At 41.3% G+C, this 288,358-nt stretch overlaps 11 protein-coding genes and 1 pseudogene across 38 annotated transcripts in view; 4 read left to right on the top strand and 8 right to left on the bottom strand.

The window, feature by feature from the left end:
• si:dkey-205h23.2 (CUGBP Elav-like family member 4) overlaps positions 1-67,079 on the bottom strand; it is a 124,023-nt gene extending 56,944 nt beyond the window's left edge. For 14 of the 20 annotated variants that reach the window (XM_034559455.1, XM_034559523.1, XM_034559542.1 and 11 more), the window contains exons 1-2: positions 66,619-67,079; positions 57,342-57,424 (exon numbers count right to left, since the gene is read on the bottom strand). In XM_034559455.1, the coding sequence (XP_034415346.1) occupies positions 57,342-57,424; positions 66,619-66,868 (333 nt within the window). In that variant the 5' untranslated portion in view covers positions 66,869-67,079. The remainder of the gene's footprint in view (positions 1-57,341; positions 57,425-66,618) is intronic. The other 6 variants (XM_034559576.1, XM_034559594.1, XM_034559585.1 and 3 more) reach the window with 3 other exon arrangements.
• A 32,242-nt stretch (positions 67,080-99,321) lies between these two features.
• On the bottom strand, positions 99,322-114,303 carry LOC117726204 (protein mono-ADP-ribosyltransferase PARP6-like). The gene is given in 22 exon segments (XM_034526342.1): positions 99,322-99,557; positions 100,414-100,439; positions 100,441-100,502; positions 101,059-101,122; positions 101,444-101,523; positions 102,374-102,443; positions 104,197-104,269; positions 105,583-105,695; positions 105,853-105,901; positions 106,382-106,449; positions 106,854-106,919; positions 107,188-107,313; positions 107,591-107,683; positions 107,871-107,966; positions 108,182-108,313; positions 108,758-108,908; positions 110,254-110,403; positions 110,677-110,743; positions 110,914-111,004; positions 111,217-111,277; positions 111,908-112,002; positions 114,196-114,303. Coding segments are annotated over 22 exon segments (1,944 nt in total). The 3' UTR covers positions 99,322-99,454.
• A 4,855-nt stretch (positions 114,304-119,158) lies between these two features.
• pkma (pyruvate kinase M1/2a) lies at positions 119,159-135,813 on the top strand. 4 transcript variants are annotated; one of them, XM_034558614.1, is made up of 10 exons: positions 119,159-119,436; positions 125,318-125,502; positions 125,632-125,723; positions 129,012-129,143; positions 129,252-129,438; positions 129,562-129,832; positions 130,059-130,209; positions 130,450-130,602; positions 132,000-132,166; positions 133,719-135,813. In XM_034558614.1, the coding sequence occupies exons 2-10, from the start codon at positions 125,346-125,348 to the stop codon at positions 134,050-134,052; spliced, it is 1,644 nt and encodes a 547-aa protein (XP_034414505.1). In that variant the 5' UTR covers positions 119,159-119,436; positions 125,318-125,345; the 3' UTR covers positions 134,053-135,813. The 4 variants fall into 4 exon arrangements, with proteins under 4 accessions (XP_034414505.1, XP_034414516.1, XP_034414525.1 ...); XM_034558625.1 differs by lacking the exon at positions 132,000-132,166 and adding an exon at positions 132,577-132,743 and having other exon boundaries at positions 119,171-119,436; XM_034558634.1 differs by lacking the exon at positions 119,159-119,436 and adding an exon at positions 119,458-119,589.
• Positions 135,814-135,896: 83 nt separating this feature from the next.
• LOC117725735 (trans-1,2-dihydrobenzene-1,2-diol dehydrogenase-like) lies at positions 135,897-139,586 on the bottom strand. Its single transcript, XM_034525725.1, is given in 12 exon segments — positions 135,897-136,323; positions 136,497-136,629; positions 136,631-136,648; positions 136,892-136,933; positions 136,935-136,985; positions 136,987-137,018; positions 137,574-137,826; positions 138,317-138,480; positions 138,719-138,784; positions 138,787-138,830; positions 139,478-139,532; positions 139,535-139,586. Coding segments are annotated over 12 exon segments (1,026 nt in total). The 3' UTR covers positions 135,897-136,207.
• A 3,656-nt stretch (positions 139,587-143,242) lies between these two features.
• Positions 143,243-145,447, bottom strand: LOC117728245 (annotated as a pseudogene).
• An 18,955-nt stretch (positions 145,448-164,402) lies between these two features.
• hcn4 (hyperpolarization activated cyclic nucleotide-gated potassium channel 4) lies at positions 164,403-220,270 on the bottom strand. The gene is made up of 8 exons (XM_034527368.1): positions 219,591-220,270; positions 201,720-202,143; positions 191,179-191,340; positions 188,334-188,552; positions 177,362-177,508; positions 176,834-177,074; positions 168,331-168,495; positions 164,403-166,675 (listed from the first exon to the last, which is right to left on the bottom strand). Exons 1-8 carry the CDS (start codon positions 220,268-220,270, stop codon positions 164,403-164,405), a joined length of 4,311 nt encoding a protein of 1,436 aa, XP_034383259.1.
• Positions 220,271-222,690: 2,420 nt separating this feature from the next.
• rec114 (REC114 meiotic recombination protein) lies at positions 222,691-229,471 on the top strand. The gene is made up of 6 exons (XM_034528669.1): positions 222,691-222,768; positions 223,770-223,859; positions 227,464-227,547; positions 227,844-227,999; positions 229,016-229,090; positions 229,307-229,471. Exons 1-6 carry the CDS (start codon positions 222,691-222,693, stop codon positions 229,469-229,471), a joined length of 648 nt encoding a protein of 215 aa, XP_034384560.1.
• A 1,342-nt stretch (positions 229,472-230,813) lies between these two features.
• LOC117751540 (neuroplastin-like) lies at positions 230,814-255,910 on the bottom strand. Of its 2 annotated transcripts, XM_034563462.1 has the most exons (9): positions 255,554-255,910; positions 245,277-245,624; positions 240,786-240,960; positions 239,616-239,710; positions 236,158-236,291; positions 235,655-235,928; positions 231,151-231,172; positions 230,966-231,039; positions 230,814-230,873 (listed from the first exon to the last, which is right to left on the bottom strand). In XM_034563462.1, exons 1-8 carry the CDS (start codon positions 255,630-255,632, stop codon positions 230,979-230,981), a joined length of 1,188 nt encoding a protein of 395 aa, XP_034419353.1. In that variant the 5' UTR covers positions 255,633-255,910; the 3' UTR covers positions 230,814-230,873; positions 230,966-230,978. The 2 variants fall into 2 exon arrangements, with proteins under 2 accessions (XP_034419353.1, XP_034419360.1); XM_034563469.1 differs by lacking the exon at positions 245,277-245,624.
• A 7,410-nt stretch (positions 255,911-263,320) lies between these two features.
• LOC117748157 (UDP-glucuronosyltransferase 2A1-like) lies at positions 263,321-267,489 on the bottom strand. 3 transcript variants are annotated; one of them, XM_034557804.1, is made up of 3 exons: positions 267,422-267,489; positions 267,253-267,295; positions 263,321-265,315 (listed from the first exon to the last, which is right to left on the bottom strand). In XM_034557804.1, the coding sequence occupies exon 3, from the start codon at positions 265,287-265,289 to the stop codon at positions 263,694-263,696; it is 1,596 nt and encodes a 531-aa protein (XP_034413695.1). In that variant the 5' UTR covers positions 265,290-265,315; positions 267,253-267,295; positions 267,422-267,489; the 3' UTR covers positions 263,321-263,693. The 3 variants fall into 3 exon arrangements, with proteins under 3 accessions (XP_034413695.1, XP_034413701.1, XP_034413686.1); XM_034557810.1 differs by lacking the exons at positions 267,253-267,295; positions 267,422-267,489 and adding an exon at positions 266,916-267,018; XM_034557795.1 differs by lacking the exons at positions 267,253-267,295; positions 267,422-267,489 and adding an exon at positions 265,845-265,954.
• LOC117748143 (UDP-glucuronosyltransferase 2C1-like) lies at positions 267,302-272,427 on the bottom strand. 3 transcript variants are annotated; one of them, XM_034557791.1, is made up of 3 exons: positions 272,323-272,427; positions 271,596-271,668; positions 267,302-269,874 (listed from the first exon to the last, which is right to left on the bottom strand). In XM_034557791.1, the coding sequence occupies exon 3, from the start codon at positions 269,872-269,874 to the stop codon at positions 268,273-268,275; it is 1,602 nt and encodes a 533-aa protein (XP_034413682.1). In that variant the 5' UTR covers positions 271,596-271,668; positions 272,323-272,427; the 3' UTR covers positions 267,302-268,272. The 3 variants fall into 3 exon arrangements, with proteins under 3 accessions (XP_034413682.1, XP_034413677.1, XP_034413670.1); XM_034557786.1 differs by having other exon boundaries at positions 272,286-272,420; XM_034557779.1 differs by lacking the exon at positions 272,323-272,427 and adding an exon at positions 272,153-272,279 and having other exon boundaries at positions 268,258-269,874.
• Positions 272,428-274,505: 2,078 nt separating this feature from the next.
• On the top strand, positions 274,506-280,490 carry chrna5 (cholinergic receptor, nicotinic, alpha 5). Its single transcript, XM_034557823.1, has 7 exons — positions 274,506-274,614; positions 276,927-277,078; positions 277,266-277,310; positions 278,542-278,651; positions 278,896-279,073; positions 279,151-279,846; positions 280,095-280,490. The coding sequence occupies exons 1-7, from the start codon at positions 274,524-274,526 to the stop codon at positions 280,251-280,253; spliced, it is 1,431 nt and encodes a 476-aa protein (XP_034413714.1). The 5' UTR covers positions 274,506-274,523; the 3' UTR covers positions 280,254-280,490.
• A 2,874-nt stretch (positions 280,491-283,364) lies between these two features.
• Positions 283,365-286,095, top strand: LOC117750916 (UDP-glucuronosyltransferase 2C1-like). The gene is made up of 3 exons (XM_034562369.1): positions 283,365-283,491; positions 283,634-285,184; positions 285,886-286,095. The coding sequence occupies exons 2-3, from the start codon at positions 283,641-283,643 to the stop codon at positions 285,947-285,949; spliced, it is 1,608 nt and encodes a 535-aa protein (XP_034418260.1). The 5' UTR covers positions 283,365-283,491; positions 283,634-283,640; the 3' UTR covers positions 285,950-286,095.
• Positions 286,096-288,358: the final 2,263 nt, after the last annotated feature.

Raw genomic sequence — 288,358 nt, 5'->3', positions numbered from 1 at the left:
AGGAAATACATCTTGCTGTTGCTGTGTACCACTTGAGAGCTCATTCACTGCCTGGGGCTATTGACCACACCATGTCAGATTCTATGCTAGAAACGTGTCCCCACACAACACTTAAATTGCATTTGGACCTAGGCTGGGGTGAGCAAATGCCTGGTCAGAAATCAATGGGAGGATACAAGCCTCGGTGGACACGGGAAGGCGTTAGCTTTCATTCCAGCTATTGATGAATGCCAGGTACATTTCATCAAAGTACTGTAGCTCGCTGAGTTTTTGTTGACTGTACTTGTGCAGAATCTGAGATAGGGTAGTTTGGTTAGAGAGATACTTATTGTCAAAAGTTGAAATATGACTTCAGTGCTTTTCTATCGATAGCCAGGAGCCGATAAGCCTACAAAAGACTTAAGGAAGATGGGTTAAATGTTTAAAAAAAGAATAAGTAGCTGGATAAATAAACATTGTATCACAGCTTTGCTTCGCTGATCTGTGACTAACTGGATAGCCATTAATGTTTTAAAAAACCCAGAGTGTGAAACAGACTGGAACACATTGAGCTTCGGCTCAGCATAATAGATTTTCATTTCCTTAATCAACTTCCTTATTCATCCTTTTTTTTTTTTCCAAGGAATTAATATAGATCAGTATAAACGGGAGCCAAATACGTGAGTGGCAGCATGCAGAGAGCTGGCTCAGTGGAGGAGTGCAGGCTTTTCTCCTTCCCCAGGAGCAGCATCTGTTGCTCCCTTGCCCCAACGCTATTTACAGATAGCTGCCATTATTTACGCCTGATGAGATTCTATCCAATTTACCAATCTACACTGTTCACCGAGACACGGACAACACGGGCGCTTAACAAGGAAGCACCACAGTGAGACTTGTCAGTCGACGCATGCGGTTTCCCATTCAGCACTGGCTGAAACAAAAATGACAACCATTTCCTGCTGTGTAACAAACACAAAAGAATGATTCATATTTGTGGGGCAAACACACGCCTGTGGGCTTCCACACCTATTAATGGACACTACCAGGTTGAGTAAGGGAAATAGCTATTTTAATATATTCAGAATCAGAATCAGAAACTTTTATTAGCCAAGTAGGTTTACACCTACAAGGAACTTAGCGTGGTGGGTGGTGCAACATAGGACGTCAGACATAACAAACGACAACAGTAGACAACAAATAAACAATCAACAAAGTGCAGACGAGACATAGAATAAAATGTAAAATGTAAAATGTACAGTGTAAGATAAAGTGCTAACCCAAAAACATCCATCCATTATTACCCACTGCTTAGTCATCGTTAGCATTCAGGACAGCAAACTGAAGAGCCCCAGTAAAGAGACAATATGTGTCCTGAGATAAGGATTACACAAAGCTCTGAGGATAAAGTTCTCTCCTCGCCATGGCCATCCAGCCCCCCTTCACAGGGCCACCAGAGCCACATATTATGTACACCTCTGCCTAAATACTGTGCCTAAACCTCAGATGAATCCTTGGGAAGTTGGATGTGCCAGCTTTCAGCTCTAGGCTAGGTGGGCGAGTGCTATTTTTCAAGGGAAATAATGCACTTTGAATATTATGTGCGAGTTACTTTTTTGTGGATTTTGGAAATCATATTCTCTCTCTGACTTCTGGGACTTCACAGAAAGAGGATTTATTTGTGTGTGTGTGCGCGCGTCTGTCTCTGACGGTGTGCAAAAAGACAAGAACCAAGAGTGAAATGGAAGAAGAAAAAAAAACACTGCAGTGAGAGGAAGTGACAACGAAACAAAAGAACAAGTGAAGACCAAGAAAGAGAAGGCGAAAGTGAAAAAGACGACGTGAATACAATGAGGCAACACAGAGAAATAATAAAATAAAAGGCATGTCGAAAGTAAAATAATAGAGAAAAGGAGAGAAGAAGGGTGGACACACAGTTTCAGACAGAAAGAGAAACTTTAAGGGGGATTGGTTGTGGCAACAAAAACGATTTCTCTATGATTGCAGTTCACTTTGCAAATAACATATAGTGTCAGTTTTAGTCTACCCCAAGCACCAGAAATATATATATATATATATATTATTTTTTTTTTCTTTTCACATAAGGACAATTCAGATGCCAGAAGAAGAAAAAAATGTAAATTGTCAGCTGGAAAGAAATAAGTAGACTTTTCTAACACTCGAAACTGTCGTATGTCAACCCATCAGACTGCAAAGAGATGAAAACAAGACGAATATTTCAGAGGCTTTTGGAGGTGGAGATTCCGCACTGTACTTCATTAGTATTGCCTGAAGGGATGTCAACAAAATCCTCCTCAGTGACACCATAACTTTTTTTTGGTTGCTCATAAAGTTTCCGTTTGTATTGCAGCATTTAGACTTTAGCTGAGAAAACGTGAATCTGCCGCTCTGTGACCAATCTTTTAGCTCGAGCTCACCATTACTAAAGGGGAATGATGGTTGATGATTATGCTAGGTGTGCTTACAACTAATTGATTCCTCCCGAAGAACACGTACAAATATTAGGGAAAGACAAATGCACAGTTAAATGAAGTTGTGACAGATTTCCCTCTTTCGTTACTGTTCTCTTTCCCCATTCCCGTCTGTCCCGCGGTCTATTGTGCATGTCATTGCAATAGGAAACAAATCACACACACGCAAACACACACTACACATCCGTCCCCTCTTTCAACGGGATAACCCTGTGATGTTATACCCTTGCAGGTTGCAGCATCTATAAGCTCCTTTTTTGTCTACTGAAGAAAAGCGTTCCACTCTGGTAGATTACGGTCAGGGGCGATTAAGATCTTTGCCTCACTAAAGCAGGGAAAAAGGGAAAAAAGGGGGACGTGCTCTGTGTAACCTAAAAAAAAAAAGAAGACAGAGGAGATAAAACAGATGAAATCCTTCCTTCACTCCAAAGCCCTTGGCTGCTCGGTGGGCGTGGCGAGATCCCGATGCACGAGCAGCATCATTGGCCACCTCTCTTTGAGCGACTGTCTTTCTCCTTGTCTCTTTTTTTTGTAACTCTCTCCAGACTGAATCTCCTTGTCTCTTTCCTCACCTTACTGCTCTCAACAAAAAAAAGATCCCCTGTGTGTCTGTCCTTCACTCTGATCCATCTCCTGTCTGAATGTTCTCACTGCACAGTGGCATCAGATGTTGCATTTTATGATGTTGGCTTCCTGACTTTTTGGAGATCTAATATGAGCTCAGTCTGCTGTTGCACTCGTTGTAAGTTAGTCTGAGGAAGTGGATCAACAAGATGCCGAAACATGTCTGTTTGAAAAGATATCTTTTCTCTACAACATTTCTTTTTAAATTAAAGTACACATATGGAATCTGAAATGCTACAGTTTAAAGACTCCCTATGCATGTACAGCATATGAGATTTGTTGCTGATGTTATTTTTGGAGCTTGGAATAATATTCTACACATTTTCCACACGTTTTATTAAGAACAAAGGGAAAAGTAGCCTGACTATTTCATCATGAACATTTATTTTGCTAACTCTTGTTTTTAGCCAATGTAAGTGCTATATCTTTTTATAATGTATTATCTACACTACGTACATAGATGATGTATCATTTTTTAAAAGTGGAATAAATGAAACCATATAAGAACACGTATATCAGACTGGATTGTCCATTGTCTATCACAAAAGTCATAGAACCCAATGTTGATTACAACATATGCTACACCTTTAAAGTTTAATTGACATTTTATGATAAGAATAGGTGTAAAGGTTTGGATTATTATTATGATTTTTCAAGGATATTAGTTTCCACTGATTGATATGAAGCCTTGTGAGTGAAAAGGAACTTCTAGTTTGTGGTTTTTTTAAGTTAAGGAAATATTAAGATACATAGTGCAGCCCTCCCTGTATATGAATACCTCTCTTTGCTGATGTCATTGATCCAGAGCTGTGCAGACTCTGCTGCAGCTGCAGTGACTTATTTCAGTTGTCTGATGACTGAATGTCAACTATTTAAAGTCACAAGCCTCATGAAGTGATGGAAATCAGCTGCTTTGCTCTCACAGCATTTCCCATCAACAGAGACTTTTAACAACCTCATCATCTCGCTGAGGATGCTGAGATTTCCAAATCAAGAGGCAGTTGATTTTCAGCCCCTCCTAAAAGCCCATCATCACAATTTTGGAATGATTTATTCAAGTCCCACGATACTTCTATGCATGCCACGATACTTCTATGCATGCCCTGTAATTTCTTGTTAAGTTGATTCAAATGCCGAAACGTATCACTAAAAGAGAATTGACTCATAATGGAGCATAACTACTGCACATCATACGAGAGGAGCAACAGACAAGACCGCTTTGGTGTCTTGCTCCAAACTGTTTTAAGCTAAGCTGCCTAATGTTTTATAGGTAAAGAAATCGTTCTGTTCTGCCTACATGTGACTGACAAAGATGCAACGAAACACAAGTACCACTGAATGAAGTTGAGCCGTAACAAAGTCCATCACCCTCCTCACATGCTATATTGTAGGACCACTATGTGTTTCCATTATTTGGATCCGTTCCAAGTCAAGTCCTTTCTCCTTGGAAACAATCTTCTGGAAATGATTTTTTCCGGTTATGTGTCCTTATGGGGAATATACTGTAGACCAAGAGAGTCCTCCTGAATCACTTGTTAAATTGGAAGTCATTCCTTCATCGCAGACCTTTCCTTAACTGCTAGCCCTGCCTCTACTCTACAGTATTACCCAATCGCTGTTGTATTTCTATCTCACCTACCTCTCTCTCTTTCTTCTCCACGTTGGTTAAAAATATCACCTCACGTTAAGCCTCATGGGGCTGGGGGAAGATGAATGACATTTTAAGAGATTTAGCAAACAATCCATAAAAAATGTCTGAGGCGTGATAGGAAAGTCACCGGCTACCAAGCGATTGATTGGAGGTTTTCACTGTGGACGGTCAATTTGTGTTGTCAATCAGCGACTACGTTGTATTCCTCTCCGCTATTACACAAGAACCATTTATATATTTAAAAAGTCAAAATCCCCTTTCCTTAAAGCTATAGTGCTTTACTGAAGGCCTCCAAAGAGAGGCAGGTTTTTGGTAGGCATTACATCTTAAGAGTGATGGTAAGATAAAAATGTATTTTTATGTGGCTTCCTACCCTCTGCTTGCCTCTCGTGCCCACACTACAAAAACAAATCATATTAACAGTTCAATTTAACCGGGGTTCTGTCTTGGTTACATTGATCGGGTTTCAGTTGTTTGCCAATTTCCTTGAAAGAACATGCACGAGTTCATATTGTTACATATTGGAATGCGGCAGGATAATGTCAACTTATTCAGAGAAAAGACGTGAGATTGGATTGGACTCCAGTCCGATCATTTCACAACAATTGTTGTTTTTCCTCTTGAATTTAAGAAAAATAAGATTCTAGAATCAATGGAAGATTAAATGTTATAAGTTATAAGTTCTAAAATGAGTTGTCACTCATGCCTACACTTCCTTTGCTCCTCTCTCAACACTAGCAGGGAATCGGCCATATGGCGAAGCATATACTTACTCCCGCGCGGTCTTCATCCCACTTCCCATCTCTGCTCCTCTCCAACATCACACACGCCCATGCATACAGGAAACGGGTAGAATGAACCACATGTTATGGTTCCCGGTACAATAGGGCATAGCGGGGTTGGTGACCAGAGCAGATGTCTCTCCATTCCCCTCTGTCTCTCTTTTACCCAACCCTCCTGGCGATGTGTATTATCAACCCATGCCAGGGCACTGGTCCGGGCACCGTGGTGCTCCATATTGACTAAAATGTATCCAGAAGTTGTCGGGGGAGATTAAGCGTCTCTGCGGTGTCGGCAGGATGGGGTCAGGGGTTGGCTGGTAACAAGAACGGCAGCACATGCACAGGGCAGACAATAAATCTTTCCTTTGTGCCAGCCGACCCGTGGACCTGCAACTCACTGAATGCTTTTTTTTTTTTTTTTTAAATGAGCCGAGTTGACCTTAACGGTGCATTAATGCACATTTCAGATGCAAAGACATTCTCGCCCAGCAATAAAAAAAACACTGCTATATAAAAGGGAAAGAAAAAAACACAAAGCAAGAGCGTTGACTATTATGACTGTTCACCTTTTTACCCTGGCTGCAGAATTAATTTCTGTATTTGAATAGTAACGCTGGTGTTTGGCTAAAATATACTGCCAGTGCAATGATCTTCATTAAAGTACTTTACATGGGAAGAGACATTTGCCATTTACAGTGGGAGGCCCATTGGATCACTTGCTAAAGGCTTAGAGGGGGGGAAAACAGTGAGGCTTTCATATGAAGCTGATAGAATAGCCTCAGCACATTAAAACTCTGTCATCGTGGGGCAGGAAAAAACAACACTATTCTCTGTACTCAGATTATGGGTTGTTTATGCTCCATTTGGAATTAAAATGGTATTTCACAATGACAAAGAAACAAAGCTGCAGGGAAAAAGGCAGCTGGTGTTAGAGTTGTCATTGTGGCAGGGCTGTTGCTAATGTCTATGGCCTTCATGGGCAGATGGTCCACTGTGCAGAATACCCAGCATGAGCCCCCAGCAAAGCGCCCCCTTCAGGTAACGTCCATAATTTCCTCTAGAAGTAGAGACATCATGGGAAAATGTTTGCCAGGCTGGGCCAATCTGTCATTTTGTCATCAATAGCTTGTGATTAACAGTGATATAATTGTATCTACCATGCTGCCTCCTACAACAACACCACCCAACACCACCCACCACCCATCTTGGCCGCCTCTGAGATGTATGTCCATCCTCCTCAGCCACACTGACAACGACTCATCAGGGCTCCCTGGAAAGGCCAGGGGTTCATATAGCCTTGTGAAACAGAAGGCCAAGATGAAATGAGGGATGAAGGGGACACCAAAGGAGCACTAGCTGTGGCCAGATTAGCCATTATTTGCCACACAAACCCTCATGATGCGAGGCCAAGGTCAGACAAGCAGGCAGGCACAGCTGGGCGCAAAGACTGAGGCATCCCAGCGGCAAATGGCCAGCCTTTGATCAGGCGTGTCAATTCTGTCACGAAGGTGACCCACACGATCAGACCATGTGGACTAGCCAAAGCCTGCAGCCGTGGCAACGAATGATGGAAAACATACATACTCTCTATCCACCCTCCCAAGTAAAAGTGGAGGATATCTTTGTTATGTGGCCATGTTAGTCTCACAACAGAGGTCATGCTTTGCTCTGAGAGCTGTGTCTTAACAAAGCCTGTTTTACTACATCTTCCCCTTTCCCTTTCCCATACCCTAACCTCTGCTTTATGAAGGCTCATCAGAGACAGACAGAAACAAACTGAGAGAGCAGAGCAGGCTGAGGGGGGAGGGGCTCGGCAGACTGGAGCAGAGCAGCAGTTCCAGCCACACTAATGGTGCCCCCTACAGTAGACTGGGGAGCATCCCATGATCCTATGTACCACACGCCCCGCTCCCCCGTAGTATTCCTTCTTTGCCTTTTCAAGTATAGGAGGGCAGAATGATACTCAAGTTAATTAAGATTTTAATCCAGGGTGAGAGTGTCAGCGGAATACCACAGAAGAAAGACAAACTCAGGCCTATCAAGACGGGATTGAAAAGGAAAAGACCATTTGGATGTGCGCTCTACAACATGACAATATTCACCCTTCCTCACAGAGGTCATGCGGAGTCACTTTGTAGAGCGATCAAAAGTCCCAGACATCTAGGTCCATTTCCAGAGGCTAAGGGCTCCATGTCATCTAAGTTCTATGCCATCTTCAGCTGAAATGATGAGTTCATTTCCAAACACAGAATGCATAATCAAAAACCATGTCTGATGTTGTAAACATGAGGAAACAAATTACGCACGATGGTAGGGGAGCGCCGATCCATTACTGACTAGAGGAAAAGGAGGATGAAATTGACTCTGAGATATTTGAATGCCTTTACGTCTTCAGAATTCTCTCGCAGCTCGACTTCAAAACAGGACAGCTTGTGACAGTTGACGTGTTTGGAGATGAAAAATGAGCTTGCACAAAGGCTGATTCATTCCTCATGTTTTTTCCACTTAGGTCTGAATCAGATTTGAGGACCGTTCTTTAAAAATGTGCCCCGGGTTCAGTGTATAGCCAAGAGTAAGACCTTCTGGGAAATGTAGTTGGAGTGAAAATGCGAACAAACCTTCCCACTGGCCTGCTATCAGATCAGGCTGCAGGCTGCAGGAGAGGCAGGGGCCTATCCCATATTAGGAGGGTTCAGCTACCTAGCAGGGTGTGTATGGTGGAATAAGTGGGACAACTCCCGGCAGGCTGTGAGAGCACTGGCCAATAAATGATAAAAGAGCAGGACTAGTCCCTACGCTGCGTTATTGAAGTTTACCTTTGTACATTTACTCTGAATTCCAATTTGCCCTCAATGCATTTTTTAACTCGTACCATATCCCCTCCGGAAGTCTGGGGACCGTCAGACACATTCAACTGTTCTACCTGACCGGCCTTTGTCACGGTGAAAATGAAGGAGATCAAACTGAGCTGCATGATAACTACAACAATCTGGAAGCTGTTGTTGAAAAAACTGCACTGCACTTCTCTGGAGACAGAGACATATTTGGCACAATATTAGGTGCTTAACATACCTGATTATTACAGTTTTCTGAATCTTTTTAGACACAGAATGAGCAATTAATAGTATATATTTTGGAAGACAAGGTGATAAATGAATGCCTACATTTGAGCTTTTAAGTGCCTCCCGAATCCTACCAACTGGGGTATCTTCAGATCCCAGGTATACTCTCTTGTCATATCACACAGGCGCTTTATTATGTCTTTCCAAATTGTAATGCCCTTTTCAATTAATTTGTTCCGAATGTGATATAATTGTTTTCGGTTTCTATTTTAAATTATCGCTTTAAATAATCATTTAAAATCATTGGGGTTACAGCCTATGCAGTTTAATACGATATGCAAATGAACTGTGTAACATTCCTAAAATGATAATAATAAAGTTTGTGTTATTTTCATTCAAAAGAAAAGGTGATTAAGTCATTGTTTGCTTGTTTTGAGTTATTTGTATCGACAAGCGTTACAGTGCAGTATTTGAATGTCACTGACATTTAGAAAACTGAAATAAATATACACATACTCCAACTTGCCTTTCATCAGAGGATATTTGAGTACAACTTTTCCCCCTCAATGGTCCATGCAGCATCCATCACTATATATCGTTCACGATACAACTCACCCCTGGAAATATTTGCAATTGAATATTTAATAATTTAATTTCAATGGGATGGACATTTACACAACTTTTGATGAAGGTTGTAACCTTCAATTGTAAAAACTAAGTGTAAGTCCATATACCCTTTAAATCAGTTAAGTTTAAATCTGTTTGGTTTTTAAAGGCAAGATGATTAAGTATGCTGTTGAACATGTGAAATAGGCAAATGCAGTGCAACCCAGAGCAAATGTAAGTACACATCCCCTCTGCTTTATTTGACCTGAACAGACATAAGCTTGGTAATTCTCTGACCCACTCGGCTGACCTGGAAGACTCTAATCATATTTGCACTGATTCCCAAACATAAGCACTTTAACTTAACTTGGATATGCAAATATGACTTCAGCACCTACAAGACAAATTCCCGGTGACGTTTTTTTTCCTTCTTTTTCTTTTCCAGCCAGCTCAATACCTTTCCATTTAATATGCTGCCAAGTTAATCAACGTTGGTTGGAATCCGAAAGATCACAGGCACTTTAGCTGCTGACGCGCCTAACGTTCCTCAAAGGCAATGGCTGATGGATCTCCTGTGTTCATTATGGAGAGAAAGAGTTCTCTTTAATCAGCCAGGGAGTCACTTATCATAAGGACGCCTTGGCACGTGCACACGCTCACGTGCGGAGAAGCACACACTCGAGCACAAAACACAGACGGATGAACCTTCATGTAGAAAAGCCAACATGCAAATGTTCATACATCAAGATTCCTCACCACACAGACACACTCACACACACACACACACTCACACACACATACACGCGCACACGCACACACACACACACACACACACAGTAGGTCATCAAGACAATTACACCCTGGCATACAAAGGAGGCAAAGTGGCTCTCTATGATCACATAGCTTAAATGTATAGATACAGAATATGTATCACATGTGATCTCGTGACAGACCATGTTCAAGAATATGTATCACATACTGTCAGGCATACACACACTATCGTCTTTGAGATCCTCCCAACCTATAATTCAATTCAGAGCAGTTGAAGAAGATATACTATATGTGCACATTTCTTACAGGACGTAATATGGAAGTGCTTAATTACAGCGCTGTACACATACACACACACACACACACACACACACACACGCACACACACACACACACAGACGGCTGTAAGTACTGCAATTTAGCTGCCATACTCTGTCTCATGCGACAGGCTGAGGGAATGTGATCTCGTGACAGACCATGTTCAAGACTGAATAAATATTTGAGATTTTGTGTTCAAATGCTTGTCAGCGGGATGTAGGTAAATATATATTTATCTCCGTACTGTGCCACTGTGTGTAACTGTGTGTCTGTTTAGGTGACTGAGCGGGTGTTTGTGTGTGTGTGTATGTGTGTACCAATCTCTTTGGATTGTGAACAGGCGTACACTGATTTAATCACTCCCCAGGCAGAGTGTGGGGGAGGCAGAGGAGGCTGTGAGGCAGATAGGAACAGACAAACGCGACAAGGCAAAAGAAGGAGAGAGCATGCTCGCCCTGCGGGCCGTCTCTGCTGCACTATAAATACAGACTTGTACATATACTACATTAAAGGTACACCTACATGGACACATAAATACATACATGCATGTATGCACTTTAAACTCTATATAGTGTCGACACATATTAAAGCACAAACTCAAAGTGTGTCCGTGCCTGGTTATTTGTTAGTGCATGTGTGAGGTTAATTACATGTTTCCTTGCGTTTGTGAGTGTGGATGCGTGTCTTTGTGCAGTCTGGGTGCACGTACTGTATACATCTAGTCACAGGCAGAGGTCACTAATGGAGAACAGGGTGGTAATGGGTCTGGCAGTTCAGGTTGTTCTGTAATCGCATCACGCTTAACTCAATAAGGTAAAGGTCAGTCTGCCCCCCCCCCGGTAGACGCCCTGTCCCTGCTCTGACCTGCTGAGCGACAGAAGGCATGGCACCCCAACCCCAGGGCCTCTGAAGGGGGCTGTTTAAAGACTTATTCAGTTACCCACTCCCCACAAAGCTCGGTCCATTTCTCCTGGCTTTAAAGATTCAGCACCCAATGGCAACAAGAGGTGCATTCATTTTGATAGCAATTAATCCTGTAACATCATGTCAATATACTGCAGCACACTGATGTGAGTTCATTGAAGATATATTCGAAAGAACAACGGAGGAACAAATGCAAATATCTGATATCGGCGAGTTGAGATTTATCTCTAGCTCTGCCGTTTTGTATTCCCTTGCTGTGCAAGAAAAAAGATTTAATTTGTCCATTAAAGCTCATTGCAATACAGATGCTTCTATCTGTTTCAGCCCCACTTTTTAATTTAAACTAATACATTAGGATTATTAAAACTTTACAAAAAAAAAACTGTACTGCAGCTTTAAGATTAAATTGCACAGCAAAATGTACGGTCTTTATTAGTCTCAGATTAGACAAACCTTTTCTTGGTTGAATAATTTATTTGGTAAAGTAGATTTTGCAAAAGCTCCTTTGGGTTGCCTTTTTGTAGCTACTAAAGTTATGCCTCGGTTGAAATATGTTGACAAATCTGAACAACTTGTTCTGAGAACTTTTCAATAAGAAATACCCAGAGACCCCCCCCCTCCCCCATCTCTCACCCATAGCTCATGCCTCTTTCTCACACACGTCATATGAACACGATTCACCGGCTCTGCTTCCTTTCCCTTGACTATAGATAGCATTTAGCCTGCAAAACATAAAATAGACTGACAAAACTGTTTTGAAAAATAGGACATTCTACTAGAAGGAACCATCCATACAACATAGATTTGATAACTGTAAAATTACAAAAACACTGATGTCAATGGAAATGGATTATTCTCCCCTCCTCTCTCACCGTCTTCCTTTGTCTCTCACGGCAGTGAGTAGGTTGGTGCCGATGTTGACAGAATCAGACCATGTTATAAATCAGAGCACAGCGGTGACAATGACGACCGACGGGTGAAAGATTACACACATATAGTGGAAACCTGAGACTAACAGCAGTAATTAATTCTGAACTTCCTGTAACACACACACACACACACACACACACACACACACACAGACACACACCACGCTATCTAAAAACAGGAGGAACTGGAAGTTAACCGCAGTAAAAATATGTCAGTTTCTTCAGCAGTCATCGCCCTGAGTCTCGGGTGTCTGACATGGCAGGCTTAAAGGAGGGGGAAGAGGTTTAAAGAGTGACCTGGGAGTCTCCCAGTGAAATGCCCCTAATCAGCCCCGGGGGATAACATCCTCTCTGGGCTCCGGCGGAGCTGGGAGCCGGGTGCAGGCGCATGGCAATTCTGACAGACTCTCTTCCCAGAGATCAATACCCAGACTTCTTTTAAAGTTTGACATGTTGAGAGGCAGAAAAGAAATACTTCAGAATGATCATGGAGGGGAGTCTTTTAGTTTGTTTTCTTTTCTGGTGAAATTGCTTGTAGTAGGTGTGTGAACATCAGCATGTGGTTAAGGGTGTTGTGTTGCTTTGGATTACATCAGTGTTGTCTTCATTAGGGAGTGTGACTGGGAGGGACTGAGCATGTTCAATATGGGCACAAATAATGACTATATAATAGTACTTATAATAATAGTGACTTTACTTGACAGGTCAACAAACCAGTGTTTATTAGAACACACTCAAACATTTCTTTGAGAACAGTGTTGAGTAGAAAGGTTTGTTTCCAATACAGACCCATGTCAATAACTATATATCTAGAAATGAAGCATCATCACTCTGTGAATGATTAAACGAGTAATAAACACTTTTTAAGAAGTACTCTCCCTGGAATGTACAACCCCCCCCCCCTGCCAACAACCAGGAATTATTTCACACTGTCATTTTACAGTAGTCTCATCCACTAAAACTAAGTGGATGAGACTACTGTAACATGTATAATATTTTAGTTAGTGACAGTGTGGGCTCCGTGGTAGCTCTGATAGCTTGACTAAGCACCATGGGGTTTGGGCTTAGCGACCCCTTACAGTGATATCTAATAGATTAGATACAAAAAAATGGATGAATAACATATTCCCGTTGTAGCTGTTGGATGTGGTCCTGGATTTAACCACTTTGTATACAGTTTGTTAATTTAGTAAGGTTGGACACCTTCATCATATGGTCACAAGCTACATGTTGGAGGTCATGAGATGATTAATGGAATAGGAATGCAGATGAAAAAGTTATTTTCTTAATTACTTTTCTTGAATCTTTGAATTATTTGTACAACTCAAACACTTGTATAAATGAAAGCATATGAGACATTTAGAATGCATTTCGATCTGCTAATTACCCATAGACATCTGAAAATGCTTTTTAGGTCATTTCCTTTGGATGTTTCAACCTTCTGACACTCATGTGACACTGACACTCACCAATCTGGCTACCCAGCAAGCAAACTGTAAAAAGGTTGTTGCCAGTAGTACCTGATCCAGCCCTGCGTGTTCCTCTGCAACCATCTCTGCCATCAATCCTATCTGACATCTGGCCCCGGCTCACTGGGCACAGCTCAGCCCAGCCTGGCTCCGTAGCTTTTGGGGAGGTCAGCGCGACTGGTGGCTGAGCACTGGGGCCGTCAGGGAGATTGTTCTGCATACTGAGCAGCCTGATTAGGCAGAGGAACACAGAGGGGCTCCAACGTGAGAGGGCAAGTGGGGAGACAGGCGTGACGGCACACAGCCCTACAGCTTCCTGCCACCACTGACCAGGTAACCGATGACAACTCACAGACCACCTTTTCCTTGCACAGTAGATGAATACTTGAAAACTTTCCCTTGACCCCACTGTCATCAAGAAAAAAATAAAAAATGATAGTTAACATTTGAGCTAAGAATCATATTGATGGGATACAGTGTCTAGTCTGCACCAGATTGGTCACTATGATAATGGAAAAAAAATGCCTCTGTGGTCATTTTATCTCTGCATGATGCAAAATTACAAAGGGCATGAAAATATCAAAGCGTTAATGCATATATTTGCATGCTAATCGAGGGACCAGCATATTTTGCTTTTGAGTGATTTGTCTTCTAAAACACTGTCTGCTCACCTCTGTCCCTATGGTAAGAGCAAATTGATATGGATAATGAGCCCATGACAAGCGGGCTCACATCGAGGCCCAGCACAGCTGACTGCCGGGAGCAATGCATCCCCTGCTCTGCCTCCACAGACATGTTGCCAGTGTGACGGATAATTTGCGTAATACCTCCGCATATCACCTCATCCCACCAATACCGTCTACGTAATCGCACCACCCTGCACCAAAAAATGATCTGCAGTCTCCATGGAACATACCCAGGTGCATTATGGTAACTGATGAGTGTTATCACGGTGAAAAATAAAATCAGAGAGACGTAAATCAGCCAATGATTGGAGAAATTGTTGCCGCAACACAGGCACAAGGTTTATGAAGCGTCCCTGACGTTTCACTGATTACTTTTGATTCTCTCTGCTGTCTTCTTTTCCCAATGAGGTGAACAACGGGGGAGGGGGACTGGTGATGAGGGCCTGTATATAAAGGCTGATGTGAAAAATAGGCGTGCAGGGGACGACTCAGTGGTTTTCTCACATCATTCCCCATAGCCCATTATTGTTTGAACTTTTGAAGAAGAGCCTGTCATGCACAAGCATGCACACCAACATGCCAACATGAGTAAACACACGCGTGTCGACACAACTATTTATACTTAATACCCACACATTAGGGAGAAGAGAGACACCGACACTGCCAAGAGCAATAGAAGGAGAGCAACAGAGTGAGAGGTAGAAGGGTCAGCCATCCGCTGAGATGATAATGAAAGAATAATAATAGAGTACAGGATGAAATTACTGAGCTTTACCCACAATATCTTCTCTCATTAGCGCCAGCACTAATGTTGCCGTTTATGCTTGTGTTCTACACCAGCTCCCCCTAATTAGGCGTGGGCTTCTAAAAATAAACACCAAACTTAATAGTGGCGTGAAAGTACATGCAAATCTGTTGATGTACAGGAATAATGGTGGCGGAGTAGAGGAGGGGTGCGCTGGGGATTAGTGGTGCGCTGCAGACTGAAGTAATTGAGTTGGGTAGTGTTGACACCCGGTCGCAGTCAGAGTGCCCATGTTGTGGAACGCGCTGCGTGCGTGTGTGCTACAAGGCTCAGCCAGCATTTGTTTTGTGCGGGCTGGTGTCATGGTAAAGGTGTTAGTTCTGGATAAAAGGCTGCAACGGATGCACAGATACTAATCCCTGCGTTACGTTGAAAGAGAGGAGCCAGGGTGGAGTCTTCCCTCTGTGAAACAGAGAAGGCAATCTGTTGCAACACCTGAGCAGGGCACAGCGCAGACAGAGCCAGGGCACAGGGCTCGGCACAGCGAGGACGAGTGACTGTCAGCCGTCACTCACATTCAAGGCCAGAAAAACACTGTTCGGACAAACAAAAAAAAAAAAAAAAAAAAGATATTAAAAGTAACAGCACTGTTTCAATTCAGGGTCACAGGGGTATGAATCACATCCAGAAAACCACACAACCAGTCCAAACACAGTCAGATTGTTTTAGAGTCTTTGGCCAGTTGGAAGCCAGAGCACCCTGAGGTGCCATTGCAAACCAAATCACAACTACAACACACCGGAAGAGGAATTTACTATAACAAAGACTTTGATCCCTTATAAAACAATTTATTCGGTAGCTCTCAAATATATGAAAGAAAATGGGTAAAATGTTGACAGTTTAATGATATGTGGGAGATAAGGTAATACAGTGGCTTAGAGCAATTTTCACAGCAAAGTGCCAGTTTAAGCACGACAGAGGCTAAGTAGGGCCACGCTCATCTTGATAATGCCTTTCTTAGCCTTGTCACTGGATAAGACTTAAGACTTAAAGGAATTCCATGATCTCTCGACATTGACTTAGTTATTTTTCCATTACCTGGCATCTTTTCACGTTTTTCTCCTTCACTGAAATGAAGGTTTTGCCATTGAACATTTTCTGATTTATGCAGGCTACAGATGCCTGTACCAGGAGCAGTGGCTGGTTAGCATTGCTCACAGTAGTGCAACTTTTAATCTCTTAGTGGTTGTGTTCATCAAATGTTTGTGCAATGTCGAAATTTCACTGTGTATTATTTTGTCTATATAGCTAACCAATACAAATTAATATTATAATATGTCTCCCATGGTTTGAGTTGCCATGATCACTTTTGCACAGAATGTCCAAAAGTAATCCAGGTATAATGCATGAAACTGTGACAACATTTCTCCCTGCATATAAAGCAGTCTGGCAGTCCAATAATGTAATACAGTCAGGAAAATGGCTAAGTTTATCTGAATGGTCCAACAATCAAAAATATGGCAGGGAGATAAAGGGATCAGAAAACTAAGTGGTCATATAGGAACATAAAAAAGTTGGTTTATTTATATGACTTGTATTTAGAAGAATTGATCTATGTATATTTGAAAAGGGGATTATAATGTTCTGACTATTGATGGGATGTCAACTGGAGTACCACAACACTAACAAGCTACTTTGGAAAACCTATAAAGAGAAAACCTTCTCACTCAATGTGAAAGATATCTAATGAGGAAGAGTAAGCAACCAAAAGTTAGGTTTAACTGGAATTACAGGGTGAGGATGAGCCTGTCACTACTTTGCTTCTCTGATGCTTTCAGATACTTTTTTGCTATGATCATAGCTTGAATCCATTTATGTTCTACCTTATCTACTGCATATCATAAAGCTGTCAACACCCCAGCCAATTTTCATTTATAATTTATGTTATTTTAGAGCAATTTTGCTTGATTTTGTTCCCTGAGCAATGTCACTGGAGGACACCAGATCTTTGTTATGGTAATTAAAGCTCAGTGACATTATGGAGATTAAACAAATAAATGGGCCAAAGTTTCAGCAAGCAATGCACTTGGGAAAATGTAGTATTTTGTGGAGTTAATACAGCTTGATCAGAATTCAAATCAAAGCAAAGCATCCCGACAAAATAATCACATCGACTAAAAGCTTGTAAACGTCCTCCCGGGGAAATCTGTGAGAAATGTTTTGGAAAATAACGCTGTCATGATGAGAAGGTGAAAGGTCCTCTTACATATCAAGAGCAGCTTTTATCTTACGACTGAAGCAAACATCTTCTTTAAAAATGTTTTTAACAAATCCTCCATAGGTCAATAGTGAGTTGAAACCTCAAATGGATGAACCGTACTTTGTAGATTACTCATTCCTGTCTGCAAAGGTGGTAGCACCGTTGTGGTGCGTTCAAAGAGAGAGACGTTTGGTGACTAATTTCTGCCTTGACTGCAGTCCATTTGGCCTCACTTTGAGCTGAGCTCTGTCCATTACTGCAGCTCTGAGTCACAAACCTCCACCCTGAGGCTGTCAGCAAGAGTCTTCCCGACGGGTGGGTCGTTCAAACACGCAGACACGCAGGAATACTTGTACGTGCATGCACACAAACACTTTTTGTCTACTTGTCACACCATCACACACACACACACACACACACACACACACACACACACACACACACACGATCTCTCTTCCTTCCCTACTTTCTTTCTGCCACTCTCTCTCCCTCACACACACACACACACACACACACACAGTCTTACTTCCCCAGGAATTCAATCTTTTTATAGAGCGACTGTGTGCTGGCGTGGGCGGCGGTACAGCCGTGCTGTTTCACCCAGCTCAGACTGGATCTCAGATCAATATCCTGTCCCCCGCCAGCCAACCAGTTCAGGCCGGACGGACTGCGTCTGAAAATCTGTCCTTGTGGTTTCATGTCTGCTGTCTCTCATAAAAGAAGTCTGGTGGGTATTTGCCCAGCTTTAACACATGCAGATTTTATATATTACATTACATTACATGTCATTTAGCTGACGCTTTTATCCAAAGCGACTTACAATAAGTGCATTAAACCATGAGTACAACTCAGAACAACAAGAATCGAGAAAGTACAATTTCTTCAATAAAGTAAAATATATATTTTGAATTATTGTTGAAGTAATATTCAACTACTCTGAATATTGATCCTAGTAACTTTCTAAAGTGTAGCAGTCTCATGTGGAACATACTGGTAACACAAAACAGTGCTGAATTCAGAATGCTGTCTGCTTCTTGTCGGCTTTGTGTGTTTTTGTGGTGCAATACTTTTTATAAATGATATTAACTAATCAACTGCTAATATATCATCTTTTTTTTTTTTTTTACAAAGACCTTTTAAGATAGATAAAACATTTGAAGGAAATAATAATGCAACCAAATACTGTAGTTACAATTTTTGAAATGTATTTACATGATCAAGATCTTTCAAATATGGATTCATTAAAATAAAACACAGGGACACAACTATTGTGAGACCAAACTATTCTAAACCACAAGATGTTTACAGTTAAGTACTTAATTTTGATCACCTTGGACACACAAAGCTACTTTACCGAACCATATTTCAGCTCGGATGAAGTACATTTCCCTCTATGAGGCCTTTGAGGTTGCCACATAACCCCTGAGGCTCTAAAATTGGTAGATTGTGCAGCTAAGCTCAGCTGCAGGGATCTCTAAGGCTAGTTGGGCCCTTTCACAACCCTGTCAGCCCCTGACGGCCCTTCGCGATCAAGGTGACTTATGTGGGAGCGTCTGGCGCTGTGACGTTGTGGTCGGGATCTCATTCCCTGACAGATTACAGTGTTGGACAAGCTGCCACTCGGAGCACTGTGGCTCTGATGGCTCTGATAATTGAAGTGCTCAAAGGTGGATGGGTTGGACAGATGAAGCACAGCAAGTCAATGGATCAATACGCGAGCTCCAGGTGCTGGAGCTAAATGGGTCAGTTGGACTGGGCCCTCGCAAAAGCTAAAAAAAAAAAGGTCACAGGGCCATTTCTGTCTACATTCAGTCTTTTTTATTTTAGATCTATTTGTCACCCGCCAAAAAGTTCCATAATGGAAGTGAACAGCTAAACGCCTGGCCCACACGGCCTAAATCTACCTGCCTCCCTTTCACTGAACTGTTTCATTTTATTTCAGAGAGAGAGAAACAATACGTATTAACATTATAATCTATGCAGGGTTCCTGCTATGAATGCTGTACTCCAACAATTAAAAGGTTCTCCACTAATTTTGGAGCATGGAAAGTCACTGCATTTTTCACAAAACACAGTCCTGAAAATATTTCACAATAAAGGCCTTTTGTTAAAAAATGAAGGGATTCTGTCTACAGAAAAGCTAGTGGGCTTTTAATTTGAAATGGAAACATAACACATGCTGTGAGATATTCTATAGATGCAGTATTGAAAGTGCTTGTAGAAAATCAATATGATGAGGAAAGAGATACTTTTGTGTCTGTTTTGGCTGTGAACCGTATGTCACAGTGTCACAATAGGCAAGACTAAGAATCTCCAGATGAGTTTCTCCTTCAGTCACGCTGCTGTAATGCCTGATTTATACTATAAGCAGCCCCAGGGCCCCCAATTATCTGCACGATGAAAGTGACGTCACACTGTCAGACTTGCCCTTTTGCAGGGGAAACGTAGGGCTGGTTTGCCGGTCCACTACATCAGACATTTTCTAACTACGCAGACACGTATAAGCGGAAATCATGCTGTTGCCCTGTTGGGATTTCATGACTACCTGCTCAAAGAATATTGGTTTGATAGACGATCCAAACGTTACCTGGTCACGATTCCGCCTCAGTTTACGTCCATGCGATCTTCGGAAAGCAACAACTTTTCCTGTTAACATGGGCGCTGAAATTAAAAGTAAGAGGTTCCGTGACCCAGACACACGCTGCTCAGGTAGGCAGTGCAGCCTATACGTGAACAATCCCCAACCAATTGTGTCCCAGGGAATATAAATGATGTACAGAAACTGACAGCAAAAAAAAATATCTTCACAAACGATATGCCAGCCAGTATGTGGCATTTATATTAGTAGTGGTCGGGTTTAGCCTTTGGATTCTTCTATTATTGTGTTTATCTCCCCCCAGTCCCATTTCACTGATATAACCATCTATTTGCCTATCTCCTCCCTGGCAAATAGACAAACAGACTGCTCAACATTCATTGTGTGGCGGCAAGCAGATTTCATAATCGTCACTCGCGTTGCTCACACGTCAATAGCTATGACTTTATCAGCAGGAAAACACACAGAAGGTTTGTTCATGGACTTAATTGAATAGGAATAGCTGAGCCGGGGCGCCATGCACGCAAAGTCATTTTCATATCCCTGAAATGTCACCAGCCGATAGGTTGACAGGCTGGTCTGGCCACCTGTCAAGCTTCCCTGTGACAATATCACCAAATAAAACAGCCTGAGCCCGGCACTAAAAACAGACTTCTGCAGAGAAATTAGTATCAGAATCTCAGTATTCAGCAACTATAAAAGTACACATGTTTTTCTTTATGACACTGAGAAAGCGTTATCAACTCACACAAATGCGTTTTTTCAGATGTTGTACAGGAACAACAGCACCTACAATTCATTGCAAATGGACAGTGCAGGACAAACAAAACACTACACACTATAAATATCACTTTACAAACATGTCATTCAATCAGTAGGTGCATTCAGGCAGCACGGCATACAGAGAAAGATGAGAAATACTAGCTGTGCCAAATGGAGGTGTGCATAGGGAGAGCAACCGCAAGGATCTGTGGGGATGAGGATAGAGAGATGGCTGAGTGTGAGTGAGACAGACATGATCATTTCTAATCTATAGAGGTCTCTCGAGAATGAGAGGATCAGTCACCAGTAGGAGATGGCCCTAACCAACTAACCGTAGCCCTAATACACACCCCCACTGGTAATTTACACTTATCCACGCCGTGACTGAGCTTGAATGAAGGTGAAATGCACAACGATGTGTACGAGAGAGAGATTTATCCCTGTCTTTAGATATTAGGAGGATGCTTGGGTGGAAGGACAAAGGATTACATTTAACCTTTTACATTTACCTGATGCTCTCAGCCAGGGCCGCCTTTCAGAATAGGCTGAAATTGTTATATCACCAACATGACAAGCAACCAATAGTAAGTACAGTACATGTACGTGAAAGGGTCAGAACCATGTGGCAGGGCCCTGGGGTGACAATATAAAAGAAAGTGAAACAAGAAAGTGAAATAGAGAGGGAGAGGAGTAAGGAAGTGACAGGGTCAGATGAAGATAAATGCCAGATGCTGGAGGCCAGAGTTGTAGTCGGGCTCTACAAGAAGAAGGAGCCCAGAGTGTATATAAAAGACGGAGCCAGGAGGAGTTAAAGAAAGAAAGCAATAGAGAGTGAGAGTGTGGAACAATATCCACAGTGGATGGGGGCAATACAGAGGTAAAAGAGAGAGGCAATCCAGGGAGGGGGTAAAAAGTTAAAGCAGAAACCGGAAAGTAGTGCGAAAGAGAAACAGCCAATTAGCAGGAAGCCAGCAGGTGTGCTTTCTCTCTGGAGCCCCCCTTCCCTTGCCCCCCTATCCTTGGTATGGGTAAGGGGGTGGGCTAATGCTGTGCGGGCCTTAAAGAGCAGCAAGTTGCCATGGCAACCGCCTGGCACGCTCTGTCTCCAGGGAAACGGAAATGTCACAGCTTAAGAGGTCTCACAGAAAGCAAGTGAGGAAGAGAAAGAAGCACAGCGAAAGGCAGAAAAGAAGATACAGGTATGAACGAGAAGACAAGGCGAAGGGATCGATGCTTTACTCCTTATCTTTGTAGCATGGCTGTCACACTATCTATGCAGTTTCTGTACAATCAAATGAAATCATCTTGTATTGCCCTCCAATCCTCCCACTCACCCCTTAACTTAGTTTACAGCCTGAACAGATGACAATGTAGAAATTGGGTGATTTAAAAACAGTCCCTTAGTAGGAAACTGAAACCAAAGTTGTCAGCACCTGCGCATAATGCAGTTCATTGCCAGGCCTTTGAGAGCCAATCAACCTTCATTTATTAAATCAAATATTTACTGTCATAAGCAGCCGAGGAGCCTGAGGGTGTGGTGGGAAAGCTAAAACCTGCATTGGCAGCGATTGGCGAGTATGAATGTGACTGGTGTTTGCTGCTGAGCTATGGGCTGACCCTCCAAATCACACATTAGCCATGACCGACCAGCTGAAAGCCCATTAACCTGAATGGCCACTGATTGCTTCACTATTAACACAGTCTGACTCCTCTCCTCCAGGGCTGTGCCCACTTATACAGGTGCTTCTGCACCCTTCAGGGTCTCAGGATTAATCAGGGTAAACAAATGTTGTTTCTTTGTCATGGTAGTGCCATTTTGTTTTATGTATGCCACACATTACAGCTTGAGTCACTCTGACTTTTCCACTGAAATCTTTTTGAAAATGAATTTACTAATTGTGCCCATCTGGCATAATGTACCTTTTGTGTGTAGCCTGTCATGATTCAAAAAGGTTGTCTAAATTGTATTAGAAAGTCACAGAAGTGATGAATTGTGTGTGTGTGTGTGTGTGTGTGTGTGTATGTGTGTGTGTGTGTGTGCGTGTGTGTGTGTGTGTGGTGTGTGTGTGTGTGTGTGTTGGGGTTAGTGTAGGCACGAGGACAGTGGGTTCTCGGGGAAAGGAGCTGGCCAACTAAATGGAGCATTTCTCCAGCATGCGGCTGCGTGCCGGAGAGTGTGGCCCGGCTATGCCTAATTTATTTCCTCTTTTGTCGTTGTTGTCTCCATTCCTCGGTTGATTAAACCAACCTCATGCAGCTATGCTCAACAAATAGCCTAATTGAGTACGACCTTGGCAAATGATATATCAGCCCTATCCTCCAAAAACACCACCTGCACCAGACGCCCATCTCCCCGGCCCATCGCTCTGCGGGCCGCCGCACCAAGCACAACAAACATAAACAGGGGATTCGCCTCCTCAGCCAAAGTCATTTCTTGCACGACCTTTCCCACAAATCACTGAGATGACACAGGGCTGGATGGATCACTGAAATGGGACACATTTGTATCACTTAGACCTTTCATCAGATGCAAGCAGATACTCATCTATTATTCCCCCTTCCATTTGCAACTTTCACCCCACAGCCTGCACACAAAATAAGTGAACAAAACATTCCTATCTCTGCTTCATGCAGCAGCTGCAGCAGGCTTAAGCAGCACAGAATTCTCATTAAATTTCCATCCTGTCTCTGTGTTTAGATGGGAGCTGGAATGAGGGGGGGAGGGGGGCTGGTAGTTTGTGTTCAAAGGGGTCTGCTGTAGAAGATCTGATGGCTCTCTCAGTGCGGTCTCTGGTGGGATCTCTCACAGGATACAGATGCCTGCTCTGAGATGGCTTCATACCTAATGAGTCTGAGCTCCAGCAGGGCTGCACACAAAGCAGCGCTGCCCTGGATTCTCTGTTTGTTTGCCACTGCCAGCCCCACCCTCGCTGCCTCGCTCACTCGCTCACTCAGCACTGAGCGATGTGCCTGCCCACAGCTAGTGTGTGACACTGATGTGTTTCTCAGGAGGGATGCGTATCCTGCAGGTAAACACCTGGAGGCTGAAAAATCACCCTCCAAAAGCAGGCGACAGGGGCTGTGCTGTAGCCAGGGACTGTTAACAAAGTGAGCCTCATCCCTTTGCCTGTCTCCGTACCGGCTTCGGCCTCGGCAACGAAGCAGCGGACCACAGGACCGGATCTTTGCGTCGTGTGAGAGGATGAGGGAATGGATGATGAGATGCTCAGGTCTGAGTGTTTTTCTATGAGTCTCAGTTAGAGTGGCACATATTTAACAAAATGGGAAATCGGCAACCACAAATTAACAGCATGTGTTGGGAATATGTAAATATGTTTAGAATGAAGAGAGCTAGGGTAATCACTCACCAGTGACCTGGATATGAGTAGGGAGGGCATATGCTAATATCACTTACCTTTGGAACAAGATTACATACAAAACACCTTAATGGTAAACTCAAAGTTACCTTTCAGAAGATATCAAGATTGTGATTGTAATCAAAAGGGCTAGGAACAGTGACAATTCAATATTGGGTATGTCACTTTCAGCCTGTGAGCAAAAAAAGAGTTATTTAAAAGCACACGTAAAATTCCAGGAGTGCATCTTCACAAATGTAGAGGACCTGTGCTTGTCAGTACGTCAGCAATGGGATGAATAAATGTGTCCTTGTGTGTGTGTGTGTGTGTGTGTGTGTGTGTGTGTTGGAAAGAGAGAGCTCTTGCTGTGGTGACCTCTACTAAAGACATGGAGGGAAAGGAGGCTTGGTAAACAGCAGATCTTCCCTCCACGTCCCTTAGAGCCATGCCGCATCTGGCCTGGAGGTGGGATAGGGACGTGTTGATAAAAATAGGTCACACTGCCAATATACAGCCTGAGAGGATGGCAGCGAGGGTACCACAGCAAGGAGAGGAAATGGACGAATGTGTCTGTCTGTCCATCATCCACATCCTGCTGGGAGATTATAGGAGAGTTGTATGGGAGAGCAAGACAAACAAACGAATGCTGGTCCACTCTTGCTGTTACACAGAGGTCAGGCGCTTGTTTTGAACACTTGAGCCCTCTGCACTGCTGATCATTTCTATGACAGCATCCACAGGCATCCGCTTTTAAAATCGAATGGAAAAATCGCACTGGGGGGTAATGCATTCTGGAGCTCATTAAAATGTCACTTTACAGCTCTTTGACGAGCTTCAAGCTCCAAGACAGCGTGCCATCGAGGGCGTGTGAGAATAAGTCCCTCAAGGCCAATTGCACAAGACAAACTGCAGGGGGTTGTCTATGTTCTGCCATCCAGGCGATTAATGCATACTGCATTGAGGGTCCCATACAGTCCGCAGTCCTCTCGCCATTATACACCTGAATGAATCGTCATCATATAGGCACGGGCTGTCCCAAGGCAGAATGGCTTTAATCAAAGCCTGTGAGGAGCCAACAGTCACCTGGGACAAATTTCACTGGGAGTTGGGTTATAAGAATGACGGAGCCATGCAATCTCAACTCCTCCCAGATAGGATAGAGGGATTAAACAGTGAGGAAGTGGCAAAGATGAATGGAGAGAAAAGGCCGTTTCTACATGCATCTTACCGTCTTTACTCAGAGAGCTGTCATGATAGCAGGCCCGACCTGCATATTTATTGAGAGCTTTCATTCACGAGCTGACTGACTGGGAGCATTTATACAAACCTGGGTTTCTGCCTCTCGACATGTCTTTGCATCCTTTTAAAAAAACAGGCCCTCCTTCATAAGCATCCATCAGTTGATGATTTTATCAAGACCCCCCACGGCACTGGCAGTCCCCATAAGACAACACCAAGACCCAAATAGTGTATCGCTTTCCCCACTCCCCTACAAATGTGCTCTTGGATTTATTAAAAACACTTCCCGTGGTTAACAATTTACATATGGCCAATATCACAAGACTTCATTAAATAAATAATCTGAGATCACATCTCTCCTCAGATGTTTGTAAATCCAATTATTGCTTTATCAAATTGGATTTCGCTGTTATTATTTTTATTTTTTCAGGGTGTGGTGGCTGGCAATACTATGATGAAATTGGTGCAGTGTAATATCAGTGCTGCTGATAAATGTGTCTGGTTAGACAGTCCAAAGGGCAGGCACAGTGCTCCAGAGCAAGGCCCACTGCTGGGACAACTTCTGCGTTAATCATATTACTGTGCCGCTCCAAGGTGTGCAAAGGACATTTGCACACAAGGAAATGTGTGTAGGACAAAACTGACAGGCAAGGCAGTATACCTCAATCCACTGCAGGGAGGCTATCGTACAGTGCTGCACAGACAGGATAGTTGTGTTTACTGTTTAAAGACGCAGAGAGACTATAACTTTCCTACGGGGAGCGTAATTAGCTGTGAAGCATCAAATAGACAAGAAGGAGCGCAACATGAAACTGTCTGATGCATATCCTAGAACTCTCTGCGAGGAGATGGTATCTTTATAGAACAAAAAGATCCCACATCTCTGTCTCTCATGTCCTCTGATCGCTTCTCTTTACACTACCATCTACATGTTTTGAAAATGAAAACAGAGGCAATAGAAACGGAAGGATTCTCCGAGGGGCTAGTCTGATAAAATACTTCCTCACAAGTTTTCCCTGGAAGTAGTGAGTCAGTCCCCAGAGTTCCTGTGTCCACTCTGAATGACACTCCAGGAGCCCGTCTCTCCGGGGAGCCACTACCCACGAGGCGCAGCAAAAAAGACCAAAAAACACACAAGAAAAGTAAAAACATCCTCCTGCTTTCTTTTCTTCTCGCATCTTTGATGCTCCTCTGGTACAAACCTGGGCTTTCTCTTTCTCTTTGTAGCACCACGCAAATGAAAATATGTGGGGAGAAGCAGAGAAAAATGAGGCACCGTGAGGTGCAACGAGAGGGTAGAGAGTGAACGGGGGAGCACTGGGGCTGTTTTTGTACAAACACCTAAGCCAGAGTGAGGGAAGTGGAACATCTTGTTAATGTGCTGCCTACAACCTTGCCCTTATACCTAATATTCCCTAAAGTGTGAATGTGTGTGTATGTCTTTCATACATATGAGTACATCACGAGAGAGGAAGCTATCTAGTGACCTGTGAACACGCTTTATCTCAAATTTAAAGAAGTGGTATTGGAAACTAAAAACCCTTTCATTTCAAAAGTTCCTGAGAGTGCAGGCGGTCGACTCAATAAATAGATATGCAGCATAGTGGATTCTTGCTGGTTAATTAGCTAGACATGCTCTAAAATGTTGGTTCATACAGTATGTTCAGTCCCTTGACTGCAGAAAACACAAAATCTATGAAAGAACCTTTTTTTTCTAAAAACAAGACAGAAATTAGATACTTAAGGAGAGAATGAGTCTGTAACCCTCTAAGTCTATTTTTTTCTTCTTCAATGTATCTACAACCTGCCTCTCTGCATGTATCTGTCATTGGAGATTGTACTCGTTATTCCTCTGAACACAAAAAACAGGGTTCTGCTAATGCAGATAGCAGCTTAACGACTCCAAATCAGGGTAGATGTAGTGCATCGGCCCGGAAGGTCGATAGTCTAGTCAGACCAAGCCATAGCAGCATCAACATCAATTGGATGGACCACTAAAACAGTGTTGAAAAGGATCCAGGCTGGGAATTAAACAGGGACAACAAGGCAACGGGCATGACAGGAAAGTGACTCTCTCACACGTCCAGACTGTGTGTACTGCCATGGACTCACTTGGATTTAAAGATTGACGGTTGAGACAGCAAAATGAAAAATCTCATGCAAAATATAGACAGACAACAAAAGGACAAGGATTAATTATGCTGTGAAGATGACAGGCATAAATATAGACTTGTTTGAAGTGCCAACACGTTTACCAATACACATACAGGCAGCAGCTCTATGGAAACTGTGCCATCTCCTGAGAACCTGAAGGTGTTTATGATATATGTGTTGTTTCCTGCCTTGGAGAGGGTTAGGGGTTTGCTGTGAAAATGGGGGTAGGGGCATAACTGGTGGTGGCAAACAAGGAACAGAGGTCTATGCTGTATGGCCCACATATGCCTCTACTCCCAGGCCCTCCTCTATGTCCTCCTCCGGCCCGGCTGCCAGACATTCATACAGCTCGGGGGCCTTATCCAAAGAGAGCCTCACAATGTTATCTGTGTCCTCTGCCTTTCCTGTGCCAGTCCAGCATTGTCTATTTATTTATCCTGATCTGGAAAATACAGAGGGAAATGAAAACACACCTTTTTCATTATTTTTTTCTTCATTCAAGTGCTTTCCACCTGACTAAAATTCATATTTATGCTAATATGCGGAACCTCTTTCCGCCTCTGCCTCACATGGGAGATGGAAGCCAGGCTAGAATTAATGACATTGCATCGCCGGTAATGTTTGCCGCGTTTCATTAGCTGGTATATCTTTAATTTCCAATAAACACAGTAATTAGGGGAGGTATCCTCGGAGACAGGCTCTGGCAGGCTGCTGCCGTGGTAACAGCTGTAACCGAATCTGCACCGAGGTAACAGCAGTCAAGGAGGACTTTCAGCTTAACCAAATCCTGCCTCGCAGTGGGAAGGGCCTCGATTCAATTAAATGAAAATGAAGCCCACCAAAGATATCAGCCCAGTAGTTCACAGAAAAGTGAGAGGAAAGAAGAAAATAAACCTATGCAAGAGCATTTTGCATAAAAGACGGACACATATATTTGTATGTATACGTATGTGGTATTCAAATAGAAAATACATCCATATTTCAAAACTGAATCTTTTTTTTTCATCTATGTGAAAAACAAACGCCCACACAGACATAGTAGACTTTCATTCCATTTTTTTCTTCTTCAAAACCCCCATCAAAGCAGTATCTCCCTTCTTCGGCTTTCAAATGCCTACTCTTTCAAAAAGCACTTAAGAGGGAGGGGAAAACATTCACAGAATGTTCCAAAAATCAACCCCTCATATTACACTGTCTCTTGCTCACTGTGAGCACAAAGGGCAGTAGAATGGAGTAATCCTACACATTATAGTCAAAGGACTAGTGAGACTCATGTACGGAGAGGCAATTTACCATCCTGACCTTTCAATCTTTAAAATGTTCCACATATCCCTCCCCCTCCCCCACAGACACACACTTTTGAACGCTCTCCTCCAACGCAAGTGCGGCAATCATCTGAAGGTTTCTTCATCTCAACATAACGTGATGAACAGAGTGAGATAAAAACTGAGGAAGAAAGACTGTCAGAAAGAGTAAAGCAAAGGACTAGATAGGAGAGATGTAAAATGATAGAGACAAAGAAGTGAAGATTTCTCCCCGAGAAAGAATATGTGCCAGGTAACCGAGTGGCTGTGTCGCAAATGAGAAAAGAGCTGTAATGGAAGCTGACGCTGCCTGCGTTCCCAGCTCTGACCTCCCAGTCAGAGTGTCCTGTTTATTTAGAGACAAACAAATAGAGAACCACAAAGAGCTAATAGGCTGTGTTAGGTACTCAAACTTAGTCGCCACTGTGGAGGTCGAGGATGCTGAACATGGCAGCAATCTCACAAGCGCGTAGATGTGTTACCCAATGTTTGTGGAAAAATAGACATAACAATATTTCAGCTTCAAAGAACAGATTTCAGTGTAAATCATGGACAACCTGTGTTTAGATTTGAAGGTGAAAATGCTGCATAGTGCCTCCATTGCCCAATGCATTTTAATCCACTCATTTTGACACTTGAAAGACAAGTCTGGTGATACTCAGTATGTTTCTTATTATCAACAACTACAAAAGACCAAAGCCAATAATGAATTGATCCTACAAATAAATACGTTAGTTGAGCTGATCAAAGACAATCCATTGTTATCCAAACCACATACATGAGTGACACCTTCGCTTTTTGTTCCTTCAGTACTAACATTCCATTTGGAGTCAATCCCACATACACCAGCCTGCTGCTGCAAATTTTATTAATCTGCAGCTCAAAATAGTCCCCAACAAATACACTATTTACGCATGTTATTGTAAGTATTTCTTTCAAATTAAACTATATATTAACTATAACATGTTCTAAAGATGTTGGTCATCAGTAGGAATGAACGATGTCTGGGGTATGAAAGCTGTGTTTTTTCTTTTCTTGGAGAAAGATAAATGTATCATTGTTGTATTATTCTTTCATTCTAAATCACATAACAACATTGTCAAGGAAGGAAATACTACTTCTAGGTTGCACAATTCCTCTTGTCAGTTCCACTGCCATCTCTATATTTGTTCTTCATGTCCTGTCTCTCCCTCCTCCCCTCCTCCAATGGCTGTACACCTCACCAGTATACCAGATCAGACAGAGGCTATGAAAAGGTCATAGCTCAATGGTGGGTCCCTGGCAGCCTCTCCCCATGCCTTCCATTGGATTATGCTCTGCATTCAGGTTACGGGGGCCCCAGAACCGCCGTACTTCCCAGTAGGCTCCCTGAAGCCCCAAGCTCAGTCTGGTCTCCCAGCATGCAGGATCCATAATGTCAGACATCTCCATATCCCCCATAATCACCAGATCAACTTGGGACCATGTGCTGGGCTGTGATTAGCAACAGTGGCTTACCAGTCCTGTTCAGACTTCGCACAGGAGAACAATAAGAGCTGACATCTCCATCTGCTGCCATGAATTACTGCGCTCTCCATCTTTCACATCCGAAGAGGAAGAAGAGCTCACTCGCTTTGGAAAAGCTCAAACCCAAAGTCAGATAGCAGCAGGCTCAAGCTGTTCCTCTTCACCCTCGGATCTCAGTTGATCTTTGGGTGAGCATATGGCCTGAGAGTCGAGAAAGTGCAGCATCTCGGCAGGCTAGATTAGGGATGGAGTAACAGGCTGTGAGGGAGTAGTGATGGGCACTTTGGCTGGAGCACGCCGTAATCTACCCAGTAAGGCAGGGCACAGATGCTGGGCCAGGCAGGGAGGCTTACTCCTCGTTAAGGGTCCATTACAGGAAAGTCCTTGTTAAAGAAACACCACTGTGAGGAGAGACCGTCCGAAGCGTGAGCAAGAAGGTATATACGATTTGATTAACTCATTAATTAATCGCCCCACCATTTTCAGTGTGATCATGTCTTAATTTCTCTCTATTAAAGATACAGCAACCTGGGAGGCAACCGGGCCCGTTGTTTCCTCAAAAACCTTAAAACCCACAAACTCTCCCACATCCATTGTCTCTTTCGACCTTTTGTTTGACTAAATTCCGCCTCCCAATTCCATCCTTGCTTCCTGACAGACTTATTTGAGAAAATACTTTTGGTTAGCAAAGCGAGGAGATGCGGCGAGGGAGGGAGAGGCGCCTGAGGAATTCTGCTCAATTGAGCACTGGGGAGGATGTTAACATGGGGCCTTGGCACCTCTGCCAAAATGAGTTAGCTGTACTTGATGTTTCAGTGTTGATTAAGAGACAGGGATGGGAATAGGTTTCAGCTCTGTTTAGTAAGGAAGCAGCAGGTGCAGGTTAGGACGAGCCAAAGTGATGACGGTGTTGACTAGCGCCAGTTTGTACACCGCAAAAAAAATATCTTCCCTGAGAAGTGATTCATCACAGCATTGCTGTTTAATAGCAAAAAGCCAAGGAATTATTCAAACTGCTTATATAATATACAGTATATTTACTTTTTACTGTAAATAGTAGTTATTGGGATGTATTGAGCATTAGCTACTATCTAACTATAAAGCAAGGAATCTCTCTCTGTCTGTATGTATGTCCTTCGCATTTCTCCAGAACCTATTTCACACTTGGCGGTTGTATTTCTGGGGATGTGTGGTGCCGAATTTGGTGCAATTTGGACACGCTACATGATCTATTTTAATAAACTTATTTTTTTTAAAGTGATCAGGGCTCTGTTCTTAAATAGATAATTGTATGACAGCAAGACTTGTATTGTGTCATGAATAAAAAATTAAAAAACCTCTATGTATATACAATAAGGAATTATTGTATCATTAACTAGCAACACAAACCGCCTCCTTTCAGGACTATAGAAAAAGGAATGTGGTTAGTTTTCACCGGGATGGAAGTCTTGAACCTATTGAAGTGAAGTGATTGCTTTGTAACTTGAAAGTGATGTCACCCTACAATCCAAATGGTTCAATCATTTGAACAACAATGAGGTTTAATGATCAAATGCAATTCAATAACCTTTCATATAGACATTTTCTGCAGTGCAGAAGCTGATAAAGTTTCTCTCAAGAAGCACGCAGGCCGAACTGATGGAAGGAAGATTGTTCCTCTCCCTCTTTTTTACTGTAACAACCTCCCTGAGCATTTCATAGCTGCATATGCTGCTGCTTAAAGCACCGCCGAGATTTATGCCGGTGTCAGCTCACAAGGGTGCAATCAGGAATAAAGATCCCATAAACCCCTCTGATGTGTCCACAGGTACAGCAGTACTAGGTTATTGCTGATGACGGATCAAAAACACCTAACGGTATCTTTTCTTTCCCTTATTTGAAGTGAAAACTTACCTACAGTAGTTACATAGTAGTGAGTGAGTTTCATGACCCTTCTTTTAGATCCTGATTAAACCTCATGGCACTATTCATTGACATCAACAAGAACAGAAGTTTAGCTCCTCCCTCTTTCCCAAAACAGCACTCTGCTAGTTGAGAACAGGGGAGGGACACGATGGAGAAAGAAGCCATGAAGATTGCAGACTGCCAGGGAAAGAGAAAGAGAGATCTGGATGGACGAGAAAGCATGCACATCACGTCAAAGCTTTAGGCCCCTTTGTTTTAATCTTAAGTATGCTGATTTCCTCTGGGTTGCTGAGGTTGCCAAGATTCCTAGTGTGTGTGTGTGTGTGTGTGTGTGTGTGTGTGTGTGTGTGTGTGTGTGTGTGTGTGTGTGTGTCTGTGTGCGTGTGTTTATGTTGTTTGTCCACTGTGAAGTCAAGCCAGGTTGGCATCTGCTGCACTGTGTATGCTAGTATGAGTCCACATAGATGTATGTGAGTAACGTGTGGACCTCACACAGTATCTACTGTGTCCTGTGTGTTTGTGTGTGTTTGTGTTTGTGTGTGTTTGTGTATATGGGTGTGTGCCCACCTGGCTAACTCTCAACGGGTTACATAAGTATGTGTGAACCCTTCAGGGGACTCCCTAGGTCTGGGTCCAGCTGGCACACTTCTCTCGCTCCTAGCGCCCAGAGCTTTTTCCTTTGAACTCCGTTAAAACAACTGACTTTATTTATCTCTTCCCTCACTTGTACAAACATGTTTTCTTCATTTTAATGGATTTACTTGCTCTCCAGATAGTTTTAACGGGTATGACTAACAGGGCTTAGCTGATACAAGCTCACAATTCCCTTTTCCATTCTGTATTTTCATGGTGAGGTTGTCTGTCGTAACGGCTGTCTAGATGGTATCTACTACATCCAGAATGGCTCAAATATGTGGTCAACACTGTACGAAGAAAAAATAAGAAAATATCTGTAACCGTCCGTATACCTGTGCTGTTTGGTGACTGATGGGAAAAGTATTTGCATGATGGCCGAGGTGTGAGAGGTGTCTGGGTCTTGTCTGTGTGAGATTGCAGAGCAGTAATCAAAGAGGTGGCACATCTTGGGCTGAGCTGAGGTTGCGCTGCAAACCACCCCCCCCCAAACCCCCCTCTGGGCCTCTCAAGGGCCGTCTATCCCACTCCATCGCATCACTGTAGCGACAGCTCTCTTCGCCTCCCCATCAATCCCCTGGCCAGTCGCAGCTTCCCGATCTCACTGCCAGCTCCTCAGCCAGTCAGCAGCTGCCCAACAATGCCAGGCCTGACAATCGCTTACCCTGCCGGCTTCAAGTCTGTCAACCCCGGGCCTGTCAAATTACTGTCAGCGTAAACAGTGGGGGAGGGGAGGGAGGAAAGGGGGAGAAAGGAAAGAGGAAAGGGTGAAAGTGGATGGGAAAGGAATGGAAAGAGGGTGGGGAATATTGTGTGGGATGAGATGGGGGGGAGTGTCACACACACACACACACACACACACGAACACACACACACTCTGACATATATATCACTCTTGCCCCATCTTCTTCTGATGCTGGCACTCACTCGCTCGCATCAATGTCCCTCTCCCCCATCTTTCTTTCAGGTAATTCCCTCGGTCACATCTCCTCATCTCTCTGCGCTTTTCCTCCCCCCATTCCTCCCTCTGCCCCTGCGCCACACATGTTCTATCAATATCCCACAGTCTCAAAGCACCAGCTCAACATCTCTTTGATTCACCCCCCCCCCCCCCCCCCCCAAAAAAAAAGGAGAAAAAAAGGAGACGGAGAAAGAAGAAAAAAGTAATGGGCAGAAAAATGAAATGACTTTCTGGGCCCTCACGTAAAAGTGCGGCTCGCTCTTCAAGACAGGCAATATTCCCTCAATTATTGCCACTCACAGAACCCTCTTCGCCAGAGGATGAAGTTTTAATTCCAGGCCTCCAATAAAATGGATGCCCTAGAAATAATGTGGAAATAACTCTGTGATGTTTTAGGATTTGCATGACAGCGTACTGTAGGTCTACACACATTCACTGCAAATACGAGTGGGCGTGTTTTCACATACATGTACTATCAATAAGTAGGAGATGATGTGTAAGCTTCATTTTGAAATGACAACCAGCCATGGGCTCTCAGCTCTTAACTCCAACCTGTTTTTTTTATTCCTTTACAACTGGAGTGTATCAACTCTCAGTTGTATTTATATATTCAACACCACATCTGGATAAGACTGTGGCCTGAACTTTCACGAGCCACTATATCAATGTTTCAATCAATCATGCAGAAACTATCTAGATTATTATCTATCTATAAGAAAGGAAATTCAGATAAACCGTCTATTTTAACAATTCATACTATCAGTTTCCATTGCCTTTTGTTGGATGTAATGTCAACATATCCATATTTGCAGTCATGTAGATTCACACTAGATTATGGCATTCAATTGAAAAATAAGGCACGGATGTTGGCTTCCTAAAATCTAGTTTTCTTCTTGAATCTTGAACTTTGAGATACATTTCCTGTTTTGGTTCTAGTTATATTCAAGTTCTAAGTTGGAGTTGTTCCCTTTAGTCCTCGTTGTAGTTCAATTTGTAGTTTCAGTTTTATTTATTGTTCTTAGAATGTTTCAAGTGCTCGTAATACATTTTCAAGTTTGAGTTTCACTCCTAAGTCTTGCTCTAGTTGTAGTTTTATTTTCAGCTCTGATTGTAACTATATTTATTCTCTTTCTTACTGTATTTCAAGTTGTAGTTGTAGTTCTACATCTAGCTCAAGCAATATTTCTAGCTCTTATAGTAATAGCTCCAGTACACGCCATTTAATTGGTGCATATTCAGTTCCAACTCTGGCTCTAGTTCTGGCAACAAAAAAAGTTTCTTCACTCTACCGGACTGCCTTTTAATTTGTATTCTGACGCTGGTCTAATTTGCCATAGTGACTAACCTCAGGCACTCCGGTTTCTGATTGGTCAAGGGAGGGGAGTGGCCCCCGCTGTGCATAGATGAGTGCTCAGATAATTGGTTGAGAGAATTGGGAGTCATCAGCGGCCACTCTAACAGAAATGGGTCTAGCCAGCTGAGCTCCCTGCTCCTTAAGTGCCATTTTAACACAGTCATTCCCCTCACCTTTTAATTGCAACTCGACTTTTGAGGGGATAGACGTGGCCCCGGCCTTCCATCATTAACTGACGCACACATTGCATACGCACGCATACGGAAGCAAACGTACGCAAACAGACGGGAAAAAAAGCTTGCCAGACCTGTACAGATGATCCACACAAGACACACACTCACATGCTGACAACAGAACAGAACTCTTTCAGATCCACACTGCTGACACACCAGAGGGAATAAACATGGCAAAACATTCAGCTTTGTCTTTGACTCATGGAAAGAGAGAGCGGGAGAGAGAGAGAGATGGAGAGAGAGCGGGGAAGAGACAGGCTTTGTCTTGGGTGGAGCTGTGTGGCTGTGGGGATCGATAGGTTTAACCAGCAGGGGCTTGGGTCTGTGGAGCAGACACAGGCAGGAGGTTAGGGCTGGGCAGAACAGCCTGGAAATGCTTTATCACCACTGCCAGCAAGGCACTGTCTCCCATCAGGGGCGCTAGAAGCTTAGGGGCTTGAGAGGCTGTGTGTGTGTGTGTGTGTGTGTGTGTGTGTGTGTGTGTGTGTGTGTGTGTGTGTGTGTGTGTGTGTGTGTGTGTGTGTGTGTGTGCCACATATTACATTATCATCCGGGGTGTTTCACTTGCATGCAGATATTGTTTGATTCAACCTGGCATCTGTGAAGGACCTCAGGAAAGCCTTCTGCTATTGTTCCTGTTTTGCCCTCGCTTACTCAGTCCGGATCAGATGGAGCTATCAGAGAGAAATGAATCTAAACTGTCCGGTGGAGGAGAGCAGATAAAAGGCAAGGGGAAACCAGGTGAAAACTGTAACACTGTATCAGGCAAGGCATGCTGCTTCTCCATGCTGACATTAGCCCAAAGACCAAAACGTCATATTATTCTCCTAGCTTTCTCTACTATTTGGATCACAGAAGGGAGTTGCTTGAGACGAGGCGGGAGGAGGAAAGTGGAACAAAAGGAATTTGAGGAGAGCTGACATGCAGAGAAAGGAGGATTAGACATCCACACAGGAGAGGAGAAAAGAGGAAAAGAGAGCTGTGGAAGGTTGACGCAACATGCTGACCTGTCACACTTTAGTGCCCAGGGCCCATTGGTGACAATGTCATCACCCAGCTAAGGGCGAAGGGGTGCCGCTTGGTACAAATACACTATTACTACTGCAGTGGGGCCAAGCTGTTGCACTAAAACAGTGCACGGTGTGAAAATGAATGGAGAGGCAAATCACAGATACCTTCCGATGTCGCATTTTGCTTTTTTTTGGGGAGCGGGAATATAAACTCTTCGTAGAAATAATTGTGCATGCAGAATTTTTGTTTGACAAGGAGATCACTGGATGTTAAAGAAACTCAAAATGACAAATGAATCCCCTGTGAGTTATTCATCTCAAGTACAGACGGTTTTGGTTTTGGTCTCAGACAATTCCATTCATTACCAGACAAGTCGTACGGTAATTGAGCTGAATAAGTTGGCCTAATGTCTTAGTCCTCCGAAACAAACAGCGCTGTCATAATTTGTTTTTAATCGGATTGCGTTGTTTTGGCTGATAAAATATGCTTGCTTGCATTATTATGAGTTATGAGGGGAGGGGAACTTAACGCGGTGCAGCATCCCTCTCCCCAATCAGCAGAAGAGACCGATTGTGATGCAAATCAGCCTGTCTTTGCTGTTTATTGATTTAGAGGACACCTTCTGATGTGGATGCTGCCGTCTTTCAGTGCAATTTTTACCTTTCACCTGAATCAGACTGTGGTCCCAGAGTTTTAATTAAAAGGAGCTCCTCAGCTCAATATTTGGATTAGTTGAGGTTTAAGCACAGACTGTGAAATTATATTTGATGATATTTTCAGCTCTAACAACAACAACAACAACAACAGGTAAACAACTACAAACCTTTTTATATAATACTCTCTATTTCCAAGTGGCATTTGGGTTGTTAAGATATATTTAAGTATTCATATATTGTGTATTATCTGATGTCTGGTATACAAATTAAAATGAATCTAATCAATCAGCCACATTTCAGTACTTCAACATTGTATTTTCAAGTGTGATTCTGAATCTGTTGCATTTGTTTATTATATTTTAAATCAAATATATTATTTTAATTCTATTGAGAAAGACTAACATTGTCCTGTTATATCGGAAGGGGATTAATAACAACAAGAATAATTTAATTTTTTTAATAGTGTTGGGTTATGGTAACAGTAGCAGCAAAGCTGGGTCAAGTAATCACTTTAATGCATTTTCTGTCAGTGTAATTTCTATTTCCATGGTAATAGTCTGTCAACTCGTGTTTGCAGAGGTATTTGGGACATGGATATGGAGGTGCATTAAACAGCCTCTAGCTTCTAAAAAAGGATATCAGGAAATTGGCTTTACGTAACTTTTAAACGGCAAAAAACATAAATGAAATGTACATTATGAGACTCAAGCTCTTGTTTCTCTTTTACAAATCAGTCCATGTGTTGGAAACAACTAAAAAGTTAACTAAATGAGGACAAATCAACAAGTATTTGAGCTGTCAAACCTGCCTGATAACACCAAGCCAAATTTAATGTGGTACTGAAATACCGTATGTGCACTTCGTTAGCAATAGTCAACCGAATGTAATTAAAAAACTCGCAAATAAGTTACCTTTTGGTGTTTTTGACAGAAGGTGTCTGATCCTCAAACAACTTACTGTGCCTATGTGCACTAAGTCCTATACCGAAGGACTGAGCACATACATTACACATTTTACTTTCTTAAATTAATTTTAAACTATCGCCAAAGTGGAGGCAGAGATGGCACCTGGGCAGCTCAGAACACTGATACCGGTTTTACCTCCATTACAGAGGCAAAGACGAGGCCCGGGACACTGCAGCTCTGGATTCCAAGCACGCCTCTGATTTGTCAGGAGAATGCCGTAATAGTGGACGTAATGGCACAAGGAGGGTTGTTGTTGGAGTGGGTGTGTGTCTGTCTGTGTGTGCATGCGTGTATGTATGTGTGCAGAGAGGTGGTATGAGAAGGAGTGAATGACGGTAGAAAAAAATGTCTGCAGATGGATGTTGAAACAGCCATACATCCTCGTTAGACCCCCTGTCTCCCAGCGGCCACAACAGTCCCCTCATCGCACACACACACACACACACACACACCTATACAAACACCCCACATACACATTCTACCATCACTAACTATATATACTGGATTTTTGTGGTGTGAGTTTTATTCAGACAAAGTATAATAGACTGCATTTTACATTTCTGCTAATTTTCTCTTTGTCAGCTTGGAGAAGTGAAGGGATCACCAATGTAACAGGATTTATTTTGAGGAGAGCATGAATGTGTGTACTAAATTCAGATAACACATTTAACACTAAAGCAACACCTCAAAACTAAAAAATAAAAAAATGTCAACCCGCTGGTGGCCCTAGAAAAAAAGCTGGTATCATTAAAGTCAGTAGGATTCAGCCTCTGTGGACCATGAATGTCTGTACATAAGTTAACGGCAATCCATATAACGAGATAATTCAGTCTGGACCAGTCTGGACCAATCTGGACGATCGACCAACATTGTCATCGATTGCCATCGTATTGGCACTATTGTTAAACATATTCAAAGAATATCTCCTTTCATAGAGTGAATATATAATCCGGGTGTTCTCGACTAAGAATTTACAGAGTTGAATCCGATTGGTCAAGCCTTTTTGTGTGTGTTTTTTTGCTCATAGATTGAAGCTGTTGGTTGCGTGCAAGTGCAGCGCTGTCCGTTGTCCTGAAACGCAGCAAAGGAGAGAGATCGAGAGACAGAACTGGTTTTCAGCCTGTTGTGTTTCATGGTTGTGAATCAAACGTCGTCCCTAACTCTATTTTCCCCGCATTGTGGCAATCCATAGACAGAAGGGAAACAACAGGCAAGCGAAGGGACAGTCGGAGCAAAGGCGAGAGAGAGACAGAGAGAGCGCTACAAGCCGCAAATAGCTAATTTTACCCTCCTTCCAGTGCCGATTATTTTGACATAAATTCCAAATATATTTAGCGCTCTGACACTGCTAAGTTTTAATGTGAGTAATCAGATTAATGCATGTATTTTTGACTTTGAAACAGTAGCCTTACGTTGCCTTGCTAATGCTACCGACACGATTCTGATCCGATGGTAGCACAAATGTGGATAGTGCAACTTTGTATACATGGTGATTTATTGACACACACTAAGGAGATGGATTGACAGGACATGAGTTATTTTAAAATGTGTATGAACAGTATTATGAATAGGCTGATAATTATACAAAAAATAGGCTATTTATTAGGATTTATTGAGAGAAACCAAGCAGTTCTATTTAATATCAGACATGCAACACCCCCATATAGCCCAAATGGAAAGATCCTTTGTTTCATAACCACATTTCCCCGACACTGCGACCGTTTGACTGTGAGACGGGCAGTCAAATCAGACTCCTTAGATTGAACAGTCGACTACTCTGGGTCATCCCCAAAATATACATACATACTATATATACATATGGAACAAATATTGCATGTATGTTAAAAGCCTCAAAATTGTGACCCACATCAGCACCATTTTAAACTGCTCGTAAATGATCTGTTTTTTATTCTCACACATCCTCTATCCTATCCTCAAGGATACCAATCTGGTACCAAAAGTGGCTTTGACACCAGCTACCACCCTCTCTGTAACCCAAGAAGCACGACCCCCTGCCATCAGACAGTACCCACTGGCTATAATTCCCCCCAGCGTCCCCAACAGCCTACCGAGTCATGTCCTTTATCATGTCCTTTATCAATCTTTTGCCCTCAAGAGAGCTGGCAGAACTACAGTGGAACAAACAAAAACACAAATGGCCGCTCCATACAGCTCGCACTTGCATCTGCATTCATTACCTCTCATTTTTGCAACGTACAAAAACATCTCGCTGAGCCGCTGTTGTGCGCCTAGGACCGGCCTCACGGTGCTGTCACACCGGCCTTCAGGGCTCACGGCTTTCACGGTTGAGACAGTCAGAGGTCAGTAATGAATATACATGTGTGGTCTGCAGAAGGGATGATACTGGGAGAAATAGAGCGAGGGAGGAAGATGAATATTGAGTTAACGTGCTGAGCAGAGTAGGGCTACATTCCCAGTTCCCCAGTCACAATGTCCTCTGCCGTTAGTCTCAGTCTGACTTGTGAGCATAAATATTTACACGGCTGTCACAATCAGGATTTATAGGACATTCTCTGCTCTTCCCGTAAGAGAAATATTAAGTATGCTTTATTCCCTCTTTTCTTTTGCAGAGGTAAGTTTACTTCTGCGCAATGACATTCTTGTTTGCTCTGGGGATGTTATGAAACCCAGTTTTCTCTGTATTGGATACTGAGTGCACAGGGTATGAATATTGTCTCATTATATTGACAGTTCTTGTCCTTGCCAGTTTCAATAACCGACATTCAGCGAAAGAAGTGCCTTAATACAAACAGTTTGGATGTTTCCAACTGATGGGCTGGTGAAGTGAGGGAGAGGCAACAGAGGCAATAAAACACAGACAATATACGTATTGCCTTTCTTTTGTAATACTGGATGCAATAACAATAGTGCGGGCTATCTGATGTTTATTTGTCTGTGGCTTCGTGCGTGAGTCCAGACAATCTCCCAACATTTGTGACATTCCTGGAATACTCTCAATTGATGCAGCACCAATGCAAACACCTTCCTCTCTCTGTTGTTCTGTCGCCTACTCTTCTTCCTCCTAATTCCATCCTAATCTGCCAATGCCAAATCTATTTTGTCATATAACTCCTCTGATAGCTTGGCATGTAATTAACTCCTTGGCATGCTCTGTGGGTTGTCATTTGCATGGTAATAAATCTCTGCTCCTTATTGTAGGTGGGGGAAGCATACAGAACTGTGTGCTCAGCTTCAGCAAACATCCCTATCCAACCCGTTATCAACTCCCCTGGCTCCAACCGGTTTGGTCCGAGAGGAGTAAGCGTCACTTCCAGGTGGCCGACCATATTGATTAAACATCGTGGTTAGTTTTTATGAATGTATTTAAGGGAGCGGAGGCAAATTAAGCTTTTGGACAACTGACTGCTATTAATCCGATGGAGCATGTGTAGCCTTGTATTTATTTGTTCCTACAAGCCTTTTGCCATCCATTACAAAGCCATTCCTTTTGTCCAATTTATCAATTTTGAGGCCCATCTTTCCTTGAGATCTCTGGCTCTCGCCCAGCCATTGCTTGTATACAGTGAATCTGCCAAACCACAAAGCAGAGGCCAAACCAAAATATGTGCGTGATGTGTGTGTGTGTATATTTGAGTCCCTGAGTGCACACACACATATAATAGGGAGAAGAGATGAGGCATTTGGGGTAAGAGAGGGGTGTGGGGGTGGGGGGATGCGAGGCGATTATATGTGTGTGTTTTGAGAGATGGATGAACGGAGTAAAGATTGCACTCATCTGTCGTGGTACAGTGCTCCCATCAGGTCTAATGAGTGTGCCGGGGTGACCTCGGACTCGTAGGTTCACAGGCCTGATTAAACATCGTCTCCGAGTCGACTCAGGGGATGCCGAGCAGACCAGCACCGGCTCCCCACTCTCCTCTTTTCTCCCGTCTTTTTGCTCCCCTCCATCGTCCTAATGGCTCCTTCTGATCAAACCCCATTTATCTCTATCACCCCCCACACACACACCTCCTCACCCCTTGCTACCCTGTGCTTCACGCTACCAGCGAAACTGCTTTTGTTTGACTGTCATCTGTCTTTATTAATGTTTGTTCTTTTGGCGTGTATGTGGTTGTAGCTTGTACGCTTGAGAGTTACGTGTTTCCAGCTTGTGTTCGATGGTTCCATGTTTCTTTTCGACTGTCATCAGTAAATGTGTGTGTGTGTGTGTGTGTGTGTGTGTGTGTGCTCAACTACCAGCCTTCTGTGTTTATTCAGAGCTAGTAAGCCATAATGAAGCTGAGGTTGATGATGATAAACTGCAACAGGATCCAGGAGCTGCCGTAACTCATGATAGGTGAAGCTTTCTGTGGAGACTTTGATTTATTTGGCCGTAAGGGCAGAATATTGGCTGTTCCTCTGAGCTCGAGGCCCTGTGGGGTCACGAGTCGGAGACATGCAGTTAAGATGCAGCCAGCCAGTGCGTTTTAATCTTTCTCGCTTCGCTTTGATCTCAGTAACTTCATTCGAAGCTTGCTCAAATCATCACCAAGACATTTTAAAGAGTTGCAATTAGGGCCAAATAGCCCGCAATTTATCAAGCTCCTTTCATGTCCACCATTTTATTTTATGAAAGCAATCGATTGTCTCTGTGGCACGGAGGCACAGCCCGACCTGCGCTTGTGCTCCTCGGTGAAAGCGATGAGCGCAGTCAGGCCATCACTCCCGCAGTGAGTGGGAGAGATAGGAGGTGATTCGGCTGGCTGGAACACCATGACCGTCACTTCTTTCACATTTACACCAGAGTAATCAGACAGCCCGATCTGGTAAAAAATATAGCTGGTAGTCAAAATGCCAGCAGCTCCAGGCATTTGGGGTTTTGCTTTTGGGGTGGGGCTCGGCTGCTTGAACGGAGACTGAAGGAGAGAGGGATAGAAACAGGCAGAGGTCAAAAGAAAGGAGAGAAATTGATAAAGGAGAGAAAAGGATAGAGGAAAGAGATTGTGTTGTTTGTTTACAGTTTTGTGTTATTTACATTGCTGCTCCAGAGGAGAGCTCAGCTTTTTTGCAGACAGACAGTGAGGGAAAGTCATGTGGCCAACACAGACTTAGACAAAGAGAGAGGGAGGCTTCTCTCACACACACACACACACACACATGCACACGCACGCACACACACACACACAAACACAAACACAGACACAAACCAACACACACTCGACTGGGATTTGTTCATCAAAATAGCTTATTCAAAAAAATGATGTACAAAATGAGCACCGTTCATCAATATTTAAATCCTAAAACTGTGAAAGGAAACATATTTAATAGACAAAATATGCACGCATTCTTTAAAGATTTTGTCTGCGGGAGATGTGTGTGTGTGTTTTTTATGGCAAGTAATACAACAGTCTTTACATGCATATTCATCAGCAACCTATATTAAAGGATTAATGAGATGAAGACCCACGTGCATACACAAGTGTCCACACACAAACAAGCATATTATCTTGGATGCATGTGTTGTGCACTTCCATCCACACACAGTGAGACACACAGAAGCAGAGCAGAGCTCCAGCAGTGCGGGGCAGGATAGGAGGCTGCAGGGCCCTGACCACATAATCATCTCCTAGAGAGTGATCATCAAGGCTTCCAACATCACTGCACTAATACAGCAACCTTGGACCCCTGGCATGATGGCAGGGAGGAGGGGTGAAGACAAGAGTGTTTACAGGAAAAAGGGAAGGGAGAGAGAAAATAAAAAGAGAGGGCAAAGGAGGGGGAGAAAAAACGGAAATTAAAAAGTGGAAAGCTGAAAAAGAGAGGGAAAATGGGGTCTGTGTTCACAGGAGGGAAATGGGAGGAGGGCAGGAGTAGAGAATGTGAGGCACAAGAACGTGAAAGATAGAAAGGGTAACGGAAGAACAGATAAATGTTATGATAACAGGGAACGGTGAAAAAACAACGAGGAGTCGAGAGAGATATAAGGGTCTATTTTGATGGGTAAGGCGGAGGGGTGGGAGAAAATTGGGAAGGGTGAAAGGCAGAGGAGGAAAGTGAGAGATCAAAAAGAGAGTCTGTATTTAGATTAGAAAAGAAAGGAAAAAGGGAAAAAGGTGAGAAAGAAACAATGAGAAAGAGAGGGCAAGCAATACGTTAAGGGTGAAAATGGGGCTTTGTTGACAGGAAATGGCTGAAGAGAATAAAGAGGGAGGAATAGGATGAGAGAAAGACGAAAGAGGTGGCAAGCAAACATAAAGAGAGAGACAGAAATAAGTGAGAGAGTGTATCTGTTTGCCACGCATGAATGTACAGCAACGTTGCCTTGGAAACGGCAGCCGCTTGGATTATGAGCTGATTAGCGGCCCTCCTCCTTGAACCCCCCCAACCGAGTTGTCTCCACAACAGGGTGTGTACATGCTACCTGGGAAACGGTCTGTTGAACAATCACTAACACACACACACACACACACACACACACACACACACACACACACAATAAACTCAGCCTTTACTGTTGGTTGCCCATTGTATTCACTGTAGCCAATACCTTACCACGTCAACATCTCAATCTGTTTCACTCTCTGCTGGACTCTGCCTCTCTGCCTCTCTGTCTCTCTCTGTGTGTGACGTGGCAGGGTGCTAATCTTGGCCCTTATCTTTGCCCGCAGCTCTGCTCACATTCCCTTCTCCACAAGCACCTTATCTGCCATCACTGTCAATCAGAGCAGATCAGGCTACCTACAGCTGAGTCTGCTCGACCACCCTCCTCCCATCGCCCCCCTCCGCCAACCTGCCTTCCCTACATGTCCATTACCAACACTCGCACCACACCTCCCCCTGCCCGCAGCATCTTTCGCACATCTCACATGCACACGCAAACACATGCACACTCAGGAACCATTAGAAGAAGCCATCAACACCAGCATCGGTCGAGGACTTCTGCACTTAAATTGGCTTCCTTTGTGAGAACCTGATTAGCATGTTTGACCACTGAACTCAGCATCCTTAACAGCTAATTACCAGATCGGTTCGTGTACCAGCTCATAGAAAAAACAGGGGTGAAATTTGATTGTGATTAGAAGTTTCCTCAAGGGAATAGAGCTAAAGTGCAGCAGTAATTCAGTATCATGCATTGCAGCAAACATAAGCTCTTTTGCGATTACCAGCGGAAACGTTGGCTTTCATTGTCAACTGTATAAATTAAGAAAGAAGGACAAATAACCAAGAACAAGTATTTTTGACTTGTTTGGGCTGATACAAGGTATACTATAGCAACCTATAACCTATCATCATGTGTTCACAGTAATCCGGAGTTTAATGAGGAAACTGAATGAATAAACAATATGTTTTATTGCTGAAATATATCATATTTTGATAAGGGAAAGTTTGGTGAAATGGAAAGTCATTTTAATATAGATCATGCTTAATCTAATGAAACTGTTTGATCTGTACCTAACTGCATCACATTTACATATCGCACAAAGTATGCTAAAAAAAGGCTCAATTATCTCACCAGAGAGAAAAGCCAGTATACCTAGTGGACCTGTTATTGGGTTGATGCTGTACAATGTGGACTAACAGAAACAAATCCCTTAAGTAGCACTACTTAATATGTTGTCATCTGCGTAGTCATATGCATGTGCAAAGTAGAGCAGTGACAGTCACGCAAATGAACACACACTCCTGCCCATCGGCTTTCCAATCAGGGAGGCCCAGTGACCTCCCACCTGTGATCATGCTGGGAAATCCACCCATCTAAATACTGTGCACACAGCCCACATTCACACCACCCACTAATCGGGATCACTAATCCACACTGCTGACATTTTTGGTTCACAAGCCTTGCCATGAGAGCAGCTGCACTGTAGGCGAGACAAATGGAAAGAAAAAATAGAATAGAACAAATCCCTTTTGGGCATGTTTAATATTTTTTTAGGCAAGGGCACTTTTATGTGGGGGCAGGTGTGCTCTGGCTCCCAAATGCTGAAGTAATTGTAGATAATGGAGTTTTAAGGACAGCTGCTGATGCAGGTTTAAGGAGGATTTGGGAAGAGATTTATCGTGGAGGGAAAATCGGCGGATGGGTGGAAAACTTGGAGAGGTGCGAGCGCAAGGAAGTGAAGGAGGAGGTGGAAGAGGAGATGCAGAGGTTAAGCGAGAGGGGGGTCTGCTTCGGCTTATCCAAGCAAAGGTGAGAAGCAGGAGGAAAGGGAGGGGAGATTGTAAAAAGGAAAAAAAAGATATGGCTCTATCTTCTTGCAGAAAAAGCTTGGGGAGTGAGAGGGTAAAAAAAAAAAAAGAAGAACTCATCCATAGTTTAGTGTGAAACGAGAGCCCGTCTGGCCTGGTGCTTCTCGAGGAAAAGGGGGTTATTGAGGGCACAAGCTGGATGACTAATTGGGGAGGATACGAAATGAGGCTTGACTCAATCTACACCCTTGAATCAACTCTGCCCTACAGTATGCATCAAATGGGCTCCCTAAGTGGTGCTTTTCCATTGATTATACCCTTTCAATGTTACGCTCCAACTCCTTGTTGGATAAAAATTTGACAGAAAAAAGGGGGCAGTTGAAATAACGGTCAATACTTAACAGGGGCAAACCAGAAAAGTAGGAGAGCAGAGAGTGGGTAATATCATATAAACAGATAGCCATGAAAGCGATTTGAGAGAAGGAGAGAGAGAGGACAAGGTGTGTAAAAAAAGTGCGTTTGGCTTGCCGTAAACGCAGCAGTGCGTGGCACTTCGCCTGGCATGGCACTCACACTTTATGAGGTGTGGAAGGGCCGTCTCCCTCGCCTGTCTGCCCGTTTTAATGATACAGTTTAAATGGAAAAGCTGGAGCTTTGGTCGGCACCAAGGACTCCTCTCTTTCTGAACCAAACACACACACACACACACCTAGATGGGCATGCATAAATATATATTCGCATACATGCATACAACTTTACCCGTGCAGACATCAGCATGATCTCAAGGAATTTTTACTCATTTGAACAAATGAAGAAGTGCAATTTGTTCGAAATCATATGTTGTTTATAACTTAAGAATAGACAAGACCACTAAACCTTACATTAACTTTAACCAAAATAATTAACCCCTAACCTTAATCGAAATCATCATTAATAGAAATAAATCAACTGAACTAAAAGTAGAAGTGGTGTCAGGTTTGTAAATGTTACAAGAAAATACAAATTCATATGCATCTAATGAAAAAAAGGGCTTTGCGTTTCCCATCGTGGATTGTTTGATCACCTTTGCACATTGAATGTAGGAGCTGAAGTTAAAAGCCCCCAAAAGAATATTGCTCACTTTCCAAGACACTCACACAGACACTCACTCTATACACCCTACACATGCTGTATAGATGATCATAGGCCCTAGAGCTGTGGAGGAGAGTGGGGAGCGACAGCGATGAAGCCAGGAGGTGAAAATGGCTGTCAGAGATGTGAAGTCTCCTCAGATCTGCCCTATGTGCCCAGCCACTGTACAGACAGAAGAGAAGGTTTTTTACCCATACCCCTCACCTATCACTGTAACCTCTCAGAGGAGAACATACCGCAGTAATGCAATATTGATCTGACAGTGTGTGTGTGTGTGTGTTTGTGTGTGTGTGTGTTGAGGTGAGAGATGTGCTCACCACCCTGGTGTACAAGTGACTAAGCTGTGCTTTGTTTGTGTGTTTGTGGCATGTGTGTGTGTCTGTGTGTGTGATAGGGAGGCGGCGATGAGAGCGATGAATTAATAAGCGAGAGGTGAGGTGTTAGCCCTGGTGCTATTTCCGACACCTCACTGTCAGAGCTTTCCTCTGCCGTAGCAGGTCTGCCTGAAGAGAAACTAGCGGGGCTTGTGCACCCCCATTTCACCTTTCACTCCTCTGTATCGCCATCTTGCGCTCTCTTATTTGATTCTGTCTCACTGTCTACCTGTCTGTCTTATTTATTTACAGCTCCAATTGCACTTAAAGCCTAATGAGTCACCAGTATTTAAATTAAGCCTTTGAATTAATGTATTTCCAGTTAAATTAAGGGCATGTCATCTTGAACTGTAATGTTAACTTTAAAGGCTTTAAAATGTTCGTAATTTATAACATCATATAAAGATTACTATCATATAATGTAATGTAAATACTTCAACCACTAAAACATAATTAAATAATTACAGCAATTTGCTATTTAATTTTAATATATTGTTGAGTCCAATTATTATTATTATTGAAAATCTGACTCTAGATGGCCAATCGTTCCTATCAAGCAATGGTCCATCTCTTATTGCTGCAATTCAAATTGTCCTCAGGAGATGTCCAATAAGCCCGTTAAAAATGCAGCACAAACAGAGTCAGAAAGAGACGGATGAAAACTAGCGATTCATAGTCTGTATGTTCATAACGCTACTTTTTTCTTCCCACCCAGAGAACTTTCTTTTCCTGTCTGTGTGAGTCAGAGTCTGCCAAGGATAAAAGACCATTATTGTAGTGACACAAGGAAAGGAGACGCATGACAGCAATAAGGACTTAGCAATAAAAAAGAGAGAGAAAAGAAAACTGACTGCAAATAATATCAAGATAGTCTCACTGTACATGACATGTATAGACATTATATGATCACATAGCTTAAAGAAATGCCCACATGCTTAGTTGCACATTGAAGCAGTTTTTGCTTGAAGAAGAAAATGTCCTAACCATAATATAACTTTTTATTCTACCATATTCTCATATTAATGCTGCTATACTCAATTGTTCACATAAATTATTAATCGGTGGTGATAGATTATTGCTAGAAGTACTGACACTCACTGACTGAGATTTTAGGGTTTTATGGCACAAAGCGGTGCAGCTATTCCAGTACTAAACGATAAAACATAGCTATCTCCGGTTGTAGAGCAAAAGAGAAAATGTTTGAGGGAAAAGGAAAAAAAAGGCACGAGGGGTTACAAGAAATGTGGCCTTCACATTGAGAAACAATAGCAATAACAAGATGAAGAGACTTGAGAGTCTCAATCATAGTCTTAGCTCTTCATGGCAATGTTCCCAACAAATGAAAATGTGTATAATATATATATATATATATATATATTGATACAATTGATATATAAAAAACATAGCTGCCTTAATCCCAAAGCAAAAAGGAACCCTGAACTGCCATGTTGATGAATCTTCAAAGGTCTAAAATTCAAACACGGTTCTTAAAAGAAAAGAAATTCAAGAGTACTCACATGCACATCACACACACACACACACAGATAGTAGCCTCGAGTATATAGACTGACTGACTCATAGGAGCCCCAGAAACAGCAGTTGTTCCCAGTGCAATAAAACAGGCACACCAACTAATGGAACCACCCACACACCAAACATGCTTTTTATCACGCACCACCTTCACAAATGCACACGCACACGCACATGCACACTCTGTTTGTCCCAGCCCACTCATTGCTCGTTAGCTGCTGCTACATCGGGTGGTTGTCATTTTTTCGTGTTGCTATACTGTGACACAGTCTGGCTGCTGCTCGCTGTATCTGCTGAGAGCGCACCGCCAAAAAGACTTCACCTAACAAACTCTTCTGATTGCAGTTTGACTTTCTCGCTGTCTCCTTCTCTCCCTCCTGTCTTTAATCAGCATGTAAACAAGCACAAGGTCATTTTCTTTCTTAAACGAAATGGGGGAGATAAGAGGAGCGTGGCGTAGTTAATCCTTTGGACACGCTGATGGAGGAGTTTGTCCTGGTGATGCTCGGGTGTTAATTATGCAAGAATGCATCCTCTCTCATTCTCTCTCTCTCCCTTTCTCTTTCTCTTTCTCTTTCTCTTTCTCTCTCTATCTTTCTCTTTCTCTTTCTCTTTGTCTTTGTCTTTCTCTTGCTCTCTCATTATCACTCTGTCACTTTCTCTCTCTCTTTGTCTCTCTCTTTCTTTCTCATAGTGACTCATCAGTTCATCGCCTTCCTCTTTCGCTCTTTCTTCCTTGTTCCCTAGCTCTTTCTTTCTTTCACCCCCCTCCCCCCATCTCTGTCCCCTCCCAAATATGTCAGACGTCCAATTACATATTTGTCAGCATGCAAATACCTGTGTGTGTGTGTGTGTGTGTGTGTGTGTGTGTGTGTGTGTCTGTGTGTCAGTCTGTGTGTGTGTGTGTGTCAGTCTGTGTGTCAGTGTGTGTGTGTCAGTCTGTGTGTGTGTGTGTGTCAGTCTGTGTGTCAGTCTGTGTGTCAGTCTGTGTGTGTGTGTGTGTGTGTGTGTGTGTGTGTGTGTGTGTGTGTGTCAGTCTGTGTGTCAGTCTGTGTGTGTGTGTCAGTCTGTGTGGAGATTTTAAAATAAAGTTTACACTCGTCCACGTGGTTACCTAAATTATTTCTGGAGCCGCCAGAGTGATTTGCTGAACTCAGCAGCAACATGTTGTCTTCACCTCTTGTTTTGTCTTTGAACAAATCCGCGCAGATTACCCGGAGGTCTGCCATGATTGCCAGAATGAGTTGTGAATTACAATTAAAGGCTACTGGTGAACTTGCTTGACAGGGAGGAGGGGCAAGGAAAAGATAGAAAGGGGGGGGGGGGGGGGGGGGGGGGGGGGGGGGGGGGGGGGAGGGGGGACTAGCAGGGGAACAGGAAAGAAAAGTAAGAACTCCAAATCTTTTTTTGTTTTTTTTAAATTATTATTACCAACTATTTGTAGGGTTTCTATCGAGACATCACATTGTCTGAAACTAGAAATGAGGCATCCTTTGAATATTACACAACTTTGAAGGTATATTTACGCCTTGATCTTCTCAAATTGATCTTCTCAGATTTGAATGCGATGGAAAGTTAATTAGCCAAATCCACAGACTTTTTTGATGATTTAGAGGAAAAGAAAGTTTTGGTTTGTTATTTGTATTTCTACCTGATTGTTATTGCCAGACAGCCTGGATCCAACGGAAAGTTAGATTTTTAATTGGTTTAGGAAATGTCACATTCCAGCATGCAGCCTCACTAAGAGACAGCGGCAATCCAACCCGAGTAAAAGAGTAAAAGCATCATTCTCGGAGGTATGACAGCACCCGGGCCTCATTTCCATCCTTCTCCGCTATTTCTCAGCCTTCTCCGCTTTCCCAGTGAAGCAGCAATGTTAACAATGCTGTCCCTACATTTACCAGTTCTGCCTCATTACAGCTAAAGAAGTGGATAAATTAGCACAGGAGAGCATGCATGGCGGAGTTTGACTCCACCTGTCAGCTCGGGAAAGATAGTGAATGTGTCAACGTGGAGGAAAGGTGTGATGGAACGACTCCGCGTACACGCCTTCAACACATATTTAAACAAAACCCATCCAGTGAGGTTGACGCTAATCTTTCCAAAATCATTGCCCGTGGTACATCTTTCAGTAGTTTTGATTACAAGCAATCACAAAGGATTTCTCATTTTGTCAATTAAGGATTGCTATTACTCTATCGATCATTTTAAAGTGTTCTGTCATTTTGTTTTTAATTCTTGTTATTGTAATTGCACTTTTAAACATTCAGCTGTTGCTTTCAGGCATTTTGTTCGAGCACTGAATAAAAATATGTAACGGAACGTAACAACATTTCTTTATGTATTCACTAACTCGCAATATTTGCTCATTTGATGAGAGACTCTGTGTGTCACAATTAAAATAGGATGACTGAGAGTCGAGGCCACGTTTTGGTAAAACATCCAGCGTTGGTCATCAAGTCATTATCTTTTTAGGGATTCTACTGAGCTTTTTTGGCAACCACGGCCACTAGATTTTACTGTCCGATGAGAGTGTGTCAAATCAAAGAGTAAGTTAGGGGAACAAGAGCGTAATTGTCTCCTTTTAATCTGTATGGAATGATACACAGACACGCTGCTTCCACTTTGCAAGTTGAATGCACTTTTATAAATTAGGGATCTCATTTTGAAGGAAACATGACAACTAGCTTTGTTCATGAATCCATCTTTCAATAGACTGAGGAGCTGGTATTTTCCCCTGAACAACCTGGGAACAAGCCTGTTATAGTGTATTGCAGTATATGTTCAAGATCAAGAGGACAAATGGGATTGGTTGTTCCCTTCCTCTGAACACCCAAACTCTCCTGCCCTGCAGCCTTTTGAAAGCACCATCTTTCCTGCCCATTTGTCCGGTGCCTCTGGCCTACCATCTTTATGGGCTGGTTAAGGGCTCTCTCACTATCAACTGTGTTTTCGCCCTGTCCACATCGACCAGTAAGAAAGCCAGGCGCTCCACGATGTCCATCCGCATGCCTGCCAGGATTAACATTTTGCACTCTCCAAGGTTGAAAATCCCATCAGATGGAACAAAATTAATTTTTGCACAATATTCAGGGCCACCAGCCGCATAATAGGAGACAATGCAGAGTGCATCCCTCGATTGTGATTCCATTCACTCGCTAATCGGCCGGATAGCTGTGCACGGTGCAGCAGCGTAGTAAATGCTTTCATCCCAAGGGGATTAGAAAAACAATGGCCCTTTTTAATTTCTTTTCTAAAGCGGGCCGCAGAAAGAAAATGATATAGACATAATTGATGATGAGGAGAGCAGCGGGAGCCTTAACAGAGGTCTCACGTCCAGTGCCCAGGCCTTCTTTTTTTTTTGCTTCATAATGGCAACTGCTCAGGGGCACTGGAGGCTGACAAATCTGGCACTGAGGACAAATTGATGGGCAACAGAACGCAATTTGTCCCTTAAAAGAATGGGTAAAGGCCCTGTGTGGCCTGAGTAATTAGTTTAAACTGCAGCATGTCCAGGAGTGGACCCGCTGGACAGGGGCTCAGTATGTCCTCTTAAGACACCCTGACGCCTAACACACAACTCTCACCTGGAAAACTCCCCTCAAAGCCCTTACTACTGAATACATTATTTAACATATTTATTTTGATAGTAATAAAAGAGAGGGGTTTGCAAACAAGTGTGAGTGTTTATGTCTTTATTTAAATGCATGTTAGCTTGCATCTCTTACCGCCTCGTAAATTCCCTCAAGAAGTCACTTTTCCGTGAACAAAATTCTGCTTTATTAACGACTAAAATGAAGAACAATTACACAAGTTAAACTTTGGTTTGTATTGATACTCACTGCCCATCGAAGGTATGTGTGATTAAAAATAGGAAACTTGCTTATTGCTTATTCTCATTGTGCACTGAGTCACAGACGGCCAAATCTGTGGCGTGATGGAGGGAGAGTGTCAAGAACATGGATGCATTGGGCCATGTCAGTGGGCTTAGTGACACATAATACCGGTATTGCACAATATTCCCCTGACCCATTTTTGTGTGACACACACTGAAGTCAATTTTCTTCACTTTTCATGCACTGAAAGAAGGAGATGAACAAAATGTGAGAGAACCAAACCTTTTACTACTCAATTTGGTGGAAGCTGATATCTTCAAGCTTACCCTTTCAAATAATGAAGTGAAACACTTCAGAAAGTAGGAGTTGGTCAAATTTTTCTCTCTCCTATCTTCTTCACTGTTGCGCATGGCTGCTTCGTCATCAATACATGGGTCAGGTGCTGCTGGTACTCTCACTCAGAAACCAAAGAATGTCGATCCCGTCACAGAAAGCTCTCCGTAAACGACACGTATGAGGATGAGGGCGCCGGCTGAAACTCAGCACATTCCACAGAGAAAGTGTGGAAAAAAGAGGGTGGGGCAATGAAAGTGGCAAAAAGATGATTAGGCAGGAGAAGGCATTGGGGGAGGGGAGGAAGAGAGCGCCAGTAAATGAGAGACAAAGAGAAGATAGGTCTTTTTTACAAGAACATTTTAATTTGCTTTTGGGCTTCAGTAGCACCCAATTAGCATACTTGGTACATGCGAACACCAGGAGCTAATTGGCCTGAGAGGAGAAAGTGGCGTGGCCCTGTAAGGAAAAGGCAGGATTCATTCGAAGGTTCCCGGCTCCAATGGCGGCATGTTGGGAGGCTACTTGGCACACAGTTGTTAAAAAAACAAAAAAAAAAACATTTTGGTGCTTTAACAGCAAATATAATTCTTACTTTCTCAGTGTTTTTTATTGCCAGATGATGTTGCAAAAAAGAAAGTACCATGATTTACAGAGAGCTTATAGATCAACAACTTACCTGGATCTACACAATGTGGAAAGGGAATGTTAGTGCCTTGTTCACAAACTATTCTTCGGCGCAAGTCAATGTGTGAGCGTCGTAAGAATTAATCATATCGTGGAGAAATCCTTCACAGGCGTGACCTAACCCGTCCCCATGCAGTGACATGCTGCCCTACATCAAGGGATGTGCTGAATGTGCACGTAAACACCACAGCACTAACTCACCAAGGGCAAGTGGCTGCATCTCTGATTACATTTACTGTACAAACTGTAGCAGCAGGATCAGGAGCGCGGGACATCAAGAGCTCATTATGCTCTTTACATGCAATTAATCAAACAATGTAAACACTGCTCGCCTCAGCCACAACACACAGAGACAGATTCTCTGGTGGCAAGTCGAATGCCGTAAACGCAGTACGAGACTTAAAGGAATGTGAGTTATGGAAAAAAAATCACAGACAATCTGGAGATGACGAAAGAGTTGTGGCATCCTGCTGAGACAACACACGCAGATATATCCGCCTCCTCTCTGTCATACTGTTAAGCCTCTTGTCTCCTTTGGTGGAATGCACACACTGTGTTATGATGTGAAAATACCTGCACTGTGCAGGAAAACTGACACTTTGTAACAATGAAAGTACCACATGAAGGACTGGGTAGAAAGACAGGATTTTGATTGAGATACTTATAAAGCTGGGCATGTACATGTTCCTTCGACTGTGACGATCTGGGCTCAGGTAGAGAGACGATCTCTACTAGGTGAACTTTTCTTTTTTAAAGCAAGAATGTGTTCCTTAAAAATGTCACTCTTAACTTTTTAAGGCATAATCAGTGATGCCAACATTGAAATAGTTTTTTTTGAGGTAGACGCACTGGAAGAGAAGGTAATTGGTGATTCACAGCAATTGTTATTTCTTACTGGTCATAGACACATTTTACATTGTTATGTTATATCAAAAGACATGGGGTGTTCACATCCTCTGCTTCACCTGGCTGCACACTCCAAAAGGGAAGGCCTTTATTATATGCATGCCGATATTCATCCTGTATGAATGATACCGAAGGCAGTATCATAGTACTTGTCTCTCTTTTTCAGCAAACTACACTTCAGCTTTGTTTGTAACAGACTAAAGCCAAATGGTCACAGAGACAACAGTTCATCAAATTCACAAGCACACAGCTGCTTTCCCCATCATCTTGATTTTTCAGTCGGTTTGTTGAAGTAAAATAATGTACCTTTGCAAAATAGTTTTGGTCCAGTAGTCTGGATCAAAGGTTTGAGTGAAATGAGTGAAATACAGCATTCTCTGTGCTGCTTTGTAGAAAGGTGTATTGACATAATGTCAAAGTGAGGAAGCCGTACAAGAATTTCTTGCTGGATAAACATGATGTAATGGTGCTGTCCAAGCTCTTTTAAAGCTATCAACACTTCCATTTGGATTGAACCCCATGTGACAAATATGGAGCTGCTTTTGTAAACGTGATACACCTGCATCAAATAATCTTTTCAGGCAGCGTTTTATTACTATTTTGTTGATCCAACATTTTCTTTTTTCTTTCAGGTATCATCTCGTGAAAGAAAGACTTGACATCGCCACAATCCGACTGCACAATCATCTCTGCACACTGTTTGGAGTCGCCACCGGAAAGGGCAGCATTATACGACGGAGCATCTGAAAGCATCCAGCCATAACAACGACAATGAGGCTTGTCCAGAAGTGTCACTTCTCTCGGTCTTTGTCTGTCCCTGTTTCCCTCCAACTCTTCTTGTTTTCTCTCCATCTATTCTTCTTCTTCTTCTCTCTCTCTCTCTCTCTCTGTGCCCGTGACACCCCCCCACACACACACACGCACGCAGAATGAAAGCACATCTTCATTAGCCCTCTGTATGCAGGCGGTGCTCAGTCCGAGATTGCAGGACTGACCCCTCGCTGTGCGATGTACTGGGGAAATGTTTACCCAAACCCTGCAGAACATGCCATTAACCTCTTTATAGATAGAATACAAACAAGAAGCTCCCTCCACGAGGGCTATAAAGACAGGAACACCTATCCTGGACCATCGTGACAATCATCTCATTATGAAGCTGCGGGAGGCAGTAACGAGCCAGGGATCCCGGTCACGCAGGGACTCTTTCCCTGCAGTGTACCTGTGTGCATAACATTCAGTGAAGTACCGATGAAAGTGAAAACTGCTGATTAACCCAACAGTGAGGAATAATATAAAGCCCCCCCCCCCCCAAGTACATCAACCACCACTAGCCCCAAAACCAATCCCTTTAGCTACTTTCTTCCTCTCCTACTTCCTGTCCCTTCCCTCCTATCTTCTTCTGTCTCTCTGTACCTCTCTCCCTCCCCGGAGATTCAGATGGATTTCCCGAGGCTCTGATTAAAGCCCCAACCTGGGAGGGTGTATTGGTTCATGGTGAAAAAGAAAGGTGTGTGAGTGGGGTATGTGTGTGTGTGTGTGTGTGTGTGTGTGTGTGTGTGTGTGTGTGTGTGTGTGTGTGTGTGTGTGTGTGTGTGTGTGTGTGTGTGTGTGTGTTGGGGGGCTGGGGCTGGGGCTGGGGCTGGGCACTGGAGCAGTTTCACGTTCTTAGGGACCCACGGGCGTAATTCAATCACACCTCGATAATTCCCCTGATGTGAGAGTTGAATCCCCTTCACACACATCAAGTACAGATACACACCACAAGCTCATGCTGATCCCAGATTGAGGGTCTCCTCCTGGGTGAGCTTAAGAGCCCACTACTGGGTAGGCTTTACCTGTGTTGTTTGAAGAGGCTATTATTTTAATTGAAAAAGTTACCCGCCCGCCAAAGGCAACCGATAGAAAAAAGGCACTTTTTATTTTTTTTAAACGGGAGAGAATTAAAACTAAAAACACCAGATGGTGATATACATGGTAAAAATGATTGTTTATACTTACTGTTTGATTATATGTGATAATGAGAGTGGAATTCCTCAAGGCAATTAGTGTCTGCGGCAGCCATATTGTGAGAGGACAGGGGAAGGACGGCACAGGCTGTTATGAAGGAGTGCTTATCAAATATCTCCGCTAAGGTGATTAGTGTATAAGACACTGCAAGGTGAGATAGGCCACTCACACTCTTTTAGTATGTCCGCGTGTGTGTGCATGTGTGTGTAGGGGAGTGAGCCAGAAAGACTGTGTCTGATAGCGAGCAAGAAAAAGAGGCTGAGAAAGTAGGATTGACTCTTTCCATCTGTTTCCGTGTGTGTGTGTGTGCGTGTGTGTGTGTCTGTGTGTGTGTGTGTGTGTGTCTGTGCGTGTGTGTTTGTGTGATATAATCCCTATGTTAATGGAGGATCCCATGCCAGGCTGGCTGCCCCAGGGGCTTTAGCCTATGACAGAGGGCAGATCAGGGGCACTTACCCCTGGCAGAGTCTTCTGTTCATGGAGGGCGCTCTGGGCCTTCAGTGCTGACTCTCTGGCACAGTATGTTAGAAAGGCACATCCTGGAGTATCGGAGAGACAGGAGAGAGATGGGTTTAATCCACAATGAACCACCATTCATGACAAAAAGAAGAACAACTGTTAGAGTGACAGAGACCATATTGTATTGGTTAAAGAAAGAGTATGTGGTAGGTTTGTGTTTACTTGGATGCTAAGTAAGGACTTTTTAGTTGACCACAGCACATCATTTTGATGATCAAGGGATTTCAGCATTCAGCACCCATCAAATACAATGTCTAAAATGTAAAAATACAGATTGTGAAAACTAAGAGCACGAGACAAAAATTAATCAATTTAAGCATTTTCCATCATCTTTATGTTAACCCATTTAGACTGCACAAAATGTATTTTCAAACACAGATCTGGATTTTCATTGGCTGTACAATGAAAGTCCATATTTTAAATGTACCATGTAAAGCAAGAAAGCCAGTGTAACTTCTCTCCAGTTGCGTTTGTTCAGAGATTTGGTGTCTTTACAGTCGACTTCCGACATCGTAACCTTCCAAATGGACGCAGGGATTTGTGATTTGTCAAGTAATTCTACGCAACCCATACTATGAGACCGTACAAGCTATTTCCAAAAACATGTATTACATTAAAATGGAATTCATATACTGCGCTGACAATTGGAATGTGGCTCTCTGAAGTTAATAGCTTTATAGCCTCAGAGAAAATAACATGCTGGTTGGGAAATAAAATTACAATAAGATACACATTTCTTTTTTTAAATATGACAACCTCTTCAGATTAGATTTACTGAACTGCATATGCATATGTAAACTGTTTATGATAAGAACATGTTTGCTATATTGTTTGTATTGTTGTTGTTTTTCCATTTAGTTTAATATAATGAAATGGACTAAGCAACATTAAACAGAAAAAAATGTCAAGGTGTGTTCCTGGAGGTTACATTTAAATCAGAAGTGATGATGCTTAGTCACCCCAGATAGGGCATTATTGTTTTCATTTCATGAATGCAAAAATATGCATTATGTCTTGTGAATGATCTCTTAGTTATTGAACTGGGGACAGGAGGAAAAAGCTGCTAAATTATTAAAATCCTCTGGTGATGAGCTCAAAACTGTTCCCCGACACATCTCTTTTCCTTTAAGTTTGAAAATTCAGGAAAACACAGTGAATATGCATCAATAAATAATTCCTTTACAAAAATGTGACAGCTTTCATTAAAGGGTGAGTGGTTGCTCTGTTATGCTCTTGGCAGAACTGACAGTGGGTGACCCCGTTGAGAAGAGGTTTTGCACTGTGCAGCATAATTTCCCATTACTGCATGTCACACCTGCTGCCAAGGATTCCCATGGGAGAAACGAGACACACGCACACACACACTCAGACATACTGATGATACCCTGCATGCAGCACATAGCACCCATCGCCCCCGAAACCCAGCAACACACTCTGGCTCCCGGCCAAGAGAGCTCCCTTTCACGACAACCTTCACCCACCTCCACAACTAGGCAGTTACTCAAGAGGAAAAATCACCTAAACGACACTGATGAAACAGCATGCCACACAACAAAGCAGGAAAGTTTGGGAGCCTGGGGAAACACTCTTCATCCTTTGTGACATTACAAAACTGTGGGACATGAGCCGAGGCCTCCCTGGGGGGCACGTCTTAGCAAAGGCTTTTGGGAATTGTAGGCTGTTGCTGACATTCCTCTTCCAGTGCCCTAACCTCTTTGGTGTTTTTAACCGGTTCACTTTGCTGCATATTGCCAAGAAGTGTAATAGATACGTTAAATAAATAAATAATAAATACTGAATGACATAAAAATGTCCCAAACAAAGATTCTTGTAAACTTTCCCTCAACAAAGTTGAGCATTGAAGATTTATTTGATCATTTTCTTTTCAGGAAATAATTTTTGATCAAGTGAAACATACACTGTGGCTTGAAAAAAAATATTTAATTAAAAATATATATATTTATTGGTTATTTTAAATGCATACATCAATAATCCAATATTATACTACTACTACAAACACTTTTAATTTAGGAACATTTTGAAAGCAGAGCGTGTACTCCAAACTCTATTGTAATGGGGTACTTTTACAGTGTGGTGCTTGATAATAAATGATGTAAATACTAGAGATCTGAAAACTGGACCTCTGTTGAGTTTTTCCAGGAGCATGCTTAAAGCAAGTTAAATTGCATCTGAAACAAGCGAAGCAATCTCTCCCCACCTCAGGTTGTTCTAGTTGCTTACAGAAAAATAGCATGTGATACTATGAGTTCAAATGATTTGTTAAACTGGACTTTTTGTGCAGCCTCGGCTTCCTCGCGGTGGTGGAAAACCGGCGGGGCTTTAGGAAAGCTTCATATCCAACAGTGCTGGCTCAGGGGACATCTTAAGCCCAAAGGACTCTGCGACTGAGAAAGCCAGTTGTGGAACAGATGAGCATTCAGCTTGGAGAACATGAGGAAAGACACAATGATACAGTTTGAGGGGCGGTAACAAGGATGTAGCAGCTGGTAGCAGGTTAGGGCTGTCACCTTAACATTTTAAATTGACTAATTGGCATGGGATTACTTTCATACTTGCAGGTTATCCCACGTGGTTGTCCTCTTGGTAGTATTTGCAATCATACAAAAGGAGCTTTTTCAAAAACATACCACTTTCATTGTTCAGTGGTAATGCGGCAGAACGTGCGACTTGATTTAAACTGTCTGCACAATGTAATCACAAAATACAAACTTTGAATAAAAAAAAAAAAAAGCAGAAACGATGTACACTGGGATGTATTATATCTCTTTAGATACTGACGCAAGTCTTTTAAGGCCTTGTAAGTATTTAGCAGTAATGTAAAGTGAAGATTATTTAAAGTAAAAAGGATAACACGTGATATTAACACTGGTTTGGTCCTTCAGTGCTTCAGTGCTTCTAATACCTGTTGTGATACTGTTAAGTAAGATAAGGTATTAATTTTCATCAAATAACTCAAGATAAGGTCTAAACCTTAATGAATGAATTCAAGTTTGAATTGACCAAATCTTCAACCAAAGACTAGAGGAAAGTCGTAGGCATTAAATGGGAAGGATAAAAGTAGGAGAACATGGCTCTGATGGTGGCTTCCTGCGATGAGCAGGTTAAGTGGGGTGAAAATAATACTTTGGTAATCAAAGACAATTTACCACACTATAATTTCTGTGAAGGGCAAAAGTTCAACACATTATATTGAAGGCAAATTAAAAAGTAGACCCTGTAAACTAGTTCAAAGAGAAAGCAGGAAATGTGTATTTGCGTTTGCGAGACACGTTTTGTGTAATTACTTAAAGAATACCCCCCCACCCCCCCGTAACGCTTCTTCTAAAAGTTTTTTGTTTTAAATGGAAATTAGTGTGTTCTCACAATTGCATGCATCCAGGCATTAAGAGTAAATTGTGCTTTTTTAAGGCATCAGGTATCTGTAATTGAAATAACTCCAGAACAAATTTGTATAAAATTTCAATTCATTAGCAGTGAATTCATGAATCATGAGCAATTTGCTCTCCTCCAGCCTCCCCACATGTGTCTGATCCAAGAATGTTCATTAAAGTGGGAAAATAATGCAAATTCATTTCCAAAGAAGATACAGGTGAAAAAAAGAAATTATGTAAAACAACTGGATGCTGCTGAATGTGACAGCCTGACCCTCTCATGGGTACTGAGACAAATACGATGTGAGGATTCATCAGCCGCTTCATGTTTCTGTGTTAACCACACTATTACCTGCCGAGCATCTTTCAGTCGATCTACATTCGGAGCGGGCTGTTCAGAGTGGTTAGCTGTCTACTTCACACACAGCCCTCTTTCTAATGATCAGAGGGGTCATCTGTAGACTTACGCTACACCTGTCATTCAATTTACGCAAACTGTCAATCACTGTCCTCACTGTCCAATGCTTCCTCTACAACGCTCACACTGTAGATAAAACCCAATACAGGCATGGATCTGTAACCCCTTGTGGCCGTTACTTAAAGTCTCAAAACTATTTATAGAATTGGAATTTCACAGAGTACCACAAAGCTGTCTACCAATTGAAAAGGCACTTTCAAGGATTTGTTGTTACATTCTATGTCTCATTTGCAATTAGATATTAGTGCCCTACTGAGGTTTTTATGTCAGTTTGGCAGGCTATATATAGCCAATTACACTGCATGGACCTACCGAGGAGAGGGGAATGGATGAGGATATTTAACATCTCTTTGTAGCTCTTCCTCCAGGCTGTGTGGTGCAGCCCAGAGTCCCTGCTCTCAGCGTCAGAGACGGATTGATAGATAACTCTACTCAAGCAAAAGATTTGCCCCCCACTAACATTCAGCATGTCTGAACAATGCATGCGTTCTGGCACTGACACTAAGTATTATGATAATGTAGTGCTCAGCGAAATGATGGATGTTAAACAGCACGACCTGGCTGCATGACACACTGACGAGCGCCGTGCACACCAAAGTGTCAAGTCATCCCACATGCTGCATAAGGCTCCCTCACGACACACAAACTATCAGATGGACATTAAAAACAAGAGTGTCCGACAACTACGGTAAGGATATAATCATCCGTTAAAGGAAACAAATGAAGAAGACAAAAAACGCCTTCTGAATAGACATCAGCATACAGCAACAATAATCCACTGAAGTGGACAGTAAAATATTAAATACAAAATTCCCCAGATATTCAGATGAGTCCCTGGAGAACCCCTAAATGCCCAAAGTAAGAATTCACAAAGCACAAAACATCTGTTCAAAGTGATGCAGTACATTCCACATGAATTAGTCATGAGCAAACATGACATATTTTGATCTGCTCTTAAATCCATAATTATGGTGCAATTCTTTGTCACAGGACTCAGGCTGTGAAAAAAGGTAGTGCTGCAAATCATCTATTAGGCACGGTTTACTAACTGATGCCAACAGCCATATACGTCATCTATCCGAAACAAATCAAATCTCTCTCAAGCACAAACTAAGCTCAAAGAGGGATTTTAAAATGACTGAATTCATGGCACTGCACTACATAGTTATGAACTTTATGTTTTTAGGGAATGTGGAGCCAAGCTGATTATATCCCATTAACTCTGCTGGGAAAAATGTTGGTGGTACTATTTATGATAAAAATGTGGATTGAATTTGTGACAATGTTACAAGTTTGAGAGCCTCCTGGGACTTTGACATAAGCGCTAGCCAATTGGCATATTATGCATTTTTCGAGAACAAAACCACTTTTGAAACCGCTATTTAACTAATTGTCGATCCTGATGATAGTTACTCAGCTTGTGTAACATTTGTCAATGTTTGTCAGACAGTGAGATTTGTTCTGATGCAAACATCTACCTCTACCTGTACATGGCATCATGAAGTGAGCAACCCAGAGAGGTTAACATTGTCAAAGCCTCACAACAAATTTAAATAATGAAACCTTTTGGATGAGAAGCATCATGTCTCCAAGTATAAAACTACAGTCCAATGGTTAATGTAACGCTAACACTTATAGAGTCGGTATGTTTTGAACAAACATAATGTTTCACTGTATTGATGTGATGGACCAGAAAGCTGAACATTATTTCCCTCTTTATAGAACTTCTTTAAACTTGCAATAACTATTTTTATTTGGCACATGGCCCAAGCAAAATTCACACACATCATAATATCACTCTTTAAGTTTACATTTTTTGAAAAACATTTGTTTATTTACAGATCTGATGAATGTTAATCCAATATTCGCTGACTTTAGCATTGTTTTTAGTCTCCTCTATCTCCTAAGGAAAATGTATGCATGCTGTAATTTCCAGCATCTAGGCACTAATTAAGACGTGGACTTAGTCACAATGACGTCGTCCTTTGGTTTGTGGGCTGCTGTTTTGAAGCCTTGAGTTTGGCATTTTGACTTTAGCAATCTTTGTTTTGGCAACAAGTTGCCTTTCATTAACTGAAAACACACTGAAAGAGTAAACATCAAGACTTACAACTGGTGATTGAGACCAACATACACTTATGTAACAATGTTTACTGAGATAATTAGGCAAGTTAGAAAAGGGGTCATTTTCTCATAGATTTCCATACAATCTGACTTCTTCTTGCAACCAGAGGGGTCGCCCCCTGCTGGCCATTTGTAAGAATGCAAGTTTAAGGCACTTCCGAATCAGCTTAATTTTTTCAGAACTCAAGATTTCCACCTGGTCACTATCTTTGTCTATAATTCACCTGTTGTAACTCTGTGAAGAGGACCTGCTCCGTATGTAGATACAAACGACTCCTTCTAAGTTAACGAAAACACAACGATTCTTATTTTCAGGGGATTAAACACGAAAGAAAACATACTTTTTGATATTATATTCCATATTGCCACTAGATTCCCCTATAATGCTACAAACTGCACCTTTTGAATATAAAACTTTATAAAATTAAAACTTCCCTTTCGAGTTTAGGTTTTATATTCCAATTGATTTAAGCAGCTAAATGAGGAGCAACATGTTAAACAGACAGTTTTCTAATTTATTCATAAGAAATATTCATAATGTTTTTTATTATTATCATTCAGTTTTGTTCACTTGCTTTTTAAAGAGGACTTATGTACCATTTGGGTAGTTTGATATACCTTTTTTTCTGAAACAATTACATTTTACATTGATGGAGTCTGTGTAAGCTGCGGACAATTGCCAGTATGGGCTTTGAGATGGGATTGCTTGTCAAATTAAATTAAATTAATTAGTGTTAATAAAAAAGTTAAGAGTCTAGAAGACTGCTGTGCTGACCTTGGTGTGTTGTTTACAATATAATTCAGTTTGAAGAAACCCAAGTACTTTTACAGTTACGTAATAAATTTACCTTCAATTACCCTGCAAAAGCTTTTGTCAGTTTCAGAATGGACATTCATTCAGTTCGCTCTCCTTGAGTGGCACAGCACATGATACACTATACTCCATGTTTTGTTAACGATACTAATCCCATTTTCTTACTCTAGTTCTTTCTTGCTTCGGTCTACAGGTATCACACATCGACGCAGCATGAGCCATGAACATGGTTTAGGTAAGTGGCCAATAAGAAAAACTCATCCATATAATGCATTGGTGAAATCTTATTAAAAGTGCACGCTAGTGCTCCCAAAGTGACTTTGAATGTCATGCTGGATGAAGTGGGCATAATGCACACATCAGAGTGGCCTTGGCGGGGGATGATTTGAACAGGCATACAGTCTGGCTTTGGAACAGGATTATCTGTCCGGAGGCAACCATCCTCCAGAGTGTTGACATTCAGGGATGGTTGAGGACAGGCGTAAACAACACGAACATCAGAAATATTGTTTTAATCGATCAGCTCCAAAGAGGAACAACGGAAAGTGGAGGAACAGGTTGAGCACCGGCGACTTGTGGCGAGGGGACAGGTGGTGCATGGAGACCTTCAGGGCTGCACATACAACAAAGCAATGCTGAGCTAATTTCTCCCAAACTTCACTTGCACTGATCAATAAGATCATGAACTGCAGCCACTGACTAACATATCATACATAATGGGCCTGCCTGAATAGATTTTCTTTTACTGAGTGAACTGATTGTGATTTAAATTCTAAGTGTGTGTGTGTGTGTGTGTGTGTGTGTGTGTGTGTGTGTGTGTGTGTGTGTGTGTGTGTGTGTGTGTGTGTGTGTGTGATTTAAAATGGTATGTCAAATATACAACATCATTAACAACTATTTAAAACATATACATTACAACAAGCAGTAACAGTGCCATAATAATACTTTAGCTGATAATAAACTGCTCATGACTGGGAGGGATAGTGCTGGAATAAGTCCCACCTCATTTTGTATTTCTATTACAATAAAATGAATGTTTAAAACATTACCAAACAAAAGCCTAAAAAGTCTGAAATTATAAAAATAATAGTGATAATACTCACTTGTATTATTACTTTTTTAAGATTATTTGATTTCCCTTAACCACAATAGAATAAGAATAAAGACTACGAGAAAAGCTGGTTCAATTCAATTGTCATAAAAAAAAAAAAAAAGATAAACATCTGAATGCAAAACGGAATAAAGCTATTGCCTATAAACATGTGGTTTGTTTTATCATATTTGTTTCTTCATTAAATATTTTTTTTTTAAATATATGAGTGCATAAGTTAATGTGTTTCTCGGACTTGGAATTTTTTGACCTTTTTGTGAATTTGTGACTTTTACCCTCCCAACCAAACCGCTCTCTGCCTTTCACCGTTATAACTATCATTATAATTGATCGATCCTTGACTAATTACTAAGTGAATACTGATCCCGCCCGCTTTGGACAATGAGGGGGGCAGCGGGGCTGAGAACAGAACAAGCGAGAAGACGACGCATGCTGGATTCCAGCCTCTACTATTACCCGCTTTGTACTTCCTGACTGCAACCCGCCCACGGAGCGGCATCACAATACAGCTGCCGTGTAAAGACTATTTCCCACAGATAATGACGTCCGAAAAGTAGGCGACATATTAGCCGGAGTAAAAGGTCAACGCAGCATGCACCTTTGTCACCACGTTCATCACGGATGCTGATAATGGTTTACACTTTCCGCTCCCCCTGAAAGCATTTTATTTATCTCCGACAATATGCTGCAAATGGATGTGTGATGTCATTTTTTGTTGTCTTCTTTAGTTGCAGAGATATGTCTGCAGAAATAACACAGCATCAAGCGCTTGCCTGTCCCGCCCCCTTAAACGGGGATGCTCCAGCACATGAGAGTCAATGTAAACACACAAAGGCGTTTTCAGCTGTAGTATTCACGTGGATGGGCTGGACGCTGTAACAATTAACCCTCCACTCTCAAGACATTCACTTCCACGTGTTCGCCCTCTTACGCCATAGATATACAAGTGTAGGTGTTAGTGTATGTATGTCTGTGTGTGTGTGTGTGTGTGTGTGTGCGTGCGTGCGTGCGTGTGTGTGTGTGTGCGTGCGCGTGCGCGCGTATGTGTGTGTAGGCGTTAGAGAGGGAGCTCTAGGGGCTTCCACTCTGTCCCAAACATCTGCAAATTAACACACTTTTCATGCTCTGCCCCACAACTGAATTGGGACGCTCTTTGATTTGTCTCTCTCTTTCTCTTTTTCTCTCTCTCTCTCTCTCTCTCTCTCTCTCTCTCTCTCTCTCTCTCTCTCTATCCTCTCTCCCTCTCCTTTTCATTTGTAAAGGAACGCAAAAGTAAGGATACCGAAATAACCAACCTTTATGCATTCCCGTGAATCTGTCTTTCAGTACAGTGAGTTCGTATATCTTTCCGAATTCCTCAAACAGGGGTTTCAGGTCTTTTTCCTCCAGGTTTCTGGGAATCTGCCCGATGAAAAGCTTGATGGCGTCGTGGTCCTTCATTGGAATGGTGTTCTGACCGATGGTAAGCCCGTTCATCCTGCCGGCGCTGTTCGTGGTGCTGAATCCATTCTCTTGCTGCACTCCGTTTGCAGTGACTGTAGCCATCTTTCCTCAATGGGCCGGCGAGCTGCACTCTCTCTCTCTCTCTCTCTCTCGCTCTCTCTCTCTCGCTCTCTCTCGCTCTCTCTCACTCTCTCACTCTCTCTGTCTGTAGTCAACTGCACACTCCCCCCCCTGTTATATCGTCCTCTCTCCCGACTCCTCCGGTTTTCCCTCCCTACTCACTCTACTTCTCTACGCCCCCCTTGTTTGGAATAAGCCGTATTTATTTTTTCTTATGCTTTATGTGTTTTCATATTTTAAGCCCCCCGCCCCTAACCCCCCACCCCCTCTGTTTAACTGTGACGTCAACTCGTACTCCTAACCGACCACGCCCACCACAATTGTGCATAATGAGCGCGGGCCAGGCCAACGAGAGAGCAGGAGGACTGAGATTCCTCAGGGTAGAATATGAATGCAAACATTTATTTAGAGTGGAAAGCTTGGGAAATGAAAATAAGGTAAAGGCAGCATTTGTGCTTTCCATTATGTAAAAAGTCTCCTTTGCTGGTGCTTTATATCTTAAGTACATTTGCATTCTTGTAAAGAGCCCTGTCGTCATAACACTTCTGGTCAGCCAGACCCAGGTGTGCTGCTAAATAATTGTATACATCTGGCATACTGAGCCTAAAAAAGTCCCTGTCAGATGTTTAAGAAGAAAACAGCAGGGCTGTAGGTCCGCAGGACTATTCATGAAAGACACTGCTGTGAAGCCTCGTAGAAATGTTCTCTACAGCTGTGGTTCTCAATCCTGGACCTCAGGAGCCAGGGCCCTGCTGGTTTTCATTCTAACCGTCTAATAGGGACGCCAGGTGAATGCGATTAACTACCTGGGACGACTGAGAACCACTGCTAGTACTGTGCTCTACTGGTATAATATTATACATAATGCTATATTTGACATGGAAGTTAAGGGCCATTGTAAGCATACATACAATTCTAAATAACACATGCTTTTAAGTATAAAGTGTGTTTAAAACACAGATCTTCTTGTTGAGAAAATGAGACTCTCCCTGTAAATAGTTCATGGCAAAGCTCCAAAAGGTTCAAATTGAAAGAAAGATTCAGACAGTTGTTACTATTCTACAGTCATCATTTCGACACGTCTTCATATGTGTTATGATCTTCCATCATGTTTTTAGAGTATGTTTTTCTCCAACATATCAGTGGGAATTTTATTAGCTCACTGGCACTTTTCAGAGCATATTTATCATGTGTTTCAACCCTAAGCTTCTTTCATTTAGACAGATTATTCTGATCAAAGGCAAATCTGGGTGAATAATTAAAAAGATTGCACCATGATGGGATGCAACACGCAGCCCTCTTTTGAGTGTAGTGTAGTGAGCATCATTTTGAAACAAACATGCTACGCTCTCTCTCACCACTTAAACAGGACATTGTAAATAGAGGCAGAGAAAAAAATAAGGAGAGAAATAAAACATTGTGGTTGGAAATGATGTCAGTTCAGACCTCAGGATTCAGAGATGCCTTGTGTCACTGTCCGTGGTGCTGAATCAACACTGCCATTCAGAAACTGTGAAATTGTTGGAGCTACAATTTTAACAGAACATGTTTGCACTACACGTTTTCCACCCTCTCTCCATCTATCTGCTGTGCACAAACTTGTCTGTCCCTTACTTCACACAGGGAATGATGGATTCAACGCCACTCTTCAGAATAGTTTTGTTATTCATGCGAGTGAGCATGTGCACTGCCAGTGTTGCATTACTCGCACACAGAAAGGTCTAATTAGTGCAGATGGGAATATAACATCAATACAAGGGCAGTCCGACTCACACTGATATGATATGAGTAATTATGCTTGATATGACTGCATGTATATGTATTGTGTATTAATGATCGATTGCATGTGGCAAATTCGTTAATATAATTGTTAATAAGGGCTGCATGCTAGCATAGAGTAATACGCTATATCCTGTGTTTAAGGGTCTTTGAGCAAGACGTGGAGTCTATTACAACTCCAGAGGTGTTGTTCTGTAACTGAGCATGACCTCTGATCCTCTTGTGGATTTGTGCAAGAAACGTGCTATTAGAGGAAGATCGCAAAAAACGACGTGTCCAGTGTTGAAATGCCTTCGGCCGACATGCCTAACCTCTGTTAGGTCAGAATTAATTGGCGAGTAAAAAGATGTAATTAAATTGTAGTGATTATTTTTGTTCTGTTGCTTGTTCTAATTAGTAGAATACATCTGCCTCACAATTATATGTGTCTATCTATCTATCTATCTGTCTATCTATCTATCTGTCTGTGTGTCTGTCTGTCTGTCTGTCAGTCTATTCTACATTTATTGTATTCAAATGACTGAAAAAACAATCTGTGTCATGACTAATTCAACCAGTTTCTTTCCCCCTTGATATCGATGCAAATTTGACATTTGAATGCCTTCTGCGAGTTACTCAGAGTTTATGTTATCAGGGGAATCTTATCTGTCAAAAATAGACAACGGGGTGACCACCTTTTTCAAAAATATCTAACAGTGTTATAAGCACATACATTTGTATTGTGTACCCAATAAAACGCTTTGGCCACTTGGTAGTTTAGAAGTCAGCTTTGATGGATTATGAGCTATTCACTGTTCACTTTACAAGTGCACGTGTGCGTGTGTGTGTGTTCATGTTCACCCGTGATGCCTGTCAGAGTGAGCGATCTTTGGGGATAGTGGTATTCTGAGTACAACTAACAGTAACATCTGGCACTGTATTGGCTTTGTTATGAATATTTATTTATCTTCTATTTAATCATGTCTTTGTAGACCATCTCAAAACAAATCCTTCAGAGTTTTCTGCATTGAATGGGGAGCAAAAACACAACGGGTCTCCCTTGTCAATACCATCAGGGCCATTCTTTCCCACAAAGACATAGCTAATTTAACTTCAGAGCTGCTTATTGGCTTTGTGATTTTTGTTTCCTTGCTTTTGTCATTTCTCTGCGGGATAGTTTGCCTGCACAGCTGTGAAGACTTGGAAACTGCCTGGCAGGAAGATATGCAGGTACTGCATGATCTTTTCAATTATGCCTGTCTGTAAGCATCCTTTTTGTTCGAACACAGGCAAGCGTATCAGAAAGGTTGACAGGGTTCTTCTTCTTGTCTGTGCCAAGCTCAGTACCTGGATGGTTGAACAGGGCACCTCTGTCGATTGCTCTCCTTTCAGACAAAAGAGCAGTGAGAATCGTTCCAGCTGTGTTTGTGAAGTGAGTATGAACTTGCAAGAAGAAGAACACAACTGTGTAAAAGAAGTCCCTTAATATCTTGCACACCTAGAGACACATTTCCCTCAAATGATGTTCTTATTATTTCTGGATGGAATTTTCCCATTGGCAATGAGCAAGGATTTCCCCCTCAGTAGGCCAACTCGGATTGGAATCGGGAGGGGGCTTGAAGATGGTAAATGTGTCAGCAAAATAATGTCCAGACTAATGCAAATAAATATTTACCCTGAGTATATCACATAGTATAACTGAGTGAGTGCCATTTCCGTTTTTTATTACCAAAACTATTCACACCACTGTCAAGGTGACTTGTTGGAATGTCACAGACACACTACTTGAAACAGCTCACAAAAATATAGTCTCTTGAAGGAGCAAAATCAGTGACATAAGTCATGCATTGTGCAAAGCAGCTTGGTGTCATGCACAATTCCTTTATACTGTGTGTTCATTATCCCATTAAACTGGATATATGGAGTGGGCCAGGTGGAACGTAGTCATGCATGAACATTTTTCACTGTCTGTTTTGTAGAGTGAGTCCAAAACGAGAGCATCCATTGATATTCATGGCACAACCAGTATGAGGTGTGACAGTATTTTTTTGTGAATCCGTGAGTGTATATGGTAATACCAGAGCAGCCGCAAACCTCAACTGCAGTCTCTGCCTGAGGGAGGGGTGCACTGTCCCCCCCCCCATCCCCCCCATCCCCCTCACACACACACACACACACACACAAACACAAACACAAACACACACAGTCTCCGCAAAATAAAGTACCACTCACGTAAAAGCTATAATTTATCTTAAAATGCAATTTCTTGCCAGTTCATTTGCTTTTGTGCAGTAGAGAAAATGCAGGAGTGATTGTTGGTCAAGTCCTGAGCAAGGTTTTGGTATATTAAGTTTTGAAAAGGTGGATTACATCTCTATTTTCCCTTTAGGGGTGATGTTATGTCTATGCTGCTGCTGATGTTCCATTGAATAATAAGGAGGCCTCTCGCTGCATGTTTAAGTTAACTAGTTATGTAAGGTAGTGAATAAATGAGGGAAAAACAAAGAAGAGGTCAGGGAGACCACAATGAGTCATCCGCTTTCTGGCAGCTAATGAATCCCAGAATACTCTGTGCAGGCCTCCCATGGGAACAGTCACATTGGCATTACTTCCATTGCTCTTGCAAGTTCATGCAGTATTTTGATTTTGTTTTTTGTTAGGTACTTACTGTAGCTCACATGCATACTATGACTCTGCAGCTTTGTTGTCGGTTGGTTAAAATGATCTCTTTGGTTATCCCATAACATCTACTTCAGCCGTACATTTAAAAAAAACGAGGTTATCCAGCGGTAGGCTTCAGGTCACTGAGGTCATCTTAGAATCATGAAAAAGAAAAGGTTAGATATATAAATACGTGGTGACGAGAGAGTGGTTGCAAGTTCTTAAGATTGAAAGTATTGCTGATGTGCCCATTTCAATTATAGTCCGACAAGTACTATAATACTATTGCGCAACTCAGTAGTGTTAATGTAAATGTTGCGTGTGAATACGTGGTGTACATACATGCACACATACTCCCTCCTCCCACTCCCCTTCCCTTAAGCGGTTGTTGCAAAACTGATGTCACTTTCTTGCCAACCTAGATTCATCTGATATGGATTTAAGAAAGTACCTAGGGCTGAGAGTTGTTCATACAACTTTTAAAAACTTTTAAAAGTTACTAATAGCATTTACTGTAAAGAAAAACAACAGAGATTTGATTTATCCCTAAAACAACAATAGTTGGTTATACCTTCAGTGAAAGATGAAATAATGTTTCAGGGGTTTATTATATAATTGTAGTGTATCCTTTCGATGCAAAATGTATCAGAGTTGTTTTCAAAGCCACTCAGAACTATATTGTTTCATGGTCTCACTTTGATAAGTTGACCTATATTGTATCTAACAAAAGTTTAACACACACTAAAACACACTAACACACATCCACATGCTTACGTGCACAGAAAGCTTCAGTACCAAATATTTGCAGGACAATTATATTGTTGTGAATTAAGAAAGAGCATGCCTCAGCAGAATATGGCATAATATAATATAAGCTTTATTGCAATATGAATGGGGAGAGAGGCTGACTGGTGAGTTGAGGTGAAGAGGTCAGGGGGTGATGGATTGTGAGGTGGGGTCGTGAGACTCAGGGTTGCTGCCAACATCTCGGCCTTGAGACTTACCTCAGAGCCGAGATGTCGCCTACTTAGAAGGCTTTGGAGAAAGAGTCAAGAAAAAGGTGAGGACATGATTTGCTAGAACTTACAAAAAATCAGAAAGCTCTCTTTTCCTTAACTTGCATTAAAAGAATAGTTCAACATTTTGGGAGACAAGTGTCTTTCTTGTGGAGAGTTTGATGACAATTAGTTTAGCTTAGCACAGAGCCTTGCAAATGGGGAAACAGCTAGCCTGGCTCTATTCAAAGTTAACTAAATCTGCCGTACCAGCACTTCTAAAGCTCACTAATTAGCATGTTGTATCAGTTTTCTTTTATGACCACAAAAGCCAAAGTGTTAAAAAACAACACACTGTGAGCTTTTCTTTGAACGGGAACAGTAAACTCCTACAGTGTTGTTGTTTTGGTAATATTGCACATAACCTCCCTTAAAGGCATAGCTTCTGTTTTTTAAGTTTTTGTGGATTAAACTAACAAAATACTGTACAATTAATTGATTAGTAGGAGGTGCTAGTATAGGCAGATTTTGTTACCTTTGGGCAGAGCCAGACTAGCATTTTGCTTGTTTCTACTCTTCGTGCTAAGAGACCTGGCTTCAGACTCCAGCTTCATATTCAACAAACGGAGAGAGTGGTATCAGCAAGAAAGTTAATTAACATTTTCTCAACAAAGTCAAACTTTTCCTTTCAGGTATTCAGTTGCCGCCAATTCTGGAGATGATGCAAGTTATAAACACCAGGTTAAAGAACAATATTACTTTCACACTGTGCCGCTCGCTGATAATTAACCTTACTATCCTACATATAATACTTAAAGATTTTTAAATCATGCCAGAATGTCCATGATTTCAAAAACCCAATAAGCCCTCTTGCAAAATTAATGCATCTCTGTGGCTCAGTCATGGATCATTGTGGATTATGTTTGGATGTTTCAGGAAACTAAAACTACTTCAACAATTTTGGGCAGAGGATAGCCTCATTCTTCCGAAATACGTTACTTATCTGGCATAACAGATGCCTGTTAATGGAAGAGGATAACTCCAAATGTGATGACTACCTGTAGCTGTTCTGCGAATGACCTTTATTTGACCAGATAGACACTGGAGGGTTAAGAGGTGTTTTTCATTTATAGAGCAGGCAAAGAGAACATAATGAATACAGACTATACACGTTATTGGTATTTTAACAGATTGGAGAGAGAAGACTTTTCAAAGCTGTAGTCATAAGTGTCTTTAAAAAAAAACAACCCTCCGAGCATGTTATTACCAACAATAATATCAATGCGGAGTCATCAGCATCTGAAAACATTAGAGCAAAATAGCTGTTTCAATTTGCAGTAGCAGGGTTTGACATGTTTTTTAGGTATATGTGAAATTAGAGCAAACTGAAGTGCAGATGGACCGCAGTGTCCTTGGATTTCAAATCAACATGTAATACCTAGCTAAGGTAGGGCCCCTGAAAGCATGGAAACCATTAACATGATGGACATTTCAGTTATCTCTTCATAATCATTATGACACGATAAAAACATATAATTGTCTGGAAGCATGATTGAAAAATTAGCTTAGTAAAATGCCAGTAAAGTATCTGCATTTGTGCTTTAATGCAAACAAAAAATAAGTTATATTCTCACCAGTGGCAGCATTTTGTTTTCAGAAATGCAGTAGACGTATACTGCAAGTAAATATACAGGAATTTGTCTAAGTGACATTGACAACTTAGAGAATTGCACAGTGCATACTAAAGCAATAATAGCACAAGGATAACCAGACTGCATGCACTATGCAATGCAAAATACAATGGAATACTTTAAAGAGTAGCATACACATTTATCAGCATAGTTTGCTTGTACAGTAAATGAATTAACCGGGAGATCAAACAAAATACACTATGGCAAAGACGGATATACAGCTGCTCAAAAATAATACTCTGTAATACTTTACACTTGCCTCAGTGAGATGGAGAAGCTACTTAACAGATGTTAAGTAGCTTCAATAGCAGTGTTGATGAGACCGGTGTGTAGTTTTGCTCGTTGTGCAAATGACAAAGTCAACACAAAATGAATACTCACATACACACTTGAATACAGAGAAAGAAAGAGGGATGTATTAAGGTAAAACAAAAATTAGAATAATCACCTGGTTATTGACTGCAATGCAAAAACGCAAATGTTATCATCTATATGTGTCTAATTACTGTCAAAATATCTCATAACACTTAATATAAGACATACTCTTGTCAAGTGAAAAAATACTACTTTTAAGCATTATAGGCTTATTATGACAAGTGAAATAAAGCTCAAAATGATTTTCTCATCTCTTTTCATCTTGAAAGACCTAAATAGTCCATCTCATTTCAAGAAATAAGAGTGAATGTTCTGCTGTACCACTGATTACAAGTAAAATCCACAAGTATGCCTTGTTTCTTTAACTTAGATTTGAGGCGGCCTGTTCGTTGCTGTGCCCACTACCTATACTGGAGGCGTTTTAAATGGGGTGTGGGGAGACCTCTATTTCTGAGGGTCAGATGAGGGCACTTTGGAGCCTTCACGCTGTGCAGTTAGACAGAAAGAGCACAGTGGAGCTTACACAGCACTCAGCTATTGTCAGGCTCCATGCCTTGCACCAACAGCTTGCACTCTGTTTCCATCAGATGTAACACACAGCCTGGCACTGCAGCCAGTCAAACCTTGTTAGCTTCTTTAGCCCCTGTTTACAAAGACTGGGCATTTTGTCATGTTGGATTTTGTTTATCTTATATGCAATAGGGATTGTTTGATCAAGGAGGGTGGTTGTGTTTTTGTTATTTTTCTGCTGTGGGCTGCTTCAACAGCTTGAGGTGAGCTGATCTGAATCTCCCCTCGGCAACACCAGAACACACACATTGTTAATGGCCGTCTTTATGGCACCACCGAGTTGTCATCACAGTCTGTTTTTACTTTGGTGGAGGCCCGGCAGGATCAGCAGTGTGGCATTTGAAGCTCACGCCGTCGCCTCACAAACAGCGCTGCTTCACAGAGCCCACGCAACTAGTTCACAAGCTGTTCTGTCGCACATGTCGCCTCCCATCACGCCGCTTTGGAGAGACTGAAATAAAGTAACGTGTTACCTAAATCTATTTTTCATTAGCTTTTAGCACCGTGTTGTGCAAGCTGTTTGATTTCGGCAGTGCTGCCTTTAGAGCTTTGGCTCAACACATCAAAACTACTACATCTCCTTACAACTCAGAAAACCTTTGTAGAATCCTTTCTTGTATTTGAGTCCAGAAATATGAAACATTGAGTACACACAGGCAAAACACGTATGCCAAAAATGCAATTTGATAAAGCCTTTGCATATTTTAGTTCACAGCTTCAACAAAAACAAATACGTATAAACTTGCACAGCATTGTTAATAACATAATAAGATAAAGAAGAAAAACTTCTAAAAAATGACAATAACATAATGTAATTTACACTTTTTTCTGCACCTGTGACTGTCCTTGCTCTGTTGCTTGTACTCAATCTTTTTCAATTTCCCCACTGGGGCTACTACGTATGTTGAAGGCACAGTGTGCATCTTTGTGTGTTCGTGTGCATGTGCGTGTGTGTGTGTGTCTATATGATTCACACACTAGCCTGAGTATGTGGTGGACTCAAAGCCCACCTCTCTTAAGATGTCTGAGGACCTCAGGGGCTCAATATAATATTGTTGTTTTCTACTTATTTTCTAAGAATGTTCCATTCCCAATAGTGTGCTTCAACCAGTATAATGGTGTTTATTGTGCTGGAAGGATAGGATATATTTGTTTTGTAGTCTAAAGGATGTATTTTGTGTCTCCAAGCACTGAAGGTTGTCCATTGAATACTGTATAACTGCACTGACACAGAGTACAAATAAAGGTCCAACTGCTAGATATTTTAGTTCATACACCTTTTATATATTTTACGCTTTATGAAACATTTTCTTTTTTATATGATGTAATCCTGATGTCTCACCCAAGTGTTTCTGAATTATTATTGATGTTATAGTTCTTAAATCCAAGGATCAATTAAGATAATTTGTTAAACTGTGTGTTGAATAAACCAGCTCATGTTGACCATGGGCTGAAACTACATCAACAATAACATTTGGTTATGTTGATGTTGATTTAAGTTAACAATTATTATTTTGTTAAGCAAGCTATCTGCAAGCAGCAAGCTGTTTATATTGTGTATTCTTTCAAGCAGTCTGTAGCTGCCTTGAACTTTTTAATTTAACATGCATTTTAACTGTTCATACTCTCACAGAGGTGTTTTTCATTACTTATTTACCCATATGCCTGAGCATATAACACGACAGTATGTTATAGCTGAGAGTGCAGTGCATAACTAAAACCATAACAAGGGAATGGGCAGCGATGAAGGTTTTGGATAATTCACCTTTAGTTTAATATTTACAGGTTGTTTTGAAAGTTACAAACTCTATATGGAGAACTATATTGTCAAAAGAATTGATAATGTCAAAGAAGGACATAAACTTAGAAAAACTCTCAGACAACTCTTCTTTTGTTATCAAGTCGCGTACATACAGCTACTTCAAAGACATTTGGTGGAACCGTCAACCAGTGAGCTGGATTGCATCCATTGTTCTCCTCTGCTGGATCATTTGCAACAATCCAGGGATAACTCTGCTTTCTATTTTTGGGCTCTGACAGCCTCTACCTGTGTCCAGCCGCCCGCTAGCCTCCACCCAGACAGTGACCGGCCTAATGTCTGGTCGCAGTGGCTTCCTAGAAGCGCTCCTGCAAGTTAATACATTCTGGGCCATCTGTTTCTATACAGCCCCTTTCCATTACCAGGACCCCCCGGCCTCACCCCACACTCCACCCTCTCTCTCTCTTTGGACCTCTATCTAATTAACTTTCCTCTCTCTTTGTGCCCACAGTCCCACTGGGGAAAGAGAGAGAGTGGACAGAGGGAGTGAAAGAGGGGAAAGGTGTGTTTAACCTGATGTTTTGAGGCAAAGTAAACAGTGTGGTAACCTATTTAGCCGTAATGCTTTTTTGGTGTGATTTAGCAATTATGTTATTAATAACCATGTGAGTCTGAAGGGTACTTAACCATGCAATGAAGAGATGGGGTATTGAGTGCCACTGCTCTGCCTTCGCTTTGGAGAGGAACACTAATTGCTAGTCGGGGAATCTAATGAAAACCCTCCAAACAAATAACAAAGCAGACAGTGAAGAGTGTATGGAGTAGAACAAAGGGAGGAGAGCAATGCACGGCGAGAATATATGAAATACTGATAATGATAATAAACACTGTTGGTATAGCTAAGGCAGTTAATGTTTCACAGACAGTGAACCAACAGTAATTCAAAGTCTGGAGGAGAAACAACAAAAATGCCAGTCATGAATTGAAGAAGGTGTTACAGATCAATAAAACAAGTATTTATAGTAAGCATAAGGTAGGTAAAAACAAATAATATATAAAAAAAAACATCTGTGAAACATGTTTAAAGAAAGGATTCAAAAGCTGAACCAAAGGGACACAAAATAATCTTATTTCATCATTGGATAGCTTTTTGTCAAAAAAACATGAGCAACAAGTTTTCTCCGACAGCTTTTCTTCCCTTTCTTTGGATGAATGCTTTTGTTGAGATCAGAAATGGCAGCGGGAAGAAAAACAGCTGCCTGACATTGAAAAGACTAGCAATGCCCACAGCATATAAAGCTTTTAACTACTTTTTGCTGTCACAATCTAACTGAAACCATCAACCATCAAAGCCATTAGGGGTGCGAGAGCGCCCCTGTGGTTTTGCTATTAGCCCATAATATATTGGCAACAACATGCCAAGACAGCACTGCAGTATCAACATACATATATACATACACAGAGGAAAAAGGTGTCACATAAATAGCATAGCCACAAAAGCCCAACACTACCACACGAGGTTAGGATTCCCAATTCTGGAGGAAATGTAAGTTATGTGTCGACATTAAGCTGTAATGTTCTGGGTGGAGATGATGCCACATTTATGGTAAGGCTGTTGACTATTCATGAAAATCATGATGGTGGCTGTAGAAGATTAGATTCCTGCTGTTGTGGGAAACCATCGTAAGTCCAACTAGTTATTTCCATGTTTCTACCTGAGCTGAAAGTTTATGTGGTTCTTTATAGGAAGTGCCAGCTGTGTGACCCCAAGGCCCACAAAATATTTTCATAAACTACAATAAGGATGCATGGTTGTCAGTGTGGCAATAAGGCTGCTTTTCAAAGATACAAGTTTTCAACCCAGTGGCAGCGATATTTTTGACACATGTTTGAGGCATTTCATTTGCAGGAATCCTATGCATATTACATCGCTGCGACCTGTTGGCTACCACGGGAATTGTCATCATCGGTTGCAGGCAATAATAGTAAGTTACTGCTGCTTGTCATATACCATCCTGCTTCTGCCATAATTTATGTGCTTTAGGACCATTGTCTTGTGGCCCTGGGGACATTTTGTGTGCCTCCGATTTCAGCTTTATGACGCAAGGAACAGAGATTCTCCACCAATGTCAAGTGAACCAAAGCCTAGCTCATGCCGAGAAGCTCCTCTCCAAATTAATGTTTCACTTCCCTCCCCCAAATTGAATATGCAAGATGCAGTGGGAAACATATTGGCCTTCCTGTTGACAGAATTAGAGATGGCAACATATGAACAAATTGCAAGGAGAGTGATCAGGATGGTTTACATCTCTGAGGAGCTCATCCGGAAGGGCATGTCCCTGATTACAGCTGTTTGGAGAGAGGTCTCGTTTTGCCAGCACACTCTCCTCTGCGTCCTCCACCTGCGCGGGTCAGAGAGGGAGGGAGGGAGGGAGGGAGGGAGGGAGAAGTCTCTGACATGACCTCCAGTGAAGTGAGCATGTCGGGAACCGCTGGAGATTGGAGGCGGAACCAATGCCGAAGAGGGAGAAACACATGCCTCGCAATCAGCCATGAAATGCAACCTGGCACCAATTGGACTGGGCCTGCAGGGAGCCTCAATAGACCTAAGCCTGCAGAACAACAGGGAGGGAGGGGCAGGTATGGGTGAGGGATGCGGAGGGTTTGGAGAGGGTTGTGGGGTGCGAGGTCATTCTACCTCACAGGGTGTTTTATTAATGTAATTAAACACGGGCAAGCTCTCTGGCTCTGCGTCATATCTGACCTCCACAGCAGACTGAAGGGAGGGAGGGAGGAAAAAGAGGAAGAGACAGACAGAGAAAGGGAGGGTGAGGGAGGGAGGGGGAGAGAGGGAGGGGGTGTGCAAGGGAGACAGGGAGGGATAACAAGGACATGAGATTGGCAGGATAAGGCAAGATGAAACAAGAGAGGACAGGGGTAAGCATGAGGGATAAAAAAGAGATAGATGCAGCATGATGCATGAGTAGGAGGGGAAGATGTGAATTTAGTTCCAGAATTAGTGCATGGGACAAGCCAACTGAGCCATGGAGGAGTCAAAGCCAGGGCATTTGAGGAAAGAGAGGTCAACATTAGGGCAAACAAAGGCCCCTGGGCCTGATGCGAAACATGAGGAATGTCATGTAATCATATTAGACACAGCTCTCTGCTTTGTCTACATCTTCCGTCACAAACTAAAAACACATCTTTTTCGACTATACCTTGAATAGGGAAGGTACCGCCATAGTAGCACTTTAGCAGCACTTAAACTGCTCTTACTGATAGCATTTTGTGGTTTAACTTTACTGAAGAAATTGTACTTTCTTTATTCTTGTTGTTCTGAGTTTGTACTCATGGTTGAATGCACTTATTGTAAGTCGCTTTGGATAAGAGCGTCAGTTAAATGAAATGTAATGTAATGTAATGTAATGTTGTCTAAAGTCAGGGCTGTGCTCTCTCTCAGCATAATGATAATGTTGAATACTATTATTATATTTTAGTTTAGTTTTTTCATTTTATAGAAAAGTTTGATTTATATTTTCCCTATTAAATATGATGTTCTCAGGTTTTCTTTGTCAGTGGCCCGACAACATAAGCGAACAACGCCACAGCTGTCATCACATTTTGATAAAAATATTGCTAAAGTCTTAGAGAAAAAGAAAGGACAAAAACGCAAATACATCTCTGATAATAACCACTATTCTAACTCTTGCAGAAAGTGTTGCGTTGAAGTTAAGACCCTGAGGCTCAAGAAGCAAAACGTATATTTCGTCACCTTTAAAGCTAAACAAAGTCAATTCAAACGTCCCTCAAAATGAACTTACTACTTTTAATACATTCGGTGGTGGTGGAAATCCTGGCTTTGTCCTTGTGCAGAAAAGTTACCAGCTGAAGAGAAAATGATGGGAAGAACTAATGCCACCTAAGCAGCTCCACAAGTTTGTATTTTGTTCTTGGGTTCTGATTTTTCACTTTTTCCTTCCTGTGGAATGTGGTTACGACCTCACATTTAACTGAAAAAGAAACACTTATTGCTTAATCACAAACTTGCCCTAAAGTCTGTGTCTTGTTATCAAAGAAAATGAGTTAAAAGTCATTCATGCACCATGACAATATGTTCCCCCAAAAAATAAAGCCTGTTAATCTGCATTTCATGTCTCCTCCATTACTGTAACTCTATTTGAGATGAACTCAGTCCACATACAGAATAAAGGTAGATAGAGCGGCAGATGCCTTGAAATACAGAAAAGAATAATCAAGCTCTGTGATAAGTTAGGGATTTTGCAGAGTGTTGCTCCTGTGAACGGTCGGCAAGAAATCTCCACTGTACGTGACAGCTTGGAGTGCATCCCGTCACAACCCATTCCTCATCTCAACGGCCCGCATTAGAAGCCTTGTCACAATAATGACATTTTATCTGTATTAATTGATGAGTTTTAATGGAAATAAGAGCTGTCGGGGAATGTATCAAACTACAGCAACGATAATAGCAAAGGCAATAACCAAACAAATATCAATTGGACAAATGTGGGAGTGTGTTGGACAAGATTGATGAGGGGAGCAGGTCCAACCGCACACTGTGGATGTGGCGGGGTACTGCTGTGGCTTGTTATGTTTATGTGTGTGTGTGTGTATATGTACATATTAAACGGAAATACGTGTGTGTGTGTGTGTGTGTGTGTGTGTGTGTGTGTGTGTGGCCATGCATGCATCTAGAATTCACTTTTAGTATGGCCTAGAGACTCTGCTGCTTCGAGGGAAATTATGACAACTAATAGAGCAGGAGTGAGGAATTTGTAATCCATGTCAGAATTGAATTACTATCCAGCAATGCTTATTTCAATAAACAAAAAGCCATAATCCCATTCATCTGTAAGCTTTCCTATTGTCATCAGCATTCAGACAGCAGAATTTCAATGCAGAAACACGCAGTCATTACATTATTGATATGAAAGCTCATTCGTCCTTTACCCTCTAAGTTCAGCATGGCTTAATGAGGTATGTCTGTTCTTTTCCAGGTATAAATATTTACAACTGCTGTATAATGGTTGTGCACAGAATGTCATTAGAATGTATGCCTTCCTCAAGTGTAATGGACTGAGAAACCATCACACACAGTTAACGATGCAAGCACAAACTGTGTCTATGTATACAATTAGTAATGCTACGATGTACTTTAATCGTCTGCTTTGACTTTGCCATTTATCTTATTTTGTCTTTCTGAAAAATGTGATGCTACCGGCATGAAAAGAAGGAGGATAGGTAGTCACCGCCACAAAAGACTGAGAATGAAAGTGGAACCTTGACCTTTTGTCACATCAGCCCTGCGCCATCCTCCCATTTACCTATTTCATGCTATATTTGCTAAGAAAGCTGAAAGCCGCAGTCTTTGTGAAAAGGCTGGGGCTTACAATATAATAATCTCTAAATCATCATGTAAACTGTTAAGTGCTCACTAAAGTCTATATCAATGTTCATGTATTAACACTTGCATTTAATTAACGGTTCTCTTTACAAAAGTCAATGCATGAATATAGCGACAAACGATTGGTAATGTAAAGAATATGCTAAAGATCAATTATGAAACTATATTCTAAATCAAATCAAAATGTTTTAACCTTGACTCTGGAACAGCTGGGAGGACTGTAATTTCCCATCAGCTGGATTCTAGCAAAAATAGATTTTGGTTGCTGAATGACTTGTCCACGAGTGCTTTGGTGAAGGGAGTAAAACATCCAGGATCCTGGGATAGTTCATTATATACACAGGAAGTTATGGTGGTTGTGTGGTTGTTGTGCTTTCATTTTCCTCCGTTAAATGATAACAGTGAGTGGTGTTCAAACAATGACAGCAGCAGCGTTGACTACATTGATGCCTTTTGTTGTTTAAGTTCTGATCAATCAGGAACCAGAAGCAATGTAAGATCTGTTCTTGTGATCCACACATACAGATACAGACCTACCTGGGGTAAAACATAAGTATGATATTTGTACCATCAGTTGAGACGAAGAAAAATGGAAGAAGATTATTTGTAGGCAGTCCTAGAAGCATCCATCCACTGCCCCAATCAGTTGATTAGAGTGCCATGATCAATAGTGTCTAAGGTCATCCTAAGGTCATATAAGACCAATATAGTGCACTCTCCTGAATCAACAAGCACCAATAAACCATTGATAACCCTCAGAACATGCGAGAACAAAAAGAGACTCTGAAGTCTACTTCTGAAAGTAGTTCAAAAACAAGTGTTTGTTCATTGTCCATGGAAGGGATATAAGGTCATTTTAAAATTGGTCTATTTTTCTTTTTATTGAGCAAAACTAAAAAGGCCAGGCCATTTCAGCATCCCCTCCTCGAATATCTGGAACACATCCAGACGAAAGAGAGCTGTTTTGAATAGAAAGCTAACCCGGGCCGACAGCCCTCAAAACCTCTCTGAATACATTTGTGGGGATACTATCAAGGGGACTAGAGAAGGGCCTCATATGTGGCACAATGTCAGTGAGAGTATGCAAAGAAATCGGCCCAAAGCGATTCAACAAATTAGGGAATGGGCAAGGGAGGTCTGCAGCAAACATTAGAGGAGTTGGAAGAGTGATGTTAGTCCTTCCTCAGACTAAGCAGACCTGGGGAAATTATTTCAAGACTCTTTTCATGGCCATCAGATAATGCAAACATTTGGAAGCCCATTTCAGGTTCCCAGTAATATCACCAATTATGCTCCACTCTCCCCTGCAGGAAATTGTGTGTCGTACAGTATGTTAGCAGTGACAGCTTCCTCTTGGGGTGAGTCTCTACCGCCTATCAAACTTAAAGACATAGTTTTTCTTTTACATATGAATTTATTGGTGCAACTGAACTGCATCAAAAGGACCAGTCAAACATTTTAAAGCATTTAGCTTTAAAGCATTTCATCTTTAGCAGATATGTATTGATCGCAATGTTTTCGTGAACAATAACTCTGTTGTTCCTGGTGGTAATTGTGGTTTCATTGTTTTATTTGAAGACAAATTCGAAGCCTTGTCATCTCACATAAGACCAATTGTATTTCTGTCTACAAAGTATCTCAAGGATTTACTGTACGATCATATTGGATGAATCTGCGGCGCATGATTTCTGCCCAGTGCCAGCATTTAGTGCCATTGTATACTGACTTGGATGAAACACAAAATGTGTCTTTGTCAGCACATCTTCAGACACAACTTTCTTATAGCTACTAAGAAAATTACATACAGCATTATTGTTATCAAGATATACAGAGAGGATGTGGCCTTTTAAAATAAAAAGTGGTTTAAGAGTGATATGGAAAGTTTCATTTGATAAATGAAGATTGTCTTGTACATGCAACAGTTTTAATTACTTCAAACATTACACAGAGTACAGGGCATTCATCACCTATAGCACAAGTTGTACTTAACACTTTAGGTGTGTGTCTAGCATTGTAAACATCACAATGCTGTTAAGATATTAAAACTTGATAATTGGTAATTTGGCAGAGGTAATTTTTTGCAATATTTTTCTCATCAAGCTCCGTAACACGATTAGCTTGATGTAAAGCACGCACAATGTTAACCACTAAGACAGAGTTTGTACACTCCCTAATGGGAAATATGTGTTTCTTTACTTGGTAATTAAGTGTTGGTGCCACAGTTTGTAAAACATAAGTCAAAGCCTTAAGTGTGCCCGACTGGCAACGCCTGAAACTTGTACTCCTCGCAGGTGGTGAGCTCATAACAGTATGCGTAATGTATATTGCTCCGTTATTTAATCACCTTTGCTACATTTAACACCCCATGTTCTTTTCTGAAAGTGTTACTGCCTACAGTGCTGCTAAACAATGAGGTTATTTCTCTGCATAAATATAGTTTGGGTTATAGTTTTTGAATGTTTTGATTTACTGATGATTTATTGGAAAAGTGACGATGTTTTATTAACAATCAAACACTTTTGAAACCCTGTATAGGAGACCTCTTATTGTTGAATACATTTGATGCATTATTTACAACACAATCCTCAACGTACAGTACATTAGAAGATGTGTGATGATCAAACGCTGTTCGATTTTGGCACTATTTCAGATACCTGAGATTGCAGGTCATCGGGTTACCGACATTAAAGTCTAAGTAGCACAAATCCCAACATGCAGACTGTAAAATTAATTTAAAAAAGAACTCAAGAAGCAGGGTATGTATAAATCCTGTTTATTTTATGATAAAGACTTATTTATGTTTATTTTCTAAATATGAAACCATACATATTGTATGAATGATAACTCTGGCCTTGTTTTCTGTCTTTATGTGTTGCTGTCATTGCTGGAATACAAGTTCACAATAACACATTTGCATGGGGTGCCTAAATATTCTCTTGAGACTGTGGGCCAGTACTCCACATACAAATGGGAGATTGACAAGTTGAACATCTGGAAGGAGGAAGGTGACAAGGAGACAAGTTAGGAGTTGTAGGGGCATCTGTTTGGCTCTCCTTCCTTCCCCAGGCTCTCTTGGAGCAGAATCTCTCCTTCTTCCTTGTTTCTGGCATCTTTATCCGAGAAAGACAGATGGATTTGCTCCTCCCTAGATACACACTCAATCACACGCACACATTCAGACCCAGACCCAGACACACAGACACACACACCTACACATACACACGTACTGTATAAACACACATATATAGATTGATGCACAACCAAAGGCACAAATAACTTACAGGGTGCAGGCATAGTGACTTTGACAAACAAATAGACTCCAGCGGGCACACTCTCATATGTACACTCAGGGCTTGGGAGACAGACAGCTGCGCAAATATGCCCGGCCCTCCTTCTTGGGAGCTGAGTGGCGCTCCAACCGCAACAGCAAATATTTCCCCTGCTGTCATTTTCTCTATTTTCTCTCCCTTATTCATCGGAAGTGTGCCCGGGAAGTGGCAGGAGAGGTTCAGCAGATTTTTGGTACTGGCAGGAACCACCACATCCCTCTTTTTGCCCACTTTCCTCTTCTTCCTCCAGAAGCTAGCTGCCGATTGGGCGGGGGAAAGTGGTGGCGAGGTGGGACCTTACCTGTCCCCCGGGGAAGATGAAATGTAAATTTTGCGACGTGGGCTCATTTGCTGCAGTCTGGAGCTGTCTGATAGGACCTGACTGGAGGCTTATTTGATTAGCTTAATTCCATCCTCATGTGGACCACCGCAGCAATATTCCTGGAACATTTGTGAGAGCATTAGGCCCACAGTTAATGAACAATTTGTTCCGTTGAGCAACGAACCACACAAGCCATCGTGAGCCGTCCGCACGCTCTGTGAATACGTTTTTATATAGTCGTGACACCTGCCGAAAAAATTAGATTGGTGAACTTACGACTTTTTATGGGATGGACAAAAACTGCTTTGGTAATTTCTCTATAATCGGATGATGCCTTAATTTGATGGCCAGCACAGGTTTTGTATTGTCCCGGTGTCCTTTGATATTGTTAAGTTGCATTACATGTTGTCCACTGCTGTGCGTGCCAGCTGACTTTCCTCAGGGGACATTATAGAGTATTTCATTTTGCAGTATATGTTGTATATAAAGAGGTTTGTTGAAAGGTTCAAAGCTTCTCAGCGTGAGCCCACACATTACTTGTGGCAAAGTCATTACACATTCACCTTACATGGTGCGTCTTTCACACCCTCTCCATATGTTACATTTTAGCATACATCTCCATGTGATAAATAACATCATCTGAACATGAGAAAGAACAGTCCAACCTATAAACAGTATTATGGAAAGTACTTCCGAATTAGAAGAAAATACAGTCCTTTTGAAAATGTATAATGTTTTTGTACACTTTGTTTTACTTATCCCAAAATGTGTGCAATCAGAGACAAGCTGTGTTGTGAATAAAAGGCTTATATTTCCACATTTCTGGTATTGCACCGGATGGTAATCCCTCGACACGTAACATATCAATGATATTTTGCGAATATGATGTTTGAGAATGTGGAAGACTATAAGATTGTAGCTCGTAAAAAGCTAACATTCTGTGGTAGAATCAGAATTCACTATTATAGTGATATAACAAGTGTGATTTATGTCACAGACCAAAACACAAAACTCCTGCAGGCTAACAGGTGTGTTGACTACATACCTTGTTTTCTGCATAAATCAAAAATGCACAAAAGCATCTGGCAAGGGAGCCAATGGATCAAATAGTAATACTCTATTACTGTAATTTGATAGGGTTTTTTATGTTTGAAATTGAGGCATATATCAAACTGAAGCCAGAATATTGCTTTGTTTTGTCTTGATCCTGCTTTGCAGGCCCTTGAAAAAAGGGCAACGGAGCTTTACAAAGAAAAGATATCCAATTATATGATAATGATAAAAATGCATATTGCATATGAACTATTTTAATATTCAATTACATATTTCCAAGAACGTCCAGGTTAAATAATATATTTGTGTAATTGAAGGCTTATGAGAATCCAAAACACTATGAGCAGCTGTGGAAAGTTAAAAATCACTTGTATTCCCTTTCTCACGGATTTCTTTAGGTAAACAGTATAATTACCTCATAAATAATCTCTTCAGAAGTGTGCCAGTGCAACACTCAAACCAGGTTAATCTTTCTTGAAAGCGTCCTTTACATTGGCACCTCGTCAACAGAACAGTCTCATGTACCGATTGTTTTGATGGAACGCGAGAGATGGTCTCAAACCATTTAGGTCAACTAGCAGTTAAGTTACACATTATGTAAAATCATCATCGTAATCTGCATTGTATAAAGGTATTTTTACTGTTAATTCTATTTTGCACATTGCTGTTTGTTAAACTGTAAACTGTTGAGACAGCCAACAATTCATATGATTTAATGCCCCGACAAAGCTACATTTTAATAAAATTGTAAATTTTGTACAATTCTATTTTATTTATTTTAACCTGACCTTCACTGCACCTAAACTATAACCGAACTTAAATGGAATAGTTAATTTGTTTTGGGAAATTGCTTTTTTATCAAGACTTGCATACTACCACGCTTGTTGCTTCCCTCCAGCTTCCAGTCTTTATGCTGAGCTAAGCTAACTGTCCACCCATGGCTTCATTTATTGTTATGAGAGTATCAATCTTCTTATCTAACTCAGCAAGAAAGTGAATAAACACATTCTATGACCTACAACCTAAAAGTAATAATTTTAGTTTAAAAAAAAAACCTATTTGTTCATGTTCTAATTGAACCTGTATCAATTCCACTTCAAACAGTCATTAGCATTTCCTCAAAAAAATCTAATAATAAGTGGGTATAACCATTTAGTACTTTGCTTGCTTGATCACACAAGCGTTCAGTCATATTTATCAACCTTGCCATACTCATACCACCATGGGGTCCAGCACTAACTAAAAATAAACCTTTCTCTCTCCATCCCATACCTCTGTGTTTTTTTCCCTCTCTCTTCCATCTCTGCAACACCTCCTCCGTTCCTTCTATCTGTGTGTGTTACTCTCTCTCTCTCTCTCTCTCTTTCTCTCTCCTCATTCTCTCTCTGCCCTTCCTCCTCCGGCCTGCCACGCTCTCATTTGTCACATTTACAATGGAAACATCCAAATTTACAGATGCTATCAATTAATCACCTCCGCTCTAATTACAATCCAATTAACCTCTGTTTCCATGCGCCATGCTGCAGGACGGCCAGCACCCTCCCTACTCAATCACACTGCTCAGAGAGAGGCCGACAGAAATATGGGGCGGGAGGGAAAGCAGAGTGAGATTTAATGGAAGAAAAAGAGAGATACTGTAGATAGACAGATAGTTATGTGACCAAAAGTGTGTCTTAATCCAGTCTTCTGGTCTTGAGCTGTTTTAACAATTTGGGCTTGATCCCTTTTATACAATTTAGGGAAGTCTTAATGCTCCATCATACAAAGATATTTCAGACAATAGTGTAACTTGGCGGCAAGAGTTTTGGGAAAGACATGAAAATAAGCCCAGTGGACATAGGGAGATCCACAAAGAAATGGCGTTTCTTGTGGGAGAGCTTGACTGGCCTGCACAGACTCCTGACTTCAACTCGATCACACATCTTTGGGATGAACTGGAACACCAACTATGAGCCCATGATACATACTTTCATACATGTATAGGCCTACGTACAGTATAAACATGCAGAGATGGACCAGAAATTAGAGAAGGAGGAAATAAGAGAGGAGACAGACAGTCATGAAAAAAATGAGAAATGATGGGAGGGGAGCGGAAGGGAAGGGGAGAAGAAAAAAATGAAGCTCAGCTCAAGAGCTGATGTCTCAGCGGAGGATCACAGGTGTGACTTGTGCGGAGACAAAGGAAGAAGAGAAAGCTAGAGGAAGGTAGAGCGACAAAGAGAGGGAGGGTGGGAGGAATGAAGAGCTGTTGCTGCTGTTGTCAGGAGGATTGAAGAAAGAGGAAGGATACGTCCATTACAGACAAGACTGTTCTCCTGGTGCCATGGGAGAAGAGACTGTCACCATGAAAGAGATGTGTACGAGTGTGTGTAAGTGCGTGTGTGGTGTCTATGCATATACACAAAAAACACACACAAACATGCATACAGTTCAAGTGTGTGCGAACACACACAATATTTACACACATACAGGGTTAGAAGTAACAACATAAATGTACTGTTGATACTGCAACAAAGTTGTGTTGTTTGTGTATTTGTTCCTTTTTGAGTATTTTTAAAAGTTTTTTATTTTACTAAAGTACTATTTATCAAAAGTATTATTTGCCTACATTTTAAGTTACATTCCGTTCCGTAGTAAAAACAAAAGTTGCTTGAAAAAGTCCTGATAAACTGTGTGAAAATGGAATAGAAGAACGTAGATAAATCAGCAGCTTCAGCAGAGAAGAACCTGCAGAGATGTGAGAGTACAGTACATGATATAGACTCTTGTGCAACTGTGGTGTGGCTGTTCGCTGTCTGGGATTTGGGAAAATCCATGTAGATCTAGAGTTATTCAAGGCTTAAGCACAGGGAATAAGACTGCCCTTAACTGGTGAATAAAACAGTTATAGGGACCATCATTTAAAGACCCACAAACAGATGAAACAGAGTCTGCAGTTGTTGTGTCGTGTTACCAAATGAGAAGAGAAACAATTTGTTCGATTTTTTGGATGTGTAAACTTTTGAATTGTATGCTAATAGGCCTTTGTGGTCTGTCCCGATCTTTTCGGTTAATATATTCTTTTTTTTTTAAGTAACAGTTCTTTTACTAGACCACAGTATTCTAGTACTTCTTTTCACATCTTCACACGTACTGTACATGCATTAACATCATCTACGTGTGCATAATAGAACAAACACACAGACATGGGCACACACACTCTCCTCCAGCTCTAACACAGATGGATATACACCACCACTATTAGCAGCTCTGGATTTACAGTGGCCCGTCAGCCTTCAGCTTTTAATGCCACGTGGGGCCTGTTTTACAGCTCTGCCCCAGGGCCCCAATCGGCTTTCAATTAGCAGGTGAGCTGCAGCCCTGTTCCCAATCAATAGCTCAGTACAGGCAGGCTTCGGGCACCCTGGGGCCCCCAGCTTGGAGGGAGGAGAGATGAGGGAGAACTAGGAGGGCTGGCAAGAAAGGCTGAGGTGGAATCATGCCATGCTACTGGGCCACAGGGCTGTTTGAAGGGGTTGGATCTGTCACTTCCTTTTTTTTCACACACACACACACACACAGCAAGAAATGCATTACTGTACAATGTAAATGCAATGTCTGCAAATTTTGCATTTCTTAAACAAAATCAGGCTAGTAAAATGAACACACTAAGTGAAGTGTTAACATTTTGTTGGCAACTTTGGAGGACAAGACCCTTCAGTCCAATTTCTGTTCCGACTATTTTATGTTAGTGAGGAAGGAACAATTCCTATCTTTTAAGTTATATTATTTGTGCAAACAGATGTTTGGAATTCAATCCGTGAATAGAACCATTTTCTTTAAATCTGCAGTTCAGTTTCATTCAAACACTATCGTTTTGCTGGCTATAATCTTTTCATACGAAGAGTTTCTTATGCAGTTTTCCCGAGTTGTAGAGTTTCCCTCAAAATAAGTGACGGTATCTTCAAAGATGGCGTTGACTCTTGGCTTTTTTTTAAGACAATGTCAGTTAATCTAAGAAGGCCCTTAAAAGTGACTGGATTGTATTAGCCAGAAGTACATTGTTCTCACACAAACCAGACTGTTTTACTGTGGAAGACGGCTGATTCAAAGACAGATTGAATGGGATGAAATAATACACGGTGGACATTTTTGGCAGTGTATCTTTCATGAAGGGGAAATCAGACTCATCCTTCTTTCCAGAAACATCAATAAAACCAACATGAGTCAAGTCAAACTAAGCTGATAAAGTGCCTGACAAGAGCATCACAATTTCTAGACTTTGTGGTCAGGACATTTTAATGCCTCTGTGTTGAAAGTTACATTATTTATGACTATCGGACTGAATACAAATTAAGTAACTTATTAAAATGTTTGCTGTGCACACACGTACACACACACACACACACACACACACACAAATACAAATACAAATACAAATACAAATACGCATCCACATGCATGCACAGCTGTCAAATCCACACTCTCATCAAGGCTCAGCTCAGTCCAACTCCACAGAGAGGAGGAACCAGGCAAAACAAAATTAAGTGTTTCAATTCTCATCCACCTCCCAGAGACACCATTGCATGGCAAAATAGCCAAGTCATTTTAATTAGACTCACAGAGCACCACATGCTTTGGTCCCTACCTCCAACACATGAAAAAGAAAAATCCCATTCCCCTTAGTGACAGCAGAGAGAGAGAAAGGGGAATCTGCCAAAGCAGGCAGCTTGGCGAAGAACCAGCATTTACTGAATAACGGAACTGAGCGCCATTTTTACATCATGCTGTACTGTCAGAAGAGCAGCTCCCATCAAGCAATTGTCTGTCTCTATTTCTTTGTTATTTATTTATTTTTTCTCCTCTGTGTTTTGTAACCTTGTGAGAAGCTGGTAACAAAGGGAGTGTAGTGCGCTGAGGAGAGGTTAGAGAAGATTGGAATGCATTGAGGAAGAAGAGGAAGAGGAGGAGGAAAGGAGCTAAAGGGTTACATGGGTGTCTTTGAAGGCCTCGCAGCAGGGAGGGGTGGAGGGGGTTGGTGAGGTGGAGGAGGTTGGGCAGATAGGGGAGAGGTGGGAGAGATAACCAGGTCCCCTCCAGAACTCTCTCTCCCCGTGCCAGTTTTATCGGAGGGGAGCGACGAGGATCTTTGAAGGAGTCCCAGCAGGTGGTGTATGATTGTGTATGTGCATGTGTTTTTCATCTAAATGCACATAGATTCATATAAATAGATCATTGATATGTGCAGTAAATGGGGATAAGTAAATGAGCTCAGATGTGTATACACGTGCAACCCTATTCATGAGTGCCTGCGATTGTGAAGGCAGAGCAGCCCGCTTCAGTACATCTCACTCTTAGTGGTGGAGAGGCAGAGCTGGAGCTGCTGGAAGGCAGAGAGACAGGCAGCTCTTCCCTCCACACATCTCTGTTCAAAGGCGCCATCAAAGTCTGGCAGAAATGTCAGTGCTGCAGGCAGGGGACCGGCCTCTGAATGTCAGTCCTTCTCAGGTCAACACCGAGAGCCGGCCTGCCTCGTGCAGACAGAAAGAGAGAGAGAGGAGGGCAAAGAGACACATGGAGTAGATGAAGATATTTTTTTTTTAAAGGAAAAACACGGGGAAAGTGATTAGGGGAACATAATAAAATGATGGATAAAGACGGAGTGCGCCAAGTTATGGAGTGAAAAGAGTGATAAGGAACAAGAGGTAGATTGCAGGGCAAAATAATAACAGCACATAAGAGAACAAAATGTTGGCTTTGGCTGTTTTGTGGCAAGACTTAGTTTCTTTCATTCTGTCAGTGTGTGTTTCTGCGGGTGCAGCAGGATGTCAAGTGACTTCAGGGCAGAGATCTAAGGGAGACTTTGAGTGAGAGAAGTAATAAGGAAAGAAACAGAAAAGAAAAGCAGACAATGCAAAAACATCCATGCTTCTCTGAAAAGCAGGAATACACTCGCAGAGACAGATAAAAATATCAGGCAGACACATGGAAATAGACAGAGAGAGAGAGAGAGAGAGGTGCTCTCATACAGCAGACACACACACACACACACACGCACACACACGCACACACACACTCACTAGTGATTGTCCCAGTGCAGGCCATGAGGAGCCTGTCAGATTACAGGAGGGTAATTGAATGGTAAGGGAGCAGACAACACATCTAGCACAGCCGGACTCCAGAGGCGGCCGCCACCATACCAGAGCTCAGGGGAAATTCTGTGCCCACTTAATAGTGAATTGGAGATGGGACATTGCGTGTGTGTGTGTGTGGGGGGGTCTGGGTCTGGGTAAGAGTTTGTGCGTGAGTGCTCAGTAGACGTGGGACAAAGGAGAGCACCAGTGGCAGCAGCAAAAATGGTCTCTAAAAACCTGAAGAAGGTTGATTTGAGAAACCTACCTGACATGAGACAAAAATACAGAGGCGTCACAAAGCAGAGAGAAAGAGACATGGCAGAAAACCAAAGAGAGACAGAGCGAACGGCAGACGACCAGAATGATGCTGAGGAAAAGAAAACCATGGAGGGAGATGCAGAGGGGAGAAAGATAAGGAGAAGCGAAAGAGGTGTGCAAAGGAGAGTGAAATGCAGAGCCAGAAAATCATGAAGGCGAGAGAGAGAGAGAGGCGGGGATAAAAAGAGAGGCTGGGAGAGAAAAAGATAGAGAGGCAAGACATGAAGGTTGAAAGAGAGCCACTATATGATGAGCCTGAGTGTCCATCTGCAAATGAGCATCTCTAACAGTCAAAGAGAAGCACTGCGGAGCGATACACGAGGAGAGGAAAACAAATGACAAATTAATGAAGTCTTTTTTTCAATGGCACTTTAATGGCAATGAACATTGGTTTTATTTCAATATGAATAGGGAGAGCCGAGCAGACGTGACATGCACAGTACATACATGCACACATATTATGATGCTGATTGAAAGATGCGTGTGTGTGTGTGTGTGCGTGTGTGTGTGAGTGTGAGACAGGCAGGTGACCTCTGTTGACCCATCGGCTGGGTAGAAACTAACTAGTGACTTCAATCTGGTAAGACAAACGAGAGGATGTAGAGAAATGGATAAAGAGAGAAGAATGAACGGGAGAGAGACATAGGAACATCACAGAGAAAAAGAGAGGGAGGAGGAGGGAGGGAGGGAGGGAGGGAGGGAGGGAGGGAGGGAAAAGAAAGGCGAAAACAACAAAGTCTGCTGGGTGTAAAGTTTCCCCTGGATATGATATGTGGATATGGGGATGTCATCAAGCCTGTGAAGTGGAAATAATAAAGAATTAGGATTGTCTCTGAAGACAGGGGAATTAATCCAAAATGAATTACGAAGGGGGGAGAGGAGGGAAAGAAAATCAACATCAGCTATTTCCTTTTCCTCTGCTTCGAGGCAGATAGGGGGCGGTTTGTGCGAGTACTGTGAATCCCATAAAAATTAAATTAATAACAAAGGGAAAAACACACACACACACAAACAGAAGAGCAAAAAAAACAACAACAAAAAATTAGTAGTACGGGGGTGGAGAGAGATTGTCGTACAGAGAGCAAGGATACAGATGGGAAGAAAAAAAAGACAAGAGAGAGATTTGAGGGAACTGAGGGTGGGCACTGTTGCTGCCAGATTGCACTGCTCTTTTGTTCCCCCTCGTCTTTCTGGAAAGGGCTGCCAGTGTTAAAGAGGAGATGCCGCGGAGGCCATTGTAATAAATGCCACTTGTAAATTGCGGAGTGGAATTATACAGCATGCAGATGGATCCATACGCCTAAACAAAACGTGGCCAAAAAAACCGGGAGCGATAATTAAGACTTAGGGGGTGAATGACAGAGCCATTTGTGACGACGGAATATGGCGTCTCCGAGCTCTCTGGGAAACAGAAGGGCTCGGAGAGGCTCGGTGTCACAAAACATTACCCACACAGCTGTTGGCTTTATGAGCAGCAATGGTGTACTCCCTTCCTCCCTCCCTCTCTTTCTACTCTATCTCTTCTCTCCCCCTCCGACACACACACACACACACACACACACACACACACACACACACACACACCTGTCTCACCTTGCTCATTTTGCCACCACCGGCTATGCCATCCATCGCCACCCCCTTCTTTTGCGCCTCACACCACCATCCTCGCCATCTCTGAGGGACTAAACAAGAACTTGTACTCCATCATTCAAATCCAGGCAGAAGGAGGAGGAGGAGACACTCGGCACGCACACAAATATAGAGTAACACCCGGGCTGAAAATTCAATAAAAGGCACCGACACTGACAGTGCTTGGTACTGTTTTGAATGGGACTTGGGCTTACTGGTGCTCTGGGCTGACTGTAAAGTAGGAAAATCGAATTCTGTTGTTTTTCTTCTCTCCTCTTTGTTATAACACATTTTTGTATGCCATCCCTGCGCGCACAGTGTCCGCACAAGTCCTTGCATGCTACACTGCTTGAAAGATTCAGGAATCGTGTCTGTCCTTTGTTCATATTGTAGCTTATTACAAGTATTTCAAGCAAAAACGAGAGGGAAAAAAAGAGAAACAACAGCATTAGACCCTGGTTGTGTTGTACCCCTGGGAATTAACCGCATCTTCTGCTCAACAAGTGCAATTGCCATGTACCTGATCACCTCTTTTGCTTCGTGTCACTGCATAAATTGTTGCTTTATCTCACACGAGGAACTCCTGCACATTTATCCTTTGCGGAATAAAGTGATTCTGATTCTGATGTGTCCCCCAAAACTCTGCCCTCTATAGTCTCCGTGTCTCTGTTAAGTCCATCTATCTCTCTGCCTGGCTGGACAGCCTGTCTTCTCGTGCCGTCTACCTCTTTGTCTCTGTCCCGGGGGCCTCCGCAGCGTGCAGAGTAGCCTGCGAAGTCTTAACTCAAACGAGACCCCTTCGCGCCCCGTTAAACCACCGACCTTCTCTGTCACTTCTGTCGCCCGCTGCTGACGACAACGGGGGCCTGAGCTGCAAGCTAAGAGACCCCGAGCTCAATAAAAGTGTGGGTGATTAAACAACTCCCTGTAATTGCTCCTTTTGTGCAGAAATCAAACGGTCACACTTATTACTGAGGCAGGAGAGAAGGAGGTTGGGAGCAGCAGCTTCCGCCAAGGGCCAGACCCCCTCCGTGACCTTCTGCCCTCCCGTCACTACTCCTTTATCTGACCAAACAACCACTGTGTAGTTTACCTGCATGTGTGTGCTAGTGCCCAGTGTGTGTGTGTGTTTGAGTTAAGTATGCAAAGAAGGCCGTTGAAACCAGGCAAACTAGAATAACACCAGAGCTCCCCTCAGTGGTAGATGGTTGAACTATAACAGAAAGACCCAGCCTCAGTTGGATCTAAGCGATGTGCAGTTGTGTGTCACCAGCCAGCTGGCTTTGGTAATGGGGGACAAAGCCAAACCAGGGGACCGTGTCCAACATGAGGGCCGGGTTTCAGAGATCATAGCGACACGTGAACCATACACATCATCTGGTAGTCTCACACACACACACACACACACACACACACACACACACACACAGACATCAGTACACGGGCCCAGCCACAGGGCCCTGACAAATGGGTCAGCTTACAAAGGGAGGGGCCCAATTACCGTAGCCACAAATACACACATAAAGTGCCTTTCAAGGGCCCATGAGTGCTTCAGCTTCCCCATGATTATACCCGCTCTCTACACACCCAGCACTTGTCATACACATACAGGGCCTCCTTTGCCAAAACAGCCATCAGACTTGACTTTTTTCAGCAGAGTACCAAAGAGATGTATTCAGCTGGTTTGAAAGAGGAGAGCTTTCTGTGGTCAGAAAGAGAGAGAGAGAGAGAGAGAGAGAGAGAGCGGGGGGACAGAGTGAGCAATTTGGCTGGTCAACAACTATTAGTGATCTGTTCTCTCTAAAGTGAAAGCATACCCTTTCATATTTAACCAGCAAAGATTAGATTTGAGGAAATCAATGTAAACTTGAATGGATTGGTGATGCTCGATTAGATGTCATTTAAGAAAGCCTAAAGGTACTGCAAATATGTCGATATATTGGGCTGTGCTGCAGTCCTCCATAACTAAATCGATAACTTTTAAAAGGAAAATCTGCTTGAATGGGGAAGTCATGCTTAGGGACTGTGGTGTTGTGTTTCTTCCACTTACTTTAAAAAAAGATTTAGTTGAGGCTGATGTGGTAGACAGTGAGCAAGTATTGCTCAAGCCAATCCGATGCATAATATCCATATGTACTCCAACACAAATGTTTTTAAATGTTATATGTATAGAAGACACTACTAGAATAAAAATAAATTGAAGAAACTACATACGCCTTATACAATTCATATGTGTTTTAACAATGTATGCAGATATAGCAGGATAGACATATTTTGTTTATTATTCATCCCATTTTCTTTTTAAACCCTTTTTGTGGGGTAGCCTTGAGGTATAGTATGTTCACAAGAGAGTCACATAGAAGCAATTGTCTTATATACTGGACATAATGGCTCTGTGAACAGAGGTGCTGTTTACAGCCAATTGATTGGTTTACACTACATGAACTTAAAAGCCCACAAAGTCTGAATTTACAATGCATCATACTTCACCTATTATTGCACCCATCTTTTTCAAATAATTATACATGTGAAAGTCTGGTTTGATTTTACCAATAGCCTTGAAAGTCAGCTGGTCTGTGTATGTGTTGGTGGAGTAATGGTGCCCCCTTCTGCCCAAAATGCTAACAAAAAGCTTCAGCCACAAAGGCTAGTTCCACAGAGACATCAAAGAAAAGGAGACTGTATGTAAAACTGTGCAAAATCAGGCTTTATTCTTTTTTTTCTGCATCGTCGCCTTTCATCATCATCATAATCACCATCATTGTCGTCAACATCGTCTTTGAAAACATTACTCACCGGAGACAGACAGCCAGAGAATAGATTCTCAAAGAGACTCGCAGTTCAAGGCTGTTGGCAAAAACAGCCATCAGCTATCAGCACAGTCCCGCAATACGATGAGTAAGCTGTACGTGTCCACTTCTTTCTGGACAATACATTGCAACAATGTCCAATGTCTTTTCATAAAATTCGCTCTCAGTGCCTCGAAGTCCATCCAGTAGTCAGAATCTTTAGTTCCAGGAGACACTTAAAAGCCCATCTCAGTACAGACATGGTTAAGTTGTTGGATATTATATCTTGCTGAGTCCATAAATACTTTTTTTTAACCACTTTTCTCCCACTACCCGTCTACTGCAGGTCCGAAGACAGTCCATTTCTCCAGTTTAGGCAAACGTTGAATAAGTGCAATGTCTAGTATAATGTCAAGAAAATACAAACCCACACGTACATACGTACATACATACAGTACATGACTAACTGATAAACTTGAGTAGCTATACAAGGTTGCCATTCTCCAAGGAGAAACAATAGAGTTACACATTAATGCCGATCTATAACAGCCAGTGTCCATCCGGGAGGGGTTGGGGAGGAAGTGAGCTCACCTGCACTGATACTGCCAGTAGATTGTTTGGTAAAATTGTCCATGATTCTGTACAGTGGCTTTTGTAAGTTGTGACTCCAACGGGAATTGTAGTCGGTACACGAAAAGATTAATTTTGAACGTAACGAAAAGGTGATGACTACTTGAACAAAATGATGACGCGTGACAGATTGTGGTAGCTTTTTGAACATAGATCATAGGCAACAGATATAACATGTCCACAGATTAAATCCACTGTTGTTGATTTATTTTATTTTATGACCCTTGTTCTGCCTGCCAAGTCACTTCCTTCCAGTTAGATTTAAGTTGTCAATTCTCGTCTGTTTGCCATGTGGCGCCTGAGAGGGTTTGAAGGTGCATTACTAATGAGAACTGTCTTAATTATGTAATGCAAATTGGACAGTTAGATTTTTATATTTGATAATGTGATCAAAACAAAGTGCCTATAGTGTATATAACGTGAGTTCAAGCCACACCTCGCTTATTGGTTTCTCAGAATGAACAAGGACAAAATGACAGAGTAGTGCTGGCCCCTCAGGTAACTATGTCACAGACCTTAATTCATGTCATTAGTCAAATCATATTAAATACATGGATCAGAGATTATGCTTTTGCACAATGAAATAACAAACTTTTCTGTGCATATAAATCCATCAATTATTTGACAAAAGGGATCTAATTATAGTTTGGAATGATTATTTTTTCTTTCTTTTTTAAGTAGATTTTCACAAATAGAAATAATAAATAGATATAATTAGTCCAGAGGATCTGTGATCAGCCAGTGCACCAAAAAAGGGGAAAGCCCAGTCTAACCAGGGTTTGACGTGTGTGTGTGTGTGTGTGTGTGTGTGTGTGTTGTGTGTGTGTGTGTGTGTGTGTGTGTGTGTGTGTGTGTGTGTGTGTGTGGAGAGCCAAAGCAGTGGCTCCTCCTTTTTATCTCTCCAGTGGTGTGTTAACTGAGACAAGCAGACTGACTTCAACCAGGTTAAATCTGAACATGTAATGTGTAACCACTTGGAAAAGAGGAACAAAGAAGGGAGAGGAAAATGAGAGGACCAGAACAAACCAACTTTAGAAATAATGTGCTCAAGAGCTCCCGCAGCCTTCCGTATCAGGCCTGAGGTCAGCTCGCCCAAACATTCGCCGTCTGCCTGCCTGTGTGCCTCCGCCAGAGAGACGTATGGAAAACCGCCATTAGCTGGAGTAGATCTGGGTCCCAATCACACGCATGATCTCCTTCTGCACCTTCGGCTCTTGGGTGTTGATGTTGGCATCTCCGACCTGGCCATCCTCATACCTGCACATATACATAGATGAGTCGACGTATGATTTTCTTCAATAGCTGCCTCAGGTTTTATAGTCCCTCCTGCTCACTGCCTAAATGTGTCTACTACTTGGTGATATGAGGGCCCAGTTTGAAGAAAAACTGAAAACGTGTTCTTCTTTTCTCATCAACAAGACACATTACTGATGACAGAGAGGTAACTTAGTCCATAGACACATGAGCATCTGTGAGTTGTTGTTGTTTTGGAAGCAAGGGAATTACAGTGATTTTAGAAGAGCCACTGTTAGGTCTAACACAACAAATCTTCCTGTTTTTATTTTAATCATATCAATGTTTCTTCAGGCTGAAAAACACAACCATACGCTGAGCACAAGGTCAGAATCAAATTATATGTAGCTGATATTTAAATTTAATTTCCAGGCCAACTCAAATTTAATTTCCAACTCAGAAGACAGCAGTGGACATGATAATAGACTTTGCCATCTGGTGAATGCCTGTGTCCAAAGCCATAACATCAGCAGCCAGTGTGGATGTCATGTGTTATTTGCCGAGCTCCGAAACGCAGTTTTAAACATCATACTGAAAAGCTTTGACCTGACAGGAACCCAGTTTAGTGAAGCGGTAACACCACTCAGGCATCAACTTATTCTCGGCTAATTTAAAACGATGATGAGTGATGAGGGAAAACTGCAGCTTATATCACAATTCTTCATTAAATCATCTTAATCATGTGCGGCTGGCGTAGGAAAAAAGAATACGCCACCTGTGTGATGAATTATGCCTTTTCAGTGGGGATGATTATTTTGACCAATTATGCATTACTTATGTAGACATTACCAAGGAGTTTCCAAGTGTTGGAAATACTTACACAAAAAAGAAGCGAGTACAGACGTTGGTCCGATACCGGACACATCACCAAATGTTACCCATGTTTCTGCAGATCCTTAGATGTGATAACTGTGGAAGAGAGAGAAGCATGTTTCACCAGAGATGGTAGTTTGTACTTTCCAGTTATTCATCATACCCTAACCCTAGTTTAAGGGCTTAAACAGGTATTATTATATTATTATAATAATTGCTTTGACTTTTAACTGCACATTAATACACTAGTCACATTACCTCGTTTGATTTAGTTTTTAATGTTAACCTTTGGTATTTTCTTCCTGTTTAGCTTTTTTTCTGTAACTGTCTAACTATTGTTAGATCTGTCTAATTATTATGTAACTATTTTTATATTATTATATATATAGCTATATTCCCTATTGTTTAACAGTCAAAACAAATGCAAAGGACTTCATTTAAATTCTTCTTATAACTATAGACTGCTCAAATAATCTGTGTCACAGTACAAAGCACAAAGATGCTCTAACTTCTGTTTCACTGGGACCTTAATCCATATAATACTATCTTTTTTATTTTATTTTTTTTCAAATGTCATAAAATCAAATATACTAATGCAACATATTTACGATTATCTCAGCTCTCACATATAATACCTTCCGCTTGTGATTACCTTCACACAGAGCGATGCAGTTCAGATTTCGACTCTGAAGAAACCTTGATTGTATTGGACGGCTCTATTGAAAAAAGAGACAACAGTTAAATCCCATCAAAAGCGGCTAGTAAGTGAGTAATATGACCGAACTATGCTGATGATGGTGCACAAGTGTAATAGTCAGAAGCAGGGCATTGTGAATGTATAGGAAATATTGTAAAACAAGTTGAACAACCCTCATCTGGTAATCCATGTTGATTTCTCACAAGGCTTCAAATTGTTGCATGTCTCTGCCCATTTATTTGCATATCTTCTGTGTGTGTGATGGGAATCTGGATTCAAAATTTGTTTTGTTTAACAGATATGGTAGTGTATTTTATATGTGAGGATGTAAAATGCACACCTGTGGTATGGTGTTCATGCGGTTGTAACGCTGCACCAATTCATCTTTGGTGGGCATGCGGTGCTGTCCTTTCCCCATTCCTGCAAGAAGCAGCACACACACAGCAAACAACCCTGAGTCAGAACGACCTCGAGTCACTCAAGCTGTGAAAAAACGTTCCCTCTTGTGGTCTTGAGCTCCTTGTACAGAAAGGGACATCATTAACCAGAGCTCTAACCTTTATAGGTTATTCAAAAATGCTACTGAATATTGTCTGCATACAAGTAGGACGCTGGTATCTTTACATTTTTTTTCAAAACTGCAAAGTTCTAATAAAATATGAAATCAACTTGAGTATGTATTTATTGTCTTTAATTGAGCAGGGACTGTGTAAGCCAAAGAGATATGAGCATCTGTTGCTGTTTTTCTTGCCACCTTAACTTATAATACTTAATTAAGTCCACATCCATCCTTAACACTGGGAAACCATTGCTTAGGGGCATGTTAATAGTGTCCACATAATCAGCACCATAACCATAGTGGGACCTCAAAACCAACTTTTAAGATAAGTTTAAATGTCTCTTCAGTCCCACCCCATGAACAGAACATAGTATAAAATACAAACCCAGTACAAAGTAACACACACACAGAACCACTGACAGCTCCATTTTACACAGCCACAACGTAATGTATGGTTTGCGGCACAGCACACAAGCTCAGAGAAAAAAAGGCCCAAGGCACAGCACCCAAAATGGACACACAACACAGAGCAGCACAATATGATCGCATGGAAAGCTCCCACATGTGAAAATGACGCGTTCCAAGATGATAATCAGGCCATTTAACAGACATAGAGCACACTCAGTCAACATGGTAGAATACATGGTAGAGGGGGTGGGGGGGCCGGAGGGGCCGGAGGGGACTGAGTGGCGAGGAATGACTCGTTCCTACCTGAGTATCCAAAAGATATGCTGGAGATGGGGCTCAGATAGATGCCCTTTCCATACGCTGCCCCATGCAGCTTGGGTTTGAAAAGAGCAGGAAGGAAGGAAGGGTCACTGAGCAGTTACACAGGACAACCTCTTACATACACACACACACACACACACACACAAATGGACTCACACATACAGTGTGATGCATACCAGTCTTACTGTAGTTATGTTTCTGTTACAATTTAACCACCAGCCAGGCATACTATATACACACGCACACCCACATACGCACGAAAATCCAAAGATAGTGGATTGCAGAGTGCCAAAGAGAGAAAATATAGTTGTATTATTCTCGTGATCTGAAACAACTCAAATAACCCACACAGTCACACCTTTAAACTGCCAACATGTTTTCTCCTTGCAACATCATGGAGTCCAGAGAAGATCATGTGATGCTCTTGAGTTTTTTTTTTAATGGAATTTGTGCATGTGATGTTCAGTATTCAAGCAATGCTGACATGAGACCATGTATGCTGGCTTGGTATGAGGATGAGGATGACTGATAATGATGTTGAGCCTCCACACAAGAATGTCCAGAATGAGGAAAACGAAAAAGGACCACAGATGCAACATGGACAAGTTTTCATAAGCCACAGTGATCCAGAGGAGAGACAAGAGGAAGAACAAAGAGCACCTTGATAGTTTGGGAATGAAATGTGAGGGAGATGGAGGTCGGGACTCAGCATATCTGGAAGAAATCAAAAGGAACAATAGACAAGCGGTTTTGTGTGATGATTGGAGCTGGAGGCAGACTCAGTCCTCCTCCTCTTGTGAAAGACAATGACTGAGGAAGGGGGGTGTCAATGCTCAAGGTGAAATGGAGAGGAGGAAGAGGAGGCAGACGAGCACTGAGGCGAGATCAAAGTTAGAGTGTTCAAAAAGTTGGAGAACAAAGAAGGCATAAATGAAACACATCAGCATGATCGAGCAATCACGGCCGACGTGAATGTTTCAAAGATCCTTGAGTTTTCACATTTAATTGTTTTTCAGGCCATGCCGGTGTATCTGCGAGCAGTCATTATCTGCCGTATTGTGCAAATGAGACAATTCCACGCTGTCTGGTGCTTGCTTCTTTTTACCTTTTCTTTTTTGTTGTTTATCAATCTTTTACAGACCTGGGTCACAAAGTGCAAAACTAAGACCTCGGCAAATAAAACAATATAAAGATCCTGATGGATGCAGATCTGAGTAAAACCGCAATACACTTGGAAGAAAGATTTTCTGCTCCTAACTTGAAACTATATTTATGGTCCTCATTTTGGTCAATTGAACCCATATCAACTAATTAAAATGATTTGATTTGAGGCTACTATTTTACCCAAGTCTGAAAAGATAATGAGCGGTGCTAGTTACTGACCTTTGCGGAAAGCCACACCCGCCGGAAGTCTATACTTACTACCATGAAGCTTGTCCTTTGCATCCTTCAGCTTCAGACCTAGCCTACTCAGTGCTCTAGGTGGTTAACCCCAACAGGGCACACAGGCAGCCTCCCAACATCACAGCTGACACCACAGCCCCCTCCCTTTGTCCCACAACAGGAAGAGGCGTGCTGTCGGCTGCTGTCGACGACAGCAAAAAAGCAGCCCACATTGGCCAGGAAAAGCTCCCAGTGTGCCCCGCTCGCTAAAATGCTAATTGCAAAGCTGACGAAAGGGAAGCTGGCATCCATTAACTGCAAAAATGAATCAGCCGGACAGCCAGCCTGCTCTGTCAGAGAGCAGGTTTACTGTCCGAGAGGAGATGCATCGTAAATTCCAGCCAACTGCCAGGGTTACGTACCTGCAGTTTGGTATAAGAGGCATTGACTAGTCCATTTCTCAGAACAGAGTGCCAGTTCTCTATATGGGAACCACTAGAGCAAGTGTAGAGAGAGGGAGAGATAAGAAAGAGAAGAGATAAAAGTGCTGCGTGAATATAAACAGCGTGGATCTCAATGTGCAACCACTGATGTGTAGTGGGCCAGATCCATGCTGTTCAAAATAACACTGTGGCACATTTTGTCGGTGACTGCATTTTCTATTATTTTATTTATTTTGTATATTATTTGCTGTGTTTGAATCGTAAATAATTACTGTAAATACCTGTACATTACCTTTACAGTGTATTTTGTAGAAACCTACAATTAGACATTCTCTTCTGCCAAACACAAAGAGCTTCTGTTGTCATCTATTTATACAATTTGTGCAAGGACATTTTGGGACATTGTGTTACATCATCATAGTAATCCAAATTTATGCTATTTATTATTTAAAAAAGTTGAAGATCCAAGCTCAACCCATCAGTGCTGTCTCTCAGGACAGGATGAGTTATTTGAGTACAATCCCCAGTGCAGGTTTCTGGACCGTCTTCCAACACAGAGAGCAGTGTCACGATTGCTGTTATTTTTAACTGGTTTTGAAGCAGTATCAAGGTCTTGTTCTCACAGTCTAATAAATAAACAGGAACATTTTGTTTATGGACTAAATAGCTGATACTTCCTCCCTTCTAAATCTTGCCGATTGTCATTAAACTGACTCTGAACATGTATTTGTATTTTCAAATGTTTCTATTGATATACAAAGATACAAATTTGGCATTTCCTGTTCATAATATAGCATAAAAAGAGAGACTGTGTGTTAGCTGGACACTGCGAGAGCCCAGATGGGTCATGTGTATCTAAAATATTCAGCGAAGCCCCATCTGCTACAGTACACATCTCGATCTCAGATATTGCTGGCTCCACGTACTGGCTTAGCGAGGTGGTTTCTCTGTCCAAGAGAATGCTCACTGCTCTGTGCTATTGTTTGTTATGGTTCCATAAAAATCTGCTCGAGTGGCTCCCCCATCCGCAACATGATGACCAGGTGTTACACTGAGACATGTTCATGTTTGACAGTGTGTACTGCTGTTACACTACATTATGCATGCATTTTAGTGACCACTCTTGATTTGAGATCCATTACGTAAAGTAAGTGATTCCTCAAATTATATTTGCTCAACAGCCACAAGCTAAACATTATAATAACTGCAAACTATTTTCTGATATTTTACAACAGCGTAAATGATTTTTACTGCGTAACTGTAGCTTTACACTCTCTACGCTTCAAAGCAGTAATTTGATGAAAAAGTAGAGTTCCGATCGTATGAATGCTGTGTCAGCTAATGAGAGGAACAAAGTGGACTCACTGGAAGGCGAAGGTGCTGCCATATAGCTTCTTGGCAGTGCGAAAACGAGCCTCCTTGGCTGGGGGGCTGCTGAGCAGCAGGAACTGGTGGGAGGTGTGCATGAATTTCAGTTGCTATCATAATGAGATCATAAGGGACAAGTGAGAGTGAGAGAGAGACAAACAGACAGATATAGAGTGAGCATGAACCATTAAATGACATAATGCAGCAGTAATAAAATACTAATTTGACCAAAAGGACATATGAGGGGATGTCGTTCTGGTTCCCTACCCTACTCAGAGGCAGCTTGACGATATGAGACCTGTTACTGGAAATAATCCTGCAAAAAGACAGAGAGAATCAAATAAGGTGAAAGAAAATGTAACGTACTAGCCATTGTGCTGCCACTTTGCTTGAACCACAATAGGCCTTTTTTCACAGCAGACATTTTGACTTGTCAAAATAGTAAAACATGGGTGTTACCCTTAACATTAACAATGGTTCTGTCCTATTCAAGTGTTTCAGAAAGCCATGACTGTGACAATGGGTCATTATGCACAAGAGCAGGGCTATGAAACCAAATGGAAAGTCAAATGGAGATCAGCCATCAGTATTTACAGCTGTGCTTTTCCTGCTTTGAAATGTCAAAATGTCCTCCATGAAAAAGGCCTATTGGCATAAGCCCATATGAATTACTGTGTTATCAATGATTACTGAACTAACGTGGTATGTTTGATATGCTCTCTAATGAGAAGTAGTGCTGTATAAGTTCAATCATGTTAACATGCAAACCCATTTTTAAAACAGATCCTCTACTCACCATTGTAGCAGAGGATGGGCCAAAGGGTCAAGCTTGTCCATCTGTTTCTTGATCTCTAGATATGAGCCCTGAAAAAAAAGCACACAAGAATGCGTTGTTTTCAGTTTTCAGAATTTTTTCCCCCAAAGCCAAACGAGCAAGTGTTTAGATCTAGACTTATTATGTGTTTTATACATAGTACAGATGCAGTCAAGCCACAGTGGGTATACATAAGTAATAGAAACAAGAGTGGGGAAGATCAATAGAGAAGATAATCTAATCAGGAACATCTGTCACTTTGATAAACAAAGACCCCACCGATACAGCGAAAACTAAATAAATACAGGACTGTTTAATGGACATGTGGGGGAACAGTTTATATAAATAAACTAAAAAAACTTAGATTACGTCCTAAACATTTAACATCAAGACCATCTATAGCCTAGATTCACTGTGGCCCTTTCCTTTATTCCTGCCCATCTTCTCCTCGTACCTGGGTCATTTCCCGAATGGACATGACGCTGTCCAACGCTTTCTGCAGTCTCTCATAATTCTTCTTCTGTGTTCATCGGTTGAGCCGAACATCCATTGTATGCAATGAGAGAGGGAACAACATACAGACATCTAAAATCACTTGTATAGGTAAATGTTTGCCAAACAATAGTTACTATTTCCAAATGATTCCTATCCATTGCCATCTTAAGCATTTCAGTTACATTACTATTTATATATATATATATATATATATACAGTCGGTTTGTTTTACAAATTGAAATTTGTGTCTTGGTTGTGTTAGTAATCACTATTCTAGCAGTGAGGATGCTGACCTTTGGGTTGAAGGCCAGAGTTTTGGGGTCATTGGGGTCAACGACTGATGGGTAGGGCTCAAAGATGATGCTCTTACGGGGAGACTCAAGAGCAGCTCTACACATAGCCACAAGTAGGTCCACCACCTGTGGAGAGAGGGATTTTAAATGTACATGTTATGCCTTTATTTGATGCTGTTATTGACTAATTTGTATGCTTTTATTGACTCGATAAGACTGAAGAACCCACCTCAGTTCAAATAACGCATAGACATTTCAAATAATCAAGAATTAACATCATCACGTGCCAGTGTTTGTGTATTTTTTTTCTTTTTCCTTACATATATTTTAGGCTTTTCTTCTTAAAAAGAAATACAAATAATTAGAATTATATCACATATTATATCTGTTGTTTTGTTGTCACCTCTGCTCCGGTAGCCACTTCCTCTGCAGCTCCGGACATTACACCCAGAGTGTAGAAGGAGAAGACACACAGCTCCCTGGTGCACACAGCCGGCTATATAAACACACGTGCACACAAAGAGGTGATGAGAATACACTCATTTCAACGTGTACTACATATCTACACAAAAACACGTACACTCTTTCTCACTCTTTATCTTTCTCCCCAACAACAACAATTGTGGGAAATCTATTAACAGGACCGTTTCTAAACCGAGTATATCTTTTTTTGTCTCCGATACCTTCAGCATGGATCCATTCTGAAAGACGTGCTGCTCGTCACACACCACGCAGTACTCGTTGAGCGTGGGGATCCTCTGCTCTGAGTACTTCATTATCTGTTTGGAGAAAAGTGGTGTTCGCAGTTATCACTCCTACACGAAGAACTGCCATATAAAGGAATAAGGTCTAGTTTGGCAGCAGAATTGGCACAAACAACAATTGTGGACTGCAATTGTGACTGGAAGCTGTTATGATGTCCTAGAACAACAATGAACTGTGTGCCCCCCCCCCCCCCTTGCCACTGCCAGCCAATATCTCCTTGAGGTCTAACCTGCACTAAGAAGCCATACTCCAAGGTAGGGATGTTCTTGCAGTGGCCGCCCGCCTGGGATGAGAAAAACAATTCAATCAGCTGCCTCGTGGTAATCTGCGCAGGGGCCCTGGCCGCCGGGACAGCCACAGTCTGATGGGTCAAGTGAAGACAAAGCATTATGGGAAACGGCGCACCAGCCATGTTACGGTAAGGGTAAGGAAAGGCTCAGGAGGGAACAGTGCAGGTGGCAGGTGACTGAGAAAAGGGTCAGAGTGAATCACAGTGGATTAAAACAGAACTATACAGTGCCATGAAAACAGCATCAACATTTTGGAGTATTCTTGATGATTTTTAACTCCTTATCGTGGCATCATGAGTTTCAAAATCAGCAATGTTACACATGTGAGGAGTGTAAAGTTTAGAGGGATGTGACCAAAATGCTACGATCACAACTTGGCACGTGAGTGAGACACATTAATAGTAATAAGTGGGAGGACAGTGGCATTTAGTCAATTCTTCATATTAAAATTGAAATGTATCTAACGCCAAATCTGAGAGACGCATGGGTGATGTTATTTCCAGACCAGAACTGACCTGGCTGTTTGGTGGATAGCTGAAAAGCTCCCCTTTGGGATTCTTCATGGTACATGAGATAGAGCGGTTCATCAGGCGGGTCACTCTCAGCTCAGGGACGCTCAGCTTGCCTTTTAAAACGGTGTCTTGGATCAGAGGGAAACTCGGAGACCTAAAAAAAAAAAGAAGCAAGACACGATTCCTGTGCATCACTTCATCTGCCATTTTACCCCAGGAGAAAAAAATGCTAATGTTGTCGTTGTCCCTGTGTTTGTAGAAGTTACGTATAGTGGAGGGTTTGGCTTCAAAAGACAAATCGGGAATTTCAGAACTTATCATTGTAATGTCTTTGAATACATCTTAATCATCAATAATATCATTGGCAACATCTCCTCAGCAGTAATCTTGCATGGTAAGACTGGATTGTGTTCACATAGTCAGTACCTGGGTTATTTTATCGTGACGTGTTAAAGAAATACACACTCCCGCTGCACTGTATTATACCATCTCTGACAAGTGAAATCTGTTTGGGCAGTAGCTCAAATCACTAACTGTTAACATTCAAGAACCAGTGTTCACTTCCACCATCACTCTCAGTACATTAACCATGTACACTCTTGACATGAGACTCCTGTCACGTTGTGAGCATGTCAAGACAGCCTAGTAGTTAGTGAGACTGACCTCCATCGAGTGGGCTGAGATTCAATCCCTGTGCAACCATAACTGTCAAAGCATTGCAGAGTAAGACAGAGGCCAAGAAGGGTACTTCCCCTCCCTTGGGGAAATTGGTTGAGTGTGTCAGATTTTGAGTTGAAGTCAATGTGCAACATGCAGTGTCAGAAATTCCTTTTCCCTGCTCTTATTTGCTACAGTTCATTTTTCACAGACACAACCTCCTCAAAGTATTTCCATAACTACCAACAGACATCTTCAATCTTGGAAAAAAATAGCTCACTTGCATGTAAGTACATGTATTCATATGGCACCTTTCTAAAATCCTTTACAACAACTGATGAAAATGTCCTTTAAAAACTGCTTTCACTTGAGTTACAGGAATAGCTACCTACTGTGGAAAAAGAACACAATGATAAACTGCAGATGTTACGGCACAATTACACCAAAATAGCCTAAACGTTTCCGTACTTGAGTTTAATTAATCTGTGCTCTTCTCCATGAGTGATTGCAGACACTTGGAAACAATGAAGTGTTCAGAAAATAAATCAGGACAATAACTAATGAAACTGTGTTTGTAGTCATCGGCATCAAAACCAAAGCATCACAACATCAGTATAACAACTGAGCGCTATTACTGGGAACTATAGACATGTCTATTTTGCGATGAAAATAAAAACATATTTATATGTATTATCATAGGGCAAAATTGTTTGTTTATTTAAAAGACGTTGTGTAGCATACTGTATATGAAACATAGGCATGGGGGTGTAGTTTCCATATATATATATATATATATATATATATATATATATATATATATACACAGTGGGAGAGAGACCTACTTAGGTATGGGGGAGAAGATGCTGAGCCCGGCGCGGAACTTCTTGATGGTTCCTCCGGCTTTGAACCAGCTGTGCCTCTTCTCCTGCTGGGCCTTGAGGAACTCATTACTGAGGTGCTTCCACTGCTGTGAAGTGAATGTGCTCAGGATCCTGCCACGTTACAAAGAAAGACAGCCAAGCAGAAAGATATGTGAGTGAACCCGACAGAGTGAATTACTCTTTAAATCTTCCCTTTTTTTTTTGTTTCGTTGATATGCATTATGATTGTTTGTGGATTAGGCAACCAGAAATGTAAAAATATATCATCCGGGATTTGTATGATGCTGCACATTTGGTTATGCAAAATCTGACGTTAAATGATGAAATCTACAATAATTTCAGTATAAAACATCGATGTTCACTAAAATAGATCACATGACTTACTTTTTGAGCTGCAGGCCCAAGCTGAAGCCTTCTTTATTGGAGGGCTGGAACACTTCGACTGATGGCTCTGAGTAAAGATGACTAACACTATTACACATTGCACAGATGCACAGACTCTCTCTTTCCCTCTCCCTCTTGTATAGCACACACTGTACTCACCTCCTACGCTCAATGAGTGGCACAAATACCTAAAGTCCCTCCTAGAAAACCAACATCCACACTGACATCTTTACTCACCAGGTCCATCGAGGTACTGAGAAAGAGAAAAGCGCAGTCTCAGAATAATGGGCTCTGTTCTGATAACTTTCCAAGCTGTCGCAACCTCCTCCTGAGTCAGACACATACACACACACACACACACACACACACACACACAAATATACAGAGTTAGCATCATAATTAGGGCCATTTCTCATTACATAAATAAATTACGAGCATACAATGCATTATAAATGATGTTTAACTTTGCAAAATGTCAACGTTGGAATAGTAATGGGCACGGGAGGAAGTGTATGCAGAGAGATGCGAATGCTGACTCACATCTAAGAAACCAATGTTAATGTGAAGATCGATGTCCACATCATCAATGGTTCCATATTCCCTGTTCAGAGACACAACAACAGATACAGTTAATTTATCATACGTAACGGGATACATTAAACTCCCACACTTTCCACAGATTATCCCTTGAGGGAGAAAATAAGTCCTTTTTTTCCCTTCTATTTCTCCAAACAATGCCGAGTTAAAGCTTCTTTTTACGACATTCAGATAGCATCAAACAACTATTTGCAAAGTGAAAATATTGTAGAGTAATGTCGAGCCTGAGCAGAGAATGAAGTTACTCTCCCTGGGTTTGTGTTTCTCTCTGGTTTGTTTACATAGCCGAGGTGTCCAGGCGTGCCTCTTTGTGCACGTTAGTACATGTGAGCGTGCCACAGAGGTCGGCTTACAACCGCCTCATATGTCGGTTAACGCTATCCCGACCGCCGGCGTTGTCATGGGAGGGTAGCGATCACCCTCCCGTTCGCCCTCAAGTAAACACTGTTCGCTCTGTCAGCACTGTTGCCGTCGTTCACACCGTTAGCATTGTCAGGTGTGAGCCACATGAGGGCCGTGTGGAGGCGATAGTAATGCTCTGAATATTGTGTTGAGCCCTTTTAAAATGAATACATACAATCTTTGAATTGTGCCTGTGTGTACGAGTGTGTGTGTCTCTGTATTTGTGATGTACCTAACAGAGACAGCACTGTCAGTGTAGATGTCCTTTACTGCCTCGATATCTGCATCCAGTTGAGGGTGGCGGTACAGGTCAGCAGCGCAGCTCCCCTGTAACACGCAGTAGACACAGCACTCTCAGATGAGTTCAAGTACCCTTGTCACGTTCCTAGTACGGTATGTTCATTTATATATTCATTTTATTGGACAATGCATATTGATCAACATCAGTGTAAATGAGCCAGTGTTAGACAAAAGGCTATGTTTACTGACTGTTGTCCCTTGGCCAGATGTTATATGAGCCATTAAAACAACGATACAACACAGAGCACGTCAAATTTGAAAAGCAAAACATGAACAGCTGTTACACATTTGAAAAGAACGCTTAGAAGGAGGAGAGCAAGTATAGTAAATGCAGGCTATTAATATAAATACATGTTTAAAAGACAATCAAATCACATTATATTACAGAAGACAATTAAAACCAGAAGGGATGCAATCAGACAGACAAAAAGCCAAGTAAATGATAGCCGACACGGCCAGCATGCATGGACTAGGTATGATGGCAGGTTGCTTTGTAGTCAAGTTTTTAGAATATATGCAAAGGAACAGTTAAAGTTGTTGTATATTAAAAGGAAGGATGTTAAAAACTGAAAAAGCTGACTGGCGGAAAAATTATTTTACACCCTGGGCCAATTATGTCCCTTTTTATTCTTAATCTAGTTAATCTATTCCCAACATGTATCTGAAAGATGCATGTGGTAAATGGGGGCGGTGCTTTCCACAGCATGGGAGACCATTATCATTTTTAGACTATTTAAAACTGGATTAAGACAATTCATTATAGTGGATATGGTCCAAACCATGTTTATATTATTATTCATTATAGTTCCAAAGATATTATTAATTATTTTTAGATAACTATTTCAGCTATTTGTCCGTTCTTTTTAGCCATCTGTTCAGACCTCTATTCACTTGATAACTAGTTTTCAACCCACCCTTAATCACACCACAGTCTGTAAGTGTACAGCTGACTCAATATGAAAACATGTTTCTAATCAGATTAATTACTTTTTTTTCAAATCAGATGAGCTACTCAATCTGTGACCTCTTCAACCACGCTCCAAACCATTTCCTAACGCCGATCCAACATCAAGCACATGTCATATTTGGAATAGAAGTGAGAGTTACATAATGTTACATTTGATGAAGAGGAAGGAACAAACTATTTTGTTTTTGAAATAATTTGTACATTTCTTTAACTGCTTTTCAGTGATTATTTTACATCCTGTCATTTGATACTTTGCGATCCTCCATTAATAGTTTGTTAGACTTTACTCTCTTCTCCTCAGCTCTCCTGTGTAGAGCAGATCCTACACTTTCATCCTTATCTTTACTACGCTGCTTTCATGTTCTCTGACTGCATATAAATGAGCTTTAAATCCCAGACTGGATTTACATTTCAATCACAGGACTTGGAAGATAACAGTAAAAAAAAAAAAGGATGATTGACAGATTAAGATCTTATTTGGATGTGAAGCATTGAACTGTACGAAATGATATTATACATTAAATCGGGGCCAAGAAAATGATTTTGGCAGTGTTGCCTGGGATTGATACTTAAGGTCACATTGGGTGATAGTACTAGAACTGTATTGTACATTAGAGGTAAATGTCATATTTTCTGTTATCAGTTTGCAAAAAGTCAAAGCTCAGAGCGTTGTTAAACATTGACATATTCTTACAGTTATATTCTAACTGAATATCCTGCTTCAGATTCATTTGAATGTTTTGCCAATAAGATGGAAATGTCAGTCAGCCAGTCCATCTGTTCTGCACTACTACAGCAAATTATCTCAACAACTATTCACCATATTGCCATGAAATTTGGTCAGAATATCCCCAACCCCCAAAGGAATGACTCCAAATGACCCCCGATTTATTGTCTGGTGCCAATATCAGGTCAAAATCTCCCTTGACAAAAAACCTAGTTTATTTAGGTATTCTTTGAATCTTGCAGTAGTATTCATGGTTAAATGGTCCAATTAGTATATGCTTTTTTGCTGCCAATTTATTACAGCAGTAGAACTTGTCATAAACATATCCCATCAGTAGCTCTTTACACTTGTTGTTAAATATAATAATAATTTGTAAAAAAACTAAAACAAATGTTTAACTGCCTGAGATTTTTGTAATGTGAAGGTAAAAAGATGATACATATGTTATCAAGCACCATTATTGACAAATACCAGTTTAAACACATATATTAATATAGTAAGGACAATACAGTTGCCATTGCTGTACCTGAATGCCATACAGGAACTGTTCTGACTCGTTCTCCCCGTCCGACTCCTCGTCTGTCCAACACTGGCCTTTGATGTCCTGTGGGCCCACACATGGTGAAAAGGCCATTATAGTGGAGCGGAAAGAAAAATGCAACCTCTCTCTATCATCCTTTCATCTCACATCCTTTCTCACATCTCCCTATTTAGACTCTCATTCAAAACACCCAGCTTCAAAACACTGCTTAATATAGCAGAAGAGAAACGAAGAGGCGCGATTTATTTCTAAAAGACAGGAAGAATTCAACCTTCAAAAGAATACTCAAATAACAATCAACGATGAATTAATCAGTTTGTGTGTGTGTGTGTGTGCGTGTGTGTGTGTGTGTGTGTGTGTGTGTGTGTGTGTGTGTGTGTGTGTGGACAAGAACCATGTCTCATGTCATTTCCAGCAAAGCCTGGAGCCCAGAGACCCTGTTGCACAAACCCACAGTCTGAACTTCTGTGAGTATAGCCACAGCGATGTCATTTAATTTAATTTACCACTTTATTCATCTTAAACAAACCATGAATGAATGACACAGCAGACATGCATGCATTGATTAGTACACCAATAGAATCCTAGCTTACTTACCATTGGTTCTGCTGTTCATAAGGCTCACTCAGACAGTTTTAGGCCTTTGAATACTGCCAACCATTGCAGCCTATTTTCAGGTGGCAGAACAAGAACAGAAAACCGGAGCGCTTCGGCTGACCCTCTCTCTCTTTCTTCCACTCGTTAGAACTGCAAAACCTAGGAGAAATAGGAATAACAATTCAGTATTGGACGAAAACATGAAACAAAGAGGCCATCTCCAGTGATGCCATGCTTTGTAAATGGTGCCCTCCTCCTCTTTTCTTTAAATGGTCTGCACTTCACCTTGCCATGTATCCTAGCAACAGCCATCTCTGCCTCCTTTGGCATTAATCACTGTGGAGAGAATGTGTGGGAGATATGTGCTGTACGTTCAGTACCCAGGATGTACTGTATCTATTTCTTTGTTTTGTTTTGTTTTCCAGGATCTTCATCTATTAACACCAATGCTCCAAAGGTTGACGCAGCTTTTTAGATGCACAGCGAATCATGTCAGTACATTGTTAGACTACCGTTGTTGGTCTCGGCAAAGGAATGGAAAGAAAATCGTTTCCACACCATGTAACTTCATGTGTGGAGAGTACATGTTTGGCATACAGTGTTGACTAGAAGATCGTTTCTCAAGAATTGAGCATAATAAAATAATGGTTGCCTTGAAATGAATTATCTACTGTACGGTCATGATGACAAAAAAAGATCTAGAGATACATTTTGAAAAAAATCCGAAGAAAAACTGTGATGGTGAACAACATCGCTGATATAATAGAGGCAACTACAGCACACTGCGTTTCATGGCGGCCCATCACATTTTGTGTCAGACATGTAAACAATGAGCATGGTGTCCGTTCAACAAGGCTTAAAGCTGCAGATGCAGAGTTGCATATTTCACACTGCAGCATCAGAATACAAATGACAATTTACATAGTCTGGGGCCGTCTAGACGAAATAATAAAGAATTTTGAATATGTATGAGAACCGAATCCTGAGACATGTGCAAATAAAGAGTGGATGGCGATGTAGCTTGGCACTACAGGGTAGACCACCTTTACAGAGCCATCCAACATGAAGGCATCTTTGCTATAATAGGTCAATATAATTAAATGAACACCAATTATTCATTTCTTCTTTGTTTGCTGGACTTACAAAGGACACTAAGCCTTAGATTGGGCCATTATCTACATTTCTATACACACACAAAACTCATAATACTGTGTTTTTTTCTCTTCCTGGTTGTGGATATCTGTCCTTTTCTTCATGCTACGGTTGGGTTCCTCCTTTGTTTAAAACGTTCCAGACATCAACTGCATCCTATTAAAAAAGGCTCCCCTGTCATATCCGTCTTCCACTTCAGCTCCTCTCCTCTCCTTGTCTCTATATGTCTGCTGCCCAGCCATCTACTCAACCCTGCTAGCATCTACACCCCTCCACCACCCCCACACCCCGCCATTCTCATAGCCTATGTCGTCTTACATACCAATGGTGATGCCCCCCCCCTCCACACACACACACACGCATCTACCACCATCGTCCCGATTCCACTTTGAGATGATATTTAACACAAACACAGACGCAGTCAGGCGGATGTTCCCCTCCCCCCACTCTCTGCACCCCCACCCCATCCATCCACACTTACCTCCACAGAGGATGGAGACTCGGATGCCGTCCTTGCCTCAGCTGCTCTCCCTCTTAAAGGGCACACCTGCTTCTCTCTCTCTCGGTGGCTGTATTCCACTGAAATGATAAATGAAAATAAACCCATTAAAATGGGATTTTTTTTCGAGAAACCAGAGACACAATTCCCCGATTCTACAGCGTCTGTCTCTTGCTTGCGGTGTGTGTCTGCGTGCAATCCAGCTGGTGTGTGTGAGCCTGTGTATTTATCTATTGCAGATCTCTGCCGCTACTGCTCTCTTATATTTTGCCTGACAACACTGAGGAGTCTGAGCATGCTCAGTGAGACCAGGCAAGCCAGTCATGTGACCTGCAGCTGACTGCACTCTGCTGAGAAATAAGAGGTAGAATGGAGGAAAAATGTCTGCTTGTATATGCATCTGCATGTGTGTGTGTGTGTGTGTGTGTGTGTGTGATTGCATAAGTCAGTGTCTATTACTGTCCAATCATGCTTTGGAGGTAGCTTCTGGTTGATATTCAAAAGCTTTTGTGTCTTGTCTAAAAGGAATAGAAATTTGAAAAAGCAATGAACCCTAAATATTGTTAATGCTATATATTTGTGCTTTACATTTCAGCTTCAGTGCATGCTATATAGATGAAGAAACGCAGGCTAAAGGAATTGCTATTTCAATAACATCTTAAAAAAATAATTTAACATTACAAAAAAGATCCTATCTTCTGTATCTCTGACAGACCTTGTCATTGTGTGCATATGTGAGACAATGGCCACTGGGCTCTTGAGCTAATCAGTCTTTACCCTCGTTATCTCATATCTATTTAAGAACTGACCTAAAGCGTGAGCAGGTGTTAGGCCAGTATGATCAGTGTGTGGCTGTATACTCAGGAGAGGAAGAGAAAAGATCTATACATGTATTTGGCACACAATATGGCAATCTAGAGGGCACTATCCCCGATGGCACAATATAAATATGGGAAAACAGTATGACATCATGCCATAGTTGCTTTTTTATGCTGCCGGGTACTTCTTGTACATTAATGGGTGTTCCAGGTTAATGAAGAGTTCACTTTAGGCATAGCCCCAGAACAATTCAACATCTCCCACCTATAGTGCAACTGTCCTTCACTGTTCATCAACAGTCAGTACATTTTATTTCCGGAACAAGGTGAAAGTGCAGAACTTAAACTTCAGGCCAAATTATTTGTTCCATTTTTATCTAATTTGGATAATTTGGTTCCCATTAGTGTTATTTCACTTTTCTTTTTTTTTCTTTATCGTTTATTTATATTTTACTAGGTTACTCTAGGTTTTCTATGTGTGCATTAAAAAAGTCATTTCACTTTTTTGTTTGATTGTTTCCCTATTTGTGTTATATTGTTGTACTCATAGGTAGCAGTTGCTGTACTCATGCAATTATAATACACATTGAAGCATTAGGACGTCCTATCTGCTCATCTCTGAGATTTATCTGAGCATATCCCCACAGTGTCTTACTGTACCTCGTGGCCCAGGGGTTAGCAATCATTAATACTGACTGACAGCCAGGAGCTCGGACAGTGGACAGGGTGACTGAATGGCGGATCTGTCCCTCACTTGGACAGGTGTGTCCATTGGCCTCAGGTAGTGGAGTGGAGTGGATCCAGGCAGAGGCTGCCCACATCCAGTGAGACAGAAACATGGGCAGTGGAAGCAGCAGTGCTAACACAACCACAGCTGTGAACAGGTGAGAACAAAAAGGGACACTTGGGGAGGAGACGTGGACTCAGTGCAGAGTGCACACTTACAATGTGACACAGGTAGTCAAGACAGAAACAAATTAACATTAAAGCATTGGTTCTTTTTGTGTATCTGCAATTAGTACTTTGACGAGTATCTTTGCAAAATAGATTGTTCTACTATCTGTAACCAAATTTGAAGTTTAGATTTGAACCCCACTACATAAAATAGACAGTTGTGTTTGTGTCTGGGTTTTAGTTTCTGTCTGCCATCTTCTTGTCTGAGCTGATTATCACAACATCAGAATTAATCATCCTGGGAAACATTTGAGACATAGCTGTCTGGTGTCTTCCCTGGATAAATAACCAATATTTATGTAGGTTTTTTTGGCCTTTGATATACCACAGCTGATTAGCAAAGGGATGGCATTACACTAATCATGTCGGAAAAAAGAGTAGCATGTGTACCTGCACCGTGTACCTCCAACAAGGTTTACTCAATGGGAAGTAACTCAACATAAATGTACACAAATTGAAAAATATATATATTCTAAAAACTGTATTATTTTTCAGCACTAGGTGGAAGTATTGCATCAGACACTGTACAGTAGCGAGGTGTACGAGTCTTATTATTGCATCCGTTTTTAGAAAATGAATAGAAGGGGGTTTACAGTAGTTTGGTATCTTAAGAAAGTTACCGTGCTGTATCATGTTTGATGATTCTTTTCATTAACTATTTCGGTCGCCTATGATTTGCTCATTCGTAGGATAATGGATTCAAACACATACACACATGAAAAATGTACTAATTAGAACCTCTAAGAGGGCCATTAAACTGGGAAAGATATAATAACCATTGTAACCGAAACACTGTTTTTTTTTCTTTTCTGAAGGTAGAGCACGCCATCCATAGTCACATGACGTTGACGCTTGCATTCCAGCGCTGCGATTGGCTCCGTAACTTTACAAATCACTACCATCGCGGACTGTATCAAGGTATCATTCCGCGTCGTTCTTAGTTGCTTAGTTTTAGTTTCCCGACTTTCCTCAACCGTAATGAGAAAATAAAACACACGTTTGATTAGATTGTGTTAACTGCGGTTAGTATAAATGGTTCAGGATTGTGTGTTCTTTTTAATGTAGCTTTATTCTCTCGGATGGATATGTCTCAGCATCTCTAGAAAGTAGTTCCGCAGTGCGAGGGGCTAAGAAGATCACCTTGAGCTAGTCTCAGTGTGTTCAACGGCAGTTACATCTTTATAAGCAGTAGTTCAACGAGACAAGGTGGGTATCCTCAACATAGGCTGCAACTTGGTCGCTCATCAATCCTATGAAGTTATCTGATAACTTGTGTGACACTTGCGCCGTCACATAGTTGCCTTCTAAACCTTTTTTGTCTTTAATATATCTGTAGCTAGCGTTACATCCTGCGAGGTGGTAAGTCCATGCATATGTGATTCGGTCACAGCTAGTTTGCTTTCCACGTTTAACTACCTAACTTTGTATTACGTCATGTTTAAAAATGCTTAAACTCCTGGACGTGTTTGATTAGCGTAACGTTAGATAGGCCATTTTTAGTCCCGCTATGCTGGTTTGGTATTTGTCTAACAACGTTGCCATTTCAAAATGCAGTTAATAGATGCATAAACTGAGGGCATTTGTCCATTCGCCGAGCAGATCTTTTCTGTAACGGAACTCACTAACACGCTGTGTTTTTTAGTTATGGTTAAACGTGTTTTTATTATATCAAACATCGATTACATTAAATGTGATGCATAAAGTGTTGAACGTTGGAGAATCGCTTCCTGTTGCCTCCTCTTGTGGGTGTGGCGGCTTCGTCTTCTCGGTCTCTCATTGGTCAGTCTTTTTGATGTCGCTCTAGATCAGGAAAATGTGACGCAGGATGAGAACGTGACCTTTAGCGCATCGATTTGACTGCAGTGTGTGTGTGTGTGTGTGTATATATATATATATATATATATATATATATATATACGGTAAATTACTGATACTTTTTGAACTAGTGACTCAAATGCACCAGGGCTAAAACTCCACTGCATTATATGTCGTCGTAGTCATGCACATGGCAGTTCGTCAGGGGATCCTTTTACACTTCAATATTACTTCGCATATTTCCCTAGAAACACTTAAAATAACCTTGTTTATTATACTGTAGAGAAATATCCATCCTATAACAAATGTAGTTTAACATATGTACGTTGCCTTTGCAGCTTCACTGCACTAGCTTATTGCAGTGGTGCAAAGAGAACAGGACATGTTGACACTAAATACATGGACAGAATGGCAGGTCTAACCCTTTGTTTAGGTTGTAGTTATGGCTTTGGCTCTAGCTGTATTGTCCTTGGTAAGAAGATGATTTGACCAGGGCGTTGTTTATAGTTCCATTTTTAATAATAATGTCATATCTTTGTAAAATACATCTCTTGTGGCGTAAGAAGGATATGCATTGGGCCCTCCGGTATAGCCCGCATGTGCTGTGTTATGTTTTGAGAAATAATTATTTGGGGTATTAGAAAATCTACAGACACCGTCATTGCTGTGTCCTTCCTGGCCCTGTTGACAAAATGGAGTCTGCATCCCAGGGGCCCAGTCTGGTTATCATGTCAAGTGAAAGTTATGAGCTCAACAGAAGAAAGTGATCAGTGTCTGCTTCACTTAAATATCCGTTGTTTACTTTTTAATATTTGCCCAGTGAGTATACTGTAAAATTGTAATTTTAGCTTTGCTCTATTTCTATTTTAAGAAGCATATTGGCAGGTAATGATCCATATGCAAAGATGATTATGAATTGTGACGTCTACCATTTACCTCAGTTAATGGATGGCAAAACTGTCAATTGCCCTTGACCCCCGTTGTTTAGTTAATTTACAGCTGAGCTTTTGGTCAGTGCAGTAGACTAGGCCTTTTGCAGCTGGCACTGTGCTCATGCAGTTCCTCCCTACCATAGCTTTATGTATGCGTGGGGTCAATACTGCCAATTATGGGTATGCCTTTGCCACTGCAGACACACTTGACTGCATTGACAAAACTATGCACTCAATTTGATGAAAGGTGCTTGGGTTAAACATGTTACCAGATGGTTTGGCATGTGTATTTGAAATGCATTGGAGTTTCGCAGCATTCTGTACCATTTTATAAACTTAAACCTGCAAAGTGGTCCGTTTTGTTTTGGAGTTTACAGGCCTAATTTACAGACGTACATAGTGTAAATATGATTGTACATTCTGAGTATTAGATTTCTACAAACGGCTTCTGGATGCTGTGTGTTATTTTTAGCCAAGATTCTGTTTCTAGACCAGGGGGGGGAGGGGGTTGTACAGCCTATGTTGGTAGTAACATTGCTCGGAAACTGCTGTGGTGAAAGTCTCATGTACTTCGACTGTATCCGGTCATGGCAATTGCCCGTTCACAGCAGGTGCTTTCCATATCCTTTATCCCTATTGAAGGGATTTACTCTTGAGCACCTGAATGTGTCATGTATGCACGTGCACTGCAGCGGTCAGCTCTGCTTGGACTGCTGTAGCAGGGAGTGGTTCGCTCATCGGCATTAGAAGATCCAACACACTGGGGTTGTTGTGGAGGTCATTGACTGTACCGTGCCTGTTTGTCCCTAGGAGGAACAGAAAGATCTACTGGGGGTATGTAGTGCTATTTGCAAATGGTGCCTTGTTTGAGTGTGACTGATGAACCGTCGACTGTCGCTGTGCGGCAACTTGTGTTGCGTCACATCTAGAAATGGTACTAAATGTCATGTCACTCTGACAGCAATGCTATCATGGCTGCTAATGATTGCACAGGCAAGGACATTTTTCAAAATGACAAGGAAAGACTGGCACAGAGAATATGTTGTAACATGAGTATTTTTTTTAAAGGTAGACGTGTTGAGAGGGGATTATTAGCAGTGAGCTCTAAAGTTAGCCTTTCATCTGTGTCAGGGTGACTGCAGCTGCTGTTGGTGTGTGGTAGCTGCTCGCTGCCTGTCCTGGGTTCAGGCACTGTCTCTTCAGTCAGCCATTCTTTTAATTGTTATTTTGTCTTTCCGTAACCTGATTTTTAACAGTTATACCAGGTATGTGTCATGTCTTCTGACGGATGGGGGTGGCTCAAAAAAATGAAGCACTCAACTGAGGATACAGGCGTTAAGGTTGAGTTGCTTGAGGATGAAGTGACAAAGATATCTGCTGTGACCTGTTTGCCAATCATCAAATTTGGCCTTGTGACAGAAGGCCATCAGCAAATGTTTGGCGGATTCGCATTTCAAATTTGGAAAACGTTCTGAGGGTAAACAGACAAACCATAAAACAATCCTTTTCATAAGCCTTGCTGTAAATCAACTGTGCGATAGGTCGCATGTGAGCATTGCGGTGACTCTCACTTCCTGAAAACACCGCCTATTGCCTGTTTTGTATTGCCATTGGCTCACTCCTCACTCACTACTCTTAACAGGAGGAGTGGTAGAAGTCGCTAGTTTTAACAAAGCAGAGTGCCCTTACTGTTGGGGTTTGGACGATGTGTTTGGCTAATAGCTAACAAAACTAGCCATGCACACACTGCTGTGCTGTGTTATTTCTGTTTTTGGCAAGATTGTAGGAAATGTCTTTACTCAATGACTTTGCGCTAATTGCATTCATACATCACTGCTTGTGTTGAGTTTGCATGAAGAGGGTTTTACAATGCCTTATAGCCCATTGGTGTATATCCGCGGGTTAGCCAATTGGTGTTATTCATATTCAATCAAACAATACCGCAGTGGTCCTTGCAGACACCTGGCAGAGCTCTATACTCTTTTTGTAATGCATTATTATCTTTTATTATGCATCTGATTTGTAATCCATGTTTGTGGTTGAGTAGCAAAACAGCTTGTCAGGAGATTTGCCTAAAACTGTGTCAACCTTTCCATTTAAGACAAATGTGCATCCCCTTTCATTTTTTCTGTTGCAACTGTCAGTGTTGGGTTGTCAGTAGTATTACATTGAACCCTGTTGTGATACCCATTATGGTCATGAAATACCCGACCAGTTTAGAAAGATATTTAACCAAATGGCCACCATTAGCATGTCTAGATAGTTCACTGTCTATTATTCTAAATTTTAAATGATTAGTCAATGCTCTGAGTTACTAAAGCCCAAACTTTATTTATTTATAGAAATATGCAGGCTAGGATAACAGCATATGCTCACATTGTAACCAGCAACAATCTGATATTTCTATTGAATAAAATACTTAATTGAATATTGCCCCCATGCATAAATAATGAATGAATAAAACATGAAATAATTTAAAGAAAACAACTACGCAGCACACTACTACAGTGACTGCGGATATTTCAGCCTCTTTCCCCCCCTCTGCAGTCTTTCCTAGTGGTTCAGCCCACTTGGATGTCTGCCCCCAGCCTTTCCACGATTCTGTGTGTTGCAGTAGTGCGATGTGACTGAGCTCACGTAGAGCACTGGTTTGCCCCATTGCCTGTTACATCATCATCATCATCAGCCAGCAGCTCCAGTCTGTTGGTATAGTGGCTGTGCCCGGAATCCCCCACCATGATGCATTTCTAATTAGGATGTGATGAGTAGGAGGGGGTCAGCGTCGGACCACATTGCTGTTGAACGCATCAGAGATTTAGAGCCACCATGAATGCAACTTCAGTTGCAGTTACACAAGCAACAGCTTCAATTACAGATTTTGCATTCTTTGCCTATTTATTTTTTATTCAGTGTAGAGGTGATCCGGAAAGCACGAGAGGATTTTCCCCTTTATGTGATATCAACTTGTTATCCTGTTGCTCTGCCAAAGAAGCAACCGGTGAGTGTTGTTTGTTTGAATAGAACTTCAATGTATAATTTAAACCGAGGGAACCTAATCTCTCCACTGGGTGGTTTGGACAGTGGTCTGAGTTTGCGCTTGGCAGGGAGTCATTCTATACTGAGTTGAAATGTACTTAGGGCTATTGGTATCTTCTAGCAACTACTTTTACATCTCTCATACTATATTTCCTTTTATTATAAATGTTTTACATCAATGTATTTTATCCTCCACATGGGAAGTATTGATTGTGGAAAGTATAAATGGTGGACAGTGTGCACATCAAACCACACTTGTTTACAGGTGCATCATTCGAGTATTGCAGTTGAAAATGTATTTATTTGATCTTCACAAATCATTAAATTACTCTTGATAATGCAGTATAACTGCTAGTTTTAGATCCCAGTTTCTGTAAATAATTACATTTTGAAATAATTCCACCTTCTGACCAATTCATGAGGAACCTAATCTGTCATATCACCAGATTCACCCTCAACCAAGCATTTCAACCTTAGTCAGCTGGGCTGTAGTCATGTAGTTACAACAACCAGAGCCATAATATGAGCGACATTCCTCATGATTATGCTCAAACACACCTTCATGCCTTGATGTCAATGTGTATAGTGTCTCTAAATCTGTCAGGGAACCGTCTCAGGCAAGACACTGTGCATCCATTTCAGCATTGAGCCATTTACGCTTGCTGTAATATCTCTTTTCTGCTACCATGTGCAGTATATAGTAATATGGTGTCTCTTTTTTAAGCAAGAACATAGTGATGAAATCTGGCAATTTCAGCCCTGTAGGTGCACTTCGTGATGGTGTTGTTGCCATGGGTGACAGTGCAGATGGTCTTACCTTCACATTTTCCTTAGTATTTTAGATCACCGTATCTATGTAGCCTCACTGAAAAAGAGTGTTTTTATTTGAATAATTTGTCATAAGCATACATTTAGTCACTGTAAAAGCTGTTGGTTGTGCAACCTGAAAAACAAATCGTAGCTGAAGAAAATAAGGTATTGTGCAAGATGGATCAGGGGGCTACATTTCATGAACCAAATCTTGGTCTTTAGTCTCCTTAATCTTGGCGGCTGATGTTACTTGAAAATAGACACAGTGCCATTACTTGCTGGCCAGTGGGAACAATAGCCTTCACCCTAGAACTATGTCCATTCAGATATACAACAAAGACTCAGAGTGGGATTCAGTGAGTGTGTCATGATCATTTTTTAAAAAAGATTTAAGGAATCCTGGCCCAACAGTCGTAAACTGAAGAAAGCTGTCAGTTGCCATTGCTGTGTTCTCTATATTAACTTTTTTTTTTTCTCCCATTCGTTTTCTGCAGGACTTCTCCAGTTTCACCAGTGATCGCCATGCCTCAGGTAAAGTCTCCAGACATGGGCTCTGCCTTCATCCAGACACAGCAGCTCAACGCTTCCATGGCTGACACCTTCCTTGAACACTTGTGCCTGCTGGACATTGACTCTGAGCCCACCACCGCACGCAATACTGGCATCATCTGCACCATCGGTTGGTCAACATTTAGTTGCAATATGGTTACTACTAGGGTTGCGGCAATTGTTTGTTCAAATAATCAATATTTCCTAGTAAAAGAAACCTTTTTAAACGTTGCCCTTTCCTTTCAATAACCGCCTGCAGGGCCAGCATCTCGTTCTGTGGAAATACTGCAGGAGATGATCAAGTCTGGAATGAACATTGCTCGCTTGAACTTTTCCCATGGCACACATGAGGTGGGTCTTTGTCAAAAAGTCACGCTCAAACAGTGCTGATAATTTCCATCAAACATGGGTCGATGCTTTATCAAACACTGGTATTGGTTGGTATATTGATTTGTGGCAGTCTTGCATTTTCTTGTTTAACTCTTTTCATAAGATGGCTATAGTGAAAGGGTCAACAATGCTCACGGTGAAAAGCATGTTATTCATTTTTAGACTACTGCAATTAGCTTGGCACGAAAGAGCGGTAGTGCTGTTAAATGAATTAGGATTACAGTCTGGGCTAGCTAACCAAGTTCATCTTAAAGTTATGCAGTCTTTGTGTCACTCAAGGGCAAATTGTATGGGAGGACAGAGGAAAAATGTGACTAGTGTGAGCTGCAGATCTCACCTCAAAGCCCCGAGCTGGTTATTATTTCTGCACTTTAAAATCTAACAGGTTTCACAGTCAAAATGTCCAGTTTGATAAATATAACCAAACAAATTCAATAGGAAGAAGCTAGCGGCGAGAGACTGGCATACTGCCACTAGTTTGTCTACATATATTATATTATATTATATTATATTATATTATATAGTCAGTCCAGGTGAGCTGCATCTCATTGACAATCTGATTCTGCCCTCCAGGCTCCTGCAGGGTGAGCGAGATGCTCATCGTGTTTTTCAACAGATTAGCCGATCTAATTAGAGCATTATCCACATGGGATAAGTGGAGCTTTTAAAATTTAATTGAGCTTTTCCATAGTGTCAGTTTAGCCTGATGCAAAATGGAGTCCACCAGTCTCAATGAGTGCAATGCTCATTGGAGACTGGTGGACTCCATTCAATCGGTTATCTGCATTATTATGAAGACCGAGGAGAGGCATTTTGCACTATGCAAGTAGCAACACACTGGAACATTAAACCAGAGCTGTACCGAATAGTTCAAAGCATCATTTATAATGTTAACATTCAAATTATTATTATTATTAACTCTCAGAAACATTGCGTGCAAAGTCTATCTTTTCTCTCTCCCATATCTAGTGACGTGACTCTGTCTTCTCTGTAATTGTCTTTGCCCAAAAGTCAACATTTATTCATTCACAACATGTTTTTTATTCAACAAAAGATTCTGCTTCAATCCATATTTGTTGCCGTTTACCCTAAAACAAATAGTTTTACTGCGATAAAAAAAAAACACAAAGGCAGGCATGCACCTGTGTTAACTGGGCGGTTTAGCAGTAATCTAACGGCACCGTAAGTTACATTTCTATAACCACAACAACTAGATCATAAAATATAACGTCAGACATTAGAGTTTCATTCAACAAACCTTAATAAATGCTTAGAATGCAAACAGAAATTGCATTTGAACATATGGTCAGCACACTGACAGCTGTTGCCTATTGGGCTTGCGTTAGCCATACTATGATTTGAGCATTTATTTGCTAAATGCAATACCTGTGAGGGTTTCTGGACCATCATTTTAATTTGTTTAGGTTTCAATAGATTTTTCCAATAATAAATATACAGACATTTGCATAAAGCAAGCATCTTTGTCCACTTTCATGTGGCATGAATTCAATCAAAGAAATCTTATCGCTCCGTGAATGTAGAAATAATTAACTTTAATTTGAGAGATTTTTAAGTCCTCCTTAGTGAAAAGTATCCAGGGTTTACATTGGCTTGTTTGTTTCAACAAGATCAAGTCTGATTTGGAGAACAGCAAAATAAATAAAGCTTCGTTGGCTTGTGGTTCTATAAATAGTACCTGTATCTGTAGCCTCCTGCCCTGCCCTTTATCTCCTCTGCTGGCAGCACGCCTGGACTCTGTCATTCAGTGTGTACAAAAACCAACACCAAGGTCACTCCACTTTAAAGTGTAAAGTATATCCAAAAAGTCACATTTCTTAAAGCCAGTTAAAGGTGCAGTGTGTAGGATTTGCCGCCATCTAGTGGTGAGGTTGCACATTGCAACCAACTGAAGTTCTCCTGTGTGTCAAGCGAGTAGGACAACGACAGTGCCAAACATTAAAATGTGAAAGGCCCTACCTAGAGCCAGTGTTTTGTTGGATTGATCTGGGCTACTGTAGAAACATGAAAAAAAAGTTTTCATTTTCAGGTTGTTATACTGTAAAGAAACGTATCCATATTTATTAAATGTTTGCCAATAGATCCCAACACACTGTTCCTTTTTAATAATATTGAATGAAATGAGAACTAGAACATGAACTAGAGTTTCACATTACATTGTGTTGAAAATCAATGACACTTTTATGGATCCTGACTCGTACATAGAGTTAAGTCACCTGCTCTAAATGTACTGCAACATTAGTCTTTGCACTGTAGACTGTCTACCTTGACTCCGTCTCTTACTTTAAATGCTGCAGCACACTGGAGGTTAACAGCTGCAAAAACATCATCCACATTTTATTTGTTTTTGGCTTGATATAATTTAAAGTTTCTGAAGCTAATTTCAGAGTACGTACAGTGTTGGCTCAGCATATGGCCATATGTCATCACCTGCCACTTAAGTTATTACTGAAAGCTCTGGTTAGCCAGGTGGGAAGTTTAAGCCGTGTGTTGTTAGAAGACAGCTCTCTGCTGGAAGCGCTGCGCTACATGTTCATAAGCCTGCCTGAAATGGTCATGTGCATTTTAGGGTCAAGACCGGCCACCAGATTCTGTTGATGCAGGGAACAATATCAGACCACATTAGTAATGATTTTCCGCAAGTCTGTTTTACATTTAGAATTGGGGTAGGATCTGAATTGCTGGGTTTTCTTGAGTCAATTGTTCAACACCAATTTCACAGAGGAATTTCCTCCTGAGAAACACTTAATTTCCTCAGCTGACTTACTTACAATACAACTTCAGTCAAAAGACATTGCAAGCCACATTCTATGTCTATCATGCTAGTTTGAGTGATTGTGTACTGATAACATGTATTTTGGGTCTTCAGTGGCATTACTTACTGACTCTTAATTAGCAAGACATGTTCTCCTATCATCAGTTATTGTGGTTAGTGCACCCAGATTCCTGAGTGGCACTTAACATGCCAGAAAGAACCTTATGACCCTGTAGTGATGCTGACCGTGTGACTCATGTTTATTACTGGGCAAGTTGTCAAACAGACCTTATCTGTCAGCTGAATAAAACCTTGTGCCTCTGCATAGTTGCAATTTCTTTTTATTGAAATGTCTTCAATAAAATCAGATTGTTTAGAACTATAGGTTAGAGGTCAGTTTCAGAGGTGTGTGTGTGTGTGTGTTTAAAATGAATCTTGCTTATTGTTTCCTCTGATCATACGTCTCTTTTATGTAGTACCATGCTGATACCATCAAGAATGTGCGTAAGGCATGCGAGAGCTTCGAGCCTGGCAGTATCCAATACAGGCCCATTGGCATTGCCCTGGACACCAAGGGCCCAGAGATCAGGACTGGCCTCATCCGGGGAGTAAGTTTAGCATTGACTGCTAGTCTTCAAAATGGCTTCATTATCTGTTGTTGACAATCAAAAACATGTTGCGTGAAAACAAAGCAAAAATTATGTCTGTTTTGACAGAGTGGCGAGGCTGAGGTGGAGCTGAAGAAGGGCAACATGATCAAGATAACCTTGGATGATAGTTATCAGGATAACTGCAGTGAGGAGATCCTCTGGCTAGACTACAAGAACATTCCCAATGTAGTCGAAATTGGAAGCAAGATCTACATCGATGATGGACTCATGTCCCTTCAGGTCAAGGAGATTGGTGAGTGGAGGAGTGGCAAACTCAGTAAAATCTCTTTTAATCCATTAGAATGTTTAGAGACCCCTGCTGTGTATCAATACCCAATTAAAGACTCAGCTCATTAACAATTTCTTGTCTCGCCAGGTTCTGATTTCCTCATGTGCGAGATTGAGAACGGCGGCACCCTGGGCAGCAAGAAGGGAGTGAACCTCCCCGGTGCTGCTGTGGACCTGCCTGCTGTTTCGGACAAGGACGTCAAGGACCTGCAGTTTGGTGTGGAGCACGGAGTCGACATGGTCTTTGCCTCCTTCATCCGCAAGGCAGCAGACGTACACGCTGTTAGAGCGGTGCTGGGAGAGAAAGGCAAAGACATTAAGATCATCAGCAAGCTTGAGAACCACGAGGGTGTACGCAGGTGTGTGTGTGTGGATGAAGTGGTTTCATCTTTTTCAAGTGTGTGTGTGGTCAAGTGAAAATCTTTTGTTTGCATCATGATATACTTGTTCTGAATATATATTTATTTGATTCATCCCATGGTTAGCTGTGTTTTTATGAACCCGTGCCTTTCACATGGCATTTTAAACTTTTAGAATCCCATTATAATTTACTGTTGAATGAATAATTTTCTGTCTCCCGTGTAGATTTGATGAGATCATGGAGGCCAGCGATGGCATCATGGTTGCCCGTGGTGACCTGGGAATTGAGATCCCCACAGAAAAGGTCTTCCTCGCCCAGAAGATGATGATCGGTCGCTGCAACAGAGCTGGCAAGCCGATCACATGCGCCACTCAGGTGAGATGAAAGCAAAGGAAGTGCTCTATTTCTTCAGCTATATTATCCCCAGTGGCTAAAGTTTATTTGATTACAAAAAACAGCCGCACCGGGCAGCTTATGTGTCAGTATGGAGGGCAGTCTTAATCTTTTGTAAAACATAATGCAGTAGAAACAAAATGGTCTCACTCAAATGGCTGTTATTTTCTTCGATGTTTGTATGCATGTTGCCCTCTAACGCATCACATGGACGCCATTCAGATGTTGGAGAGCATGATCAAGAAGCCCAGACCCACACGGGCTGAGGGCAGTGACGTAGCCAACGCCGTGCTGGACGGAGCCGACTGCATCATGCTGAGCGGAGAGACTGCCAAGGGCGATTACCCTCTGGAGGCAGTACGCACACAGCACATGGTGAGTTGATGTGTGCGTATATATGTATAATAAACATATTTGAAGAATGTATTCCATATCAAACGCTTACAAGTTATCATTTTTAAAATGCAATTATTACTATTTAAATACATAAATTATGTTTTATGGAATGATCTTGCATGATTTGTCTCTTATAACTTTAAGCATGCTTTAAGACTGGGAAACTGCTCTTTCTGGTTTTCATAATTTTTGTGTCCTCTTGAACACATCTATTACTATTACGTCTTTTTTCCCAATTGGCCTACGAGCTGCTGAAGGTGTCAACAGGACTGTTAGAGGTCCATCCACCTATTTCCAGTTTAGACGTTTACTGCCTCTTTAGATATGCCAATAAACAATGAATAATCAATAATCATTAAATATTTGATTGCGTAAAGATAAGTAATAACACAAACATTATTTGTCAAAAAAGATTTACAGTGCACGTATAAGAAGAGAAAAATTCTGCACATAGAGGCTTGGATTACTGCAAGATTTGTGCTGTCTGTATTTATAAACTTTTAATGATTAACCAATGATCATTAACAAGGCTGATGATGGGTTTAGCAAATAGTCAACTAAATACCATTATTTGTGTGTTTTGTATTTATTTTCAGTCAGGGACAGACACCAGTAAACACAGTTTTGAGGTCTTAAACTCAATACTGGTCTTTTCTTACTCCAAAATCACAATCGGTGACACGGATGGATAATGCACTAATTGCTTGTTCAGACCTCTCTTGGCTAACCATCACTTTTCTCTGCGACACTGTTTTTGGTGTGCAGATGCAGAAGTGACTCAGCAGTACTGCAGCTCCTGCCTTTTTAAACCAGCTGCCTTTATGCTAAAGTGTCATGGTGTTCTTCACAATCCAAAGTATACAAAGACTGCTGCTGATCTAAAATATATTTATATTCTCTTAACATCTTGTAGACTAACTGATGTATTCTTCTCATTTACTTCAAACTTTCATGTGCTTTTCTTGTTCATTCCTTCTAACAGTGTTAACCATTTCTTCACACATTTAGTTGACTTAAATTAGTTTTGGTTTTGAATAGATTAGCACGTGTTATATTGTACCGTTTACTGTTATTCTAATACTTCATGTAAATGTTTGTGGTGAAATTTGTGCCTCCTGGATATGTTTTAACATTGACAATTCCGTGTCTCCCCCCCACTAATTGTCCTCTAAACTGTTCTATGCATTGTCCCTTTTGTCTTTCCTTCTCTTTTTTAACTTGGGTTCTTCTTGTGTGCCTCTAACATTCTCTCTCTCTCTCTCTCTCTCTCTCTCTCTCTCCTCCTGTGTTCCTGTCCTTTTTTCCACCCGTCTCCCTCATTTTGCATCTGTGTGGGAATGCCTTTGCTTGATGCATCTTACCCTCACTTGTGCCAGATTGCTCGTGAAGCCGAGGCAGCCATGTTCCACCGGCAGGTGTTTGAGGACCTGCGTCGCTCCACGCCGTACTGCAAAGACCCCGCTGAGGCTATTGCAATCGGCGCTGTTGAGGCTTCTTTTAAGAGCTTAGCCTCTGCGATGATTGTGCTCACTGGCTCTGGAAGGTAGGCAGGTTATCTGGTCCTAGCAGGTCGAGGATGACTATATAATATCGGTACTTAAGGAGAGAGAGAGTAGGGCCAGACAGGGACTGACTGAGGAAGTAACCTGGCAAACGCCAAGTAGACTGCTGGTTGATTTGTACCCATGTGGACACATTTAAATGATCTTCAACCCCTTATTTAAAGGCTCAAATTCACACAACCCAACACTTTGTATTTTGGCCTCTTTCAATGCGATTTAATATTAAAAGGAACAATTGGCCCACATTAAACCAACAGCTATCCTTTAACCATGAGTCCTGCTACGCATTTGCCAGTCACTGTCCGTGGTGTGAATGACTCGGCGTTCAGTAGTGGGTGATCGAGAGTAACCCCACCACCCCACCCTTACCTCATGGTCCCTCTGGGCTCAGATAGCACGAGAGGCCGAGGCGGCCACCTTCCACAGACAACTGTTTGAGGAGCTGAGGAGACACTCCCACCTGACCAGAGACCCCTCAGAGGTTGTAGCTGTTGGTGCTGTTGAGTCTGCCTTCAAATGCTGCGCTAGTGCCATGATTGTTCTCACTAAGACTGGGAGGTAAGATAGTCAAGGGTAGAGGGGAAATGATCCCTGGTCCTGAGGTAAGGTGGTGCAACACAGCTCCTGATTCTCCCCCAACACTTGATATGCTCTTGCAGATCCCTCTCCATTGATTGTGTATGTGTGGGCATCTGAGTTGCGTTACTTGGGGTGGGTTGGAGATAGCACAGATTTCAAGAGGGGTCAATAATTATCTCAGTCCCAATGTCCAGCCTTCACATACTTCATTTAATATCACACGATGTAATCAAATCGAGTGCTATTTCATATTAAATGTTATCCAATTAGAAATAATTAGTTGTACACATGGCAAAGTAAAAAACCTGTTGTTGCAAGCTGTCAGTCCTGTTTTAACATCCTAATATAAATCCATATGAATTGCGGGTTGGTTAATTTAATTTTAAGGCCTCACTAGTTTAGTTTGACTCTGACTGACTCTGGACATTTGGGCCACTGCAGTGACTTTAAGCCTCTGCACACAGTGAGGCGTCATTTATTTTGGCTAATGAGAACTCTCAGGACTGCGTGAGCTTTCCTGACTATCCTGTTAGTTGTGTTGCACCAGTTTGGGCAGGACAACTCAATATGTGAGTTGGACTTTAAATCAGCCAAATATCTGAAAACACCTCCCCCGTATTTGGGGTTTAGGGTTTTTTAATCACATTGAATTGCTTCTTCCAAGAATCCAGCTAAGATAATTTAAATGTATTAAGGTTAATGGCTTTTACAGACCGAAAGCATCATTCAACGTTGGGTGCGATACAATATCTATCGCCAAATTATGTCTATTGTCCATCTATCATGAATAATATAATCATGTAAATGGTAACTGAGCCTCTTACTTAAGTAAAGATATTTTGTGTACAATTGAAGTTGCCATTTAATCTGTTTCTCTCCCTAATCATCATTATTTATTCATACTGTTGCAATCATTAGTTTAAAGGAAAATAAAATGTGTATGTGTATTTGCAGGTCCGCCCACCTGATCTCCAGATACAGGCCCCGTGCCCCCATCCTTGCTGTGACCCGTAATGCCCAGACAGCTCGCCAAGCCCACCTGTACCGCGGCATTTTCCCCGTCCTCTACACCGAACCCTCCCACGATGTGTGGGCAGAGGACGTCGACATGCGCGTCAACTTTGCCATGGATATGGGTAAGTGTCTACTTACTAGAAGTAAGGGTGCATTTAAGATGACAAACACCGTCAAAAGCAGAGCGAATTCCTCATTGTGCAGGGTGCACTTGGGGAAATCCTTGGACACTGTAAAATGTAAAATATGCAATGTTAACGTTCCAGTCAAATGAAAGTTAGAGCGTCTTAAGCTTCTGTACTGTGAGTATTCCCAAGTAAAATGGAATATTTGAGCGGTGTACAGTTACAAAAGGGATTTAAATATAATCCACTGCATTTGATTGGACCGCTAATAAGTGGGCGGGCTTGAAATGCAGCATAGTATAGAGCTGTAGAAGACTACGGCTCCACTGGAGCACACCTGCCTTGTTGCTAAAAAAATTAAGATATAATGGAATTGTTATTATTATTATTATTATTGGTTGAAAGTTGACAACAAGCTTAGTCGGTACTAGCTTGTGTAAGCACACTAAATATATTGTTTTACTTTATTGAAGTAAAGATGATTGGATTTTGATATAAAAATACTAGGATTTTATTTGCATTTCATTCTAATTCTTTTGTATAGATTGTTTTAAATAGGTACAACAGTATGACTGGGGGATGGGCTAAAAAATATTGACAAAGGCATTTTCATTTCAACCTTAATTTTCAGGCAAGGCCCGGCTTCTTCAAAGCAGGAGATGTTGTCATCGTCTTGACCGGCTGGCGCCCAGGCTCTGGTTACACCAACACCATGCCGTGTGGTTCTGGTGGCTTGAACGGCCCACAGGGCTGCTCTGCTTTCTCCCTCCACCTTCATCTATCTTTCAGAGCTCTCTACACCACTCCAGCTACAGCTCTTCTTAGCCAACACCTGGGCTCACAGACTCAACTGCTGAACAATTAATCATTAGGCAATAATGCAAAGTACATAGAAAATAAATAGAGTATAGCCCCCATGGTCAAAGAGCTGTTTCCGGTGGGTATGGAGGCTCGACTCGTACAATTCCACTTTGTCTCCATTCCTTTCCATGTTGATTCAATTTAACCAGTCTGCAAGGCCTCAGATTAATACACCCTGTCCAGAAACTGCTGTATTTATTCACTCAAACACTTGTATTATTAAAGGTGATCCAGTCTGAGAGTGAACGCATCCGGGTCTGTGTGCAATGCGCATACTAGGCTCTTGTTCAGGTGGAGTTGGTGGATGATCTTAAAAGAGCACTTGAGTACTGTAGTTTACTAATCGCCTCCTCTGCCGATGGAACGAACAAATTTGTGGCACCCCAAATCGAAGGGCTCCTCCTCCAGAACTGCACTGGCTCCACCACTCCACCCAAACAAATCCCTTTGTAGTGCCCGTCTGTATGAAATGTCCTCTCTTAATGCCAGCTATCACTGTATCTAAGTGTATCTGTACGTGTTGCGCTCCCAATCTCCTCCAGACAGATGTTACATTTGATATTATACTTGACTTCTGTGAGTAAGGGTTTTGTTTTGGGACATCCAATACTACTTATATTTTGTCTGAAATGTTAGTGTTGGATGTGTCAGTGTCAGCCTCAGAGGTGTTGATTAAGTATACTGTATTTGTGATATTAGATGGGTCATAAAGCCTTCACCTTTTCTTTTTTTTTATTTGCATTTGGATCATATGTAAGTTAGCACTATATGAATCATGTACGTTTCACTAACGTTGACTAATATGAAATATGCACTTTTAGAGTTTATTTCATTGGGTACCTGATGGTAGGTTGACTTCCTGTCCCTCTCAACTCCGATGGGTGATGGGTAGAAACCCTCTGCTTCTGTTGGTGATCCACTGTAGTTGTCTTCATGTGTGTTACATGCTTTTGATTGTAATGCTAGTGTAAGAACTAATGTTTAGCTGGCGTACTGAGTTGTCCTAACACAGAATTTCCATCAATAAAAAAAATACGAGCACCTCCTTATCTTTGCCTTTTTTTTTTTTTTTTTTACAGTTAAATCATGGATTTAAGTTAAAGGGTGGTACTACAGTAAAAGTACACATAGGTGAATGATTCAGGTGAAGCACTCAACATTGCTTTATTGTACGGTTAGGACCTAAGGCATCCAGTGAGTAAGTTTGATGAATTTAAGAGCTTACAAATACCGGTATGTTAAGCATCTTTATCAAAACACATTTACCATGTTGAAGCTAATCATTGACAGTCGAATGAGGAAAAAAAAAAACTCAGTTTTGACCTCACAGGAAGTTAACATGTTCCAAACTGATGGTGTATTAAGTCCAGTTAAAACATACAGAACCATGTATTCTCCATAACAAACTTGTTTTATTCAACAAGGGGACGTCATGCTTATGTTTCACATTACTGGCAGTCCTGGGCTGTACACCACCCCCACCTGCCTGCGGATCTCATCCTCCACCTCCGCCAGCAGAAGCGAGTCAGCATGGGAGGTGACTGCACTCTCCTTTAGTCCTACATGGGGAATCACACTGTAAGAACATGTACAGCATACTGGTCTGCAGGTAGAAACAGTCAATGGCCATTAGGATTCCAGTGTTGCTGATGCCATCTTGTGGTGAAAGTATGTATAACAAGTTAACAATATGAATCGGACACAGACTAAAATATGCTGAATGTCACAGTACCTTTGAGCAAACACTGTCGAACCTCCTCTGCCTCGTAACGCATCCTGTACTGTTGAAGAAAGTTGATAGGCAGAGGGGGGATCTGGCAGTGGGTACTGGTCTCCTTCCCGTTCACTACTAATGACGTGGGGCAACCACATATGGGCAGGGATCTAAAAAAACATGGAACAGTAACCACATACAGTGATAGATACTGTGTGCGCAATGAAAAATTACTTCTCCATCTTTGTCTTACACAAACATTTAATTTCCCTCCCGCGTTGCTTCACACTTAGTTCACTGACTAACTTTTAATGTCATCTTCAAGATGCAAAGGCTCATACTGCAAACTGGTTTGGCATTTTACACCATTTGAATTGTGTTAGTTTGTGGCGGCGCTGCTGGGACGAACCTACCCTGATGCTGCCCTTCGTCCCCACGATGATGGCATCATTGGGGCAACTGGAGACCTGAAGAGCAAGTAAACACTGCCAGCCTGTTCTTGGAGAAACTTCAGAGTGACAACTACGGTCTCGTCCACTCCTGCAAATCACACACAGACATAGGATTTACACGTTATGAAGTGATAATCAAACAAATTTACTGACATGATTTTAAAAAGAGACACAAATGACTTTCAGTGTGTTCAATGCATGTGGAGTCAGTTAATTTTACTGCTTTATATTGAAGGAAGAATCTAGGGGTCTGGGCTATCATGTGTTAACTTTTATTGTGCCATTCAAGATACAGAGGTGAAGTCCTGTTCAGACACGGACACTCCCTTGGTTAACGATTCAGCATTCATAAACTCCCACAGCAAATTTTTTTTTACAAGCTCCAACTTAGAAACTCCAGTTGCCCAATGGCTGAGGTCATTGGGCAACAATCCTTTACAGCCGACAACAGAAAGCAGGCTGAGGAGGATGACTTGGCCACTACAACAGGCTTGTTGAGGCTCATATCATGTAAACAAAGAGGGTTTTTGGGTAACCCAATTAGCTATTTTTGCAACACTTCCACAGTGTTAATGAAGCGACGGAGCTTCATTATCATACAAGCATCACATCATTGACATCCCACTGTTCTCTTTGTCATTACCCGTCTCCAGGCAGACCCCCGTGGCCTGGATGCACTCCGGCTTCTCTCCATTATACACCATGCATATGAACTGCAAGCAGTAGATTCCAACATCTAGCATTGCTCCTCCGCCCAGCTCCTTCAGCGCTGACCTCGGCACGTCCTTCAGCAGCATGCCGAAGTCAGATCTTACCATCTTCACCTCCCCCACCTCCCCCTGGGCCAGCAGCCGTTTGATCTCCACTGAGGCCGGGAGGAATCGGGTCCAGACGGCCTAAAGCAAAAAGGTCAGGGAGGCAGTTTCTACAGTTATATTTTAGTGGCTCTGTCTTCTGTTACGTAGGCGTTGACTTACACATCACTGCTAAAAAATAAAGGGTTTGCAAGCTCAGTTGGTTATCACGTCATGTACTTGTCAAGGTTTTGTTTCTGTGCCTCATTTTTTACTTGTAATCTTGCACAATAACAAAAAACAATGGAAGAACACAAATGGATGTGTTCATTTTGCACCGAGGCAACATATGATAACCGGTGAGTCGGTAGTGTGACAAACCCCCGTACATTTACATGTACAATTTTACATTGAAAAAAAGTATCACATAGCCAGTCTGCAATAATTTTTCTGTCCTCTTAGGACTCAGTGAATAGCAAAGAAGTGCTGTAGATTAACTTCTTAACTCGAGACATCCCGACCCCTAAATGATTTTTTAAGTGAAAAGTGGAGAACAATAAATGAAACCTATGAAGAAGTGTCCCATCTGTACCTCCATGAGGAAGACGTCGTTCCTCTTTGCAGAGGTCAGGATCTCCTTCACCTCCTTTGTGTTCATGGCCAGCGGCTTCTCACACAGCACATTCTTCTTGGCATTCGTAAAGAGCAGACAGGTGCTCAGATGGTAGGGGTGGATAACGCCAACATACACCACGTCTGAACAAACAGACACACACAAACCAGAGAGCCAGCATCAATGGAAGAGTACATTTTCCACAGGATACTATAACAGTTGGAAGTCAAAGTGAACTAAAAATGAGTGGAGATCCAACGGATGGTTGAAGCCAACTGCGTTGTGAAGTTTTAGCTCACACTGAAATGTCCCTAAAATAGCAAATGCCTTACAGCTGGTGCAAAAGAACCATCATGTGACCCAGGGCCGACAGAAACCAACCTATATCTGGATCTCTGGCCAGCTCCTCATAGCTGCCGTATGCCCGGGAGATGTTGTGCTTTTTGAAAACTCCTGAGCGTCCTCTAATTTGCGAGCCGCCACAGCCACAAACCTGAACATGCAGTTTCATGATATGGATTATTGCAACATGTTCTGTCCCACCATAAAGAAAGGCCCCAGGTTAAAAAATCCAACTTGTTTCAGTCTGTATGGACTCAATGTCGCCACAATTACATTTTCTGCAATATTTAATGTATCGCATACTAGAATTTAGCTTTTCTTGGTGTCTGGTGGATGAATATAGACCAGAATGGCAAAATAGTTTAATGGGCAATTTCTTACATTCTCCTACTTAGATTTAGTTTAGAGTCAATACATTAACCTTGCATTAAATATAATCAGATAAACGTCAGATCAAAACTTTTCATCTAAACTTTTTCAATCATCACTTTTGCCTCAATAAAAATCATTGATAAAAAAAAATAATAATAATAATAATAAAAAAGCTATAGTGCAAAGACATGTAGATGCCCATCTAGTGCGTTACTTACGGTAAAAAGAAAGCGTGCCAAAGGGTTCAAAAACGCATTTTATTTGAACTCGCTGTGGCATTTTGCTCGTTGAAGCTGCTGTTGCAATCTCCAACGTTCCCTGAACTAAACCATGCGACCTGTGGCTCGTCGGAAACAATCAGAAACACAAGCCAGTCTAGACGGAGACGTCTCGCATTTGAAAACCAGTTCACGTGTTAGTGTCTACGCATCGACTCATACTGGTACCTGATGGTCTTCAGCTGGAAGAGTTTTCAGCGCCACGTGAAGTCATGGCTGATCTTCCCCGCGCTGCAGATCCCCCACCTGGTTGCCATGTTGACACAGATCGACTGTTTGGTGGACAGGAAACGAACAGGTGGAGTTATAGCAGTACCCCATCACGGCCACACGGTGGAGGCAGAATCTTATTTTTTACTCAAAGAATTAAAATGATGATTTGTACAAAAACGTGGATAAAATACAAATGTTCTGTATTATTAACTCTAATTTCTTGCCATAGTCAGATTCTCACTTTATTTATGATTACTCTTTAGATTATTATTTTTGCATGTCTACTATTTACGTATATTGTTATCTTATTCTTTATTTTGTATTTGATGTAATGTATCGAACCGACCTGGTATAAACTGACTTGTACGGGGACATTTTGTTAGCGACTATTTATCATTATATTATTTGGCATTACATTGAGATTGAATGCTCCATTGTATTTAACCCCTTCGCTAAATAAGTCCATGTAATAGGTTGAAGTTGCACCACATAGCCACATACAATGAATAGGAATAAATTGATAACAATTTCCTCGCAAATCGAACTTGAATACGTTTCGGTAATGAACCCATTCAATGTTGACAGTCCGAAAACAATATGAGTGGAATAAGACAAACGGGGCACGCACTAGGACCACGCGGATTCAGCGCCCGCTCAAGCTTCAGTCCCATTGCAACAGTCCCGACCTCTGTGTGGTTTTTAAACATTGTGACCAAGTTATGATGCTTCCAGATCTGCCTCATGAATCTATGGAGGACGACAAATTAATTAATTATCAATAAATAAATGCATTTAAAATGTTTATGAATACACGAAACTCATGTTTTTAAGCTAAAACAAAATGATATGACTGGACCTGTTATGAAACACATCAATACTAGTATTAATATTGATCATTCTCTCCACATTTTGAAAATAAAAAGCACTTCATGTTTGAAAATGGCTCAAAAACGCCATCTACCGTTTTAAATCAGCCCAAATCGAGTCGACCGTTTGGGACTAATCTACAAAATGAAATAAAAGAATGTCAATGTCCTCTACCCCGCCTCCCAACAGCATTGTTTAAAGCAGTGGTTCTCAAACTGTGGGGCGCAACCCTACAAGTGGGGGGCCAAAGTATTACGGAGTGCGGAGAACTTAACATATTACAAAAGTACGTGTAAACATTTACGTAACATTTCAAAAGTCTGGCACATCTTGTCTCAAAAGATAGAAAAAAACTGGTTCACGCGTTTGATTACTGCAATTCCTTATTATCAGGCTGCTCTAATAAGTCTCTTAAGTCCCTCCAGTTAATCCAGAATGCTGCAGCTTGTGTACTCACAAAAACTAAGAAAAGAGATCACATTACTCCTGTATGAGCTGCTCTGCACTGGCTTTCCGTAAAATCAAGAATCACATTTAAAATTCTTCTCCTCACCTACAAAGCCTTGATTGGTGATGCACCATCATATCTTAAGGAGCTTGTAGTACCATATTGCCCCACTAGAGAGCTGCGCTCACTAAATGCGGGGCTACTTGTGGTTCCTAGAGTCCTAAAAAGTAGGATGGGAGCCAGAGCCTTCAGTTATCAAGCTCCTCTTTTATGGAACCAGCTTCCACTTTCAGTCCAGGAGGCAGACACAGTCACCTCATTTAAGAGTAGACTTAAGACTTCCCTCTTTAATAGTGCTTATAGTTAGGGCTGAATCAGGTTTACCCTGGTCCAGCCCCTACATATGCTGCTACAGGCCTATAGGCTGCTGGGGGACGTTGGATACACTGAGCTACACTCTTTCCTCTTCTCTCTCTCCTTATGGACGAATGTACCTCTCTTCATTGCACATTACTAAACTCTACTTCTTCCTGGGAGTCTTTGTGCCTCCTCGCCTCATAGGGTCCATTGGACCTGGCTGTGTCTGAAGCTGATCCTGGTTCCTACCTCCTTGCCCCTGCTTCCTGCATACAGCCCCTGGCCTGGACCTGGCCTTGTTCCCAATGGCCCTGTCTCCTTCTTTGTGCCTCCTGCCTCAAGGGCCTGGCCTCATTGGTCCGGCCTCTTTCGCGATGCCTCCTGCCTGGTGGGCCGGCCTCCTGCCTCCGTGGCCCTGCCTCCTGCCATGGCCCTGCTTATGCCCCCCGGCTCCCTCGCTCCCTCTCCTCTCTTCCTCCTTCGGTTTCATGGATTGTGGAAATCTGGATTGTGTGATTATAACAGTGAACTTTAAGTCGTCAGAAACAGCAAACAGACAGATAGTCTACACAGAGAGAAAATCCTTGCAAAGAAAACAGAGATGTATTTGAGTCTATGTATCTCCTCATTCTGACACCTGATGGTCTTCAGCAGGAAGAGTTTTCAGAGCTACAGAGAAGTCATGACTGATCTCCCCCGCGCTGCAGATTCCCCACCTGGTTGCCATGTTGGACTTGAAACCGAGAGATTAAGTTGATTAACAGTGGCACTTTGCTGCCACAAGATGGAGGCACAATGTTATTTTTTTCTATCTGATGATTTGTACAAAAATGTAACCTGCAGAGTAATCGTGACACATAATATACCAGTTTTGTTTTGTTTTATAATATCCCTTCCTTTTACCCTGCCTGGACACAAGGCTATTTTATTAATAATTATGTTTCTTATTTTATGATTAGATCTTTTACCTTACTGAATATTGAAATTTTGATGGGAAATGTTCTGTCCCAAGACAAACAGCCCTTATTTAACCTCTATACTAAATAAGTAAATGTAATACTTGTTTCTATACAAGTCACACTGTGTGGCACGGAAACAGCAAATAAATTGTTCATAATTTACTCACAACTCTTTCTTTTTATATCTGCACATTTCAGCATTATTTATTCACAAAGTACCACAGTTTCCACATTAATATTACTGCATTTGCATTCATGGACTGCATCCTGTATCATAGAGACACCGGCCAGTTTTTAGAAGGCCTACAGTTCGAGGCCAAAAGGTTGGAAAACAAGTATTAAATGATGATCTTTGCTGACTCATAACTGCCTTTCTGTGGCCTAACCTTGAAGAGCACGCTTTGCAACCTATTTCTGTATGGAGAACATGAGCCTACTGGTACACCACTGCAGGGGTCAGACATGACAAAACACTTTGATTCAAATGTGCCACTCCAAGTCTCTTCTTCTCTCCAGCGGATGATATTTGAAATGAAACATGGCTTTCACAATCAATCCTTTATTGGGTTCATCAATCACACACCCCACAGTGACAGCCGGGGGTTGCCTTTAAAGGCCTAGGACTTGAATACAGGACATGGCTGCTCTGTGTGTTTACATTGTGATTTATCTGGTTTAAGACATTTTTAAACTGACTTTTCGGAACCGACAGTGTGTCGTGTGTGTCGTGTACTGTATTACAAGGACCTACAAGGTGACTCTGGGGTCGAATGAGATCTAACGGGTCGATAAGATGCAAGACAAATAAATGGAAAGCAAACAGTAATAAATGCCCTGATTTGCAAGGTCAAATAATTAGCAGATTTAATTTGTACTTCAGTAGCAGCTCACTACAGTAGCTTATCCAAGTCACAATTGTCCCACTGATACTGTGTCTGCTCGGGCTCTGTCACACACTGCCACGAGTGATCTGCTTATACCAAAGATCCAAAGCCTGCCTCGAGCAGCTCCCTCTGTTCCATCTGAGTAGGTTAAGGTCAGGTGAAGTCAACCCGGCTTTGGAGTGATGTCACTTGCTGTCCTGGGAGAAGGCAACTCCCACCTGTTTCCTGATTTCATCCATGATCTCTGTCAGTAAGACGGAGTCTGCCAGAGGCATGCGGGGGCTCACCTAAAGTCCTGCAGATGAAGAGGAGGGACATCAGACTGACCGAAAGACTGTTAACTGTTTAGAACCACAGTTAAATTATGCACATATTCACAATGAGGCATAAATGATGTCATAGCAGGGATGTAAAGATTATGTAAATGTGTAGTACTATATATACTAGAGGACATCCCAAGGACTGATAACAACATTGATTCTGAAGTAATCTGATGAGTGCATTCATGTATTCATCCACATGTTCTCAAGTCTCTCCAAACTCACCATACATTTGAAACGGGGTGTTTTTTGGCTCTTCAAACCGTGTCACATCTTTGAAGACAACTAAACAACGTTCCTTTTTATCGTGACCTACCTTTAAAAGCAGGCACAGCCTCACTTCGTCTGCCTCGTCGCGAAGTCCAGTGCTGTTGGTGAAACTCAGAGGGAGGCCGGGTTCATGAAGGCAGAGGGTACTTTGTCTCCTCGTCGTTCACCATGAGTGTGGTCGGGCAGTGCATGGGGCCGAGGACCTGGAGGGTGAAGGGGACATGCATTTTTGTGTTGATCCAATCACTCAACTCGTAACTCAACTGTCAAATGCAGTGTGTTTGGATCCTTGACTGAACGCTTCAGTTGAATTAAATGTGAAACTAATTAGCAGTCAACTCAGTTTTTTTGCAGGTCTCGATCATTTCTTAATTAAGTCAAATGTTCCCGTGCAAGACTCCCATAACTTACTTTAATGGAGCCCTCAGTGCCACTGATGACGGCATCGTTCGGAAGTCGAGCAGCAATTGAAAAGGCGCAGAAGGCCATCCTGTTCCTGGAGAACTTCATCACCATAACCACTGACTCATCCACTCCTGTTAAACATTTTAAAAAAAAGGTAAATCATTGAAACACTGGTGAATAGCAAATGGCTGAATGGATGGAATCAACTGGGTAAAAATAATTATATTCGGGATTTACTGGCAATAAAGTCCTAAAAAACATTTTTTGTGTAGCTATTGCATTCAACATTTTATATAACAATAAGACAAGAAAAGGCTCATTACATGTATACTGTGATGGACTAACGTTGAAGGATTTTATGCCGTGAGACAGTCTTCCCCTGTCAGTTTTTGTGTATTACTGTATTCTCCGGGGAAGCTTTGGATTAGTCTAACATTTTAAAGATAAGTCTAGGATTTTCTGTGTGAATAATTCTTCCCTGAGGTGTTTACATTGTGGACAGTTTCTTCTTTTTTTTTTTTTTAAATGAAGGATTCTCTTCTTTTTCTTTAATGGTTTCAATAGCCACTTTGTGATCAGTGATTCATGCAGTGTGGTTAATGAGGCTAATCTACATCCCACCTCTGCTGCATGACCGGTGCGCTGAATCATACCTCAGTCAAGCAGCATCCCTGTGGCCTGGATGGACTGTGGCCTCTCTCCATTGAACACCATCAGCACAAGCAGGACACTCCGATGTCCAGCAGTGCGCCGCCACCCAGCTCCTTCTCTACAGAGTGGGGGATGTGGAGCTGAGGGAAGCCGAAGTAGGCTTTGACCAGCTTATGCTCGCCTACTGCCTTTCTCCGCCGGCAGCCTGCGTACCTCCGCCTGCACGAGTTCATCGCAAAAGGGTTCTCACACAACACGTTCTTCCCCGGCCCTGAGGAAAAGCAGACCGACTCGCCAGTGCTCCGTGTTCAGCACTCCCAGGTACACAATGTTTGTGAGGACACAGATGTTCCAGGCTCAGCTTCAAACAGCGACATCAACAAGCCATTATCTCTGCCTGTGCAGCCGCTCACAGCTCTTAACTCACCAATGTATGGGTTGCTGGCCAGCTCCACACAGCTGCCGTAAGCTTTAGGAATACCAGGCCTCTTGGCAAACTCTTTGGCACGCTCCCAGCTCCTCGATGCAATCCCTGCTATCTGTGTGAAAGAGAAAAAAACACACACACACACATCACAGTGCCCGCTGTGTTTAGTACAAAGGAGACAACTTGTGTGACAATGAATATGTAGTGAGCTTGTTTGGGCAGAGTACCTGGTGATCTCCAGGAGGCAGAGTCTTCATAGCCACGCTGAAGTCATGGCTGATCTTCCCCGCACCATAGAGCCCCCATCGGGTTGCCATATTGACTTGGAACGTATAAGTGACAAATGAGGGGGATGGTGCTCTAGGAAAGATCTGAGCTGCTGGCAAATTGTGACCTTGGGAAAGGTGTTCAGGGGAAGAAAGCTACTAAACTGTCATGCCTTAGAGCCAGCAGCACTTCAGCGAGAAGGCTCCTGGATTTATATGCTGGGGAGGCTGGATGTGTCACCTTCCCTCTGCTCCCACCCCGAGGTAGAGTGTGCAACACACACACACAGACCTTTCAATTTGGGCTGAAGTGGTTTGTACCAGTTGTCTCTAACAATCTGGAACAGGATTATCAGTGGGGGGCTCTAACGATAACAAGCTGAAGGGAAAACGGTTAAAGTTGAATGTGAACAGGGCTCACCTTGCCCACTGATCAGCACTCTCCCACTGAAGTACAGGTCAAGTATTAGGAACCAGGAGCTGCTTTGTTTCCCACTGAGAGAGCCACTGATTAGCCTGCGATGGTCCGTCAGCCACACAGAAGCCAGCGATTAAACCCGAGTCTCGTGGGGGTTTCTGGGATAAATAGATATGCTGGGTTCATAGAATGCTCATAGTGCCCTCAGCAGGGCAATTTAACTGGCCAGTAAGCTGAGCCAGGGTGACTATGGAAAAGCATCAGCTCAGTTGCCCTTGAGCTAAATATTATCCGTTTCGACAGACAGGCGGTTGTGTAAACTTCCTGCCATGTGTTGCCAGTAGAGGACACTGTGTTGTCAGCAGAGTTTACTTTCTCTCTCGAGCTCTGAGGAGTTGGTATTTGTCATTGTAAGGAATTACATAAAGGTTTTTGCAAAATCAGGTGAACTAAGGAGACAACGGATGCACTTTCTATCTGCCAGCGGTCATATAACAGTTGTTGAATTTGTTGTCATCTGAGGATAGTAAAAAAAAATCTATCTTAATGTAGATCCAATTAATATTGAGGGCAATTTAAAAGTACACTCCAGTGATTATCTATTATAATGCCAGTGTTGAGTAAATAGTGTGTCTTCCGTAATTTCCTGCAGGAGCTACATGGTGATTGGATTTACATGAGAACATAATGTCAGTGTCAGCAACTTCCTCAGGTAAAACAAATAGTTTTTATCAATGACTCTACTCGCTGGCTGCTTTTCTTTTGTATTTCACTTACAAATGAATACTGGGAGCTGCGTGCCGTTGTCATAACAACAAGGTGCCAGCTGGCAATTTGTATGCAAATTACATTGGGCTTGTCCTGATACCTTGCCTATACCACATGACCTGGTTGCCATGGGAATGCCCAACTCCTCCTTGAGTAATTTGTTCCTTTTTTTTTTTTACTTTTCTTTTTCTACAGAGACAGCAGTATTTATCTGGCATCACCACAGGTGTTAAGAAAGGAGGTACACGTGTGAGGGAGGATGTGCAACCTGACAGGGCAAGTGCAACTAGGTTTTTGAATTGGTGTGAAGCACTGAATTGGTTCTGTGCGGCCTGACAGACACAAAGCACAGAGGCTCAGGTGGTCGGAGAAGGGTAATCTGGATAGGACTTGGACGGGGTCGCCCGACAGCCGTGCACTGGGACCCCACAGCTCTCACCCTCAGCCGAGCCTTCTCAGCGGAGAGTGAAAATCAAAAATATTACAGCTGAAAGCATCCCTTTCTTGCAATAAGATCAAGGTCATGAGGAGAAAACCTGCAAACTGATCTGTTTTTTCCATTTTGGTGAAGAGTGGAAGGTGCAGTTTGAGGCCCTGGGATGGAGGTGGATGTTGAAGACGGCTCCAGAAAAGTAAATGGTGATGAGCCGATTCCTTCAGAAACCTGGAATACGGAAGGAAGCCAGGGCCTCAGTATTTAGCACGGCCAGGACGATTGCCTTCCACTCTTTTCCCTTCTCGCTGCCTTTATTTGATTAAGAATTCATGCATCATCTCTTGTCTGCGTCCCTATTCCATCAGGACTCGGAGGACGACCGGTCACAACAGTTTCCTTCGAGGGTGTGTCCCATTTAGCATGTGCAGGTGGTTGATCACATCTGACAGTTATATTGTACACATTGTCACATCATTTCATCTGCACATAATGCTATTAAGAAGACCCGTCCCCCATGTGTTTGTGAAAACTAATTTTGGAAGGAAAGAAACAAACAAAGGAAACGTGTAAACTGGTAGGATGTTATTTTTTTATGCTAGCCCGTTATTTGATGTTGTCGAACTCTTTTAGAATTGTACTTATTATAGATAGTACCAGCTACATTGTGGCTATGCAAGCCCAGTTACCATGTAACTGCTTCATATTTCATCAGCAACTTCAAGTTAATGGGAAATAAAAAAGGACCAGAGAGAGGCACCCTAATCCTATTTTGATTGATGCGGATATGCAGAGGGTTATTTCCCCCTTCCTACAGCTGTCAGTGTAAGTGAGAGCCATGTTGCTGCTTTTTATTTATTTTTGTATGTGTGTGTGTGGGGGGAACAGTATTGCAGCAGTTATGGGAGCCCCATCACCCCTTCCTCTCGGTCTCAAGGTCACTGCAGAGGAAGGTTGTCAGGCCAGACAAGCGCCAGAAGGTGCCAGCCATTTTGAGGGGAGGTTGGGAGCTTGATGAATCCAGGGAGGGAGAGGGAAGTGTGCAGAGAGGAGTAATAAGTCATTTTGTCAATGCTACCGCATGTTCTGATGTGTGGGCCGGGTTATTCTTTTTCCATTAGAAAAAAGCGTGATAGGAGACTGAGAGAAGCAAGCAGAAATGGGAGCCTTTGAGCCACCCAGCATTGTGCTGGCCCTTTGAGAGTCCTATCTTTGTCTGCAGCACACACACACTGAGAGGCTGAGCTGTGGAGCAGGAGCAGGCTGGACCATGAGCTGACTTAGCAGCCCTTCATCTGGATGTTAGCGCTGATAGCGAGGCGGCAGGGTGTAGAGAGAGCAGAGACGAACATAAAGCTATTACACCGAGTTGCTGCTCATTTAGACCAACTCTCCATGTGTTTCATGGTTTTCTTGTCAGCTGTTTTTGTGAGGCTGAAAACACTCATGTAAGTGAACAGCGAAGACACATTAGGCAACATGTCAGCAGGCTGGTTATTTTATGTTGATAGTTTATTATGTTTAAGGTCAATTTTGACCTAATCCTCACGTCTCCAAACCTACACACCCCAAGCACATTTTAAAAAGAATTCACTTTGCTCAATATACAAGCAAAGTAATACCATATTGTTATTCCTCTGACCAAAGTTGCATGCAGAAGTGCAAGGAGAATGGGTTTACCAAGGTGAGTTTTCATGTTAACAATTGTGCTAAACTGTGTCATGTTTTTTCTGTAATGTTTACACTTAATGGATCTGAAAGAGGGTTTTCAACCAACAAATAAAGCCCTTTGAGAGGAAGTTTTGAACCTGTGGTGAATTTCTATTTGAGTGCTAAACAAGCTGTCTACTCAATGCTGTTGTTCCAATGGAGTAGGTACCATCTGTCTCCATTAAATGCAGCTTGTATCTAGGGGACATGGGACACCCACTGCCTCTCTCTCTTACACACACACACACACTGCATTACATTACATGTCATTTAGCTGACGCTTTTATCCAAAGCGACTTACAATCATGTTACATTCATACACTGTAGACACAGCTACAGGGAACAATTCAGGGTTAAGTGTCTAGCTCAAGGACACATCGACTAGGGCGGGGATCGAACCACCAACCCTCTGATTGAAAGACAGACCTGCTAACCACTGACACACACACACACACACACACACACACACACACACACACACACACACACACACACACACACACACACACACACACACACACACACACACACACACACACACACACACACACACACACACACACACACACACACACACACACACACACACACACACACACACACACACACACACACACACACACACACACACCTCTATCCAAGTCCACAACGGTGCCTTCTTGTATCGGCCGACTAAGATTGTGTGAGGCGATATGGAGCCCATCTCAGAGCCATGATAGTGGTGTAGGATGAGGTGAAGCAGGATCAGGGGTATGATGTCTACATACACAGTAATCGGACCAGCCAGATGGTTTGTTACACAGAACCATCTGAGAAGCCATCATTGGAAACGGCTTGAAAAAGTGCAGGCACTTTAAAGAATAAAATACTGGGCAGGTGATTTGATGAACCATCTGTCAATCAAACTATTGCTGAAGCCAGTCAAGAGAAGAGAAAAAACACCTGTTCCATTGAGAATAGTCTTCTTCTTCCAATGAATATATTATGAAGATATAAATGCTCTCCAGTTCTGATGTAGCGATGCAATTGTAGCATCTACACTCATGAACAGTCGCCTCTTTTTTCCCACACTTTTAAGCCACACACATGGCTGCCAGCGGCTCCACACAGGACTCTGATTTGTCCAAGCACAAACACATTACTTGAAGCCTGAGAAGTTGGATTTTCGTTCTTCTATAGAGAACCCAGAGAATACAACATTTTGTCCTCGATATGATAATAACATGAACTGTAACTGCTGTTGTGGTGTCAGGGACATCACTGTGCTGTTGGATACAGAGCAGCAACATCAGAGCTGGTATTTAATAGCGTATTCTAAACGTTTAAGGTAATGCTAAATGAAGTATTAACTATTAATGAATCCATTGCAATTTACAAACCATTTGTAAAGAGCCTCAAATAAGCTAGAAATACAAAGAAGATTTTGAGGGTAAACACTAGCCAAAAAAATCCAAACCAGGCAACATAAGCATTCTCATTATTGACATATTACTGATAAATAAGGCATTGCAAAAGCATGCATTACCCATTTATAAACCCACAATTGAAAGGATGTCCCAACATATTGCAATATTGACGAGTACTCTCCTTATTAAAATGTATAACTTAACTTCAGTTTAAACCTTTTTTTCCCGTAAACATGTCCTCAGTCCATGGTAAGACATCCCTGAGCCCCCCCCCGCCCTTCCTCTACCGCGTGACAGAACAACTGTTCACTGAGACCAATGTAGCCGCTTCACCCACCTTTTGATTTCCCACTCCATCAGCGGTCTGTATCCCCCCTGTTGGCCAGTCACACTGGCTCCTCTGCAGGGAGGCCGAAGCCATTAAGCAGCCATCACACTCCGCTGCACCCCCCTGTTTAATTGCCTGATAGGGTTTGTGATATTTTTATCAGCTGTCCTGTGGCGGATGGCAGCTAAGAGGGGAGATGTGCGGGAGTGTGTGTGTGTGTGTGTGTGTGTGTCTTTATGCCTCGGTACACCTCTGACAAGAGAACTGCCGGCTTGCTGCAGGAAACCCGGGGCTTCTGTGCACCTGCATATCAAACTGTGTGACCCAGCCTCTCAGCCGTGACATAGCACAGAACCTCCGTACCTAAATTGGGCTTTTTGCTTTGACGCCTCATCGGCATCTTGCTAGGATAATAAACAATGTCTTCAAACACTTTGGAGCTGATTTCCCCACATACAGTGGCGAAATGAGGGTATTTTTATATTTGTTATGAGGTTTAGTAGAGTTGTGGATTGATGTACCATTCCAAGCTGCCATCAGTATCAGATACCGTGCCTTTTCCTGCCTATAGGGACTTCATATACGGATACAGTACCAAGGTCACACGCATGCACAAACACACATAGGTAACTTTAGCACTTCCCTGCCGGCTGTTAGGCTTATTAACTGTATGCTTGTCCACAGTCAGAGTGATTTAGGGCTTTAGAGGGAAGTGAAGGGAGAAAGAAGTGTCAGTGGGGGAGCCAGAGAGAGAGACAGCATTGGATACCTATTAGAGCACCGGAGCCTACTAACTGCCGACCAACACAAAACCAGGGAAAAACCAATTCGCTCACTTTTCTAGCTGAGTTTTTAGCAGGGGATTAGGAAATGGATTTCACCTCTTTGAGTGCAAGCTCTGTCTCATGTGGGAATTATTGAATTTGTTCAGCAACTCCCTCAATACAGTTTAAGAAATTTCACTGCGGTCACTCCACACACTGATTGGATACAGCCAGTTAGTCACACTAGCTTATAAAGCAAGCACACTTTCTCCCAAAATAAGGTGTAAAACTGTGAGCCCTGGAATAAATAAATGAAAAAATATGCACCATATTTCATGGTAAGTCTTGATCTTTCCTTACAATATTTTCTGAGTGGACAGTGAACTCAAACAATAAAATCAATTTAAATCCTTAAATGCCATTGCAATGCCTATGCCATTAGAAAAGCTGAATAGAAATGGAAAAATGTGCTTATATTTTCTAAATTGCCAAAAATATGTTTTTACGGTCGCTTGAGGTCGATTTTTGACTTTGTCGAAAAGGAGAAAACCAATAGGATTTTATTTTTTATTTTGGAATACTGCAAAAAAAAAGGCTCTGTGGCAAACACGCGTTTATGATACTTGTTTTAATCTATGAAAGTTTGTCTCAAATTAAGTTTGATTTTTGAAGTTTGAATGCATTGCCCAGAAGTAAAAAGCATAATAAACCTACACCACAATAGCATGAGTGACAGTATACACAACGAGGCTGTAAAGGCAAACTAGTTGGCGTGAGTCTCGTTTCACCAGCTTTTAGTAATTATCTTTTTTCTCTTAAAAGCTTCAAAATTCCCAAAGGAAATACCTACAGGCGTATTTTATATTCTAGAACAAAACTTAAAACATCTTAAGCTTGTGTTAAACACATATTTTATTTACAAAAACCTGCCGAGGTTGAGACGAGGGAACTGGAAACGCACAGATGCCAACTCATCCCCGGGTTTTAGGACTTATTTCTGCACCACTCTATTCCCCTAACATGCAAATGCTTGTCTTTGTCTCTGCACAGTATGAAACATAGCCGAAGTAGCTGAAAGAACAATAAAAAATTCCTGAAGATCTCACTCCATATTTCTCTTGTAGATGAGTTAAATGGCCAAACTGACCTGTTTCAAGTTAGCTACTTCTTCCAGTCTGTTTATTGGCAGATTACAGCTTTTGCCCAAACACTTTCACCAAGATTATTCGTTCCACATCAGTTAATAATTCATTTTTAGGGAAAAGTGTCAGTGGGAGAGCCAGAGAGAGAGAGAGAGAGAGAGAGAGAGACAGCATCGGATACCTATTAGAGCAAAAGCAATAACAGGGGCATATTTTGTTGCCACTCAAAAATCTAAGTAGTTATTGAAACAAGGGGTCCTTGATTTCAGACAGAGGTAAACAAATCTGGCTTCCCATTTCAACCCGATTTAATTCCAGGGGTGTCAAATACTGACATGCATCAAAATTAGAAGCTCAGAGTGCTGCCGGGTTGCGGTGACATAGAATAAATACATTTCACTTCACAAACAGTCATTTTAACTCAAACCCTGATATGTTTTCCTTAACCTAACTCAGTGGTTTTGTTGGCTATAAACAAGTGATTTTGATTAAATTCACAACGCTAACCGCATGTTTACGGAAAACGTAGTTCAGCATCATTTTGACGCGTTAGAAAGTGACACCAAGGGGTCCTGACCAAGCATCAGTAGCCTGTGTGAGGAGTGTAGAATGAGAAGGGGTTCCTCATTTCTAGCTGGGGACTGAACTAACTTCATGTTGCTAACAGATTTCATCAGCTGTAGCTAGCAAGCTAATCAACGTTAATCAATAAGTTGGTATAAAACCCTTTCTCCAATTGACTTTATAATGTTTCTTGCTGACTTGTTTATAAATAACAATCTTGTAAAAGGGGTTTTAAATATGCCCTTGATGGCAACACACGTGATATAATGCTATTTCAGACTGAGGCTAACGCTGCATGTTTCAAACAAAAACATCCACAGCATCCTTACCAGCTGATGATCCATGTAAAAGACTAAAAGAAATAAAGAAAATATAATGATTGCGTTGCAGTGGAGAGCCAATGAGTCCTGGTACTATGATAGGATAGGTAAAGATATAATGAATAAATACTAACATTCCCAATATAACTCTTAATGGAGCCCGATGCACAACACTTTTAAATTGCCGTGCCTAGTTACGGTTGTTTCGCGAAGGGTCAATTGGGCGACAGGAAAAAGGAGATATAGGTCAACAAGAAAAACAAGAAACACGTGTGACTCCTGTAATCACCACATCAGAACAGAGCATGAATAATCCTCTAAAATGTCTTTGTGGTTGACAGAAAAATCATGAAATATTCAGAGTTTAACTGCCTCCTTTAATCCCAACGGCTGTGCCAGGATTAGAAAGGAAGCAGAACTGGATGTTCAAAAACACTGCCTCTCTCTCCCTGCCTGTCCGTCCGTCTCTTCCTCACAATCAAATGTGCACACACACACCTGCAGTGCACGGAGGTTGGCCGCAGACGCACTCCATTGCTCGCCCCTGCACAACCCCCACATGCTCCTCCTCTTTCCTACACTACGGGTTCTCTCATTCACCCCCTCCTCCATCCCTCTTATCACACACAACACGCACGCACGCACACACACACACACACTATAATGTTCCTCACTCCTCCCTCTTGTAGTGTCTCTGGGGAAGTACTGTAACTGTCTATTGTATCCACTGCTGTGGGGTATGTGGTTACACACTCAAACAGACACACAGACAATTACATGCAATGTAAATCGCGCACATTTTGCAAAAAAAAAAAAAAAAAAATGAATCCCCGAGAAACACCTGAGGAGGAAACATCAAAGGTACAATAGCTCCAAAGCATCCTCCTCTGCTAATGAAAGTGAGTCGTCCTTTACACAAATTAGCATCTGCTTCCTTTGTGTTATGTATCGACTCGGTGAGTCCTGCTCTCTTGATGGCTGTTGGTAAAGTTACACCTGTCTCTGATCCATGACACTCGACTATTAGAAAAACAATAGAAAATACCTGTGAAAAAATACTCATCTGTGGTTATCATCTACGCCAACCATTTACATAAGTTACTACGAGCAACCACGGACACATCCAGAGTCCCCAGTAAATGCGCTCACTCGGTTAACCATACCTTAACCATAGCAGTGTTTTGACTTGCATTCCATCTGTTATCCTGATAAGAGACATTTTCTTTATGAATTTGGGGCATGCATACAAGATGGCCATCGCAGGAAAGCCTGCTTTTTTTGTTTGTTTTGTTGTTTTCAAATGATAAGGACTTTAATGCAGCAGATTCTAGTCATATTTGATATGGGTGCCCACCTCCCCCACCAGTAGAAAAGCCATTTATTTGCAGGTGAAATGAAGCATGGAGGTCAGCAGGGCCAGGGTGACATTCAGTGCATTGGTTGGTTGACTTCAAAATTGCTCCTCCTTTCCGCCACCCTATAGAAATGATTTTGCTCAACGGATTTCTGCAACATTAGAAATTTGGGAGTCAGTTATGACACTCAAACCGTCCTAATTATTCTGAACAATGGCTAGGTGTAATTAAACCTCTCTGGATGCATACGGTTTACGATAATTTGATCCCCGCTCCACCATCTCTTCGTGACTCCCACATCGAAATGATTTTATCACACGACATATTGTGCTGCTAATATTCATTTTGTTTTCATGGCCAAAGAGAATTTAATCAAAAGAAGGTATTTGTCTGATCTCTCTCAAAGCTAGAAGAGGAGACATGGAAGGAAAGCAAGCCTACCAACACAGCCAAACAAGACCCTCCATTCTTAAGCCTGGCGATGGTTTAGTACAAGGCCATTTACTGTCAGAATTTAAACCCACATGATTTATGGTATGGCCGCCCTGGTCTGCTTTCTCTCCTTAGTTCAAAGGATGAGTCTGGCTACAAAAAATGCCCAAGGGCACAGGCTAATATGATAAACTGGGAACAGAGGCTGCAGGCTAAGGGGGTTGGGCCTCCTGCAAACTACAGTTTACCCTCAGCCTGTGAAAAGCAGGCGCTGTTGTATATTGAGGGATGCGGCGTCTCTGGAGCCAAGAGAGGAAGAGGGATGAGATCTTTTTTTCCCTATCAAATCTCACTGGGGGAGAGGATGAGGAGGAGGATGGTATTGTAGGGATCACCAGTCATGGAGGATTATCATTGCTAAAAATAAGAAAATTGTATTTTCCTCTCATTCAAATGAGTTCCTCTGGGTTTCTTTTTCTGTTATTATTTTTAGGAGCGAGTGGTTTATGAAAAACGCATTAATCATCCGCTGAATGATATAACATGCTAATATATTGAAATGTATTTGGTTTCTTTGCAATGTTAACTTTGTTGTGGAAAGAAAATATATATTTCAGCTTACTGTTCAGCATTTCAAAAACCAGCAGTAAACATCACTCTCCTTCAAATTAAAAGTCAAAAAATATCCACTGGAATATGTTACTCTCATGCCAGCAATCGGTTAGACAGAGTAATGGTCATATTTTGGATATAGCGGATATCACATTTTGGAATTAATCTCTGCAATTCAATTCCACGAACAGAATCAATAAAACGTATTTAAACATTTTATGAGCAATGCAAGAAGGATTTAGGCCTCCCTAGTCAGAAATAGGCAGCTAAGTGTATCAGCCTCTGAGGGCTCGTCTGGAGGGGGATTGGCTTTGCTTAGAAACAGACATTTACGACGGACTGTTAGCAGATGGCTGGGTGACAACTTGAGCTGCTGGTTCTTGTGGTGACATATCACAGTGAGGTCGCAGCTCAAGGCAGCACGTCATCACATCAAAATCTGTCTCTCAGTTCCGATTAACACTCACTTGGATGACATAGAAATGGCTAGCAAAGGTTAATAAAAGAAGAGCGTGGATTTGAAATACGTTCAATGTATCGCAGTATGTACTCAATATGAATAATCAGGGGTGGAAGAAATACTCAGACCTTTACTTAAGTTAAACAGCCAATATCACAAAGTAAGAATATTCTAAATGTCCTTAATTTGAAATTCTAAAGTAGTAAAGAAGTAGTTGCCTACATATAGCATATTTGATGAAAACACATTTGACTCTTATATACCCATTCACACACCAATAGTAGCAAGCATTAATGCAAGGCACCAGGAGCTCAGGACCACCCCCTTGGTGTCATGGGGGTGGTCTCTTTGATGGGACTAACAACTCGTAGACCCAGAGCTGGCACACGTTCTTTTTGTGAGGGGTCACAACATCACAAAAATGCAGGTTTAATCTTACATTTTGACTTTGTTGTTCATAAGCTTAGCTGTTTCTTTTTGTCAATTAAAAAAAAAGAACTAGCAACAGAATTAGCAATATTTCACTGTGATGTAGCAGGATGGAAGTTTAAAGTGGACTCTGAAGTACTTTGAATTTGCACTCTCGGTACTTAATTAAATGTGCCGGTTTCCACCACATCATGTCCTATATGTCTATAGAACGCAGGAAATCTAATTTGACATGTGTGCATTCACCACCGAGATAATCAAATTTCACGTCTTCTCCTGATGATAGGAACTATTAGCGTGGAGCCTTTTTTCCCAAATACGAACCCACACATAGTTCAGTTGTTTTCCTCTTCCTCTAAGTAGGGCATATATGGCTCATTCCTGACCATCATGATATTTCAGCAAGGGACGGAAGGAGTGAGCAGAGGGCCTGGGCTTTTTGGGTCGGGGGAGGGAGGGGGGGGGGAGACAGACAGACATCAGGTCAGCAACCTGTGGCCATCTTTCTGATGTTATCCATGCGTATGCTTTCATAAACTCAATCCCATGAGGCATGCACAAGTACAGAGTCACCCACATGCATGAAAACACACGTACACATGGACACGAAAAGAAAACTTTCAGCCACGTGCTTCAAAAGCTGGAGCAGTGCAAAGTTGGCATTTGGACAATATTTGTGAACAAACTGGCAGATGTCAAAAGGCTTTGAAGGCAGGGTTTTAGAGGAAAAAATGCACTAATACGGATGTGCTGTAGTTACTGTGTGCTTGTTCCTGAGTGCTCTGGGCCCTGGGCTGCCAAAATAATATAGTGCCAGCCAGGCCTGCATCCTACAGGCGTGAGAAATTGTGGGAGTAAAAATAAGTAAAAGCATTTCCCTGAAAAACAAACTTACAAATATATAAGTTAGATAGGAAAAAAAGAGGATGTGCTAAGAAGGTAATGGCATTTGTTATGTACTGAATCTAAGTAACAACTTCATCCATTACTGATCTGTACAGATCTTAGAGACTTTCAGGACACTCAAGTTTCCCTGAAATCCACCCAAATCCCCATGTCCCTCTCAAATGCCACTATTAAAACATTAGAATCAATGTAAAAGTCGAGGCTTTCTCCCTCCTCCTGTACCGGAGTGAAGTTGAAAAAGGGTCTATCTGGAAAAAGGAAACACTTGAGACACACGCATATACAGTGCTTTAACCCTGAGGCCTGCAGGGTAATGGTAGGATTAATTACTGTTGAGTTTGACCCAAGAAGAACTAGAGCAGATTATCCCAGATGCTGCAGAGGAAGGCATTAGTGCTGGTTGTCCCGCTATGGCAGCAGAGAGACAGGCACCTCAACCGCGAGGATGTCACTGTGACATCGCTGATTTGGCACGCTGTACAAAACCACACCGAGGCAGCATGCAGGAGGCTCACGTGGCAGCAGTGGCCATACAGAGATTACACCGCGCTCCCGTGTGCTCTCTTGTCGCCATCCGATGCCGAGTGGGCCACTGTAAGCCAGCTCCTCTCAGCAAGCAGGCAGAAGGAGAATAATGTGTAATTACAATAGACAATCTAAAACAAAGCCCTTCACTTTCAATGAGTTGCTCTTGGAGAAGGGAAGGTTACCTCAAGGGGGAATTATAATGAAGCAGATGGCTGAGTGCTCACAGGGGCCGATGTAGACCGTCCTCCTTTTTTACAGACTGCCAACATTTCCAGTATTCTGAGGAGTTTCACCTGCCTCTTGACCGTTCTTTGTGTGCATCTGGGAGTGAACGTTTGTTTGCTGGAAGACACATCTGACAAGATGGAGAAAAAAAAGAAATGACTTCACAAATGTGTCCTTTACTGCACCTGTATCGGCAAAAGATATACAATACAAAAGATATACTTTACAAATTGCCTCAGAATGCACAAAAAGAGGTGCACATATTGCATTTTGCAAAGCAACTTTGTGATGTGCAATTGAGAGAATGCTGCATGTTAACAGAGAAAGAAAGAGAAAGACTCCAGGCAGATGTTCCTTATATTTATTCTATACCGTTTTATTTCATCCAGTATGTGTGCTTATCGACAATGCAGGTTCTACCTCACTCCTTCGACCGCCACACAAACCACGAGTCACGGCTACTGTGTGTGAGGTTGTCGTGTGGGTCGGTGCAATGTCCCGCAGGTGCACATCCAGTCTCACACACACACCTGTACAGTTCCCTTATTGCTTTTTTCCCATAGTTCCTGTGTTTAATGCAGAAAAAAATAGATATCCATTGATCAATAGCAAAGCAGTCAAAATACGGTCCTCCCCAAAAGGTCACGTGTCCTTGTAAGAAATGTTGAACTGGTCGCTGCCTTCAGATAGAAAGTCTTGATCTGTAGCATTATGAAACAATAATGTCACACTCCTGCGCCAAAATAAAGAGATTATACAATGCAAATTACATGTTTCCTTCAAAATCATGAATATGTTATGAACTCTGTACATACACACAATTTGGTGAACATTGCTTATCATTATGGTGATGATGACATCACTTATTAAGAGTCTAAAATAAATACAGAAATATAAATAGGTCCTATGGAAATATATAAATCTGTATAAGTACCATGTCCACATTAGGTTCCCAACATCAGATTAAGAGGAATTATAGTACACACTTCCGCAAATGAAGGATAGCTTCGAAAGCAGGATTTTTAAAGTAAACCGTTATCTCTCCAAATGTAGTATGAACGTGCCCTTTCTGTTTTCCCCAGACTAATCCAGTGAAGAGCAGCATCACCTTTGGCTTCCACACAGGATTTTAAACCAGTAGAAAAACATATTAAGCAAATCTAAGCATCTAAGTACATTTGTTAGTTTATGGAACCATGTCAAATGTATAATATGAATAAGCAGTAAAGTAGGATGAATCACTGACTTTATATTGACGGCTACAAAGAGACTCCTATCTGTTAGCTATACAGTCGTTACCGTGAAGGATCGGAAGGTGATAGTCGTAGTGTGAATTTATTTGCTCCCCATTACTGCATGCTTTTCCTAAACTAGGTCATATCCAGGTAACACTGCCCAACAGCTCACTTTGTGGTCAAAATAACATTATTGTCGTGTTATTCCATCTCACTGGAGTGGCAGCAAAAGAGGTCAGTCGTATTAGACGCTACGATAAACACAACTTTTCACCACATGTAGCAATCTTCATATCATATCCAATCACTCTGAGGTACATTGTCATACGGAACATATGATTCTGGTGCTTGTGTACGAAATAAATCGAGCGATTGTGGAAGGGTAGGAGGAATTTGTGGTCATGAATGAATAACGAGGGCCTCGGAAAAAACACACGTGCCTTTTTCTCCCGAGAGAAATTGCAGGTTCGATTCCGCTGCGGCTACATCCAATCCTCAATCACAGCAAATGATTTCATTAGTGTGCATCGCTGATTCACCAACCCATATTCATGGGCGAGTAGGGCGGTGCAAAGGGAGAGGGAGGCTAACATTAGGCAGAGAAATTGGAAGTGCACCAAACAGAATCTGAGAGTGCTGCTTTACAGAAACAACCAGGAATTTAGAAATGATACAGAGGTGCCATGTGGAGCCCCACCAAAGCCCTGCGATGAGGGGTTACATTGAAGCAACTTACAAAGCTAATGGCTGCTTCCCAACACATCTAGCTAGGGCCAAAAGAAGGGCCAGAGCCAGACCTGGCCTCAAGCAGAGGAAAATATGAATAACTTCTGCTAGACATTATTAATTGATATACATCCTTTGGTACCCCTTATTCTCAAGACTAGGTAGCCCTGACCTAGATAAAATGCAGTTGAAATAGAACACACAAATGCAAGATAATACAATTATACAATAATACCTTACAGGATCAAAACACAGACCTTGGCAGGTGCGTTTCCACTATTTCCTCTGCGCTGACTTCTGAACATATTAGTTTGTAGCATTTGCACAGAATGCTGTCAGCTATTGGGATCCTTCTGTTATTATTTCCTCTGTGGCTCTCATACAGCTGTTTTCTCACCATGTTTAGATGGGCGACCTGGAGAGACATCATGAAAATAGTTCCCCGCATGAGCAGGTGAGTCACAGTGGTTTTGTCGCTTCTCTCAGAAGACAAAGTTTCAAAGGCTCCATATCTAATTCCCAGTTGATTCCTCTAAAACACGCTTTCTATATACATTACGCTACATACGAGGCTGCAGCAAATCGTTTGGGAGGATGGAAATATTATCCTCTTTTAGAATAAACATTGATGTCAGGTGATCATGTCTTTACTCAGCATGAAGGATTATGTGGTCTTTTGTGAGTTCTGTGATATCTTCTTAAAGTTATTATAACACCCCTTTTCATTTACATTACATAATTTCAAAGCTGCAATGCCACCAATGACAAAACAGTTTTTCTCAATTCCAAGTTCTTGCATAAAAAGTCGAAGAGAGATTTTGCAATGGTGTTGCCCCAAATGAAACAGACAGGACATCATGCAGATTGTGTCAGCTCTCTAATCGACAGTGACATATTCAGCTGATACACTGTGCCAAACCTCCCCTAAACCACTTATCTGTGATAATGGACCAGAATAAGTTCAGGCCAACTAATCAATCCCTATCCAATGTCTATCTCTCAGTAAACTATGACCTCTGCCTCCCTTTCCCACCCTGCTCCGACAGCGTCCAGCCCTAGCCATCGACCCTGCTAGGTAGTGTGGGAAACACAAATGCACACACACACGCTAGCTACTAGCTCCATATCAATGCTCCTTATCAATTAATTGTACATTGACATCCACAAACTATATGCCACAAGTCCCCACGAGAAACAGATGCTCTGTCCGCATGAGGACCCCATAGGGCGCGCGTCTACCTGTCCTCCCCATGGCTAAAAGTCTGACTACATCATTCCCTCATTGCATCAATGTCTCATGTCATCTACACCGTTATCTAACAGATTGACTTCAAACTGTTCTCCAACTCCACGTCTTAATAAGGTCATATTGAGATGAAGAGGGGGCTTTACCTGATGTGCGAGGCACAGCAGTCTGTTTGATTATGTGCAAGACTCGCAGATACAGGAAGACTAAGGTTTTAACACCTACAGTGTAAAGACAATCAGTATTCCAGAGGTGAACCTGTGCTATGTGTTTGCTTTCTGTCATGTCTGTCGCAGAGCTGTATCCCTCCCCACCCTTAGCCACTCTGGATGGTTCCTACCACGAGACTCAAGGCCAACGAAATGTTTCACAGCCTTTCAGATAGTTGTTAACTGCAGATGTAGACGAGGTGTCTAATGAGGAAGAGGTGAGCAAAACACTGCTCAAGCTATTAGTAACTGCTACTCCATCTTTGAAGACCATGAAAAGGTCATGCGTATCCAGATGAACGCTATGATCCATTATTGATTTCACTTATGTAATCCAATTCAAGAGTAATTCTATAATGATAAGCTAATCATGGAGTTCTCGCTTCGTCTACTTCCCCTCATTCTGGCTAATCAAATCATGTCAGTTGTTGATAGACTACATTTCCCATGACTACTAACACAGATCATTCCTGGGCATACTGCATTCAGCTGTTGGTTATGTGGGTACATACAAGTGCTGGCTGCATAAACTGGCCTGTCTAATCTGATTGCAATAAGAAAGTGGAAAATCAATTGGTAATAGATTAGCTTACTGCAAATTCAGTAATTTCACAAAACGCTGTGGAAAGAAAGAAAAAAAATTGTTGAATATTTATTATTTTTGCCAGGAGAAGTAAATGCGTGCTCTTGTTGTCGAGTGCATGTCTGTAAATGAGCATACGTGCAGCTCTGTGTCATGTCATGTGTATCACTATACCTTATTATAGGGACTTCTGGGAACCTTAATGAGGGAAAAACGTGGTCACCGTGCACCTCTGTGTGTGAGTCCATGATAGCCTGCGAGGGTCATGAGATTACAGACATGTCTTGTTAAATTAGGCTGCTGTGGCTGAGTGCTGTGACTGAGTTAGAGACTCAGCTGTCTAAGTGGAACCTGGGTCTTGGTGATGAGCTACAGACAAACATGTAGAAGCACATCACTGCTCCTCTCCTTTGGGGGTTTAGTGATACCTTCCTCCACTGTGTATTCAGTTTTCTTGTCCACTTTGAGGCTCTCTGACAGTTCCACTAGATTTTGAATGAATACACGCATATGATGGACCTTTTCCCATCTTTGATTCTTACTGCTAAATCTATAGATTCTCCATGTATGTACTGTATATTATTCAGTAATTTAATCAAAACTAAAGTCAAAATCCTCCAACAATGTTGGCTCAAACCGAAGGTTATCAAGGTCTTTCCTGCTCATTTATGTGAGCAATTTCTCTCAGAGTTACAGAAGCAGCGCAGGAGTATGGCACAACTTTAAGGAAAACATGCAGTAAAGAGTGGGCTGTTTTAAGCAACTTACTAAGTCGTATATTCAGATTGCCTTACACCAATTGAGTCAGTTCTGTGTCTTGTTAAAGGACACTTTGGCAGAGTAAATGGCTACTGATGAAAACGTCAAAGATATTTAATCAATGACCATTTCAGTTACGGAACAGTCTCTTAAGCCCCAGTGCTACCATAGCTACTTTTAGCAACATCTCAAACTCAGCACTGGCCCTCAATGAGGAAACATGTCTCTATTGATCACATAGCAGCTATACTAGAAGAAGTAATGCAGAAATAAAACATAATATTTCCCTTATTTGGATATGTCAGCTTGTGTACTGTAATGTACTGCATTTGCCCAATGACTGTACGTCTAGTTTTGGGGCCATTATATATTTGATTATTGTTGAACAAACGGTTCACAATGCAACACACAAGCTGTGGTTAATGGAAGTCCTAGGTTTTGAGTAAAAAAGGCCAACATCCTTTTGATAAGTCCAGGGAAAAGTATTTCCTTGCATTCGACTGCTCCACTGAATCACACACTTATCCACACTAACAGTCACACATTAACAGTTGCACAGTCAGGAAGAAAAACAGCACATGCTTTCTACACACATTAGCGGCATGAGTTTGGAAGACAAAGTGAGCTTGTTAGGAGATGTTTGAGGACACTGCAGAAAGTCAGTCACTCACATATTGTTATGCCTCAATATTTAGATGGAGGGTTGCTCCTTGAACCCCTTCCCCCCTGCTTCAAAAAACATTATTATTACGATAAAGGGGTATAAAATAAAGATTGACGGGCCAAGAGTAGGTGAATGAACCCCACAGGAAAAGTCTTTTTGGTTTTCTAAAATCTCTTCTCCATCTCTTATTAGGTTTTGAAAAGTTTATACAGAGGATAAATAAGTACAATCTAATAGATACATTTAAGGATCAGCAATATGTGATCCTGTATGAGATGGTACAAGATTCAGCCTCTCAAAGTATTTTGTTTTAGCTAAAAAGTTAGATAATTTTTTGAAACACAGAAAAAGCATTTATACATGCAGATATTAGTGCATAGGTCCTGCAGAAAAAGAGTATTATTGTGTAGTCAAATGAATTGTCATCCAAAACTTCACCAGATGAATTTGGCATAGTTATAGGAATAAAGAAAATGACTGTCCTTTACACTTAGATCTTTTTTTCACACCCTCCTAGACAATTGATTAACTTATCATTTAAATATATCTCTATTTATGTACAGCATGTATGAATAAAAAGAAGAGGTCAAAGCATAAGAAATAGAGAAATATAGAGCTCCGAGTTACCCGGTAAAGTGTCATTAAAATCACAGTAATATTTAAGATCTTGGTAAAATGAGGAACACAGTGTAATCTGAAGACACAAAAAAAAGAAGCATCTCACACATGGAGATAGTTTGTGTGTGTTTCAGTTTAGAGTCGCACAGGAGGGTGTGAACAATCCTCACAAATTGGAAGGGAGTTTAGAGCGGACAGTTTGAGGTTCTAGATCTGATGAGTAGGCAGCAGAGGCCCTCCGTGGTGGTAAGGCCAGGGAGGTCCCAGGGGCCTGAGTCTGGTGAGTGTGCCCCGGAGACAAGTGGATTGGAGGAGTCATGTGTTCTGGCACTGAGCTACAGGGTTTGGGCACAAGAGTGGGCGAGGAAAAGGGTGAGGGGTAATATCCAGTTTCCACAGAGGGGCAAGCAGTATGGTGGCCTAAGGCCTGGGCCACCTCCTGGGGCAGAGTTGGGTGCGAGCTGGATAAAAGCTTAAGGTCCTCAGAATAATGGCCCAGTGGAGAATCTCTCTCTGTTGTGTATAGCTGGCTGGGAGGCTGTGAAGGGAGAAAAGAGTGAGGCATGAATGGAGAACTGTGGGATCCTGTGGCACTTGAGGGGTCGCTGTAGTAGAAAGTCCTACCCGCCACTGGGCTTTGAATAGTAGGGCTGGGCGCCACTGGGGTAAGGCAGGGGGAGGCATTTGCTGAACCATACTGGGCCAGGGAGGCCAGGGCAGACCTCTCCAGGGACATCTGGTGAGGCAGTAAGCCAGACTGGAGGCCTGCCAGGCTGAAGTGGCTGAGGGATGATGGGGAGACCTCAGCAGGCTGCTGGCTGTGCTGTCCTCTGCTAGAGGATGGAGAGCCATGTGGAGGGGAATGGAAGAAGTTTAAGCCACTGGTTGTCCTGCCTCCCCCAGCAAACTGCTGCAAAGGAGCTACCTGAGGCGGCTTGGGAGGTGGCTGGCTATGTAGAAGCTGACCAGGCGTAGGGCTGGATGAGCCGGTAGATATAGGACTCTGACAACACGAGGAACCAAGAAGTCCAGCTGTAATTCCAGCAGAAGTCCCTCCTACAGGACAGGCTGTCGGACACCCTATATGGCTCCCTAATGCTCCTCCTGATGCTCTGCCAATATGTCCTCCAATCACCGCTCCCCCTGACCCACTCACACCTCCTATACGGCTAGTTGTGGATCCATCAGAAACCCTTCCCAACAATCCTCCAGGATTCCCTACCATAGAATCACCAGCCACCCCTCCAAGTGGTCCCCCAGAAACCACTCCTATTGATCCACCAGAAGCCTTTCCCAACGATCCTGCAGTAGTCATCAATACCAGTGACTCTCCAGAAGCCCCTCCCACTGATCCCCCAGAAGCTCTTTTCATTGATCCCCTAGATGTCCCTCCCATTGATCTCCTGGCTGCATCTCCTATTGACCCGCATGTAATGCCCCCTGCTGATCCCCCTGATGCCCCCCCTGCTAACCTGCCACAAGCAGCTCCTACTAATCCTTCAGATATCCCTCCCATTGAATCCCCTGAGATCTCGACTACTGATCCACCAGTAGCTCCCCCCAACCCAAAGTGCGCTCCAGGCAGTAGCCCTGTCGTTCCAGTTGTAAAGTCCTCTCCAGCCCAAGCAGTGTCTCCTCCCATGGCTCCTTCCACAGACCCTCCAACTGCTCCACCTGAAGACCACCCTGTAGCACCACCACAGGCTCCAACTGCCCCTCCACTTATTCCTGACCCTGTGCTTCCACCTGTAGATCCTTGGTTGAAGAGGTTTGAGAGAGGTGGGGTGCTGGAGCGAAACGACTGTTGACGCTGTGGTTGTGTGTGTAGTTGGGCCATACTAGATGAGGGTGAACCAAAGGAAGAGTATGGTCCGAAAGGGAAAGCAGAAGCCCCTCTTCCACTGGACCCCGAGCCAGTCCCACTAGGTCCATGCTGGCCTCCGCTACCTGAGGCCTGTTGGATAGATCCAGTTGTCCCTGTATCTGACGTCATGTGCAGAGCCCGAAAAGAGGCCAGCAATGGCATGTCCACCCCAGTGTGCAGTTTAGATGGTGTGCTAGAAGGGGAGTCTCCACCAGAGCCAGGTGTTGTGGATGGATAAACAAATGTGTGGAACTTCTTAAGGGGAGGGTCCTTTAGGGACCCCAGTAGTGAAACCGGAGGTCTGAAAAGACTAAGTGGAAGGTGGGAATGGTGCGTCAGGGCAATAGGGGTGGTGGCAGCTGCTGCCTGGAGAGGGGCCTGGATGAGGGGGGCCCAAATGACAGGGATAGGGGAAGGAGGCGTCTGGGGTGGAGCGTTCTGCAAGAGGTGGGCGCAGTGGGCCATATCCCTGTCATGCTGCACAATCTGCTGAATGATCTCACTCTCGTGGTAGTCGAGTACACCAGAGCTGAGGTCGTGTTGTACCTTGTGCTGCAGGATGGAGTTTTTCTTGCCTGTAAAAGCACATGCAAACACAAGATCAGACACATAAAGAGGGACAGTTGACAGAAAGAAACTGATAAAAGAACATTTTAGAAGCGGTTTGACATTTGGGTATAACCACACTATTTTCCAACCCTTTCCAAAAGAAGAAGCTGGCACAGGAAAAAAAAATGAATGTGCACTTGAAGATCACAAGTGGATAAAGGAAGGAAACGAGATTTAAGAAAGAGACAGAGGCTGGAGCAGAAAAGGAAAGACAAAGCATAAAAGAGCACAGAATAAGAGAAACAACAAAAAATAGATGGGAGATAACTACCCGGAGACAGAAGCTCAGGATGACAGTTCACGGTGTAGGCAGTGTACGTTTGACTAGTTCTTACTGTGTATTCCCTAGGTAACAGGGACAAAACATAATACAAACATTGTACCATAATATACGGGTTCCGCCTGAGATAGACTGTGAGCTTCACTGAGATAATAGGTCCAGCCATCTCTCTTGTGTCATGTTTTCTTTTCTGTCATGGGCTGTTAATATAAAAAAAGAAGCTTAAAAACAAAAAGGTAAACTTGAAATTCTTTTTCTCCAATTCTATAACTTCTATGGGATAAGCCACCTGATGACACACAAAAAGCATAATTTAAATTTGAGATTCAATATAAGAATCAGATTCAACTTTATTGTCATATTGTCATTACAAGTACAACAAAATGTAGTTTTAGTATCTGTGCAAAAGAATGGACTTTTTCAGGATATTTTTGCTTCCCTTCACTTTCCGCCTTACGACCACAAGTGTTTTGAAGTCCCTGTGATCCAAACACAAGGTCAAAGAGACAAGTTGAAGTTGCATCACTATGACAGCCATACTAACTGCTGACCCAACCTTACACATAAATGTGTGCAACTCTGGCCGCAGAGTCCATTAGTCAATGTTGAATGGTCACACTAGTGATGACAGGGTTAATTCATATGACTGCCATTTTCAATTTGTAGCGAACAAAAGGCTGTGAAATCCGAAGCTATTGTAAATGTAATTAGGCCTAGATCAATCTCTCCATTTTCTGGTATGGCTGGTCGCAGATTAGAAGAGATGCTGCATCGAGGTATTGCATCTACACCCAGCTTGACCCTGTCACCATCTGATCCTTTATCACCTGCACACCTCCAATCAGATTGGGAGCCCGGTAATTAATTTGTGAATCATTGCTGTGTAAGTTCAGTAATAAGTAAAGAAGGGTGTACATGATAATCACGCCCAGGAGAAAGGACATATGTAGGAGACAGAAACATCCCTATCAGCCCACCACATCTTCTCAAAGCAGCCATTTTCTACAAAGAGAACCCCTAAAGCAGTTTCTCTATCTTCCATTCTAAACATAGCTGAGGATAAAACAGAGCATGCTGCGATGTCTGAGTGATGATACAGGCGTGCCTTTCATTGGGAATATTTCATCTACTCAGGCTGAGCCTGGGAACAGCGATGGATATGGAAAGAATATCAATTGTATGCGTAAGAGAAGTCACACATTTCCATACCAAAGCTCTATCTGCATGTTTATATGCAGTTGACTTTGAAAGTAATATCTGTCATTGAGTATCAGTGTGGATTTATGTATTATTAATTTTTTCTACAGCATGTTGGGCAATGCTGAACATATATATTCTTACCAATACGGTCCAGTCTGTCCACGGCAACAGTCTCAAATGCCCTTCTCATCATGGGATACTCCTCCAGCACCTCATTGAAGTTGTCCACAGACAGAGAGTACAGGCGACAGTATGTGTCCGCTCGGACACTGGCCGTCCTTCTGCCCCGCGTCAGCAAACAAATCTCTGCAACAGAACACAGCAGACAAGAAATGGTAATGGAATTAAACTTTATTATTATTTTTTTCCTTTTCCCCAGCAGATACTGAATGCTAAGTGGCACTGTCTAAGCAAAATGGGTACCAAAGACTGGTTTTGTTTTATCTTTTAGCATTAAAACCTACAACTTCTCTGTAGTTGAATAGGCATTACTCACACGAATGCCATATTCAGAGGTCAGGGGTCTGCCAGCCCTCATCTGCCATGCCCAGGAAAATAATGCTCCATTAAACAAATACACGGTGTGTGTGTGTGTGGGTGTAAGTGTGTCTGTACCGTATTCAGATGTAGCACGTGCATGCATGCACGCACTAGTCAAGTGGGATGTGTTTCTGTGAGAGTCAGTGTCTGCACATTCACAAATGTGAAAGTACTATATTTGTGTGTATGCATGATGATGATGCCAGTGTTTGCTTAATGAGAGCAAGGCAGTATGGTAGAGTAAGGTATAGTGAAAATACATGTTAGATATTCTATACACTTTACATACATACTTTGATGTATATGTTAGTGTGCCGTGTGGTGGTATACATTCCCTAATGTATTTTCTCTTTAGCTTTCATCTCCTGCCCTCCCTTACGGTGTTTGCCATCACACTCCCTCTTTCTCAGAAACCCATTTCCAGCTCATCTTCACACACATGCTCTCAATTCTCTCACATAATGCACTTTCCCCCCTGTAGCCTACATCAAATCCATTTTTTAAATAATTCTTCATCCAAGTTATCTCCTGAAATCGCATGCATAGTTTCACTTTGCACAATACTGTATTTTCTTCTCGAGTGTCCCATTTTGGGTATTGCACATCTATAGAATGTTGATGTTTGTGGGTTTTGTATTAACATTTCCCTGACCTGCCGGCACGTGCACGCGCACGCACACAGAGACAGACACACATCTCCTTTAAAAGCAGTTCCCATATCAAACCTACACATTAGTCTGGAAAGTGTTCACTGCCAAAGTGTTTCTATAGTACATTCATACTCAACCTATATGCATGCTATTCATACTGAAGGCATGATACAGAATGTTATGGAAGCATCATAGTCTTTGTTAAATATTATACAAGTTCACAACTTAAAAGATGATGGGCCATGAACCTTTTTTTTCTTCTACCACCTTTATGTTCCATCGGTTGACATCTTTTGTTTAAGGAGTCAAAGTTTTGCTGATTTCTACTGCATATAATAGGAAGCTGTGTGAAACACCAGGATATAACTTTGCGGTCAACAAGAGAGTAGATGTCTGTGTGGATTGTTGTGGCCTTCTGCTGTTCATGCAAGATTTGATCAAAGAAGCCAATTGCAATTTGACAATGCACACCACTCACATTAGGAACTGCAGGTGGAAAACTTTCTGTAAATGACAGCCGTATCAGGCAGCTGCATAAGGAGATAATTAACTGAGAGGAAAAGCCTTTCAGTTAATTAGCCACAGCATGCTAACTGTTGTCGATGACAGATGCTGGTAAGCACCCGATATTTAATATTCCCTCTGCCTTCCCGGCATTAATGAATAATCAGTTTTTAAAATATCCGTGCAATTTGATGTGTACAGGGAGAGAAAAGTGAAAAGACAGATAACATGAATTAAACAGAACATTGGGCCTCATGTTACAGCTAAGATGAGTGAAATCTATTTCCTATGGACAGAAAATGAAAACACCTATACCATACAACGCGTTCCTAAACAGCCCTACAATACATATTCCCTTTGTGACATCTTTCAATATGATACAAGTCAACAAACACCACCAATAAACATGACCTCAAAAATGGTCTTGGAGCCGAGTGACCACAAAACAATGTAAACACTGCAGATTTTACATTGACACTGAGTGGTTCAGATGATTGCTAATGATGCTTTAGAAAAATATGATAGGTCAGTGGATAAAGGGAAAATGCATGATTTGACAGAGCAGAGAATGAGTAATGTACTCCGTACGTGGCATAAAAACAACCTCATGTGCGGTGCATTACTGTTTATGCACGTATATGTGAGAGAGAGCATGGGTGAATGGACAATGGCCAAGATAGCAAGAGAGCTGTGTGCATGTGAGAGTGAAAACACCACGCTCTCCTGTCTGTGCGTGTGTGTGTGTATACACTGTGTGTGTGTGTGTGTGCGTGTGTGTGTGTGTGTGTGTGTGTGTGTGTGTGTGTGTACTGTGATTGTGTGTTAGCGGGACAGCCCTGGCTGTATCTGTGCAGGGGTTCCATTTCCCAAAGTACTGCTCCAGTAATCCCCTCTGGAGAGGAGCATCATAGTTCTGTATTAAATCCTCTTGTCCTGTGGCCTTCTGGATGAAGCCCATACTCAAAAGATGAGGCGGTGAGCTGCAGTGAGCCCTCTGGCCTCATCTAACTGTCTTTGCAGAAAGAAAGTGAAGCCCAGACACTTAGCGGTGCCATCTAAACTACACATGCAGGAAAAAAACAACTCCTTGGCAGGGTTCGGGTCTGGTGCAACTTGGTCCGAGCAGACAAAAAAAGTGATTAGCGGATGTCTTTGAGTGCTTAGCGGCTAAATGCATGCAGCTGCCCTGAAGCTCAATACTCTCCTGAATATAAGGACTTGTACAAAATATATGGTTTCACACAAAATGCAATGAAAACTCCAAATCTAATAACCACATTGTTGCTTATATTAACGCAAGATTATAAATGTTTCAGAGTAATACATCATCTACTATTAAACTATTGAATAATTCATTTCCGGTTTTGAATTCTCAGTTTCTATTTCTCCCTAAAAATACATATACCTATCATATTGTTTCTATTAAGAGTAATGTGTACATGTCACACCATGTAGATTGTGTAGAATATGTATGAACCCATGAATTTTCAACACATTTAATGAGTTATTAAAAAACTATAAGGTCATCATTCTGAAATGTTCATTTTATTAAATAAAATGTCAGGATAAAGAAAAATCCCAATGACCCAATGTTATATTTCATGTAACTTTTCATGACAGTGGTTCATCACCGCCCCTTAATTTAGCCAATTGCACGTATCTGTCGAGCTCAAAGCGGCTTACGTTGATGGTTCGCGAGTTATATTAAATTTATTTATGAACTACTCCCACTGCTTACTCACATTTCCTGTGACTCATCGCAATGCTCCCCAAATCCTGCATGAAATCATAGGACAGGCTTAGTTGATGTAGCTATTCTGCAAGGGGCGTATGTGTTCTCCTCAGACTGACTGCCGCCTCTACAATTACACATTTCTGTGTGGTCCTTAACAACAATAAGATGATTCATAATCGCCCCAAAATTGTGGGCTTTGTGAGCTCAAATTAGCAAAACTATGATATCGTCATGACACAAGGCAAATGATCGTCTCTAAATAAAATGTCATTGTACTCAATATTTTGTTCATTCTAAAAACAGCATTTTGAAAACATAATGAGTAAAAGTAGTGCAAGCAGCTCTGAGAATAAACTTAAAGGTCTACTTGATGAATCGGCTGTCCTTTGAGTTCATCTGGCCCAACTGTTATTGTTCCCAAAACTGTGTTTGGCAAGTTAGTGCTACAGACACAAAGAGGCCTCAGTTTACATTTGTGCACGAGAAGATGTTACTTCGCCACAGCCATGATGTGTTTCATTTTAATACTTAAGTGACAATGCATTCATGAAAATTGAATGACACCAATTAAAATTGGATGCTGCTCAGGGAAAGGAGGACTACGACGTCATGTACTGTGACCTTAATGAGAACACATTTGACTCGTCTTTAGTGGGATGTTGCACACAACGTGTCCTCGGCTCTTATTGGAAAGATGCTTCCCTTGAGTCCTTGTGCCAGCTCTCAGAGTGGAGAGCAGACAGCATACATGCAAGATGTCTGTGTCTGTGTCTGTGTGTGTGTGTGTGAGAGAACGCAAGGAAGAACAGAGCACTTCTTGTGTGTGTCTTTACACTATGGATACCGTATGCACGCAATGTAAAGCCATGTCTGCATGTTATACAGATAGAGGGCCAACAACTATGCTCTCTAGGAGAGTTTTTATTGACTTTCTCCTTGCTACAACTGCACTGGGAAAAGCAAACTAAGCAAAATATAGTCAATAAAAAGAGCTCTTTATGATCTAAATCTGGTGAAGCACAGAGATACAAACACCTATGAAATTCTAAGCTCTAAAAAGTCTTTAAAAAATAGTTTGCACTTATTAAAGAGTTAAATTATGCAATAAACACACTGGTAAATGGAAGAAACTAAGTTAAAATGTAGGTATAAATAGTAAATTCTAACTAATAATCTTCTGAAACAAGTGTATAAAACAAACGAGTGCAATGAGTTTTTTTCCTCAATGTATTTTTAACATGTGTTTCTAGATAAAGCTAAAGCAGATAAAGACCACCTGCAAACTACTGTGCACCATAGGAGTGAATGTAAATGTTGGCCTTTGAATGTGCTTTTTAAATAATTCTCCGTGTGCATGTATCTGCATGTGATTGTGCCTGCCTTCCTCTCTGCTTATAAGTGTGCATGGGTGTACATTAACGAGTATGAGAACTGGACTGGTCGGGGATAAAGTATCCGTGTCCTGCAGCCTGGTCTAGCAAAGCTCACCTGAACTTTGAGTCCTATTGTCAGCTCCCATCTCCCTCCCCAAACACTGCCCCCAGCCCAGAGCGGACACTCTCTAACCTTTGAAACGTCCGCGGTGGGCGGCCCGATTCACCCCTGACACACCATGCTCACTCCCTCACAACATTAGCATAGCTGCGCAAGACCTTAGGTTTGGCCAGCATGCAGACAGTTTGGGTATTTCTGGTACAGTGATGTGCACTGTGGGTGATGCTGAAGTCCCGTCACATCTCATTGTCTCTTTTTCACCCCCTGACCTGAGGCTGGTTATGTTGGTGACGGACAAAAGACACAATAAAACAGCATTCAAAGACCAGATGTTTGTGTGTGTGTGTGTTCAGATGCAAATCCACAAATCAACAATATTTTTGTTTAACATGCCCAAAGTTACACAGGCATGCTGTACTTTTAAACAAAGATATAGTAATTACTGACATTATCAGAGAACACAGCTGATGATGGCAACACATATCCACGATGGAAGTGGATGTCCATGATGACCAGTAAGTGAGCAATTTCTAATAATATTGTCCTTAATTGTATCACACCTTTGTCTCTCCAGTAATACCATGCACACTTGTATGTATTTGTATAATGTGATTGTGTATTATGTGGAATCACATCATATTCCTAATCTCGCATTAAGCCCTTAGTGTTTGGATGATGGAGACAAATAATGTCGTACAACATATTCGTATCACATCATATATCAAAACACAGCATTGCATCATCGTATCCTATCCAACCGGTCTTGTATATAAGACTAGTCCATATATCATCTTATCCCCGTTTCTGTCACTCACTCAACTGCTGCAGTGCCTCGATCTTCAGATGATGCTGCTTCAGAATAAGAGGTGTAGGAGTGTTAACTGGGTTAAGGACCGGGAGGATTACCTGGGCCTTTGCTGCTGCCAGGCCCTCCTCACTGACTCATTCAGTCAGAGGGGCCATGTGGCAGCTCTATAGCACAGCCATGTCTAAGCTTTGAGAATGGAAAAAAGCAACAAAAAGACAAGGGAGCTGGGAGGAGTGTTAGTTCCCTGACCCCGGACTACGGATGAAGACACCACTATTCACAGAAAACCAGCCAGAGATCTGGTAAAGCCAACACAGATGAAACAGGAGATTGCACACTGTGCAGTCAACATACTTCACTCCCACTCTCTGACTCAGTTTCACTTTCACATGTCTGCTACAAGCCACTCTCTTAGAGGCAAAGTGAGCCATCTTAGAGGTGCAATCAAAGGCAGCTTTTGATAAGAACCTCTGACTGGCATGTAGGGCCACCGCAAGGTCACTGAGCTCTGCTCCAACCAAGAGAGAGGCACAGCCTGCACTGGCAACACATCAATTTCTGCAGGCAACAAAGGATGAACTATAACAAGACAATAACCTGCTCAGTCTGGGCTCTGAGAGGGCAGCGGAGATGCTGTTACGATAAGTGTTCCAATACCGAACTATAAGGAGAGAAAGAGGGAAGTGGAGGCGAGGGTGGAGGGTGCATGTTTTCTTTCTGAGCCCAGAGCAGCGTCCAGAGAGCAGGCTTGGCAGCGATCCATGTGTCCCTTGGCATTAGTACTGCAGTCACATTACATTTCCCCTCTCCATTGGATCGCTGTGTGCCCAGCCGACGCTCCTATCCAGTTCATGTCGTGTCAACTTTAGACTTTAGGCTCTCTGGCTCCAGCTAATCCAACAGCTAACAAACTGGAGCAGACTGCTGAGTATATAATTGTGTAAATAATTCAGGTCATTGGAATGAAAGAGTTCCGGTACATGAGTTTGATAAGATGTTGATGAGCATATACGCATGCCATTTGCCGTACTGTAAACTGAAGCCTGCTGATGCGGAGTGACAAATAGGAAAGCTCCTCGATGACCGACTGGATGGAGGTTGCTCTACATTCACATGCTCACACATTCACATGCAGGATGGAGAGTCAAAGCCTATCAATCTATATAGAGCAGTCCCCCGTATTGTGCACATAATATGAAAAATACTTGCTTTTGACTTCCGGCTTGCTGACAGACTCACTGAGATCCACATGTGCCACATACTCCCTCTGCTGATCCTGCAGCAATTAATTTAATAATTATGAATGACTAACTTGTGTTTGGTAACAAACTCCCAGTGGCTCTAGGCTTACCTCACTAGACCTCCCCCTCCCCCCAAGGAGTGGCACTGCCTGGAATAGTCCCATGTTAATGGAGTCAAAAGCCTTGTGCCTATAATGCGCAAGAGGGGAAAATAATTTCTGATCCGAGTCTTAAGATTAAAGCGAGCAAGCCAGTTTCTGCTCCAAAAAGTTAATTTGCACTTTTGTGGGTTACACTCAGGGGGCAACCTCCGGTTCTTCTGATTGAGGCATCATCAATGCTGAAGTGTCTTAAAACTCATATTAATAATAATATATAAAATATAATATATTATATAATAATAGATAATAACCTAACTTCTCATGAGTTTATGGTTTCAATTGCTAGTATCTTCTTCAATACAGCATGATTGACCATAAAGCGGAGTATGCTTTAGGGCGGCCCTACTGGGATTGACGGTTCACTGCCGCTACCAAAGCCGGAAAAAATATGGCGTCTCTACGTCACTCCTCTGCATTCCTAATATGGTAACCTCCGTTCATTGGTTGCGGAAAAAACAACATGGCGATGGCCGTAATTCAAGATGGCAACGCCAAAATCGGCAAACTCGAGACGTCCACAAACCAATGGGTGACGTCATGACGAATACGTCCACTTCTTATATACAGTCTTTGATTTTTGAGGACTAGAGTACACTCACTTCAGCGGCAAAAACAGCACCATTATCACAAAACTTGTGCTAGAAACAAGTCTATGAGCTCTCCTTTACATCTGATTTCTGCCTTGCTGAGGAGGGACCGATGGAGGGAACATTTTAGACAACATGGCCTCAGCTCGCTCCGGGTCCATGTTGTCTAAAATGTTGATTAGTTTTGGCATGTGTAAAGATAGATTGCATGCCATCTTTTCATTATTTCTCTGGAACCCCCCTGGAGAGAGGGCATTGAGATGGACTTGAGCAGGCAAGGCGTAATTAAACTTCCACAGGCAGGTCATGTGCTGTTAAAACGCTTTGACACCATTTCTCATAACAGTGTAGACTGAATGATACGCTGTCACTCGGCAAATTAATTGGTATTTGGTGAGGGCAGCATGGCAGCATTGTCTTATACATGTGTCATAGGCTCTATGGGACCATGGGATGCATTATCTGACCCTGATTAAGAGCATAACACAAGTAAAGTACATAACAGCTCTGGGTTATTGGTTATCTTAAGCATTCATACAGTATGTCATTTCACAGATTTCTGTCCCCTTTGACCGTTGAATGCATATTTGTTATTTTGTAAACCAACAGGTACAGTTTTCTTAATTTGAGTTTGCCCTACATTAAAGAGACAGCTCATGATGTGAAGGGAAACGTCCTGCATAAAACACGAAGCAGAATTTTAAGTGAGGTGACAAGCACTCTCCAACATACCACTTGTTCTTCACGGTGAGCTAATATCAGAGCCATAACAGCATGTTATAAATGCCTTACAAATACAAATTCAAACCCAAGCCAACCTTTCATGGTACCAAAGGAGAGTATTATAAATATTAAAACAGAGAAAGATGTGTGTGTATGTGACCTTTGAGTTTGTGATTCTGGTGCAGCGCCAGCTCGTCTTACCTCCAAAGTAGGAGCCATCTGACAGCTTGGTCTCTTTATTGCCTTTGGTTAGTACACCGACAACCCCGTGCTGTATGAAGTACATTTTCTTGCCGATGGTGCCCTCCCTGATGATATAATCCCCAGGCTGGAACACCTCAAACCTCAGCTTGGTGAGCATGGAGGTGACAAAGTTGGGGTCCGCGTTGGCAAACAGAGGCATGGACGCCACCAGCTTTCGACAGTTAAAGTTGACGATTTCCTGCGTGAGCATAAAGAGAAATCAGTTGGCAAGAACAGCAGAAAAGAGCAGGTGCTTTACAAAAGCCATTGGCCTGTTACAACCTCAAACCAGAAAGATATTAGGGTAACAACACAAAAATGTCAGCTGTGCAAACATTTGTTTTTGTTTTTCTGAGCTCCTCTCAGTTTTACTGTTGTTGGGATTCAGCCACAAGAAAAAGAACTGAACTGAGGGGGATGTTAAGAAGTACACAAGCTTTTGAATGCATCACATGTGGAGAAGACAGACAGGAACTCTCATCCCACCTCTCTCAGCGGCTCGTTCAGCTCTCCCAGGATGCTGTCCTCATCGAACATCTTGCCCTGGTAACGATGCTCATAGTAGTCGTGGATTCTCTGCCTCATATCTGCTGGCAGCTTATGGAAGGACATGTACTGCTCCACCTGTTTGTACTGCAGGGACATCGAGACACACAACAATTAGGTTACTCAAAGGCCATACTGCTGTAGCACAGAAACACAGCCACAGGGAACAGCTGGCACCGAGGTCACACACACACAAGGAAATGGAGACGGATACATATAGGACATCAGGGCTCTTGCAAGTTGTGCTCAACAAGACAGTGATTTTCCAGTCTTTGATCTTACCTCTTACAGTCAGTCTGTCTCTCAAAAGACAGAAAGCAATATCTCCATATTTGCTGTAAACACATTGAATATCATTGTAACTATTGTACCGCTTCTTTTTGAGATGTGTGATCATTGTCGACTGTTAAGTCATGCTGTAAATTCACTGGAGCTTGTACAGCATTCACTATTGGCTAATGGCCAATGGCTAAACAGGATCTGGATTGCCATCTCAAAGTTAGGTAAATGTGTCACATCAATATTCAGTTGAAGATGTCCTAACCAACATTATATTAACGTTCATTCATGGAACTAAAATAAATTTGCATCCACATATATTATCCAATAATAAATAAATAAATAGTGTCTTGAAATTAGTGTGTATTGGGAAGTTAAGATACAAAATAGAAAGTGGAAGAAAAAAGAAAAGGGATGAAGTGATTATATATCCATATAATGCATTTAAAGAGAAAAACAGCAGGAAAAAAAGGCACTATAAATGAAAGAAAAGTTACATTAGGACAGTGACTGTGAATCCAGGTACTTATGTATGCGTGTGTAATTATATGTTTCTGTGTGTTTAACATCATAAATTGCAACTAAATCATACTAAGAAAACTAGAAATGTGTTTTATTCATATTCATCTTTGATTATAAAGCATACACATGTAGAAAATGACATTAGGTTCTGTTATATGCATGTGTTTCAATTAGTAACACACAAATCACTAAGGTTCCTCAAAGACCACATACACCAAAACAATTAACAGTGTATTCATACAGTAAAGACTGTATGTGTCTACACCCTCTAGTCTTTAAAATGTGTTGTTAAAAATAGAAGTATTAAAATGTGTTAGATGGCCGTTCATTGATGCTACAGTATAAGAAGCAGAGATGCAGATCAAAATACACAGAGCACCTCGGGAATAATACCAGGTAGAATCCTTGACCCTCAGTGATAGAGGGAAAAAAGAAAGAAATTAACCATTCATAGGGCAATGCTGGAGGTGCTCTTTGATCACCATTTCTACAGAGCCAATAGCCTTACCACTCAACCACATGGCTGACCTCAGATGTCTCCCTCTTTATTATTCCACTCTACTACCCTAGTCACCACTTTTCTTGTAGGAGATCATCAAAAGGCCATTCTTTTGGAAATAGAGCACAGTAAATGAGGGCAGCTGTCTCATGCAAGTCAGATTGTTTTTTGTGAACGCAGAAAAGCTGTCAGGGTTCCTGAAAATCAAGAGATGTGATTAGAGTTGGAAAGAAACACATATGAGGGTTAAAATCCACACTTAGCACATTTTGGAATGAGTCTGATCAGAGGCCAACAACCTACTGACACCCTGCTGTGTTTTTAAGCCTCCAAAATGTTCTCTTTGTCACTCCTATTTTTACCAAATGTTGATAGATTTTAGTTGCGTTTAATCTGTCCCTCTGGAGTCCTTCACAGAAAAATAAAACATGCTGGAGTTAGTCTGCGTATAGATCATTGGTGCCCAGTTTACTATAAAGTGTTGTAATGCCCCAGCTTGTGAGGATTTGAAATACCTTGTTAGATACACTACGGAATACCTCTAAGGGAATATTATGTGACCATGAAAACACATGCACACACAGTCTACAAAAGATTGCAGATACGGCAGAGTGGTTGAACCAATAAACTGTATGTGTAACTGTATGTCCAACATAAACAAATTGCTCATCTGATATTACAAAAATATCCTTTCACCTCGTCAAGTGAACGCCAAGTGACAGATTTGACAATTCATACGTGACGATGCCGTTTAAAGTCAAATATTTGCAGAGGCAATAATAAGATGTGGAAAGGAGCTTTTACATATCTCATGTGTAAATGTGGAGAGATTGATGGGGGTATGTTTTGAGTCTTTATCCACACAATCCCTTTGGCATAGAATTGAGCTTTTACTGATCTGATGATGAAATAGAATCCTCGCACAGAAGAAGTTTCACTCCCTGACACCAAGAGACAGACAGCTCGAAAACAATCACAGACTCGCGTCCTATTGGCTGCGGCGAAGATGGCTTGTCTGCGTGTGACGCCAGGGTGAAGATGACAGGTGTAACCCACATTCTGCATCTTGTCTAATGTCTTAATGTCTCCTGCATTAGACATGCCACAGCATGGCGTTCTGTTTCAAAGGAGTCGATTATCATCTCCTTCTGAACAAAACAACATTCATGCTCAGCTTTGCAGCATTTTACAATTTGATTCTCGCAGCATGAAAAGGGCATTAGTCAAGTGAACAATTGCAAGATAATGTCTTATTTCTTTTATATCCTGATGAGTACAACTACACTACATACAGTGGCTCAGCCAAAAGGCATTTTATATTTACTTATCACTGCTGAGTCTGAGAAGAGAAGCTGACAGGGATGTAAAGACACCGGCCTCGGGGGGACGGCGCTCTCCGGATGCTGCTGTGGGCTGATAACACCCCCTGTGATGGGAAATTATCTTATTTCTGCACAGCCGCCATCCCACTGTCACCAGGAAGACCCCTGCTCCACTTGGCTAAATCTAATCATAGTCAGCATTATGGAGGTAACCATTACATCCGCTACCTCTGCTGCACTCTCTTGGGTTCAGGCTGCAGGGGGGCTGTTTAAAATGTAGGAGTAGCTGATGAGATTCCCAGGATTGATTCTCTCTTCCTTTCCGTCTCGCTTTAAATTTTACATTTGGGATTACACGCTAAATGGTTAGATTAAAAGATTCATACCCCTTTAATATCTGTATAGTATCCACAAGCAGCTTACCACAGGGGGAACAGTTAGTCTGGCTTTGTCCAAAAGGGAACAACATTTGCCGACAAGCACCTCCAAAACTCAGGCAACAGAGACTCCCCTTGCCAGGCAATAAGGGCAACCTCACGGTGATAACACAACTAGAGGGCAGGAAATAGTTGCAATGGGGTGGGGGTGAGCCTATTAGCTTCCAATCTTGGCAATATTACAGAAGAAGCGTACTCGGCCCAATGAGCTATACAGAACTGCATCTTCATGCAATTTCATTTCACAAATCCTTTTTCTTGGTTTGGATCTCTGTCCACTTGGTCATTCTTTGGTTTCCCATTCATACTTTTCTTTTTCTTTCGGTCCATCTCTTTTATCACGCTATTTATTTTTTCCCCCAATTCCCTTCTCTTTCCCGCAGCTCTCCAAACAGATGCAAATTTAGTTTTAAAGTAAAATATGAATAATTCATTTCCCAACAGCGATGTCAGCCCTTTAATTATACTCTCTAGACATTTATTTTTCTCCAATGTTCTTTCTCCTACTCTATAACCTTGTGTTGCATGGTCAAAAAGTATGGGTCATACAATAAGGCTAACTGAAGTCTTTGATTTTTGAACCCACAAATGTATGCATGAAAAAGGGGCCAAAAAAATAAACACTTTATAGCAAATGCTCCACCTGCGCTTAGTCTTGCTGAGGTATAACTATTGGATGCATTGCCATTTAATTTTAAACAGAGATTCAAGGTTCTCAAGAGGATGAAGCCCAATAACTCTGGTGATCCTCTAACTTTTCCTGTAGTAACTAATAACTATTAGATTGATTGCAATGAAAAGGTTGGGACCAATCCTGATCCTAATTTTCTGTTCAGAGCTAATCAACACATGTTAGCATGTACATACTGTAAACTAAGAGAACATGATACAAGCTCTACCTGCTTAACAGCAACATGTTAGCACTCTAATTGTGAGGATAGCATTTAGCTTAAAGCTCCTTTCTGCCCAAGTATAGCCTCACAGAGCTGCTACTGTAGCATGGTGGTCGACTCTGTAATAGAAGCTTCTCCAGTCTGGCATAAATGCACTATATACTCTTCTAGAGGCCTCGGAGCACATCCTAATTTTCACCTGAAGACCACTAGAATAAGCAAGTCTACCCAACATCAGCAATTCATATGAAGGCTAAGCAAGACTGCCAAGACATCGGCAAGGAAGTAAGTATATATCATGTATTGATTTAGTACTGTATTATGTTGTGATGTAATTAGGCCAAAGTTAGTTAAGAGGGTGTAAATGATTAATGGTCACTATTGTTGAGTTGTAGTGGATTTTATATACACTTGCACATGTAGATAAGAGAGGTTATGTTTTAAATTAATACATAATGAAAGTTATGATAATTCATTTGAGGAATATTCTGAGGAATGTATTATGAAGCATAAGAGAGGATCACTGTTTTATTATTCTGTTTGTTAATGACAAATGTAATGATTAATTGTATGATGCATGAGAATGAATGGATGTTTTATTGTTTAGACAATAGTTAAAATGGATGCCGATTGAAACCTGAGATGTTGCTTTTATTCTGAAGGCAGGATAATAGGGTTTTATTCTGAAGGGGAACTTCCTGTCCTTGACCGGAAGTGTGAGCTTTGACCCCGCTAGTTTATCGATTGGAGGCATTCTTTGAAGTGGCCAATGGAACTAACCCTCAGGTGTGAACCTCATGTCTTATTCTCTGGTCAGCGTAGCATGCTGTATCTCTGAAAGGTATTTGCATGAATACCTCCACTAACCAATGGGAGCTTAGCTCAGCGAATGGACTGCGAATAAAACTAATTGTGAGACGTGAATTTGGTCTCTTACGTGGTGACGCCAGACAGAAACTGTTGGCTAAGTCAGGAGACTGTGGAAGCGAAGCCATGTGAGCGCGTCCGGGCCGGGACCATGTATGTATACAGATGACTCTTGTTTGTTATGATTAAATAATGATTATTATATATCTCTGGCTTCGGAGCTTCTTCTTCCAAGCACCAGGTAGCTCGAGATTCTCTGAACTCTTACACTATGTTGCATCCTTCACCTACTTAAGCAAGGATATTCCTTGCACATCCCAAACATGCATCTAATAAAATGGTTTACATCTGTTGAAATGACAACTTTGACATGAATACTGGAGATACTGCAGAAAGCAAACATTTACCATGATATTAAATAAAGAGAATACTGACATTAGTTGTACTTTTGATTTGGTTTTGGTTATAATTATATTACCTCTCGGGCATGTTAACAGTCCAGTCCTGGACTCAACAATACAAGTTGTGTGAAAGACAGGGAGAAAAGGGGAATGTAACACGGTTTAGATTAATGTCATCAATCAGGTCCAGACTAATGAGAACGTCTCTTACTGTAAGGCAAAATCAGACTTAAGCTCCTCAACATGTTGACAGCTGTGTCCTTGGGCTGACTGCATGGGTAAAGCACGACTTAACCTCTGGCCACGCAAAGTTATAGCTATTGTTGGAAAAACTACATCTTCTTTTTAAACAGTTTGCAAGTCCTTTAAAATTCATCAACAGACATGACTGAGTAAATATTTAGCTTAACTAAGGAATCACTTACATTGCATGTTAGTTCGCTGCCAGCATTATTACATTTCAAAGAAAGGGACACATCTATAAGTGCAAATATAGTCCTCCTCTGATGACTATTTACTGTATTTCCAAAGGTCTTGATTGGGGGATTGAAGTGGGGGAACAAGAGGTCTCTAGAGTCTTTTCACCCACAAATAATCAGCTTTGGGCCTTTATTAACTATTCCCCAAAGAGCTGTGTTTAATTGCCATGTGATAATTAGAGACTTAAAGGGGAGGCGCTGCAGCACCCCATTGCCATTTCCTTCTAAAGCCATTTGGGACTGGCATGCCACAACACGCTGCTCATAGTCCCCTCATGGGCATCCCTGATTTCGTCACTAACTGCCAACAACAAACAGAACATCACTCAGTTATATATCTCTGAATAATATGAATAATATACTATTAAAACCTGTGAGGAGAAAGGATCAGGGGGCTTCTATAAAGAAAGTGAGACAACATGAATCACAAGTCACCTACAAATGAATGAGATTATCTCTGTTGTTTGGTGTCTCTATCCCCATCCCTCTATGTATTTCCACTGTAGAGGGCCGCAATGACAGATAAGCAGCGGCTTACAGAGAGCTGGAGTGGCAGGCATATCCTGTATGCACAGTCACATGTGCAGCCATCTTGTGCCCCCAATCTGGAGAGATGTAATTCTTTTTGTGTGATAATGGCTCTCAACATGCCTGAGACAAGAGGGAGGATTCCTTGGGGGAATTTGGCAGATTATGCTTAACCCGTTCCAGACGCAATGTTTGAGAGTAACTGCTCGCTGGTTAATACAGGATAATAATTGAATAGATTATTGAATAATACTACTGGGATATTCTAATGCTACAGGAGTCGACGCTACTATAACATACTAAAAACTACAGTATTGCACTATTGTGTATAACTGACATTCTACTCCTGTAGTGATAGTTGCAAATCAAATTATTGTTGGAGCAGAAAATTATTTTAAAATAAAAAGCAAATCACCGTCGCAGCTCAAATCTGTTGCCATATTTAATTAAATATATCAAATGTTGATTCATGTTTCATGTTTACAAAATATTGATAATGAAAATCCAATTTCAGTCAAGTGTCATAGCACTACTTGGTACAATTAAACTCAACTAGCAAAGAGAACAGACTTCAAATAAAGATCACACAGCGTGTACTTGAACATGCAACTAAAGTCCTCCGGCTTTGAGCCCTCAGCACCTCGAGCACACGGGAGAAAAAGGTGCGCTGAGGAAAATAGAACACCATGTCCAGCTTCAACCTGTCCCTATTCCATTCACATCTGATATGGTCCCAACCTAACCCATGCAGTCAGATACATCTGCAACCAATTGAGTTGCAAACAGATGGAAAATGCACCCACTTTAATATTCTGCACCAACAGCTCTGTGTTTACACACAGCAAAAGACTGGCATGGTGAAGATGAATCAAATAAAGCAATTTCTCATCTCAGTGTGAGCCACATTTCAAACCTTGGTATTTAGTGCGTTTGTTGGAACCTCTACTTTGTGTAACAGTTAACAGGCTGCCTGATTCCTATTTAAGAGCTCATTTAAGTCTGCTTGCTAGCTTCTGACAGCCTGGGCATCTTTCACATGGAGCCACATTGTAATAAAATCCTATTCAGAAAAGATTATACCCGGGCTTTCTGATGATAATTTCCACCATCTTCGAGGGCAGAGCTTTTTCTTCTTCTTTTTTCTCCCTTCTTTCCTATTTCCCGTCTGTACTCTTCTGAGATTCAATAATAGACTGATTTTCTTCATAAAAGTCCCTCGGTAAAGGGGTTACATCTAAATGTAACTGTTACCTGGACATCTGCTTGCCAACTTCACGGCTCACACACATGATACACAACTTGTGTATCATGTGTGTGAGAGCTCCATGCTTTACATCTCATTTATCGTGGATAAATATAGAGCCGGTGTCGAATCAAAAATCTGCATGAGGCATTTTAATGTGGCGACGGCTCATCGTTGATCTGCTTTTTGAATTCTTTCACCAACTAAAAGGAAGTCAGTATCTTCCATGTGAATTGGTGTTGTTGCCCATTGGCTGTTAACGGCTTGCTTGCACAGGTCAAATGCCATTCACAAGGCAACTGAAATACAGCTCCATGGTACCTAATGTTCTTCAATACAGCCAACCACTTTTGAACTTTGTAATTTACTGTGTAATAAGCACAATTATGAAAACACATGCTAGTGACTTATGGGGCTGCATAGCAGATAATTCCCAATGCATGCTAGTTCACAGAGTGAGGGTAGATGCAAATTATGCAGTTTTGTAATGTTGCTGACAGCGTCTTTGGAATATCAACATCGGCATATTTGGCTTACCAACACAAAAACTCCAAACGGCAAACAGAAATCCATCTCAGCTTGCCAATGGAAAAGAGACCAGCATTGATTGAGTCAAAATGTCTAATTCCTCATACTTCACGGTCTGTAATATGCCACATCAGCTATGCATGTGCAATAAGTACTGAAAATGTCTGAACACTGCGATAATGTTAAGAAACAAAGCAGTGGGACCAAGATGAAAATTACATTGTATGGCACGGCTTTAGTTGAATATACTTTTGAGATTTGAAAGTCAGTTTTTTCCTCTTCATTTTCATGACAAACTAAGAACACAAAATATCACTTTATGCAAACCTGTTTTATATAATGAGTTACAAATACACACTGGTTTTAAAGAGAAATAAAGCCTCTCGGTGTCCTTGTACTTTGAGTACCCGCTCTGAGATCTGAGTTTGTGAGTTCAATAACACTCACAATAGTGCCATGACAAGAGAGCACATATTAATATGAACACATATACTATTATTTTTTTTCTTTGAATATTTGGTATTTCAAAGCAGTGGACTTAATATTTTTTTAATGCAGAGTGCCTTACTACGTCATTCATTTCACACAATATGTGCCATTCTTTTTAAAGTTGTGTACCTATATGCTGCTGTGGATTGGCCCTCGTGACATGTTTGTTATCATCATGTATTTTATTCTACTGTCATGGTAATCACATTAACATGCTGTTAATGTGTATGGTTTATTAATGGTAAATTAACAGTAAGCCAACCTGCAAAGTATAAACGCCCTTCCATCACATCGTAGGTTGCTTTCAGAGATGACTGTTTGCTGTAAGAGGTGGCTATTGAGATGTTACACAGAGCCACTGCTCTTAGTTTACCTAATGAGACAGCGTAAAATCACGGGTGTGTATAATAACTTTGTGCACGATGGCTACTGTGTCGTTGGTGCCTGGCACATTTCTCTCCGGGCTGAGTCCCAGCAGAGCAGAACAGCTGTCCCTGTCATGGCCGCTCAATGAAAACAGCCACCTGCTTTCTCAAACTCTAGGGATTGACGAATGGATTGTCCACTTCTTGAGTGCACGGATTATGGTATTAGTCTGACACGGAAAAGCACAGTGAAATCTCCGGGAAGCAGATCCCATTGTCACACAACCGAAGCGAGGGCCAATGACAAAAAAGGTTTATGTCTTTGAAGGAACTAACTCTGATAAGCAGGGAGGAGGAGGAGGGGCTATAGTACCATCTAGTAGAAATTACTACTATCCGGCTCCCACAGCCAGATGCGCACGTAGTGACAATGCACCCAGAGAGCGCCTTATCACTGAGGCATGTAGAAAGATAAATGAGAGAATTTGCACTCTTAAAAATTAATTGCAGTCTGCAGTAATAACCTTCCTACACACAGGCACCGTGGGAAGCTGTGCGAGCACAGTGGAACCTTTTTAGCTCACTGGGGGATTCTTACGGTGCCTTACGGGGTGATCCCAGAAATGGCTGCAAATGGCTTTGGTACCACATGCTGACTAGTGCTGAGACCGGCACACACTTGGCAGCAAGTCATCTCTAAAGCAGAGCAGCAGACGCGTGGAGATGGTTTGCTCCCCTTTTCATTAAAACAGCAGCATTAGTCATGTACCTACTCACATGTTTTACTTTTGGGATCTTTCACCATTTAGTTGGTGAGAATCTGGTGGAAAACTAATCGCTTTGTTACTCACCCCAAGAATTAGTTAGGTGTTAATATATCCTGTGCCCTTTTTCCTCCTTTTGAAGATGTCGTAACACGCACTCCATTACGTCAGCTAATCTGTAGCTCTGCTCGTCCGCCTGGATGTTTTTCTCTGCCCTCTTTCACTCACACTTCTCCCTCTTTCAATTGAGTGGGGTCTCTGGAGCCTCTGCCTCCATTCCAGGAGGTCATCCACTCCCGTCTCCTCCTCGCCACAGACAGTGGGCAATGTGGCAGCCTGGCAGCTCTAATCATTATCGCCCACGCTGAGGGCATGGCAGTGCTGAACATGGCTTGGCCTTCACAGCCAACTGTTAGGGGTTTCCCTTCCATGAACTGGGTAGGCTGGGGTTCTAGCCACTCAGAACAACTGCATAAACCTATCCAGTCAAAGATTAAAAAGTTGGCTTGCTGGAGCAGAGAAGATGTGGACACATTGCTCAGTATGCCCTAATATATCTATTAGTGCTTTTTGTTTGTTGCTAATCTAAGAAGACAATGTATTTCCAAATGAAGTTTTTCTTCTTCCTTCATAGAGTGAGAGATGTCACGTGAGACAAAGACACTGTACTGCGTGAGGTGAAATACAATAAAGGTAAAACCTTTTGCACCTTATTGCTGCAATTTTCTTCAAAACTAATTATCTTCCTCAGTCAAATCTAAACACGCCGACATGATACACATATTTTTCGATGAAGTGTGACTTGCACTTAGGACTCGCCTGGGAATCATCACATTTTTAAGTTTTCTTCAGTATCAAAGTAATCCAGTGATAGTTAGTGATAGAAACAGAAACAATCGTGCCAATTTTAAACAAATACAGGCTAAAAAAGATCAGCACTGCATAGCTCACAGCTAACTAATCTACTACATGGCAATATTATACTACTTCTTTACATCTCCAAAAGCATTATAGAGTATGTAATGTTTCTTTTTATGAACTTTTTTTCCCCTTGGAGTTGACATGGCAGTCATTTTTGTCTATGCGGGGGCTCCATAATATCAGACTCTTAAAGCAATGGTTTAAAAAAGGACTGATGATCATTGTTTTCCATTTTTGGAAGACACCTAGATTACTGTGTGGCTAAAACAACGCTTTAAGACAAGGACGACCTGACATTTTGCCTTACCCACCACTGTCCTCTCTGCAAGATAAACAAGTTAACACAGCTGTAAGCAACACGTCATCTTGACTCACCTTCTCCTGGTACTGCCGTCGAGATGATCGAGGGATTGGATTAGCGCGGTCCGCGTGGCCCACAAACATGGCGTAGCAGGTAGCACCCACAATCATGCTGAGGATAGTCAGCCACACGTCTGTCATGCCCACCGGAGGGTACATGCCATACCCAATACACAGCATGTGGCTCATAGCTTTGAAAAGTGCGTAGGAGTACTGCTGTCCCCATGTGTCATTCTGGATGAAACAGAGGAGATGAGGTGAGTTAGGGTGAGAACACTTTATCTCTATCTCTCACACACAATAGTGTTGATGGCACATTAAAGGTCAATGAGCACCCTGACATCTCACACACACACACCACACATACATTACATTTAATTACTGAAGACAAAACTAATGGCAGACGTCCACTACAGACTTCCTTGGTTCATGCAGAGCTGCTGGCAGGGTAAAACATACTTTTCAATCTGCAAACATTTGGATCAAGCTGCAGACATTTGGGCAAGAGCCTAAAACTGAGCCCCGAGAATGGGCGGATGGGAGCATGAGACACTAGAGGTTTGCATGACAGAAAGTAGGTCATCTATTTAAAAAATAAGTTGATTTATCTTTGAGTTTTCTCATTTGTAGATACATTGGCCCTTTTCCTTTAGATTCCGGTAGTAGTTCACGGAAAATCAATATCAACTCTCTCCTGGGGGTGACATGTCCAAATTGCTTTCAAACTCATTTCCACAACAGAAAAGCTGAGAGATAGCAATTTTATTAGTGACCTCCTGAAAAGGTAAGGAGCGATGACCCAGCAAGATCATGGGACAGCTACTGTGAAAGAAGAAGAAGAAAAAAAGTCTCAGAGCCGAGCCAACCGTGACTGAGTCAATACAAACTCTTTGTCTCGCAGGTAATGTGAGCAAAACATGAGGAGCTTTCCATCAGAGAGTTGCCTGCCCTCAAGGTTTGAATTAATTCAGAAAGATATATTTGTTAGTCCCTCCACATTGAGAGCCATTCTTCTACGTAATACAATTAATTACACAGTGGGAAACACACAATCTCCATGTTGATGTTAATGAGAGGCTACATCCCTCACACAGGATTTTAAATTAAGTACAATACACAAGTGTTCCTCCTCACACCTCAGGGCGTCTGCACTCCGAGATGCAACGGGTGGTCAGTGCAACCTTTTTTGTCACTTTGACGAGGCATTTGGCGTTGTGAGTCCATATTACAGGAGGCGCTGAGATGGTTTAAATATTTAAGAAATAAAAGACTAGATATTTATGTTTTAATGGGAGTAAGTGAAGTTAAAAGTAAAGCTTTTGTTAAGACCATAAAAGTAATGGTAATATTTGTCTGAAAATGTAAACATAAAATATTTTTTTCTTTAGGACAGAAAATAGTTACAGGTTTCTTTGTTGCGGTTTTGTTTATTTCTGCACTGTGTTTAAGGTTCAAATATGTTTTTGAAGAATGAAACAAACATTCTTGTTTTAACTGCTGCAGAAAAAGCTTTAATGAGCCAATTTAATTTATTGAATTAAAATGGATGGTGATAAAGTCACGCATTGTATGTCACCACATGCAACATAGAACTCTGAATGTCTTTTGTTTTAATCCATATAACTGAAAGTGAGTTAGGTGGTAAAAGGGTTGGTCAACTAAGCTTCTGGTTTGATCCCCAGTGCCGACGCTGTCCCTGAGCAGGACCACCTCACTTGAGTGTGTGTCTCGAACAGGTATGGAAAACAAGCTAAAATTACATAATGTGTGTAACATCTCAAGGGACCGTGGTTTGCAACATCTGTCCGTTCTTATGATTAGATATAACAAGTGAGCATGTCAGGGACGCAGTGAGGCATGATAACCCAAATGCATCATACCTTGAGCGATGTAACTACTCATGTGACATCTGCTCTGGCACGGAGAGCTGAACACACAGCTGAATAGTGCTGGTGTGTGTGTAACTCAATGTTGGCTTCCTTGAATTCGTTGCCACGGTTTAATCTGTCATTTTTACGGCAATAAAAAAAAAGAAAAAGTTCTGTCTTTGACTAGAATTACTAAATTATTTTAATTGCCAATATACCTATGCAATCCAGGAAACCTTTATTCCACCATTTGGACATCTGTAAATCTTTCTCTGAAATTAATTGCCAACTACTCAAAAGCCCAAACATTGCCCTATTGGCACTTACATTGAATTGTATATTGATAAGCCATCCGATAGGGACCACTCGTGTCATCTGCTTTCAGTAAGGGTTATATATATATGTTGATTTATTGGTAGGCTGTAATGAAAAGAGAAGCATTCACTGATGTCAGATCAATGAGGGCCCCACCACAAAACCATGATGCATCATGCTAATTTAGCATGAGAGCCATCAGCTGCGGGTGAATCAGAGTCACACATCAGGTGTCAGCAAATAAAAGATAACTCTATTCTGAGTCGGCTTTAACAGACTCTACTACAGCAGCTATTTTAACAATACAGCAAAATTAAAGCAGAGCGTAAGTGCTCATTGGAAGCTGTTAATATTCAACCATGTATTGTCCAATATCTGTCCTCCTCACACAATCAATGTCCCCTACATAGCCTGAGTGTCTCTCTACTTTCATAATTTAGATAGATCTCGTGAGCTCCAAATAAATAAGAAAAGAATCGACAAATTGAATACATTTGTGCAAATGTAGAAGATAAATATATTTGATTTAGAGCTTAAAATTACAGATATGCGAGTCAATCTTTCCCAGGATGCTAAAGGGTTTTAGTACAATAATTACTAAAGCTGACAGATGAGATAAGACAGGGCATAATCTTATTTCAGAAGGCAGGGAGACTCGATGCAGCAGAAGCACTCACCACCATCTTATTTTTGGACACCCAACAGTCGGCGGGGAAGTCTTGCAGCATGGGCACCAGGAACTGCAGGCAGCCGTCCCAGTGACACAGCAGCAGCATCATGCCGATCAGGTTGACTATTCTCACCATGGCGCTGGCTAGGTCATAGGTCATGTGGAAGATCTGAGGAGAGGGGGAGGAAGAAACCAGCAAATGGGTTAGGGTAGGACGATTTAACATGTGATGGTCAAATCCCTGATATCTCTTGAAGGTACACACAACAGATTTTCCTCCTCCACATGACTTCTATGTTTATTCTTTCATCACATCATGCACAAGGTTTGTGGTTTAGGAATTAGACAACAACGTACTAGCCTGTATAAATCATCGTTTTTATATTGCACACTGATGAACTGGTGGATGCAGATGATGCCCTTCTGAGAGCAGTCCACTGGGGATGCTCGGCAGACGGGGACCAGAGCGTTATCTCCCCTGGTGCTGAAGCGCTCTTATCATCGGCCACTCAGTGAAACACAATAATGGTACAAGGAGTAGAGGTGGGAGCAATCACAGGCTGCATTTGTTAATCCTAATGATAAATATACTCATAAGGCGCTCCAGGACTTCTGGGCTGGTGTAGACTTTAATGGCCTCAACCATTCAAAGCCTCTTAATCCCATTGAAGACTGAGGTGTGCGCCGCTAACTGCTCCACTCCTTATTCAAATCCACTCAGTGCCTTTTAAGAGCTTGTGACTGAGAGGGGATTTTTCATTTGCACTTTATTGTTCAGCAGTAGGGGACGATATCGAGGAAGATGTAGAGATGCACATGTTTGTCGCCCAGCGTTCCATCTTAGTCCTCCTTCCTAAAGCACTGAGCTTGTTTATTTTTCTGCTTCCATCTGAACGCATACAAATGTGAGTGCGTGTTAAGAAGAAGGCTGGCAGGGATCAGTGTGGTGTTTGTCCAGGACAGTGTGGGTGCTGCTGCACCATCGAATCACATCAATTTAGCTCCGTCAACAGGCCAGCATGAAGCCAGAGGTATGCCCGGAAAAATGTGCTTGGGCTAGGAGAGGAGCCAGGCTCTCTCAGAAAGGATGGAGACATCCCCACTCACAAACACACACACACACACACACACACACTGAAAGTCAACATGTCTCTCTACCACTGCGCCCCTTCCCTTCTTTCTTTGGGCTCTTGTTCAAAATGTTTAGCCTTAAGCACTTTAACATCACCTAAGCTGAATCATTCGCTCAGCTGCATTTCTTGCTCAACCCACCAAATCCCTTAATTTTCTACACTTTTGTTCACAGCTGCACAACAAATGTGAGCTTTTTATTTTTTAAACACAGTGATAAATAAGGTTTGTTATCTGTGAAGCAATGTTGTGTGTGATGTCAAATTTCCTGCTGGAGCTTTAATTGCAATCCATAACATTAAATTGTTAAATTAATTCGGTGGGGAATGAATAAATCACAAGGTACCATTTCCCACATTGAGACTGATATATTTTTGATTTTTAAAATCGTATTTTCAGACAGGAAAGGGAAGCTTTTCAAATCTATAAAAACTTGCTATGGAAGATGTGTATGCCAATACAGCAATTCCTGGGACAATAAGGATTGGAAAAGATATAAAGCATACAAGCGCACAGTGTATTGTTTATGTTTTAAATCATTATTTTTAAATTAGTCATTTGAGATTGTGGGATTATTATTATTGCAATATAACATTTACTCTCAGGCTCAAAATAAAAGCCACCAGAGGCTGACGTTGAATGTGACAATCGTGAAAAAAAGCATGTTAAATATATTTGTAGTTACATCTTCGAGGTTCATAAGAAATATTAGATAAAGAGGTAACAGCACAACACAAGTACTAAAATGTTTTGCATTAGCAGAAGGGTCTTTTACATCAAATATTTGTATACAGCAATAAAATATATATTCAAACATTTGCAACACAATCACAGGATGTGTGGTTACTGTTGCCACCCACAATTATGCATAGCACTAACTAATGTATGGAAAATACTTTCAATTGTCCCATCCAATTGTGAAGGTTGTCCTTGAAACTGTCAATACACTGAATACTACTGCACTCTCTACAGTGTCGGTGTATTTCTGAAGCGGGATAAATTCTTTTCAATATCTTGTGGTGCCGCCTGAATGACTCATTACTGTTCAACAATAACTCCTGTTACGTTCCCACTGTAGCTGTGCCCTAAAAAGACCTCTGGCACTTAACCACCGAGTGGAGGATAAAGCCTATGCAAACTGTCACGAGTAATACCGTGCAAATCTCCAGTTTGTAAATCAAAGTGCAGTCACCGGAGGAAGGTGACTCCCCTATCTCTCTCCACAGCTGTAATCAATTCAAATAGTCTCATGCCAAGCAGGAACAGACTTTCCACTTATATATATATATATATATATATATATATATATATATATATATATATATATTTTTTTTTTAAAGTGTTTCCAAGATTGTTTCCGGAAAAAATTTATATTATAGTTTTATTTCTGACACCTTTCGTGAATTAGAAAAAGACCACACACACACACAGCAGGACGCATCTGGGTAATTTAACATGTACTATAAAAGTGCTGATATACAGTATTTAACAAAACACGGATTGCATACACACCATTTCACAACATGGCGTGTTATATGAAGGATGATGAATTGCTGACCACTTTCTTTTAATTGATAGGGACATAGAGTGAGCCTGGCTGTATTAGCATCAGCATAAACAGGAGAGCTTTGATTGATGAGGTTACGGAGACGCAACACAAAAGCTTGTTGTTACTCTCACTACTCTCATTAGGCCTCTCCATATGATAGGCCATGCGGAAATCTGCTTGCCTTTTTTAAAATCAAAAACATGGGTCAGATCACATAACCTACAGTACGTCAATGCTAAAGTTGTAGTTTCATAAATGCAACTAATGAAATAGCAGTTACAAGGTTGTAAGCACTTTGAGTTTGAGGGTGTATTTAATAAACAGAAATTGTGTCGGGGGGGACGGGGACGGGGGGGGGGGGGGACTCAGTTACAAGACAAAGACATGGAAGAAATGGAAATTAAACTGATTCTACTACTACTACCACCACAATACTGGTATCTTAATGTACAGTTTTACGCATAAATACAGCTAAACCACATCTGAACACAAACGTCTACACTACAAATAAAATCAGTAAATAAAGACCCAAAATCTGAACAGGGGTTGCGTTCTAAAGTCATCAAGTAACCTGTATCCTTGGGGGCCAGCGATCAGGCTCACACAGGCACAGAATGGGTGAAGGGATGCTGCAGTCATCTCAAACAGATGGAGTAAGAAAAGTGTGATCCAGGGGAGAGAATAGATGCATATGTCCCATGGTGCTGATGGTAGCTGCCCAGACACGTTTGATGTAGCACTATACTGAGGCATCTGGTGTTTGGTGCTCACGCTGCTAATGATGATGAATGCTTGGCATGATGGCGACCCGACACATCAGAGAAAGCTAAATTCTTCACTCATATTGTTTTTCTCGGACTGGTCCTCAACACGTCGGATTTACTTTTTGGGTTGGTTTCACATGGTTCAATGATCAAGTTAAACTGCATTTCTTTTGTCTCAGTATCTGTCCTGTGAATCTTTTTGTTTTAGTGCAGTCCAAACATTGTGAACAGGACAGCTCTCCTTTTAAATAGTTTATTTTTTGGGTTTAATGTTCTAATAAATTATGCAATTTCAGTGATTTATGAGTTTTGAAGATTCAGCCCGCCACACAGTGTAGCTCAATGTGTTGATTCATTAACATCTGCTTGTATTATGAAGACGTGGCTTAACATATACATTGGAAAGCATGCGCTCTTATTCACACCAGAGCATGATGATCTTATTAGTCAGGTTTAAACATATATGCAACATAAAACTATTTGATTTTAGCTTCATACTTCTAACTTTTTATAAATATACAACTTTTTTGATGGATTTGCTGGTTATTTGAATGTCATCTGTCTGTAGTAGTGCTAATTTAATTCATTTACAGCACTGTATGTATTAGATATAATACATAATGTGTGTAAATAGCTTCCCATTTTTGAGTGAGAATCATTTTTTTCGTTGAAGAGTAACAAAGTGCTCAATCAATCCGTCTTGTCTCATTGTTATTTTTAATCATCCCACATGATAGAGGATTCTGGGAGCAGGCTTTGGGCAGGGGTTAGTTTTCTCACTATAAATGCCTTGACCAAAATGTCATGCTCATGCATGCTGTCACGATGGATGAAGCACATGTGGAGAATGAGAAGTAGGCCTGGGAGTGTACCACTGGGAACACCCTTCCATCATCTGTCTAAACAGGCCTGGAGGGCTCGGATCACAAAAAAACACTCTAACTCTGCTCCCTACCAAGATGTGCCGTTGGGTTTCTGGAGGATTACACATATTTTGTGTAATAGTTTTAGCAAATCCACTGTGGGTATTGATATCACACAAGGCTCATTCAGAACATTGAGGACCTGTCACTATTGCTGGCGAGCCTCATTGTGCACTCAATAATAGCCCATCAAATATATTCCCTTTTTTTTCTTATCTCTGAAAGACCAGTCTTTGCTAAGGTAATGGGTCAGTGAGTGGGTAGCTGATTAGTTGATTTACCATATTTAAATATTTTTGTATAGATTTACTGGCTGGAAATGTAAGGCATTGGAATTCTCTGGACCCACGGGGCTCCACATGGCTGACTTCTATCAAAGAACCTGAGTATTTTACTGACGTGTGCCTTTGTTTCTCCCCAACTGTAGCACACTGCCACTTGGGCAGGCAGTCATACATCCTAACAATCCAAGAGGCCAATATTAATAGAGATTGACGATCTGCCATCTTGTAATAAATATACACAGGTGGTGTTGCATAGCTCCGGACACCTTAAGTCGTTTGCTTTTCACCATACCATAACACATCCCCTTCCTCGCCTCCATTCGCGCTAAAAGCCCCGTTTACTGTGTCAGCCAGTCGAGACTGTTATGTTGTAGGCATCAGGCACGAGAGGAGGAAGCCCTCAGAGCTTAGTCATTAGTGCACTGCCTTGAATCTGATTTAACAGGATGACTAATCTCATCCAAGTCACTGGTTCGTCAACAGGAGACAACTCCAATGAGGAGAATATCCGGTCACAGTCTTATTTTTATCCCGGTGACAAGAGGGAGACAGGGGAGACGCCATAACGGCAGTCTGCTATGAGTGTGGCTGATGGATATCTGCACACCATATGGCACGCCATTATGCATGACAGTGTCATCACTGGCACATAGCCACCACCAGCACCAACATCTCTTTGTTTGTCAACAGCATTCTGACAACATGGCAGTTATACAACTGTTAAAAGTAGAAATGGAAGCAATCAGCAAAAAGGACATTGATGGAGATTCATGGGCTGGTGGGGGATCAGGGTATTGCTTCAGGTGTTAGTGGTGTTCGGATTACAGGTGGAGAAGATATGATTGCAGTTTCAGATGTAAAGTCCTGGGAGAATGTTGTACTTTGTGAATAAATTAACAGCAATAAGATATTGTGAAGACACGCTGGCACAAGATAATTGACCTCCATTCATGAACAAGCTTTGTACTCGAAGACATTGTAAATGTAACATCTCGAAATTCAGAGTGAGTCAAGAGAATTATGTAAAATACACAAGCATCAAATTATTCTTAAAGTGACACGAATAAAGTAATATCTTTATTTAGACATTGAGCTGTAGTTTGTTTGATGACAATTCATTAAAGAATGTAGCCTTGCTTTGATCCAAAATCCCCTTTCAATGTTCAATTCGATTTATTTTGTATAGCCCAAAATCACAAATTTGCCTCAGAGGGATTTACAATCTGTACACACACACACACACACACACACAACATCCTGTCCTGGACCTCACATCGGTTCAGGAAAAACTCAACTTACAATGGGGAGAAAAAGGGAAGAAACCTTCTGGAGAGCAACATCCTCTGAGAGAAGTACAATATATGTCATGTGTACAGAATAAACAACACATGCAATGACAGAAATGATCCATATAATGAGAGTAGTAGGCATGATGAATAAAGTCACAGCTACCAAAGATAACCGCAGCGGTGGATATAGGCAAGTACTAATAATATAAATGATAATAAAAGCAGTAATGCTATTGGAAACACTAACGGTTGTCTTCTGTGAAGACCCACTGCAGCAGTTTGGGGCTCAAGGACAACAATTTGCGGATATGCGCCCAAATGCCTGAGCTTCAGGCAACGAGCACAGTATGCTCTCTTAAGGACATGCATTTATAGTCCATGTCAACACCGCCAACAAAAGCATGCACACACTTACGCGCAGGAAAAAAAAGCACTCGACACACAATGAATAGACAGATTGATTGATTGCAATGCCCAATAAGTATTCACATGTGTGCATGAAACATTAATCTGATTTATGACTTGTTGGACGTGTTTGCTGTGAAGGTCCAGCTCACACTGGTGCAATGTTTTAAGTGAGGATGTGAAGCCAATGATTAGCTCAGTCACCCTTAGTCAAATGTTCCTATTTGAGCTCTATGATCAGTTTTCTACTTTGATTTTGTGTATTTAATTTTGACAACTTCAAAACAGACAGTTGTACATTTTTGACGACCCGCTTTAGGCACTTCACGTTTAATTCCTCTGAGCTCTGTATTTTTGGTATGAATTGCTTCTCCATCACTTCAGTACATTCAACATTGTTTTATTCTTGTTGTTTATTATTGTCTTGTTCTGAATTCCTAAAAATATTTATTCACCGCAGAGAGTACATGAGAAAAGATTCTAATTTAAAATGTGTTCCCCACAGTATCACTCTACGAGGCATTAAACCTTGCAGTACAGTTCACTGAGCTGTATTCAACACTTCCCGGAAGAAGTGTCCTCTGTGTGACACAGGAGGAAACGAAACTCAAACAATAACTCTCAAAATGAATTTGTGCCAGATTATTTATAGCGTGCAGATACTTGTGAAATAGGAGTAAAAAATAAATTTTACAAAATCTGCTTTTCTATTTGGAGGACATCACGACATCAAAGGTCTGCCGCTTCTGCAATGTGATGTCAGAGAAGTGCACCTTATCACAGCGCCATATTTAGAATGGAAAGCTGAATGGCATTAAGCGATGTTACAGGGGCTAGAAATAGGATCCTGCCTCAAGTCTGTGAAAACTAGGTATAGTATATCGTTTAAAAGCAAGAAATTTCCCAACTTGTCAAATACAGCAGCTCGGTCCGTGGCCCCACGCTCTTCGTACCCCCGATAGCGTCAGTTTTGCGCGTGTCAGTTTCCACTCGTTCAACTTTTCCACTGTCTTTTCAAAATGAACCTGTGTGTTCACTGGTAACGACTTGGTTAGGTTTAGACTACAACACTACTTGTTTAGTTGTAGGAAGAGATTGTGGTTTAGTTTACATTCAGAACGTTACACAACATTACGTCATTTTCAAGTCTGTCAACATTGACTTTTGGTTTCACATGGGACACAAACACCTGTCTCTCAGGTGAGAGTCCTGTCTTTTTTGACCCGTCTGCCTACCTCATTAGGACTTTTTTGCTTTTTATACTATGCCACCGGATTTCCTCATAGTTTGAAGCTCAGAGCAAATGACCGAGCTGCCGTATGTGACGATTTAGGAAGTGAGAACGTGCTGCCCACGCTTGATATGCCGATGAATAGACCAATGTTGGGTTCTCAAAATATTCAAATGGCGATGAGATACATACACATTGTCTGAAGTGTAGCTGTCAATAGGAAAAGTCAAAAAGTCAGTCAGGTGGTGAGATCTTGGCGACAAGTTATTCGGTGCTGACAGATGACATTTCTGTGAGGTTGCATCTGGAGTACTCTGGCGCTGAGGCAAAGCTGGCCTTTCACTCTGTCTGCCTAACTAGCATTCATCAGCAAACCTCACACACACACACGGACACACACGCACGCACGCACACACACAAATGTAAATGGCAGCTGGCTCTGTGTGTGTAATGTCCCCTCTCTTTGTCGTATTGCATCGGTGGTTTGTATATGCTGCCCTGTAAAGCCCTTACAATTATGTTAATGACAAAGATGGGATTTATTGCTTTGTTTTACTCTCACCTCACTGTCTTCCTTTCTTTCTAAAGAGAGAGAACTAGTCTGGGGTGGTGATCGATTCCAACCAAACAAAAGCGTCGATAAGCTAGTTCAACGGGCGATACTGATTTTTTCTCTCTTTTTTTCCTTCCTGTAGTTCCCTCTGCCATTTCTTCCTCTCTCTTCTCCTTCCTTTGTTGCCTCAGTGCACAGGCTGACCACGTGACAGCTCACTGTCAGTGTGTCTACCCTATTCAAATGAGGGCTGGCCTCAACTGTGCGTATCTCTGCCTTCATTTTGGGCTCACAAGTACAGCAGCAAGCATGCACGGAGGCACAAGGTGGCAAAGGGATTCTCCCCCAGTGATTCATTTGAACTTTTCCTCTCTTTGAAATGGCATCACAGAGGCTCACACTTACATACACTGTTCAACACAGAGTGCCAGCTGAATATTTGAAAAGGAAGAGCTTTTAAGAATGCCCGAAGGCAGGTCTGGGGATATTGTGCTTTGATCGGCAATCAGCTTTCTATTCAACCTTTCCAATAGTCGATGTAATGTCATACATTTAGAACACACCCAACCAACTAACTGGATGGCATTGCATTTTGACAACAGTGTGCAAATCGGCTCATTAAAGGGTACCAATACTGTGCTGTGTGTATATGTGAAATTAGAGCAAAAGTATTCCATACAGCCGAGCCAAGGATCTCATTTCTGAAAAATGTTCTTGATTTATTTCATAGTTTCACGACCACTTTAGAGTTTGCTGGTATTTTGTCAATACGAATCAAAATGATGTGTACTTGTGTGCCTTTCATTAATAACATCTAAGGGCTTCAATGAGTGATGGCACAAAGAGAGACATAACACTTAAAAGTCGGTTTGATATCCAATCTACTTCAAGTGAGAAATGATATGAGGAAAGGCACAAATAGTATTATTTCTGGCATTTCCACAACCATCATTTCCAAGAATGCATGTTCGCAAGATGCTAGCAATCCAACTTTGTTTGTGTGCTGATTTGCAGCGGAAAAAAACGAGGAAGAAGAAAAAGAAAAAAGAATATGAAGGAAAGAATTGTTCGGGAGACACCGATAGCAGGATTGTCAAAATGTACACAATAGTCGCTGATGGTAGTAACGAGTGCCATTTTGCTTCCGATTTGGGGCTTTTGTATGTGATCTCTAAAAACTCACAAAAATCTAATTAATAATTATTATTATGCAATTTCACCACAATAATATTTTAAATATTTATTGGATGCACAGTGAAAAAAATTATTCAGAGCTCAGGTGAATTGTATCTGGACACAAATGTCTATACTGGGTAATAAATACGATTTATGGATTCCTTACATTAAGTGCAAAAGCCCTCTGTTAAATGGCCTCTAGGCCTTGAGAGTAAACAACCTGACTAGTAGTAAATGTTGCTTTGATCCATGACATCAACAACGGTATGAATTGCAGAAAAGCAATATAACATCTGTTGTCCATCTGTTGTCCATGCACGCATCTTGTGTCAAAGTACACAAAGTACACTTACCCTGAACTAAAGCCTCCACCCTGCACCACCACCCATCGCCTCAAAGAAATACAAGCTTGTCTGGAGCTTTGATTATTTTTCGGGAGGATATGTGGATTGACAAACAGCAGTTCATTATAAAGCACTGAGACTCTTAAGAAGAAGTCCGACTCGTGGGTAGCATTTAATAAATGATGTGTTTTCACTTATATTGTGACTGACCAACAGAGCAGCCCTGACCGTCACATATTATCCTCTAGTGGAGTGACTTCTTGTTGACTCCACGCTGAGACTCTGATGCTTCACTTTGCACCTTTTACCTCCGAGACTAAACAACAAGACCCATCCAGTGAGAGCAATGGGACCTTTTCTAATTATTGCCACAATCATAATCATGCTTGTGTCGCAGCAAGGCCTCTCTGGGCTCTGTAGTCCCGTTGCTAGCTGGATGGGGCACACAGGGAAAATGCTAATCAACATCCGGCCTCATTAACTTATTGGTGACTGGGGTACAGCAAAAGAGCCTCTTCACTCCTTTCAAGGGTGGATGTAATCAGAAGCAGCATCTATCCATATTTCCTTCTCAGGGGAAAGGTACATAGCTCTGCAAACATGCTCACAGTAGGTCCTAATACTAATTTGGATTATAATCGGATTCAAGAAGAAAGCCCTATGTGTTTGACAAGCTTCATCAAATAATGTGATTGTTTAAATGTCAATCATTGAGATTTCCTTGGTATTTTCTCTGAATCTCTGCCTTTCTTTTCTCTGTGTGAACCCACTTGTAGACAGCAAGGGAATCCAGCTTGCCAAGGCCAACTTAAAAAGCAGGCATCACACACCTCTTACAGGAAAGTGGCCAACATTCAGCACACCTATACACTAAAAGACACGACGGTGCACTTTCCTACCTCTTCCCACTGGTGGATGTAGCGAATGAGTCTCGAGAGACGCAGGAGTCGCAGCAAGCTGAGAATCTTTGTGAAGCGCACAATCCGCAGGGCGCGCGCTGTCTTGTAGAAATCCGAATCGATGCGCGTCTCCACGATGAGGAAGATGTAGTCCACGGGGATGGAGGAGATGAAGTCCACCACAAACCAACTCCGCAAGTACTTGATCTTAATCTGTTGCGGATCCAAGATGATCTCTGTGTTGTCCTCCTTGACGATACCAGTCCTGAAATTGAGGACCAGATCCATGAGGAAGAAGGTATCGGAGACCACGTTGAACACAATCCAGGGGGGCGTATGTTCATCCTTGAAGAATGTGATGCCCACAGGGATGATGATGAGGTTGCCCACCATCAGCAGCAGCATGGTCAAGTCCCAGTAAAACCTTATTACAAATAGAAATGGAGAAAGACAGAGATGGGATGGTAAAAGAGTCAGAACATGGCAAAATGATCTAGCTAACTCTTAGAAACATCCTGTCAAGTTAGAGGGTTTCACTAAACTTCTGTGTGCTTGAAAAAACTATTATATATGGACTGTATGATATAAAAACTGTGTGTATATCTCTTTTGCATCATGCAGTAAATATAGTGTGTATATATTATGAATATTATCTCTTTTTAGAAAATGGCCGAACCACGATACATCAACTCACATACACACTGCAACTGCTTGGCAAAGATTGCAGAAGTATAGAGATTGTTTCTACCCAACCACAGATTCCCTGTACAAGCAACCAATGATGAGATCCATTCTGAGACTCATCAGCTCTTATTTTTATTAATTTACCTTTGGGTGTGCATGTGTGATGGAAGCCAGCAAAGCCACACAGAGTGTAATGATAGTGTAATAAACTATATGTAACTTCCCCACTATGCCTGGCGGCAGCTTGATATGACAGCCATTTGTGTTTATACTGTAAATCACAATTCAAAGGTCAATGAGGGTTAAATGTTAATTACAAACTGTACTGTGACCTCATCCGTCTTCTAGGCCTGAGAGTTTGGATATAAATTGCAGTCTTTGCTGGCTTGGTAATTGAATCCAGATTGGCTCTTTTGTTTTAAGGACGATATATCTAGATACTCCAGAGATTGCACCGTGAGGGGGTCCTGCATGATGGACCAGCCCAGTGAGCTTTGATGATTTACCCACCTCACCATTAACTGGGCCACAATGATCTATCTCTGCCCAAAGCCAATTTTCAAGAGCAGGGCCATAAGAAACAAGGAAGAAAGGATATACATAACCAGGGAAGGATATGATGTTACTGCATGCCAGCAAGTTTACAGCTGTGTATTACTGCTTACACTCCCTTAATGCAGCTGATGTCGACTGATTTCATGTTTGATTCACCGTGTTGAAGTAAATAACAACGGCTTTAAAATGAACGGCTGCTTTGCCGGATAACACAGACTGATCCAAAATGTCCTCTGGCCCATGTCATGTCCAGTTGAGTAAAATGTACCTATCAGTACAGGTACATAACGTCTGCCTCACCAGAGCAGGAGATAACTTGGCACATACCCGGTTTCCTTCCTTAGATTCCTTGTGTTTCTCTTTTCTTTGCCTGCCTGTGTTTGCTTTGTTGGAGGTTTACAGTTCATTTTATTCATGATTATTTAGATCTAAAATGGCCTTTTCTTTTCAATTTCCATTGCGATATGCTTGTGATGAAGCACAAATCCTCCAAGTAGTTTTACCCTTATGATGTACCTTGATATTCACATTGATGCTACCACAATCAATGTAGACTTTATCACAGCTAATAATTTGAGATTTTGTTCTATTTTATTTTCTGTGCGCATGACTAAACATCATTGCTTTTATGAAGGTAAAACAAAAATAAATCGGGGACGTCATGACATGGTTGCATTGGGACACAAGAGGTCTCATTGAGTAAATATGTGGAAAGAGTTACCATTACTTACACTAAAAAAGTGATAACTGTAAAATACTGCAAAACTACACAGGCTGCTATGTATCAGACACTTGAGTTGTAATGTGCACAGGTTAGTGGTTAACGAGAGCATTTCACACATGCATACATGTAAAGTATACACAGACACACATCTCAGGTTCATATTGCACACACAGAAACACACACACACACACACACACACACACACACACAAAGACACACACACACAGACACACACTGAGGAAACAAGGACAGTAATTGGAATTCTTCAAAGTAAAAGGGTATCTACTGTTCCAGCTTGTTGTCAAGTGGAGTTATATTTAGACAGACCTTGCCAACACTGTTTTATCCTGTTAAGACTGAAAGCCCAACAGGACAAGAAAAATGTCAAAGGAAGAAACATAGATTATGACATTTGTTTTACATATTGCCACGTTATCTAATGTCATAAATGCTAGATAGCATGTGCATGTTTTTGCATCCCCTCAGCTACAGCTTACTAATAGAATGCAAGTGTGCTCCCAGCACTTGACAGAGTACATCAGCAATGATTTAAAGTTTTCAGTTCCTCCAGAAAAATAAAAATATTTCCCTTTTGTTTTGCTATTCGTATCAACTGTGATGACTCAACCAAGTTGCCAGAAAATGTTGGCGTTGTAGATTTCTGCAAACTACGGGATATTTTGAATGTCGAGGTGTCTGAACCAAAGAATATTCATAAAAGTTTCAAATCAGCCTTGTATCATGCTTGCAGAAACACAATTACACATTGTTAGCGTTGTGAAATGATTAGTTAGCTTTAAACAACAAAACAACAACAATTGTTCTGCATGTCGCTCATTGTACTAACTCACTTGCTCTGACCAAAAGCAAGTGTCCACATTTAATATTTATATGGTTTGCAGAAACTTGCAATGCCAACAATTCTTCCTGGGAAATGGACTGTAAACTGCCAATGTCAGTCTTTTTGCTTTTCTCTTTTTAAAAAGGCAAACATGTGTTTTCATTGAATTCTCCATATTAAAAATCCCTTTAAAGAAACTTGAAACTTCCTTGAGTTAGGTAACTCTTGTGTAATCATGTAGCTCAACAAAGATTAACAGAAAACGAATGTAACTTTGAAAAGATACAGGCATTTATAATGCATCAAAAACATGCCATGGGATACCTTGGATAAAACTGCTAAATGATATATATCTATTTAAAAACAATAGTATTATATTATATACTAGAATTAAATTAAGATACTATTAATTAACAGAGTGATAGTCCATGGCACACATGTTATATACTATATTCTAATTCACAAGGACATTTTTATCATAAACCAAAGTATCGGAGAAATGGACTTGGAGCTGATGATGCATGCACTCCAAGTTTAACAACTGGCTATTTTTCCCGAAAAATAGAAGCCACAAGCCATAGAGGTAAAGCACGACAAATATATCTGGCTTCAGTTAGATGATGTATGAATGAAAGAAACAGAAACAGAAGTGCCGGAGGAGAGCATCTCAACATCTTTGCAGAAAGAACAAGACAGCATGCTGTCTGAGACCTCTGGAAGGCACCCTGGCAGAACACTGCTTCTACTGCCACCTGTTTGAGTAAGCCTTACTTGTTATAGGATGGTGTGGATGACTGGGATTGATAGCAGCTCTTGTGTGTTCATTTTAAAAATGCATATTTCTAAATATGAAAGGAAATGCACGCCACAAAAACCAACAACAAAAACAAATCAGAGCATGGTACCTTTTTGTAGTACTAAAATATTTTTAAATAAATCAATCTACAGGTGGAAGACCATTCCATATCCCACTTGAATGTGTTGGGATAAGGAAATCACTCAGTATACAGAATGTCAAAGAGCTGTGTAGGAATCCTTTTGGATTTTAAGTGTTTTTATGTGTCGACTGTGGTTTTAAATCGTGTGTGCGTGTGTGTACACGCATGTGTAGAGTAAATGCTCATGATTTCTCCTTTTCACTCTTGTGGTTGCCTTCTGATGGAGGTCAGGCCACTTAAACATAGCAGGGATCCATTTACTGTGTTTTATTATTCACTGGGACCCTGACATAGAAAAACATTGTTCTATAAATACAGTTGGGCGAGCATGGGATGTTAGGCGGACATTTCAAAGGCATTAAACAATCCCATATTTCTGTATGCATCCCAAATCACTGGCTCATGCTGTGTGCTGGTATGCCACCTGTCTTGAAATAAAATATAGCATAATGCAGTGACCTTGCAGTGGAGCTGTGAAGGTGATACTACCAAGTGTTAGGGGAGAAGGAAACATCTCATTTGAAACATCCAGTTTATGTTTATTAAAGCAATGTCATCATGACTTGACATTTTTTTCTACATGAATCAATCTTTTCGCTTTCATTTGGTTGTAAACAACGCTTTGTAAAAATACTAAATAGATCAGATAAAAACGTGATATAATCTATATAATCTACAGAATAACGTGGCCAGAGCGTGAGTATGTTCGTATGATTATATGACCACTGGGGAACATCAGAGTTGTCTGCGACGACAAGGAAGTAGACTAAAAAAAGGTTTCAATTGCAGACGAGCAAAGCAGAGAACCACTGGAAACATTGTGAATGATAAGCAGAATAGCCCACACGTAACTTGTTGTGTTCAATGTACTGACGAAGGGCGCCCTGACATTTTGCTGTCTGTAGGGATAGAGCCAAAGTGGGGTGACCAGGGACGGCAGGAACATGTTGTCACCCTCAGAGCGCATCTGACTACATGATAAGCCTCTCAGTCCCCTCACCCTGCCAGCCAGGCAACCTGAAAGTGACTGTGAGCCACCAAAAACAGCCTGAAATGGACACACTCTTACCTTTCAGGAGTAGCCTATATTTAAATTGAGGGGGCAAAGGGGATAAAGGAATGTGGGTCCTGCACATATACGGGGCATTTAAAGGCGGTATATGTTTGTGTTTGTGCATGCATGCATGGGTGTGTGCTATTGTTTAGATTCCCCTTGTAGAGATGTTTATCTGTTGGCTGTCATGCTGGGAGAGTGAAGGCAAAGCTTGCGAGCAGATCATCTGTCATGTCAGGTACAAGTGGCAGACAGCATTTAACAGTGGCTCCCTTTATTCCGCACCATATTGACTGAATGGGAACAGCAGAAGAACAGTGAGTTTCCCCAGACTGCACTTCCACAGGGGCACTAGCCAACATTGGCTGCACTGTAAATGTGATTTGGTCTGATTAAATGATAAGAATGTATCGGTTTTGAATGAGCAAGCTGTTTGAGTCAATCTCCATAGACCCCTATGTTAAAATGCCCAACTTTACAGCTGAGATAAGCATGTTTACAGCCTGCTACAAAAAAGTAAGGCATAATTGAGGGATTGGCTGCTTTGAGTGACAGATGGGGGCCATACCAGGTCGCTAGCTGCTAGCTCTCTGCGTTGCTGCGACACCCAGGACCACCTCAGCTCCAGCAGCTCTTTGCAAATTTTTTGATTAGATTAAAGTCAAAAAATCGATCAAAAATTACAAATCAAGAGACCAAGACATTGAGGACCAATGAAAAATACATCCTGTGATTTGGTATTAAAAGCGTTTGACTTTTGGAGATCTCTGCTAAAATTGAATTTTTTGGCATTCAGATGGCGAGTCTTGTTCTGGAAATTGCTCAGTAACCCCCTTATTGTTATTGTACACAGGGAAATTATTCCAATATGCAGAAACTATTTTTTGGAATGGGTAAAGACAATAGATTTTAATTCATGCAAAAAACTGCACATTTTAAAATTGCATGGGATTAACATAAAGTGGGTGTATCTATAAAAGGGAGAGTCGTAGGTACCCATAGATCCCATTTCCATTCAGGTATCTTCAGGTGAGAGGTCAAGGGACCCCAATGAAAATGTCCACACCTAGTGTAGCCTAACTTTGGAGCTATATTTAGCTCACAACATTTGTACCAATGGATGCTTTAGGTCGTTAAGCTTTAAAACTGAGCCCGCTACAACCTATTAAAGAGAGACATGTTGGTCGGGATCTCAACGATCCCATGAGTGTGGTTTAAGGAATCTAAATTCATATTTAAATGGATAGAAATTGAAGTGTCTATTGCTCACTGACAACAAGGCTTCACACATGATTCGCGTGCATTGGGAGATATTAATTAACAACATTTACAGTAACCGCGTGATGAAGGTCTATGGATCGAAAACACTTACACACTTGTCAACCTAGGTGTGCAAAAGTTTGCCTCTTTTAATATCATAATGCATACATGGATTTTGTCATGTTTGATGTTTAATAGGCCACGTTCATGTAATGTTCTAAAATGTAATTTATAATGTGTCAATAAGTTTTAAAGGCAGAGTGGGGGTAACTTATTACTTATTTATAAAGCTAATTTCCGAAGTAGCCACATTTTAGCTGCGGATAGCTGTTGTAGTGCTAAATAAAAAATCGCAGTTCAACTTAAAAGATAACTGACAGAACAACAGCCTTATTTACCCCATTGACATTTTTGAATGAATAAAAGAGAAAAATTTAATACAAATTAAGCATGAAAGGCTCCTGTGAGATAGAAAAAAACACTATTTTTTATATAAGCTACACTTAGCAAGAAGAAGAGGTAATCTATGATAAAGCCTATCACAATCACCAGGAGAACATCTGTAACAGGAAAGAAGTGCCTGTTTATTGCCCATAAAAGAGCCGCTCATTTGTTTACAAAAGCCAGTTGGCACTCACATCAAGATTTAAGTGTCTCCGGAGAAAGAAACAAAATTGGTTAAAAGGGTTAATCCTATTTTTGTTGTCACCCGCTCCAATGAACTGTCATAAAACGGTGCTGTCTTTGCCAAGTACAGCCAGCAGGCACGCTGCACATGACACTGGGGCTGTGCAGTTGCAGGTGGCTATATTTAGGTGAGGCACAGTGTTTTATCAAACTATGGCAGATTGCATCAGAGGGAGAGGCAAATCTCCCCAACCTCAGGCTACAAGAAAACAGAGGGATTTACTAAATACCCACAGAGGGGAGAGGTAAAAATCAACTGAGAGGAGTCAACCTTACCTAACACTTATAAAAGAGATCCAGAGACCAGATTACAAGTAGTTCTATGGGAGGACATGAAGGGTTTTTCATTCACCACTAAAGCTCTGTAAAGGACTGTTATTCAACACAGCCAAGAGATAGACAATGCTAAAGGCAAGGTCACATCTGCTGCAGAAGAACATTTTCGAATAGTTATGCCCCCTTAAAGATTTGACACTGACAAATCTGAAAGGAGGCGCACAACCACGGAAATACAAAACATAAGTGTGGAGAATGCGATCACACATCAGGTCTTTTGAATCACATTAATGGTAACATTTGACAACAACTGAATCTAAACTTGTGCATCAGTTTTAAAGAAAAGAAAGAAAGAAATGTACACTTTTATTGATCCCCGTTGGGAAATTCTTCTCTGCATTTGACCCATCCTTAGTTATTAAGGAGCAGTGGGCTGCAGTGAAGCACCAGGGGAGCAACTGGGGATTTAGTGTCTTGCTCAAGGGGTTCGAACCGGCAACCACTCTCCCCATGAGCTACAGCCGACAATTACAGCTGTAATTGGATTTAAAAGTATCTTAAACATACAGAGGCGTTATTGCTGCAACTCATTAGCTCACAGGGTGTATTGCTATGCTGTATTGTATGACAGCAGATTGGATTAATGATGATTCTCTATTACTGGTTTGAAGGGAATTTAAATCATTAAAACAGCGTAATCATCACTGAATTGCTTGTTTCTTTCTAGTTTTTCTTCATTCAAAATTGGAGATGTGGGCAGTAATTCAGAGGTCTGGAACCCGGCTAACCATCTTAGGGACACTCACTAATCGCCACAGCGTCGGTCCGAGACTCTCAAGAACATGCCCCAGATCCACTCATTGAAACAAGTCCAGCCTAAACTTGCACTGATGTTTGAATAGCGCAGAAGTGTGCACTTAATAGCTCTACCTAAATCATGAAATCACCAAAGCCACTTCACAAACTCACCAGATGTAATCAGAGAGCCAACTGAGAAGAATGCTCTGAAGTAACCAAGTCTGTCCCATTGTCATACCAGTGGGATTTGTTTTTAAAGGAGGGAGGGGGGGGGTTCTGGAGACGCAAGTGCCTACTAAGTATCCGCGGCCTTATCCTTCACAGCTTCCCACAGTGCAACCTGCCAAGTATCTACTCAAAGGAAGAAATTCTGTCCAGTTAGCCATCAGCAAACAAATATGACCCTTGTGTGGAAAACAATAGAGAGACAGTGAGTGGCCGAGCTGTATGAGAGAAGACACAGAGAGGACACAAAGCGCTCCAGCCGGTGCCATCAGCATGCACTTATCCTACTAGCGTGGGTCAGTATCTGTGCTCCAGCTTTGTTGACCGTCATCCCACCACTAATTGCATCTGTGTCTTATCGTGATGCCTTGTTATCTCCCACAAGGTCCTTAGGGTCATGTCAAAGGACCCTGTCAGCCAACCTGTGGCAGAGGAAAGCCTGGCCGGTGCCTCCCAACTGAACACAAAGACTCCTCCCCCCACCCGTCCACTGCTCTGCTGGACAGGAGAGTGCCAGAGACAGATGGAGCAATGAGATTTCTCCGAAGATAGATGAAGTGCTAAGATAATGTAATGTCTATAATGCCAGGCTCTGGTCACACTGTACACCATCACCTTATGCCCTTGCTTTGGGCTGCACCAGTACTGGGCCATTATCTTCACCACTTCAGGTGCTGCAATCAGCAAATGTAGCAGCCACAATTAAAGCCTTTTCTATCCATCTCCAAAACGGTGATCTGAGGTCAAAGGGTGACAAGGAGAGAGGAGACACGGAAAGAAGAAATAAGGGGAGAGAAAATGAGACTCTGTATAACATATAAGGACAAAAGGACAGGGACAACCACGTGAGGACGAGTATGTAGATAGATCCATAGAAGTCTGGTATTCTGGAAATAGGAGTCATGACTTTTCTTCCCACACTGTTGTTTTGAGCAACATCACACAAAAGGTAGAGGTGAATAAAACCACAATTAATAGAGCTTAAAAGCTGATGGAAAAGCCTCACTAGCCTCGGAGCATGAAATCAAATCGGAGAGGAAATGCTGTTTAGCTGATTTCTGCTGGTCTGCGTGAGTAAACAAAATTGGAGGATTATCTGACTGTTAAACCAAACAGGGCAGGATTTATCATGTTTATTTGTTACCTCTATAATTTCTCGATTGTACATGCTAAACAGGGTCAGGGTTGGATTTACACACACCAGCTTTGCTCTTCAATCAAACACTGGGTAACTCGGTAAAACCTTTGAGTTAAAAAAATACTAACTATCCCTCCCAGACAATCCATCTAAGACAAGGAAAACCTCACAAGACAGAACATCTATGCTAACTGGGAAAGGGGAGCTGGGGCTAGATGACCAAGGAAATATGTCTCCTAATCTAGACTCTCCTTCAGACGAGGGTTTGCACCGCCGGGAGAAAAATGTGCCGGAGGAACAGTTCCTGTCAGTGCCCTCTCACTTCTCATCGAATAAACCCAAACCTGACCATCCACCTATATTCAGGTACATTTTCTGAAGTTGAGGAGAATAGGAAGAAAACAGTGAAAGATTCAGAGAACGCTCTGTTGCAATCAATTTGTTATTTTCTTCTTTCGGTTTGTATTCGAGAAAGACTTGGCGACAGTACTGACAGCAGTATTGGCCTCCGAACAGATTATTGATGGATTTCATCCTTAAACTTGAACGCATTTGTAACTTATAGTCAAAAACAGAAGGTGGTGTATAGCAATAACTGCATATGTGTCTGTATTTTTTGTAAAATATTAATGCAATCGCTGCTTGGTAAGACAGCAATTGCCATCCATCTTAAAAGCAATTACTAGGTCAAAGATAAACTATATAGACCTCAGTGGTAAATGTTTTTTATAGAGTGTTGTGAGCTGTCATACAGATTGGAAACCCTTTTTGATGTAGGAGAGAAGTGAAAACATTGCAGGTCAGTAAAGTAGTATCACATAGCCAGTGAGAATGAATGAATAAAAAGGCCTTTTGATGTGGGAACGCTGCAGATCAATGTTCAGTAACACTTTAAGCTTTGCTTCAGCAGTATGAATCTAATGTTGTAACATTAATACAAGTGTATTAGTATGTGGTGAGGTAACAATCTGTTCTACAATGTGGGCAGCAGGAACTGGTCTGGGGAAAAATTGTATTTACTATGAACAGAGCAGCCCCCCCCCCCCCCCCCTCCCCCCCAGCCCCCCGTCCCTACCCCTATAGCAGCAGTGTGTCTCTCAACACTGCATGTCTCATAATCCAGCCATTTGTCTGAGTCTCCTCGACAACCAGCATGTTGCAGGGCCGGGCCAAACACATCGATCCGGGGAAGTATTTCTTGTGAATCACGCCAGCCACACACAGAGTTCTTTATTCGGTGCCCTGGCCTCTGGGTTCTGTCTGAGTGGAAACCCCACTGTTTCCAAAGTGCTTTAGCCTATAGATTCTTACAGAGTCCACCTGAGGTTATCTAAGGCAATGCCATCTTCCTTCCATGTCTGTTCAGCGCAGATGGCTGGAGAGTTGTATTGGCAATGGAATTAATAATGGTAAGCAAGAAAGAGAGGGATGATTGAGATAGAGAAGAATGAAACCTCATGACACAGTCTTGTCACAATGTCGTCTCTGGTGGTATCTCACGGTTGTCTACCTGAGTCACCATGCAGGGGGAACATTCTGCTAATTGGCTCTGAAATGACTGAAACTTGTCTGTGAAGCTGACTTCACATTAAATTTTAAGTGTTTTTTAATATGGTATTTCTCAGATTGTGTTCACCTCCTGGAGCAGCATATCGACATTCCAATTCCAATCTAGGCTGATAGGGGGAAAAAGCAATCCAATTTCAGAGAGAGAGAGAGGGTGTGAGAATCCACCTGGGACACAAGCAGGGCTGAAAAGGTCAACCGGTACAAGATACAACAGAATCTGTGTGAGGGGAAATGAACAGGCTCAGGCTGCAGAGGTCAATGCAAGGAAAGGTGAGATGTGGCCACTATACTACAAAAACATATGCATGCATAAAAACAAAGTATACTGTATATATTTTTTAAATAAACAATGTTTATTTAAAGTCTCTCAGCATACCATTTTTTACTAGCTGGTCGATGAATTAATGTCAAAATATAGTTTGCAATTAACACTTTAGGTACTTCTAACCTGCATGTGGTGCAAAAGGATAAGCTTTCATATATCAGACGCTTTTATGTTGCAAGTCCAAAACATTGGTGTACTTGAAACTATGCTGACAATCCTCAGAAAATACAACGTGCTGGGCTATTTTTTTTTTATTGCTAGAAACCAAGTGATTTCTTATTTCCAAAGTTTTCATATTGTATGTGCAATAAATGCTTCAATCATTAGAAGAGATACTATTCTTTAGTTTGGTTCTCAATGAGATGATGATGATGCAGAGGTCTGAAACACTGCAGCACACGTAATCAAAGTAAAGAATGCCCTCTTGGGTATCATTGGAAGATTACACCTACAATATGTGTTGATGTTTATTGTTTCATACCGGAGCAGATTATGTGTCAAATGTTAGACTGAAATTAAAATGAAAGAAGTATCATAACATTTATAACTAGACCCACTATTTGGATGGAAAATAAATGTTACTGTGCCACAGGCCAAACAAAGAAGCATAAAGTAAAGCATCAGCGGCAAATTCAATGTTTATTTCCACACAGTAAAAATCAGTTGCAGCTCCTTCTGCACAATGTGTTCAGTGTCACAATGCTCACAAATCGTGCTGTAACCACGTGGACAGGGGAGGTCAACAAGGGTCAAGTGACTCCATTGCGTCGAGATAGTGGGCACTCTCAGTTCATAGATATTGTAACTTGTCTCTTTTCCAAACCAGGAAGTGGTGCTCAAACAATGCCAAAGCGTAGCCAGAAGCAGAATGTATGAATAGAAATACAGAAAGGTCAACAGAAATCTTGTTCACTTTAACACACAACTCACTTCAAACGTGACTCGACTGGATGGTGATCATTTGTTACAAAATGAATAAATACAGATTTCCCCCATTAACCACCCTGAAATGTTGAGCTGAGTGAAACTGACATATTTATCTCTGGTCAGTGGGGAAATAATCACATCTCTCCAGTGGAAAGAGAAATAAATTTAACACTGAAATGTGTTACGAGGAAAAACTCTTGGCTGACTAGTGTTGTGTATCCACCTGGAGAGATTATAAATTGATGTGGCAGTGCAGAGGATGGTGGTGCAGGAAGGACACACCACATTACATTTGTCAGGTGACCAAAATACATCAAGCATACCAGCTGGTTGACGGCACTTAACAGAAAAAGCTTCCAGCAGGCTTTCCCATTTTCAAAATGTATATGATGTCCAATCAATCAATATAATCTCACCTCGAGATTACCATCACGTTGCCAAGGTTAAACTCAGCTCTATGCCTAATGCCTAAAGCTGAATTAAATGACATATCAGGAGGGGAAAAAAAAAAACAGACGTGGAAAAAAATGATCTTGTGTCCTGATTTCACACTCCCACACGAGTGTGCCTGGCGAGGTCAGCGTTCAATCATTCTGCCACTATGACAGGCAACCCACCGGCCACGAACATCATCCCTGGGCTCCCTCCATTAACTAAATTGTGCCGTAATAATCTCTTGGCTCCTAATATTCGTGGATGAGCACTGCAGCCTATTTTGATTACCCCACTTTCAGGCCCAGCCAGAACCATCTGTAATCCCCGTGTTTTACCCTCACTAAATTAAAAAAGGAGGAATTATTTAATGGAGACCGAAAGGAATAAAGTGTCATTCCTCCTAGTGTCAAAATGTTTTTGTTTTCTCTTCCCATGCATATTAGCACCGACAAGACCGTGGTCCGTGAGGGCACACGCTATGACTCTACCGTCTGGACTCAATTCTTTGATTTAAAACATTTTCATCGCATGTGGATCTTGCAATTATCATCATCATTAAGACTTACTGCTATAAAAAAATAAAAATATGTCAACAGCTATTTAAACAGGACTCTGAATTGCCAGGCTTTACATTCCTCTACTACTGCATCTCAAGCCCCTCACCTTGACCTTTGTGTAACTCTCACCCAGACCGTGACTCCTGCCACCGCCACACGAATCAACCGTGCTGCAGCCGTGTATGTTTCTCCATCTCATTTTTCAATAAATCCACCGATGGCAAGCTACAGGCCCCATGAGATCCAAACAAATCAATAGCAAAACATACTCTCAAATGAACCGTATTCAACTTGAGTGTAATAGAGAATGATGTTATTAAAGCTGATGTTATTAAAGCCGATCTCATACGCTCACAAACCTAATACACACAGACACACGGACACACAGGCGCATACACCGGTACAGCCTGTAACCGGTGGTAGCTGCTCATACTTGATAAGGACTACAAAGCTAAGGAGCACAATTTGTGTAGCATCTTAAATTCGTCAAGGAAATAATAATCCCCACAAAATAAAAGCTGTGTCGCAAAAGTCCACACAACAATGCTATTGTAAGCTGTCTCAAAAATATATTTTTTTTATCTGGGCTAATGGTGGACATAGAAACTGCTATGACTCATTGTAGCGAGAGAATGAAACGTTAAATCAGAAACTGGTTCAATTGATAGGCAACGTAAATGTTCTCAGGAACACTGCACATTTTCATTTAGTCAACACTTTGCCTAAATGTTACTTTCCTTTAACTATATCACAGAAATAATGTGCACATCGGTGACTACATCTGCTCTACTTTTCTTTAATGTATTCTCTGAAAAAAAAAAGAACAGAAGTTGTAAGATGTCTTTTCCGAGGATTTATTTTTGCAACTGTCTTGGTAAGTGTCTTCTGGGAAACAGAAGTGGATGTGGGGGAGGAATAAAAGGCTGTTGAAAAAGTGGACTTTGCATAGGGGATGGAAGGATTCGCCTGACTGTTGCAAAGGGATTTAACTGATTGACAGAAACTGTAGGACAGCCAACCCCCCTCTCTGATAGTGTTGGCGACGTGGTTCTAAAGGAAAAATAGGGGATTAATAGAGCCTTCAGTACAAAAAAAAAAGTTATAATGTGCGACGCCCCCTTTTCCATCTCCCCAGGGAAATGTGGAAGACTTTCCAACAGATGTGTCCTCTGGGTTCTGAATCACAAGATAATTAAAAAGGCACTTGACGATCAGAGGGATACATTATAATATTGCGCCGCATCACGTCTAGAACTCTGCACAATGCGGCTGCATTGATAGAATCCACTCAAAGGGCTCTCTTTACAACAGGTAAGGAAAAAAAAAAATCCCCTGGTTTTCATCATGCAGATAGAGGGATCCATTGTGTGAGAAGAGTATCAATTTGTCAATCAAGCCCGGAACTATTCTTCAAAAAAGGGACAATGAACATTGAATGACTTAATATCTCTATTGACGACCGCGGACATACAGCTTCGATAGGTCTCAGCACAGTTTATGGTACAGCAGCTTTTAAAGTCACATTTTTTTATGACAGCGACAAGAAAGCATCCAACGAGGAGCAGGGAGGAGGTGGCACTAATCCCACCAATCAAATGTATTGTTTAGCAATCCTTTCAAACCCCCAGAGATATTTCATGGTCAGCATGTGCTTAAGGACAGTAATAATCGTCCGTATTTAAAAGACTCCAACTGAATCAGTCATTTTATAGGAAAGCTCGTCTCCTTTTTTTTTCCCCCGGTTGAAGTTGTCGCTGTGGTGAACTGACCACATCTGCTCACTGGGAGATGCTTGTCCAGAATCGAACGAGGCCGTTCAGCTTTGGATCTGGAAATGAGGCTGTAGATTGGATTATGATGACATTTTTAATCCGTCTTTTTCCCTTGCAAGATATTGCTCCTCCCTTGCTTCTTAGCGTTATACAACACTTGACAAGAGCAGATTTTGCTGAATTTCGGAGCAGTGATGACTAGTGATTCCTTGTGACACTCTAATTTGAGCTTATGGTGCTAAAGCTTTGATGCAGACATGGGAATAAAACTTTTCGTCTGAGAGACCCTTCTCTTCTCGGGGCCCATTAAAAGGTCCCTCTCATCTCCTTGCGTACTTTAATTACAGTCCTATTGTCCTGTCTCTGATCCTGATTTTGGAGTAAGTAGGCACCCAAATACAACGTTTCTCCTTGAGTTCATTAAAAATAAAATACTAGCTGTAACTCATCTCACCACGTCGTGTTAACTCATTGACATGATGAACTATTTTTACTAAAAATAGTATTTGAAGCATTTTCATACTGATAAAAATGTATCATAGATGCTGACCTCCTTCAGTAGTTAACAATTATACTTGAATCTATTTGTGAATCAAGGAGTTTATGTATACTTTGTCTTTTTCATGTCGCACCATTTCTTTGTTTTACAAGAATCCTTTCCCATAGCCTAAGCACCACCTCATTACTTTTACTCTCCTGATTGAGTGCTACATCTGTGGTTGTAATTGTAGAGCTGGGTGATTATGATATAGTTGAGTGACTGAACCACAAGCAAACTGCTCTCAGATAGGCAAAATGTTTAATTATGTTAATATATAGTATCCACCCTCAGACCCCGAACAAGTGGGTTGCTAACCTAATTTGTTTAGAGCACTTCCCTCTCAGTGCATTTTCATTATTTTGATAGATCTCCCTGAGAGAGTCACACATCCATTTGGTCCATTAAGTGCAGCGTGGAGCCCTGTTCAAGCATCTTGCTCAAAGACACTTCAAAACTGATGACTGGTGCCAAATATCTGACCTTTCAGTATCAGGACAGTCTCCCCAAGCCCCAAATCACCCTTCCTTGTGACATTTAACACGGTGAGTAAGAGAGCAGAGGGGGTCAGACGAAACACAACCAATGGGAAGAGCATCACAAAAATGGCAAACTGTCTAATACATGTCTCACTTCCTGATGATGACCTGTCTAAACTGTGGGTTTGGAAAAAAGAAACGTTAATCAGTGGTGTTTTAGTATCTGCAAATAGTTCTCGGACAACATTATGCTCTTGTTTACATGATTAACCTGAGCAGACCGTGGAAAAAATACACAGGTAAAAAAGGATTTGAACAATAAGTCATGCACTAGTGAGAGACAGACAGATTTCTAAATGAAAATTAAACCAATCTATATATATATGTATGTTGTATAAAATTCACATACACATAAACCGTTGAATTAAAAAAATACTTTTCATGACAGCTGAAGACAGCTGACAAATGAGTCTATCATAAGAACAAGTCCAGCAATGTTAGCTGCCACACTGTATGTGTTCCTTAAATCAGGCAAGTGTGCCTGTTTTCTATTCCAGGAAGAGTCCAAGCCTTTTCCACTGACACCCCGGGCCTATAAGCAACTCGCACTTCAACTCACATGGCTCTCAAAGTCAGACACCTTGTTCTTGAGGAAGAACAACCCACTTCAAGTGAGATTCTATATCACATGACATTAAACCATTATAGCCAATCCAAAACCGGGCAGGCAGGACAACATTCAATGACACAGCCAAGGAGAAATACAGTACGTGTAGTAGGGACATTCTTGCTCCAAAAAAATTGTATAACACAGACTTCTACTATATATGATTTAAATCATAGGTGCATGAAAACTGGTGGACAAAGCTTGCAATGAAACATTCACCTGAATTATTAAATCAGAAAAAATAAAAAAGAGTTAAAGTTAATTAACTTACTTACAATACAAGCTATGAATAAGTGAAAATGGATATATTTTTAACCTTAAAATTAAATTGGATAAGTTGAAGGAAGACAATTATATGAAAACCATATCATTATATGAGGCATCTGATAATATCAAGACCATAAGGGGGGTGTATATAGTGTACAGTATGTTGTCCAAGCCACAGCACTGTTCTGGCAATAAGTAAGTTCGTACAAACAGCACACTGGGACTTTATCATCATCTGAGATGCACAAAAAGTCCACATGCAGTTAAATTAAATGCATTATATGACAACCATATAATCCTAAAAGTAAGGATGAGGGACCTTAAATCTGGTCTTGCAGCTGAGAGCCTCCATGAATCAGATGCATAAAGCCAATAAATAAACTCAAGGGCACTAAATCTGTAGGCCAACAAAAGAGCACGCATGGACTCTCATTATTCAGTTTTGCAGTTTCTCACTTGAAAACAATATAAAATGCAGATATAAAATGTGTCGATCATTTTAAAATTGCTCTTGAATTGTAACTATTAATCCAAATAAAATGCCTTAACCCTAGAATGTTTTAAAGGACAATTTATATAAAAGAAGGATAAGAAAATCAATTTTAAAAAACCTGTAAAGACTATGTGACGTGAAGGCCTCATTACTAACCCTAATCAATGAAAAACGATGTCCCCATGAGCACAAGTTTTCTCTAAGAAAGAAGGAACCATAAGGCTTCATTTATGAATGACATTTGTCCTAATTAGCAAAGGTTGTGTTATCTGCGTGTTGCTTCATAGCACATCACACTACAGGCCTGTAGAGTAATATGTCCGTATCCTGAAACTAAGGATTATAATTTATTGTTTATTGTTATGGCAATAACAAACACAAAAATATTGGTTAACTAATTATTAAACCGGGAGTATTGTTTTTTAATATAGCAGTAAAGTTAATTGATTACTTTGTAATCTTTTAAAGTGAATGCGTAGAATGAATGTCCCATGAAGCGGACTAAAACAAGGAATGGGCTGCTCCTAAACTGATGAATATCTTTATTAACACGCTGAGAAAAACACCTGGACATGTGAAAGGCATCAACGCTCACGTGACGCTTAATTCTAAACCTTGTGTTTGTCGGGGAGCAGGGGCTTTAATAAGGTGTCTACATTTACCTGAAATCACTGTACGGGTGAATTATCCAAAATCCGGCGGATTTAACCCGCTCTTGTTCCCGTTCAACCGCCTTCTCACTTCCAAACATCCTCAGGGAGAACTTGTTGACCCCGGGTTGAAGCATTGCCCCGAACTGTCTGTGTATGAACCCAGCTTGATATAATCTCTCATCGTCCGGCAGAATTTGATCAATGTCATCCAACTTTATAAACCCTGGCTGCTGGTCAGTGGAGTCTTTTTGGGTACCGCCGCCGCCGCTGGCCCCTTGCGCGCCTTGATCAGGCGGCTCATCGCCGATGGCTCCGGGGGGGCTCTCCTCGCTCGGGGTGACATCCCCCTCGGTGATGAGGCGCCTTTCCTCCGCCGAGTCAGAGTCGTGCACATGGCGACTTGTGATGGACGAGAGGCTGCCTCGAAATCTCCGACAGTCTCCATTTGAGCTGGTCTTCATCGGTCTCCCTATGTCTGTCTCCATGATCACAGACTCCCCACTTTTGGTCTCCCCGATGCCTTTGCAGCTTCCCCCAGAGGTCGGTGACGGTAGAGGCTTCATCCTAAGACTCTTCCTCCGGGTGTCCTTGTCTGCGTCTTCTCCTTCGCCCATTATAGATGCTTTCTGTCCAATGTGCTGTGGCAAACTGTAGAGCCGTTTACGCATGGAGGAGTGTAACCTTTCCATTATGACACCGAGACTTGGTGGGGAAAATGAAATAAATCCAGGTTGTTTGGCTGTATAGTAACGAGTTCTGCCACCAGCTCCGCGCTCCCTATCTGTCTGTGAGAGCGATCAGTCTGGAGCTAACCTGAATCCCTGAAAGCCTGCTACACATGACATGGACCGCCGTAGCGCTACTGAAACAGATGAGAGATACTCTTTCACATAATTAGACTACCTGACAATTTGCATAGGTCCTCACGCACAGCCTGGGCGGTCCGCTTGCCCACTGCGTCCCCAACGTACATCTTTGTGCCGTTCCGACATTGTGCGCAAAAGTGGAAAAAACTGCTTGAAAGTCACCTTAGCGTGACATGTGAGGGACGTGGCGACGGACGGTGATACGGAGACGAGGGAAAGGTCACGCACGACGAAGGATGCTGTTTTCACCAGATGTCTGGCCAGCTGCCATCAAAACAACGCGACACCGTCCTGCAAAATACAGTAGAGCATTCCAGAGACCGCTGACATCACTGATCCATATCATGGTGCGTTTTGGCGAATTGTGAATATTCATGATGCTGATCTATTGGGTTGCCATAGGAGCGAGAACTGCAAATAAGCTCAGCCCACCTTGTTTAAAGGGGAATGCTCTTCCCATTCTTAAAACGCTGTCCTGCTCTCTAAGTTAAGTCCACAGGTAGGCAATGCAACGCCGTTGCTCAGCCCTGCTGTGGGCTTCACTTGGGAAAATAAACAAATCGCCATATTATCAGTCTGATCCGCTGCATAATTTGCACACACAAATAGAGTTGAACTTGGAAAAGACTTGTCTATTATTTGGCAATACGGTGTTTTATCAATTAGACCTGTGAGTGACTCTCAAATGCTAACATGTAAATAAGTGGTCTATTGTATACACACTATACATCATATGATTTGATGTGTCCAATTAAGTATTTAAAATGCACAACATATCGATGTTGCATATCGTGCCATAGCAAGTATAAAGAGAAAACAACTCATAATTGTACATTCAATTAATAATAATGCACATATGGCCTATAGCAATTATGATTTATAATGGCCAATAATGTCCCCAATATTTTTGAAAAATGAGGCACCTTCATTGTCTGTGACATGGCATGTATCCTTCATTCACAATGTCCTCAGTAAGAGCGTATTTTAATTTTTCAAAAAGTTCAAAAGCGAAAGAATTACATCAAAGCCACACATACATTGCTCTCAGTGAGACTCCTTTCAGTTGTTTGATTTCAGTTGATACACATATTCTAAGTAGCCCCTTTCCATACTTTTATTAATTAAACCACTTATTGGCGAGGTGCAATTTCAAGGGAATAGAGTACTAAACACAACTACTACTGTGGGGTTGCAAAACAAAGCTTAAGATACTTAACAGTCAGCACATTTAATTTATTAAGTGTGTTGTAAACTTCTATGTGAGCCATCATTCCTCTTCTTACCTTCTGTCATGTCTTACCTGTGCTGTGCCTCTCATCTTAGTCAAGTCAGCATCTGGACCTGGGAAGAATAAAAGAGAGGGGAGATCAGAATGGATGTTGGCTTGCAAACTGCATTGAGCTGGACATAGAGCTGGACCAACAAATCAGCCAGGCCGATATATCTGCTAATTATAGCATATCGCAGATGCAGCATATAATAACAATACACTATTCATACAGCAATTTTCAAAACAAAGTTACAATGTGCTAAACCAGGAACAAAAACTATCAGGATGGTTACGAAATAAAATCAGACAAATCATAAATAAAATACTCAAGTGATATTTCAGTTTCTTTTTTAATAAATTTGCAAACATGTCTGTTTTTTTCTGTCAAGTTGGGGTGCTGAGTGTACATTAATGAGGAATAAAATGAACTTTTTTGATTTTAGAAAATGGCTGCAATGAAACAAGGGGTCTGAATACTTTCCCTACCAACTGTATGCATGTATAAATCCCAGCAATTCCTTGCACTCTTGCAAGATGTGTACAATGCCAACCAAGCCCCAACTTCAAATAAGTATTCAACAGTATTTTCATAGCTATACACGTGCATACTAAATTCCAAAGGGTGTTGTTGCCAAAGCACCAACACTTCAATTCGTCCAGATATGACAGGAACTATAAACAATAACAGCAACTTGAACATACCATTAAGTTATCTTCGTTTCCCAAACAAATAACAAATGTCAGCCATGTTGACAATTAAAGTAGGGAGCACAGACATGCAGTCTGTCTATTCATCCATCCATAAATATATTGCCGCCGAGTAAAGACAACACCTTTTATTTTTTAAAGTTACGTAAAGCCAACCAGACTCGCCCACTTACACTAACTATGTGTCGCACGAGTGCTGGTTAGCTAGAACACGTAACGTTAGTTAAGTTATATAGACAAAACAACTCCTCCAACATCACTGGAAATGGCCACCAGCCAGGCATGGAGGTTAAAGCGCTACGGGCGGTGTATTGGAGACTCTACAAGGAGGACGCTATGGAAGGTAACGGACGTTTAAAGTTACTGACACGTGCGCGGACTGCCTCATACCACCTAGCTAAGATTGGCTAAAGCTACTTTCCCTATTGAGCTAACGTTAGTGTCTCGTTGGAGTCTGACGTTAGCTTCCGGTTAGTCCCAAATAACACAAACAAACGGTTTATTATATCATTATTTCAAACTCACGTCATACAGAGTCATGTACGGTGCTTCATGGCACCCTGGTCTTGTAACGTGCATTTTTTCTGAAAATCAATGAACCGTTGTCATTTCAAGTTCTGTGTATCAGAGGAGACTCCCCACATTTTTACCCGAGTTAGCTAACGCTAGATATCGCCATGAAACGTCCCCAGTTGAAAAGGCTATATTACGGCTATTGTTTTTGTGTGTTAACCTACACGTTTGAGCAAACAGACGAAGTTATGTTTAAAAATATGTAAATGAGGCCTCTTTTTTACCACTCCATAAATCAGAAAATACATCGTCAAGTCATTCAATATTATGTGGAGTAGCCTACTTGTAAAAATCAGTTTTGCCCCCTCACCTGATATGTTTATGGATGCGTTTGTGTCCTCTAACAAATTGTGTCTTTCATGAACAATATCTAACTCTAGATGTCAAACTGTACCTGTATGTTTAGTGTGAAAACAGTAACTGAGTATAAGATTAGAACTACAGCTCCGAATTACTTGGTGTATTTACACTCCACCCACATGCACATTGCAGGGTGTAATATACAGTTCAAGGCAATTTGTGAGGGTGGAACGGCAAGATTTTATCAACTGATTAATACAATTATTATTAGATTCTAGATATTCGTGATTTTATAAACCAGATAAGAAAGAACTGTATAGCTCAATGCTCATGGATTGTCTTATTTAGGCTACCTTAACTTGAAAAAAAGAACACACATGTTTTCACCAAAAACCCTTCTAACATGAATCATGAGTTGATCAGGAAAAGCAATTACTTACTAACCAGCTAATATTCTTTTATTTTCACCAGGTCTTTGATTTAAATGACAACGGACCAGAAATGTTCCTCACGATTGTGAAATCTGGATACTTGCTAGTAATGCGAGGACAGGAAAGCTTGGTAAGAAGACAGTGTGGCTAGACTTACCATTTTATTGTTTTGTTTTCCCATCCATTTTCGGATATGATGTGCATACACCTAGAGCCAAAGCCTTATTTTACAGATGCTGATACACTGCATGTTTGGCGGTTAGGTCTCTTCTAACTAACTTCTTTATTTACAGCTTTCAGACATTTTTAGATATGATTTAATACCATACATTTGATTTACTTGATAGATGATTCCAGTTGTATCATTTCACTGTAGAACTATAACATCTTTCAAATGGATGTCGTGCATTCATTGTGACTTCTACCCTTCAGGATGAAAAGGAAACAGAAAAAAAGACCTTGGTTTTGGGTTCGATACAATTTACATTCTGAAAGATTAGTAATAGATACAATTTAATTAGATCAACATGATTGTGGTTCAAAATATCATGAACATAGGATATTCAAAATGTTGACAAATTAATACAGAGAAGTCATACTTTTTAAATTGGTATAGTGTCACAATTCGGACTGAGCAGGTTTGGACCCAAATATTGATGAGGAGGCAGCAGGTAGTGTTCAATAATTTAATGACACATAATAAACTCACTGATGCAGTCCAAAACAGGCAGGCAACAGAGGCAAATCCAAAGTAGGAACACTAAAACATTTGACCGCTAACGCTAGTAACTTCTCATAAGGAGAGACAACAAACTGTCACTCAGATTAAATACACAATAAGAGGAGGGAGATTGGACACAGGTGGAACCAATCAGGGAAAATGGCAAGAAGTGAAACAGAACTTGACACATGAGAAGTGAACCTTAAAAATATAACAGGAAACAGACAAAACATAAATGAATAACATGAGACAAGGAAAAAAACACACAAAACATCTGGCAACAAAAAACTCTAGATAACGGATCACAAAAAAATAAAAGCAGATAATCTAATATAAGCCACTAAAAGATTGTAATGTCAGAATTTTTTTCAAAAAGTCTGAGGGCTGTGAACACTGTCAGTCAGCTATATGTAGCAGTTCTGTGGTGTAACATAAATCTGCTTTCATAAGGCTTCCATGAAGGCCTTATGAAATATTCTGCTGAAGAGCATGACGTTGCTTCTCAAATTTGTTGACATTTGATCAGATTGTTTTGGTTGGGTCGAGTCAAATGTCCCTCAGAACTTTTGGAGTTTGAGGTTCAAAATTAGTAATTTTATTTCAATTCAGTTTATTTTGTACAGCCCAATATCACAAATTACAAATTTGCCTCAGAGGGCTTTACAATCTGTACACATACAACATATTTGGAATCAGGTTCCAGGTTCAGGCTCACACTAAGCTAAAATGCACTTCAGGTTTGGTTCAGACTTTTAAATATTTGATGTGGTATTCAGGTTGGGCCAGAATGTACATACCTTAATTACATTTCTATTTCATATGCCTTATAGAACACAGACTTGACTTTTGTTGCTCTTTTCGTATATTGGTGGGTTACCAACCTCGGCACAGCAGCATGACATGTACATCTTAATTCCACAAATAGGTCAATACCAGGTGTGGACAATAAAGAGAAAAAATAAATGACCAAAGTCACAATCACAAATAGTGGGGTTGAGCCAACTTCTTCAAAAGGTAACCCCATTGTGAAAGTAGAACATGAATCTGGGGCTTTTACCAATTATTGTGGCCTTCGGATATAAAACTTCCTGCCCTACAGACAACAGAAATGTGACGGACTACTCAATGACTCAATAATGGAGTTGTGGCAGGTGACACAGCTATCTTTCTGCACCAGGGTGTCGAGCCAGACAGATATGCCAGGTCAGACTGCAGAGAGCTTTCACCGAGGATGATAGACTGCTCTATTAGATTGGTGCAGTGAATGCTCAGGGACTTTCAATACAGAGAGCGTGAACTTATAGGCTACATGATAAGGTCTGAAGGAGACATTTGGAATTGTCTTTGAACACAACTGAAATATGCTGTATTAGAGATAATCAAAGGATTAGGGTGCTCCAGTGGTACTTGTGGTTTCACTGGCATCTCCCAACAAAGTAAAATCAGTCATCTCATGAATGTACATATGAATCTATGAATTGTCCACATCTCAACATTCTCATTGAATTCAATGAAAAAATCAACATAACGTGTTCTATTAAACCTTCTGACCATTATAAGCTACCAGAGCAGATTCAGCTCTCCATGGCATATTTTTTTGAACACCACCTGAAGTATGAAACGGGTTACGGTTTTTTTTAAGGAGTTTTTCCTGAATCGATGTGAGGTCCCGGAACAGGGGATGGTGTATGTGTACAGATTACATTACATTACATTTAGATGATGCTTTTATCCAAAGTGACTTACAAGTGCATTCAACCATGAGTACAAACTCAGAACAACAAGAATGGAGAAAGTATAATTTCTTCAATAAAGTTAAACTACAAAGTGCTATCAGTAAGAGCCATTTAAGTGCTACTAAAGTGCTACTACGGCGCTACCTTCCCTATTCAAGGTATAGTCGAAAAAGATGTGTTTTTAGTTTGCGACGGAAGATGTAGAGACTTTCTGCTGTCCTGATGTCAATGTGGAGCTCGTTCCACCAATGAGGAGTCGTGACAGATTGTACATTTGTGATTTTGGGCTATACCCAATAAATTGAATTGAATTGAATGAAACACATTATGTAGATGTATACCTCATTTGGTGTTTTGATGATGATGATGATGGCCGTGAGTACTGGTCCAAATACCCATATGTTTTCAACTGGGTTGGGAGCTGAAGGCCATAAAATAGGATTCACAGAATTTGCATAGTCCTCAAACCATTTAGTGACCCCTCCTGCCTTGTCTGGGAACATCTACATTTGATAGATTTCTACACACATTTATTCAGATTATTCCTTTAATTAACTTCAAACTGTACAGTTGGTCACTTACATTTGCATTTGAATGAAAATTTAAATCCAATAATGTGTTTTCCTAATTGGTATGTAATAAAGCATTTGAATATCCCACAGAAAACAAGCCTAATTTTATACTTTCTTGTTTATTTCCATAATTACATTTCCAGAAATAGAGTTTTTTTAGCATTGAAACCAGAAATACTTGGGTGAGCTTACAATTACTAAATTGCATGATAATGCCATCAGTTTAAAAAATGTGTATTATTAACACTGGATGTGGACTAACTGCTACAGTATAGCAGAGCACCTACTTCCTGCATGGTGCAGTGCCATTGTTCAAAGGAAAGTCCTTTTGATATACCTACATTGTATATATTTTTCAAGTCGAATTTGAAAACGCATTCACCAAAATAGGCTGATCACACTATTAAGCTATCGTTGTTCTCGTGCTTGTTTGATTTCCTGTGAGAAAAAGCTTTCCATAAGCCTCAAAGCTGAGGCTCTGAGGTTATTAAGTAAATAGAGACCCCTGCAGACAGTTTTAGGTAACTATTTTAAAATGAGTGGAAATGAAGCTGCTTTTACTTGGAGCAGTACAAAAGTAGATACATTCCTATAAATATCCCCCAAATATTTTAATATGTTATCCATGAGTTAATGTAGCCTATGGATTAAAAGCTGTTTCCTGTCTTGGCTGCTGAAAACATTTGTTCTTTTGTCTTTTCTCAGGATACAATCCCTTTCCTCTCTGGGTCCGATTCTGTCAAAGTACAACAGAAATCTGAAAACCTGATATTTCGATGTACTGTGAATGTGAGTCTTGAGATTCATTGCAATCACACAATTGGGAGTATTTTCTCCAGTTCTGTCCTAGTACCTTAATTCCCGCTCAAGATCTTACATTTATTAAACTATAACTAATTGAAAGCGACGACTAGTAGTCTAGGTCTTTTTAATACTGTTTATTCAGGTACTGTGGTGAACGGCATTGAATTTGGAAGTCTTCTCTTTACTTAATGAGATGTTGATTCAACAAAAGCAACAGACACACCCCAATGTTTTCATTGGCACAATTTAGATTGACAAATACAGATTGTGGAATTTTGCAGGGAGAGAGCCGCATGATGAGGATGCAGTTTGATGGAATAGAGGAGTGTGCAAGTGCGGTGGAAACCCTGAAGGAGTACGTGTCTGTCACCACTCAGGATGGCACCCCATCGCCCCCTAATCAGCCCCCTGCTGAGGCCTCTGCACCAGTGACACAGGTTTCCCACTTTACAATTTAATCAATAAAATGTCTGTATTGTAACCAGCACTAACACCCAGATGATCTGTGTGTATGTTTAAAATTAAACCTGGCCTGAAAACGATCTGACATTGGTGGCGACTTCCAGGCATATCCTTAGTCCTGATCTCATCCGTCACCATTTACTGTACAGTATTCTTTGAATAAAAAACATGTTTTAGGCATAATTTGAAGTGCCATAATTAAAGTTGTATAGTCTGTACTGATTGCTTAATCAACAGTATTGTGCTTCAGTGCTGTGGTCAGCTTACTAGAGGGCACTAGATGGCGCTATTTACAATACTGTAATTCTTAGAGGTGACATTACAGCTACAGTAGGTCGACTGAGATAGAGAATACCTTGTGTCATTAGCCAATCACAATACAACATATGGTGTAGAATACAGCGTGTCCCACCCATAACACACACGCTCAGACAGGAATGTAGAACAATAATATAATTAATTTATAAATACAAGCATCAAAGTTGCATACCCCTTTTTAATCAACGAAGAAATGTGTTCCTTTTGCCTTCAATAGTCAAATTGTTGATTATTTAGACAAACACTTTTGTCTCAACGCTAATAACAAACGACAACATGCCAGCATTTAAACCGGTTGAAGTTTACACTATAGGGATGAGATTGTAGGTGCTGTATCATACAAGTCTCCTTTATTTCAGGAGCAGCCTTTTATTTACTTTCAAACATGAACACACTGAAAGCAACCATTTAATTGGTGTCTGGATCCTTAGTAAAACTTCAACCCAGCCATCTGGCTGAGAGCATTTGACATGATGGACAGAGGAATGGACTCTGCCATGGGCTTGAATGTGACCTTTAGGGAACAGACACACTGAAGGAGTTCACAGAGCACTTGAAAGGGCTTTGAGTGGTGGATATGTTTCTATTAGTAATGAAGCCATTGATTGGCCTCTTAACCCTGTGGAGTCATGCTGGGTTGGTCAAATCTGTTTCTTCTTTTATGTGTCAGCAGAATTGTCAGGGAAAGGCTATGGAAGTTGATCCTGAGGTTGTCAGAGGATCGTTGTCCATCAAGCATCTTACCCAGGTAGTGATCGCTCAGTGAACAGAATTGAACATCCTCTGTGCACCATATTTATTGTAATTGTGTGTAACTTTGACTAAGGAGCACTGTTTCTTTTTACTCCATGAGATGCAGGGTATTCGGTTAATTTGCTTTCTAAATAAAGATCATTAACGGAGGCTTCCCAATGATTTGTTCTTCTTTTTAATGTCACTGAAGTCTTTGTTGGACCCTCCACAGCACATCTTGGGAGAGACTGTTGTGACTCTACCTCAAGTATATCGCCACGCTTCTTTGGCACAGGGGGACTTGGAGCCCATCCTGCGTGTTTGTCTGCTGGATCCCAGCTTTCCTGCGTTTGTGGAGAAAGTTGAAGAGGAGCTGAGGAAACTGCTTGAAGAGTGAAGAATCTCAGCGAACGCTGAAGGCAGAAAGGTCAAAAAGTGATGTTCGTGTAGTTCGTGTAGGCAGTGCCTCGTGGTGTTGGAATGTTTCTCGCTGTGCTGCCGATGTTGTTTAAAATGTTACACCTTGGTTGTTATCGTGGCCTGAAGGTGATGCGTTGATGGTTTGAAATGTAGGCGGTTAAAGAACTTGCAAAGCAAAGAAAATCTGGATTTTAAATTTTTCATTTTTTATTCAGAAAAAAAAATATTGGTCTCACTTATATGTTTGATTGTGGCTATATACTCTGGTCCCTCTTTTCCCACCTCAATGCAGGTCCATTTCCACTGCAACACACATGGATACATTGTATTGAAAGAGGAGTCATGCAGCTACAGCAGTGAATTTTGCTATGCCAGCTTCCAAGTGATCCCACAATATTAAAGCTTCACTGAGTAAAACAAACTGCCCTCCATATATCTATTTAAGAATACATATTGCATAGGATTATAGCCATGCTATACAGTTAGAGAGAAAACAAATGAATAAAAAACAATTAATGAAATTGGGAAATATAAAAAAAATATTTTAAAGATTTCCTATCTTTTGAACACTCATACTTCAACATGTACAAGACACCTAAGTTACTCTGGAAAGAAAAAAATAATAATACACTTTTTTGTTTAGATAGTTAAACACACAAGTCATTTTCTGTAATCACTCTCAATTAAATGTAAATACTGCCATTGAAGCCCTTGCTTCACAATAAAGTGGACTCATTGTCACAAAATCAAACATAGTTAACTGACCATGATATGCTGTACAAATTCTCAAGAATAAAACTAACATATATATATATATGTGTATATATATATATATACACACATATATATATATATATATATATACGTAAACATACGTATACACACATATATATATATGTATATATATATATATATATATATATATATATACTGTGTATATATATGTATTATAAGGATGACTTCATAAAAAACATAGGTCATTTCAGATGCAAAAAAAGCCACACGAGGGATAACAACAGAAAATGTCTATTCTGAGTATCCTATTGCGTAATTATCTTGCATGCATTGTACATGATATGTAATACAAAAGGGATCACCTCATTTGAGGATATGATAAAATGAATAAAGGAGACATCAACAGCACATTAAAAATGTGTACACCTTTGTGGTGGTTTTAGTCATTATTCGTCATCCTGAAATCTCCACTCAAGACTGAATAAGGCATGCTTAAGACAGCCATTATGTTCTTTTTGTCGCCCGTGTTATGCTGATATTGTTTCTCATAAAATGAGACAAGATATGCTTTTTTCGAAACTGCCCGGAGCTTTATCCACCTCTGTTACCTTCATGTTGTCAAAAATGCAGTTTAGCCATTTTGTCTGTGAAGAGAAAATCAAGAGAAGGCGTGACCACGGATAATCCTCACAGTGAGTTCTATATTTAGCCCACATCCCCTACAACAGTGTCTTACTTGAGTAAATTGCTTATTTTGTATTCCTCTGGCGAATGTTTTTGTCCTTGTGGTTGTTTGTTGAATTGGTTTTCCTGGGGGGGAAATGAGTTATGATTCAGTGACCTACAGGTAATTCGGCAATTCAAATCCCAGTATTTCTGTCTGGATTATATATGTAGAAATAGGAATATTTATTTACTTACGTTGGTCCGACTGGTTCGTCGTCTTTGACATGAAAGAGAGCAGGACAAAAAGCAGAACACAGAAGTCAAATATGACAAAAGCAAAATATCCATGGTGCATGTTTCAGCACAATTACTGCAAAATATATGTACTTTATTCTCACAATTTGCCTTTATTTTATGTAAAAATCCACTTTCAGAAACCTGAAATCTACAAGAGAGGACCTCTGCAGCTGAAAGCACAGATTGCTTTGAATACTTGAATACTAGTGTGGCCGAGTCGTGCACTGGTGGGAAGCTGTGACATCATAGACATGGGAGTCAGCAGCTGAACAAGCCCTGTGTCTGATGAACAGGCTCAGAAGAAAAGCACTAAGCAGCATACGCAGAATGTAGAGGAGCCTCCTGCATTAAAAATAGGTTTTTGGACACTAAAAGCTGCTAATGGCTGTGCCGTTTGTAGTAGAAGGGCCGAAATGTGAAAAAAAAGAAAAACATTCTGCTTTGGTCTTTTAAAAAAAAAAAAAAAAAACATCTTTAATGCCAAGCATTCAAAACATAACCTCACATGCGATCTGAATCCATGGGGTCCCTGTTCATTTCAGACTAGGCATATGTGAATGAGGGTTACAGATGGCTCACTTAAAGCCATCTTTTAATTACACTTTTAGAGTGATTTTAAAGGAGCCGAGGACACGGCTGTGACATTGTGACTGACTTGGCATAAAAACACGAATCCCTTCAAAGCTTTCTCTCGGCATCAATTATCTGCAGTGCATAGTGGATAATATCGCTTTACGCAGTGTTAATTCCATTCAGGTTACCAACATACAATTTATTAAAAAAATACACATTTTGAGTAAAAATGTTCTCAGTTGGACCACAAAATGAAATTCTCTCATTCTCTCTCATACAACAGTGCAATAAATAACAAACAGTGCAATGTAACGGTAAGTAACACTGCAGGAAAAGGAACTTGTGAACATTGTTGCATTGAGTGACAAGTTAGTTAAAATAAACCCACAGCCGTGGGGGTCGACAAGGTGGTTGGTGTATGACATACAGATGGAAATGTGTCAACAGGTAAGTCACCAGTTGCAGTGAGATATTTTCCATGCAGTTACAAGTCAGAGGTAAGCAGCATTAGCAGCATTCCAAGGCAGTAATATGGAGCAGATTATGCCAGTAATAATGTTGGTAATGTGAGACAAAAAACATGGTTCTGTGATCACTTGGAGGAACATTTGACGGCATATCCCACTGTTTTCACACCTCACACCACGAAAGCTAATGTTTACTATAATGCCCACGCAAGCACACAACAAATAACGGATTCATACTGTGTGAGATTCATTGTAGCGCATGAAGTATTATTGCATTCAATATTATTCGAATTTTGTGTAACTTAGAATTTGCTTTATTGCGTAAAGGGATGTGTTTAAATTGAGCAAATCACACAGCAAAATTTGTAATTTTAGTAACTGGTTTTGAAACACAGTAGAAATGTCAGCCTCTGCCTCAGAGCCTTCGGCTCTGGAGTATAACAGTGTTCAAACACAGCAAAGCCATCAAGAGACCAGAATTCATAATGCACACAGACAGGGGCCAAAACCCCTGGGAATCCGCGATGCTAAAAGGAGATTTTAGAGAGGCTGTGCATCGTGAGCTTGGGGGTCCTCATTCCTGATTTGAATGGCATAAACATGGCAAATATAATCCACCTTAATCGCTTCATTTTAGATGAAACTAGAGGCCATGCAAAGAGCTTACTTGAGCTATGTTGTTTGTGCGTGTATTGTAGTAAAGTTTCTTTTTTTCTAGTGATCTGGTATATAACTATATTAACAAATAATGTCATATGATAAACTAATATAATTTGATTGTAGAGGAGAAATTAGTATAGATGCAGTTAAACCAACATAGTGTCTTATCGGTTCAGTAAATAAATAAATTCTACCTTAAATAATGGTTAGTGATTATTAACATCTTTTCAACTTTAGAAATACAGGTTCCAGTAGCTATTATAAATTGATATCTACAGCACTTAGTAAAAATAAACAATTTGTTAATATCTTCATATTTTGTAATTGCAAGTGATATGTATACTCATTAATGATTAATACGTGGATTGTGAAGCATTCATTTAAACTCATTTCAACCCCATTAAATGATTCACCCTAAGCCATACACTGTGTGATTGCCTAACGTGTGGAGATGAGGAAGAAAATGGAAGATCACATCACATCTGAAGAACACTTCAAGACATTGACGTCTAAAAGAAGTTCATCTATTTAATATTCCTCACACATTTGATTAAGTAAATCTTGTTTCGTTTGGACTACAATTGCACTTTTAGACAGCTCCCGCGGCAGGTAAATAAAAAGCGGGAAGTACCCTGCAGCTCTATTTGGTTAGTCTGCAGTAGAGTCTGCAGTGATTCATATTAGTAGTTGTGGTTTTGTATGCTGCTTGTGCTCATGTTTTATTCCAAAGTTAAAGGAAGACAAAGCCACATGAGTAGAGGTCAAACAGAACCTGTGGTGACTGTAGCACCCCGGGGCTTTCCAGGCATTTTCATCTTGTCACATTCTTAGCGTGCGATTTCGTCTGCTTCCTGATTGCTTTGGATAAATGGACAAAGCTGATCTTATGCAGGGGAAAACTAGACCCCCAAAACACATTAGTTAAAATATATGCACAAATTAGTTATGTATGTTGACAAAATCAACAGAATAGATTATTTATTTCGGTGTTTTTTTCCTTCTTGTGTTAACTTTTGCATTCTTTGGCCATCTTAGTGTCTTTGATATTTTGGCATAATGTTCAGACATCACTACAGTCAATAACGTTATGTACAGTCAAGTAGCTCTGTAATGCTAAAGTGTTTAAAGTGTTTTCTTTTATTATATAGATTACATTGCATCCTATTTTAGAGGACTACACATGTAAGTATTAATAACAGTAGATGTTCCTATTGAATTAATACTTTACAGCCTTAATATTTATAGGCCCATCTACAGTGTGTGTATCTGATTTAGATGAAATAAATTGTGGGTTTTGGTTTTAAATTATATGTCAGTTATCATACAGAAGGGGATATCCAGCAAGCAGGGGACACAGCTAATAGCTAATCATTGTGGAAGTGAAATAAGGCGTGCAGGCAGTTAGGATTTTAGTGTGTAAAAGTACAATTTCATTTGGAGGAATGTTTTGTTGTTAACTTGTTTGCGAACATAGTCAAAGTGGATCTCTTTATCTTCTACTCCCATGCCTGAAGGTGTAAACTTTAATTGTTTTTCTCTTCTTTCACTCACATGATTAGGTTGGGCTGCGAAATATTAGGACTGCAAACTACTAGTACTAGCCAGCATTTTTAATCAGTTGAGAAAAATAAGAATGTTCGTTTATTAAAAGAATCGTGCTTGGGCTGTTAATATAAAGATTATGGCTTTTTGGAGATTGAATCCATGTTAAACATTTGACTATCTCCTGTGGAAACACGTCAGACCTTATGGGTTCAACATAATGAAGAAGGAAATGATCATTACACAATAAATAAACTTAATACTGAGTTTATATCTCATCACAGATCTTAATGTTTTGGATGGACTGTAGGCTCGTAAGAACATACACATTGACAAAAAATAAATAAATGGAATCTCCAAAACCATGCAGGATCTCTCACTTACCACCCATTTAGATTATGTTGCCATTTGGAAAGATGGTGAAGGGGAAAAGAATAGTAACCAATTAAGTTACATAGACGGACTGATATGTGTTATAGCTACAGGCTGATAACCTCAAGTTTATGAACATGGAACAAAATGTGCAGTTAGCATTAGCGTTAGCACTGCACACAGATAGCCAAACCCTTGGAAAGGTGTGCTGTGGACCCTCTGTTGTATACAAATGTCAATTTATAAAGGGTCCTATTCATATGCATCCGATATGTGGCTTGTACGTGAAGATGTTCTCCTTTTCTCTTCTCGCCACATCGCTCAAGAAGCAAGGAAGCAAGGATGCAAGGAAGATAGACAGCTGGCCACTGCATATCTCCTCTGAGAGCAGATGCAACCTTGTGGTTTTTGCATTTTTTGACATCTCAGTAGCTTAAATCTAATAGGCTCCTTTTTTGATGACATTAAACCTTACAGTCAGTCCTTTTGGAAAAGGGAGTCACTGGGTGATTTCCTGTACTAATTTCTTATGTTATAGTTCAAAGCAAACCTTTAATCAGCCATCTTGGAAAGTCCATTCCTCTGTTAAAATGAATGATTAAGATGACTGCAGTTATCAGCTACGGTATATCTGCCATCTGACTTTGTGATTGCACATTAAGGGGATTCAGTGTTTCAGGGCTGTATGCACAGTAAGGTATTTATAAAATATTGCACTTCCTTAAAAGCAAAGATCAAACACCAGACAAATATAAACTTGGAATGCTGACCACAAATAATGTCATATCGACATTTTATAGTTTCATCGTTTACTTATTAGTGCCTACTGCTTGAAAAGTCTTACTTACCATCAATAATGTCGTCCGGCCTCTTGCGTTTCTCGTACACAACGATGATGACTACTAGGATGATAATTTCTGCGAGCACACCCAGGAAAGGCCAAAGCGGTGCCAGGTGGCTGCGCACCCGAAGTATAGTGGTCTCAGCAGTGTTTCCTATCACGTTAGTAGCATTGCATTGGTATATTCCAGGATCGCTGCTTATATCCAGGTTCAGTATGTTGAGCTCCGTGTAGTTGTCTCTGATAGTGATGAAGAAGCGTCCAGTGGAGTTGTCAATGTCCTGGAACACAGTGACCATTTCTCAAAGATGATTAAATGGAAAATGTTTTTTTTTTAAAAAGCTTCATTTGGAGAAGATATATGGCATGCTCTCTGTTGTGTCGACTTATTGTACCTAAACAGCTGTCTCTCTCTCTGTCTCTCCATTTTTAAATTCATATATATATATATACTGTATATACGTAATCAGCAGGCCTATATGTATATATTATATATGAATGTGCATATACCGTGTAGGATGTTCCGTCCATTTTACGCCATGTCCAGGTGGGATGTGGGTAACCAACAGACTTGCAGTAAAGCATTGCATTTTCCCCCTCGTTCTTATTTTCACTTCGCTTGTGGCCGGTGACATCAGGTTTTGCTGGAAAGGTAAAATAAATAAATAAATAAATAAAAGGGATCATTAGCTGAGTTGGCAGAAGCAAGACATTCAAAGGCATGTTTTAACTCCTACCAGATGGCATGAATAAGGAAAACATGATTGGCTGTTCTGGTTATGGTAATAATGTGTGTTATTCAGATGTCTATTTAAGAGAGAGAAGTGTAATTATGAGTCTATATAACAATATTGATACAATGAAGCAGCTTATTTTTCCTTGGACATTGCATAGCTTCAAACTATTGAAGAAGCATAGTCAGTGGGCTCTTTTCAGTTATTTTCACAAATCTGTTGCATCACATTGCTTTATTTAGTTTAAATCATGGCATTACTTCATATGTACTTCACAGTCTTTTTAGCACCTACTGTATCGCTAATTATATTTGAATTATTAGTGCATCTCTATATCTGTCTTTGATATCGGCGTGCAGTTAAAACCTCATGGGCACAGGAATTGATTACTGCTTACAAAATAGTATTACTTTTGAGAAAATTAAAAGGTTTTGTTTAGTAGTAGAAACTGTTGTTTTTGCTTCAGTCTGGTGGAAAGAAATCCTCCAAAATACACATGTAGGTGTCCAATCTATTTGCAACCATAGATTTATCCTAAATTAACCAGTTGTTATTGTTATATAATGTCTCATTTGCATTTTTAAACCTGAAATTACAGAAAACTTGTAATGCCAAAAGATAATTGTCAAAATGTAAGTAATCAACTGGAGAAGTTTTATGGTGACATTGATTAGTCATTTATTTATTTAGTATCCCCCCTTATCACCTGGAGTGTTTCCTCTTAAAATAAATTAGCTTAACATCTAATGGGCTCCTCTTTTGATGACATTAAACCTTACAACCATTGTCCTTTTGGAAAAGGGAGTCACTGGGTGAAAATAAAGACAAAATAATACATTATTACTTTTCAGCGTATCAGAAAGATGGATGAAAGAAACCATATCTTTAAAACTATATTGAATTCAGTATAATAGAGGCTTGCCCAGGAGTAGGGGTGGACTACAATTATTCATTTTTTTTTAAAAAAGATAATCTTGAGTGTGCAGTTATTGGGTGAGCACGTACACCACAACCACAAAACCTCAGCAAGGGAGAATATCACTCTGGTTGAGATAAAAGCATTTCAATACAATCCATAATGAGGTCAGGGAAGAGAGGGATCAGTCTGATATGAGCGTTTCCAGATGTACCCATTCAATAATTCCACTATAAATTCCACAAAAGAGATTTTGAGCCAAAGGAAAACGGTGTAAATCGTCTCTGATTAATGAATAAACTGATAATAAAAATGCAACACAAAGGTTAGAAATTAAATAATTGCTGGCATATGTCATAAATCCCTGCAACAGATGCCAAGTCAAATTGAACCATCAATAGAGCACAGTATTTCCCAAAGGTGAGACACAGACTCTCCCCGTAACTCTGCACAGCATCAGGAAGATAGCTGTTCCTGCCTTTCCACTAATCCTCAAAATTACAATAATTCCTTCCATGCAATTAAGCAGGATAAGAGAGAGGCCTGGAGTGAGCATTTTTCAGCTGTGCATGGATAATAGAGCAGGAGGGGTCTGAGCTCTACGCTGACATCACCTCACTCTAATTATGGTGCACACGTGCCCACTGAGCCGGGGGAGTGGCCAAGCTCATTTGTGCCTTATCCTGACTGTATTATCTGGGTGACAGACAGCATAGAGACAGTCCTCAGCGTGACGCTAAAACCGTCAGAAAACCGCCATTTCACTCTGCTGACAATTACAGTGATTATTAATCTGTGTGTGCTAGACAGCGGCAAAGTGACGTATGAATGTCAGAAGGGCGTGTGAGGAGAAGCAAGGTCAGAGCTGTCAGAAAGGATAGGAACAAAAATGAATTAATGGGACATCAGATGTGAAAAAGACATCCAATCAAATCCTTCTTCCTATATTTTGTTTTGATTTTGATGAGTCAAATTGTATAAACTTGGACCGTCAATATTTGTTTTCTTGATGAAAATGGGAATTCGTCAGCACAGCGTGCTTAACATTGAACCAAGTTTGAGAAAAATGAGGTACCAAACACGTATCTGTGGTAAGCTTAGTATCACAGACAATAAACTCCACTGCTGCCTCAGAGAAGGCTGGGACCGGATTCAGAGCCTTAATCCTACAACATCACAGAACCCTCCATCTGTTGCCTCTGAGCTGAGTCCTGCAAGGATGATCGTGCCAAGGACACTGTAGGCGAGGGATCTCAGTGAACTGCTGCCAGAAGCGCAGTGCAAAGCTGGCTAGCATAACAGTGGGCTTGCTACCTGGGTCACAAAAGAGCTCTAACACCTCTAGCAAATTACAAGAGTATTTAAGAACTGAAGAAAATGCTTTGTTTAGAGCCAGTACCGGCTCTAAACTCTTACGTTATTTGAATGTGTTTTAAGACATCCGTGGCCTATTTAAAGGGCATGCATCATCAGTTTAGTTCAGGAACTGGCTTTTTCCTCAAGGGGACAGACATCAAGTCGGAGGCCTGCAGCTCAGTGATGGCGAGGACACTTCAGTTTGAATGCCGATGAGTCCCATCGTCTCACAATCCAGTGAAAGCAGAACACACACGGTCATCAACCATGTTACGCAATCAGGCAGCGTTTGAAGACAGCCCCGGACTAAGAGACAGGGCATGTTCAGTATGCACCATAGCCATGCCGCGGCAAATTGGCCTAAGCATTACACACAGGCAAGCTTCCCTTGAACGGCGTTGCACTTGCCCTTTCTCAAAAAAGATTCCTTATTCAAGTTGATGGCTTTGCTGTCAGCCTGAATGAAACACAGCAGTTCCTTGGCGAGGTTTTTGTTTTCTATTACATCGACTGTCCCAGTTAACTTTCTGTGCTTTTACTCCCATTATTAGTTCCGTGAAATGTAAACGTAATTACTAAACCTTAAACCGTCAGTGTTCATAAGTGTATAACTGCCTTCATGGATGCCTCCTAGTGGGCTTGGTGTTTGCAGGCTTTGGTCCGCATATGCAGTGCCTGTCCATTTTGCTATACTGTCTTCTCAGTGAAAGCCAAGAGTGACAACAGCCCCAGGATTGCCCCGTCATCACCACTGCACGGGATGAATTCAAACATCTTCGTCGACAAGAAATGTCTTCACACGGCTTTGGATGGTTGACGTCTGCGGGACACTGTTATCTCTCCATCTCTCAGTAGAAAACCACGGACGATGATGAGAGGGGAAAGCTAAATCTAATGTCACGGATATTTGTGTCCCGCATGTGTCAAAGGCCACGCGTCAATATGGCAAAGAGAAATCTTACCTTTTACTTCGATTGTAGCATTTGCATTCGGTGCCATGGCAAATGTGTAAACGCACATGTATTCCCCAGAATCGTCTGCCCGCGATTTAACGATTCTACAACAAAATACAAAACGCCAACTGATTCAGTAACTTTCATTTACCAGTCATGTACACTGTAAGCAGTCGAGTCAATAAAGAAAACTAACTTCAGTTGAACTATAGTAATTAGTTTGGACTAAGTAAAGGCTTAAGGGGCCGACGAAGCTATGGGAGATAAAATACAGAGAAGGGCACTACAGGCATTTTAACTGTTTTCCTCAGAGAATCCCTGATGTAATGTGACAAGGAAGTGACCAATTGGTCTCATCTTGTGCCTAGGGGGAATCTGGTATGTCCACGGGGGCGACTGTAGCTTTGTGCTCCAGTGATTATACTGTGTGACAGCAGGAATTAACAACTAGATGCTACTTAAGGGTATGGTAGTTCCTGTGTCATCAAATGCATATAGATCAATACTTGGTTTAAAGTAGTGGTATGCAGGAATTTAAATAAAAACAAGAAATAGGTGACTAAGTCAGGAGCTTCCTTAACATTGATATCGAACAATAGCGGCCTGGACATATTTAAAAATGTGCATGATAAAGAACACAACCCTCTAGCAAAGCATCTTCCATCAAACCTTAGAAAAATGTGTGTTTATTAATTGCCTCAGTAACGGCTTGAAGATGACATGCGTATATTCTAACTTTGACGAGTTGTTGTCTCTCCCGTGTTTATGGAAAAACAACGTGCCTGACATGCACAGTGGCTGCTTATTGTACGTGGTCTGACCCATTTACAGGCAAATACTGACAGTTATCCAAGCAGAACAACAACCTTGAGTTACTATTTCCGAAAATGTGAGCATCTATCTTATTTTTAACTTAGATCCAATCAGTGTGCTGCTTCTTTTTTTTTCTCAGCAAGCTTGTGCTTTCCTCACAAGACCCCCCATTGTTTGAGATCAAGTTTGGACGATGCAAGACGACCTCAGCATTGTTTTGTTTTTTTTTGCTTGCAAAGGCACTTCCATTTTACATAAAACATTTAGATACATTGTACATACATACATCATTTTATCTCTGGGAGCGCTTTCTGTCCCAAAATCTGTGCTACCTGCTTACTGCATAGAGGCAAAGCTGTTTGTCACCTGTGTGCTGTGTTCCTCAGCTCTGTCCGTGTGTTTTGGATTTCCTGCCCATTCTTCATCCAGAAGCTCTCCTTGTGGGGCGTGTGGGCAGTGGTGAGGTTACACTGCAGGGAGATTTGTTTTCTTGGGTTGTCCGCTGACAGGATGGTCTGATCAGAGGCATTGATCTTTGGTTCTGGAAGACAGAGACAGTCAAACCTTATCACAGAAGTGGGGCTCAACACAGTCTCAATGCTTCCTCCCATGATGTAGTAGCTGTAGGCTGTATGCTGTTTTTATACGATCTGTGTAGGAGGGTGTCTATGTAGTGAAGACACAAGTGCACACAACAAATAAACAAAAGACATAATGCAAACATGAAACAGCTGTAAAGCCTTATATCCAACATCTATCTTTAGAGTAAAGAATAAGTGATTAAGCAGTATTTCTGGATGGATCAACATTATGAGTATGAGAGAAACTAACAAAACGTCTCTCTGATATTGAGAAATTTAGGGCTGGACGATATGTCAAAATCTTCCATCATGATATATGTCAACGATTTATATCGTTATAGAGCATGTTTTCTGGTTGTTCAATAAATGGTCTATATGAAACAAGCACAAACGTATTTGTTTATACCACTGTGTGAATTAAATACTTAAGAAGTACTTTTCCCATTGAATTAAGACCACAACTGTTTCAAGTGAAATTATATCCCAAAAATATTTGCAGCTAGACACTTTTTTTGCACTTTACATACAGAGTAATCGGATTAAGACAATAGTTTGATTCAACTGAATTTTATCAGATTTACTGAGAAATTTGAGTTGGTATGTGCTTGCTATTATCAGTTTAGACAATGTTATTGTGTATCACAATATCTCGATAAATAATTTCATCACAATACGATTCCATTGAAAAACAATAACTTAACTTATTGAATTATCGTCCAGCCCTAAATCAAATATTAATTTGACTGATTATACTTATCTCTGGTAAGAGCACTGACAGATGCTTTTTTTTAATCCCCTTAATGTGCAATCACAAAGTCAGATGGCAGATATACCGTAGCTGATAACTGCAGTCATCTTAATCATACATTTTAACAGAGGAATGGACTCTCCAAGATGGCTGATCCTAAGCTGGCATGTGAATGTCATCAGAATATAGAGGTGATAAATAAAGCCATAGACTTGGAGATCTGAGCTGCAGATATATACACTGAACAGTTCTTTGACATGTTACATTACGGCTGAATGACTACCTACATTACTTCACCCTCTAAATTGCTAAGCACACTGGTTACTAAACAATACCAGGGTCCATTTCTCAAGGACGTTCAGGGAAGCAGGAGGTGTCATCTGAGAGCGAGGCGCCCTTTGCTCTGCCTTGAGTAGTGAGCAGGAAGCCTCCTCTGCTCTGCCCCTCCTCCTCCTCCTCCTCCTCCTTCTCCTCCTCCTCCTCCAGGGCGGGCCAACCATGGCAACGATGGAGCCCCCGAGGGGAGGAGCAGAGAGGAGAAGCATCATAATCCTACTACTGGCTGCTGCTGCTACAAGGCCACACTAGCAAGGCAAAGGGGAGGAGAGGGGAAAGACGGGCTACTGAAACCTGCAAGTGTCTTCGATTAGCATTCGTGGCACCTTCTTTTTGCATTGCTGTATAATCAATAGCTGAGGGGATATCGCTTCCCTTCCCCCTTACACCTCCCCCCCTCCAAGCAGAACCACATGTACTATTAATAGTATCTTTGAGACATGCATACACACACAAGATGAGGTACATAAATTAACATTTAGTAAACACGGCACAGTGGTCCACAGGCAGTTTTAATAGAAGGTTGTTTGTAGGGCACCTTGTCAGAACTTAAAATGTGGTAACAGTTGGATAATGTATCGCCATATCAGAATGTAACGAAACGTAATATGTTGCTCTAAATGAGTCAAGATGTAGTGAAACCTGATCCCCTTTCCTCTTGTTGGCACTAAAATGCAGTGTTGCATTTAGATCGATATTGTATCCGATTAACTGACAGATTGATAAATAGATTTGATTGAATATCAAGTAGAGCTTTATTCTGTTACATTTTGCCAAGATAAATTACATCTATTAAACTGAATAGCAGAGACATAGGAACCAACTTGGCGGGGTCTATATTTAGGGGAGCATTACATCATTTGAAAAGGCAAAGCTCGCCCCAAATCATGATACTAGCTGATTACAATGCAAAAGGTGGACCGCCAGAGCGATGTCCCAGTAACGGTGCTGGCACAGAGAGAATAGTGGGCCTCCTGAGCACGTGGTTGAGCTAAATGATTTGAACCATTCATACTTCATAAAGATATGCAATTTTCAATACACTTGTCTCTCATTTACAACTTCACATATTATTATGGCAGTTTAAAAAGCAAAGTCTCACATGCAGTGTCAAATAGCAAGTTGTTAGTTAAGGTGATGAAACATCTGTGTGTATGTATTTGATTATGAAACACATTGCAGGCTTAAACGGCGTTTGAAAAAAGGTTTGAGATTTACAGAGAAAGCAGCTGTGTTCAGCCTGAATTCATGTGGGCCACGGTGAATTACAAATGTTAAACGCTTTTCACGCTGGAAAAAAAACAACATCCCCAGAAACCTCGAACCATTCCTGCACCACAATTTGCTCCTCTGATGTCTGTTTGTGTGATCAGTTACATTCCTAACAGAAATCTCACCAAAATACAGCTAAATTAATTACTGTAATGGGAATTTCAGATTCAAGAAGGCTGATGAAAAGGCAGTGTGATGCTCTAGAACCGTATTTAGACATATTTTGGTGTAACATGACCAACAATGGTGCAAGAGTGGTTCGAGAAGTTTCCACAGACCTTTTAAAAACTGACCATTTTTTTCTGTATTTGACATGAATTAAAAGTCTCAAGACTTTAAAGTGGTATCAAGGTTCACAAAAATGTCAAACTATTCCTTCACTAAGAAAACCTAAATTTCTTTGAGAGTTTCATATTGAAATGGTAACGTTATATTTGGGCATCACTTCCCATTTTTGTAATGGGAATGAATTACTGATTGATTAAGAGTGATTTACATTCACAAACCTAAATAAAACAAAAGGCCAAAACAAGACAATCAGACTTTGGCATGTTTCCCCAGCTACAAACTATACATTCATATCAACTATTATGTATAGCCTGTTATATACATGTAACAACTTGCATGATATTACATGCATATGTGACGGACATTTACTCCTCAGTAATGACAGAATATATTTAGTGAGGACTTGAATTGCAGCTCTGATGAGTCAGTATTGTGGCAGGAATGTAGTAAACAAGTAAATGTGAGAAGTTAACAGCGTCGCACTGGTCCTTTGCACATCTTATAATAGTTTAAAGTGCATCAGCTCCTACACCTTATCAAATAGTGCTCACACAGAAATTCAAAATGTGTCAGTCCAATCAGAGGAGCCAGCAAGGATCAAACACCTCTAAGCTCCTCAGAGAGCTTCCCAATGACGAACAGCATTCCACATACCCCTGTGCTCCACTGGGCAGAGTACTGAAGCATGTGCAGATTAGAAAGATCCAGTAGAAATTCAGTTTGTTTAAATGTGTGTGTGCATAGAGCAGAGGGTTAAAGGATATAATGTCATTACTGATTCACAGTCACACACTTAATGGCTGAGAAGGCACAAGGTTACACAGCGCTCAGAGACTGTTTTCGTAAAAGTGAAATCTCTGCCTCGTCTGAACGAGAAACGAGACACTCGAGGCCCTCGCGGGGTCCGATCCGTTATTGGATTACCGCGCACAAATTATTTGAAAGCAAAAAAGGTTTGCTTTTATCAGGAGAGAGTAGACATTAGGAATCATTCTTTTACACCTTAACGCATCTCTCCTTGTGTCATCTTGCAAACCCATTTGTACGGAGTACGAAAGCCAAATCAAAAGCACCATTACTTCAAAGCACCACTAGCTTTCCGCTGCATTTAGCGGCCAGGGCTTTGGAGTGAATAAAAGAATCCACGTAACACAAGGGACACAACGTAGTGTTAAGGGAATTAGTATCACAAATAAATCCAGGAAAGGAAATGGGTGAAATTAGGATACAGAGAAAAAGATAATGATCAGAATCTGGTAAAAAGACACACGAGACAGTAAGAACAAAGGTTTGGTTGTGGGAGGAAAGACAGAAATGTAGATAGAAACTGGGTAAAGTTCCTGGGTTTGTGGTCATTTACAATAAGATGCTCAAGGGATTTTGGGGAAGACAGGGAGTTTACTGGGTTTAGTAGAGAACATACATAATTACCAAAACAAATGTATTGAAAACAAAACACAAAAGGCAAACACTCGCATAAGGGATTTACGCTTGTCAAAAAGCAACCTAAAAAAATGTGTGGTGTTTGTATTATTTAGAGTTAGGGTTAGGGGTTAGGGGTCTGGAGTGGTTAGGACAGAGAATTAGAAGTTTTTTTCATCATCTAGGTACTACAGGAAATAGACCACTCACTCTGTAGCACCAAAATGGTGGCCTGGGCACGGATCCAGGTGATGGCAGGGTTTTGTCGGAGGTCATTGCGCTTGGGGTCGTTGCTGGCCCGGCACTCATAGGTCCCAGAGTCCTCCAGTGTGAGACGCGTGATGCCAAGCACACTGACCCCATTGGCGCCGTAGGCCGTGTTGATGGATACCCGGCGCTTACGGGCTCCGTCCCACAGCTGCTTGAAGGAGTCAGCTCGGTTGATCTCGGCATACCACCACTGGATCTCCGGAGTGGGGTTGCCGACCACGTCGCAGTACAGCTCAAAGGTGTCCCCCGTAAGCTTAGTCTCAGACATTGGCGACTTCACAAACCCAGCTGAAGATGAAAAGTGTATCAGGATGGCAGGGAAGGAAAGGGTAGAAGAAGTAGGAAGGTGCGGAAAGGCCAAGGGATGGAGAAGAAAAATCAAATAGGATCAGAGTACATACAAACAAGAGAGTTGATGATTAAAGGCAAATAAAAAAAGAAGCAAACATTAAATCATCGATAGAAGGTCAAAGAAAAAGTTAATGATTAGCAGTCCGTTCTGCGTCAGGGTCCCTCGGCCCACTAAGGCCATACAACTGTCAGACCAAGTCAGAGCCACCCAGTCCCGAGTCCATGCCAGCAAGTAGTGCTGGTTTCTTTTCCTTTTCTCTTTTATTCTGTCTCTCTCCCATTTAACCTTATACGGATGAGCGCAACAGGATTTCGTGAATGCTTGAGCAAACAGTGTAAACATGGGAAATAGTACATTGAGTGCAGTACATGTAAAGCACACCGTGCCTTCACATGTCATAAAGAACTCTATTTGCACATTCTCGCTGAGTTTAATTGGTCGCCTTAAAGGTTTGTTTATCAGACAGCCTTCTCAAGTAAGTGACCAATCACTCAAGCCCTTTCCACACTCAACAATCAGTGGCACAACTCCCACTTGACCCTATTGACATTGACACTTACAAAGGTGACACATTTGTCATTGCAGAATAGAAAATCCCATGATTTGTCGAAATCATTGGCTTGGAAAATGTTCACCTTGAGCTTAAGTATCACTGACAAGTGATATTTTCAAGCAATTCTTCCTATCACTCTGTCATAGGAAGAATTGTCAGTTATGCTGAAATTAAGACATATACAAGTAGGTGTATTCCTGAGTATAGTGAGCATTGTCAGTTGTAAAGCTATCAGGTTATTGCCTCCACCAAATATAACGTGTGTTAGTTTGAAGGATACACCCACCAATAACATCTTGAGAGTTTGGCCAAAGGCAATGAGACAAGTTATTAATTTGTGGTTGGGAAAATACCATAACACAGCTATTAACGAAGCAATTGTTTTTTGCAGATATTATATTTCCCCAGTCCTGCAAATGTGTCTCAATCTTCACTACATTTGGTAAATACCATATTGTATGCACGCTTGTATGAGTTTGTTTTAATTTGTCATTAATATTTTGATATTCCACAGTGTCTCATAAGCCATCAGTCCATTTGCTACACCCGCGTGTACTGTTCAGGGTCACAGGAGTGCTGGAGTCTATCCCAGCAGCACACATGGGTAGGTCGGGTACACCCTGGACTTGTCCCCAGTCTGTTACGGGGCTAATGCATTCAGACGGACACATTCACACTCATATTCACACCCAAAGACAATTTAGAGTTCCCGGTTCACATAACATGCATGTCATTGGACTGTGAGAGGAAGCCAGAGATCCTGAAGGAAACCCATGCAATTATTGTCAATGATATTACTTTTTTTTTTTAATTTAACATTTTTGGAAAGGAAAATGCTCACATCAGTTTTAAAGGTCTGCATTCTGTGTTGTCATACAGATATTTTCCTTAATACAATCACATCTACTGATGCCCATTTTCATGGTTTATCTTTGTTGCTCAGAGCTTGACGTGCCTATTAAAAGAAATTCACAGAAATTGTCACAAATAGATGTAACTGTATGTATATATAAACCTAATCTCTTCATTCATATCAGCTTTTGCTGGTAACGCCAGAAATGAGGTCAGCCAGCTCTCATTTTGGATAAGCTGGACTTTAAGAGCAGGTTTTTCAAAATTCACATATGGTCACAGTGGAATAGGAGAGTTAGGATAGAACCACACACAGCTGACTTGTGCTCTTCAAACTAAATTGACTTAATATAAAAGGTGGAAACTGAATATGCAGATGGCATTTCATCTTATACGGTGTTGTACAAATAGCCCCCATTTTTCCTTATAACCGTACGGCCTTGTGGAACAGGAAACCCATTTCAAATATAAAATGCATTGGAATTAAAAAGAAAATAGCATCCATAAGCATTATTACCACAACTGTGAGTGTACTATGCTGTGCCTGTGCCTGATTCATGACCCTGTTTCGCATCAGTAGTTAGCCCAGCAATACACTGTCAGCCCTAATGAACCTCATCTAATGACAAATCACCTGGACCAGGGACACTGTTCTCTGCCGCCCCTGCAGCTGTCAGCTGTAAACCACGAGTGCTCGAATAAAATTTAAAAAAAGTAATAAGACAGTGCCTTAACTCTGCCCTGAATTGTAGTGGGAACAAAGAGCCTGTGGTCTCGCGGGTGTTAGACTGTTTGTTGCGTCTCAATACAACAGCTTACAGACCCCCCCAGATCTGCCTGCCCTGCTCAAAGTAATGTATCATAAGCACATAAACAGATAAGCCTGTGGAAGCCTGATGAAGGAGTGTGAACGATGACATCCAGCTCTCCCCCACAACAAAGCCAGTTATATTTAATTTAAAGGAAATAAGATGAATACCATTCAGAGGGTTTACGGTACATCGTTCTCTGTGCATTGAACTTCAAAAGGCTGGCAAAGTAAAAGAGAAAGAAAGAAAAGAAATGTATACTTTTATTTATCCCCGTGGAGCTTCTCTGCATTTGACCCATCCTTGGTTATTAAGGAGCAGTGGGCTGCAGTGAAGCGCCCGGGGAGCAACTGGGGGTTCAGTGTCTTGCTCAAGGACACTTCAAAATGCAACTATGAGGAGAGCGGGGGTAGAACCGGGTACCTTGTGGTTACGGGACGACCACTCTCCCCCATGAGCTACAGCTGACCCCAAAAAGTACAGCCAAATAATTTCACATACTTAACAACACAAGGATTTTAGTGTGTGCAATGGTGACAAGTCTGTTGGTTAGCACCAGTTTGTGACTCACATGAAGATGAATTAGACGATAAGAAAGAAAGAGGGGATCATTTTGCAAATAATTCTAAATAATGAATGCCGTATTCCTGCTAGAGATGTGTCTGAGGATATTTGGCGCTTATAACTTGCGTTTCCGTGTGCAATGCCTGGAGATATGCAGAGTAATTAGCATTTGTTTCTTTTCTCTGGAAACATCTGGGCCCATCACGCTCACCACATAATCCCAGAGGGTGAATCCAAGCCTATCCGCCTACACTGTTAAAGCGATATTTCAGTTTGACAGAACATTTACTATGGCATTCTTTACTATGAGTATGGGTATGACAGTAAATAGGCTCGGCACATGACACAGATAACTAATACCAGCCGTGCATAAGTGCCCATAATCACAGGATAGTATCTGTTTAAAAAAAAAAAGTGATGAATATCCTCCAAGATGAAATCAATTAAATCAGAAAAAAGGAACAGATGACTTTATTTAAATTCCGGCTGAGGGAGGCTGTGTGGAGAAATAGCCACAGAACACACTTATACTGGAACCTATCAGCAGCCAGCCGGTTCTCACCATCTCAACTCAAAGATATTTAACAAAAAACAATATAAAACTGAGATGCAGCATTTTAGCAAACTATTGTTTGGTAAATTACTTGAACAATTAATCTCCAATCAATATAATTTTATGAACTAATTGAATTGACTTATTGCGTGGTCTTAGTTCCCATGAACTACTGAAGCCATAAAGACTAAAAGCTTATTGCTATTTGCTCAGTTGCTAAAGGTGGGATGTTCCGTTTGAACTGATCCTTCCCAGTGGATGCTCTGGTTGCTGTGGATTGTAATTCTATGTGTTAAACTACAAGTTTACATAACCAACATAACGCTTGTACCAACATAAATGAATACATATTATTGGGGGTTTCTGTCGTGTCACAGGGTAAATTAAGGGGTGTCACATCACTAAATGTAGCATTCTCAAAAGAATATTAGGGGTCAGTTTGAACCAATCGTAGCGCTAGAATATACTTTGTTTTTTTTCTTTATTTTAATTCACAATGAGACATCTCCAATGTAATGTGTGCAGAGGTGTGGTTGTTATGGTGGCTGGTACCCAATCAGACCAAGGAGGTCAAACGTTTACATGATGCAGCAGATGATTTCACAGATATCATTTAACACAAAATAATGAAAAATAATGTGTCTGACTTTACTCCCTCGTGACACGTGCATGATAGAATCCCCAAATAACTAGCAGCTAGTTTTCTGTGACAAGCGTGGCTGTGTGGAAGTCACAGTCATTACAGCCTACATACTCCACTGATGTAGGTAGAGAGGAGAGCTCCCCTGAGGACTGACAGCAAGCCACACAACACCAGCACCATGCAGCCGGAGAGTGATTCAGCTTTCTTCCTATAACCAGAGAAAGCAGCCAGTAGGAAACCCCCCCAGTGCCACTGAACTGGTTATGTGCTAGTTGGCAGTTGGTGTGTGTTTGGGTTAGGGTGCATCTTTGTTGTACCTGCATTGTACTGTGACAGATATGTGCATTACACACAATATCATGGAGTTCCGATGACCATTTATACTTTAATATCTTTCACTCAGCAGTTAGTATATGTTACAATATAACATGTTGTATTACAAGTCGCACAAACTCATGTTTCTACATCCTAGTCAAGTTTATTTTTCTTTTCTTTTTTTCTTACAAGTGACAGGTTGGTGAATTTGAAAGGTGTTTCAGTTATTCTTGATGATTTTGGGCCGAAGCCTTCCTGAGAATGTGTCAAGGTCACCCAGTCACCAAATACCTAAAAGAATCATAAAGGTGACACTTTCCCTGCCCTAATGGAGGCCACAAAACAAATGAGAAGAGTCAGGGAGTAGTCATTCAAGGACGGTTTGCACATACGCACTCACAGTTCTGAGAAAATGATAGATTAGGCATCATTTTGACTGAGTTTATTATGGCTGTCTATAGATCAGCCACAATATCATGTTTTTTTTTTTTCAGCCTTAATATGTTTTCGCGAAAATGACTGCAGGGGGTTAATTCCAACCTCTGGCCCTTATGGAGTGCTACATAACACAACTTTAGGAAAAGTCACAGCCTGGGGGATTTGAATATTGTATTGAAATAAAGTTATATATATGGAGAGCAGTCATTGGTTTACCATTGGTGATTCTAGTGTTAAGGTTAATGTGCACAATGTTATCCTCCTTTATGTGTCAACAAGTTAAACATTTTTCAAGCTTAACGGGCTATATGTGGTGGTTTTACATGTTATACCTAATTATCTACGAGTCACATGCATTGCACATTACTGCCATCCATTTACGTAAATTCTACAATATTTACACTGAGTTTTAGAGGCATTTCCTACTTAAGATAAATTACACTTCTGTACAGTGAGGCTGGTATTTACTTATATTACATGGATGCTGTTTAGCAGCTGAAACATACACTGTATTCCAAATGGCATACTTTTTACTGTTACTACATGCTGCAGCTGCCCTTACACAGTACATACCATCGCATGGAGCATGCATTTAATTGGGACTACCTTTAAACTTTGACACTCTTGCTCATATATCTACGGAGCAGAGAAGCATGCTGTCTTGCAAGCTGCAAAATGGAGGACATCCTGGCATTTTTGGCATACTGTATTTGATATAATATGCATTGGGACATACTAAATCTTTATTGACTTACTAAATAGTACACTAGACGCATATATACACTGCTCGCAACTGAATTACCTAAATCACTTTATGAATACATTTAATTAAATGTAATTGAATGAATAAATTGTTCTAATTTGTACTATGATGAAGTACATGCGTCTATATTTGCTCAAATTGATGTAAAACAAGGTATGCTTGGACAGTAGGTAATTGCTAAACAGTAACAGCAGTTATATATGTTAGCTATATTAGTCATGTAATAGGAAGTTTACTTAAAAATTGACTAATTCATCAAGTATTCATATAAGAACTTCAAATAGAGTTTGGAATATACACTTTGAAGGTGTAATATGGGATGTGCAGCTAAATTAGTGTGAGAGTGGCTGTGATGATGTAAAGCCTTGAACACACTGATGACGTGAGCTTTCCTCCCTGACTTTACCACGCCACTGAAATACAGCAGATACCTCGTTTGATGTCACCGCATTGTAGCGAAAAAAGAAAGCGTTGGGCCGACTTTCTCCATTTTGCCGGTAATACTTGAGTCTGTCATTCAGATCACAGAAGAGAGGCAACAGTTTAATGAGATTTAAATCCCTATAACCCCGGTGCGGCGTAGAAATGCTCTAATCCCATCCTCTAATCACAACCAGCGAGCACTTCCTATTTCTCTTTCAGAGGTCAAAACAAGGGAATTCAAATGATTTGATGTTAAATCCAAGAAGTGCTGAGACAGGTGCATCATGGGACATTGATTCTCATCATCAAAGTAACAAAATAATATTGAAATTAGAAGAAATGCACCTTCAGGAGAGTCTCTCCTACTACTAGTGGTTCTGTTCCAGGGTGATGAATGCTGTTCCTAAATCTCCTAAATACTTCCAAATATGACTATTTGTCAACTTAAATGAGCCTGGTATCCTGAATGTCAGTTGACAGCTTATTCTCCTGGGTCACTAGCTAAAATACACAGGCGGATGGGAAATATCAGGCCACGTATAAATGAAAGTAACCTCCTTGAGTCTTCTGTCTCTGAGGTGCCGACGTGCAGAACGGGGCTGTGGCTAAATTGGGGAACTTCCAGCTGTGAATGTGTGTAACTGTATGAATGTGAAGCAAAGTGGTGCTGAAACAAAATCCTTCCCTTGACAAATCATTATTGAGAAGAAAAAAAAAAGAAACACCGCTCACCTTATGCGCCTCTAAATACCTGCAGTGTGTTTTATACTGTTTGACGCTGCTCCCAATCAGTGCATGTCCATATCAGATTTCACAGTGGGCAGGCGTGACTCAGTATAAGAGCTGGCTGGAGTCCGACTACATATTTTCCAGACTTACAAATGTGCTTTTGTCCAGCGCTTAGACAAAAATATGATAATGGCCAAGCTGCTGCATCATGTAAGTTGAGCGAGTATGTAGCTGTAAAATGCTTTTTCTGAAAACACGCTGTTGGCCTTAGAAGAATTAGAGAGCCATTTATTGACAAGGAAAACAGTCATTGCAGCGCATATTGTAATATATGTGGGCATAGCTTTCTCTACATCGTGTCTTTATACTTTGTGTAACCTTAACAAGAACCAATCTTTGCTGTTGTGATTAACTGCAAGCAGTTAAATGGCAGAAAACAAAAATAAATAGTGCACATGAACATGGAAGTAATAATATCAACTTGTAATGCTAAAGGTTGTCTTGCCATCATCTGCGTGTTTTGATTCACACAGGATAATAAACAACAAAGTTGGCAGCAGCAAGCAGCAGGCTACGTGCTTCATGGGGGGAACTTATATAAGACAAAAAAGCCCTTCCTCAGGTCGGCCTCAGCCTTTATTTTCTTTGCATAAAGATCACATCATCTTTCAGCTTAAATTGTTCACAGCCACCTCGCAAGCCTTTTAGAAGGCTGTGCAGCTGTGCACAAGGAGGCCGTCCATTAAGAGTTAATGAATTCACTTTCACAAAAGGACCTTAAAGCCACAGTTCTCCGTGCTGTGTCTCGGTGGTAAAAATAGAAACGAGGCAGAATGGACGGATGCTATTTACAGTCGTCCAAATATCTGTCGCAGGAACTCGCCACCTATAGTGGGCCTACTTTCCCCTGAATGTGAGGAAATAATGGCATGAATTTCCCCAGCTTCCCAGAAGCAGTGATTACATCTCATGTGCTTATAATTAGTATTATCCCCCACGCCGCTGACTGAACTCTCTTCAAAAGCACAGCAACAAAAAAAAATCTAGGATTGCATAAGAAGCCGAGCCATGCACCTATTAACTTTAATCTGAACTGTGAGAGAGAAATGGCTTTCGGATGCATGCAATGTGAGGACATGTCAGAATATTACCAACAGTGTTAAACACCAACTGCAGCTTGTTACTGTGATCAGACCTGTGATGAATGCTGGGTCTATTTACTGAATAATGAAATGCCTGTAGATTAGCTATGACTTCAGGATTTCTACATTAAACAGACTAAGCACCCACCCATCTAGTGACATAGTGGCACCAGTCTGTCTCCCACTGAACCCTGGGTTGTATGTGTGTTTCTGTGGTGTGACCTGGGCCTCAGTGAGTGGGCACGCACACTAGGCAAAGACCACATGAAAGTGTTTGGAATGCTTTTGCTTAAGCATTGTCAAACAATGGAGGGCTTATTGGGTATTTGGTTTTCCAGATAGCAAGATCAGAGAACACCTCACACCTCAAAGAAGAAAGAAAATAATTCAAGGGGATAATATTTAGTTATATAACTGCTGTGGTATTTTGGTTTCTATGTATCCTCACAAGATGAAGATGGAGGCTGTTTCTGTGCTTTCTTGTAAAAGGATCTAGATTTTACTTATTGTTCTTTTTTTCATCTTTTTTTGCATATTGTGTTTTACTACAAAAACCGCACAAACAATGTTTTACACTTAGTTTAATTGTTTAGGCATAAATATTCTGGAATATTTCCCATTAAATATTAAAGAATTCAATCCATAAAAAGGTAGGACAGCTCTAGAAGGAGATTTTACAAAACCTTCTCAGCACAATGCATGTCTTATTAAGTCTTGCATAGTGGGTTTGCGATTATCCCACAGAAAAGACGAGGTGGACACTAAGTATTAACATTTGAAATCCCTGCTTTATTTTTCTCTGAAAAAGGGATTATATCATGTCAGTGATATCGATTTGTCAACACGTCTTGACACGTGGGTATAGAAGCTTCTTAAATGATATTAATACCGGAAGTGAATGTTCCATTTGTATATCAAAGCGCCAACAATCATGTCAGGGTTGCTCAAGGGACCCATTGATGTTCTTTTAAAAATGGAAAAAAAAATAAAATAAAGATTCCACTTTCATCTCAGGAGTGACTGCTGATTTGTGTGCCCCTCTGGGTGATGTGATTCAACAGACTCTGAAGTCAGGACATGCTGTGTCAGAGGAGGGCAGCCTGCACGCTACTGACATTTACCTAAACCAAATAATGCCAGTGTTATTATGATTAATGTGCGGTGAACTTTTGAAATCAAAGTCACAAACGAGCGTCCTCTTTTCACTCATTTGTGTGTTCCCTGTCTTCAAATATTTGGAAGGGACAAACAACTGGTGCTTCAATCATGATAATCCTCTAACTAAATAAGGCTGTTATTTGTTGTATGCGTGTCATTTTGAAATAAAGCACAGACAGAATCTACTGGGCTGGAGAGAAAAGATCAACTTAAGCCAGCGTGACAGGAAATGTGGTATAACAGGGGAGTAGTTGTGTCATTTAAAAAAGATGCATAGGCCCAATAACTGCATGTGATCAAGAAGGGCCCGGTATTTACAGTCAACCTACACACACTGGGCTTAGGCACAAGTCTTAAGCCTGTGTTGGGTGTTGATAATATGTTACTAGCTCAGCAGCCATAGCAGTTTAGTCTTGCTTGACACACTCTGCTACCCAACCTCCTTTGACAACACACACTGCACACTGGCAGCCCTCAGGCTACTACTAGCATTTATGTAATTATTCAGAACTTATTCCAAGACGGTACATGCCCCAGCTTTGTTCCCAGCAACACTACTTATTTTTAAAAAACACATTTTTTTAAAACACATTTGAACACATGTTCAATTCCTTTTCCCTCTCACAGACACACCTACAGTGTATAGGTCAGTTGACAGTAAATAACCTTGCAAAAAAAAAAAAATGTCACAAGAACGTCAGTTTTCTCGCTGGTTCACTCGTTAAGAGTTCCGTTCGGTTGTCAGTAATTGAACCACATTGGTGGCCTTGTCGAGATGCGTGGAATGAGAGTAGTGTCGTTATTAACGCAGTCACTCAAAATCCTCTTTAGAAACATTTATCTCGGGCGTCCTCACGCAAGTCAAGTCGCTTTCCCTCAACGCGTTGTTTACAAGGATGCCACGGTCACACCAGCTTTCTTACCGTTTTGAGCCGAGATGAAAGGCAGCATCAAGTTCCCCAGAATAAGGACCACCGCCAGCATCACTGCGCTAGGATGCATCGCTGGGGATGGAGGGGAGTACCAGGATCTCCGTCGGACGAATGTGGGAGGAGAGATCGTGTATTAATCACAAGATCTAGAGAGATGGGCCCAGCATAGCACCGGGTTCTTTTAAAATAGTCTGCCGAGGATGATTTAAAAAAAAAGAAAAAAGAAATGTCTCCCCGATTCAAAGACCTTTTGAGGACAACGATGGGTAAAAGGTCCTGGACGAGGCCAGCGGCTCAGGGATGCCGATGTGCGGCCATAGGCGGTGAAGAAAAGCCCCCGTCGGATTGCAGAGGAGCGGTCTTTGGATGTCAGGAAGATTGTCCACAGCGTAGTTCTGAAGATTCAAAGATGCGCAGACGATGCGCATTTGCGCGCTCGCGGTCACGGTTCGGTGATTAAAATGAAAAGTAGCGCAGAAATTATTCCCGACGTGAGGTGATGCATCCGAAACATAAGTCTGTTCCAAAAAAAGGAGAACAGATGCCGGTAGGACACCGACGGCAGCAACGACAAGCTGCGCGTGCCCTATGCGCTCATGACCGTGGATAAATGCACACAGACACACTTACACACACTCACGCATATAACACGTACGTGAATGTGTTTATGTATGTTGTTTGTGAAGTCAGGCAGACAGTTATTATGTGCATGTGCATCCTCAGCCCTCGTCTCTGCGGGCATACTTCAATTTGTTTTTTAAATATTTGCTCACGAGATTGCGTGCACATTTTTATCAGCTACTACCATCGAAACGATTGTGTTCCTGCTCACACAGTATTTTCTGAACTGTGGGCGACTACAGTAATAGCCTGATCTATGTTATTTCCCCACTCTTTTCAACATCTCTTGCCATATTAATGCAACTCTAAATTATTATCACGCGAAGTCAAGACAGATTTGTCCCAAACTATGCAGATCAAATTACATATTTATTTCTCTATAGTCTAGATTTGAATAGCTGCATTAAAAAAAATGCAGTGGTTATGCAGACGAACAAAAAGCAATACAGACACAGTTTCATATCTTTCATATCAGTCATATCTTTCAAAGCCGGTTTCACAATGGCTACACACTCTCTCCTGCCATAACAATGTGTGGAGATTATGGTGATGCTCTTGAACTCACAGAGGTCATTTATAAATTATGTCATCACATCGGTGGCCTGGGTGTTCTCAAGCTGTATGTACCACATCCCCTTGAAAGTTCAATATGGCCTCCTGTAATCCTCTCTCTTCTTAATGTGTGCACGGGCGACCTCATGTGGCCAGTGGAGGTAAACTAAACAAAGTCAGCATGCATTCCATTTTATAATTACCGACAATAACATGAAACACATGACCCAAAAAGCACCGGATGAGCACGTGTCGCATTCATAACTCGGCTTTTAGTTTTAGGAGACGGATTCAGTGACCTTTCTTTTGCAAAATACCTGTTGACTTGTAACATTTCCTTATTTTGTTTAGTTTCAGTGAACATGTGGCATGTGCCTGTAATTCGATTCCTTTAACATCCCGTCCGCCTGAGCTGTAGAAGCCACTGATACATGCCTTCGGATAAACGCCTACACCTCCATGTTTTTTTGTTTGTTTTGTTGTTGTTGTTTTTGCTGGTCTGTTGAAAAAGGGCCAGTCTGTGCAGAACAAACTTCCCTCCACTTTACAGCACTCCCTCCAGTTTGTCCATCGGAGAGCACATTTAAAATGTGACCCCACCTGGAACCCCTCGCAGACCAATCGGCTGGAGAAATGTCAGCGCGCTCGGCACACCCTCCTTTGTTCAAAACCAATCAGAGTGGAAGTGTGGCATTTGGCCCGAGGGGAAAACTTACCCCTGGATGCGTTAATTACGCATCACTTAGCTGTAGCCAATGTGTTCACGACGGTGGACCCTCTTCTGGGCTTTTTGCAGCGGTTGTCTTCATTTTTCCGTCAATCTAGTATGGAAAGTAGACAACAATGGCTCACCAGGCTGAAAAATGAACTTAGCAACAGTCCACTGGTATCGAATGTGGCTTTCGGCTTCATCCTCATGGGACTAGAGAAGCTGGTGGAGCTGGAGTTTGAGTGTCCTTGCAACTCTACGTGGAACGGATTGTTTTCATCAGCCTTCTTCATCATTCCTGCCGTCATGGCCTTCACCTTGATGCTGATCATTCAAGGATGCAGGTGTGATACGTGGTGCAGGAAAACTGTCTCCCTCTCCAGTTTCGTTCCTGCGATCGTGTGGCTGATTTTGTTGTTCCTGGATGGCCAATACTTTGCTTGTGCTATGACAGACTGGGAGGGTAGATTTGTCCTCGTTGACAAGGCAGCTCCGCAGAAGTGGTGTGAGCCAATTAGTGAGGGAGATGTCACCCCACAAGAACTAATGCTGCGCTCACAGCATCTGTTTGTTTTTTCTCAGGTGAGTCGAATATTTTCTAGTTTACAGCATATTATGTAGAATGAGTGCAGTGAAAACACCTCCCCCCTCTCTGATTATGCATTTTAAAGCATATGTATGTATAGTGTAATGCGATTAGCTTTTGGAAACTATTAATATAGCTCTGATAATACACTTTGTTAAAACACAAGTACACCTCTTCTGTGGATGTTTACTAAACATAAGTGTTGCTCTACTCTTTTGTACTGCAGGTTATAGGCATCGTCCTCCTCATTTTCATCTGTGTGGGTCTCATAGTGTATGTAATCAGAGAAAGCTGCGAACAGGAGGTGGAGATGCAGGATGCAGATGTAGCCGAGCTCACTGTGGTCAGGATGAGCTCCCTACGGACCAGGACCTCATGAGGGGACTTACACCGCCCCCCCCCCCCCCCCCACACACACACCCCTGCTCTGCTGGCAAGGAGACTTGTAAATACCCTCAACAGACTTTTACTATGACTTTTTATAACTGTTGTCAAGAAGTGTTGCTTAAAAAGTATTTTACCCTATACAGAGTCGACATAGGTCTTGAATGGTCAATGAAGTCGAATGCCGTATGAAGTTTTTTTCAGTGTTACCAGCGAATATTTTTCAGTGTTACCAGCGAATATGTAATCGTTCTTGTGCCTTTGTTCATCCCATATATCAGTGCAGTGACTTATTAGCTTTAAATGAATAGTTTGATATTTTTTGGAGAGCTTAGTGTCTGCATACAGTCTGTAAATAGGTTGAAACAGTCAGCCTCAGTACAAAGGTAACACAATGCTTGCCAACATCTCTAAAAGTGACCAATTATCTTGTTAGTCTGATCCGTACATGTGTAAAAACAACAGCTTGCTGTTTTATGGGTGGTTATGTTGGATTATTACTCGTATGTAAGCAGTTGCCATGCAACCAGGAGAGACTTCAGGAAATGACTGCAAGAAAGTGTCTGGCACGTAACCCCCTGAGAACCAGTGAATTATCTCTTTCCCCTTTTCGGCCAGTCTTCATGTTAAGTTCTCTGGCTACTGACTGCAGCTTCATATTCAACGTACAGATATGGTGGTATCGACCTTCTCCTCCATCTCACAGCGAGATGACAAATAAGGATATTTCCCAAAATGTCAAACTATTTCCTTGAAGTGATGTTTCACTTTGACTCATTGAGCGTGTGTTTAGTGGACCAATAGTCAGCTCTGCTCTTTTACATTTTATACCTTGAAAATAGCATTTTTTTTTTTTTACATGGAAGTTTTCTGTATTAGCTATATTGACACAAGTGGAATCCACCAGGCAGCTATAATTGATCTGACTAATATTAGTTGATTTGTACTATTGTTTGAGGTATGCGCCCAAAATGAAAATGCTGAAATTTCACTTGAAATGCTTTTTTTTCCCCTCCTGGGCAGCAAATGTCTCCAGACTTATGTCAGGTGGGACCCCCGTCAGACTGAACTGATATTCCTAATGATGTACCTGTTTGACAGCTAGAGATGAAAACACATTTACACAATGATTTGTAAAATGGCTGCAACCAGCCAATAGTAGGATGTACACAATTTCTGTAACAGAATTTCCGTATGTTTTAAAGAAAAAATTGTTTTGTAATAAAATTATTTATTTATTTAAGAAAAAAACCCTCAGGGATGTTTTTTACAGTCATGTCATAATAGCATTTAGTAAGTTTGTCTTAAAGTGTGATCAACTCAGTTGTGAAACTAGGTTTTATTGTGACATCTCTCGAGCAAGTGCATTTTACAAATACCACGGTGGGACTGAACAGTATGGTAACATTAGGGATATCCTTTCTACTTTGGGCTGATAATAAATGTCAGACATTCAATATATTAAGGCATCTGAAAGCGGGGCCCTTTGTAAAGACAACAGTAAAAATAATCAACATAACACATGCTGCAAAGAGCATGCTATCTACAGAGGAACGCAGAGGCTGTCGGTGGATTCTCTGGTTAGCAACACCTTTGTGCCTTCCTTTATCCAGAAGAGGCCGTGGTTTGATGGCTTTATTTGGCTGATCTCTGGAGCCAGGAGATTCTGTGCAGGTCTGCTGAAACCTTCACATGGCGCAGTAGCGCAGCTCTGACTTGCATTTCTTGTTATTTACAACATTTCCCTAGTGCTAGTTAAGCCCATTAGGTGTAGAAATTGGGGCAGACCCTGTATGTTCATCCTGTGGGAGGGCTTATTCAGGACTTCCTGTATGGCCCTGAGGAAGTTGTTGTTGTCTTTATCCACTCCGCTTTCCTCACTGTTAGACACAGCAGGGCATCACATTCATCGGTAAACAAATGGACGACCCACAACTGTGACTCATGGAGTCTTGAACTCATTTTCTTTCATGAGCAATACACTGCTTGGATGACCTTGATGCCCAGAGTAGCCGGCTTATCCCTCTTATGACTTTCAGAGGTAATTTGGCAAATGCTGCAGCGATCGGTCTTTTTTTGTAACAAGATATTAACCCACAAACAGTCTCCAGAGATCCAAGAATTAAAAAAGGGACAGCTTTCGGGGCAATGGGACAGGGAGATTTAAACACATTGGCAACTCTCCAGAGCCATAGATACTATATTACAAGGCTCTGGGTCCAAAGTATTCAGCACAGATAACACACAACACTTGTTTGACAAGCAACTCGCCCTCAGCATTCAGAGCCTTGTTTAAAACCAGACCTGAGCCAGTCGTTCCTTTGTTACGCCAAGGCAAAGATGACTGCATTTGTCAAATACTAAAAGTATATCACAAGCTAAGATTTAATAGTACGCGATCAGCATCTTTATTATCTCACTATTAACAAAGTTGCCCGTTTCTTTTTTGTTGGTGACGACAATTTTCAACCTTCCTTCGAGAGGGGGCAGTCAAAGAGGCAAGAGAAATATGAAAAGTATGGGTTTCATATGATGCAAGCTCCCCCTCATAGCTAGAATAAATCAAAATCTCTGGAAGATTTATTTTCTTTTTAATGGTTACATCCTTGTGGAAAAAGCCATTTTAAGAATCATATCGACTTCTCGAATGAAATCCGAGGTCAGATGATCTGATTGAAATGAGAGGCTTTCCATCAACATTGATATTAATGTGGTACCATATTACACAATTCTACAGTTAAAACAATAAAAATACATCACTTATATAAATAAATGATTTAAGCATTTAAGAGCCCAGTTTAGCCACTCTCATCTGTGTGTGTGAAATTGGATGTTTAATTCCATACAAGCTTACACTTGGCGTGGAAGAGAATAGAACATGACTCTCCAATACTGTGCAACAGAGGAACAAATGTAATCATTTAAATATGTATAATCTAAGTATATCATGTTCCAGTGTAAAGTGAACTTGAAACATCTTGGAAATGATGCAACGGTTCTTAAAAATGCTTTTAATTTCTTCCCTCTGAAGCAGCAATGTTGCAGCACATTTTGTGGAACCGTTCTCCTCGAGGTTAAAGTTGTATCTGTGTGGACTCTGATCTGAGGTTACAGATATGAAGGCACCACGCAGCCAAAGAGTATTGAATGTACGATGCAAAACTAGATATTTTTGACAGCCTGCAAAAATAAATGTGCATTCTAAAAGTATAACAATATATGGTGAAATCAAATACAGTTTTTCAACTAATTAGAAATATGTTTTCCCCCGTTATCCACATTCAAACACGGTACGAATAGTGTTATGGAAAATCTCTTATGTTATCAGGAAAGGAAGCCGAACTTGAACGGAAGTAATGAAAATGGATAAAACCCCTTTGGAACAGTTGTCTTTGTCTTCGTTTATTTCTGGAAAGAGTTACAACAGCTGCATGCTTCTGCAGTCAGTGGGCTTCAACATATTGTATCACACAAGCTTCTTTATATACACAGCAACAAGTTACAGCAATCTCCTCATGAGGGCGTATCTGTTCATATGCAGTTGGCTTCAGACCGTTTCGATCACACAGAGACCAAAACACAAGGTCATGTCTACTATAGTCTGTACTTTTCATTCCATATAAGACAAGAGGCGCGTTGCCAGGAGACGTTTCTTAGTAAATGATACAAATCAAGTTTCAGGTTCACAACAAGGGTGCGTAGTTCTACATATTTTACCATTACAATAGTTCAGCCAACATTTTCATGTTTACATATTTATATCATAGTTCATTGTGATTGTTATAAAAAATATTTTTTAAATTATATTTACTTTTTCCTTTTACATTCAGAAGTCTCTCAAGAAAGCTAATTTTGTCTGAAAGCTCGGCCCCTGTCATTGGAACATAAGAGAGGAAAAGGCGCAATTAAACAATGGCCTTCACCTTGACTAGTCCATCTGACATTAAAAAACAAGAGGCAACCTGGAGGTAGTGGGCAAGTATAACACCCCCTGGTAGAGCAGGGTCTGTAAGGACGAGGCCGTAATTGGCATCCCTTAGTGACTGTATAAGTTATTTTGTTTCAAAAAGCTGCTCAAGCAGTTTGCATGTTTTCTCGTGCAGCTCAGAGGGCTTTTGCACTTGTTCCATTTCCAGTTTAAAATGTGTCCAGGCAGACTTCCCTCCCCTCTGGATTTCCAGCAACTGGGCCACAAAGGTAGTTGCAAAGTCTTCATCAAATCCAGAGTCTGCATTGACCGTGATTGGAGTATAGAAGGGGGAGGTTTCCTCGATGCACCAACTGTCTGTCGATCGCACAACAGAAACCTGGTGGCCCCCTTGAATGTTTTTGGCATCCAATGTGTTTTGTTCAATATTCTCCTTTGCAGGAGAGCAGAACATGTGCTTGTGCTTCTATACTCCGGCCCGAGTAGGACTTTGGTACAGAAAGGTTATGTTCTATATGCACAGGTGATAAGTACAAAGGGGAGTAAAAGCCGCCTAAGGTGTTCAAAGCAAATTGCAGTAGCACGATAATTAAAAATTAAAAAATCACTTTGAATACAACAAGATTATGTTCCTGTGTGTCAACTGTTTAATCCAGTTAAAAAATTCAGATTGTGAACAAAAATGTCAGTTTAAATTGTTTAATTGCAATTCCACAACTCAACCAGCTGTGATTATGTGACCAGCTAGTTTTGTGATGTGGCCTACAATGCTCAGGACTTTGGTCTTCTGAAAAATGTCATATTTTAAACAGGCTAGGGGAAAACTGTGAATGGCTGAACAACATTACCTGCTGGCTGGTAAAGGCATCAACAAATCTTAATTTTTCTTTTTAAAATCACATCTATTTAAGAAACCTAGTGGTTTACCTTTTCTTCTGGGAAAAGCTATGTTGGTTCAGGATAAAATAAGAAAGTGCATTTAACTTACAGTCCACTTGTTTTATTCACAATGTCAAATGTTATTTTCAGAATCCCTCCTTTAACAATGTGATTTTAGCATAACGTAGTACACAGTCAAACAGAGTATAGAAGAAGTCACTGTACTAGTGTAATGGTACTTTGTATTTGCTGTGGGTTCTCAGAAAAGTAAATGTTACACTGTTTCTTGCACTCATAAGCAAATCAGACTGCCCTTGCACAAAGCCCGTCAAACTGGTTATTTCACTGTACACTTTTTTTCTAGAAAACATTGAGTAACATTTCAGGTAACACCTCTAGTCCTTTTAATATTCAACTGATCACAGCTAGATGGGCTGTCACATAGCAAAAATATTAACTAATTTGTAAATGATCATTCCTTCTTCACTGTTTTATCAGATTTGACTTTACTTTTACAACACAATCTAAAGCATGACCACACTAACCCAATAACAATTAACAAAACAACCAATGCAATCGTTAGTAAGAAGAGCGCCACATCGACAGAGTGGTAGGAGTACCAGGGCATCCTGTAGGACTCAGTTCTCAGGTGAGCTGCACCTTTGTGTCTCATGACAAACTCTATCCAGAAGAGGGCCGTATCCAGCGGCTTCATTGGCTGATCTCTGTGCAGCCTGGAGAGCCTCTGCATGTTCATCCTGTAGGACGGCTCGTTCAAGACATCCTGAATGGCATTCCAAAATGTTTTCCTGTCCAACTCAGAAACATCCATAACCTCAGCAACGCCCTTTGCTCTCAGCCTGGAGAGGTTGTCGGCTTGATCAAACACAATGGGAATGCCTACAATTGGAACTCCATGATATATGGCCTCATATATTCCATTTGTTCCTCCATGACTTACGAATAGTTTCATATGTGTATGTCCCAGGAGGTCATTCTGCGGCATCCAGTCGACTAGCAATGTATTGTTACCCAGAGTGGCTGGTCTGTCACCTTTATATCTCCAGATTACTTTTTGAGGTAATTTAGCAAAAGCTGCAGCAATCTCATCAGCTAGGTCACGGGGAAGCTCTCCAATCAAAGTCCCCAGAGACATGATGATGACCCCGTGCTCTCCAGAGCTCTGCACAAACTCCTCCAAGTGTTCAGGTAGAGGTTGTGCTGGTTTGCACTGGAACCCTCCCATATAGACAACATTAGGCATGGTGGGCCGAGGGAACTCAAACACAAAGTCCACTCTCATGAGCCACAGGTCTGCTGCTTGAAATAGGGAGAAGTACTCTACATCAGGACCAAAGTAGCGCGCGGATAATGCAGAATAATGTGGGCCAACTATCTGCTTGTACAAATGCAACCTCATGGTGTAAAAAACAACGTTTTTCACCCTCTCAACGAAAGTCATTTGATCTGTTAATTCTGAAGGTGGGAGTGGGACGTAGGAAAGGGGAGAGGGTGCAATAGCAAAATGGGCTTCGCCATGAACAGTCCATCGAGCATTAAACATCAACGGCAGTCCGAGATAGTGAGCCAGCATCACTCCTCCTCCGTTTGCAGGATCCGTCAAAACCGCATCATACTTGGCATCTTGCAAGGACTTTATCAACTCTTTATTTTCAAATATGTACGTGACCACTTCACAGACTTTCTTGTGTAATTCAAAGAACTTGTCCTTTAACTCCATGTCTAAAGCAAAACGGGTCCACGCTGACGCCTTGCTTCGTTTAATCTTAATAACTTCAGAGACAAAGAGACGGAAAAAATCCTCATTTCCACCACCGGCAATATCCACTGTGACAGTGTTGTAATGCGGAGACGTTTCACTGATGTACCAGCTGTCTGCAGCTCGGATAACAGTCACGGTGTGCCCCCTTGAATGCAGCTCCTCAACAAGCACCCTCATGTTCACCCAGTGGCTGCCGTCATGTGGAAATACAAGAACTTTCCCACCGTGGGCAGCTGGAATAATGCCAGCCAAAAGAGAGATGATGAAAGCCAGAGACAAAAACATCTTGAAATCTTCTCAAACAGTGCCGCCTGAAATACAAGAACAGAAGAACAAAACAAAAGCGGCTGCTTTAGTATTCCAGGGAATGTGTGGACAAAAGACGTATGATTTACAAGAATGCCCACAAAAGAGCTACAGTGATGTTCCTTTCTATGGCCTCTCTATTTAAGTGGATGCTTCCGTTTGTGACGGCCCTCACGTGGATGTAGCACATGGAGCCTCTCAGGAAATTAGCGTGCTGTTCGGTGCCAAGTGCTCTGCATGTATTTTGTGTTGAACCCCAACCTCCCTGAGCAGAAGTGCTTTTACAAACCGGAACCGTTCATTCTGCAAAGCTGTTACGAGAGCTTCAATCTAGCAAAACACATAATCCCCATGCACCTACTGATTAAATGTCTAACAATTGACTTGATTTAATAACATTAGCTGGCAAAAGCTAGAAACAAATGTGTTCCTCTCAGTAGTGAAAAGCTGACTACAACCCTCACGACAAAAATCACACTATTTTTTTTCTTGAACCAAAATCGTTAAACGTCAAGATTACAGAGAAAACATTACCAGCACTCTTGTAGACAAAGTCTCTTGCCAGATAGTTAAGATGCAAACAAAACAAAGCAGACCAGGGAAGAGCTGCAAGTTGCACTAGTGTGGCTATGAAACACTTCCTGGTTTCCTTTGTCCCACCCACACAACAGTTGCAAAAGATTGGTGTCCCTTGCTTAGTCATCATGGAGCAATAAGCATGCTGCAGTGCTGCAGGAGAGTGTTACTGGATATGCAGTCTGGGCAGTGAGTGGCCTTGTGTGTTACAGCTCGTGATGTCTTAGAATACAAGATGAAAAAAGTAGAAAAACACATTTGTTAATTTTTGCTTTTACAAACGGTGCAATGTGTAAGATCTTTCCATATGCTCCAAACAAATATGGGCAAATGTACAGTCATCGGTTATAAAAAAATAGAAACAGACTATTTACTAACGGCAGGGCAAGAATACGCACAATTCAACAACAATACTAAAACTCTGACAGTATCAAAATAACACTCCTATATCTTGTGATCTTCACATATGCCGTCGACACACAGCGGGCTGAGGTCCAACCTGTGAAATGGCAGTAACAGAAAGTTGTCTGATCCATAACTGAAGATCCATCTCCAGGGCCTGTCCTTCATATTTCTCACGTTTAAAAAAAAAATTCCATATGGCCATATTTTACACACTGTACCTTTAACAGTGCATTTTATGCGAGCACCACATACAGTATATTTTGGATGACAGACTAACTGATTGAGCAGTTTAACAACATTTTCTACAAGACATAAAGTGTGATATTTGGGCAAAAAAACAAGACCCCTCTCTAAGCAGTGTGTTGTTGAATGCCAGCAGTTCAATGTGCAATGCATCAAACACCCTCAGCAGTTGTACAGAAAAGTATAACACATTTCTTTCATACATCTTATGATACACATCATTTAATCAAATGTATTGACCTGATTTTTTAAATTAGGTTTATCTTAAGCTATAACAGACCATATATATTTACATTGTTTCAGTAAAGCAGTTTTACTCATATAACAAAATGTATAAAAATGGCAAGAAGCAAGAAACAAATCTATAAATGGTAAACTTACATCAAAACCGTCTCGTCTTTGCTAAACTTCTGCTTTATACTGTTGAGGCCGGGCTGTGAAGGGCTGTACACAAACCCATGAGAGTGATAAACCACTTCCTGATAGACTGGTTTAGTCTCGCCCCTGAAAAACAGTTCTGCTGACCTAAATAACATTGAATTATTGTCTCCTTAAGATACATTGACTCATAGTGTAATGAGGCAACATTCCAAAGTAATCAATAGGAAAGTGGTTCTTTACCATGGCGATACTGACAGACATATTAGAAGTGAAATAATCTGAAACTACAAGACAACATTAACAAGCTGTAAAACTAATAAAGATTAATAGAACTCACTCAGCTGAATCTTCAGTCTACGGAAGTAAGGTTGAGACTCCACCTTGTGGGAAACATGTTTATTATAGAAAGTCAAACATTGCATTTTATTTTCCTCCACACTGACAGGCAATTTAAAGTATCCAATTTACCAACAAATAGATTTATTGTATGGTTCTTTACAGCTCACCATTCGTTGATCCAGTATTCTCAAATGCTTCCCTTTATAATGTTCCACAAATAGTACAAACCATAAACTTAAGCATACACAAAGGCTGTGGCTTTGTGTATGCTTAAGCATGTTAAAACACCACACAAAGCAACACCACCTGAAGCTGATTGCAATGACTTCCTTCCCCCTAATCAGTTATGTCAATAGAAAGATGCACCACCTGGTGGTTGGAGGTGTGAAACTCCAAATGGCTCACGACAGAACAAAAATGAAATAATGAATGAGTCAGAAAAATATTTTAGCTTCTAGTTTTTCATAGATCCGCATTTAGCAACACTAAGCACGGACAACATAGATAAGGTGGTTTGTACCCATTTTTTTTTCCTCTTCTTTTTTCCCACTAGCCCCTATCTCAAATTAGGTCAAAGGTCAAATACAGAAATATCCGGACTGTGACAAATAAAATAAAACTACATTTCCATTATTCCCTAATATCTTTCTTGTAGTGTTCATTATTAAAAAGGTTGCAACATCCATTTAGTTCGTAGACATACTTGACTAAAATAGGCTCATTTCAAATAACAAAATAATGCTGTTAACATGCTGTATAAATGAACAGTCAAAGAAAATCTATTATAAAAGTCCCAAAAACTAGTACAGATAGAAAACATATATGCCCTGAATGATTAGTCACGTTTCAATTTACATTTACACATTGCAGTGTATAAACACCTGATGAAAATGAAAATAGTCAGAATCACGAGCCCAGCTCCAGACATTTCAGGTAACACCTCTAGTCCTTTCAATATTCAACTGATCACAGCTAGATGGGCTGTCACATAGCAAAATATTAACTAATTTGAAAATGATCATTCCTTCTTCACTGTTTTGTCAGATTTTACTTTACTTTTACAACACAATCTAAAGCATGACCACACTAACCCAATAACAATTAACAAAACAACCAATGCAATCGTTAGTAAGAAGAGCGCCACATCGACAGAGTGGTAGGAGTACCAGGGCATCCTGTAGGACTCAGTTCTCAGGTGAGCTGCACCTTTGTGTCTCATGACAAACTCTATCCAGAAGAGGGCCGTATCCAGCGGCTTCATTGGCTGATCTCTGTGCAGCCTGGAGAGCCTCTGCATGTTCATCCTGTAGGACGGCTCGTTCAAGACTTCCTGTATGGCCTTCAGGAAGTTGTTGTCTTCGTCCACGGTTTTAATTGTTAAAAGCTTAGCCACTCCTCTCTCTTGCAGACGCAGCAGGTTGTCGTATTGGTCAAAAAACACAGGCAGACCCACAACTGGGACTCCGTGATAAATAGCTTCTTGAACTCCGTTTGTTCCTCCATGAGCCACAAACAGCTTCATCTTGGGATGTCCTAAAAGATCATTCTGTGGCATCCAGTCTACTATCAAAGTATTGTTGCCCAGAGTGGCTGGTCTCCCCCCTTTATGCTTCCAGATGACTTTCTGCGGTAATTTAGCAAAAGTTGCAGCAATCTCATTTGTTATTTCAGCAGGAAGCTCACTCACGAAAGTCCCCAGAGACATGATGATGACCCCGTGCTCTCCAGAGCTCTGCACAAACTCCTCCAAGTGTTCAGGTAGAGGTTGTGCTGGTTTGCACTGGAACCCTCCCATATAGACAACATTAGGCATGGTGGGACGAGGGAACTCAAACACAAAGTCCACTCTCATCAGCCAAATATCTGCATTAAGCACTAACTGGTTATAGTCATAATCTGGCCCAAGATATTTGTCACATATTTTCTGGTATGTTAGCTTAGTCACCAGCTGGTGTTGTGTTTGAGTTATTATATGAAGAATGGTGTTCTTAACTCTCTGAAAGAATGTCATTTTATCAGTGTTTCCAGATCCTGTTATAGGAATGTATGATATAGGTGAAGGTGCAACGGCAAAATGACCTTCTCCAGCTATCATCCACCGGACATTATAAACCAAAGGAAGGTTTAAATATTTGGCCAAAATGACTCCATGGCCCCAGCAGGGGTCAGTCAGCACCATGTCAAACTTGCCGTCTTTTAAGGTTCTCATCAACTCCTTGTCATCTAGTATTGTCGATACAAATTTACCCACATTTGTGTGAATATCAACAAACGTGCTAAACAATCCTACAGTCAGGTGGAGGAAATTCACGAAAGGAAGGTTCCCCCTTTCACTTTCAATGATGCTGGATATCATTCCTGTCAGTAACTCCTGATCAAGGATCCTCTCCACCTGAACTGTATAGGTATTGTAATAAGAAGAGCTATCCTTGATGTACCAGCTTTTGCTGGAACAAACAATAGTAATATTGTGTCCTCTCAAGTGCAAAGCTTGAAGTAGAATATCCATGTTTATCCAGTGGCTGCCTTCTATGGGAAGGACCAAGATGTTGCCACCTTGACAGGCTCTGGGAAAGAGGACGAGCAGCAGTAAAACACTGCAACAATCAATCAGCCTCATCTGAAAAAAATAAAATAAATGGACAATCAATTGACCATGATGAAAGAAAACAATTCTCATTAATGTATTTATTATTATTATTATTATTTTTTTTTTTTACAGGGACAATGTACACCAATCAACAGTAAAACTGTAAGTGAGCCAGAGTTAACCAGAGAGGCTAATTTTCATCTGCTGTCCCAGGCCCGATTTTTTTAAGGTAGCCAGAATTTCCAATAAAATAATGCCAATATTTCCAATAACATAATGCAACTAAGATTCATCGATAGACAGACAGTAACGTATGGACAAAAACAATTCACATATAAGCCAAAGAATAGTGTACCTACAGTATGAGCACATATACTGTATATCACTGAGGCACATAACATACATCAACACTGAACAAGACAAATGCACATATACACCAAACAACTGGACAGAGGGTACATTAATGCTTCGCACTTCATTGGCAACAAGCCGTTCCTTAAGGCTATGTTGGAATGTTTTGTACGTGTTTTTTGTGCATATGTGTGATGGAAGAGCATTCCACAAGTTACTTTTTTTATCATTGTTTTTAGAGCTTGTTTATGGAGAATATGGATATATTTTAAAGTTGTGCTGCTGGCTTGTGCCCAGCTGATTAAACAAGTCAGATGGGGGATAATCATTGCATTAAAATACAATTTGGCAGCCGGCATAGACTGTTTCTTATATATCTAAAATTCATAAGGGTTACATTTTAAAAACTTTGTCACTTATTGTACCTGCTTTTTAAAAGAGAGATTAGAATCAAGAAAAATTCAAGAAAAACCGCTGCTACAACACCCCCTTATTCAGTATTCACTTCAAACTTACTTATAAACCAACAGACACTTGTGATTCTGTCCATGCTGCAGGAAACAGGATTATCTCAAAGGGAAAGTACCGAGCATTTAGAGTGACCTAGCAGTATTGAAATATAATATGAATAATACAAATGTTTTCTTTAGCTTATAATCACCTAAAAATAGGTATTGTGTGTTTTTCACCGTATAATGATCATCTTATATCTACATATGGAGCAGGTGCCCTTCACAGAGCAGCTCCACACATGCTACGGTAGCCCAAAAAAGACAAACCCAACATTAGGTCTACGTAGGGCCAGTCTCTATTGCACTTTTTTTTTGCACGTTTCCCCCCACCTTAGTTCTTTTCTCCACGCTTGACACACGGGATACGTTGCAGCCTCACTAGATGCTGCCAAATCCTACACACTGCACCTTAAACACGTGTGATGCTGTCCATGCTGCAGGAAAGGACTCTCCTAATAGGACTATGTCTTACTTTAATGATGTATTTGATACTGTACACCTTCATCACTTTAATTTTTTTTTAATCAGCTCCTACAAGCCCAGACTGTTCTTTTTAAATCTCACCTGCACAATTTGCTTCTTACTTTTTTATTTTGTTGTTGCTGTTGTTATTTACTGTGCAAACAAGTACATTCAATCGATATTTAAATTATTATTATTATATTATTATTATTATTTGTATAAAATCAATAATTTTCACATAATAGGATTAAAGCAAGATTACAAACTAAAGCTGGATTTTGAGGATCTCTTTTCACTTTTCCACTAACTGAGCAGCAAAGCCTCAAAGCACTTCCTCAAGCACTGCATCAAAAGGTCCATTAACAGTAAACTCGCATACACCGACATTCACACATTCTTCACAGGGCCGTCTGCAGGCCTACTTACTGTGGTCTGTATGGTTCCTCCACACAGGACACGTCAGTAGGGAACTTGCTTCGTCCAGTGCATGCACATTAAACTAGAAGGAATGAGTGAGTGACATGTAATAGCCATCAACAGTGTGCTTGTAAACACCGTGATAAGAAAGTTACTCATCAATAAGATCAGTAGGCTACATCAGGAACTATGGCACATATTGAAATACGGAAGATCACAATGTATCTTTATATTATCATGTAGCCTTATTAAATTCAAAATCTAAGTGGCCATGGCTCTTTGTCTACAGTATTCTATTCATTCATCATCATTTAGGGCATTTGACTGTTTATCCCCTGAGGACCAAAGGCATTTAATCGAATTTTACATATTCTCTTCAATTACCCTTTTAAAAGGTACTTGCATTTAACATGGTAGGCCTACCCATGTGTTTCATCAACGGAATATTTAGAATAATCTCTCTCTCTCTCTCTCTCAACGCTGTGTAAAGAGATAGTTTGGCCCAAAAGCTGAAAAGTGTATGTCCGTTTTTTATGTATTTATTAAAATCTCTTGTAAAAACGTACCTTTACCCAGTAAAGGGAATACAAGTCTCGAACTGTCATAACTAAAGTTACTTAGTTGAATGAGAGCCATGCAGTTATTAGCCTACTCCCGTTATCCTTTCTTCCACGGTGCAATCAATGGCCCCACACTTACCCATCTACAGACGGGTCTCTCTTATTCCGGTATTTACCTTGAGGAAGAACACCCGCACTGAAGCAGCGTTATCGTCGCTACTGCTTTGCAAGAAAAAACAGGAAATATGTGCGTGCATTTCCTTCCTTGCTCCACGACAAGCAGAGTTGATGGGCAGGTCCTTCGTGATTTTCTGAGTGTCCATTGGTCCTTTTTTTCTTTCTTTCTTTCTTTTTTTTTTAAAGAGAAGGACACACATATCCACCAATCGCCGCACGGTAAGAGGCAGAGACGCTCTGGGGCCTGTTTATAGATACTCCAGAAACTTGAAAAGTCTGATTGTATCTCAGTATGGGATGACGTTTGAATTGTTGGTGTCAAACAAATTCCCAACTGTATTTAAGAGAAAACAAATCTGATCTGACATAGGATAGGACACAGCCAGAACTTCAGGATTTTCCCTATCTTTGAAAATAAGTTAAGATAGGACAGGCAGTCTCTCTTGCGAGAGAAACATCCTCAGAAGCAAAGAGGCTAGAGATTCCACCTGAGAGCATGTCTGAACCCCAATCAAAGCCAATCTGAACCATTTCTGGGCTGTATTATCGGTAAGATATTAATATAAACCTCATTAGACCTGTCAAACAGAAGATGGCGAACTTGTCTGCACATCCTAAATTGTCAGCGTCCCTGAGCATTGTAGTGTCTGGATGTCATTCCTTCTTTTCTTCAGTATACTGTACAGAGGCTGGTTTTGGTACCTTTGATTCATGTATGCGATATTGAAAAGGGAGCTTGTCATATTGATGCAACAAGATTGGTTGGCAACACAACATCTGCAACTTTTTCACTCACCAGATCGAAAAGTGACTTTAGGAACACATTGTCTTCAAGCCTTTTAAGCTCATTATTTTGCATAGGAAATTACAATTGAGCCTTGATATCCATTATTAAACATTAGTTTAAAACAGATTATCACGTAAGTCATTAACAATGTCTTTACCCTTTTCCTGTCCAGAAATCATAACCTTGTTACTCAAGATAACACAGAACATGTTGTGACAGCCCTTTGAGCAACACAAGCCGGGTGCCATATAGTTCCATTATATTAGAGAGAAGACAGACATCTCTACAACCGATATCTCCAAAACTAGGCAACTCAACAATTTAGATTAATAAATAGCAGTAAAGATGAGAGGAAACATACATTTATTTTTTTATTTTTGGGTCAACTGTCCCTTTAAAGATGAAAAATAAATAACTAATATAAACTGAATGAAACAAATGCAAAGGTTCTTTATTCGAACATGTTTTACAAGCTAAAAATAAAAAGTAAGAAATAAATAATCTTAATAAAAACTAAATATGATGGTGCAAATTGATTATACAACAAGCTGGATATCCCCCAATGCCCCCCCCCCCCCCCCCCTCCCCATCCCATACAGCATCTCTGGGTCCCACAATATGCTGTCGCCATGGAAGCACATACAGAGGGACAGAGAGGAACTGAGAGAGGTACAAAATGTAGCATCACATCACAAGCAGAATCTCAGTGGCGGAGCTGCACTTGCTATTCCCTGATGCTGCTGTGGAGCGGCAGTGAGGCGGCTGCATGGAGGGGGCGACCATCCCCGTCTGGAGAAGGGAAGGGAAGAGGGCGGGCTCTCTGTAGGAGGAGGAGGAGGAGGAGGAGGAGGAGGGGGAGGATGAGGAGGAGGAGGAGGAGGATGTGTTGCCTGTCCTCAATTGGAGGCAGCAGGGAGTGAAGCAGCATCTGTTTGAGGCGAGAGGAAAGAACCTGCATGGAATGGAGGAGCGCTAGAGCAGCACTGTCGTCAAGACTCCCACCGCCTCCATCACTGCTGCCGATCTGGATTGAGTGTTAATGGAAGACACTCAAAGCAGGTATGTCTCCAGCATTTACATGCTCACTGTGTAAAATGTAACAATTACCTCGTAGAGGGTCCGGGTAGAGGTGTGATGAATGTTGTTTGTTCTTTAGTATGGACAACATCAGGATGTTTAGCACACTGAAATCAGTAACTGTGATTGCATAGCTTTACAAGAGGGGACCATTGGTAGCTGCTTCGGGATTTGAACCCTTAAACCAAAGGCATGATTAAAGCCGTTCTTTTATTAGCTCACGTTTTGTACACAAAAGCTGACGTGTTTTCATTCATAACCCCTGTTTTTAATATTTCTTTTCCAGCTCTGTGCTGCCCGAGGGACGAGCTGTGTGGATCCAGAGCCACCTCTGATATGATGCTGAGAGCAGGAGGGGCAGCCACCTCTCTCGCACTGCTGCTGCTGCTGCCATTGCTGTGCTGCTGCCACCTGTGCCACTCACTGCGTGAGTTTCCCAAGGACTGGAAATGCCTCATCAAATCACCGTGGTAGAATGTAATAGCCTCAGTGTGACAGATGGCATAGTTAAAGATAAGTTGGACTCTAGTGGATAGAGTCGGAGAGAGAAGATTGTCAGATGGTCAGGGAAGATTGCAGAGAGCATACCAAGTAAAACAAAAAACTACCTCTTACCTAATAACATAACATTTTACTATTGTTCTGGTAGTTTGATTTCCATTTTTTTGGTGATCAATAGTTTTTGCTCCACGGAAGCTGTCATAATTGAGCTCAGCTATTGAACAAGCAGATCATTTCTCATATACTTCAAAGACTTCAACTCAATCAATACAAATGGAAATCGATTTGTCTCCTTATACATTTTCGATCTCATCCTCTATATTGTTAAGATTTAGTAATAAGATGAATTTGTATTTGCTACACGATGCGGAATAAATAACGCAGGAAACCAATAATTTTCAACAGTAAACTGGGAAATAATCCCATGGTTACAATTTGGGAGCATTCACATCACAGGACAACCAGGGACAGTTGTGTAATGGTGAGTTGTTCTCGTGAGAGTAAAACAAGGTCTGCATGTGTTGGCCTAAGTTCTGGGCACTTCCGGAAAATGCAATTCTTATGAGGCTTGCATGTGGTCGTCAAAAAGCGGTCATCAGAAAAGAAATGAGCAACAGAATACATTTTGTTCGGCTTAAGTAAAGAGGCAACAGATATATGTCCTTTCATCTTTACATACTGAGGTGAATCGAGCTCAGCTGGACAGATGACCGGGTCAGGTGATGAGTTGGGGCATTAAACTCTGTAATGACAGCTTGGTGGCAGGTGGGGAACAGCTGGTGAGGAAGGATGGGAGAGGTTAATACAGTATGCACAACACAGAGATCAACCATATATGTACTAGCAGGAGAAGAGGGAAGAGACACGCACCGCTGTTGCCATGACAGCGTGTATATATTTGTGTGTGTTCATGTATCAACTGTGGAGTGTGCTTGTATAGATGTATACAGTATGTTTATGCAGTCTTTTTGTCTTTGGGTTATTGATGTTTTGCATATTTGACTGGTTTATTTGATCTCACTGTAAGCCTCACCATCTGTATGATAGCACACCACACATCATATTATTCATGTTTAATTAATATTGATTTAGTTTTTTTCATGCTGCCTGCTGCCCCTATCAGACAGCATTGATTTGGGTCTCCTTGAAAATGAGTAATCATTAGATAGTAATTGTACTCAGCATGAGGTGCAAATGAGTACATCCTTTACCTTGTACACATACGTTATATTTGTGTATTCGTTCATTTCTGATTCTATACTTTCCTTTCATCATACACTAAAAAAGACTAATGTAGAATCCAGCAGACTCTGCAGCAAGCGTCTTAGTGGATGCTGGTGATAGTGGAGGAGAGGGTCAACAGATGATGAATTTGCTTATCACACAGTCATTGATTGAGGGTGTTGCAGCCTTGTCTTTATTGATCCACACACACTGAGAGGGTGACACCACTGTATATTTGTGGTCAGCCTTCTGGTAGATTTCCAGCCACATTCTCTAATGTAACCATGATGGTGAAGGATTTAAATAGCAGGATGAATAGAAATGGTCTGTAATTCAAAATGTGATCAATATTTTCTACACAGCCGAGGAGCTCTGCTTTAGCAAAACAATGCACCAGTTTGACTGTGATTAATACCGTGTTATATGAAACATGTCAGTTACCCTCATTTTGTAACTGCACATATTGTCATAACTACATATGCTTTTATGCATGCATGGATGGAAAAATACAGTTTTTCTCTTCTTTTTTTTTAGCGGAGCAAAGGAAGCTTATAATGAATTCAAACAAAATACTAGTCAAGTCATTAATCTCCCATGATGCACCTTGACTTGTGCATACATTATTTACAATCACTGATGCATATGATATCTGTTTGTTACTGTAGTGAAGAACATGCTGTAAATAGGAAGTGGGCTATTTCTCTCATTCAGACTTTCATACAATACATGCTATAAGGACTCTTAACACCATTGTCTATGCTGTGTGTGTTGGGCTCAAAGCTTTAGTTTCTCTGCCTCTTGAAACCAAAGCCTCACTCTGGAGGTCATATCCAGAAACTATAGATGACATAAACACTGTAGTAAGGTCAGAGAGGTGAATGCAGTGCTGTATGAGAAACAGAGCTGGAAATGGATTAATCACCAAGCATATTACAATTGTATAAATCAAAGCTGCTGTTAAATTTGCAAAGACAAAAATATAATAATATTTTTCTATTAATTTCATATTTTTAGGGGTTCCACAACTCTCCTCCTTTGCAAAAGCAGAGGACAAGCTGTTCAAATACCTATTTGGAAACTACCAGAAATGGGTCCGTCCAGTGGAATACCTAAACCAGACGATCCGTGTGAAGTTTGGACTTGCCATCTCCCAGTTAGTTGATGTGGTGAGGGAAACAAGCGCTGACAATCGATCTTGTTATTAATGTGTGTGTGTGTGTGTGTGTGTGTGTGTCACTGAGGCGTTAATCACAGCCCATGAATGTTCATTGAACAGTACGGTTGAGAGAGATAGAATCGTATTTAAATTGTTTCAACTTGGCAACTTTTTAAACTTTTGTCTTTTCGCCGCAGGATGAGAAAAATCAGCGAATGACGACCAATGTGTGGATGAAACAGGCAAGTAGAGCTACACATCTAACCTAAGCATTACATTTCAATTAAATTAAATTAAATTTCAATTTAGTTTATTTTGTATAGCCCAATATCACAAATTACAAATTTGCCTCAGAGGGCTTTACAATCTGTACACATACGACATCCCCATCCCAGGACCTCACATCGAATCAGGAAAAACTCCCCAAAAATAACCTTTGACAGGGAAAAAAGGGAAGAAACCTTCAGGAGAGCAACAGAGGAGGATCCCTCTCCCCGGATGGACAGATGCAATAGATGTCATGTGTACATATGGCATTTAGAGACAACCCGTCACCCTTTTTTAATCTGGTCTGGTGGCATTTCACTGACAGTCCTCCTTTATTGAGTCCTTTCGGCCTTGTGCCCACGCACCTGCCTCCACAGGCTGTCCCTGTCTGCTCCTGCTCCTGTCAGCCTCATTCATGGTCTCGGATGTCCTGGATGCCATGCATCTTTTGAGTTATCCCCACAGACCAGGCTTTGCCGATGGGGTCAGTTGTTCCCTTTCACATTGATGGATTGCATCATGCAAAAGAGGTGATGGAAGGGCAAAGGACCCATATCATTTGCATGAAGTGTGTCATTGTATCTCCTTTGTTTGGCTATTAACATACATATTACCCTTACCATGTAGCATATCTAAGCCAAATAAAATAGATTTGATAGTTAGTAGCCTAACAGTAAAGTGTGCTATCTTTACTTACCATGTACCCTTCCCTGTGTCCTGGAGCTGGGCAACATGTTGTATGCAAGCATAACTAATAATAAGTTTAACATAAAAAACAACAACACGCTTATTGGCTTTCTTGCAGAAAAGTCTGTCCAGTAAATATGAAGCCAGTAGCTGGTTAGCTTAGCTTGGCACAAAGACTGGAAACAGAGGGAAACGGTTAGCCTTGCTCTATCCAAAAGTAACAACACGTTCCTACCACCATCTCTAAAGCCAAGCAGCAACCTTCGGTGCTAAAAATTACAAGATGATAATAAAGTTTAAGACAGGTGTTGTTACCAAGGAGCCAGGCTTGCTGTTGCCCCTCTGCTAAGTTAAGAGAGCCGACTGCTGTCTGTTGCTTCTTAGAGACGGACAGATGATTGTTATCAACATTATAATTTTGCTCATGGCAATACAACGGATAAGCGTATTTCCCAAAATGTCAAACCTTTATTAAAGCCCCTTTGGTGAGTTTTTCCTACATTTTCCATTCTTAAGTAGGAGTGGCTTGACCGGAAACTCAGATGGAACCCTGAGGACTATCTGGGCATCACAACTATCCGAGTCCCTTCTAACAGGATCTGGCTCCCTGACGTTGTACTGTATGATAAGTATGTGTCAGACTCATTATATATGAAAGGAAATTCCGATTATATTTTTCAAAATGTACACGATAATCATGACCATACTTATATCCTGAAAGCACTCTATCATTAAAAGACTTTGAAGTATTTTAAAAGGACCAAAAAGAACATCTTTAGAAGAAACTTTCAGCTATGCATGAAGTAGATGTTCCAACAATAAGTTAATCTTGCTATCTTTATTTAGATCAATAAATTATATTTTTTTCAACAGTTCAGATGGGCGTTTTGAGGGTACTGTCACCAAGGCAGTTGTTAAGTACGATGGAACCATATCATGGACACCACCAGCCAACTACAAGTCAGCCTGCATCATTGATGTCACCTTCTTTCCTTTTGACCTCCAAAACTGTTCAATGAAGTTTGGCTCCTGGACATATGATGGCTCCCAGGTGAGTCTCCACTCCATAGTACATTAGCTTGAGTCATGACCAGTGGTTGACATGAGATTTAACTCTGTGTTTAACAGGTGGACATCATTTTGGAGGACTTCCATGTGGATAAGCAGGACTATTTTGACAACGGTGAATGGGAGATAGTGATGGCCACAGGTAGCCGTGGTCTGAGGACAGACAGCAGCGCCACCTATCCCACCATCACCTACTTCTTCATCATCCGCAGGTTGCCTCTTTTCTACACCCTCTTCCTCATCATCCCCTGCATTGGCCTGTCCTTCCTCACCATACTTGTTTTCTATCTGCCTTCCAATTGTGGTGAGAAGATTTCTCTATGCACCTCAGTCCTGGTGTCTCTCACAGTTTTCCTCCTGGTCATTGAGGAGATCATTCCTTCCTCTTCGAAGGCTATCCCTCTCATCGGGGAGTACCTAGTCTTCACTATGATATTCGTCACGCTTTCCATCATCATAACCGTCTTTGCCATCAACATCCACCATCGCTCCTCTTCTACACATCACGACATGGCACCCTGGGTGAGGAGGATCTTCCTGCATCGACTGCCTAAGCTGCTGTGCATGCGCAGCCATGTCGACCGTTACGCCACAGCTGGAGTAGCCCGAACAGGAGGAGCAGCAGGACAGGGCAAGATGAAGGACTCAGCACCTGAACTGACGTCTCTGCTCTACACCAGACACAACCTACAAGCAGCTTTGGATTCTATTCGCTACATAACCATGCATGTGGTTAAAGCAAATGAGCTCAGAGCGGTGAGTAGGTTCGATTTTGTGTATTTGTAACTCCATAGGTAATAATAGAAATGGTCAATAGTGGTACTAACAATCATTTTTGGCCCCATGCTTTCACTAATATATAACAAAACAAATCATGACAAAGGCTGTAATAAATCTTGCAAGATTTAATACTGTATATTACTCACTCACCACATAAACAATTAGGCTTTTAACTATGGAGTATTATGCTTAGAGACTGACATCTGCTTATTTTTTTGTTCCAGGTGGTTCAAGACTGGAAATATGTAGCCCAAGTCCTGGATCGAGTGTTTCTTTGGGCCTTCCTCCTGGTGTCGATACTGGGCTCCGCTCTCCTCTTCATCCCTGTTATTTACAAATGGGCCAGCATCATCGTCCCTAACCATGCTGGAAGTACCCTCTAGGAACCACAGTTCAACTAACCACAAATGGAGGCAAAGCACATTAACAGCTCGTTATGGGTCTTATTTGAGAGTTGAAAGACTGAGATACTGTGATTACCACTCAAGATAGTGTCTTGCTCTGCTTATCGACAGTCATTCTGCAAGCTACATACGTGCCAGAGATCAAGTTGTAGATTTGGCCTTGTTTGCTCAGTTTATCTCAAAGAGAGATGTTTTTTGGTTTCAGATGGATTTTCAATTCTGTATTTCTGAGTTTAAAGATGAATGAAAAGATGAATTGATATATTATGATACAAAAAAATCTTCCATGTCCCATTTGTTTTGTCCCCATCTCACATATACAGTACATTTCAATGCATTCATTATACTATACTATACTTGCTGGTGTCATGAAGAAGGGAGATTTATATTTGGGACTGATTGAGGTTGGTAGGTACAAAATGTCCTCACGCTCTTGTGTTTATACAAGTTGCAGGACACTATATACGTATGTATCGATTCAGTTCAATTCAATTCAATGAATTTCAATACCTTTATTTATTGCCGTTAGGGAATTATATCGCAGCTCGCTAACAAGATTGACGGATACACAATAGATAGGAGAACACCTCTATTCTCATTTAAAATATCACTCTATATGTGCATACCATTTAGAAAGATGACCACTTCATCTCATTGGCATAATTCAAGTAATGAGTGACAATGGTTCAACTTTGCTTTTCTGTAATTCTAGTTTCACATATGGGGACAAGGTTGTTTTGTGATAAACAACAAGAGAAGAGAACTACACATTCCTTCGTATAAAAAACCTACATCCCTCAATTAATTGTCCTGTGTACATTAAGAAGACCACAGCTACATGAACACAATCTATAGATTATAATTTCAGTCATGCAGGTAAGACTCTTGAGGGACACTCATGGTTTAGTAGTGTCTCTGTTCATTCTGCTTGACTATGCATCGGAAGGAGAGGTGAACTTTCTTGCCCAGACTTGAGTTTCTCTGGCAGCCCTTCCTTTCTGCCTGAGGACAAATCCCACATTCTTTATGGAGACAGCAATACGCTCCATAGTGTTAGGAAATGAACGTCCTTCTTTAAGGAGAGTTTCCTCTGCCGTGAGGTCCGTCAACAACATTTAACCAAATTGATGGTTCCAGTTACAATAAAAATGATTTATATAAAAAGTTTCATATTGAATCACACTAATAATTACACAAAATATACCCCATGGGACAGAGATCCAGTGCCTGCTCCGGGGCAGATGGGCGTAGTTTTGGTTACCTGCCCGGCAGTTGGCACAAAGAGATCTCCTGATCTTTCACCTTTTCCAGCTTTGTAAGCTTAAAGTCAAACCCCACTTCCTCCTCTTCTAGTCCATCGATTGGACAAGACCTCGTTCTGTTGTTCCTTATCACTTTCTCCATGTTAGGTGTTGGTCAACCCAACCCCCGTCCACATTCCTGAGCAGTCCTCAGGCCTTAGTGCTTCCTCTCATCTGCTCCATGCTCCAGGCTGTGTCCTTGCTCTCCTCAAATACATTAACTTATTTGGTGGGGGCTTGATGTTTTCTGGATTCCTTCAACAATCACTTAATAGATCCCATAATTATAATTGAGACATTTGCATATTACCTACAGTGTCATTCATTTGATATCACATAATCTATACAGAGTTATTTATTTGTCTTGACCCTCCAACTTGTAAACTCATTGTAATACATAACCACAATCGCTAGGAGTGCCATTAAACCTAGTTTCCTCACAATAGCAACAGATCAGTGCAGAGGCACTGTGGGTCCTGGATGTTTTTAGCCTACGGTAGCTTAGCACAAACCCTAGCTCCATATACATTGGTATAATGGGACTTATAACGACTCCAAACCTGTCTTGTTATTTGATTGATGTAGATACTTCACATGATGTACTTGGAATAAAGGGCCTATGGTTCACTACATACACCACTCCCTCCAAGCACCAGGAAGACTGTCTGTTCCCCAGCAGCTGAGTAGCTTAGCCATTGGTTGAGCCTGCACTGCCTCTGCGTGGCCGTGTCTTCACATTACAGCTGAAAAAAACAGTTAATAGAGAGCCTAAGTAAAAGTACAAAAGCAAGCACAGATAAAGAACGTTAGGTGTTGTTTTGGTCTTTTTATGTAAACCAGACAAATATGGATGAAACGAAAAGAGCAGGAGGAGATCCTCCAGAAAATAATACTTACGTATATGGCGTATATTATATTATAAGGCAGTCCTGGTTAGCTGATGTTAGGCAGTGCTTTTGGTTTGTCAGTATCATTGGCTGATGAGAAGTCTTGATTTAAGGCACACAACATGATTTGGAATATCTTGGCTCTCTTTAAAAGGATTAAAGGCTTTAGGTCTTGGTTTTGTATGAGCGTACCTTTGAAAATCCTCCTGTAAGAAGAGCATGTTATTGACTATAAATATAAAACACTGAATAAGATAAATACAGAACAGAATTCACACAGTAAAAGATAGATGTTACCCAACTTCACCAGCCACTGGTCGCGACTGGTCAAATCACAAATAGTCCAGTAGTTACAGATAGAACACTTCATTGCAAAGTTTGGCTTGACAGGATGTACAGAAATACATTTATAGTTGGTATTTGAAAGTAGGTGTGCATGTGGTTTCTGAAATAAGAAGAATAAACAAAAGAAAAACCTTTAAACCAAAGCATTGTAAAGAACGACATGGCATTAGCACAGCCGCAAGGTGGAACCATGAGGCCACAATGGTGACAGCTAGCTACACTAAATCATCCAATTACAGGGAATAGCTAACAGTTAGCAGCAATTAACTAACGGGACATTTAATTACAGTATATATAACGCACCGGTAGGACACCAAGACTACAGACTGACAACAGTCAAATAAAGGTTTTGACCTTAATTGGCCTCACTACCCAGAAAGCTCTTGTGGCCTTCATGAATGATACTGAGGAGATGGAAAATACCACTCTAAAGGGGGAGGCGGGGCCTACCACTCTCAGAGGGGAATAGTCCAAGTGGTGTGGCCTTTGTAACAGTGAGTACAAATAAGTAACTTCAACAAAGAGGCCACTTTGTTGTCCATTTCTGAGCCCAAAAGAAAAGCTTATCCATAATCCACTTGTGTAAACTCCCCTGGAATTTATATTGAAGTATTCAGTGGTTCTTTTGGTATTTCAAGCCAACATCTAGCATATGTATGCTCGGAGCTACTTCATGTAAAACAGGTATGTTACAGATCTTATATGTCATTTTCCTTTGCTAGAGGAAAACGTTAATGTAAAAAATACTCAATTTCATTGTATTTTATGGCCAGATTTCTTTACCAGAGTGATTATTAATGATGTTTTATCTATTTGTTCCCTTCAGGTCAAAGATGCCCCCCCACAAATATGTAACTTCTCTTCTATTGCTTATTGTGTTCTTGTCATGGAGAATTTGTCATGGAGGAAATATATTGATTGTTCCTTTAGAGGGAAGCCACTGGGTGAACATGGACATCATGATCAAAGCTCTCCACTCTCGAGGACACTCTGTAGATGTGGTACGAACCAATACAACCTGGTACATCCAGGATGACTCTCTGCACTACAAGACAATCACGGTTCCTGTCACTGAAGCCTTTAATCAGGACTTCATTAACCCAATCCTGAAAAAGGTCATTGACATAGAAAGGGGGGAGAGCTCAGTTTTGAGCTTTGCAAGTTTGCAGGCTGAGATGTTTACTGCAATGTTTAACGTGCATAGAATAATGTGCAAAATGGCTACTAACATGTTTGAAGATAAAGACTTAATGGATACTTTAAAGGACAGAAAGTATGACCTGGTCTTAACAGATCCGGCATGGGGTGCAGGCATAATGTTGGCTCATGCTCTTAAGCTGCCTCTGGTCTATAATGTGCGGTGGATAACTAGCGGAGAGGGACATATGGCCATTGCACCTTCTCCTTTATCTTATATCCCATTGACCGGCTCAGGACTGTCAGACAAAATGACTTTCATTCAAAGAGTAAAAAATCACCTTTTCTCTATCATTTGGCAAGTTCAGGACAGATTTTTAATCCGTCCACATTATCAAGCTGTTTGTGACCGGTTCTTTAGCCCGGAGGTCAGATATATTGATTTATTACATGGAGCAGACCTGTGGCTCATGAGAGTGGACTTTGTGTTTGAGTTCCCTCGTCCCACCATGCCTAATGTTGTCTATATGGGAGGGTTCCAGTGCAAACCAGCACAACCTCTACCTGAACACTTGGAGGAGTTTGTGCAGAGCTCTGGAGAGCACGGGGTCATCATCATGTCTCTGGGGACTTTCGTGAATGAGCTTCCTGCTGAAATAACAAATGAGATTGCTGCAACTTTTGCTAAATTACCGCAGAAAGTCATCTGGAAGCATAAAGGGGGGAGACCAGCCACTCTGGGCAACAATACTTTGATAGTAGACTGGATGCCACAGAATGATCTTTTAGGACATCCCAAGATGAAGCTGTTTGTGGCTCATGGAGGAACAAACGGAGTTCAAGAAGCTATTTATCACGGTGTCCCAGTTGTGGGTCTGCCTGTGTTTTTTGACCAATATGACAACCTGCTGCGTCTGCAAGAGAGAGGAGCGGCTATGATTCTTACATTAGCCACAGTGGACAAGGACAACAACTTCCTGAAGGCCATACAGGAAGTCTTGAACGAGCCGTCCTACAGGATGAACATGCAGAGGCTCTCCAGGCTGCACAGAGATCAGCCAATGAAGCCGCTGGATACGGCCCTCTTCTGGATAGAGTTTGTCATGAGACACAAAGGTGCAGCTCACCTGAGAACTGAGTCCTACAGGATGCCCTGGTACTCCTACCACTCTGTCGATGTGGCGCTCTTCTTACTAACGATTGCATTGGTTGTTTTGTTAATTGTTATTGGGTTAGTGTGGTCATGCTTTAGATTGTGTTGTAAAAGTAAAGTCAAATCTGATAAAACAGTGAAGAAGGAATGATCATTTACAAATTAGTTAATATTTTGCTATGTGACAGCCCATCTAGTTGTGATCAGTTGAATATTAAAAGGACTAGAGGTGTTACCTGAAATGTTACTCAATGTTTTCTAGAAAAAAAGTGTACAGTGAAATAACCAGTTTGACGGGCTTTGTCCAAGGGCAGTCTGATTTGCTTATGAGTGCAAGAAACAGTGTAACATTTACTTTTCTGAGAACCCACAGCAAATACAAAGTACCATTATACTAGTACAGTGACTTCTTCTATACTCTGTTTGACTGTGTACTACGTTATGCTAAAATCACATTGTTAAAGGAGGGATTCTGAAAATAACATTTGACATTGTGAATAAAACAAGTGGACTGTAAGTTAAATGCACTTTCTTATTTTATCCTGAACCAACATAGCTTTTCCCAGAAGAAAAGGTAAACCACTAGGTTTCTTAAATAGATGTGATTTTAAAAAGAAAAATTAAGATTTGTTGATGCCTTTACCAGCCAGCAGGTAATGTTGTTCAGCCATTTACAGTTTTCCCCTAGCCTGTTTAAAATATGACATTTTTCAGAAGACCAAAGTCCTGAGCATTGTAGGCCACATCACAAAACTAGTTGTTTTGTTAATTGTTATTGGGTTAGTATGGTCATGCTTTAGATTGTGTTGTAAAAGTAAAGTAAAATCTGACAAAACAGTGAAGAAGGAATGATCATTTTCACATTAGTTAATATTTTGCTATGTGACAGCCCATCTAGCTGTGATCAGTTAAATATTGAAAGGACTAGAGGTGTTACCTGTTGATGTGGTTCTGTCCTTTTTGGCTGCTGTTGCAGTGATTGCTTTTCTGCCTCTTGTGGTTTTCATATGTGTGTGTCTTGAGAAATGCTTGAAAAGAAAAAACAATAAAAAAATGAGTCCTTATTACATTGTCAAATTATTGAACTTTTTTTTTGTAAATTCATTAAATGTTCCATAAAAATACAACCTAAAACAGGTATCCCTTGTTCACTATGACAAGAGGAAGGGATTTATGGTTGTGTTGCATAATGTACGCCTTCACTTACACACAGGCCAACCCCTTCCAAGGAGGGCAGGGTGAAAATTAAGATCCAGTCGCTGTTCTCGACTGGATCCTCGCAGTAAAAATCTCTGTTGCATTGGGTTGTTGAAACAGAGACGGACGTTTCATTTATAAATCATATGATGCAATACAATCACATTGAGAAAACAGCACACAGATGAGTTCTCTTGAATGAAAGCTCACCGGTAGTTTGGCTTGTGACCTAATTTGTGAGAGCACCTTGAAGTAAAAAGAAGCCACATTAATCCCTTTTCTCTTCACACAAACAATGAAATAGTTAAACCAACATATCACTTGTCGATATATACTTACACAGAAGGATGGTGATTATGATCATGATTATAAGCAATGTAACAGCCATGGACTCCGCAGACAGCACCTTGTTAAACTGTGTACAGGCACCGATCAGGTTTTGGTCGGTCACCCACAGAGAGCTGAAACACATGTGCAGAAACCATACTGAGCCACTTCCTGTGCATTCTGTGGTGTCTTGAGGCGCTTTTCTTCCAAAATTAAACATTGTTCATGCATGTGTTTACTGAGCAAGCAGTTCTTCTAAAATATCCCCTGATACCTGTAGAATTGGATAATTTACTGAGGCTATGTGTAAATTAGGATATAATAATATACCATAACTGCATCCAGGTTAATGTGTGTTATTGTTTAATAATTTACGATATTGTTGGTGAATATTTATTTGTAGGTTGTTGATTACTGAAACACACACTGGTTAAAGAATCTCTTTGTGTGCCAAGGAACAGAGGAACAACTGGCAGGAACAGAGGACCGACCCCCTGGTGTAACCCCTGGAGGAGACCCCATAGCCCCTGCGAGGAAGCCCCAAACAGCCCACATGGAGCCACATGGAGCCACATGGAGCCACATGCAAATGCAATCGGATTAGCTGAGCGTGGACTATGGATTGCAAAGCCCAGAAGCCCTCGGCCGAGAATTTGTACTCTGTATCAGAACTGTTATTAGTTATTATCAATTATTGGTAATACTTTTGATTAAATACTTTTTATTATAACTACTCGTCTCCGGACATTTTTCCTTGGTTCAGCCCTCTGGGTTTTTTCAGAACATAACATACATTTCAAAGCTCCTTTATTTCGTACATCATACACTATCTGTCCGGCAGATCTCCGGCCCTCCTGCAGATCAGCCACGCACAGGTTCTGAGTGAGCTTTAATTAAATTAATTAGACAGGGGTTTCTTATCAGATGTGACAGAGAGCTGGTATCTGTCTGTGCTTCCCTGCCAGCATTCAATTAAATATGGGCTGGATTTTCTTGTAGGCTAATCACATAGCTCGCCATCTGCTCCGATTTTTAGTTGTATAATAGGAATCAAACAGTGACATGCTGCGAGTCAGGCCACAGTCAGGACGCCCAAACTCACAGTACATGTCGGAGATAACATGTTTTTGGTCGCTAGTACCTAACATGGAGATTGTAATTTAAGTGTAATTTCCATCAGCCCCTTTGATCTATAACCAGAGCAAAATTAAAGGCAACCATGGCGCCATATGTTTTTCAGTACGTTTACGATTTTTACCCTAACGGCTGACAGCATCAGACCTGCGGTGGAAGCACTGAGGTACGAAGAGGCAGGGCAAACCCTTCGTAGTAAGAGCAGAACATTTCATTTTTGTCAGTTAGAAGCAGAAAAGAGAGGAATCCAATATAGGCCCTTCATCACTCGCTTTCTGTATTGATTGTGATCCAATAAGCTGTGGAACAGAGTGATATGCATAGCCTCATGGCCTCCTTGAAATTACATCCCGCAGAAATCAGAAGTCAGAAATCCTGCTAGTTCAGAGAAACCACAGATACAACAGAGGTCCACCTTACACCTTAGTATAACATGTCTTTAGCATATTTATTTACAGAAATATATGATTAAAACAGAACTGAAATGTGTTTGTTTTTTCTCTGCACATTGAGTACTTTCAGGGCATTGTAAATATCCAGTTTACAAGGTCAAACGAATTGTAGATGACATTATTATCACGGGATGCCTCAAAGCATAAACTA

This window comes from Cyclopterus lumpus, chromosome 3, assembly GCF_009769545.1.
Source record: "Cyclopterus lumpus isolate fCycLum1 chromosome 3, fCycLum1.pri, whole genome shotgun sequence".
Lineage (NCBI taxonomy): Eukaryota > Metazoa > Chordata > Actinopteri > Perciformes > Cyclopteridae > Cyclopterus > Cyclopterus lumpus.
This window is presented reverse-complemented; position numbering and strand designations above follow the sequence as displayed.

Coding starts and splice junctions, on each gene's coding strand:
- chrna5 (XM_034557823.1), top strand. CDS start 274,524: ATGATGCTGAGAGCAGGAGGGGCAGCCACCTCTCTCGCACTGCTGCTG. Junction 274,615..276,926: donor CCACCTGTGCCACTCACTGC/GTGAGTTTCCCA, acceptor TCATATTTTTAG/GGGTTCCACAACTCTCCTCC. Junction 279,847..280,094: donor AAGCAAATGAGCTCAGAGCG/GTGAGTAGGTTC, acceptor TTTTTGTTCCAG/GTGGTTCAAGACTGGAAATA.
- LOC117748157 (XM_034557804.1), bottom strand. CDS start 265,289: ATGTTTTTGTCTCTGGCTTTCATCATCTCTCTTTTGGCTGGCATTATT.
- LOC117750916 (XM_034562369.1), top strand. CDS start 283,641: ATGCCCCCCCACAAATATGTAACTTCTCTTCTATTGCTTATTGTGTTC. Junction 285,185..285,885: donor ATTGTTATTGGGTTAGTGTG/GTCATGCTTTAG, acceptor TGGGTTAGTATG/GTCATGCTTTAGATTGTGTT.
- hcn4 (XM_034527368.1), bottom strand. CDS start 220,270: ATGGAAAGGTTACACTCCTCCATGCGTAAACGGCTCTACAGTTTGCCA. Junction 188,553..191,178: donor TGTCCAAAAATAAGATGGTG/GTGAGTGCTTCT, acceptor TGTTTCATCCAG/AATGACACATGGGGACAGCA. Junction 177,509..188,333: donor GACGGCAGTACCAGGAGAAG/GTGAGTCAAGAT, acceptor ATGTCCCTGCAG/TACAAACAGGTGGAGCAGTA.
- pkma (XM_034558641.1), top strand. CDS start 125,346: ATGCCTCAGGTAAAGTCTCCAGACATGGGCTCTGCCTTCATCCAGACA. Junction 130,603..131,999: donor CAGTACGCACACAGCACATG/GTGAGTTGATGT, acceptor CACTTGTGCCAG/ATTGCTCGTGAAGCCGAGGC. Junction 132,167..133,718: donor GTGCTCACTGGCTCTGGAAG/GTAGGCAGGTTA, acceptor GTGTATTTGCAG/GTCCGCCCACCTGATCTCCA.
- LOC117748143 (XM_034557791.1), bottom strand. CDS start 269,874: ATGAGGCTGATTGATTGTTGCAGTGTTTTACTGCTGCTCGTCCTCTTT.
- LOC117751540 (XM_034563462.1), bottom strand. CDS start 255,632: ATGCATCCTAGCGCAGTGATGCTGGCGGTGGTCCTTATTCTGGGGAAC. Junction 245,625..255,553: donor TTTCATCTCGGCTCAAAACG/GTAAGAAAGCTG, acceptor TTTCATCTTCAG/CTGGGTTTGTGAAGTCGCCA. Junction 231,173..235,654: donor GCCGGACGACATTATTGATG/GTAAGTAAGACT, acceptor TTCATGTCAAAG/ACGACGAACCAGTCGGACCA.
- rec114 (XM_034528669.1), top strand. CDS start 222,691: ATGGCCACCAGCCAGGCATGGAGGTTAAAGCGCTACGGGCGGTGTATT. Junction 222,769..223,769: donor CAAGGAGGACGCTATGGAAG/GTAACGGACGTT, acceptor TATTTTCACCAG/GTCTTTGATTTAAATGACAA. Junction 223,860..227,463: donor TGCGAGGACAGGAAAGCTTG/GTAAGAAGACAG, acceptor GTCTTTTCTCAG/GATACAATCCCTTTCCTCTC.